This window comes from Alligator mississippiensis, chromosome 3 (genome assembly GCF_030867095.1).
Source record: "Alligator mississippiensis isolate rAllMis1 chromosome 3, rAllMis1, whole genome shotgun sequence".
Classification (NCBI taxonomy): domain Eukaryota; kingdom Metazoa; phylum Chordata; order Crocodylia; family Alligatoridae; genus Alligator; species Alligator mississippiensis.
In genome coordinates this window covers 249431762-249675554 of record NC_081826.1, presented here as the reverse complement: position 1 = coordinate 249675554, position 243793 = coordinate 249431762, and the positions used below count along the sequence as shown (strand labels likewise).

The 243793-nt window shown below is 43.0% G+C and overlaps 4 protein-coding genes across 12 annotated transcripts; 2 read left to right on the top strand and 2 right to left on the bottom strand.

Moving 5' to 3' along the window:
• Nucleotides 1–13431: 13431 nt before the first annotated feature.
• On the top strand, nt 13432–172181 carry ATG10 (autophagy related 10). 3 transcript variants are annotated; one of them, XM_059725064.1, is made up of 9 exons: nt 13432–13506; nt 16731–16856; nt 26657–26776; nt 99891–100017; nt 117428–117525; nt 155358–155455; nt 155741–155860; nt 156251–156276; nt 171053–172181. In XM_059725064.1, the coding sequence occupies exons 2-7, from the start codon at nt 16731–16733 to the stop codon at nt 155850–155852; spliced, it is 681 nt and encodes a 226-aa protein (XP_059581047.1). In that variant the 5' UTR covers nt 13432–13506; the 3' UTR covers nt 155853–155860; nt 156251–156276; nt 171053–172181. The 3 variants fall into 3 exon arrangements, with proteins under 3 accessions (XP_059581047.1, XP_059581048.1, XP_014450898.2); XM_059725065.1 differs by lacking the exon at nt 156251–156276; XM_014595412.3 differs by lacking the exon at nt 171053–172181 and having other exon boundaries at nt 156251–157400.
• A 3727-nt stretch (nt 172182–175908) lies between these two features.
• On the bottom strand, nt 175909–182493 carry LOC102569453 (small ribosomal subunit protein uS12). The gene is made up of 4 exons (XM_006263613.4): nt 182396–182493; nt 182045–182204; nt 180446–180566; nt 175909–179930 (listed from the first exon to the last, which is right to left on the bottom strand). Exons 1-4 carry the CDS (start codon nt 182397–182399, stop codon nt 179784–179786), a joined length of 432 nt encoding a protein of 143 aa, XP_006263675.1. The 5' UTR covers nt 182400–182493; the 3' UTR covers nt 175909–179783.
• A 1262-nt stretch (nt 182494–183755) lies between these two features.
• Nucleotides 183756–187630, bottom strand: RPS23 (ribosomal protein S23). The gene is made up of 4 exons (XM_006263612.4): nt 187546–187630; nt 185299–185458; nt 184281–184401; nt 183756–183951 (listed from the first exon to the last, which is right to left on the bottom strand). The coding sequence occupies exons 1-4, from the start codon at nt 187547–187549 to the stop codon at nt 183805–183807; spliced, it is 432 nt and encodes a 143-aa protein (XP_006263674.1). The 5' UTR covers nt 187550–187630; the 3' UTR covers nt 183756–183804.
• Nucleotides 187631–187753: 123 nt separating this feature from the next.
• LOC106736615 (V-type proton ATPase subunit S1-like protein) lies at nt 187754–220896 on the top strand. 7 transcript variants are annotated; one of them, XM_059725060.1, is made up of 8 exons: nt 187754–188066; nt 189393–189834; nt 193718–193766; nt 210948–210988; nt 214785–215026; nt 217445–217495; nt 218921–219164; nt 220462–220896. In XM_059725060.1, the coding sequence occupies exons 2-8, from the start codon at nt 189820–189822 to the stop codon at nt 220762–220764; spliced, it is 945 nt and encodes a 314-aa protein (XP_059581043.1). In that variant the 5' UTR covers nt 187754–188066; nt 189393–189819; the 3' UTR covers nt 220765–220896. The 7 variants fall into 7 exon arrangements, with proteins under 7 accessions (XP_059581043.1, XP_059581041.1, XP_059581042.1 ...); XM_059725063.1 differs by lacking the exons at nt 187754–188066; nt 189393–189834; nt 193718–193766 and adding exons at nt 199663–199823; nt 211831–211892; nt 211983–212115; XM_059725058.1 differs by lacking the exons at nt 189393–189834; nt 193718–193766 and adding an exon at nt 211831–211892.
• Nucleotides 220897–243793: the final 22897 nt, after the last annotated feature.

Sequence of the window (243793 nt, the reverse complement as noted above, 5' to 3'; positions counted from 1 at the left end):
TTCACTTTAAGATAAGGAATTGTGTTTTAAAATTTGTATGTGTGCATTTTGTATCTCCCCTTGTAGTTTGGTATTTTTATCTATTTGTGTGCCATGGCATTTGTAGCTTATATTTTATACTCCTCACCTTTCAACTTTCAACTAAATGTGTTTTAGTAAGTTATACATTGTAACAATGTTAACAAGGGCAGGAATCAAACTGTCCTTCTCTGTATCAGGCTGGCCCCTGAAAGAGCAAGTGAATCAGTGATTGAATGTGTAACAAGATAGCACACAGCAATTAACACCTGGAAGCTGCAGATCAGCCAAGGGAAGAGCTCAATAGAAGACAATGTAACAACCGGGAAATCTCTAAATGTCACTGTTCAAGGGCTAGAAGCCCTGGCCTGAGTTAATCAACGCCAGGGACCAACTTTTGGGCTATCTCCAGAACAACTGCTCCCAGAGCCCTATTCAAAATTCATCAACGGACTCCCAAACCTGCACGTATATGCGGACGACCCCTGGGGCTGACAGATGCCGTCCAGTAGCCACTGAGGGGGGGAAGTCCCACAAGGGTCAATGACCCCTGGATTGGGCAAACCTGAAAACTGGGGAGTCACCAAAGTCTGCCCAGGACAGATAAAAGGCAGCGAAAAGTGACCCTCAGTGGCGCCCTCTTGATCTCCAACTCGACCAGAACTGTCCAGCCAGAAGGACCAGCCGGTGACCCCCTTCTGGAAGATAACACCACGCTGAAAGAAGCCTCAACGACAGACTCCAGAGCTTGTAGGATAGGTATACCTGACTCTGTAGCCTGCTACTGTGTGTGTGTATGTGTGTGCATTTGTGTGTGTGTGGGGACCAGCCCCAAGGTCTATGATTACAGTGTTTCAATCCGCCTAATAAACTAGAATTTTAAGGATCCCGAGTTGGACATTTGTAGCCAACAGTATAAATGACAAGTAATAAATGACTGCATCGTAACAACTAAGCAGTCAGTGTCTTGTGTAGACATAGCCCCTATAGAGTTCGGGACAGAGGAGCTTGGAGGATAGCGTACCAAGCTAAGACACCTGGGAAAAACCTATCCCATCTCTATCTCTGCCAACAGTCTCCCAAATTAAAACTCTTAAAAGATCAAGTCATGGCAGGAAAGAGATAGGAGGCAAAGTGGGGAGCAGGGGTTATGAGAAGGTGGGTCTGACCACTGGGGACCTCTGACACTGGGTAGATTGCTGGAGCCTGCTACAGTTGAATTCTGGTCAATCATTGTTTATTCACAAACGTATGTTGTTTGATTGTAGAAATCTATGTGAAAACATTTTGGCCACTGAAAGTATGGCAAATCAGTGGCACCAGGTGTTGAAAGTAAGGGGTTCTATTTTTTTTTCTTGACCACAGTTTTTTTAATTGGATAATTTACTCAAACTTTTTTTTTTCCATGTGGAGAAAGCAGAGGGTTCTATGCTGCTTTTGTTCACCTTTTTTGCAGCTGATTTATGAGCAATTACAACTTGATTAGGTAAGGAAAAAATCATGCTTCATAGTATGATGGCTAAGAACAATGTTCAGGAAGAAATTTCCTTCCATTGTTTAAGTTTGCACAGTTTGGTTCATTATAAGGTGTTTTCACTTTACCATAAAGCAGGAAGCATAGACTTAGAACCAGGGTACCAGATGAAAAGGATAACTGGCCTGCTTCAGTATCATGTTGCATGTAGTCAGTTTTATTCTTGACTTTTATATCCATACAGTCTGCTGAGAAAAATCTCTAAACATCTTGTTGTACATTGCCCACTATCACCCTATCAATTTTTGGATAAGAAAATTACTAGGACTTGTGAATGAAATGAATGAGGGGGTTCCCAGCCATGGAAACTTGCTTCTAGATGGTGCAGGGGGAGCCTGGGATCAGGCTCCCCTGCATTAGCAATAAAGATGATGGGATCAAATCCGTGATCCCAGAGTCAAGCCTCCTGCCATGAAGATGTGGCATGGAAGGACGTGTGATTGTGCGTATCGCTCATTAGATCTCATCTCAGCTTTACCTGTACATGTACAGAGGGCCTATAAACAACAGACATAAGCATACAGATATAATGGATATTTCCTAGGCCCCTATTACTACAGGGCCCCTATTCCATTATTAAAAGTATCTTGAGCACTTACGAATGTAAATTTTATCAAAAATCAATGGCGTTATTCTGGACTTACATCAGCATGAGTAAGAGAAGAATCTGATTTGGTTAGCTGAAAAAGCTCACTTTTTCAGGATTACAACAAATACATAAAATGAGGCATAATTCTGCCCTGGCTGATATCTGGTACAAAAGTATTTGAGACATCATTATGCTTTGAACTAGATTCTTATTTGCAAGTATTAATGAAACTATAGGGTTAATGTGGTTATTTATGTTTTTGATGTCTGACTACTAGAGAACTTAATAATAATGTACTTGTGTGATACCATAACAATCTGTTATTATAATGACTTTTGCTCTGTTGTCTACAGAGGCTATTTTTTCATGATGATTTTCTTATGAACATATGAGTAGGTTTAGGAATGATTAAACTAGGTTAATATTTAAAATGGCACTCTGTTTGTATCTTTTATGTCAGATAAGTCCTTTTTAATTGTTGTTGGAGCCCCAATAATCCAATTCCTTGTTCTGGATCTTCTCTTGATGTCTTCCACTATAGCACATATAGCTATACTTCAGTATAATGGTAATAGTATACTGAATGTATAGCTATATATGCTATCATCATATGTATTCATAGCTCTAGAAAAATACAAATATAGGGTGAATCCTGCCCTTGGGAAGTCAGTGGGAATTGTGCCACACACTGGTACCAGGATTTGCACATAATTCTTACCCCAAATTACTTTTAATGCATATTAACTTAAATGTGGAAAAATTATGTAAAATAAGAAAGAAAACTGAAGGATATGAACAAAGTCTGAAACTTGAAAGAAAAAAATTGTTACATTTTAAAAAGTAGAACAAAGAAAGGTATATGGTACCAGAGCATACATTATCTGTGGAGAAATTACTTAAAAAAAACCAGAAAGCAAGAGTTGCTTTATTGTATCAGTGATCTATGTAGCCCTGTTTCCAACACTAGTTATCAGAAGATGAAATAAACCTTGACTGGGTAGTCATGAAATGAAATACCCATAAGAAATACTTTTTCCTAATCTCTTGGGTTCACTTCCTCTTGAATCTACTCTTTGAATTATTGAATACTCAAGGGCAAACATATGGTGGTATGTAAACAATGTAGTATAGGTACAGACTAGAGAAACAGAAACCTTGGTTCCCTGTCCTGACATTCATTCACTGTGTAGCCTTTGGAACGTCACTTACTTTCACAATCCATAGCAGTGAGGACCAAGATATGGTCTGTGGAGCCATATCATCTGATCTGGCGAGTTCCTCACAAGTTCAGAAACTTAGCAGTGGGAGAACAGCAACAACATTAATTGAGCACCACTGATATATAAATGCAGATAACAACACTTTAATTCATAAAAGCATTGCAAGAATAAAGATTGCAGAGGTAAAGATAGAAAAGATAAAGATTGAAGCTCTTTTATCAATATTTGAAACTCTACCTTGGAATAACAACAGCTTTACCAGTGGATGAATTACAACTATGGAGTTCACTAATGCAAAATAGCAGGAGTGTAAACATTATTTTTCCTTTGCTGTATGACATTGGTGCAAACTCTTATCCTAAAAGAAATCAGTGGAAATATTTAAATTAAGCAACAAACCATGACAGGGTTTATGACACTAATTTCAGCTAGGACAGAATGTGGTCTATGATTTCACTGCTGCTGAGGTTCACTACAGAAACCCTCCTTTTTAATTTCAGATAAGGTACATTGACTTCAATGAGTGTGTAAATTCCACAAATGAAGGAAGTTTTCTATAGCCCAAATGGTAGGCTGGTTATAAGTGTGCCAACTGACAGCCCCATGAGACTTACACAAGGGTGTTCTGGTTTGGTTACAGCACTTATTTGTATTTGGCTTCTTTAATTGCTCCCCTTTTTGTAACTTCGCATAATGTAGGCTCTGGGCCCTGGAACTTAAGAGGAGTCACCTTTCCATCTGTCCCTTACCCTGCACTGCCTCTAGGTTCATGCCTGCCATGACTTGATGGTAACTGAGAATTCTTGAATTAGAGACATGCCTGTACAGGGTCTTTCCTTCTTTAAAGCTTCAGTGTGGCACCCACAAGTCTCTATCAGTCTCCCTGTTACAACTGTGCTTTGGGTTCAGGTTTCTGCTTTCAGGATCCAGCCCTTTCAGTCCCAAAGGGCATTTTTACATGTGCTCCAGGGATGAGTGTTTTAATTACAGTGGCTCTCAGAGAGACACTTTAATTAAAGCGCCTGCAGTGTCTTGTGTATCGGCACCCCTGCACTTCAAAACAGGGTGGGGGTGCTTTAACTAAAGCTTGTCGAATAAGCCACCATTTTGATGCGCAGGGATGCTGATACATAGGATGCAGAAGCTGCTGGAGCACACTAGTTAGATTAATTGAGTCTGCTCTGATGCACCTGGGGTACAACAGTTCATCAATCATACTGGCTGAAAGGGAGCCCTATCCCTTTAACAGTCTTTCTCGCTATGCCTCGCTGTTTCTTTCTTGTGGTATCTCCCCTATGCTGTGCTCACAGTGCTCTTACTGCACAGCAATGCCTCAGGGTCTACCTCAAGGATGGGCAAAATATGGCCTGTTGGCCAGATCCAGCCTACCAAGGGAATTTGTCTCTCAGTCCCACCCGGCCCGGGTATGGGACTGAGAGACAAGCTCAGGCTCAGGCTGTGGTGCATGTGGCCAATCCTGCTGCCCTTGGATGCACAGAAGGGCTACGGCAGTGCGGTGGCCAGATTTGCTTCCCAGTAGCTCCAGTGGCAGCAAATCCTTCTGGCTGCCACTGCTGCAGCTGTCAGATCCAGCCCCACTGCCCAGACATCCCAGCCCATTCGCCTTGCACCCACCACTGGCTGTGAGACCCATGTGGGTATGGCATGCGGCTGGGATGGGGCTGCGGGTGGGCAGGGAGCAGCATCTGAGAGTGAGATGGGTGGATGGGGCCTTGATCGTGGGTGGGATGGGGTGGGATTGAGGGGCGGTGTCAGTGCAGGACTGGGGCCTGGGGCAGAGCCATAATCCACTGCCCGCACATCCCTGCAATAGGTGCCAATTCCACAGAAAGGGTGTACGGGGAGTGGATCACAGCTCTGCTTCAGGCCCTGCCTCCTCACTGTCACCGTTCCAAGATCCCACCCATCCTGCTCCCAGACACAGCTCCCCACCTGCCCTCAGCCCCATCCCATCTGCCTGGCTACGTGCCCTGCCTGTATGGGTCCTGGCCAGTCTCCATGGAGACCCTGGGATTGTGGGGTGGGGAAAGTGTGGAGTCAGGACCCAGGGCAGAGCCTCAATCCACTCCCCACATAACCCTGCCTGTGATACTGGTGCACATCACAGGGGAATGCAGGGAGCAGACTGTAGCTCTACCCTAGCCCCATGCTGTCACGGCTCTGCAATCCCAGGTCCAGCTCGGCCCTGCCTGCCCACGAGTCCTGCTCCTGGATGTCAGGATACTGCTCCCCACCTGCTCATAGTCCTATCCCGGCTGCCTGGCTGAGCGTTAAACAGCCACTTCGGGAGTTTTGGTGAGTTGTCGGGGCGGGGGGAGGGTGCTGACCTGGTTCATGGCAGTTCACCAAACTCCTTAAGTGGCCCTCAACCCTAAATAATTACCCACCCTGGGTCTACCTGATGTGACCATGTCCTTGACCAGTCACTGCTCTTTTCTCCCATATGGTATGTTGTCCCTGTTGGCAAGGCCAGTCTTCTTGGGGTTTCAGCCTGGAATACATGGAGCTGCCTTGCCCCACACCAATCTCCCAGGCTTCTTCCCTGAGCCAGTCAGCTCATACTCTCTCCCTTTACTGCTTCTGATTTCCCTTCTTAAATCTCAGCTGGCTGCCTTCTCTCTCCTAAACACCAACTCCCACTCCCACCAGGTGTGCTTCTCTTAATTAGCAGCAGCCTGTTCCAACCTTCTCTAAAATCTCTTGAAGGAGCCACTGCCCTCTCTCTCTTCTATCTCCTCTCTGCCTACTTTCCCTTTTTCCACATAACAAAGCATTTCATTTTTTACCTCTAATCATGGTGTTGTTTTAATCAACTTTGGGGAGAGGACCTCTCTGTTGTCCCGAGTCAGGTGTTCCCCAAAAGCATACTTAAACCCCTTTTCTCTGGTTTGTTCTAGTTGGAAGTCTCCCTCTTCCAGGACTGTGCTCATGTCCATCTTCTCCAAGGGTGTCTCTGCCATGGGAGGTTCTGGGGTTTCCCTGACTAACCCCCCTAGGATGTCCTCTTGGATCCTTTCCTTTTGCCTCTGACATTCACAGAAGTTTAGGGCTGGCAGGGACCTTGTGAGATCATTGGGTCCAGCCCCCCTGCTCTAGGCAGGAAAGACTGCTGGAGTCAAATAACCCCAGCAAGGTGCGTGTCCAGTGCCCTTTTGAAGATCTCCAGGGTAGGTACCTGCACCACCCCTTGGAGTCTATTCCAGAGTCTGGTCACACGAACCATGAAGAAGTTTTTCCTTATATCCAATCTGAAACCTTCTTCTAGGAGTTTATAACTGTTGCTCCTGGTTTTCCCCTGGGGCACTTTGGTGAATAGTTGTTCACCCTGGCGCTCTCCCGTGATATATTTGTAAGCTGCCACCAAATCCCCCTGCAGTCTTCTCTTTTCTAGGGTGAATAGTCCCATATCTGTCAGCCTTTCCCCGTATGGCTTGCTCTTCAGGCCTCTAATGATATGAGTGGCTCTTCTCTGGGCTCTCTCAAGCTTTTCCACATCCTTCTCGAAGTGTGATGCCCAGAACTGGACGCAGTTCTCCAGCTGCAGCCTCAGCAATGATAAGCAGAGTGGAAGAATAACTTCCTTAGTTTTGCTTGAGATGTAATGGTTGATGCATGCCAGTGTAGTTTGCTCTTCTAACTGGAGCATCACACTTGTGTCTCATATTCATTTTATAGTCAATTATGACCCCCAGGTCTCTTTCGGACGTGGTGCTAGCTAGCGTAGCATCACCTAGCCTGTAAGTTTGTTGCGGATTTTTCCTCCCCAGATAGAACACTTCTCAGTACTGAACTGCATCTGGTTCTGGTCCGCCCATCTAACTAATCTGTCTAGGTCCACCTAGATCGTCAGCCTACCCTGATGCATGGTCGCACTTCCCCAGAGCTTAGTGTCATCTGTGAACTTTGCCAGCGGTCTTTTCACCCCTACATTCAGATCATTGATGAAGATGTTGTAAAACACTGGTTCAAGTACTGAACCCTGGGGGACTCCACTGGCTATCTTCCACCAGGTTGACACAGATCCGTCTATTAGTACTCTCCGGGTCCACTCCTGCAGCCCGTTTCCCATCCATGTGACTGTTGAATTGTTGAGCCCATAGTCCCCTAGTTTCACCTTGAGAGCCTCATGGGACACAAAGTCAAAGGCCTTCCTAAAATCCAAGTAAATGACATCGACCTCATCTCCCTTATCCAGGTGGTGAGTAACCTGGTTGTAGAAGGAGATGAGGTTAGTCAGACATAACCTACCTGCAACAAAACTGTGCTGGCTGATTACATGTGCACTTGAGAAATTTTTGGAGGATTTTTCCTGGGATTGAGGTCAGACTGATCGGCCTGTAGTTCCTTGGGTCCTCTCGCCTCCCCTCCTTGACGATGCTTCACCCTGGGTCACCCTTTGTATTACTTCTTAAAGCTGGGGCCAGTCACACCCTAAAATCATTGGGTATATGAGTCTTTGAGCAACACAAGCTAAATTAATGTGACCATGGCCCCTTACTTTTAGGGTGATCCACACCCGATCATATGGAAACTTTTCCCCATTTAAAAATACATGAGGTTGTGTCTGTCTATTATCTTTAGGCCTGTTTCCCATAGTAGGTGTGTTTTCACCACTGTCTGGGCAAATTCAGAGACTACTACTGTTTTAGCCTTCTGCCCTTCCATCTCAATTTTGATGATGGGCCTGACACTGTTCTGCTTATGCTGGGTACATCTTCCCCTTTTTAGTTCCATGTAACTACAGTATATTTTCTCTTTTTCCGAGTCTAATCCCCCTTCCCTTTACTGTAGCATAGTGCTTTCCTGGATGTGTGGTCTTCCCTCTTCTTGTTCTTGGCAGGAATGGGCATAGGTAGCCACATTCATAGCATCTATTCAAACTCCTCTTTGGGGTCCAAGGTTCTTTGGGTGAATCTGATATCTTTTATTAGACCAACTTAAATAGTTGGAAAACAATTATTAAGCAAGCTTTCAGGTTCAAAAACTGTTCATCAGGCTAAGGAAGTTTCAGCAGTTGGTGTGTGCTCTTCCTGGATGGAATGAAAAGTAAAGAAGCCAGAGGCTGGGCTGGTATGCAGTTTGGGGTCCAGATCCTTTTTCTTAGATATTTTTGGGTGCCTGGGCCTTGCTTCTTTTTTCCCATTGCTACCTTTGTTTCTTAGCTAGGTCCCTGACCTCCTCAAAAGCCTCCACCTGCCACTTCCACTATTGAGGGGCTGTGTTGGCATACCCAGTCTCATGCTTCTTGTTCCAGGTACCGTATGAATTGCTTGAGTCTGATTTCCTCTTTTTCTGTGGACTCCATCACTTGCACTTGATATCCTGTAATACCTGTCCCCTCTGACAAGCTTCGAGCATTGTTTGTTACTTGCAGTCCCGAAACTTCTGTCTGTGGTACTCCAGCGATATGCCGAGGTAGTGTAACACTGCCTCCTTTACCTTCTGATATTGCGTGGCTTCTTTTTTTTTTGGAGTGTCCAGTATTTGTCACTCTCCTATCAACAGGGGGCCCAGTTGGGCAGCCCAGGTTGCCTTCTGTCATCCAGTTGTCTTAGCTGACCTCTCTAGAATCTCTAAGAATGCTTCTAAATCATCTTCTTTAGTCATTTTGGGAGGCACAAATCCTTGCGGACTGGCTTTTACTCTCCTTCCCCCATCCGACTGCTGTTGGGTAGATCACGAGAATTTTTCAAACATCATCTATTGTCATGTGAACAAGGGTTCCTGTTGTTCTGCCAGATTCTGCTGAGTCTGTAGCAATTGTGCTACCAAATTCTGTACTTGCTGGTTGGCCTCTTGCTGCTGGGTTGGCAATTTAAAAAAACTTTTCCAAGTCCATTTTCTGTTTTGTCATCCCTAGGGTTCTTTTCTGGGTCTTCCATTCGGTGTGATTTTCAAAGTTGACCTCGCTGATTCCTGGCACCACTGTAACTGCTCCCCTTTTTGTTACTTCTCATAATGTAGTCTCTGGGCCCTGGAACTTAAGAGGAATCACCTTTTTGTCCACCCCTAATCCTGCACTGCCTCTAGGTTCACACCTGCCATGACTTGATGGCAATTGAGAATTCTGGAATTAGAGATGTGCCTGTACAGGGTCTTTCCTCCTTTAAACTTCAGCGTGGCACCCACAAGTCAGTTTTTGTGTTATAACTGTGCTCTGGGTTCAGGCTTCTGCCTTCAGGATCCAGACTTTTCAGTCCCAAAGTCACTATTCACAAATTTAACAACACAGGACATCAACTGAAACACAGGCAACTGCCCTCCATATTTTGTCGTACCCCTACCCGGGGTTCAACAGTTAGTCAGTCAAACAGGCTGAAAGGGAGTCCCATCTCTTTAATAGTCTTTTTCATTCTGCCTTGCCATCTCCCCTGTTGCTCACAGAGCTCTCACTGCACAGCAACACCCATTGGTGATGTGTAGCGGGGCATGTGCCCCCCCGAGATTGGCACTGGCAGGGGAGTGGGGGTGCTAAAAGAAGCACCGGCGGCATTTCTGGTTTTTGCTCCTGGCACTTCCGAGGTTGGTGATCGGCCGCTGGGGACCCCCTCCCCCCAGTTGGTGATCAGCTGCTGGTGCCCGCCCAGACTCAGGAGGCACCAGTCACCCATGGCAATGCCTCAGGGTCTACCTGATGCGACCACACCAGCCTATCGATACTCTCTTCTCCCATGTGGTAGATCATCCCCATTGGCAAAGCCAGGGCCAGTCCTCCTGGGGTTTTAGGGACCTGAAATACACAAAATCACCTTGTCCCATGCTTCCTACCTGAGCCAGGTAGCTTGTACCCCTCCCTTCGCTGCTTTTGGCTTCCCTTTTTAAAGTTCAGCCACCTGCCTTCTATCTCCTAATCACGCCCCACCCCCAGGAGTGCTTCTTCTCTTAATTAGCAGCCTCCCCCCTCCACCTTCATACTTCTCTGAAGTCTTTTAAAGGGAGCCGCTGCCTTCTCTCTCTGGCAGTTATCTACTCCCTCTATCCCTCCTTTCTTCTTTCTTTTGCTTCCTTCTCTGCCTGTTAACAGGGTTCAAGTCCCCTGTTACAGCTTCCCTGGAAATATTCCATTGTTGTATACAGCTCTTTTGAAATGCTGAAGCAGTTATTGAAGCAGTTAGTGGCAATGGTAAATTGTTATTCATTTTCTTTAGCAACAGTTCTTAGCATAAGAAACCAAAAGTAACTAAAAACCCAAAGTGGCTAAAATAGCATTGGAAACCACTGTGAATTGCTCAGGGTTTGAATCATGTTAAAAGCAATTTGTGAAATTGAGTTTGTTAATGTTGATTCCATCAATTCTAAAACTGTAACGTTATTGTATTGGAGAGCTTTACTGCGATACGGTTGCTTAGATTTACTAGATGGGTCAGTATGTTCATCGAGGACGTTTTTCTTTAGCTTGAATAATGAAAATTAGAGATGGAAGAGACCTCCTTAAATCATTCTGTTCATCTCTGTTGATGCAGGATTGTTCTTTGAAAGTTTTTGTCCAGTCTAATCTTAAAAGTCCTAACCAATGGAGCTTCCATTAATAATATATTTTACTGTCAGGAAATATCTGTATTCAAAGGATAACACAAATCTAGGTAATGTGCTATTATTTATTTATTTTTTATTTCAGTGGCAGCTAAGTGCTCCAATTTAGATCAGTGCCCCATTTTGACAGGCACTGTAAAAATCTAGAAACAGCTCTTCTTCGGAGAGTTTACAATCTATATGCAAAGGGTGGAAGGAGGAACAGAGGCATATAAAGGGTAATGTGTCAGTTTCAGAATTATCTTTAATGAGTCCTGGTACAGGGCCTATCTTCAGGACCTTATTGCATTTCATGTAGGATTTCCAAATATTGTTAGCCTGTTGTTAGTGTTAACATTTTTTGTAAATTGTGACACATTACAGAGATCTCATTTTCATATATGACATAGGTGGTTAGATAAGCTTACCATGAGTACAGAAGTAAGTCTGGAAGGAGGTTACAAAACAAATTGTATAATACTTTTAATGATAATTATATAACTTTGTGCGTGTTTAGCACTGTACACAGCAGAAATGCTAACCAATTGATTCTCATACCACTTCTGTTAGGCAGTTATATTGTATTATCTTAGTTTTACAGACTGGGATATAGTGAGGCTGAAGCCTGTATTTGCAAAAATGGTCTCAAATGTTGAATTCCCGAATATTAGAGGTTCTTGATCTTCAGAGGTGCTGCACATGAAGTCACCAGGGTCTAGATATAAAAATGTTCCATTTTGTTTCTGGAATATGACTTCCAAAATTAAGGTTTGATCCTATGTTCGCTGAAGTAATTAATTGGGAAAGCTTCTACTGCCTTAATGATGCCAGCCACTTTTTAAAGAAGGTATTTTTAGGTCTATGTGCCTTGCCTAAGACAACCCAGCAAGACAGCACCAGAGTTAGGATTAGAATTTAGGAGTTCTGGCTTTCAAGTTGGTGTTCACTCCACTTCACTTCACTATGTTATTTTTTTAAAACAAAGTCATTTCTTCTTAGCAAAAATGGCTTTCATAATATATTGCAGAAACTAACTGATCTTTAAATTAAGCTCCTAATGTTGCTGAGTGATAACATTGTATTTATTTATCAATTTTTCAGAACCCAAGCACTTAAAAGCAAAGAAATCAATAATTAGGGACATTATAAGCAAATAATTTTTACCATGAATAAAATATTGCATACTTTATTACAACCTAGCCTTAACTCTGACCTAGTAAGTAAACTCCCTTTTGAAAAGAAACAAATACTACATTTGGTCAACATAATGATGTATTCAGAGCACATCTGGCAGGGCACATAGCCTTACTCGTTCTCCAAAAATAATAACTTTACTTTAACAAAACTTTCTTTCTATAGAACTAATGGAGATACTTCTGTGGACTCTTTTGTTTTTAGAAATACCTGGGAAATTTCACATATACTCCTTTATATTCAAATATAAAGAGCTAGGCTGGCAAAAATTGAAGTTTAGAAAACAGAATCTTAAGAACAATGAAGTATCGCTGGTTGAATGCTTAAGGTCAAGACTATTTAACAGAATAGCTTTGCCTTGGTCAGGTTTCCACACCCAGTAAATTACAACCAAATCAGAAACAGCACATTTGGAAAACTTTATAATATAACTAACTAGAGCAGAGCATTATTTGCATATTTTAGACCTATGTTGAGCAAAAGACTTTTCAGTGCTTATGAAACAACTCCTCACTCTGCATACTTGACTGTAATGGTTATAAAACTCCTTGAAATGATACTAGCCTAGGCTACATTGGTATATCTGACATTTTATGTTCTGCTTAAACCTAATAAAATGTTGTACGCACCATTTGCATGGCTTAATCATCTTAAGACCCTACTGTAAAGAAACATTTGGTTTTAATAGGCTCAGTTTCTAAAATGATTTTTCGAGGACTCTTAACCCAAAGGGCCTGAAGCACACAGCAAAAAAACCCAGCTAAATCATTTCAAAACAGGCAATACATCCAAGCAACAAGACAGAGATCTGCGTTTATATTAAATGTGTTCCTTTAATAATCTCACTACCCTGAAAATAACACTGAGAGTTGGATCAAAAGCCCACATCACTCAATGGAAAGAGCACCCTTTGCTTTAAGGGGCTCTGGGTCAGCCTTGCAGGCCTCTTTTCAGGGCAGTGGGCTATGAAAGGAACATATTTTATATATAGGCAGGTGCCTTTTTCGTGCTTTGGATGCTCTCCACCCTGAAAGGAAACAAAAGATGTCCAGAAAGTGACAGATTGAGTTAAAATAGCGGTGAAAAATGGTGAGCGTCTCTTGGTATTAGCACCTAACCGGGGGGTTGAGCAACCTTACGAGGCCCTGCTGCCTCTCCCCAGGGAAGGGGCCTACCATGGGCGGGTGGCTGTCGCGGGAGGCCGGAGACGATGCCACCACCCTCTCACCCGTCCCACTTCCAGCGGCAGCTGCGCGCTCGTCTGCCCGAGTCCCCACGGCGCATGCGCACGCGGCTCTGCCCCGGTGGCGCGGGGGAGAACGGCCACTGCGGGCGCATGCGCACTCAGACAGCGGGCTGGGAAGGGGGTGGGGAGCAGGGAGGGGTCACAGCGTGTCCCCAGTGGAGACTGACTGGAGGTGAGGGCAGAGGCAGGAAAGCGGCATGTGCTGCGTGGGGAAGAGCAGTGGCTCTGCTGCGTCCTGGACCGGACCGGGCGGGGCGGGGCGCGGGGCTGAGCTGCTGGTCCGGGGGAGCTCTTGCTGCTGCGCGCACCCCGGGAGGCACCGGGGCCCCAGCCCACTCCTCCCCCACGCGCTGCCCTGCCTGGGGGCGCGCTCAGCCCGCGCAGATAACGTCTTCTTTCTCCGCTTCTGCCGCGGGGGAGGGGAGCCTGCTTTTCTGACACTCGGGACCTGTCTGCGGGGCCCGTGGGAGAACCCCTCCCCTCCACCCGCCTGTTGTCATTTCCTGTGGCACCGCCCACCCCTGCCCCCCAAGTGCACGTGTCCTGTGTCCTGGTCACGTGATTCTCAGCCCCCAGGCGCTGCTGGGCATGTAGACGTGTCACAGGCCATAGGCAACATGGGGATGCAGGGGGCACATACCCCCCCCCTCCCCGAGATTGGCCACTGCCCCTGGGGTCTGTGGGCAGTTGCCACTCCCCAGCCTTGCCTTGCTACTGATATTACTGTAGCCGCCTGCCGGCGGTCCCTGCTCGGTGCGCCCTCCTCATCAACATCACTACAGTCATCAACATCACTACAGTCACCTGCAGGAGGCCCTACTGCCGACACTGCCTGCAGGCGGTCATTGTACCCCCCAGCCTCAGGAGGCAAGTGTTGTTCATGTCACAGGCTACCCCCAGGGGTGGAGTTAGGGAGCTGTAAGGGCCCCCCCAGCCTCCCCTGCTCTGGCCTGCTGGGGTCTTGTTGAGGGCTTTGCAACAGGAGACTTGCTCTGTTATTTTTCTGTTGTCAAAAAACAAGTGAAAGCCCAGAACTGGCATTTTCCCAAGGACCCCGGGTGTCTCCAGTCCTGGTGCAGGGGGAGGGGAGTGGGTAGTGCCAGGCTCCAGGGATCCAATCTCAGTGCATGGGGCAGGGGGCAAGTGGTGCAGGTTTTGTGGCTTGTGGGGCTCTGGCCCATAGGGCCTAAAGCTTGAACACTGCCACGTTTGTAGCATATGTGATGCTCCTGGGTTGCATTAGTGCCCATCTCGCCTCTCAAGTGGTGCCACAGAGGTCAGGGCAGCAGGGAGAGCCTCAGGTTGCTTGTTGTGGAGAGAGAGGGAGATTAAGGGAGACTAAAGCAAGGGGTGGCTTAACTGGAGAGGTGACAGCTTTAGGAGCTCGAGCTTTGCCATAATGTAGAGAAATAGTTCAGTACTCCCTTTGTCAAACCCATGTGCATCCATGCTCACTCGTACTCTGCATTTGAATGTGCTTTGGGCCAGTTACTTTAGCTTGCTTTGTTTTAAATAAATGGAGCAGGGCTTGCTGTTACATTGCCAGTAGCTTTGTTACATCTTTACATCTGCGAATTTACTAAAACACATAGTTCTATTTAAAACGTATGTGAGAACTATAGAGTATTTTTCCACACACTGTATGTACTTACTGCCACTTTGCAGTCGATCATCTGAACTGGGAAATTTGGGAATCACTGACCTGTTTATAGCATCTGTTTTTTCTCTCTTCGCTCTCCCCACATCCAAATAATATGTAGTTTAATAGAGGTTTGGTTCTGAGGAGAAGGGAAGAGTTAGTGATTTGGGACTGGATCCTGCAAACTGACAAGAACTTTCAATGAGAAACTGTGGCCCTCTGATCCCATTTCTTGTACAGAGCCAAAATACTGAATGATTATTAAATATTTGTATGATGTCTATAGAAAGCATTAAAACAGGTGGCCACATTTCTAACAACCTGTTTGTATCTTAGAGTGACTGTAATGTGGGAGGTTTCCTCAGCTATCTTTTGTGTTTTTCCCCTAACACTCTTATTAGAGAGTTTTGGGAGATGGAGTGTGATTGAAGCATCTTGTAGTCTGGCAGTACTTGGCTGGTGGATCCTGGCTATATGGCTTTCTTTCACGGTTTGCATTAACCCTGTCATACTTCAGTTCTTTATAATTTTGTTCAAATATGCCTTAAAGAAGTGATTCTCAACTAGGATACAGTGGTACCTGGGCTGTCTTGAGAGCCTTTCAGAGGTGCTGCAGGATGCTATGTAATGTTATTGCAGTTAGTTGTGCAAACTTAATTCACAGGATTAAACCCAGACATTTCAAATAGGAATCCATAGGGTCAAAACTGGTCTGGCCTGTTGTGGTCTTTCCAAGTTCTTTGCAACAGAAAAATTGCTCTTGTGGGCATGTCTACATGAGATGTTTACCGTGGAACTGCCCAATTAGCTCCTCAGTAAACATTTCAGTGTCTACATGTGCAGCCCTGTGAGGCCTCAGGAAACTATATACTCTACCACAGGTTAGTACTTTTAAATACAAGTACTGTCCTGCCGTGGAGTTTTTTAGCGTGCAGCAGCTCACGTGTAGATGCTGATCCAGCTGTCTGGGGCACAATGGTGGTTCAGTGCGGGGGCTGCCTGCTGGGGATCCCTGAAGTGGATCACCCTCATGCTCCAGCCCACCCCTATGCAGCAAATTGAGCTGGGTTGGAGCAGCCCCAGACTGTCAGGCGGGCACGCCCCCCTGCCCCCCCACCTCCGGTATGTGCTGGAGTTTATTGCTTGAAATGAATTGCACATGTAGATGCACCCCGTTTTCCTGCACTTAAAAAAAGGGTGCAAATTCAGAGCTGGCATTTTCTGAGGGGTACTTTGAGCCTAACGAGATGTTTTGAGCCTAAGAAGGTTGAGAACCATTTCCTACAGCAAAATCCTATTGGCATTATAAGTAGTTTTAAAACTGATTTCAGTTAAATTAAATTTTAACCTTTCTGGCCTGGTCCTGCAAAATGGAGTACAACTTGGTGCAAATGAGAGTTCTGGGCACTTACTTACCTTATTTCCTGGGAAATGCTTAGCATTTTGTAAGACTAGACTATTTGTGTGGGGACAAGCCCCTTCTTTAATACTTTATTGAATTTACATGGATTTATCCAACAGTTTAGTCTCACTGGAACCACTTTCATTTGTATTTGCAAGGTTGGGGTCATATTTGAAAACACAGTCCCTTCCCTAAAGAGCTTACAGCTAAAGAAATAAATATTTATTATAGTTTAAGACTTTCAGAATCATTGTAACACTGGTTATTTTACTCTCTGAGTTGTGCATATACCTCAAATAAATTATTTTTAGTGTTCATTTCATCTTCCAGTATTAACATTTAGTTCTCCCTGCAGATGTCCCTTAACTTGGGTGCTGAAGATAACTTTTTTTTGGATGAAAATAGATTCAAGCAGTATTGTGAAGAATTTGTTAAACATTCGGAGGAAATAGGGGATGCTTGGGAGTGGAGAACTATAAAGGTATGGGCAATAAAATGAAAAGTTCTTGTTGCAAAATTTTCTGTCAAATCATACAGGATTGTAAACCATTATTCTTATTAATTATAGTAGTATTACAGTGTACTCTATAAGCGTACCATGTAATTTGTTTAACTGCATAATACATTGCCAGTTCCAATTCATTGCCTATTGCTTACATTGTAATAAACTCCATTTATCACATGTTGGTTAAATGCTAGCCTCACTAAATGTTTTGTGCCTTAATTATACTCTGGTTAACTGCACAGTAACTGTAACCATGTTTACTAACTGCTTCATAACTAACTACTCATTTATTGATTTATTTTAGGGCTGTTAGTTAATCGCAGTTAATGTACGCGATTAACACAAAACAAATTAATACATTACATTTTGTAACGATTATTAATTGCGCACATCCGTTTTGACAGGGGTGGGCAAAATACGGCCTGTCCTGTACCTTCTCCAAACTTGGCCTGATGGAGCGGACCAGCTCTGGACCAGCCGGAACCCATGCACAGAGCCCCAACCCCAGCCCACCCCGCACCTGCTCTGAACTGCACACCCATGCTGAGCAGTAGAAGCAGCAGTGGCAGCTGGGCAGAAGCTGCTGCTTAACATGAGGGAAAAGTGGCTTCTTCTCCTCGCAGCTGCCAAGCCCTTCTTGCTGCAGCTGCCCAGAGCCCGTACTCAGGCTGCCCTGCAGCTCCTTTCTGTTGCTGTCACTTCCACCTCTGGGCCCACCCAGTGGGGCAGTGGTGGCAGTGCAGAGGAGCGATAGGGCAGCCTGGGTGTGGGCTGCAGTGAAGGGGGGGGCACTCTTTCCCCACACACAGCAGCAGCTTCTGTCACTACTCAGCATGGGCAGGTGTGTATGGAGCAGGTGCAGGGTAGGCCAGGGTCAGGGCTGTTCACACGGGTTCTGGCTGGTCTGGTCTGGCTGGCACAAGTCTGGGGTGGGTGTGGGGCGGGTTGGGACTGGGGCTGTGTGCTGTTGGTAGTGGCGGGGGAGGAGCCCCAGAGTGTGTGGGTTCTGGGCTGTTGCGGGGTGGGGTGCTGACTTGTTTAACTGTATGAGCAAGATTGTGATTAATTGCAATTATTTTTTAAAAGAGTAAAGGGGAAGTAGCTGTCAAAGGGCTGCTATTAGAAGCCTTGAAAATGACAGGGACTAATCAGTTGCATGGCTGCTATCTCCCCTCATTTTCAATAATAGCAGCCCCAAAATTGACTAGCTCCCTTTATCTTTTAATAAAAGCCCTGAAACTATTAGAATCCTTGAACATGAGAGAGGCTAGTCAGTTTTTGGATGGCTGATACCTTACATTTTCTCCTTCGCTGAAAACTTTCTCTTGGTACACCTTAATTTATTTTAAGATGATATTCAAATAAACTGTTCAGCTGTATTTTGCCTTTTGTTTCCCCCCCTCCTAAATGTCTTTGCATCATCACAGCATATATAGGCCCAGATTTTCTTCTGTGATTTGATTTTTTTTTGGCATACTGCTGGGTACACCTACATTTGGAGTAATCATAATTGGGCATAGGCAGCAAACACACTCCTAACCTATTCTCTTCTAAACTTCTCTGTATCTTGGCTGCTCTGTTGACTGTCTGGGGATGTTAGCAGCAAGCACAAGGTAGAGCATCCCTCAGGCTGATCTAATGTACGGCATTGAACCTGGCTGGCTAAGGACAGGAAAGTGCAAGAGAGCCAGGAGAATCTAGGCCAGTGAGTTTGGTTCAGGAATTCATAGATTATAAATCTATTGTAATTGTCTAGTCTGACCCTCTGTATAAGGATAGGACAAAAGATGTTCCTGAATGTATTTCTGTTTGAACTAGAATAGGGCTGTCCAACTTCTGGGTGGCAAGGGGCCACATGGGCTGCAGGCCACAGACACCAAGGTCTGTGCAGCATGGGCCACACACAGCAGGGGGAGCCCTTCTGCAGTCCTCCTCCGCTGTGCAGACAGTTCAGCTCTCCTTTCATCATGCACACAGGTTCTCTCCCTGCTGCATGGGCTGCCTGGATCTTCTCTCAGCTGCGTGGACAGCCCAGGCAGCCTGGCTTTTCTCCTCGGCCATGTGTGCAGCCTAGGCAGCCTGGAACCCTGTCTGGGGCCCTTCCACTGCATTGCTCTGCCCCTCGGACTGGGGTGGGAATCAGAAGCTGGAGGAGGGTGGGGAGCCTGGAGACCCTGGTGGTCGTAGCAGCCGGAGCAATGCAAGGAGTGGTGACCAGGCGGTGGCATGGGGGTGGCATGTTAACCACTCAGAGGTGGCATGTGGCCTTTTAGAGAAACATCCATTCTTGACTTAAAAGTACCATGATGGAGAGAACCCACTACAACTCCTGGTAAGTTGTGCTAACAGCTAACTTCAATGTTAAAAAATTTCACATTACTTCTAGTTTGACTTGTCCTAACTTCCAGCTATTGGACTTTGTTAAATCTTCATCTGAAAAACTGAAGACCCTTTTATTATCAAATTTCTTCTCCCTGTATGAGTACTTGCAGACTGCCATCAACTCACCTCATACTACTCTTTTCATTCAGCTAAACAGATTGAGATACTTAACTATTGGGGCTCTTTTTCAGTCTTTAAATGATTTTCATTGCTTTTTGTTGAACATTTTCCAATTTAGGAACACTTTTCTTGAAGTATGGACCCCAGAACTATACCACATAATCCCACAGACGTCGCACCAGTGTCAAATAAAGAGATAATTTAATCTCCCAGTTGCTCCTTACTATTCCTCTTTAAATAACGAAGAACAGCATTAACCCTTCTGACTAGGGGGTCAGATTGGGAGCTTGTCCTCAGCTGATTATCTACAGGTCTTTTCAGAGTTCCTGCTCTCTAGAATATAGTTCCCCATTCTATCAGCATGACTTGCATCCTTTATCCCTAGATGTGGTATTACATTTTTGTTTTAAAATGCATATGGTTTCTTGTGCACAGTTTACCAAGCAGTCCAGGTCACTATGTATTAGGGATATTTCTTCTTCATTTTTTACTCCTCCAAGCTTTTTAATATTTTATTCTAGGCCACTGATCTGCCTTTTAATTAGCATGGGATTAGGACCTGTCCTGCAAGACCCCCACATTTGAAATCACCAGTTCTTCATCCATTTAATATATGTCATATTATTTTTATGTTGTTCTAGTTTCTTAAAGTTTCTTGTAGTAACTAGTCAGTTTTTTACTGAAGTGTAAGAGTATTAGAACAGTATTGCTACCATTATCAACCAAACATGTAATCTCAAAAAATACCAAGTTAGTTTGACAAGCTCTATTATTCACGAACCTATGTTGATTGGCATTAATTATATTTCCTTCCTTTAACTGTCTATGAACCTCAGTTCTGTGTCACCCATTCCATTATTTTACTTAGGATCAGTGTCAGGCTAGCATGCATATAATTACTCAAGTCATCCCATTTACCTTTTTAAAATGTTGGTACAATATCAGCTTTCTTCAGGTCTTCTGTAACTTCTACAGTATTCAAAGACTTATTGAAAAAGCAACATTATCAATCTGAGTAGTTCCTTGGCGAGCTCTTTTAAAACTCTTGGATGCCAGTTTCATAGATTTTATAGATTTCATAGACATTAGGGCTGGGAGGGACCTCGGAAGATCATTGGGTCCACCAGCCCCCTGCCCAAAGGGCAGGAAGTCAGCTAGGGTCAAAGGCATCCAAACGTCAGCAAGATAGGCATCTAAAAGTTTTGTAAAAGAGTCCAGAGTAGGTGCTTGCACCACCTCTGGGGGGAGTCTATTTCAGGCCTTGGGGGCTCGGACAGTAAAGAAGTTTTTCCTTATGTCTGTGCGGGCTGGGCCCCGATCCCGCCCTCGTCGCCATGTGCGGCGGTGATTCCGATCCCATTCTGGCCGCCATGGGCAAGCTGGGAGGAACCGGGGTCGTACCGGACCCGTCTTCGGTGCACACACGGGCTGTGGCCAGCAGCCCGGGCACGCGGGGCGGGAGAGAACCGCGGGGCGGTTTAGCGCATGCGAGTTAGAATTAGTTACGGAGGCGTAATGGTTGATTGAAAAGATTATTTACTTACACCCAAAGATGGCATCGGTGTAGGCTGGACAGGTTTCCAGGCACAGCTCCCGCTTGAACCCTCGTTGGAGGACTCTGACAAATCGATTGCTCCCACGGAGTTTGCCAGGCTCCGCAGGTCCGGTAAAGTTGGGTTCGAAAAGTTTTCCCCGGAGTTACTTAGGCTCCGCGGGTCCGAAGTTACTGGAAAGGGATACATCTAGGATTGTGCTCAGCGATGGGGAGAGGCGAGAAGCGAAAGCTCCGTAGGCTCAGTTCTATTGCCTCTATTGCCTGCTTAGGGGAGGCGCGTCGGGTCCGTGAGGGTCCGCAGCGCTTGGAGATCTTCACACAGAATCTCTCTCTCTTCCTCCCTCCTCCGGCTTGGGCGGAAACTACCCAAGTCTTTTGTACGGCTAGCAAGCCAATCGCTAGCCGCCATGTGTGCCTAAAATAGGAATCGGCCAATAACGTGGCGTGAATCCTAATACAAATGGCGGGAACTTCTTTACAGCGTGTATCACTACAATGCAAGAAAGAGATGCACACTGCAAAGAAGCTGCAATCCGGCGGGAAATCCCCTGCTGCACCAGAGTTCTGTCTAGCAGCAGAGAACTCTACCGTGCAAAGAAAGTGACAAATTGGCGGGAAATAATTTAGCGGTGCCGAAGTGCGCACACAAACAAAAACCACAACTTTGGGTTGTGACAATGTCCAGCCTAAAACGGTCTTGCAGGAGTTTGTGACTGTTAGACCTTGTCATCCCTTGTGGTGCTCTGGTAAACAGGCATTCCCCCAGATACTGATGCACACCCCTTATGTACTTATAGGCTGCCACCAAGTCACCCCTTAGCCTGTGCTTCTCCAGGCTGAAGAGTCCCATGGCGTGCAGCCTCTTTTCATAAGGCCTGTTCTCTTGCCCTCTGGTCGTGCACTATTCCAGTCTTCAGGTACTTTGCCCGAGTGCCATGAGTTCTCGAATATCCTTGCTAGTGGCCACGCTATGATGCCTGGCAGTTCCTTTAGCACTTCTGGGTGCAATCTGTCCAGACAAACTGATTTGTGGGTGTCCAGCCTCTTGAGGTGCTCCCTCACAAGATCTGTGCCAATGGTGGGCATATATGTACCCTCACCCTGGTCATCCCGCATCATGTTAGGCAGGGTGGTTCCTTTGCACTGGTGAAAAACCAACACAAAGTAATCATTAAGCAGATTGGCATTTTCCTGGATGTTGGTTGTCAGATGCCCCATTTGGTTTAGCAGACTTGTTTTTTTTTTTTAAATGTCCAAGTTTCCATAACTGCTGTTTAACATTTTCCTTAATTACTGTTGAAGTAGAAAATTGTATATCATGATGAATTTCTATAGTACTTGGCCTATTTCTCAATGCAGAAAGGAAATATATTTTGAACTCTTCTGCCTTTTCTATTTTAGACATTTTTTGCCATTTCTGCCAGCAATGAATCAACTGTACTGGTAGGATTCCTTTTGCGCATAATGCACATAAAAGATTCTTCTAATTGATTTTAGGTCTACTGGCCATATATTTCTTCTATATATTTCCTTTCCTTATCAGTTGTTCTACAATTCCTAGTTTCTATTATATCTTCATTACTGTCATCTTACCTTTTCTTCCATATGCTGTATAGTTTTATTTTTATATAGCTGTTTGCTTAAATCATCCTTATAACATTTTATAATGCACGAAAGCTCATAGGTAAATATATGTCAGCACTCATGCTCTAAATGGCAATAAATTAGAATTTGCAACTCTTTCAATACACATTAGGCAAGGCTCCAGTAGAAAGGAAGATCATGGCCTCAAACACAAAATACCTCATTTTTAAAAACATACTCAGGGTTTTAAAACAGTGAAAATATTAACAAATGCATTACAATGTGCCCTTTCATATAGACAGCTATTTGAAACCTTAGACTTCAGTCCAGGGCTATATTTATGAGCGGTTTATTCAGAAAAGAAAGATGCTCTGAGCTTCTATCAGGAATTCAATACTTGGGTCAAAGTTTGAACTTTCTGTGAAATAGGAAGCTTTGCTGGAAATAGCAAAATGAAACAGATTTTTGTTCTCACATAAAAAATGGTGCGATCTCTTTTAATGGGACAAGTTAGTGACTCTGATTCTAGAGTGTGATAAAAACCTGATCATTGAGAGGAACCTTTTATACCATATAATGTGGGAAAGAAATTTCCCCTTGAAAGAGACGAGTATCTCGAAGTAGAATGGTTAGGAGAACGTTGGGTTTTTTTTAATGCCTAGCTTTTGAAAAGATTGGTGACTCTTGATTTTCCGGATGTAGTTCACTTGGAGCTCATTCCTCCATTTCATCCATTCCATACTCAAAGAAATTGTTCTATGGATGTCAGTGAGGCTTCACAAGTAAGTCAGAATTGTAAAACTGCTCTTTTAAAATCAGTAGAAATTAAATGACAAAACATCTACATTTTATGTCAAATAGGCTGTCATGTCATAAATTCTTCTGGTTCAAACAAAATATTTTATTTATAGGTGTAGAGAGAAACTCCCTATTGTTTTATTTTTATAATCCTGTCTTTTAAAAGGAAAGCTGTATTTAAGCAAGAAGTAAATCAGTTATACACCTGTTGGAGCTGAATTGCAGAGTAATACTGTATGTCACATACATTAGGTGTGATCTACCAAAGCCAGCCCTGCATTTGTGTTCATTTAATTTTTTTTCATATGCAGTTAGGTTACTGCAGTCTAAATAACCATGTCAGAGGCTACAGTCATCCTATCTATTTATGATATGCTGCTTGTGGTATGAAATAAGGGGAGTTGAGTAGGAGGGATATGATTAACTCCATTTTAAAGAGAGGTGTCCTTTCAGAAGAATTGATTAATTGTTTATGCACAAATTATAAAAATATACTGGTATAAAGTTGAAGTACCAGAAAGACACTGAAACAGGGAAGATGCTTATTTTTCTTGGATATTCTACCCCTGGTGTTGTCAAGAGGCAACACGCCCCTCCCCAGCTCACTGGTGTAAAATACAAAGGTTACTAGATCAATGTGTCTCTGGCTGTCTTAACATCTTCCATGTAATTTGAACACTGGAGGCTGCAAGCATTCAGAGCTTGAGTTTCTTCTTCACTTACTCAGGAAAATTGGTACGATGAGGGGCATAATATTACTTACTCCTGCTCCCTCAAAGGCAAGAGTGCCCCCAAAACAATTCACACCTATGATAACAGGTGGTGTTTTTTCTGCTGCTTTGCCAGAGAAGTAGAAAGCCCTTGAAACTCCACAAACAGGACTTTCTTCAGAGAGCCTCTAACTAAGTGGACTTCTTGCCTATTCCAGGCAGGCCTAATTTCTTAATTACTGCTCCTACTTTTGGGTTTGCACTTTAAAGTACTTCATAACTGAGGGTTTAACTGATCCTGCTACTAGGGACATCCAGCATGGTTTTGTGAGATTTAGTGAGAGGAGAGAGCTCTCTCTCTCTCTCTCTCTCTATATATATATACACGTGTGTGTGTGTAGCATGGCTGGAAGAGAAGTTGAGAGCAAGGTAATTCCTCATAAAGTGATCTGTGCTTAAAAGTTTACTGACAAAAATACATATAACTGGTGTTATCTTCTTGTTTCAGGTATGAAACTTGATAAGAACAAAGTACACAAATAGCCCATAACAGATGCTGTCGTTACATATAATATGTAATAGTATTGAAAAGACTGAACTAATGTGTCAGAATGGAACACCCATTGATTTAAAGATCAGAATAAATGGAATAAACCATGTCAGAAATGATAGATTAACCAAAGAGTTAAATTATAGTTAAATTTGCAGCCTTGTCAAGCAATTTAATGCTACATTAATGAGTTTTGTAGAGACTATTTTGAATAGAATCCTTTTACATCAGATGTTGCACATATGCTTTCTGTGTTTGTTTGTCTAAAATAAAGCATAATGAAACAGCTAATAAAACCCCAATTTATTTGGTTCCTTCAAGAAATAAGTCCTCAACATGCAGCTCCTGTTCATTGTTTTCCATGTAGCTCTGTTGCCGTTCTGCATATTTACATTCTCAAAAATACAGTATTAAACTTTTTTGCCATCCCTTATTTGTAACTGAGAAAACCTTAACAATGTTGCCAATACGTTTACTCTTAGCTCAGGCTGTGAAGAGGCTCACAAAAAATGTCTCCCTATTCTCGTGCAAGGACCTTTTGCAATAGCAGACCACATGGAATGGGGAGGACTGTGATAAACAGTGTGGAGAATATGGAGAGGAAGGGTACATGCCCCTGTCTGTTTTCTCTCACACTAACCCTTAGATTGAGCTCAGAATTAAAGAATGGAGTAGAAGAATGCTCTCAACATCCAGTGGATGCATTCTGGGAGAAGATACTTGTCTGGGTCACAGTCTTCTTTCCAGTGCCCCTTATGGGGCAGCTCTGAAGTATTTTCTGTACAAGGCAGTGGCATACATAAAAGCCCATATACTGAAAATACTTAGGTTATACTTTTTGTTTAAAAAAGGTATGCTTTATTTTAAAATAAAAAAAAATATGAAACTAGTTTTGATCATTTAGTTAGCAAACAAGTGACACGTTTAAGATATATTTGGTCTATTTTATCCAGTACTGAACTCCTATGTGTGAGTTTATGAAACCTAGGAAGGAAGATGAGGCCAAGTTAACTCCATAGGTTTGCCATGATTTGGGAAATTTGCACTAGTCTAGTTACATTGACATTGGTATGCAGGTCCAAACCACTGCTACAGATACATGACAAAAGACTTATCTTGGTGTGGCTGACTAGCAAATTACTAGGATAAGTTGAATCTGTGATTGATGTCTCATAGCATGTCTACTCTGTGGGCTTGCATGAAATCAGAGTATCAACATTGTGCAGAAACCTCCAGATGGTGTCAGCTAACCATCCTATTTAAGGTAGTGGCGACTCCTGTTCTGTTGTCACTGTTTTTCTATGGGTTATCTTCATACCATGAAACTGCCCTTTTCCTAGTTGTACTTTTTTACATATGGAAGGCTTGGCATCAGATGTAGACTGAATTGGTTTACAAGGGCTTTATTGCAAAATGGGCTTCAATATTTCTTCTCTGCTATTTCATCCTTACCAAGACCAGTGGAAGAGTGTTTTGATCTATGAGCTACCTTAAGAAGATTAATAGGTTATGTCATTATCAGCAATCTAATTCCGATTATATTTTCATCCAGTACATTTAATCCCACCTACCATGTATATTAATCCATGAAAAACTGAATTGTACAAGGCTCATACATGAAATTTCACTGGACTGTTCTTGTTATGATTCTGCTTCTGGAAAAAAAAAATTTGTATTTCAGATATTGAACATTATTCCTGCCATGTAATTCTTCCATTTGTGTCCTGCTTATTTTTCCTCCCTGTACAGTGTACCTGTGGATTTGGCATTTTATCTCCCTCCAGACCTCAGCATAATATCTTTCAAGAGCTTCCTTTTGGTAGCTAAGTATCTACCACTGATTAAATAAGTCAGTTCATCAATAGCAGCTGTATCCCATATTATTTTCATTAAGGAGGTGTTTGACTTCCTCTAAAGCAGAAGATATTGAAAAGCAGGGCACTTAGCACCCATCACAAGTAGGTTCTAAACTTGTGACTGAATATAATATATATTTTATGCCATAGAATGATGATAGCATTTAGAAATTTGCTTTAATTGGTTACAAAAATATTTTTCTTTTGTTTTCTGAGCACAGGACTTTCCTGATGGTTATATGAGTAAAACACGCTTCCAAATAAAAAATAGAAACATCCCACCAGATCTCAGACAGAATGTTAATGAGATTGAGGAACAAACATCATTTACACATTTTGAGGTAAGTATAACTTTCTATATAGCCTTTAATTTGTGTATATAAAATAGATTCTGAGCAAAAACATCTTTTATAGTGTATTCTAAAACACAAAGCAAAACCTGTTTTGTTACCTTGCATACTAGTATGTCCTGAAAGATTTGGGGTGTTGAATTTTCATCAGTGGATTTGAACAATTTATAATCCCTATCCCACTCTTTCTTGTGTACATCTTTATTGGTGATGGAAACTGGGGAACAACTGGGAAAGAAAATGATAGGCTACAAAGCTTTATAAAAATATATGTATATTCTTATCATGGAAGGATGGTATTTATTTGAATCATACTCTAGCAACATTCAAGTATTACTGATTTTTGTAAAAAAAAAAAGACTGAACATCAATATTTAACTCAGAGGTAAATATTATTCAAGGCAAAATCTGGAGTCAATATTTACCTTGAGGCACAATATATCTTGAAATTTACTGAAAAAAGAAGTTAGTACATGAATTGTTATTTTCATATGACATACTTACCTGAGGAATATCTAGAAATCATCTTCTACTATGGGTTTGGTTCATAATTATATGGTGCTGAGATTTTTGTAAACTAACTTTTATAAAGTTGAATTAGAGTTGGAGGTCTTGAGGGGAAAAACCTTCACTTTTATTTCTTTTGTTAGAAAGTAAGGTTATATCACTCTTCTGTATTATTGACCAGTCAGTAAGAAACAATAGAAACCTCTTTTGCCTTGTTGCATGCCTGATTATGTACATGAGGAAAATCTTGATTTATGGTTGGCTTAAAATAATCAGTGTTGAACTAACAAAAATAACTTTTTCCTTTAAGAGTGTCAGTTTCTTCACTACATACGTTAATCTTTACCAAGTACTCTCAATATCAAGATATTCAGTTTGAGATGAGTGTTTTTATATTCTGTAGTTTAAACCAATTTAATGAATTTTGTTTCCATTTCTGTAATGTTTAAACTTGACATAAATTGGATTCTACAAAATTGTCAGTACCATTATATAATGTGTGTTTGATAGGTAACAGCCACCAGAATATTAAGAGTGACATCTGAATTGCAACCAAAATGCTTTAAATTTACCTTTTGGAAAATCTTAATATTTCTGAAAAGTGATGGCTCATAGCATGTGCCATGAATGGTGGTTTTCTCTCTCAACTCTGATGGCCTACTTTAATCCCATCAGATCTTTTGTATGGAATCACTGTTTAATAGAAACTGACGGTTTAGTCAAATTTTGGTACTTTTGATTGTACTGTATCAAGTTCCCTTTCTTCATGGAAAAGATGTTTTGAATCAGCATATTTCTAAACTATTGAATCCACCTCAAAACAATGCTACAGAAAGTCACAAGACAAGAAGAGCTCTACAAAGTTTTAAAGTTTCTAATATCCAAGAATATAGATGTATTACTTCAGCATCCCAGATTGTACTATTTAATATGTTTTAAGAGGATTTTGCATGTCTTATTATCTGTCATCAAACATACCTCATTCGTAATAGCACTTCTTAAATTTAAAAAAAATGGTCAAGAGTGTAAAACATTCTTAGGTAGGCCTCATTTAGTTTGATTGGTTTTAGGCTGATACAGTAAGAGTTGCAAAATAAGGTGATTGTTGACTTGGGATCCAGTAAACAGGCTACAGGGGAGATGCTCAGCTAAGGAATAGGTACGCTGCTTGAATCCTGTAAGAGCCATTGGGGAACTGCCAGTTGAGTATAAAGGTGTCAGTTATTACAAGGCATGCAAGTAATATTTTGATAAGCATTGGGAAGGAGTCTTTTATCTTGGTAGCAACAAAGACGTAGAGGAGTTCAGGAAAAAAGGATCTAGATGCTGAAACCTAGGACATTAGGAGGAACACTTAAGTCCAAGGCCTCCATTGCATTTGAGTTTCACGGAGCAATAAGTCCAACTGCATGGAAGATGTTGATGAATTTTAATTTTTCTTATCAAGCATTAGATAAGGTTCTGAGAAAGAGAGACTCTATATCAAATGGAAGCTCTTAGAATTAAAAGGGAACCAGGCTGCTATTACTGTATTTATTTTTTTGCTTTGTATTCTGCCCTTCTCAACAAAGGTTCAGGGGGGCTTGGATTAAGAGGATAGAATCATTTATGAAACAGGAAAAGAAAGAAGAGAGGAGAATGAACAGGAAAACAAAACAATTTAAAAAACAAGTGGAGTATCAACATAAAGCAGAATCCCTATAAGCAATATCCCAGCTTAGCATTGTTTTCTGAATGGCCGAATAGGATGGTTTTATGGCACTTGTAAAAGATGTCCAGGCTCAGGCTTTGGTGGGCCTCAAGAGGGAGGGAGTTACAGAGCTGGGAAGCTACTAGCAATAGAATTATTTAACTAGAATATGGTGGCGTGAGGGAGCCAATTAAGTATTGAGAAACACTGTGATTGGATAGAGAAACTTGCCGTTAACAATTGATATGGTATAGGGTTAAGTAAAAAATGACACTTTCAAAGTGAAAAAGGCAGGAGAAGAGCAAATCAGCTTAAGTAAACTAGTCCAGCCCTTTGGGGGGGGGGGGGTACTTTTAATTTTATGCTTAGAATGCGGAAATCACCGATTGCTACTGTTACAGAAGATTTTGATACGCCTTGACTACTTCCAATATTTTCATTTTATCATGCTTAAGGTTAACTATTGTGACCAAAATAATTGCTAAAATCATTGTGTTATTATGACAAAAATGAAAAAAGTCAGTGTGAAAAAGATAAGTCACGACCATATTTTTAAAAATATAAAATTTTAGCAGTATATTAAAACATGATATTCAAAGAGGAAAATTCCATAAACATGGAATATTGATAGATTTTCAAATGGGTTTTATTTTGATAGTGTTTGATTTATGATTCATAAATCATACGGTGTAATAGATTTCCTATTACAGTCGAATGCTCTATTTTTAAAGAAATAGTGTTCTATAGAAGAACAGTTGTATGATAGGACTTAAGAAGGCAGCCTGGGATTGAGTTCTATGTGGTTCATGATTAAAATGTTATATTTACAACCATCAGGACTGGAAACATTTTCTTTGTATAATCAAAAAGTAAAAAATGCTCCACAAAGGACTATTGAGAAGTCGTGGCTTTTTTGCTTAAAGTACAGAATCCATGAAAATGTAGAATCCATGATAAATCATGACAGTCTGATCATTGTATAGTCATAGCAATTGCCATTCAGATTTCGAACCAGCATTTCATTGCTACTATTACAGCAATATTCTCATGATGTGAGATTTTTATGCTCATACCATTTTTATTCCTAAACCCACTCCAATTTTTTCTTCTCCTCCTGGGAAATAACTGTTCTGTACATACAAGTCTGCTCTACCTGGCTTCTTGTGTCCTTTGTGTATGTGTATGAACTTTCAACATTCTAAACTTATTTTGCAAAAGTTCAGAGAGGTAATACAGCCCTCTGAAAATTAACAAAGATATCCTCAAGATTTTAGTATTATTTGATTAAAAATTACATAGTTTAGATAAACCTTTTTTTTTTTAATAACAAACCATTGCTTCTTGCAATCACTCTTTCTAGTTACTCATGAGTTAATCCTGCTTTGCACACTGTGGGTTCACAGAACCAAAGAAAATTAGGGTTGGAAGGGACCTCAGGAGGTCATCTAGTCCAACCCTCTGCTCAAAGGAGGAGCAGCCCCAACTAGATCATCCCAGCCAAGGCTTTGACTAGCCAGGTCTTAAAAACCTCCAAGGATGGAGATTCTACAACCTCTCTGGGGCTGCGTCTACACAAGACAGTGATTGCCCAATAGCCCATGGCTACTGCGCAGTAGCACTGCGTGGCAGAAAGTGTGACATGATGCTTCTGCACAGTAGACTCAGGCTGCTGCGTAGTCAGTGTTACAAAAAAGCCATTCCTCAGTGCTACTGTGCAGTAACTCCAGTTACTGCACACTCATTTAGTACTTGTTTATACAAGTACTAAATAACTACATAGTAATGGTTGTGCATTTAGTGTCTCACGTAGACATGGTCTGGGTAACCTGTTCCAGTGTTTTACAGCTCTCCTACTGAGAAAACTTTACCTAATATCTAATCTACACTTCCCTTTCTGCAACTTGAGATCAATACTCCTTATTCTGTTATCTGTCACCACTGAGAAAAGTCTAGCTCCATCCTCTCTGAAATCGCCCGTCAGGTAGTTGAAGGCTTCCATTAAATCTGTCTTCTATCTTTTCTTCTGCAGACTAAATAAGCCCAGTTCCCTCAGCCTCTCCACATAAGCAGAGATCCTGGTTGTCTTTGATTAAAAAAAAAAAAAAATCCCCAATTTTCAGATTAAAAAAGTAACCCAAAATCCACATTTTTTCCTGATTAAAATGAAACACTACTAATATATAGATATATTTATATTGATATTAGAATAACTATATAGATATTAGATTAAAATGGAACACCACTAATATATATATATCTATATATATTAGTGGTGTTCCATTTTAATCATGGAAAAATGTGGATTTTGGGCTACGTTTTTAAATCTGAAAATTGAAGATTTTTTTCATCAGAGACAACCAGGATCTCTGCTCATAAGTCATGTGCCCCAGCCCCCTAACCATTTCCGTTGTCCTCTGCTGGACTCTCCAATTTGTTTACATTCTTTCTGTAGTGGGGGGTCCCCAAAACCGGACACAGTACTCCAGATGTGGCCTCACCAGTGCCAAATAGAGGGGGAGAATCACTTCCCTCAGTCTCCTGGCAGCACTCCTACTTATACAGCCCAATATGCCATTAACTTTCTTTGCAACAAGGGCACACTTTTGGCTCATATTCAGTCTGTTGTCCACTGTAACCCCCAGGTTCTCTTCTGGTTGCTGAAGAAGTAAGTGTAGTTGTGCCACTAAGTTACAGTGTCCATAATATAATTTAGTTAGACATTCTCATAGGAGAGTTCATACTGGGAAATAGTATTGTGATGCTGAACTTCATGAATTTCAAAGAAAAAAGCCAAAAAAAATTAAGGTAGTTAATTAGAAACAGCCTGAAGGGAAGAGTTGGGAAATTAAAGTCCATAGACTCAGCAAGGAAGCTGCTTAAGAACACCGTATTAGAGAATGATGAGTTATGAATAGCCTGGAACAACAATAACAAAGAGCATAAAAGGCAAAGAAGAAACCTGGTATGGTTACATGCCAGGGTACATAAGTATAAGGGATCCACAAAGATATGAATAAATGGCTTTGGAGGCTAACAGGACAGAACTTAAGTTTTGGCAGACAAGATGGAAATTTGAAAATTGTTGAAGAATAAAGAAAGAAAGAAATAGAATAAAGGTGTTTATTACATGGGTGTAATTTGCATTTAGGTCACTGAACCAAAAAAAAAAAATTAGAAGCATTTCAGAAATGAGATGGTATGAATGAATCAGTTAGTGTTCTACAGTACAGCAAAATGCTGTAGAGGATACTGAGATTGCAAAGAAGCTAAATTATTTAATTTCTGTTTGTTTTTAGTTTGCTCTAATATGATATAGTATAACATTGTTATACATAAACAAGTATAAAATGCATGACTAGAAATCACTTAGAATACTGAATCAGTTAACAATTACTAACATTAGCAACAAGAAATTCGCCAATTTTATGAGAGTCTTCAAGCAAATAGATCAAATTAACTGATAAATTATTATAGGTTGACCCTTGGATGTTACCAGTTTCAGTTCTTTACCAGTACCTGGCTGCAGCTGGGGACTGGATAGGGTGAACTAATTAAAACTGAATCAAACAAGACAGGTGATGGTTTTGGTGAGCTGTAGAGGGCTGCACACACAAAATATTTCAGAAGATACAGTTTTAAATTATAGATAAAAACAAATCATATACTAAAAATCAAACATCTACTATAACATATTTTAATTTTATTTCAAAAATATTTGTATCCTGCTTTGTTTTTTTGAGAAGTGTATATAGGTGCTTGCATAATAGCTCAAAGTAAAGCCTTACTCTTGTATATGGTGTGTGTGTGTGTATGTGTGGGGGGTGGGGGTTGTGCACATAGGTGTGCATGGGGGGTGCTGCCTGCATGCTAAGTCCTGGGTGACAGCTGGGGGTAGGGGAAGGGAGGTTGGGGTGTGTGCAACAGAGTTTGCCCATGCGGTGCAGGTGCGTTCTGGTCTATGGCTGTCTCTGTGGTGCCACCTGCTTCGGAGTGGGTGGAAGGTGGCTGGACCTGGAGCCCTATATACTGGGGGATGATGGATGAACCACCCAGCTGCAGCTTCCCTCATGCCTGGAGTGATGCAGCAGAGGCAAGAGGTGGAGGAGCTGCTGGAGGTGGGGAGAGCTGAGTAGTATCTGGGTGGCTGCAGCAGCAGCAGGAGTAGCTCCATTGGGAAGCTGTGCATGCTGGCTGGTGCCAGAGCAGTACCATCAGCAGGCAAGGGGTGGGTGTGGGCGGGAGTGCAGGGTGGGGGTTGGCCCCATGCAGGCCATACTTTGCCCACCGCTGGTCTGGAACCTGCTGCTGGTGCAGAAGCTTGCCTTCTGATGGCATGGGTCGTCAGGAACATAGAACTCCAGTGTTCCAGAATCTACAGTGCCTCCCAATAGCTTTCCTGCCAGAATTCAAGGAGTTGGTTTTGTCCTATAAGGCCCTCAATGGTCTGATCCCTAGTTGCCTAATTGACCACCTCTTCCCTTATACCCATTGCTATCCCTTAGGTCAGCCAGGAGCAACCTCCTGCAAGTACCATGTCAAGTCTGCTTGATGAAAATGCTTGGGAGGTTGTTCTCAGCAGTTGCTCCTCAGCTCTGGAACTCTCTCCCTTCTGAGGCCTGCCAGAGCCAAACCCTGGACATCTAGAAGTGCTGCAAGATCTTCCTATTCAGGCAGGTGTTTAGCAAACAAAGTTAAGCTGAGACAGCATTTAAGGAGGTTTCTGTTTTATGTGGATATTCTAGTTCCCTTGTAAGTTGTTTTGTTCTCTCGTCACTCTCCTGTTTTGCAGTTATTTTGCCCTCTTATTGTAAGATGCCTTGCACCTTTGTTAGGAAGGGTGACATATAAATAAAGTAGCAATAAATAAATAAATAAATAAATAAAATATTGGAGGTGAAAGCAGGGAGTATGAAATGGAAATGGGAAGTAATTTTACTAGAATATATGGCTTTAGTTGGGGAGACCTCTGCTGGGAAAAAACAAACAAAAAAACACATTCACTTTTGATAGCCACACATTAAAAACAAGTTGCCAAACTACAAAAGGCTCAGAAAGAGTTATAAAAATGTTTTAGGATTAACAAAATCCCATTTTACAGTGAAAGACTGAAGAAGCTCAATCTATTTTGTTAATCTATTAAGGGAATGGTAAGAGGTTGATCATAGTTTAATACTGAGAGAGGCATTCTTATAGTCATGAACCCTTTAATTTTTAAGAGAAAGGCAAAATATGGTCCAGATCCTGGAAGCAGATGATAGATGGATTCAGACTAGAATTAAGACACACATTTTCTTCCATGATGTTGATTAACCACTGGAAAAAATTTACCTGGGGTTGTGATGGATTCTGTTTCATTTGAAGTCTTTAGGATTAGTTGACCTAAATGAATGCCTTTCTTCAGCCAGCATTTGTAGCCTCATTCATGATTTTTTGACAAAATTCTGTAGTCTCTGTTATGCAGAAAGTAACCTTAGTGGTTTTCAACCAGGGTGCTCAGGTACCCTAGAGTGCCATGAGAACTTTTGAAGGGTACTGCAAAGTGTGAGAAGATAAGTGTAGGGTCAGGCTCACTTCTGCCTGTCTACTGTCCTACCCCCTCTGCCTGGCTGTTTGGTAAGGAGATAAGCAGTGTAATAAATACATGAGGTTTTTGAAATGAGGTACTGTTTAATTCACAAAAGTTGTGGAGGTGTGCCTTGCATCTAAAAAGGTTGAAAACCACTTGTCTAGATTATGGTAGTCTGTTCTGATACTAAATCTGTGAATCTTGGCTTCTGCATTAGCTTCTTGATACCAGGTGAAGTCAGTAAGATGTACCACACGCTATCACATTGATAAAGCAGGTGCATCATGGTTTGATTTATGATTTCCTTTGAAACCCCTGGGATGGATCCCAGTCTAGACCTCATATATTATTAATCTGTTATGGTGTGGGAATTCTTGTATTCCTAATGTTACAGTAAAATGACCAAAAAGATGAATAGGTAATGAACAGCAGTAGAAAAATACATGAGTTTGGTTAATACTCTTCAGGTCATGGTCATTGTCTCTGAGCTGCCGTGTCATGCTCTGATTAGAATCAATAAGAGTCCTGCCATGAGACTGGGAGGGCCTAGGATTTTACCCATATATGTTGTCATGAAACCCTGTCTCCTTGTTTAATCATTTACAATTCTGATTCTGCGTTTGTCAGTTTGAAAATGACACATTCCTATGTATGTAGCCAAGTTTAGGACTTTCAGTATTTAGATGTTGTGATTAAAGAAATTCTATCTTTTTTATCCTACTTTTTCTAGTTATAGTGATGGAATGAATTTTCTATCATAGCTGAAACCATTCAAATACTGCAAAATCATATTTTGCTTATGGTGTCGTAGATCAGAGTAGTCCTATGAATTTGAATGCTGGCCTTCACTAGAAGTTTCCTTATTTGCCATCAATTTAATCCAGCCCACACTTATTGAAGGTTAAGGCAGATTATTACTGTTATCTAGTCTTATGTAAAGTGGTTATAACATGATAAACTCTGGACAAAACTCGAAATCTAGACAGTCCTCTCTCAAAGGCGCACATTCTAAAGGACAAATAAAGTGAATCCAGATTTTCCTCTATAAATTCTTTGTTTATTAAAGTGGTCCAGAGGAAGCAGTAACTTGGAATAATAATACTTTGTGTGTAGTTTGTCCCAATTCTAATGGGTATTGCTGAAAATGTGAGTCAATGTTGAACCATTTCTAAGCTACAGTCATTGCTACTTTATGAAGGAATGGGCATGTTGGGAATGCTGAAGCATTATGAATACCTGGTTTTGCCTTCAGAAAATGGAGTATCAAGCTTCACGACTAGGCTGGTTAAAGTTATGTACTTATTCTGGCATGGGGCCCCATGTGTGCTGGCAGAACTCCTGTTACAATTAATGGGAGTTTTGCCCATTTGAGAATGTGGGATTGAGTCTCGCATCACTCCCATAATTCAGAATGTCATGATCCTACAGTTCAGCCATGCTATTTCATATATAACAAAGAATAAAAAATTCCTGTTCTAAGGAATTAATCACTTTTTCTGCAAACAAAACCATTATTTTTGGAATAAAAGCAACTCTCTTTTTTGCAAAGTAAATAAAATGATAAAAATGTAAACATTTGCAAAACCGCAGTATTTGTTGGATGGTAACAAACATGACGTACAAACTAAACAAGTGGAACTAACTTATTTTCATTTTTTAAATTTTGCTTAATGGAATCCAGCATGGGTCAGCATCTAAAAAGAATATTAATTTAAAGAAAAACATCCAGGTATTTTATATTGACCAAAGACTCAATGGTGGATTTACTATATGCCCAGAGTAAGGGGCAGTGCAACTTCTAAAAGCAACCCAGGGAGACAATCTTCCACCCAGTTTCCTTGTTGCTCTAGAGAAGAACTGTGTTGTATGCATATTCAGGCCAGAGTAAGCCAGCTATGCTGGCTGGCATGTTAGTAGGAGGGAGAGTTCTGACTCTGGCCAATTCTTGTTCCATTCGGTCTCCTTGTACTCACGCACACATGGAAGACTCTAATGGTTGCACAGAACTACCTTTTCCTTCAGCACAAGGCATTCCTTTCTGCCTCTACAGCATTGAATTAGCTGGGTTACTATCTGAAAGTTCAAGCTCAAACTATATTGAAATGTGTAGGCACAAAAGTAAAAGCCAAATTGGGGATGGAATCCTACACAAAATAAAATACTAAGAAAAAAATAGGATATTTTTCTAGTTGTATTTCTTAAAATTCTAAGACTGCAGAGGCTTAAATTTCTGTTACTTTGTGCCATGATTGGCTCATGTAGAGGCCTGTGATTCTGTTAGTAATTGATAATCTAATCTGTTGATTGTTAATCTGACAATTGTCTCATCTGATGTGAAGGGTAACAAGAAGGGTTTCTATAAGTATGTCAGTAGCAAGAGGAGAATTGGGGAAGCAATCTTGTGACACAGGATGCAGAAAAGGCTGAGGTGCTCAACGTCTTCTTCCTTTCAGTCTTTACAGGTAAGGTCAGCTCCCAGACTGCTGCACCTGGCAGCACAGGTTAGGGGGGAGTTGGTGATCAGCCAACAGTGATGAAAGAACAGATTAGGGACTATTTAGAAAAGCCTGGGCATACGCAAGTCCATGGGGCTGAACAGGATCCACCTTAGGGTGCTGACGTAGTTAGCTGATGAGATTGCATAGCCATTGGCCATCATCTTTGAAAACTCATGGAGATTAGGAGAGGTCCCAGATGATTGGAAAAAGGCAAATGTAGTACCCACATTTAAGAACTACAGACCAGCAGCCTCACCTCAGTCTCTGGAAAAATCATGGAGCAGATCCTCAAGGAATCCATTTCTAAGCACTTGGAAGAGAAGAAGGTGATCAGGAACAGTCAGCATGGATTCACCAAAGGTAAGTCATGCTTAACCAACCTGATTGCCTTTGATGATGAGATGACTAGCTCTGTGGATGTGGGGAGACCAGTAGATGTGATATACCTTAATTTTAGCAAAGCTTTTGATATAGTCTCCCATAACATTCTCTCAGGCAAGCTAAGGAAGTATGGGCTGGATGAATGGACTGTACGGTGGATAGAAAACTGGCTGAAGCATTGGGCTCAGAGGGTAGTAATCAATGGCTCAATGTCTAGTTTGCAGCTGGTATGAAGTGGAGTGCCCTAGGGGTCGGTCCTGGGGCCTGTTTTGTTCAATGTCTTCATCAGTGACTTGGAAGATGGCATAGAGTGCAGCCTCAGCAAGTCTGCAGATGACACCAAGCTGGGGGAAGTAGTAGATAAGATGAAGAGTAGGGCTAGGATTCAGAGTGACCTAGACAGATTGGAGGATTGGGCCAAAAGAAGTTTCATGAGGTTCAACAAGAACAAGTGCAAAGTCTTGCACTTAGGACAGAACAATCCCATGCATCAGTACAGGTTGGGAGCTGACTGGCTAGGCAGCAGCACTGCAGAAAAGGACGTGGGGGTTACAGTGGGCAGTAAGCTGAATATGAGCTACCAGTGTGCCCTTGCTGCAAAGAAAGTTAACGGCATACTGGGCTGCATTGGTAGGAGTATTGCCAGCAGGTCAAGGAAGTGATTATTCCTCTCTATTCTGCATTGGTGAGGCCACATCTGGAGTATTGTGTTCAGTTTTTGGTTCCCCATTACAGAAAGATTGCGGACAAATTGGAGAGAATCCAGTGGAAGGCAACAAAAATGGTGAGGGGACTGGAGGACATGATTTATGAGGAAAAACTGAGGGAACTTGTTTTATTTAGTCTAGAGAAGAGGAGACAGAGGCGATTTAATAGCAGCCTTCAACAACTGCCTGAAGGGTGATTCCAGAGAAGATGGAGCTAGACTGTTCTCAGTGTTGGCAGATGACAGAACAAGGAACAATGGTCTCACTTTACAGTAAGGGAAGTTTAGGTTAGAAATTAGGAAAAAAATTCTCACTAGGAGAGTAGTAAAACATGGGAACAGGTTACCCAGAGAGGTGGTGGTATCTCCATCGCTGGACGTTTTAAGACCCGGCTAGACAAAGCTTTGGTCAGGATGATCTGGTTGGGCTGGTCCTGCTTTGAACAGGGGGTTGGACTAGATGATCTGAAGTCCCTTCCAACCCTAATTTTCTATGATTCTATGATTTCTGGTCGTTCATAGAAGAACATTTCCAGTGTGGCTTTTATTGGCCAGTGTACTGCTATGAACTATCTTGACAAAAGAATGACATTGTCTTAGAAACGTAAAGGCTAGAAGAAACTTCAGTGTAATCATTATGTGCTTTCCTTGAGCTGGAAAAACATATTTAAAAAAATGAAATTTCTGTATCAGAGGCCATTCATATCCCAAATGGACCCAGCCTCTGGATTCTTAAGTACGTCTTTTTTAGTGAAATATCCTTTGAAGATCTATACACATGGGATGTTTCTTTTCCACCCTCAAACTCTCTATACCAGAACAATGTCACTTTGGTATCCATGGCAAGTCTGGTTAGCAGCAGTCACATTTATTTGTCGGCAGCTTTGATGACATGCTACTGGCATGATTATCATTGTGGGTGGTGGCGCTCTGATCTTGGTTTTCCTCTATCTTTAAGCATTCTTTGATTTTTCTTCAGTTTTACCCAGTAGAATATACTTAATAAGTTTTCACAAACCTTAGAAAGAATATCAAAGCAAATATATAAACTAATTATGAAGCTTTTGGGAGAACTGAAGAAGAACATTGTATGACCTCCAAAAGTGATCTCCCAATAGTTAGGATGTTAGCATAGAGTGAATTTAACTTTTTATCTGCTATCATAGCATTCAGAGCTGTCACTTAATATTAACAAATAAATTCTACATCAAACAAATGGAAAAAATGTTCTAATTCAGATTGTGTAACTGAGTATGACAATTCAGTTAGAGTAATAGTGTTAAAGATGAGGCATAATCCCAGCAGCATATCTCCCTTGACTTCCATCATAAAAAAATTAATCTTTTCTATGAAGCAAGCATCATTAAGGTAGTGGTGAGTGAAGACAATTTCCCCAGTACCTGAAATCAGAAAATCTAGTAATGTTCATGATTGGAATCTCCCTAATTTGGCATAATGATCCTGTATTCAATATACAAAAAAGAGAGGTTATAACTTGATGTCTGTTTGCACTATTTTTTGCCATCAAGGTTGTTTACTGTATGAAATCAGTACTTTTAAGTTCTTAAAAAATGGATGTTTGATGTTAAATGTGAATCCATTTGGCTGACATCAAACCGAGACAGACATGCCTGACAAGTTAGCGTGAGATTTTAACATTGTTTTCTATTTTTAATTCTTTATGCTACTTTTTTTTCTTTAGGAACTTTGTAGGAGGCTGCTGCCTCAGGGCCTTTGAGTCAGGTTTTTGTCCCTTCCTGGGGCATCTCTCAGCTAGTCTCAGTAGTATGTAGTCTTTAAACTCACTGGACTTTGCTGTCTGGAGCACCTCCGAGCCCACCACAGTCATATGCAGTCTTTCATCATACAAAGTAAGCAAACAAAAACTGTTGGGCCTTGGGATGGGTTTGCTGTGGCATTTCCTTCCTTTCTCAGGTTTGTCTTGCTCATAGCCCAGAGATCTCCTACTTCTGGTGCTTCTCTTCCACCTCTCCCACTGGTTTTGCCTGCTGGGATTTTTGTTTCCCAGTGAGCCACATACCCTCATTAACCTTCCCACAGCTGTAGCTCTTCAGTCTAACTAGGGTGCCTCCCCGTAAGGGGACAGGCCACCCTGTTACAGACTTATTTTTCAAGAAAAAAAATAGAACTATGATTTGGTTGTGTTCACGCATAAACATATTTGGGTTTTTTTTTTAAAGAATGGATTAATTTACTCTAAAATTGCATGTAATGTGCACGTAAAAACAGTCTTAGAGGTATGTCAGGAAAAGGTATGAAGACATCAGTCTGAATGACTTTCATTCAAAAGCCTGTCGAACTCTATCCCAACTATGCAGTTGTTTGATGAAAGATATCACCCTGAGAAATCCTTGCCTCTTGCCTAATTCCTGGATGATCACAGCTACAGCATCACTCTAACTACCATAAATCTGAACACCCAATAAATCCAGTTTGTTTGTTGTTTTTTTCTTTCCGATTTAATTGGGGACGTGTCATTTATGCAATACTCAAAGATGTTCAGACTTAAATTTTTAAATTGGCACACAAAACCCTTTAAATGTAGACAAAAAGTGGTGATTCCAAGATGTGTATTTTTACCAATGGGGGAAAAAAATGAGAGATTAGAATCTGTATTTAAATTTCCAGTTTAAAAAATATTTGTGTAGTGGGCTCTTTAAAAGCCTGATCTGAAATCAGACATTTCTTGTCTGTTGGCAGTCAACATCCACTTATTGATTTTAAAAAAAGAAGATAAAAACTCAGTGATTTGTGTCTCCAGTATAGTTTCAGTTTTTTAATGAAAAGCGAAAGTCAAACTAGCTGCTGCAGATGAAAGAGGTGCTGACACTTCCTGTGTTAAGTGCTGTGGCACCAGAGTCCCATTGTGTTGTTTCAAATATTACAACTGAGGTATTTTGTAGCATGTTACCAATGTTATGTTTCATAAGCCCTGATATACTAGGGAAAAATATGAGAGTGCAAGCAGTAGAATGCAATATAATTGGAGCTTTGGAATTTACACTCTGACCTTTGCATTTTGGTAAAACTCTAAAATACATGTAGGGTATGTGGTATATAATAAAACGATTTTTCATCTTGTATGAGGCAGATTGCTGCTGCTAAGCAGCCTCAAAAAAATCTATGTTTGATTAAAACATTGTCCAGCTACTGCACCACACAGTTACCCAGCTAAACCTCCAGAATTGGATTGTTCAGGATTTGAAAGAGGCTGCACACTGAGGAAGCTGAGCAGTGTTTTTATTGAATACAGCTCTTAAATGGGGACAGGCACATGGCTAAAAGCTCAATAAAATACATAAAAGAGCAATATCTGTTGCTCTGAATTTTACTCTAACACTTTGCTTTATTTCTAAATTGTATAGGCTTGCATACTAAGGCTAAAATGCTTATTTCTTTTGAATTCTCACCACTATGTTCTCATTACTTTCTAGACTTTCATCATTGCTTTAGGTTATTACTAATAGCTTTGGTATTAGCAGCAAGCTTCAACAACATACTTTAGAATTCAGGAATACATGTGAAAATGATGTTGGTGGCAATCTCTCAGAACTGATTAATGTTAATTTCATTGAGATTTAGACAGTATAAAGGGAGTGCCCTCTTACCACACGAATTAAAACTGACAGCAATGTCAAATATGATAAGAATGTGATTCATGTTAAAATATCATCTGTGTTTCTAAAAACAATTATGTGATATGTGCTTAGAATGCTTTGCCCTCTTTACATAATGATCAAGAATTTTCTAAACTCTGTGGAACAATAGAAATAATTGGAAAGAAATGATATAAGACTAAATTGTGGCCGGACTAGCAAAGGGCACCAGAGGTATAAATGAGGTACTTGCATCATGATTGGCTGCCTTAGAATAGAAGCTGGCTGTGTAGAGTGTGCTACTTCTTCACATACACATAGATGGCATTTTGGCAGGTGATGGCAAGTAGGCATGGAATAGGACTCTGCTCCTAACACTCGGGTTGGAAGATCTGCGCTGTACCAAGGATGCTTTACATTGTTTACTCCCTTCCTGAGCAGCAGAGGAACCCCGATGGGGATTGTAACACTAGTCACAAAGTTGCTCTGGGGATGCTGAAAGGGTAGCACAACAAGGCATTGCCCCTAACTCAGGGCAGATCATTATCTTATTGACCAGACCTTTTTGTCAGATGTTTATATATCATGAGCTCACAATCCAGAAACATGATACTGTAGTATTTGCAAATGCTGTTGTTCCCCTTGTGGTAAAACAGTATAAACTAATCAGAGTTAACATTTTATTGTTTATGGTGAGCCTCACAGTGCCTGTTTTTTCTCAGTCTTGCATATGCCTGCCTTTGACTGTCTTGAAAAAAGTTGTAGTAGTGTAATATTTACTTGTACCAATAATTTCATTTTTGTAAATTTCTTTGTTCTGTGGAACAGCATCTTTTAAGTCAGCATATTATATATATATTATATATATTTATATATGGTCATATATAACCATCTTTTAAGTCAGCATATTTGGTTTGTTCACCTTTGATGTACAGGTAATGTTGGATTAAAGTTGAATATGTGGACCATGTTGTTAGTAATTTTTCTTTGATAAGTAAGCAAAATGGCCAATTCTTCAGCCTCAGTTCTTTGTTAGGTGCAAATATGTAAAGATAATGATTTCATAGTCATGTCTGTAACCTAAATAGGGAACAAAACTAGCTCTATATTACTTCTGAAAAATAATTTTAATTTAATATACACTGCCTTTTGCTTTTGCCCCATTAGTTATAGAAATACTAATTTAAATTGTACATGCAAAATTGTAAGAAGTAAAAACACTGCAATGAAAGTTTAAACAAATATGCTGCCTAACTATAGAATACTTTTTTTTTTGTCCTCCAAAGGTAGAACAAACTCTTGCAATCCCAGTTTTCTCTTAGACTTCTCACTTTCAGGATCCCGAAATCATTGTTACTGTTCTTTTAGCTGAGGAAGGCTAGCTGTGCCTCCTTTTAGAGTTCATCATTGTTGCTCCTGAACTGTTGGGAAGAATCACTGCAAAGGTACTTGAAGCAATCCTTTGTCCTGTCTGCTACAGAGCTTTCTTATCTACTCAGACTTACTCTTTCCTACCAGCCTAGTAGGTAGGAGGGAGATGGAGGCTTGAACTCCTTTTCCTTATGTTAAATCTTTCTGTACTACTACTTTGCTCAGTTGGCAACACTAATTTCTAAAAATAAAAAATCATCCACTGCTGCTTTTATTTTAATGGTTACTACCATAGCTTTTTAACTGTTTTTAAGAGGTCAGAATATGAGGTCTCTCTCTCGGATGCATTGTCCAGCTTACTGCATAGCGTTTGCGTGAAGTTTTGAAGTCTAATCTTTTCTAAATGTATCTAATTAGCACTAGTGTTAACTGAATGTTGGGGATGAGTACTGACAGGAAAAGAGTTGGCAACTTGTACTGACAGGAAAATATGCTCTACAGATATAACATATATTGGAATCAATAATTGCTATAATTTACACTGCCCTGTATTCATGATCAATTGGAAGGAGATAATTCTTTGTTTCGGAAAAGGAATGTCTTGTCATGTGTACTCTCTCTAAATGTTCTAGTTATGGCAATCATAGGTCTGTATTCCTGGACTAGTATTGAATTTGATACTAACATAGCAGAATGTTAAAATTCAGTAATCATCTAAGTGGGAGCAACTGCACTGACTTCAAGATTGCGACTCCAGTTTAAACGAAGGATCAATTTGACATATGGTATGTGACATACAACTGTTCCTGGATGTATGAAACAATATAATACTAAATATACCAGGTATCTCTTACTTGACTTCATCTTGTTGCTCTTGTGTGATTTTCCTGCTCTGGTTTACCAGGGGCTTGCTCAAATATGCCTTTGACAATGTAAACATTCACTGTTTAAGTAGACTATGCATGAGGGACTAAATGTGAATTCCAGGTTAAGGCAGCACTGATTAAATGGTCATGCATGTTTGGGGAGAGAAAAATACACTGTTTAACATAAACTGAAATACGTAATGGAAGTATCTCATATTGCTCAGTGAACAGATTTCCAGTGATGATCTACAGTGGTTGCAAAGAGAACAAGTAATTTTAATTGAATTCAAACAGCATTTACTATTCTGGTCTGAATTTTAGGGAAAGAATTCATGCCATATGCTGGATAAGTTTTAAGTTGTTAGTCAAAAGAAGCCCATAAAACATAAAGACCCTCTCTGGGACAGAGGAGATGCACATTTCTTTGGGATCAGTGATAAACCAAGATACAGAAAACAGGCGGCCTTTAGTATAGGAGAGAGAGACAGCTGTAGGCTATGAAGGGAAAAGGACTTTTCTGTTATGCTGCAAGTAACATGTCCACACTTTATAACAAAATCTATTACTTTTGTAGTATGATTAAATACATTTATTTCCATTTATATTTTAGGCTTTTTCTGCATTTGGTAACTTGTCAATAAAATTTGTTTCTGAGGCAACTGAACCTGGTACACAAACTGATGGGGATGCAAAACACCTTCAAAGGAAAGCACATTAAAAAGCTTAGAAATCACCAGAAAGCTTTAAAAGCTCTGTTGGCTGTTGCACAATGGGATGCAGGAATTGCAATAATGTTCTTCTTCCATCTGGTGCCTGCAAACTTGCTGTTTTCAGAAGCATTCATTACTCTACTCTAAGCAAACTGTTCGCTTATTCATTCATGTGTAGCTACCTCTTATTCTTCAGGAAAGTCTTCAGTTCAAACAATTTTTAAAATTCTGTTTCAGTTGAAACAAGCTCAGTTTTTCAGTCCACCATTGCTCAGCATCAAATATTTGAATTAATATTGGAAGAAAAAGTCAATCTGAATCCAGTTTTAGAACAATGGCATGTCTGTGTATATTTGGATTGTGGTGCAAAGGTGTCATCCTAGGAGTCAGGCTCTCTACTGAAATTATCCAAAAGAAAATCTTGCAGTAGCAGGTCTATCTAAGGCTAAAATTTTTGTCAGAAGGGAATTACCTCATCTTCCATTTGCTTCCCCCTATGTCCCTGGCATTCCTGTTGTCAGTTTTCACCTTACCTTACAGTGAAAATCAGCAAAGGCTAAGTTAATTTGGAGTAGAAGTTGTGGTTAGAATAGTACCTAAAGCAAAACAGTAAAAGGAGGTAGTATTGAGAATTTGCCTCTTAGGTTAGAAATAGGTGTTGCTGAATGAAGTGAATCAGCTGTACTGTGATGTGTCATGGCATGGCCCAGCCAATCCGCTTCATTGGGCAAAACACGGGTCATCCCTTGTTTTGCTCCTTGATACGGAACAAGCGGCAATGTGTTCTCCCAGGGCTTGAGGAGCCCAGTCCTGTGTGCCCTGGGAATTCCTGGCCTGGACTGGGCCCCTCAAGCCCTGAGATAATAACTGCCTAGGTTTTCCTGCTTACCCAGACCTGCTTCTAGAGATCTCAGGAGCAGGTCTGGGTGGACAGGGAAAGGCCCTCTTTTCTTGCTCACTTAGACCTGCCCCTGGAGATCCCAGGAGTGAATCTGGGTGAGTGGGGCTCTCTGGGGAGCGGGTCTGGGAGAACAGGGAAAGTGAGGCTTTTCCTGCTCACCCAGGCTTGCTCCTTGGATTTCCTGGGGTGGACCTCGCTGATTTGGAAAAGTGAGGCTTTTCCTGCTCTCCTGGACCCACTCTTGGGATCTCTAGGGGTAGGTTTTGGTGAGTGTGGAAAGTGGGCCTGGGTGTGATCCTGGAAGCCAGTCTGGGTGAGTGGGGAAAGCCCACATCTTGTTTACTGCTGTGGTTGTGGATGAGGACTTGTCCATGCTGCAAGAACCAACCAATAAGGAGTCATTCATGCCACAGCTGTTGCTAGGCCAGAAAAATGACCTCGGATCTAGAAGAGAGAATCTGATGGATCAAGAGAGAGTGAACATGGTTTTGGCAAAGTTCTGCTTCTGATGAAAATAGAAGCAATGAAAGCTTTGAGCATTATTTGGCACTTCTCATAAAGAGGAGGGCTCAAGCATGAAGTTCACATGTCTCTTTGGGCCAGTGAATCCCTTCTCTGAAATAAAATTGTGGCTGGGAAGAAGTAGAGCAAATTAACTTAATTCTTTCACCAGAAGAGTGATAATGCATACCTTGAGTTTACTCTTCCTGAACTAAGTAACAGGTTCGTACCCACCATACAATCATAGTACACTTTGATGTGGAATATGACTTTAATGTTGGTTGTTATAGCTGTGTTCATTGAACCTAAAAACAAAGCTTGACATTTCTATAAAATAGAATCAGTAGTGCTCCTTGGCTAGCTGTTTTTGTATCTGAAAAATAGGCTGTTGGTTAACAGACACTCTTTATATAGTAACAACTACTAACTAGGAGCAACATAACACCAGGACACTGATATGTAGCTACTAACAAATATTGTTTGTTATAATCTCTTAACACAGAACGCAGTTAAAAATCTACCTCCCTGACTGATTGTACTATACTGAATAGGCTTAAGGACTCATATGCCCAAATGTGGGTCTTTCACAGTATCTCTAAAGTAACTCCGTTCATATGTTGGCAGTCTTTGATAGGTCATTAGTACCAACATAGGTTTGCTTTTGTGAGAAACAACAATCTCTGATTTTCTTGTTTTAGTGAAGAAACTAACTCCTTTAATTCTCATAAACTATAATACAGCCATTAGTTGGCATACTGAATTGTATATGCTATCATAAAAAATGGCAGAAATTCTCAACATTATTTTATTAAAGCATTAAGGATCAAATGTAATCATATTTGAGTAATAAGAAAGTGTTTTGATGAAACACATTTTAATGTAATCAAATTTGTAATCAATATAGTCATATAATCATAATGCATACACCAAGGGGTCTAAATAAAGGTTTCATGGGCAGCCTTCATTCTGGTATTTCTAAACTCTTGACTGTTTAATTTTACAACCCTACCTTCACTTTAGTATCCTTTTTGCAAATAAGTCTGTGTAGATATTATATTCTTATGGCATAGATACGCTCTTATTTTCAGTGACTCATACCGTACAATGTATGAGCTTTCTATTGGTTTATACATGTGGTACGTCAGAAATCGGTTTATGTTATATACGTTAGACATCCTGTTCTTTAGATTTCAGTGTAGGACATTAGATAACAGTTTTTTTAAGAAACTCGGCAGTGTTCTTTTAAATATAGTTGCATTTACCAATGGCATCTTGTCCCTCAAAAATAAACAAACAGACCAAAAACAAAGAAGAAAAATAATCAGTATTTCTAGTAAAGCAAGGGAGACTGATTTAGATGAAACACATTTAGTCTTATAGATAACTAGGGATGTTTAAAAAAAGCTAATATAGATCTGATGGACTGGAAATGCTGCAAAGGAGCTTTGGAATGACACAATCTGCATAAAGTACAGTACTTATACACTAAATGCCCTTATAAAAACATCTTTAAAATGCACTGTATGCTTGTAGCTCAGGGTTTTAAAACTTTAATATCTTGGCCACTTTTTATGCTTTATTATTATGAAAGGCTAATAACCTGAACATTTTCACTTTTATACAACCTCCTATTGTATTATAAGATTTCAGAAGAATGTCATAGACTTGAAAAATCTGTTTTTTGGGGGTTTTTTTGGTTTGTGAACGACATACAGGCTAAGTTCTCATATGGTAAGCGTCAGCAGCAAGGAAATGTGCTTTGTAATAGAAGACTTGATCCATATAGCCAATAAGTATCAGAGAACTGCAGTTGCCTTGCTCAGTAACCATTATTATTAAGTTTTTTATCTCCTTTTAAGTATTATGCATATGGATCCTCACTTTTGGGATGTTCACAAGAGGTGGGAAGGGTCTGAAGTGTAACGGTTAAGAGTGACTACAGGATTGTCATCCTACTATAGGCATTTAGGCCAATATATCACTACATTTAGGTTTCAAAATAAATATGCAGATTTTTTCAAAAGTGGTGAGCATTATGGCCAAGTACAGACTGTCAAAAAGCCAGAGGCTGAATCGATTCAATCTTCGCAGGTTAGTCTAAGCGAGTATGCCTCCCTGCTTGGCTGGAGCTGACAGCAAAAGCTAGCCAACCCACCCTGTGAGGTGGGGGCTTGCAGGGGAGGTTCAAAGCATCCTGGGGTGCTGAGGGACTGTGAATTAACTTGAATCTGGAGGGGAACTGGGGCAGAATTTCAATAAACCAATTTAACCTAAATCAGTTAAGTCTGATCCTACATCCATCCAGGTTCATCTTAAACTGGTTTCAGCCATTTTGAAAGTGGTTTATGTGCACTGAACTTACGTTGTGTTATAAAGCGGTTTATGTGCACTGAACTGGTTTCTTATTGCTTATACTGGCTTATGTGTAACTTCTGTCCCTAGCTTATTTGATACCTTTAGGAGTAACTTCTGGATGTGCAGGGCACTTAGTTGAGTACCTCAATATAAACCAAATAGCCAAAATTTTAATGAATAATTTTAAGAATCTTCATATAGCTCTAGAAACCAAGTTGAAGAAATAACACTGTATTTCTTGTTACCACATAAAACTAAAAAGCAGCACAAGAGAATGAGTAACTGTTTTAAAAAGGTACACTAAGTATGGAATAGATTTAAATGTCTCCTGCAGGGTCTTTGCGATCCAGTTGTCCTATAATATCAGTGTTATGGCTGCTTTAAGACATAGGTAAACAGTCAAAGAGCTATTAACCAATATATTTTTAAATCTTTGCCTTCTGGAGTTCACAAATGTAGGAGGTGAGATAGCCATCACTACAATACAAGAAATACCCTTATTCTCCTATGACTATGTTAATATTTTTCCTAACAATTGTACACACAGTTTTATTATGGTCTCGTTGACTGATTTCAAAAGAGGTTTTGTCTTATGAATTTACATGCATATAATAGGAACAAGAATTTAGACAGCACAAAGCTATGAAAATTTTACATGTTTGGGCTTGACTAATGACTTAATGATTAGTAAGACAGGTTTAGTGAATCTCTTGCTTAGGCATATGCAGATCTTCCATTCACATGGGTAGAATGATACTTTTTAAAGGTTTATTGATTATTATTCTAAAATGTGTAATGTCATAATGATAATATGCACAGTATATGTTGAGAGGGCCACAGAGATGCCTGTGAGGACATATGTTTTTTGATCATAGGTAGTTAAATCTATTTTCTATTTAGGTGATTCAGGAAAGGGAAAAACCGACAGTAGAAGAAAGCAGGTGTTTATTTGGGTGTAGCTTGCAAAGCCTTCTACTGGTTTCATTGCATCAAGTTCAAGCTTCTTGTTACCTTCAGTCTGTCATCAGTGTTGGTCTTGACTACCTGCTTGCCATTTCTCCTGCTAATGTTTCCATGTTTTTCTATATCTTCCCTTTAATAGATGCAATTTCCTCCCGGAATTAATCCTAATGACCACCTCTTTCAACTCTTTGTTTCAACCTCCTCTTTCTCTGTGACACTTGTAAGAAATCTGTCAATTGAGGAAGAATTGAATATAATAGGATTTTCATATGTTTATTTTAAAAATCTCAAATGTGTATACTGGTTGCACCCCTTTATCTTATAATTTGCATGTTACTTCTTGTCTTAGGTCAGGTGCTGGCAATTTACAGCCCATGGACTGGATCCAGCTCGTGGAACTCTGCTTCAGCAGCATTTGGCAGCAAGGGGCTCTGCCTGCACTGCACTGCAGAGTAGTGCTGGGAGTAGTTGGGCAGCACAGACTCCAGCAGAGGAAAACTTGGCTTGCTCTGTGCTGCCCCTGGGTGGGAGGGAGAAGTGGGAAAGGTGGCTGGCTCGTACCCAAGCTAGATCATTCTGGTCCCTTGCTGGAAAACTTTGCCAACCCTTGTCTTAGATCAGTTTTCAATCTTTTTTTTCATTTGTGGACCCCTAAAACGTTTCTAATGGGGATGTGGATCCCTTTGGAAATTTTGAGTGTGTTAACATAGTCTCAAATTATGACCCCTTTGAATTCTAAGTGTGGGTGTCGCGGCGCACCTCACTGCCCCGCTCCTAGAGAGGGGAAACTGCCAGAGGAGAAGCTCTGGCAGTGCATAAGGAGCCCTAGTGGTGATTAGGGAGTATAGGTGTGGGTTGCCGGGGCAACTAATAAGAATCAGCTGCCTGTAGGAGGCAGGGCCTGGCCCTTATAAAGCCCAGGGCTGAAGCCAGGCTAGCAGTTCCCTGCTAGCAGCCGGAGAGGCAGGAGCTCCCTCAGCCAGGATATAGGGAGAACCCTGGTTGCAAGTATAGCTCGCGAGAGCTCCAGAGGCTGGAGCAATGGTGTTGAATTGCAGCCAGGAGGCTTATGTTGTTATGGCCCAGTGCCTTAGGTTTTGGTTATAGCCAGGAAACTTATATTTGCTTTAGTGTTTGAATTAGACCGGTGGCAAGGGTGAGGCTATAAGGGGTTGGAGGAGGCCTCATAGGGACCCCAGAGGGGTGGGCCCTAGCGCCAAGAGGGCGCGTTATCCTCATAAAGGGACCCACAGTGGTGTGGGGGCCCTAGTGCCAGTGAGGGCGCAGTACTCATAGGGGGGGCTCGCAGGAGTGTGAGGACCCCGACGCCAGTAAGGGCGCAACTTGCAGGGTGTGTAGACCCCAGCCCGGAGAGGGGCATTTAAAGAGCCCAGTGTGGGCACAACAAGTCCCAGAGAGAGGGGCGCTTTTATTAGAGAGCCCAGCGTGGGCACAGTGAGCCCCAAAGAGGGGGCGGCACTATTAAGAAGCCCAAGGCGGGCACAACGAGCCCGAGAGGGGCAATATGTGAGGAGCCCGAGAGGGACAATATGACGAGCCCGGTAACAGGCTAGCACTGCAGAAAACCCAAGAAAAGGGCAGGGTGCTGCGGTGGACCCCAGGAAAAAGGGTTAGGAGCACGGTGCGCCCAGGAGAAGGATGGTGCTGCGGTGGTCCCCAGGAAAAGGGGATAGCAGTACAGCATCCCAGAAAAGGGGAAGCAGCGCGGTGGGCCTGAAAGACCGGAGGCTCAATATAGAGTCCCAAAGCGGGCAGGGGTCCCTGAGTGGGACAATACTTTTAGAGGAGGCCCCAGAGAAGAGGGGCAGTGCTAGAAAAGGCCCCAGAGAAGGGGGCAGCATTTTAGGAAGCCCAAGGTGGGCACGGCGAGCCCTGAAAAGGGGAGCGCCTTATGAGAGAAGGCCCCAGGGAAGGGGGCCATGTACGTATAGAGAGACACATCAACGTCTATCACATCTGCGAGGTTTGGGGCGTGGTATTAGGGGTTGGTAGGAGCCATGTGCAGCCCATAAGGCCAGGGTGCCTGGAACGCACCCAGTGTACCAGGAGACCCCTGGTGGGGTCCGGGAGAACATGGGGACGGAAGTCCCAGCTAACTGTGCCGAGGAGACGTATGGCAGCCTCCCAACATATTTACTGAACATCAAAGACGTGGTGGGCGAGAATAGAGGGTGCCCTTGGGCCGACTTGGCAGGGAGAGAGGGCCTTAAGGAGATCACGGCCCTCCTGTAGGACCCCGCCGTGACAGTGGGTATGCAAATATTTTTGATTGATTATAGTCGTATTTTGAGAACCCCTTGGACATAGTCTGTAGATCCCCAGGGATCTGCAAACCACAGGTTGAAAACTACTGCTTTGGATTATAAACCCCTGGCATATGTTCATTTAATGGTATGATGGGATCTGATCCCCAATCTTAAAATCATGCTTTCCGCTGTGCCACGCATGTGTGGCAGGAAGCATGATTTTGGGATTGGGGATCAGATCCCAATAGCGCCTTTACTACTTGCCAGGGCAGGAGGAGCCTGGACAAATTGAAGCTTACAAACTGAAAGCCAGGTGCCTGCATGTGGGGCTGACAGTTAACTGATTGCTGGCCCTGCTGGATAGTCCTGGACCAGCCCCAAACAGTCCCAAGTCTGGTTCACATAGGGTTGTGAGGGCAGACACTTAGCTGACTGGCAGCCCTGGTTTGGACAGATCTAGGTTCAAGACTGGACACTGGAACTAGTCTTTGCTACCCTGCATGGGGGGTAGAGCTGCCCTTTTTGATTTTTGACTCAGCTGGGGTGGAGGGGTAGAGAAGTTGAAGGGCTTCCCCTGCTGCAGACTTTAAATCCTATACTGGGAAGCTTGAAGGCTCTAGGCTCTCCCCATCCAGGATCCTCTGCTCCTTCACGTCAGGCAGCTCTGCCAGCGCTGCCTGGAGCAGAGTTTAAAGTCTGGAGTGTGGTAACCCCTTTGTCTTCCCTACTCCTTCAGCCTCTGGCTGGGCCAACAGTCAACTGATTGCCAGTCTTGGGGCCCTTCCAGGCCCTGTACAGTCTGGGCCCTAGGACTGACAATCAGCTGTGTGTGTATCCCTGGCCACACATTAAATTTAAAGCACCTTACAAATGAGCTGTAAACGTGTTCTACATTGTATGTGGAACATCTGTATGGCTTGTTCCCCATTTTATGGTGTCTTAAACCAGGTGTACATGTAGCAACCTTCCTATGCTGCAATTTAACATGTTAATCATGGCATAAATGTAACATGTAAAGGGGGCCTGTGTATAAATTCTGATTCTGTTAGTCTATAATGTGCTTCTTTACCTTGCCTTCTACTGACTTCAGACTAACACAGCTAAGTGCTTCTGTCTATATATCGATTAATACAGTAGGGATATGATTCTGACTAGGGCCTCTGAAGAGTATTGCAGTGTAAATATTAAATAATAATTGAGAAAATAGGTAGCCTACCAGAATAAAGATTATTAAACGTATACTATTTTGATAGGGATAATGGCCACATTTTAGCTATGAAGCTCAACAAGGAAGGGCCCACAGTCATTCTGCATTGTCAGTGCTAGATAAGAAATTACAGGTTTCTGAAGAATAGCAGTATGAATAGAGATGAAGGAGACCAAATACCTTCTAAAGCAGAATACACCTGATAGTACTCCTTTTACAGTTACATATGAGAAACATCTTAATGAAAGGATTTGTTTTCCTGCATAGGTATTTAGAACAGGCTTTTCATATGTTTTAAGTATTCTTTTTGCTCGTCTTCATAATTATATGGATATGTTACTGAGTGAAAATTACTACCCATGTCAGGTTTCAAAACACAAGTGGGTCTTAAGTTTTAGGTCTAGCTCTCATTGTAGTCATTAGAAGGGCGTGCTTTGATTTCACGTGTAGCTAGATGTCCTTACCTGAGTTCTTTCTTAATAGTAGCACACTTGGTTGTAGGTTCTGCGAAAATTTTTTGTTTTAAAGTGAAATTAGAGAATGGGTGTGTGTGTAAGGGTGTAAGGATTCTTCTCCTCCTTGTTTTCCAAATCCTGTTGTTAGTCTAAATTTCTTGTATATTGAGCTTCCTAAACATCCAGAATAGTCTTGATATCCGTTGGTACAGAGGTTTTTTTCCCATTGCCATGAGTAATCAAAGGTCTATATTTGGACATTTCAGTACATTCCTGAATCCCTTTACAAGTCCCAGTTTTTCACCTCATACGGTGATTTCATGCATTTCTTATGTCATTAGATGACGAGAAGTGGTTGAAGGGTAAAGAGGGCACTCTGCTGCCACAGTTTATTCACAGAATTCACAGAGTTTTAATGTATGCCAATTTCTAGAAACAGCTCTGACAACACACTTTAATCTGCTGGTTCAATTTCCTAATTCTGAAAGGTGCTCAGATACCATTGTGATGGACACATTCATAAAAGCCAATAGAATAGAATATCAGTTAGGAGAAGGGGATTGTGATTGGTTTCTTTCAGTTTAATGTACTTGATTATCCTCTTGTCTTATGGCTAGCTTCATTTGAAAATCCTGTTGAAATCCCATGTGCTTAATTTCCTGGAAGCTGTCTATAGAGTTTCTTACTTAGCTAATAGACTTTTAGAGCCTGCTCTGTGGTATTATTTTAAACCAAATCCCTTGAGAAGAAACTTCCACCTGTTGGTTTGCAAAAGGAGTGAATTATATCATAGATCCCTTGAGTTTCTGTAATTCCATTGGTAAGAGGGACAGCAGCCTGCACTGTTGTTAACAGCTGATTATGCTATAGATATTCAGGTGAATAGCATCTTATTTTTTCAAGAACAGGAAACTGAAAATATTGGAATGGCTAGCTGTTCACTAGGATGAGTGCAGTCCTTCAATAAAGAATAATGTTTTTAAAGACATATATAATATGCAGTTTAGAACATTGTAATCAGTTTTCTTTAGTGACTGAAGCATATTTAAAAATGTGTATGGAAGAACCTAATGCAACATGAGTAGTACAGGACAGTGCTCAAGCACATAAAATGAAAATCAACTGCTTTTTAACTTTAAAATAGTAATACTAATACTAATAATGAAGAATTGAGCATTTACACCATTTAAATATCTTTATTACAATACTAAAGAACTGAGCTAGCTAGTTTGCTTCTTGGCCTCTTGAAGGCTCAGATCAAGTGTACATGTATCTACAAAAAGTGATGGTTGAGCAAAGGCAAGTGTGATGAGTGGGAAGGCACAGATTAGAGCATGGCATCTCTACTAATCCTTGGCTGGACATGCTAGCTAGTTGGAGACTAATTTTAGAGGGCTCTGAGAAGGCTTTAAGTTATACTGACAATCACCCAGTGATAGGATCAGAGGAATGGGGATGTGGCTGAGAGCCATGATTTCTTCCTCTTTTGGGTCCTGCTCTGAATACAGCTCTGGCAAACTTAAAAAGTACTTTTTCTATCACCCAATGTTAAATTAATTGGGTTGTTGGCAATTGCTTCTCAACTAAAACATTTGTATTCAACATTTCAGGAGAGCGGTAACTCTTAAAAAGCAAAGGGAGACCTCCAGTAAGTGAAAATCTTGACCAGTAACTGTTGACTCCAATAATGGATTTTCAGTTTGGCAGTGGAAAAAGCTTTTTTGTGAGTAACTTTTCCCTCTGGATGGGTATATTTTTTATTAGTTGTACAAACACAAATATTGTATGATGTAAGAGAGAGAGGCATTAGACAAGTAGGCTGCATCCAGACAAGCAAGGGTGTGTGCTTGCAGTGGCACAAATATCAGCAGAAATTTGTGTTACTACTTTGTGCCACAGTGTGTGCTTCTGCACGTGCTCTTTGTTGCGGTTCGTGCCCAGCTTCTGGCCAGCATCCATGTTCTGCAGGGGGCAGGTAGAGGGAAGGAGGAAGCATCTGGCTGAGGCAGAGGGTACCTCAGTGCAGGGCTAGCTGGCAGGCAGCCCCCATGCTGAGGTACCCTGTGTCCCAGCCAGCTGGGGAACATCACATGGAGATGGGGGAGCCTAGGGCTGCCTGCTCTGCAGTCTCCATGTGCTGTGGAGCCCCCACAATGAGGCACACCAAGACAGGGGAGCAACCAGCCCAGGGCTGCCTGCTTCCCCATCTCCAGGCACCCTGTGTGCCTCAGCATGGAGTCTCCATGTTTGTTCCAGTGCACGCTATTGTTGCATGCTTTGTGCTGTTTTTTTTCCAGGTTTGTTCTTTTTTTGTTGCTACTGGGAAACTCTGGTGGCAAATTTTGTCCCCACAGTGCAAATTAGCAGCACTGTGCATGGTTTAACATGCAATATATGTGGCTTGTGGTGCCACCAAAAGGTTTGTGGTGTCACAGAGCACACATGCCTGTATGTCTGGACGTGCCCGTAGTGTCTTTTGAGTTAAAAATAGGATGTAACTTACAATTGTGTGTTCAGGCTCCTCCCCCCCCCCCCCCCGTGTGTGTGTGTATGTGTGTGTGTGTGTGTGTGTTTATATGGCGTCTAATACAGTGGGATCCTAGTCCATAACAAGGGCTCTTGGACAGGATGATAATACAAATAACAACAATAACATGATTTTGAATGACGACTATTAAACCAGTTAATAACAGCATAGTAAAAATAGAGTCTGTCACCCTTTGTGTACTTTAACAGTACTTTACTTTTAGCCAAAATAATACCTCTATTTATATTCAATAGTAGCTTACTCAATGGCTTGTCTTGCGGCAAAATTACAAGGAAGTAAAGTAATCCCCTCCTTGATGGTGATGAGGTTCAGATGAAATGTTAATCCTCCCTTCTTTCTTTTTCTCTGATTGTACATATTATTTCTATGGAGTATTTTTTGAGTATTTTTTGGTTATGGGTGATAAATAATAACCATAACCACAGTGATTTGGAAGAATGCAGAAAACCTCTCCAAAGGTAGGTTAGGAAATAGTACCATAATGGAATTAGAAATCACTTCTGAAGGATTCACTGTTTTTTTTTAGCCTACAATAATGGGAAATTTCTCTCATGTGCGTAGTGGTAGCCTTTAAGGTAGCATTGTAAAATTCTATGCATTCTGTTCATTCATGGTAAGTCATTTTCTTGATGGGTGAATAAAATATTTGTTTTAATTATTAATCCTTATTATTTTATTTATTTGCTTATTATTCTGAATCATGGTTGGGCACATTCATGGATGTGGCAGCTGTATGATTTCTTTACCAAGTAGTTATTAAATCAGTAGGAGGTAATCCTATTTTCGATTTGGCTTCATCCACGGTGACATGGTAAAATAGCTGGTCATAAGTGATTCTGAGTTGATTCAATTTGAATTAAATGCAAAGATAAGTAATGTAGGTCTTTAAGCCTTTCAGTTTCAAAAGGCAAATTTTAATGATTTAGGGAACGAGTTAGTGAAGTCTCTGGGACTTAGGAACTTATCTGCAATTTGTATGTCAAGCAAGGGGCGTGGGGAAAAAAAATAAATACCCTTACAGGGAGGATTTCCAACTTAAATGGATGAATAACTGCCTCCAGAATGGATATTAGCAGTAAACAGAGGGCCTCCATGGAATAGAAAAAGGATGGATCAGCAGAGAGAACTATATTTTAGAGATCAGAAAGTGGAGAGAAAAAGTGAGAATTCCCAAAGTCAAACTGTATTAGACCTTGCAAAGGATATTAAGTAGCAAAAGGTTATTCAGCCGTATAAATAAAAAGAGAATAAGAAATGGGACAGCTATGCAGTGAGATTGGAGTAGAGATTAAAGATAAATCAAGTAAGGCCCAAAATCTAAATGGATGCTTCACCTGAGTTTTCAGTAAGGGTGATGATGTTGATGGGTAAAAAGCAGGATGGCTTGTGTGAATGGGGGTGAGGTGGAACAAAACTCTGCTTCGTACTCTAAAGTCAGAGGTAGAGGGGATCGAGATAATCTGCGTTACAGGATTTTAAGGGAGGTAACCTTGCACCTGGGTCTAGTAACAAGGTTTCTTAATAAACCTATTAAGTTTGGGTGGTACTGCATGAATGGAGAATAGCAAATGTATTCCTTTATGTAAGAAGTAAGGTTGTGGGGGCAGTGATCTAGGTAAATATGGGCCTGTTATTTTGGCCTTTTGAGTATGCACAAATTTAGAAAAAAATTTCAAAGGAAAAATAATTAAAGACTGAAAACAGAAAGTAGAATAAAATTCAGCATGGCATCATGTAAGATATACTGGGCCAGCCTAGAGAGTCTGGGAAACTAGGCAATCCTTAGCAAGAAGTGCTGCTCCCTTGTTTTTGCTGTACTTCTCTGTTTAAAGGATGTTGCACATTGCATCCTTTATTTCAGAGATTGAATTAAAGACTTTGGTAACACTCACTGTTTAGGCCTGACATTACTCCTGCCCTCCAATTATTATTATAATTTATACTGCAATAGTTCCTACAGGCCTCAGCCAAGTCAACATCCCTAAGCACCATGCAAACATTGGCAGTCCTTTTCTCAAAGTATGTACCAAATTATTAAATCCACTTTTTTACCCTCTCTATACCATACTATATTCTGGCTTTCAGCTTTACAACAGCACTTATTTAAAACTAAAAATGATTGGTACTAAAGAACCATATTATGAGGTGAAGCACGTATGCTATTAAAAGGTTTGTATTACCTGCCTTCTACTACCTGAAGGTGTAGTTATTTTGAAAAAGAACAATTTTTTTTAACAAACATTTTTACATATTAGTGCTTGAAATTAACATACCTCTTAATGTCTCTTGCCAAGGCTGCCACCCCATGCATCTGCATAAACATAATTCAAGATTAATATTTTACTTTTATGTTGGAAAAATGAGCTGGTAGATTGTGAAACATTTAAGGTGCATAAGATAAAATGAAGACTGAATAAGAACTATCTACAAATGTATTGAATTTCATTATCCTTTTTTAAACCAGAGCACTCTCAATATTATTTTTTAGCTTTCAGCATTATTTCCTTTTCAGTAGTCACGTTCCTTAGCACCCTTTACCATATGGCTAGTGGATCTAGAACTGCCTAGTCATTTGTCCTCGCCAACCCTCCATCTTCAGTACCCCTATTCTCAGGGTCTCTCTGATGAACAAACCTGTGGGGCACAAAAGGATGATGGACATCTTCTACAAGCTCTTAGAAGCTTGTATGGATATGCTTGTTCACTACATTAAATATTACCCACAGTCAAAAAACAGGGGAGCACATGCATTCTTTGTTTTAGTAGAAATTTCTGTCACAAAGAAATCATAATCTTGATTATAGAATTATGGTTTTTTACTGGAAAAATCTAATATTAATGTGCTCTTTTAGTTTAATTTTGTCTGAGTGACTCAGACAGTTCCCACTTGTGATTGGCAATCAATAGCAGTAATATGAACACTAAGTCATGTTTCTTCATCAAAATGACAAGCTTTAGTGCAGACGGTCTAATTGTTTGCTTTTCTGCACAGATATAGACATGATTGCAGTATTTTTTCCTAAAGACCGAGTTTATGGGGGCTGTAAGAATTAATGTTTAAAATACCTAAGAGATTAGAAACTTATATAAGAAGGGCAAGTGTAAATATAAAATGCTGGACATTACAAAAAGTCAGAAGAAACATTTGGAGCAGCTAACAAAAGACATTTTAAAATAACCTTTACAAACTTTAAGCAGCAAGGAGTGATTTAATGTATTGTTTCTCAGGCTTGTTACATGGAAACAAAATACAATGCTATGTATATATGTACTTTCTCTTTTCCAGGAGGGGAAGCAGAAGTTTTAGAGAGATACATGTAGAATAAATACCATAACTGGTAATTGTCAGCAGATTCTACATCTTAAAATTTAAAACCAAATTATAATCTGTAATAAATTTTTAACTTCCCAGCAGGGAATATGCATTTTCCTGTTTTCTTGGGTTTTATACTCAGTAGGCATATAATAGTGTTTCCTTTTATCCTCAGCTGGCAGTGGTATACATTTAAATCTAGCCTGTGTGCCTTTCTTTCTGTTCCAGAGTAACGTGCAAAGGTTTGCTAAGATGTACATGTGTGTTAGGCAGACAAGGTTCTTTGGGTAAATGTGATATCTTTTATTAGACCAACTAAATAGTTGGAAAAATTGTTCTTTTGAAAGCTTTTGGGCACAAATGCCCTTCTTTGGGCATAGGGAGAGTCTGATCATGTTTTTGTGTTCTCCTGGTTGGAATAGAAACCAATATGCAATAAGAATTTTACATATTGGCTAATGCCACATTTACCCAAAGAACCTTTTCTGCCTATGTCCTTAGACCAACACGGCTACAGCCAACACCCCTGAAACATGCGTCTTTGGAGAATCTGTGGATCGCTTAATACCAATGTGCTTTAGGAGCAAGTTATTTTGTAGGCATTTTTAGGGGATGAGGGCTACAGAACTAACAAAAATTTGGTCTAGAAATTAGAAGGAGGCTTCTGACAATCAGAAGTTGAATTTCTGAAAGATCCTTGTAGTAGGATTGATGGGGAAAGAAAACTTAATGTGTTCAAGATGTAACTAGGTAAGTTTGTGAAAGGGATTAGATGATATGGTTATACTCAAATTCATACCTAGGAGGGTGTTTTTTGGCAGTGTGAATAAGCAAATCCAAATCAAGTGATTGTGTGGGTTTAAGACTTCTAAAACTTGGGGCCAGGGCAACTCAAGTTTGGCAAATTAGGTTTTCTCCTCTGTTTTTCCTTTCCCTCATTTATGAAACTGGGTCCTAGTTCCTATATTCCTAATAACGTAAGGAGGTTTGATTGAGTTTTCAGATATGTTGGAGATTGGACTAGATGACCTTGTGAGGTCCTTCCCACCCCTACTTTCCTATGATCCTATGCTGGGTAGGCATTGTTTTAATGTATTGCATAGTCCTTTGTAAGATCTGGACATCAATAAAGTCCAAAATTTAATCTGCAAAACTAAGGTGGCACAAACACTTTTATTTTAATTTCCTTCCTTTTCTGCTCAAATGTTTTAGTTCATTTGTTGTGAAAGATTTCCATGAGTTACATTATTTTTCTACAATGTAATAGTAATTCAGTCCATCCAGTTCAAATAAATCTGCATAATGCTATGTTGTGCCATAGTTAAGGTTGCTATAATACAACCACCATCAACAAAATATATAAAAAATGAGGAAATAGTTATATCAGGCACATGTACAGTAAGCAGTCAACTTCAACTTTTTGAAAGCAGTCTTTTCTCTGGCCCTTTTTATACATACACACCATCTACCACATTCATAAATAGACACACCTTTTAAAATACCTTGAAGGAAAATTTGGGCTTGTCATTTTTGGTTGTTTTAGTGTATAAAGAAGCCCCAAAAGGGCTTTCTACAAAAATTAGAATAAGAAATGGATTTTTCTGTTTCCTTTTTACATTAGACATCCAAATGTCTAATTTATCAGAATATTTAAAACCATGTTTTTGTTTTCTTTTAGCACCTATTTAACCTTGTTATTTTTCATAATTTTAAATTTAAAAAAGTTTGTGAAGGTATCAATAAATTACAGTTGTAAAAACTCACAAACATATCTTGCAGCTCTAGCTGGTTCTCTAATATCAAGAAGCAAGATCAACTTCTACAGCCAGCATAATAGCATGGGTCAGAGGTGGGAAGGTATAATTAATGATAATTATTCCTAAACAGTTCTGTATCCTTGGGGTTTTCACCCTTCAAATATTTTTAACTTCTTTTTTCCTTCATTGTTGAAGACTATGCTTTATTTTGGCTAAGTGTCACCCAGCTTTCAAGAGCATATTGCCTGATAGTTTATATAACTATTTTACAGTCCTTTTTAAATTTTAAAATTAGATATCTAATGCACAAAATAATTGTTTTTCTTATAGTGATTTGATTTACTTTTTTCAAAGCATAAATTCAACTGTAGTTCCAGTTGTAAAGTCTCTAAGATCTATTTTAAGGTCTTTTGAGACTTAGTTATGTAAATACAGTACTGTGATTAAAGATGGTTCAGGCCATTTGATAAACTGTTAAGCATGGTTAGTAGTGATTTCAGTTTTAAATTTAAACAATTATGAAAAGGACTTTCTAAGGACATTGATATTTTACCACTGAATGATCACAGCTTGATAGTGTTTGATCTTCATTCTGCTATGTTTGGTTTTGAAAACAATAATGTGTCTTTAAAGCCTATTTTACTAACATTCATTGGTTTAAATGTCACTGAGGTCCGTAAGTGCTTTATTTACTGAAACTTCAGAATCATTTTTAAAGTTTCTTTATTAAATAACAAATTGAGTAATTGGATGGTTGGGTGTTATTTTGAATTTGTGGAGGTATATTGCAGTTTACAGACTCAGGGCACAAAACTGTGAGTTAGAAGAATTAGATTATAATTTCTGCTCTGCCATGATTTTCTATGTAGACTTGAAGAAGTAAATTCACCACTCCATGTCAGTTTTCACAGACCAGTTTGAGTTTGCAAGGCTAGAACTTAATGAAGTAAAACCACCTTTTTCTGTCTAAAATAAATCTAAAAAAGCATAACAGCTTCTGTGACATTTTGCATAGAACACTTTCCTCATATTGTTCCACAAAACTGCTAAGAAGGGAACCTCTGCAGTGGACTAATGCCTACCTGTTTTTCCTCTTGTTTACTATCTACCTATTCCTGGATAAAACAGTTTATATCATATTGTTCCAATCATAAGTCACCAAAGGTGAAGAAAGGTTGATCTATAATTAGTGCTATTTAGGAGTCTTTCTTTCCTTTTCCATTTTTCTTGTACATGTGATGAATGAACATGGTGAAAAGTATTAAACTTGAGAGGAGTGCTAGTGTAAATAAGGACTTCTTGGGAGGATGAGTCTTTTAGGATCAAGCCCTGTATGATACTATATTACGTACAATCTTTCTAAAGTTTAACTTAAGGTAAAATATAAACTGCATTTTATAGTAGTATTGGAGATTAGCCAAATGTTTGTTTTGAAACAATAAGGCACATACTTCTTTCATGTAACTTAGCTGAGTCCAGTGGAATTACATAGGGGATATATTTGGCCCTGTCTTCTTTTATTGTCATCTGATTTCCAACTTTAACATTTTTCCTGGAAGTGGGAAGGAAACATTAGGTTTTCATAATGAAACACAATGCATGTTATGAAGAATTCCTGCTGAATGTTTCTGAGTAGTGAGATCATGTATATCATTATGGACTCCTTTGCTGCAGGTTAATTGGCTTGAGTAGTAACAACATTTTCTATCTGAGCACTAAGATATACTGTAAATAGTTGCACATTTTCCATGTTTCTAAGTGTTTGGAGGACACTTTCATAGGTGGTAATAATAACAATAACTAATAATAAGCTTATATTAGTACAGTATTAGAGGGCTGGTTTAACAGTCACTATTCAGGAAATTTCTAATTTAGTTTGAAATATAACTTCCTGTTGGACCTTGAATTTCAGGGGTCTCTAATGAGAGAGATTTTTCCTTTCCAGATGTGTTGCACTTGCTAAGACCAATAGTATATGTAAGAATAGCTGTTTGTACTTGAGGGGAAAAAATAAGGGGTTAATTTTTTAATTCCAGTGAACTATATCAGCTTTTTTAAAGCTTTTTGGAGAAACAAGATGAGAAACCAATATTTTTCTGTTTTAAAGCACCTCAAAAATAGGCTCACTAAAAGTGTATGACTAGTATGCTATACTAGCAAAACACACCGATTATACTCTATTGTCAAAGCTGCACTTTGTACCAGTGTATTAAAACCATCCTCACTACCAAGCAAAACAAGCTATATTAGTTAAAGTATAATTTTTTTCTGGTATAAATGTAAGTATACTAGGATCATCTTCCATCCCATCTAGGTCCGGCAGAGATCACACTACTTCATGCTCCTAACTGACAGAGCAATGTGGGATGTTGTTTGTAGATGTAGCCATAGGCATAGTTCTCAATTATGCTTTAACTCTAGACTTTCTGAACTTTTGCTGCTTGAAGTTAGACCTTTTGATTTTATTTTAATGTTATATGTGTGGTCAGATGTTTTCAAAAGACAAAAGAAAAATTTGGCATAAAAGCAGGCTTGTACATGGTGGTTTTGTTTTTATAGTCTATCAGGTAAATGAATGTTTTGGCATATGGAGCATGCTTTCAGTATGTTCAGTTACTTATAGTTAAAATCCTTATAAATTGACTTGAAAAGTACCTGCCGTTAATGGGAGATAGACTAGCTTCACCATGAAATAAGCAGGCTACTTTTTTATTTCATGTTTTAACTGCAGTCAGATTCATAAACGATACAGTGGAGCTTCAGCAAATGTTGCTGCACCTGCTGCAATGGCAGAAGTAGAGCTGGTTGGAAATTGTCCGCTGGAAAGACGTTTTGTTGGAGGGAGGTGTGGAACTTACTGTGGTTTCTGAGATACTGGCGGGGAAGGGACTTCAGCTATAATATGCAAGTTAGAAGGGCTGGGCCATTGCTGGATGATATTGTCAGTATTGTCTAATGAGGAGAGAAGTGAATTTCTACTATCATTAAAGATGTTATTGTAAAATTTTGGTTCAGGAAACTTTTTCTGCTGGTAATTTGCTAAATATGATCCTACATGTAAGCTCACTTTTCTGGGAAGATTGATCAAAGTTCTTGTCAGGACATACTGATGACATTGGAAATCTCAACTTTTAAGTATGGCAGCTTGAGTTGAATAGGTAATGATAAAATCCAGGAATGATAACCATCCTGGAGGTGTGCCCCTCCTCAGGTTTTGATCCATCAGCCTTTGATACTGTTGTTAACTTTTCTATTATCAGCAGTGGGGGGGAGGAGGGGGAATAATGGAATAATTTGAGTAGATGCATACTTTTCTTGGTGACACCTACTAGAGATGGGCAGTTCGGATCTCATGTGGGTAGAAAGTTCCATTCTGCCACCTCCTGTTTTTAATGTACGTATAAAACCATTGAGAGAACTGGTGAGGAGACAAGGTCTATACTACCTTTACTGTATGGTGATGCTTTATCCTTTCTCCCTCACATCCCATTCTGTGGTATTGTGGAATAAAGAACCTGGCATTGGGAATAGGTTGGAGCTTGGGTAAGGGCCAGCTATTTGAGGTTCACTCCAGTTTAAGACTGAAGTAATGTTAGTCTGAAGAAATCAGTTGAAAAAAAATGGTGAGGATTATACTGTGGTATCTGAATTAGGGAAGAAGCCATCCATTTTGAAAAACATTTAGTGTAGTAGGCAACTGTCGATCCTCTGGATCATAGTGTCCGCGTAAGAGGTCTAGTCAGACGCCTGATAAATCCATTTGTGGCTGATAAGTCCCATTCAAGAGCAACACAGGAGGGGTGTGCGAAAAGGCTGTATTTCGATTCAGTTTCAGATTCGGCCATTTTGGAGGACAGCAATTCATTTCAGTATTTTGGATCACTGTTCTGTTTCGTTTCATCTGAATCTATTTTGAACAGGCTGCAAGGGAAGCTTTGCATAGCCCTACCCAGCTGGGGACTTGGGGCCCCAGCTCTTGGGGCCAGGGGCCCCAGCGGGGAGCAGGAGGGGGCTATGGTTGCCTTGTCCAGGGGAGGGGGGTGGGCACTGCTCTCCATGCAGGTGAGGAGACCCTTGCGCAGATCTCTGATCCCTGTCACACCTAGTTGCGGGGCATGGAAGTAGCACAGAGTGGCAAGCAAGGCTGCTGGACCCTACCATGTGACTTGGCTCCGCAGGGAGCAGAGATCTGCACCGGGGTCTCCTCATCGCTGCTGCCTGCCTTGTGCTGCCCCAGCAGTGAGGAGACCCCGGTGCAGATCTCTGCTCCTTGCGGAGCCAGGTTGTGCGGCAGGGAGCAGCACTGCCCTACCATATGACCTGGCTCCACAGGGAGCAGAGATCTGCGCCAGGGTCTCCTCGCTGCCACTACGTGCCCCATGCAGCCCCGTGTTGTCAGGGCAGCACAGGGCGGGCAGCGGTGGCGAGGAGAGCCCCCCCTGCAGATCTTTGCTCCTTGTGGAGCTGAGTCACGTGGCAAGGCAGCAGCGTACAGCTGTTTCCCTTGAAGCCCAACTCCGAAACTCCAAAAATTTCCAAAACATTTCCAAAATGTTTTGGATGTCTTGTTTTGTTTCGGAGATTGTTTTGGAGATATTTCTGAGGCTTCCATTTTGATTCGGATTTGGTGTTTTGGGCACTGAAATGACCCAAAACACCTCTGAAACGAAACAGTTTCCAAAATTTTGCACAGCCCTACAACACAGCTCGTTACAAGTTTCACAGATCCAGTTGTCTGAGTTGGAGTCCAAGTTAACAGCATGCTGCTTTCTTCTTTCTCACTTTGCTTCTAACCTCTAGATCAAAGCTGTTTCGTGTTGAGCTGCACCCAGTGTCAAATGTTCCCTGAGATTGGATGGGATTCTGCACACTCCTCCCAGCTTTCTATGTTGATGTTCAATGACTTCATATCATTTTTGCACAAATCATGGTACTACCATAGAGGGCAACCCTGCTTTCTAGAGCCATCTCCAATCTCGCTATAAAAAATATTTTTGGGGATGTGGTCTCCTCCCATTCTCCTGACATGGCTGATCCATTGCAACCTACTATTCTTGAGAGGGGTTTCTAATTGTGTCAGTCCTGCGTGCTCCAATACTTCTGTGTTTGCTATTTTGTCTTCCCACTTTAATTTCAGGATCTTATGCAGACATCTCATGTGGAGGCTGTTCAGTCTCGTCATGTGCCTAGCATATGTAGTCCACACTTCTGAACCATAAAGCAGGGATGACAGCACAAAAGGCTCATAGATTTGTATCCCTTAGTTCAGGGGCAGGTAAAATGCAGCCTGCGGGCGGGATGCAGCCCATCAGGTCATTCTATTCAGCCCGTGGGGCCCCTAAAAATTTAGAAATTTTTTATTTATCTGTCCCTGGCTGCCTGTAATGCGGCCCTTGATGGCTTGCCAAAACTTAGTAAGTGGCCCTCCGCCCGAAATAATTGCCCACCCCTGCCTCAGCTGATGGTTTGCTGTTATTCCAAGCACATTTCTGTAATATCCTGAAATACTTAGCTGCTTTTCTGATTCTGTTAGTTCAATCTGAAGTTCAAGATTCGATTCCTATTGGTTGTAGAACCCAAGTAGCAGAAAACTGTCAATGACACCAAAAATGTTGTCCTCCAGGGTGACATCAGGTATTGGTTCTTCCACCCCTTGGTACATGACCACAGTCTTCTTGAGACTACTTGACATCCTGAAGCTCTTGCATGACTCAGAAAATCTGCCCAAGAGATTTTGCAGGGAAGAGTCACTGTGGGCAACCTAAGGCTGCGTCATCCACAAACAGGAAATCTCTTAGAACCAGTTCTTTCGCCTTGGTTTACACTCTAAATCTCATGATGTTGAACAAGCCTCCATCTAGTCTGGTTTGACAATAAATGCCATCACTGCTGTCCTTGAATGCATGAAGAAGCAGGAATGAACAGTTGATGTTAAAAAGCATGGGGGCTAAGACACCCCTGCTTCACCCCGTTGTTGATGTCGAAGGCATTTGAGTTGTTGTTTTCATATGCTACAGTTGCTTTCATAATGAGTGAATGATGTTCAGCAGTTTGTGGAGACAACCCAGTTTCTTCAGAACAGTGAAAAGGCCATGTCTGTTGACTGTATCAAGAAGAGATTGATGAAGGCTATTGACTATTGTATCTGTTTTAGTTTAGTGTAGGAGTTATAGTTAATCCTAAATTGCTATTGGATTAAATAGAAATTGACTCAGAATTATTGGTGGTGGTGGGGGTTTTGGGGTTTTGGTTTTTGTTTTTGTTTTATTCTGTACATAGCTAGCTTTTTTATGATATGGAAAACTATCCTTCTCTGTGTCTCCTCTGGATTAGATTTCTACAAAGCTCACTGGAATCTGAAATTAATGCAGAATGATCACATCATATTGAAAGGGTGTAAAAGTAGTGCTTTCTGTTCCCTGCTGGCTGCTAGTTAGTTTTCAGGTAGAATTTAAGATGTTGGTGTTAACTTATAAAGTCCTAAGTTGGTTTGGAACTGATTATTTGAGAACCTTTCTCTCAGATATTACTGCAAGAGTCAATGGAGATGCTAGATTAGGAGTTATGTTAGTTTAAACAGGGAAAGTCTCTCAGCAGGTCATTTTCTGTGAAAAGTCCTCAACTGGAATTACCTGCTAGAGCCCAGATCTATACAACTTCTACACAGCTGCAAAATATTCCTTTTTATTTACCCTATCGTGAGTAATGTGATTTTCAGAGTTGTGTAGAAAAGATGTCATAGGGGAAGCCTGTTTTGTATCTACCACATTTTACAAAGGTCTGTATTAGAAATCACTCAATGAGTTAAATATTTTTAATTCTGTGATGACCACCTTTTTCAGGAATTGTATGCATTAGAATGGGGGGGCATTGACCTGTTTGAAAGCTGTGGTAAAGGAAACCATGGCTTTTTTCCAAAGATCAGCAGAAGGATTTGCCCTTTCTGCACTTGTACTGTCCTGACATTGTACCTCAGTCCTGATTAATGATGGAGAGAATTTCCTTTGAGTAGGGAACTTGAGATCCTCTGAATGTTGGTGGTCTTAGTATCTGATTCAGCCTCCCTCTCCTGGTTCTGTGCAGACACTAGGTTCTTTCTGGATCCCTCACCCTTCTACCTGCTGCTTCTGCTGCCTCCTCTTCATGGCTCAGGGGCTTTGCATAATATTTTTGTTTATTTGCACAAAGTCCTCTAAGGCCTGCAGGTAGAACTCATTGCAACTCAGACAGATGCATGATATTCTCTGCGAGATGTGGGCAAGTGCAAGAGATATGCCAAATGCATGATTGTCACGTATATGTGATATTTTTGCTGTTGGTTTGTTGTAGTTAGTGGTACTCTAAAACAGGGGTTTTCAACCTTTTTGAATCGTTGTACCTCCTGGCAGCCACATGCAGAGCAGTGCATATCCCTGGCTGCTGTGGGGGATGGGGTGGGGAGGGGAGGGTGGTGCACAGCTGGATGTGGAGTGGCAGCAGCCGCCACATTCATGCTTCCCCCACCCACAGCATCTGGCCGGGTGTGTGGTGCCTGTGTGGCAGTGCAGGATAGTGCGTGGCAGCAATCTGTCCCTGCCCGTCCACCCATACCTCCTGGGGCTTTCTCAAGTTCCCCTGGGAGTACATGTACCCCCACTTGACAACCCCTACTCTAAAGAATAGGTGTTGGAGGATTGGAGAGGTGCTGGAGGAGCCAGCATCCATACTAAAGCAAAATTATATTTTGTATTTGTATTATGTAGCCTGGGGTATATTATGGAGGTTGTAGTGGTGAGGTGTTTCTGAAGTGAGAAATACAAGGTATACGCTGTTTTGTGCTTTAATGTTTCATTTCCTTGCTGCGATAATTTTGTGGGAAATATGTTCCTTGTACAGCACAATTATTTAACTGGAACAACTTAAATTATTAGTGTATTAATGATAGGTGGAGTTAGCAGTGTTGCCTGTTGTTAGGGGTGCTCAGCACTTCTCATTATGGCACCTTGTTCAATTGCTTATAGTAATTATGGTATTGGCTGAACACAGAGAAACTTGAACAGGGAACTAGGAACTGGATGAAAGAGAGGACTGGAATTGAATGAGGAGCCAGAAGTAGAAAACTGGAAGCCAGTAAAGACAGATAAAGAAAAACAAATTGCATGAGGAGCTGGGAAGAGGAGAGACTAGGACCAGGCAAGCAAAGAGAAAGGGCAGGGGTGAAAATCCAGAGAAATGGAGACTTGGAACAGGAGTCAGAGAGGAAAAGTGTACTGGGGCAGAAGAGGTCAAGCATGGGGAAATGGGCAAAAATGTATGCCCAGTAGGATGCAACCCCTACTTAAAGCCTGGAATGGAACCCAGTACTCCTCTGTTTTGTTATTCTTCTGCTCTTATGAGCAAATACCTGCAAAATTCACTGACAAAACGTGTATCTCTTCACCATATAGTGCTGGTTCGTATCAAAGATGAAAAGGCACTGTTATTATGCTTAAAAGCCAGATGGCATCAACTCTGCTGAAGAACCATGTGGGTGTCAGTTTGGTGCCCTACCACAGAATTTTTGTTCCTTTAGTGTTTTTTGTTGTTTTAATCTAGGAAATTCCACAGATCTACAAGAACACAATTGTGTTGTAAAGTTGAACACATGAATGCTACGAAATGCCAGCATTGTTTTTCTGTGCAAATATAATGCAACCTCCTTGTGTTTATGCATTTTGATAAATTATCTAATTACAGGACCACATAATTTTTTTCCAAGGGAATCTTGCCTCATTTTAGAGTTTGAAATGGAACTGTTTTGGGGTTAAATCGAGGTTGCGTAGCAAAAGATACTGCTTTCTTCATGAACCCTATGTAACTTGTTGCAGAAGTTTGAAGTTGTGGAGTGAATGAGAGGGGGAACTCCAGAGGAGAGGACAATTTCATACTAAAGTAGCTGAAATATGCACAGGACAATTAGATCCTATTCCTACTTCTGTAGACATTTTTGTAATAAGTTCTTTAAACAAAAACCTACACAGTTGGTCTCTAACTCTGTATTCCTTATATTCTCAATGCCATCTTGAGGTTTTGGGGTCTGATTTGCAGAAATACAAAGCATGCTTGGATGTGACTGACATCAGCTAAAGCTGTATTTAAACATACACAGCAGTATATGATGATAAGTATATTGAAAAAAATCCTAGTTGTACCCCAACTTTCCATCTCAAAACTGAGAATAATACTGCTCCGTTGCCTTGTAGTGATGTTGTGAAGCTAGATTAATGTTTATGAAGGACTTGGATATTACGGCAATTTATGCCACTAGAAAGCCGTAGGAACAGGTTTTGAATAATATTCACTAAATAGGAACATGAAATGGATGGACCCCCTGGATGATCAAGTCCAGTCTCCTGTGGGTCACCGTGGCATATAATCGTTTTCATAAATATATCAACTCCATTTTAAAACTGTTCCAGCACCAGACTGATCTGATGTTAAAAAACTTCTCCTGATTTCCAGCTTATATTTTCATGGCCAATTAATACTCATTTGTTTTTGGACCAATGTTTTCTTTAACTTAAATAGCTTTTCCCCCTCCATAATGTTCACCCTCCTGAAGTATTTATGGGAAATATCAGATCTCCTTCTCACTCTCTGTATTGCTGTGTTAAATAGGACAGCCTTTCCAGGGTATGCGTATTGCCTTTTTGTATCGGATTAAAAAATGAATAGTGGAGCTATGCTAGGAACAGAGAGCATAAGCTGCCTAATTTCTAGGCTTGGTGTATGCAAGTAGAAGATAATGGGCAGGGCTGTGCTTCTTAACTGGACTGTCAGCAGTGTTGCAGAAGTGTTATAGGCATACCAGTAGTTTGGATATGAAAGGCTCCCCATTCCTATGGTCATCCTATGAGCCATTTTTTTTATACCTGTTCCAGTTTGAATTTGTCTTTTTGAACATGGTTGATCAGAATTTTACACAGTATTCCCAGTGAGATCTCACCAGTGCCTTCTATAATGGCATTAATATTTCCTTATTTCATCAGGAAATATCTCACCTAATAGATCCAGGAGTGGAGTGGCAGTGTGTGGTAATGCATGAGCAGTGAGCTATTTGGGCTCATTGGCTTGGCAACACAGCTGTTGCTGGAGTCGCTGCCTTGACATGGTTCTGGAGCCCATGGGGTGAATGCTTCCACTCCTGTCCCTAACCCTTTGCCCACCCCTGGCAGCAGAGAAAAGATCATGGGGGGGAGAGAGGGAGGAGAAAGGGGCCGCTGCAGCATTCATTCTTTGAGTTCTGGAGCCACACCGAAGTAGTGATTCTGGCAGGAGCTGCACCAATGTGCCACATAAGTGAGGAGGGGGCTGAATGCACCTCTCTGCACCTTCACCCCAGATTCATCCCTGTCTGGTACTTTTTAAGATCTCATTTGCTTTATTTTTGGCTTTGGTGCCAATAGTGTCCCTGTGACAGACTAAATACTCCTGGGTTTTCCTTCCCAGTTGCTTTCAAGTGAGAGCTCCCAGTTCATAGCAGGCATTCTTTTTGTTAATACTTAAGTGTATAAGCTTGCACCTTGTACTATTTCATTTCCTCCCATATCTATTACTCCAGTCCTCACTGTCATACAATTTGTCATGTCTGATATTCTGATCCTGCACTGTCAACAATGTCTTCCATCTGTCATCAGCACATTTCATAATTCTTTTCCTTCTTTTTGTGCTAAGTTCATTAATGAAAACATTAAATATGATTGGAACAGGGTGATACTTGGGGTACGCTGTAAGTAACCTACTCCAGCTTGATGGTTCTCTTGTTTTCACAACCCATTAGTATCTCACTTTATGCCAGGTCCTTACAGTTCCTGTCCTAATCCCCATCTTTCCCAGTTTAAATAATAATTTTCCATGTGACACTGAGTCCAGATAGATTATACCTCCTGCGTGTCTTTTGTGTAGTAAATCATTTGTCTCATCAAAGAAATACAGCATGCTGTGCCTTTACTAAACCTTTGTAACATTTTATCCAATTTTTCATTTACCCCCACATCTTTAGTTATTCTTTCCTTCAAAATTTGTTTCAAAGCTACGCATACGATAGAGATCAGATTAATGGACCTGTAGTTGCCTTGATAACGTGTTTCTCTTTCTTAAATGTGGAAACTACATTTGCTATTCTGCATTTATATGGTATTATCCCATCTTGATAGACTTATTAAAAATCCTTGCTTTTAGACCTGAACTAAATTACCATAAATTCTACCCTAGATGAAGCAGGGTTAGAGCAGTTTTGCCACACTTGTATCACTATAGGTTCATGTAGCTGTAAGAGTTAAAGTGTAACTGTTTCTTTTTTGAAGCTGCTAGTATGTTCATTTGTCCCTAATCGTATAAATAATTTATAAGTCATGCTTTTACTTTTTTCTCCAAGGATAGGAAGAATTCCCAGGAAGATCACTTGAACCTTAATTTCTCTGAACACTTTGCTCAACCTGGAGTATCTGTCCTTAGTTCATTCCAGTAGGAAATGGCAATGTCATTTGTCCCAACGTGGACAGTACATATATGTATAGGTAGGCACTGATTTGCCATAAATGACCAAGCCAGACTTTATGTTAAATTATGCTGCAGAGATTTACACATTTAAAGACTATATAACAGGGGAACTACGGAAATTGCAATTCATGACATCCAGCATTGTCTGCAAAAGTGAAATCTGCAAAATCTGCTAGAAAAAAAAAGAAACCTTACTGAAAAGAAAATGCTGGCTCCCCAGAGGGAGCCAGTAGTCCTCAGCATGCTATGGCAGCCTACTGGGAGGATAGGGGAACTGGTGGGGGGCTTCCTGCTTAAAGGGCTGGAATGATGGCTGCTGCCCCCCCACCCCTCACCTCTGATTGGCTGCAAGGGCTGCCTGTCATGTGGCCCCACCCCACTCTACCAATCAGTGGCAAGGGATGGGGCCACATGATGGACAGTCCTTGGAGCCAGTCCACAGTGAGGGGTGGGGCCATATGACAGGATGCCCTCAGCCAATTAGTGATGAGGGGCAGGTCCATCAGGGCCCCTTAGCCAATCAGAGGCATGAGGGTCCCACCACACACCACCCATGATGGCTGCTGGGCTCCATGTTCAGCCTGTGAAATTGGTGGGCAGCTGCCTTGAATTCGGTAGGTCTATATATGTAACCAGTAAGTAAGACCAAAATCCTTCTACATGTAGTATGTGGGTAGATTATTGTATTTAGTTGCAGTCTCAGTGAAGTCAGATGGGCTCTGAATGGGTGTTGGGATCCACTTGCACTTTGTCTTGCAGGCTAGAAACCTAAATAATACGTGTTTTAAATATTCCATATGCACCAAAATTATACATTGTTTGACAGCTAAGTTACATGTTTCTGTTTCTGGGGTTTTAGGAAGAAAAGTTACATTTTGTCTTTGCCTCTGCAACAGTAGTATAGACAACCTTAGTAATGTTTTACTTGATGAATAGAGTAGTCCAGGGATTGTTTGAAATGTCTCTTATTAAACTTGCACTATTTTTGTTCCACCAAATCCTTTGATTAGTAAATGACTTGTAATGTATGGAAAATATGGAAGACAGAGAAAGAATGTTGATAGATAGTTCCGGATTGATCCCTTTACATAACCAGGAGTAATTTAAATGGCAAATGTGTTGCATTTTCTGTAGGACCCCACTTTCAGTACATGCAGTACAAGAAAGGTTCTTTCAGCAAATGTTTAAGAAAATACTTTCCAAAAGATCTGTACAAGATTAGAATAACTGAGTGTTCTTCTCTTTGGCTTCCTGTTTTGGAATGAAATGCCTTTGGGATACTTAGAGTATCTCACTGTAGCAAAACAAATGTAGTTTAACCAATTAAATACTTCATTCTTCAGATAGAATTCCAGTGATTTGGAAAACGAAAGGAATATAGAAAATAGTTTCAGATACCTTGATTAACCAGAGAAGATAATTAACTCCTATAGTCACCATTAAGATTTTGAAGGAAGCTATGTAAAATGTAACCAAATATACTACAGGCTAGATTCTGGCTGGTATACAATGGCCAATTTTTGCAGCTTGTGCCCCAAGATTCCAATCTTCTGAGATTGAATGAATCAACTTCCATAAAAGTCAAAGGAAATTGGGAGGACTTGGCACCTCACAGATTGTGCTGTCTAAACACAAGAGCTTTGTGCAAACATGAGAGCTGCTGATAGGTCATGGCTTGCGAACTGATGTGAGTGGTGTAGAATTGCTACTATTTCATGCCATCTCCTGTACTCCCAGAGACATATTGCTTGTTTATGTTTTCAGCAGGAAGAATACTTCCAAGAACTGTTCTGGGTGTTCTTTGCACTTACTCTGTTTCTATATTGGCCTTCAAATCCACAATAAAGGTCTTTATATTCATTGAATGCTAGAAACAATATTTAAGGTCACTGTCAAGAACTCTTAAAATAAAAAAAACAACAACAAAAAAACCACAGTCTAAAGCAGTGCTTCTCAACCTTTTTAGGCTCAAGGAACTCTTGTAAAATGCCAACTCTTAGCTTTCACTTGTTCTTTTTGAGTATGGAAAAATAATAGAATAGTTCTGTTGCAAAGAATTCAGAAAGCCTACAGCAGAGCAAAATATTTTTTATACTGTGGATTCCTATTCGAAATCTCTGGGTTTATCTTGTGAATCATGTGTAGGTGATTGCACACTGAACAGTACTAATATTGTGCCGTACCTTATGATTCCCATAAAGGATCTTGTGGCACTCTAGGGTGCTGCAACAGCCTGGTAGAGAATCACTATATTAAAGCCATAAGAGACCATTTAGATCATCTGGTTTTACATTATGGCATAGCTGAGGCCATAAAATTTCATTCAGAGTTCCAATATCCAATCTAGAGCTTCCTCTTAAAATAAAATACATATTTTTAGAGATTTTATTTTTTAAACTTAGTTTTATATACCATCTTCTTAGAGTCCAGGAAATCATTCTTCTTTTGAAATGACCTCTGTTTGAAATATTTTTTATTCATTTGCATTGCCTTTTGAAATCACCAAAAAGAAAAAAAAAATGGTGTACATCATTGAACACCAACACTGATAACAGTTCAGGGCCAAAACTAAGTGTTAATTGCCTGCTACTACAGAACCAGTTGAAGCAGCAGCTAACATTGCATTTGAATAGATTATAATTAGAGTGAAATGTACAATATTTTGGCTTTTTAAATTTGCTGAGACTTCAAACGTTTAATATTTTTGACTATTCAAAATAAATTTCCATATGAATACTAGTAATGTGTTTCACTGAGAAGTTTTCAGTTTTGTAGATTCCCCCCCCCCCATTATTTCATGGTTTATAAGTAGGGCTGTATGAGTAGCTGATTTTTGGTTTAGCAGCCAACCTAGGGGAAAAAAATGAGTTTGTATCAAACCAATTTAAACTTGTTTACTTATTATGAAATGAAAAGTTTTATATTCAGGTACTTAAAAAGTAAAATGAAGGACTACAGTCACAAAACTACTAGAGAAGGAGATGATAGTTGGTAGGGCTGTGTGAAGCTTCAGTTGCTGATTCGATTCCGAGCCCTCCTAATTGATTCGGAAAGATTTGACAGTTAGGACATAGACACAGCTTTAAATGTTTTTTCTACCTACCTCAAGGTAGCAGGCGGCTTGTGAACACTGAGATGGTGGGGCAGATAGAGTGTCCCACATGATGGGGAGGAGGGGGGTCCCTAGCATGCTTGGCAGCAGACCTGGAAGTGGATCAGAAGAACTTCCAGTCCACTTCCAGGTCCATCAGAGAGTGTGCTGGGGGCTCGGCTACTGGTGTCTCCTGGGTCTGAGAGAGCACCAGTATGAGTTGGGGGGGGGGTGTGCCCCCCCCGTGTTTCTGTGGGACACTCCATCTGCCCCAGCATCGCAGCATTCATGAGCCACGCCTGGTACTTCGAGGTATGTAGAAAAAACCTTTAAGGCTGTATCTATGGCCAAAATTGCTGATTCTCTAAATCAGCATCGAATCTTCAGATTCGGATTCAATTGACTTGAACTGGGGACAGTGATTCGAATCAATGCATTGAATCACTGTCCCCAATTTGGGTTGAATCTGAATTGAATACGGTCCATTTCACACATCCCTAATTGTTGGTGGAGATGCTTTTGCTTTTTGCCAAATAGCTCAGGTTTTGATCACTTATAGATATGGGGCCACTTGGTTTAATTCTCTTTTCTGCCTGAAGGGATTTGAATCTACATCTTCTGTCTTCCAGGACATTACCCAAACCGCATTACTAGTTTGTAGGGTATTCTGAAATATATCTTCTTCAGACTTTCCTGTTTGAAGCTGTTCCACTTTGTATAAAAGACTTGAATGGTCATTGAGAGCCAGAGCAAGAGGGAAAGAGAATGATTCTGTAACCTGGTGGCTGAGGCCACAGACAGACATTCGGTTTCTCCTGAAAGAGTCACTGCTTTCCCAGAATAAACTACAAGTGTACAGATTGTGGCGGGCCAGCAGGGGGCACTCCTGCATTGAGCCACCCACCTCACTGCGCCCGGCCACCTTCTAGGCTCCAAGTGCCTCCCTGAGGTTGCCTCACGTCTGGCCGACCCCTTTCCTGGAGCACACCCGCTAGCCTGGGGGTTCCATTGCCACCACCCAGGGCTCTGGACTGATTCTGGCTCAGTGCACCCTGGGAAACACTGTCTTAGTAGCCCTTAAAGGTACTTGATTCACTTCAAGAAGATGGGATACTTCCCTCAGTCAGAAGCACAACTAGTGGTCTCCCTTAGTCAGCTGAACCAAGGGGACCTCAAGGCATAATCTAGACCCACTCCCAATAAGTCTCCCACAAATAGGTACAAAGGAGAACTTTATTGGTTACAGAGGGTAGGGTTAGAATAGGGTACAGGGTAGAGCAATATCAGATAAATCCCATAGAGCAGACTCCCCTGGCTGGGTAGCCTTTGATCACGCATCTGAGTTACTGCAAGCTATATATCTAGTTAAATCTCAGGTAGCTTACTCACAAGTATCATTCAGAGGCAGTTGGAGATTCCCTCTGGAGGCAGGCAGTTCCTTGATCATGAGTTTTGAGAGAGAGAGCAAGTTTCAGATGGTACAATTCTTCTCTGTCTCTGAGTCACCCTCATGGCTGCTGCCCCCTCCTCCTGGGCAGTCCTTAACTTATATAGGCCTTGTGACCTCATTTACCTGGTCCAATGGAGGCTAGCACCTGTTGGCTGTCAGCCAACCAATTTGAAGTACATCACTAGTTGCTGGGCAGACTCTAGACCACCGAGGGGAGGGGGGGGGGAGAGCCCCTCACCCAGGTATGTGATACTAGTCACGTAGGCAAAGGGAGCAGGTTTCCCCCCTCCCTCAGGAATGTATCCAGCTCAGGTTACCTAAAGGTATGTCTCCTCTGCTGGGCCCATCCTAATCAAATTGTCACAGAGCAGAGTTTTTGAGGAGAAACAAAGGTGGCCTTCTGCCACACAGATGTTCATGATTTTTTCCCAGAGCAAAAATGGCTGCTCCAGGAACAACCAGGGTTAAATCACTAACAGGAGGGTTTCTCTTGGGTGAGAACAAATCTTTGTAGATCTTTTCTTCTGAGAGAAGTTGCAGCACAGTCCCTCAGCATCCCAGGATACTTTTCTCCCTCCTTCTCTCCTGCCACTTGCTGGACTCTACTACTTCAGCCAAGCAGGGACCAGAATACATCCCCTTCATAATCCTTACATTATGCTGCAGGGAGACACAGGCTGATTGAGCAGACTGGGTTAATCAGTCAGGGTTGTCCTATACACTGCTGCCCTTCTGTCTCCAGAGATATGCACATAGCCGCCCCCCACCCCGCCCTGGTTGTACAGCATCAGCACTTCAGGCTCTCTAATCATTAAGGGCTCAGCATTAAAATATCTGCTTATGTGTCTCCAGGTGAGTTTTTCCTAACAGGAAAACAAACCTGAAATAATTCTTCCAGATCATTTGAACTTGCATATGCAGCTTAAAACATATACTTGGAGATGGGACCTGTTGAAGGACCTCCCATAGGGATGCCAATTAACTAATTCATCCAGAGGGTCATTAACCTCTGTGACCCACAGGTAGTCAGGTTCGGGGCATTAAAGTTAACTTCCCAGGCCATTGATCTACTGCCTGACTGCGCTCAGAGTAGCTATACACTACAACACAGGTAGGTTGAACAATACAAGCTGTATTACACAACATAACCCGCTTAACAAGTACCCAACACAATATTTCCGTAAACACCTGAGCCGCAACACAATAAAATACACCCAATAGATTAATAACCTGACACGCATCCCACACCCAATGTCCTTGGTCACACAACCGATCAACTACACATTACAATGAGCTTTGGTCACTACACATTTAACTGCTATGCAACTTCACAGACAACCCAGAAACCACAGATGGCAGGCAAGAACTGCTGACTAGGTCCAGGGTGGAGAAACCTTCTGACAGTCCCTGAGGATATCTAGCTTTTCCCTGTGTAGGTACTCAGCACCTCAAATAGGGAAAGGGTGTTACTTTACTCAACTGCAGCTTCCCAATGACCAGGTCACAGCAAGGAACCTGCACTCAACAAACTCCCACTCCCTGAGAACCCAGAGTCAGAACTGTCCAGACAGAGCGAGGCTGAGCCCGAGCCGCTGCTGGCTGCTCCAGACAGGATTTATAGCCTTCTAATCACACCACCTGTCACTCATCCAGTGGTCCAATCATCATCCTTTTCACAGTACCCAATCAACTTCAAGTCTGGGCAATACTTAAAAGGACCAGGCAATTCAAACTATTTCAACTCAATACAAGCAACATTATCATAACTGCCATTATACACTGTGCATAACTACCATTATAGACTGTGCATGCCCAGACCTTAAAAGTTGGTCGCGACTTCATGAAGGTTGAGAGTTCAAACAAAACTTCTCACCTCTAGTCATATGACGCATGTGTGGACTTTCACTGTTCTATGCTGTGGTTTGCAATCTTCACTCCAGGATTCATACAAAGTGGAGCAGTGTCAAGAGGAGTGATTGAGGGGACCCTGTCCCACAATGCCAAGTAGACTGCTGGTTGGGGTATGTATCTGGACCTGGAAGATGTGTATTCAGATCTTGTTAGGCAAGTAAAGGAACTGAACCTTGGTTTCCCATAATCTTGGTGAGTGCTTTTAAACAACAAGCTATTGAGTAGAAAAAGTGATTCTGGTGAGTTCATTATTCTCCGAAGAAGAAAAAAATGCTGAGCTCTGGTTGGAAAACATACAGAGAGCTTTATGGATGTGCATATGTTATTAGAATGACTTTATATATAGTGAATATACTTTTAAGTCCCTCCACCTGAAACCATATGGACCTCACAAATTTAGAAAATTTAGATACTTAGTGATTTAGAGACTGTTTTGATTTGGAATATCCATGGTAACGCTATTCTTTATAGTAGTTCTCCCTAGGTATATTTTATTCTTGGTGTATCCCCTCTGATTTTCTTGACACTGTTCTGTGTAGTGGTATTGGTAGGCCACTGTTGTTTCTGATAATATTACATTTAGATAGTGTTATCCATCATTACAACTGCTTTAAGTCATACACACTTGTTGGACTCCTTAAACTTGTAATCTCTTTTCAAGTTTTCCTTTTTCATAGGAAAGAAAATTCTTCCAAAGAGCAATTCAGAATTCATTTTGACTGGGAATTTTATAAAAACATTTAGATTTTATACTTGATCTTGATTCATCAAAAAGTAAATCCCAGTCTTTGAAGTGAATACAGCTGTACCTTGTATTAACTGGATGGACTAGATGGTATTGTTTGTAGCCTAAATGATTCAAGGATGTAAGACAAGGAACATTTCTGAGGTAAGGGAATATCATTTATTGGACACACTTTCATAGTTGGAAGACAGAAAATAAGTTTTGGACCTTCAAGCATCAAGTCTGGGAAAGAAGTAATCATGGAAGGAATTAAATACAAGCTTATTATAACTGAACATTTCAGTTATGATACATACCTACCTACCATCCCTAACTATAGTATTATAGATGCATTATTATTATTATTACAGTTTAACAATATTTTTAATTGTCAGAATATATTGCAGTTTCTTATTTTTATTTTGTGACTATGAACCAGATTGCCAAACTGCAGTTGCTTTTTAAAAAAGCATGATTGCACTTAAATTTGCATTGAGCTTGCATGTAGCTAATTTATAAGATTAGTAATAGTGCAACATAAAACAGCTTTTTGTGGTTGATCTTTTTTTGAGAACATTTGAATAAAACTGCATCATTCAATATTTTCTTTACATTGTATTTCTCATGCTGTATGCCTGTTGTGCTCGCTATGATCTGATAGTATTTAGTTTGTTAATACAGAGTAGCTATTTAAAGATTAAATGAAAAGCTTTTGACCTGATGAAATCGGAGTTCATTGTTGGCATTTTTTCTGCAACCCTTGATGACCTAACAGAGAATCAAGAGAGATGCATAGTATCGAATGTTAGTAATGCAACAACTTTTGCAGGGCAAACAAACTCTGATCTCTAATAGTACGGCCCTATCCTATGGCTTATTAAAAACAAACAAATAAACAAAAAACAACAGACACACAATAGAAATGTTGCTGTTAACTTCAGTGGAAATAGCATTGGAGCTTTAGTAGGATCAATATTTATTTAATTATATTTTGGTACATATTTAGATATATGTTTGTATGTTTCCAATGATAAATCTTATGGTATAGGATGTGGATAGATAGGTATAGGATACTACAGCATAGCTTAGTAACTTCGTGGCTGCAATGATCCCTCATGATCGAGGTCAAGTAAAGCGCCCATGGGTCAAGTAAAGTGTTGTAAATGAGTCCATGGATGGCTAAGAAGGCTGATCCGAAGAGCCGCTTAGTAACATACTGGTTTGATAAATAGGAAGAACAATTATAGACTTCAATTTACTAATAAATTTCAGTCTAGAAAGAAATGAAACAATTATACCTTGTCTTTTCCTTCCCCAGAGAATATATTGCCAGACTGTGATTCCTAAGTGGGTTTATGGCTTCCAAAATAGTTTATAGAAGCATATGATGGAATCATTGGTTGTGATTGTCAGTTAAGGTTCAGCTCTATTTTGTGTTTAAGGTTGCGATTCAACCACTTTATTATGTATTAAAATATAGCTTATCCTTCCTAAGCTTAGAACACAGAACTCTGAGTATAGAATGAATTATTCAGAATTCTAACCTCATTACTTTTAGTTAAAATTAAAAGTGTAGTCCTTTAAGAAATTAAGTACCTGTGTCTGTCTTTTCTTTGTCCCAAATGATCTTAGTAAGAGAATATGAACTTTCTATACAGTTACAATTATTTGAAGGATTGTGTATGTGGTTCATTTGAGTAAAGTGACCTGCAGTTAAGCTCCATGGTTAACAATTGTTATGTCTAATTTTAGTGATTATATAGGCTCAGGTCAACAGCTCAGGTAACTTAAAAATGGAGCCATAGTGAAGGGGTAAATCAAGCCTCACCATTCTTATACAGCTAATTTGTATGCAACAATTCTGTTGGTTGTAATGACTCAGTGGTATGAAGGGTCTGTTGAGATATCCTTGGTAGTTTGACTAGCTCGACTGTCACTGCTTTTTAAAGATTTCATTGTTGCATAGTAGCTTGGGCATCAGTAGTTGAGCTCCCTATGACACTGCTGCCTACACTGCACTGAGTATTGGAGGAACAGTGCTGTGAGGACTGGATACAACAGCAGAGAGGCAGCCTTCATACCACAGAAACATTAGTACTGGGCTCTTCCTGCTTCCTCTTCACTTAACATCAGTTTCTTTTAATTGTAACCTTAACTCTGAATTTCCTGGGTTAGTTTTGAAATAATTACACCATTCTTATAATACTTCTTTGCCTTAAATAACTGATATTGTACTCGCAAGCTTAACTTAGTTTTTTGTGTGGAATTTAATGAGGATTTGAATTGGTCTTCTATAAAATGAAGGATTTTAAGGGTCAGCCTTACTCCCATTGAAATCAGTGGGAAATTTCCCCATTGAATTCAGTGGGACGAGAACTGTGTCACCGATTACATATGTGATGCAAGGATCATAATCCTTGCTTTAAGAAGATGTAATTGACCTAAAATACAATGTAGCTTTCATACTTTCTTCAATAGAGAGCAAAGTGTTTTTGCTTATAAAAGCAAAAAAAACCCCCAAACAAATGGGCTTAATTAAGGGCCCAATCCTGTAAACACTTAATAGCTGGGCCCAATTTGGCAAATTATGATAAAAATATAAGGCAGCAACAGGAAAATAATTAGTGGCTGGGAACTGTTACTTTCATATTTGCTTGAGTGTCACGCTTTGGAAATATTTAGTGTACATCAGTTTGCTATCTGATGTATTGTTGTTCATGAGAAAAAAATCAGTGATACTGAAATTAGCAGGTATTCTTGTGTGTTTTATTTTATTTTAATTAAATCACTGATGGAACTAACTGCACTAAAGTGTACATTTATACATTTGGGTATTTTTATGAACCTTGAGTAATTGTGTACATCTTTACTTTTAAATGTACAATTAGTCCTCAGATGTGAATAGATCTTTAGATGTTTAAATACTGTTGATGACTAGCACACTTGATATATATCCTGTACAAAAAAAAAGATGAACACAACTTCAAAATATTAGTTGATTAATTGTATTTCTAAAATGGGAAGGTTCACATATCTAAGGCACTAGGTGTTTGATCTACAAGAAGGCATTTAGTACTTACATATCTCCTGTGGCTCAAAACTAAGTGTTTCTATATCTTGTAGCACTTCTGCACCTGTAGGATTGGATTAAGTAGGTGTAAGATTTGGCCAGAGGAGGTGGCTGGGCCCCTGTTTTATCTCAGTAGTTAGAACACTCAGTGGTTCAATTTCCTCCTCTGCATTAGGTAGGGTTACCATACATCCAGGTTTTTTTTAAATATCAGCAAATGTTTGGGATTTTGCTCTGCCTCTGCTTTCTCATACTTCCTGGCTTGCCCCAGCAAGACCCTGCTTGGGGCTGGGGAAGACCGTTGGAAGCAGGGACATCACATGTCTCTGTGTACCCTGGCAGTTGCAGGCAAATAGATGTGCGTCTTTGTGTATTTCTGGATTGAAGTGTAAGGGGGGTGGGTGCCTGCGGTTATCTGTGGACAGCAGGGAGCTGTGTGGGCAGCAGGGCTCGGCAGGAAAGGGGACTGTAGGTCAGGAATGAGGGGCACAAGCAGGGTGGATAGGGGCTCTGGTTCATGAGTGAGGGGCACTGGCAGGGCTGGAGGGGGCAGGGGCTGCAGGTTGGGAATGAGGCATTGGTGATGTGTAGTGGGTGCACGTGAGTGCACATGTATCCCCTGAGACTGGAGGTGCACCCCCCACAAAAAGTACCGCCAGTGCTAGGTAGCAGACGGCTTGTCAACGCTGCCATGCTGGGGCGCATGGAGCGCCCCACAGAAGCATGGGGGGATCCCCAGCACGCACAGCAGGAGACCCAGAAGTGGACCAGAAGCACTTCCAGTCCACTTCTGGGTCCACCGGAGAGTGTGTTGGGGGGCAGCCCTGCGCGCCCCCCCCCCCCCCGGCTCAGTGACTGGTGCTTCCTGGGTCTGGGGGAGCAACTGGGGTCCTCCCGTGGCTGGTCCACCGCTGAACACACAGGGGGCCCTCCTGCACTCCTGTGGGATGCTCCATCCTCCCCAGCATCACAATGTTTACTACCCACGCTGGTACCTTGAGGTATGTAGAAAAAACATTTAAAGTTGTGTCCATGTCCAAGTCACTGATTCTCTGAATCAGCATCAAATCTTCAGATTCAGCTGAATCATATCGGGGACAGTGATCCGAATCAATGAAGTGGATCACTGTCCTCGATTCGGGCCGAATCCGAATCGAATAGGACCTGCTTTGCACACCCCTAGCAGTCACTGCTCGCTACCTCCCTCTTCCCCCCCTCCTCCCGGTCTCTGCCAACACAGCTGCTGGCATCTGCAGGTGGTCTCTAATCACTGCTGGACACAGCTGACACAGGTGGTGGTGTCTGTGGGTGGTTGCTGACCACCAGTTGGCATTTATCCCCCCCGCTGCTGACACCGCTGCGGCCACCTGCGGGAGCCTCCCTACTCAGCCCACTGCCATGGCTGCTTGTGGGAGCTCTCCGCTTGCCATCACCATGTCCCTGCTGCTGACACCACCACCTCCTGCGGGCAGTTGCTGTGCCCCTCCAGCCTCTGGGGGCATGCTTTGTTCATGGAGTGAGGGATATAGCAGGGATGGGGGGGGCTGTGGATCAGGAGTGGGGGGCAGCAGCAGGGCGGGGGGGTGTATCTTGGGAGTGAGGGGCAAGGGCAGGGTATGGGCATACCTATTCTCTCCCCCTCCCCCCCACCCGGGTGTCCTGTTTTTTGAAACTGGAAATATGGTAACCCTACCTTAGGGGATTTAAAACCTGCATTTCCCACCTTCTGTGAGAGTATTTGAATTATCAGGCTATTCTGGAAGGGTGGTGGTGCGGGGAGGGGGGGGGTGGTCTTTCAGTCTCAGACCCTGTAACAGGTTGCCCTCCCCAGTGGCATTTTTTTCTCCTTCTTATTTGGTCTCTGCGGCCTATGAGGGGTGCCCTTGAAGTCCCTTAATGTTTCTCTTCTATCTTTTGTCTCGTATCCCGCTTTTACTCTTCTGCTACGTCCTGATGTAAGAACATCTAAATAATATTTACAAGTGGGAGCCTATTATACTTCTATGTTGGGGTTCTCAGCCACCATGGGCCTTGCCCCCTGTCTTTCTCTAGCTAGGCCTACAGTCTAAACCTACCAGATAGGGTTTGACTCTGAGGTTCTAGCTCCTTAATCCTCTTGGGGCTCATGGCCCTCCTTTTGTTTCCAATATGGAACCCAGGCTCTCTGGCCCAGAGGCCTGTCCACTGAGCATGGAGCCAGCAGGCTACAAGTTTGAGGCTGGGCAGTGGCCCTTAGCTCCCAAGGTCACCTTTTCTTTTAGTTCGGGCTGCTAGCCAAGGTTCCCCCACTGGGGCCCAGCTTAAAAGCCCTGCACTCAGATCTGAGATGCTGGCCCTATGCAGCTGCACAAACTAGTGCACTAAGCCCCTTGGCCTTTTATGACTGCACCCAAGGTGCTAATGAGGCGTCCTCCTCCCCTACAGCCTCATCCACAAACCACTGGTTATCCAGCCAAAAAAATATAAACAGTAAGCCCATGGGCTGTAACTATTAAAAAAAAAAAAAAAAAAAAAATTAAAGAAGGCCAAATGCTGGCTTACATTTTTCCATGGCTCTGTGCTTCTGCTTCCCACTGTCTGTTATGCGCCTTCTTGTGGTGCTTCTGCCACTTCTCTGAGAGTCCTCAGGATTTCCCCTCTCACAGCAGCTAGATAGACAGACAGACAGCCAAGCCTCTCTGTGGCACTCTTAAGCACAACTTCCTCCCCCTTCAGCTACTCCTTCTCACTGCCGCCAAGCCCAAGGTTTTTATAGTTTTGGCTTGCCTCCTTCCGGTCACCTGACTAGCCGGCCAGGCTCAGCTTTTTATAGTTTCATAGTTGGTAGGGTCAGAAGGGACCTGAGCAGATCATCAAGTCCGACCCCCTGCCATGGCAGGAAAGAGTACTGGGGTCAAACGACCCCAACAAGGTGTTCATCTAGCCTCCTCTTAAAGACCCCCAGGGTAGGAGCCAGCACTACTTACCTTGGAAGTTTGTTCCAGATCCTAGCCGCCCTGACAGTGAAGTGGCATCTCCTGATGTCTAGTCTGAATCTACCCTCTGCCAGCTTGTGACCATTATTTCTAGTCACTCCTGGTAGTGCTTGGGGGAACAGGGACTCCCCTAATGCCTGCTGGTCCCCCCTGATTAGTTTGTAAACAGCCACCACATCCCCCCTCAGCCTTCTCTTGTGGAAGCTGAACAGGTTCAGGTCCCTTAGCCTCTCCTCATAGGGCCTGCCCTGCTGCCCCCTGATCATGCGAGTGGCCCTCATCTGGACCCTCTCTGTGTTGTCCCCATCCCTCCTGAAGTGTGGTGCCCAGAACTGGACACAGTACTCCAACTGCAGCCTGACCAGTGTCACATAGAGGGGGAGGATCACCTCCTTGGACCTGCTTGAGATGCATCTGTGGATGCATGACAAGGTACGATTGGCCTTCCTGACCGCGTCCCCACACTGTCGGCCCATGTTCATTTTGGCATCAGTAATGACTCCAAGATCCTTATCTGCCTCTGTACTGATGAGAAGGGAGTTCCCCAGCCTGTAGGTGTGCTGCTGGTTCTTCCTCCCCAGGTGTAGTACCTTGCACTTGTCAGTATTGAAACCCATCCTGTTCTCATCCTCCCACCCCTGTAACCTGTCTAGGTCTGATTGCAGCCTATTCCTCCCTTCTAGCATGCCCACTTCCCCCCACATCTTAGTGTCATCTGCGAATTTGAACAGGGTGCTTTTTACCCCCTCGTCCAAGTTGCTGATGAAGATGTTGAACAGTGCAGGACCGAGCCCTGTGGAACCCCACTGCCCACATCCCTCCAGGTTGAATAAGACCCGTCTACCAGCACTCTCTGGGTGCGGCCCTCCAGCCAGTTAGTGACCCATTTGACTGTGTAGGTGTTGACGCCACAGTCCCTTAGTTTTTTAATGAGAATGGGGTGAGAGATTGTGTCAAAGGCCTTTTAACCCCTACCCTGCCAGCATGGTGTGACTGGAAGTTCTAGTCTTAAAGGGACCTGCCTGTTTTCTGGTAACAGGGCTAGGGTTCCCTGTTATAGACCCTCATGTTGATATTGTTCCACTCTGCATGAAATAATTAAATACTTATTGGGCTGGATTGAGTGAGTGAGCATGACTGTATCCTAGTGGGTGAGACACTCACCTGGCAGAAGGGATATCAAGGTTCCAGTCCCTGCTACAATGAAGGTTTAAATATTTTATGTAGACTATTCATTGGAGCAGGGCAGTAACCTCCAGTCTTGGCTGGTCCATGGCCAATAATACTGAACAAGTAATGTGCTATTTGCAACATTTTATTTAACTGTTTCTGTCGGCCTCTAGGTTAACTTTTTAATTTCCTGTGGTTGTGAACAATGTCAGGAGGTCATGCAGACAACATATAGCCATAAGCCTTGCACTGGAGACTACTGATTTAGTCCAGCACAAAAGAACATATAGTCCATGTAGTTCAGTATCCTGTCTCTGACAGTGACAAGCAGTTGATGCTTTAGAAAAGTATATGAACAGGACTTATGTAGAGTAATTCATTCCCTGTTATACCCTTTCTGGCATCAACCATTATAGGTTTAGGGATGGCAAATAATATGTCCCTGGTTGTTCTTTTTAATACTTCCCAAAGGAGTGTCTGCCATGAATTTCTCCAGTCTCTTTTTATGCTGGTCTCATATACTCAGTTTCTCCTGGGAAAGTTGCTCTTCTTCCAGGAGAACCTATAAGTATACAGATATTCAGGCTTTTTCTCCTAGAGTAAACATGGCCACTCTGAGTGAAAAATAACCTGGGAACAACCATGGTTAAATCACTCCCAAGAGAGTATGGCCAGGGAGAGTGAATGTCTGTACATACTGTGGCTTCTCTGAAGAAGAGAAAATGGTCCTTCAGCCCTCCCTGGTGGGAAACAGCATGTTGTCGGCTGGACTTTGCTGCTCCAGCAGGGAGCAGAACTCACAATCCCCACATTGAGGTACAGGGAAACCTAAGCTGACCATAGATAGTCTGGGTTAGCCAATCAGGGCTGCCCTTTGCACTGCTGCCATCTGTTGCGAAGCAGACTAAAGGAGCTTACAGAGCTTTTTGAGATGTGCACACAGGACTCCCCTGGCTGTACAGTGTCCCCTCACTGCAAGCTCTCCACTCTTCAGGGCCTCAGCATTCAAAAGTATGTACATGTGGCTCTGAGTAAATTTATTTACTCGGAGAACAAACCTGGAAAAATTCTTCCGGATTATTTAAATGTGTGTACACAGTCACTATCTGCCTCTACAACTGCCAATGGCAACATATTCTACAAATCAGCACGGTGTGCAAAAAATACTTTTCCCTTATAATTTCAGTTAGTGCCCTCTAGTTCTCCTGTTCTGGGACTTGATGAATGACAGTTGCCTATTCACTTTATCCACATCCTTCATGAGTTTATAGGCCTCCATGATATCCTTCCTCAGCCTTCTCTTTTCCAGACTTTTGCATGTTCTCTTTGTCCTTCTCACTCTCTTGTACACACACATGTACATGTACGCATACACACACGTACATCCCCCCACAAATAAATATTTAACTATTTCACCTTAATAGGAACAGGCTGAACTTGAGAGAATTCCATCTTAAAATCCCTAATGTCTTAGTGACAAAGGTCTCTCACATTTGAGTGCTCTAACTGCAGAGCTACTGGATAAAAGATCAGTGTGGCTGCACTGTCGAGTCCTGTTCCTCTTCCTATGAGCAGAGGAGGACTGATGTAGATACTTAACTCCAGAAGAGGATTCATATACGTGAATATCAACTGGAGATAAGCACATTCCTGCAGTCTAGAGTAAGATATTTAAGTCTGTGGTAGAAATGGTAGGGTGAAGACACACCTTTCATCATTTCCTACTAACTAGTTAAGGGAGCTTCCCACTCCTCACCCAGCATGCTGGCTTTTATAGATCCCATTCTTAGGTAACTTGCTATCTCCGTGCACTACAGAGAGAGCCCAGTTGCCTTGTAGTTGTGGATTCCACAAGCCGGCAAGGCCCCTGGAAGTCAGGCATTGTAACACTTGGTGTTTTGACACCTAAGTTAAGCCCAAAGTGGAGTTTTGAATTTTCATTTCAGTTTGGAGGGGGCAAATTCTTAAACATCGATAATTCATTATTGTAACAACGCAAGAAGAATAAAGGGTGATTTTGAAAGAAATCACTACTTTTAGATGAACAGCAAATTCAAAACTGTTCATTTTTCATGATACATTGCTTCTTTCACTTGAATACATTTTGCTTTTCACTTGCGATAAGATTTTTAAAACAATCAAAAGACAAATCTAATTTCCAACCATTAGAAATAATTGTTACTGCATGAGAAACTTCTATATCTAAGTGTGGTATTTGGGGGCATAGAGTTCTTTGATTTTGTTTTTTAGGCATGTTATGAATTTAAAAAGTTGTGTCCTCTACTCCATTTTTTTTTGGTGTTGGGGGGAAGGATGGTCACGAATCATTCTAATAATACGTATAGTTTTTAATAACCTCATAGTAAGAGCATAAGTAACTCTGAGCTACTCCTCAGAGTAAGTAGCAGCGTAAGGTCAAAGGATGTTCCTTTGGGAGCTGAAATCTGTGAAGACTTCACAATCTCAGGGATTATATTTAATCATTTTGGAATTGTTTCTCCAATAGTTTAGTAACTTTGCAGGGAACATGTTGAGTTCAAAATGGCTCATCCTTTTGTAGGTGTGTCCTTGAACACCATTTTCTTTGAACTAGAAATTAGTGACAACACTTATGTGGTTAAAAGCCAAATTTTTACTTATGTTTTATACTCTATAAGTGCTGTACCAGGCTAATGGATTTTGAAGATATCTAGAAGTAGTGCAGCATCAAGATATCCGATAGCTGTGCTTACACAGAATAGATCTTTGTGGGCTCCATTGACTGACTGTATGGTAAAGCGTCACTGTCTACACATGCTGATGCTTACTCCACAGTCAAATAGTTAATTGCAGGGTTAATGCAGGTAGCAGATTAACTGCACAGTAGTGACTGCACAGTAACCCATGTGTAGATAGCCCCCCGGGAGCAACTTTGCATCATGACAGTTCCTTCAGGTAATGGCCTAACATAATATTAGAAAAAGCAAGAGCTACAAATGTGGAGAAGCGTTAAAAGTTTCAAAATTTGTTCATAGGTTTCTGATTTAAATGAATGAAACAGTAAAAAATTAAGAGCAAACACATTCTGGATAATGGAAATTTGTATGGGTCACCTCTTCTGCTTCCTGCCTTCAAGACCAGCCCTGCAGTGCTTGTGCCGTTCAGTTTCCCAGGAGGCTAATCCACATCAAGAGGGCATGGCAATCAAGGCATCAAAGGGCAGATGACAGACCTGGGAATTGGGATAAAGGCAACAGTGACTTGATCACAAAGCAAAATGCATCTGCTCTTGGTTAAACCATTTATTTTCCTCCCTCTTTTCCTTCTTCAGTAGAGAAATTAGGGTTTGATTCTGTATTTCAAAGTGAGTTTTGGTTTCAAGCAAGGAATGCAGACTCAGGCTCTGTCTTTTTGTATGTGTATGGGGGAAATGTGTGCTGTCAACAGATAAAGATCCCCATTTTATCATGTAATTCTTGTCTCCTTTCCAATTCACACTGCCTGTTAACTTCCTAACCCTCCCCTTTCCACTCGTCCCTCTCTCCCAGCGTGACCTGCCTTTAACCCATACCTTCCTGCTACTGTCTGGTTTCTTAGATCCAGTTCTTATTAAATCCTGTCAAAAGCAACTTACCTCTGATCCCACTATCAGCTTAATTTGCTACCTAGGGTTTTAACTTGCTTCTTGGCTCAGAAGAGATAAAAGTAGTAACTTTTGCTACAGTGTAACTGCGTTATTTAGCTTTCAGAATGACATGCAATATCATTTTTAATCCATTGATGTAAGTAATTCATCATTTTAGAAGAAACAGAGCAAATGTATTTTGTGAGGGGAGAACTGAAATGTTGGGGAAAACTTTTGATCAGTTAAAATTAGTGAGGATGTGTTTATAAAGGAACAGATATCATTAATTAGGCTGTAGCTGCTTATCTTTTTTATTATACATATATTGCTGTGGTATAGTGCTTTAAACATCTGCTCAATAGTCCGTTATGATAGCACAAGAATGCTTTTACGTGAGAGTAATAAAGTAACAGATGCTTCCTGATGACAACTTCCCAATTTGTTTAGGAAACAGTCAGTCAGTCCTGGATTCACAGTTTTAACTTGAAGTGTGGCAAATTATTATAGAGAGGCAAGAATTGGGAAATCAAGTGATTGCAAGCAGTTTTTCTAGGGATTGCAACTTAGTCAAAATTTCAATTTATGAACATTTTAATAAGATTAGCATTTTTTCTGCTATACAGATGAATCTTTTAGTCCTGGTGGTTATATAAATAAAATGTTATCAATTCAATAAGAGACTTAGTTCTCTTGTTTCTTTTATGTTTATATGTACATGTCCTTTTTTTTTTTTTTTTTTGGACTCATTGTGCCAGGTACGTCCTATTCTTGCTGAAGAGGAAATAATTTTTTGAGTTTTGGCTACTGAACACTATGATACAGTGGTTTCCAGACCCATGTTCTCTGAGGCGGGGGTGAGAGGTCCATGGATTGCATTTGATCTCTTCCTTTCAAGTAGAAGTTTGATTGTACTAGTGCATAGGGATCCTTGAGAAATTTTGAAGGTTGACAGTGATCTCTTGCTCCAAAGTATTTGGAAACCTGTGTCATAACAGGGTGTGTGTGTGTGTGTGTGTGTGTGGATTATGCAAAAATAACTGGGTTTAATTTTAACTTATTAGTTAAGCCTCTTTAAACTTATAGCCAATTATTTAAAAAACAAACAAACGATATACCTATCTTCTGTCATGCCATCATATTCTCTCAGTGGACTGTATTCAGCTACAGACAGGGTAGTGGATACTCCAAAATTTATCTTCAGCTGACTTAACTAATTTTATTTTAGTTGATGACTTCAGTAAAAGGTTCATCTTATCGGTTAAAAAGACACTGTCAATCAGAGGCATAACGGCAGCAGAGGTATGTCATGGGATGGGGTTCCTAAGGATGGCAGTGTTACTTGTAAGGCCCCTCAACCGTGTCACTTCAGCCCAATGGGCACCCTCTATTTTTGCCCGCCACGTCTTCATGTAGTGCCGGGATCTGTGCACCTCCAAAATGCTGCACCCTCTCTGGTGCTGGGGTCCCAATGCTGTAGTGGGCCCCCAATGAGGCCTCCTCCTTCTCCAAATAGCCTTACCCAAACCACCGGTGTTATAAACAACAAACAAACGTAAACCCCTGGGCTATAACATAATACAAAAGACCAGAATGTGCTCTGCCCCTTTAAAAGCATCAAACTTCATCCCTGGCATTAAGTATCTAGTAGGCAAGGGTACCGATGGAGTCCCATTAGCCCTAGGTGCAGTGTATCAGGCAGTTGCTGCATCACTGGGCACTTCCTCCCTGGAGGCTCCTTCCCCTCTGGCGGCTAGCAGGGAACTGCCCTCCCTAGTTCCAGCCTGGGGTTTATATGGGTCCAGGGCCCTGCCCCTTCTGGTCAGCTGACCATGTGCAGGTGCAGGCTAATTTGCCCTCTGGCTTGTTGCCCTGGTAACTTGCACCTGGGCCTCTCTCTCTCTCTTTGGACTCTCTGCCCAAGCAGTTTCTGCTCTTCTATGAGCAGGGCACCTTAGTGCCCTGTGACACACCTCCTCCCTTAAGACCCAAACTCACTGGGGGTGGGGGTGGAGGTCCTTACCCCGTCACCTGCAGTCTTCTTCTTAGCCTCCACATGCTCTTGCTCATGCTGCCCAACAACTCAGAAACATGGAGGTGGAGGTTTTCAGGAGCCTCTTGCTTGCCTTTTCCCCAAGGACGCACCACGTGGGATTTGATGGGAGCTCCCCTGCCACAGGTAGTCCCCCCACATTAGCCAACCTTGGTAAGATGTAATTTCAGTCAGTCAGGTCTCCGGCCTTTTAGGGCCAATGGGGTCCTCCTACATTATGTTCTCTCTCTCTTTCACTCCAAGCCTGCCAGTGGGGCAACCAGAACCTTCTCCCTCTTCACAGGGGAGTTCCCCTCTATCTGTTGGGGTGTCTTCTCCCCCTCAACTTGGGCTCGGTTCTGATCAACCACTACATGCCTCATTCCTCCTCTCGGAACTGATTGTGGGGCTTCTTGCTTCCTTATGTTTCCTTGCAAATCCATTAGTTTTCCCCAGATCTTCCACTGCATCCTTAGGGCTTTTCGGGCATATTCTTCCGCCCAAAATTCTATATTGCCCTGGCTGGTGGGTCTGCCTCCAGCCCCTGTATAAACTCTTTGGTTCAGTGGAAACCCCTTTTCCCTTATTTGGGTATGCAGGCTGTGCCTGGGATGGGGTCTGCCTCGGTGTGAGGCTCAATGGCCCCCCTCATTATAAGACTTTAGGCCTGGCTCTACTTTCTCTAAGGCCTCCTTGGGTGGTTGCCCCCTCCTTTTCCTCTCTGGCCCCTTGGCCTGAGTTCCCTTTCTAGGCTCCCCTAATTTCTCTCTTCTGGGGTTTCTCTGTGGCTCACATTGCCCTAGGCTTCGAGCTACCTGTGCTATCTTTTCCCTAAGTTTTGGGTGCTTTACCCTCTGCAGTCCACCTTGGTGAATCGGGTCCCTGGTCCCACTTCTGGTGCTGGACTGCACCTTTTCCCCACAGACGCTACGTCTGCCATACCTGTTCCCAAATGAACTGCCCTCCCTAGTTCCATCCTGGGGTTTATATGGGCCCAGGGCCCTGCCCCTTCTGGTCAGCTGACCATGTGCAGGTGCAGGCTAATTTGCCCTCTGGCTTGTTGCCCTGGTAACCTGCACATGGCTTCTGTCTTTCTCTTTGGGCTCTCTGCCCAGGCAGTTTCTGCTTTTCTAGGAGCAGGGCACCTTAGTGCCCTGTGACAGTATATACAATAGGATTTGCATGCTGGGGTGTTGGAATGGAGGCACAGTGTCTCAAGGCTATGGTTGCACAGAGTGGGAGCAGACACTTGCGAGGAGAGGTGTTGCTGCCAAGAGCCAGGTTTGCTCTCTTCTAGGCTGGTAGCCGCAACAGCTTTACATGTCCAGGAACAATGCAGAGCCAACAGATATCTGGTTTGTGGGACCCACTCAGAGGTTTGGAGTGGAGAGCCTTCCTGCTCCCCTGCTGGGAGTCTCTGATTCCCTCATGTCCAGGGCCTGGCCAGAGTTGCTGGGCACCAAGTTTGGACAGTTGGCTGATTGTCAGCCCCTGCACTGCAATGGGGTCTCAAACCAGTAGTGGTGTGGTCTTGAGGCTAACAATCAGCTGATTGTTGGCCCTGGGGCCAGATCCTACAGTCAGCCAGTTCTGAGCCTGAGACCACACAGGGATCAGAGGTGATCATCAGCTAATTGTTGGCTTGGTTTGTGCTCTTATCTTTCTACTTTCCAGGTTCTCTCTGCACTGGCAAGTAGAAAAGGCTTGATTAGGATATGATTCTTGATCCAAAAATTGTGCCTCATGGCTGCATCTACACATGCGATTAATGCGATGCAATACACTCTGGCACTTATTGGACCAGAGTTTATTGCTCCCGGGTGCTGTGTTTATGTGTGCACCCAGGACTGTAGTACATTGCTCTGGGACAGAGTAGCGCCATTTGCAGGGAGCCCTGGGGGTCAGGCTGCAAGCCTGGAGCTGCTCCGACCTGCTCAGCCTGCTGCAGAGGGGCTGGCTGGGGCATGAGGGTGCTCCAGTGTAGGACTTGCCAGCAAGCAGCCCCCACAATGAAGCAGCGTTGTGCCCCAGCCAGCCAGGTTAGTGTCTACATTTGCGTTGCTGCTCACTAAAGAATTCTGCCACAGAGTTGTACTTGTATTTACAAGTACTAACCTACAGCAGAGTTGATTAGTTTACTGCGGCCTAATAGAGACACATGTAGATGCAGAGACTTTACTGCAGAGCTAATTAGGCAGCTCTGCAATAAATATCTCATGTAGATGCACTCCATCATGCACATATGGTATGGTAGGAGACATGATTGTTGGGATCGGGAATCAGTTCCCGTTGCACCTTTAAGTGAATGTGTGGCAGGGGCTTTAGTCAGGGCCATCCTTAGGGAAGGGTGAACCGAGGTGACCGTCCCCACGCTTTGGTGGGCTCTGCAGAGCTGGGTGGGGTGGCCATGGCCCCTCCTAGTCCTGGTGACTCTGCACTGGCTGCATCCGCTCGCCACCCCCCTCCTGCTGCCACCACCGGCTTCTTCTTCGTGTCTGGGCCCTGCACCCTGCTAGGGTCATCTCTAGCTTCAGTTACTACTGCTGTCAATACTTTTAGGCTCCAACATTTACTTTCTTGTTGAAATTCCTTGCTTCATCCTTAGAGAATCTATAAAATTCAAGGTTATACATTGGCCCTGTATCCTTTATGTAACAAGTCCTGCCACTGCTATTTACCCAAATGAAAAGGGATTAGAAATAGCTCTAAGAAGGATTCAAGTATTTATGCATGTATACAAGTCACAAATACAATGCTTCCACTTGTCACTAGAAATATAGCAGGCAAAGAGAGATCTGAATATCAGACATCATATTTTGAGTAACTACAAAATCTTCATACTCTGGACTGTAGTCCATCTTCTTATAGAAGAATGAGGATTTCTATCTTCCAGTTCTCCCTTAGATTTTGCATTCAGTTGAACGCTTGATCTTAGACAAAGCCCAAACTATCATTTACAGGACATAAGCAGGATAATACAAAGTGAAAATGATCATGAATGGAAACCATCAACCTTCATTTCTAAAATCTAGGCTTTCCACAAGGCTGTTTACACAACCTGCCATTCCCAGTCCACTGACTGGCACCCAACATTATATAGTTCTTTGGGGACACCTCTGATAGATTAAACAGCTTTTCTCTGGAGGCAGTAGGATCTTTGAGGAGGTGTTTCACAATCTAATCTTCCAGTAACACAGAGCATTCCCAAGGGAGGTTTTTCATCATCCATTTTCTCCCTCTCAAGGATCCAAGTAATCAGAAGGAGGTTTTGATACCTTCACGCTCCTTTTTTCCTAATCCTGTTCAATTCTAGAAAATCAGGGTTTCTCTGCGGAGGTTGCTCACAGTCCTAACTCCCTTCCAGCCGTACAAGCAGAGTGTTTAATGAAAAAGTTACTCATGGCCTAACCCACCATGTTTGAGATGGGAGAATCTTTTTAAAACTTGTTCACACTGAGGAAATGCAGTTTTGTGATAAAGATGTTGTTTCTTTCCTCAGATGTTTGGGGTGAGAGAGAGAGTGTGATTTTCTTTGTAGTCCAGTTTAAAAATAATCAAAAAATGAGATGTTAATGTGAATGTTACAGTTAAAGGCAAACTACAGACAGTCAAAAAGCCTGAGGCTGAATTGATTCAGTTTTTGCAGGTTAATTTAAGACGCAGAGATTAAACTGAAACAGAAGTGAACAGATATTTACCTTTGATTCAGCAAATACAGCCACATGCCTGCAGTGGCTCAAGCGAGAAGCTGGGGGGCGCTAGAGTACAGCTGTCTGGCACATAGCCAGCATGGGCTGTGAGTTTGCTTTCTCTTCTTGCTGCTCCTGAGGTCTCTAGGATTTGCAGTCCAAAGTCACAGCTGCAGGACTGTGCAGGAGTGCTCATCATTTCCTTTTCCAGGTTCCAGGTGCCTTTGGGATTTGTAGTCCACAATCACAGCCAGCAGTAAGTTTGAGTGGGGGAAGGGGTGTTTAACCCCCATCCCTGACCCCACATGCCAACTAGGGTTTGCCTGGGGAAACAGTTCCCCTCTGCAGGCTGGGCTGCATCCCAAGCTGGGCTTGACTCCCCCCACCTTCTTGTGAGACAGCCCTCACTGCTCCAGCAGGAGCAGCCCAGGGCTACAAAACATGCTGGGATGCTGGGGGACTGTGATTTAACTTGAACCAGGAAGGGGTCTGGGACAGGTTTCATAAACCGGTTTGACCCAAATTAGTTTAGTCTGATACTACATTCAACAACGTTTATCTTAAACCAGTTTCAGCCATTTTGAAATTGGTTTGTGTGCACCGAGCTTCTGTTCTGTTAAAGGTTAAACCAGTTTCTGATCACCTAAACCAGTTTATGTGCAACTTATGTCCCTAGCCAAAGTGACTTTCATACATACATATAGAGAGAAAGCAATGGGACTGTTTTGGCGATAGCAATATTAACATTTGCATAGGCCTTGAAATAGCCTTGTCATTGCATAAGAAAGACAGCAAAAGAAAATACTACACTGTAAAAACTTCACTGAGTAGAGCTGTATTATCCTGAAGTCAGGCAGAAGATAAGGCAGGGTGGTACCCAAAAGACTGATTGATTCAGAGAGGCATGAGCTTTTGTAGGCAACAGCCTTCTTCTTTAGATATTAGTAGGCTGTTGCCTACAAAGGTTCATGCCTTTCTGAACCAGTTAGACTAAGGCTGTGTCCAGACATGAAGGCATGTGTGGTTTATGGCACTGTAAACTGCACGTGGGGAATGTTAAAATGTGTCCCATGCTACAGATTTGCTATCAGGAAATCCTGGTAGCAAAAAGAGGCTCGATCCTCCAGGGAGACTCTTCAAGGAACATCTCCACTCCTGTAGTTATGCCCTGGCTCCTTCAACAAGCTGGGAGCAGCCGGGCAAGGGCAGTTTATCTAAAGCAAGACAGTTTTGTCCCTAACCAAACCACACGTGCAGGAGCACGTGATGCGGCAAAAAGTAGTGGCACAAATTTATGCCACTACGATTTTTGCTGGTGCAAGTGCATGCCTCTACACATCTGGATGTGATCTAAGGTGCCACCATGTCCTGCCCTCTCTCAAATACTTCTCTGTACGTATTTCAGAGTAGAGTAATGGCTAAACAGTAGGCTATAAACCTATAATAAAAAAAAGAATTACAAGCATCAACGTCACACAAAGGATGATTCTGTTATGAGGGGAGATTGGCTCAAGTTCTGGAGTTGGGATCTGTATTCACTTCTGACTGTGAAGGTCCCTAAAGTTTGAAGATAGTTGAATCCCTTTCTACTTGTCATTTTCCATTTTTCCCCTCATATTCTGCCAGGAACTTTCAGTGTTCATCACTTTTCTGCTTTCATCAAAGTGCTGTCCCAGAAACATCTGGTTTAAAGATCTGCCAGTTTACTGTATAAATGTAACACCACTCTTTCTTCCTCAATTTTGTTTTAAATAAAATATTGGCTCCCCAGATCACATTTAACTAGAGAGGCTGAGTTGTGGGAAGGCGGGGATACTTTACTTTCTTTCATGTGAATTGAGCACAGAATGCAGATATGTACCTGGTCTGTGAAGTCAGATACAGTAATCATTATTGTCCCTTCTGGCAAGTTGTTTGTAAAATCCCCTTAAAGAAGACTTTAAAAGCAAGGTCAATACAGAATGGAATTCCCCTTAATGTTCTGTATCAGTGCTTTAGGTGTCTGTTGTTTGATAAGCTGAAATCAAGGTTTATACAGCTGGACACTATTTCCAAACCACTTCTGTTCTTTGAGCATCTTTAATTTTCTAATTGAATGCCCCAAATCGTGCTATCAATATTTCCAACAACCTTGGTGTGTAGATTTCCATTTACACCCTTGTTTCTCAGCAATATCTGGTTGTCTAAAATGCCAAATATGGATGCAACGCTGTTCATGTCTGCTGTTATAGTTTATCGGTTCTTGTATCCCCTAATGGATTGATTTGTGGGCAAGGAGTAAGGCGAGTTAAAGACCACAGGTAAAAATATGAAAACTGTCTTATGTTAAAGCAGCATGAGATTTGAACTATACTGATATTTCATTTTTCCTTCTCAGTCTTTCCTGCTACACCCCCAAAACTCATTTGCTTTTAGGAATACAGTTGCTCAGTTGTGTATGGAGATTTAGGGTTTGGAAGGCTGATCAAGTTCACATATCTTTTGTGTGTATCTTCTTGGAAAAATTGTTCTAACTTATTTAATTAGTTAACTTAATAGGGTTGAAAACTTAATGGTTTCATTTGTAGAGGTGATGGACATCTGCAGTTGCTATGTAAATCAGTAAAACTGAGGGTGCTCAAGGCTTTTGGAAAATTAGGCAATGTATTCATATGCTAGAAGCAGGTAAAAGATTGAATTGCTAATTGGGAGCTTTTGGGAGTATTTTTCAGGCTAGGGACAGACATTCAAAAAGCCTGAGCTTGAATTGATTGTATCTTTCCAGGTTAGTCTAACCTAGCTAGGCTAAATCTCTTTGTAACTGTACAGACATCCTAGACATGCAGGCATATGCCTGCAGTGGCTCAGTCTAGAAGCCAGGGGTGCTAGAGTAGCCTTCCCTTCACTTCCCTTCCCTTCCAGAATGCTGAGCAGTTTGACCCAAATCAGTTATGTCTGATACTATATTCAACTAGGTTTATCTCAAACCGTTTTCAGCCATTTTCAAATTGGTTTATGTGCGCTGAACATCTGTTCTGTTACAGGTTTAAACCAATTTCTGATCACGTAAACTAGTGTATGTGTAATGTCTGCCCCTAGCCTCAATCTTCTGGTTGGCTTCCACCCCTTCTGTCTCAGTTTTACAATACAATAATTTATTTCAGTTTTACAGTAAGAGGATGCAGAAATTGTCTCAACTTCAGAAATTTTAGCAACAAACATAACCTCTTGCAAAATAGCTGTCATTCAAAATGGAACTGGGAATTCCTGTGTGCAATGAATCAGCTTTGGCAAGTGAAGTAGATATTTCTGGGGATATGTGATGGCCTCATGTTTGATTGATTTTTTTCGATAGTAAAAGGTAATAAAGAGAATAGCTGCTGTAGCCAACTTATTGCCAGAATACTCTGTCACATGATTTTCCAGAGGTACTATTTTGTCTTTGTGTTTCTCTCTCAAAAGCAATCTGTATTTAGAAAGGCCCTGATCCAGCACACAACTCACATTTTTAATGTCAGTCTTACCAGGATTAGGGCCTTATGTTTTTTAATTTCTAGTTTTACCATTTCCATAGACCTCAAGTAAGAGTTTAGTAAGGGATAACCCTTTTATCTCTATATTTATTAATTAGTTGCTATCATGGTAGTCCCATAGTTCCCTCTCAATACAATCACATGATTTGATGAAGCACCATGTTTATGTTTGTTTTTTCAGGAAACCATGGATGATTCTCAAGTAGCTGGAGTCTGTGCAGCAGCAGAAGTGATTCGCCATGAGTATCATGTCTTGTATTCCAGCAGCTACCAAGTACCTGTTCTGTACTTTAGGGCATGCTTTCTAGGTAAGATCTGTTATATGTAAGACAAATAGAACAAGCATATGCTGGGGTGAAATGGAACCATACTGACATAGATTTTGTATTGAACATGGGAAGAGAATAGTGATTGTGCATAATAAGAAAATCAGAGATGGGGCTACTCACTAGTTAATTTTCTGATACAAATAGATACTGTACATCAGGACCTTGGAGTAGATGATATCATCTCAGCCTGAGGAAGGTTGATCTTTGGCTCCTGGCATCATGCCCATGGTTGACTAAACCTGCTGGACATTTTTCTTTTTCTTCTCTTTAAAATGAATACAAAGAACTTAAAGCTACAGGGCCAAATTCAGCTGTGGAATAAATAGACACAACTCCAACATCAATAGAGTTGTGCCTGCTTCCTCCAGACTTTCAGTGTTTAGGTCAGCATTTACATTTAAAAGAGTATGCTGTCTTCCTGTTTATTTAAAATATTCTTTAAAAAATAAACATTAACTTGTTTTAGCTATTTTAAACAATGCTTTAAAGCTGGTTCTTCCAGGATTTTTTTTACCTTTATCTTGTCACCCACTATCCAGCTGTTAATGATACTGAGATTTCATTCACTGTCCTGTCAGGAAGGTAGAACACATTATCTGTCTCTTGGGCCACTGTTAGCAGTGCTTATTTATTCGGCAAACATAGTAGTATGACCAGACTGCAGTACTGTCCATGCTCCTTCACTCTCTGTCCAAAGATTATGCATCTAGGGGGGGTTGGAATTCTCCAGCCATTTCTAAACTTGATTTTCTCAGCAGCATCACCAGCTTTTGTGTTTTGATGATCTAACTTTATCTAGATGAAGGCATCTGAATGTTTCCAGTGGTATCTTTTTTCTTTTTAATTAAAAAGTAACTTAAGCTATGTTGAATGTATTTGGTAGATTCAATCACTCATTGCCTTGTATTGTTTAATGGTTTCTAATTTTGCAGTGTTAGCAGTTTAACAAGCACTTTAGATTTAAAGTTGAAGAATAAATTCTCAGACTCCCTAGTGAAAAAAAATTAGTCTGAGGTGCAGTTTCAAGTATCTGGCAAGTTGGGGTAAGTTTTCAAATTGGGGTATGGAGAATTGGGGACACATCTCTGTGTCTGTTACCACTAACATCACTAATTCACACACCACCATGTTGCAAATTTATTCCTAGGATTATTACAAGCATTTACAAATGTGCAATATTCTGTCATTAAACTTGTTGTGCAGATGACAGAAGGATATAGAAACTTTAGCTGCTTCAAAATAACAGAGTAGGAGACAGATATATTTATTTGTGATGCTGAAAAAATATCATCTTCCTGGGTTTAGTTGAATTAGCAATTTACCTTCTCTATGCAGGGGGGTGGTATGATGCTGCAGGTAGAGGAAATAGGACACTATTTCTACAGTACTGTACTTTCATATAATTAGTATTCACCATAAGCAGTTAATCACCAGAGAAGAGCTCCCAGAGACAAAACAAGTTGTTTAGCTTGTCAGCATCAGGGAACGGGAGGTGTTGAAACATGACTCCTTATAGCTGAAAGTGGATCTCACAGAAGCTAGTGGATGATCTAATGCACAATCTTAGTATGATGTGCCAACAGCTCCCCTTGCAGTACACAACTATAATTGTTCCTACAAGTATAATTATGTTTTAAAACACTTCTTGGGAGCTTTTCACAATGAAAATAAGGTGGTGGTCCAGGGAGGGTAATGTGTATGTGGATTATGAAGTTCTACGGGGTCTCTCTGTATCACTTTTAACATGTTTCTCACTTTGGTCCATTTAAAGATGCACTGATACAAATACTGATAACCAATAGTCTTTGCAAGAGAATATTTGATTAGTATCATAGCTCATATTTTCATACTGTGTAGCACAGTTTCTAGATATTGCAAATCCTTCTGTTTCTTCAGATCATTTACTCACTGCCCATTTAGAGCTGTCTAAAGACCCTAACATGATATTTTGGGGAATATATGAATCACTGTAAACAGAGACACCTTTTCACTTTAAACTGCTGAGACAAGTTTACTTCTTGCTTTGCATAGATCTCATATGAAGATGATTCCAGACAGTGTCCTGATATTTTCACCCTTTCATTATGATGCTGCTGTTTTTCCTTCGATAACTCTTTGCCTTTTGTCTCCAAGCAGTCACTATTGTTTACCCCATCCCTTTGCAAAGTTATGTGGGAGACCTATATCAGGTTCACTGAATAAATAACTATTATTGTGTATAGATAGGTGATGGGAGCAATTTTTTACCATTTGCTCTCTTTCTTTCTTGCTTGCTCCAAGGCCCTCCAGGATCAGGGCTAAAGGAATCTCAAATCTGGAAACAGGCTTTTTTATCTCAGCATACTGTCATAAACATTTTAAGTTGAAAAAATCTTGAGTGTAATATTGATCTTGATGAACCCAAAATCTTGGCATTTGAAAAAAATGTCAAACTCCTCCAGCATAAAAAAAAATTCTTAGAAAATGATTCTGATTCCACAGGGTTCTTCCCTGATCTTTCATTTCTCTCCATTTTGTTATAACGCATCTCAAATGCCCTATGGTATCACAGTTGTCTAGTGTAGGTGGACTGAAACCTGTCAGTGTTATACCTTATGCTACCCAGAATATGTTGCAAGGAATAAATATAAGATATAACCCTTCCAGGATCTGGACCACATTGCTCACACAGCTCTACCCTGTCTTACAGCAGGGGACTGGGCAGGAATCCCAAACTGATTGCTCACTGGCAGTGTGTTATGTGGCCACTGGAACTCCAGGCCAGTCTTTGAAACAATAAGTTCTCTGTTTAACTTGGCTATTAAATATTTTTTCATATTTTGTGATATTCATGTGCTCTTCTTCATGCTACACATTATAACAGTGACTGGTACCAGCCTGCCCAACTCTTGCAGTCCACAAATAGAATATTCAAAATTCTTGTTTAGAACAGTTAAATCTTTAGTATCCCATTGTACAAGATTCCAGCTTGGACAGACTTACTCTGTTGACTTCATCACCCAAAGATATTCTTCTCCAGGAACTGCTTCAGACCAAGCCCTACGAGGAGAGACTAGAGAACCTGGACCTTTTCAGCCTCCGCAAGAGAAGGTTGAGAGGCGACCTTGTGGCTGCCTATAAGTTCATCACGGGGGCACAGAAGGGAATTGGTGAGTATTTATTCACCAAGGCCCCCCGGGGGTTACAAGAAACAATGGCCACAAGCTAGCAGAGAGCAGATTTAGATTGGACATTAGGAAGAACTTCTTCACAGTTCGAGTGGCCAAGGTCTGGAACGGGCTCCCAAGGGAGGTGGTACTCTCCCCTACCCTGGGGGTTTTCAAGAGGAGGTTAGAAGAGTATCTAGCTGGGGTCATCTAGACCCAGCAGTCTTTCCTGCTTATGCAGGGGGTTGGACTCGATGATCTATTAAGGTCCCTTCCGACCCTAACATCTATGAATCTATGGTGGACCTGAGGCCGCAGTTAGCCAGTTTTGCCAAGAGGTGATCATGGGATACCAGATTGAAGGCTTTTTTAAACTCAAGATATGACATCAATCTCCTCTCCCTTGTCCAGCTGATAGGTCACCTGTTCGTAAAAGGAAATAAGATTGGTCAAGCAAGACCTACCTGCAACAAACTCATGCTGGCTATCCCTCAGTATGTTGCCATCGGCCAGTGTATTAAGAATGGGGTCTTTGATAAAGTTTTCTAAGACCTTCCCCGGGATAGCTGTCAGGCTGATGGACCTGTAGTTTGCCGGATCCACTTTCCTCCCTTTCTTGAAAATACGCATCACATTGGCCTTCTTCCAGTCTTCAGGAACTTCACCAGAGCACTAGGAACTCTCAAAGATCTGTGCCAGGGGCTGAGTTACGATGCTAGCCAGCTCCTTGAGTACCCTGGGGTGTAGCTTGTCAGGGCTGATTGACTTGAAGGTGTCCAGCCTCTCAAGGTATTCCTTCACGAGATCAGCATTGATGGAGGGCAAGGAATCTCCCTCACCCAGGCCTCCCTGTCCTGTAATGGGCAGGGGCATCCCATGGGACTGGTGAAAGACCGACACAAAGTACCCATTTAGTAAGTTGGCTTTCTCCTGGGCATCGGTTATCAGTTGTCCCATCTGGTTTAGCAGGGGTCCAAAGTTGCCCTTGCTTTTCCTCTGGCTCCCCACATATCTAAAAAAGGACTTTTTATTATCCTTGATGCTTGTAGCCAGTTGGAGTTCCATCGCAGCCTTGGCTATCCTGGTTCACTCCTTGCAGGTCTGGACCAGTGCAGAATATTTCTTCTTGGAGGTGGATCCCGTCCTCCATCCTTTGTAGGTCTTTCTTTTTATATGCAGGAGGTCCGCTAGTTCCTTGCTGAGCCAAGGGGACTGCTGTGCCCTTTTGCTGCCTTTCCTCTGAGACGAAATTGACTTAGCTTGTGCATCTAGGATTGCTCCCTTGAGGAGCAACCAGTCTTCCTGAACTCCCCTCCCCTTGGGGTTGTGGTCCCTTAGGGCCTCACTGACAAGCCTCCTGAGCTTGTCAAAGTCAGCTTTCCTGAAGTTGAGGACTTCTGTATTGCTGACTGACTTGCCAGCTTTACAGCGGATGGTGAAGGTGATCAGCTCATGGTCGCTGTCACCCAGCTTCCCTTCGATTGTTAGGTCGCTGATTAGGTCATCCCCAGTTGCCAGTACCAGGTCAAGCAGCGTTTTACATCTTGTTGGCCCATAGACTTCTTGCATAGATAGAGCTCATCCACGCACGTGAGGAAGCTTTGTGACCATTCGAATTTGGCTGAGTGCTCTTCCCACGAGATGTCTGAGTAGTTGAAGTCTCCCATGTCAACCCTGGACTGGGAACGTGCGGCCTCAGCCAATTCCCTGGTGAACTCCTGCTCAAGCTCTTGATTCTGGGTAGGAAGTCTGTAGTAGACTCCCACCATTGTGTCCCCTGTGCCATGTTCCTCATGGATTTTAACCCAGAAGGTCTCCAGTCATCCACCCTGGGCGCCAATGTTGGCTTTCAGGGATGCGTAGCTCTCCTTGACATAGAGAGCTACAACCCTGCCCCTTTTGTCCACTCGATCTCTCCTGTACAGGGTATAGCCATCTATACCTGTGGCCCAGTTATGGGTGGAGTCCCACCAGGTCTCTGTTATCCCTATGACATCGTAATTATTTGTGTTAAGCAGGAGGACAAATTCCTCCTGTTTATTCCCCAAGCTCCTGGCATTCGTGCACAGGCATGGAAGTGTCCCCTTGGGGGCCCTTGCCTTGCCTACTGGTTGTTCCAGGGTTGGGGCAGAGGTGGGCTCCCTTAAGTGCCTTGGCTTGCTGGCTTTGCAAAGTTTGCTCAGCGGCCCAGCAGAGAAATGTAGGACTCTCCAACACTGAAAGAGCCCAGTCCCACATTCATGCCACTTGCTCTGAAATAGGCCTTTTATGAGGGGGGCTGGGATGGTGCAAGCTGCTAAGGCGCATGGCTCAAGCCCAGAGGTTGCAAGTTTGAGGCCATAGCAGAAGCACTCCCAATGCAGCCACATCAGATTCCCATAAATTGTGAATGTTGCTAAATACCTCGTCACAAGGACACAAAAAGGGAAAGGAAAGGCCTTTGGCAGTGAGACAGTCCTTGGACTGACCTGCTCTTGTCTAGAGGATAATGAGACTAATTTCATCTGGATTAAAGCAGCTCCCAAGTGCACAGTCTGAGTCACAGACTGGCAGCAGCCTTTTTGAGTGCTAGTGAAGGTTTGAGCATTGATGCAGTTCTGAAATCAACCAGCCCTTTAGCCAGGGTGGTTCTGTCTTCAGTTCCACTCATCAGTGGTGGCTTTTTAATCTTGGGAATCATTGGATCTAAAATAATAGTAGAACCTGCTTTTAACTTGGGGGCGGAACTGAATCTCTGTTTTTAAAGATCCGTATTGTAAGGCAAGCTTGGTGCTGGTTACGGTTCCATGTATAGATGAGGCACACTGAACTTCCATTATGCAGCATGTATGTTAGCTCCAAGAAGATAGTCTGCCTCCTTTGGTTTTGAGAGGCAAAATAACAAACAGAATTATAATTGGAAGTCCAATAAGTTATTAAAGCCCTTTATTAAACTTCAAGAAAACAATATGAAACTTGCAAAAACTGTTAGGTTCTCTAGTATTAGAGCTAAGGTTTTCATACCTGCAACTGTTCTCTAAAAAGGAAGGAATTGGAGCATTTGGGACTGCACAACCTCTGTTTAGTCTTGGTACCATGAGAAGGCTGTCATACTTTCTAGATGCTGATGATTCTGAATAGCATGGGGCACATGACAGAATCAGAGACGTGGAAAAGCATACAGAGGCAAATGAATTGATTTGTCAGAGACCAGATACTGTAAGTTAGTGGCAAAGACTGGAACACTATTCAGGAATCTGTGGCTCCCACTTCTTTCCTCATTCTTCTTTCACACTATGCTAAAAAATGCCTGTTTTCTGGTCAGGCATTTGCCAAGGCACTTTTTACTGTTTCTGTGAATGTCAGGGTTCTTTTTTTTTTCAACATTCAGAGTCTCCAATATTCTGAATATATTAGTTAGTGCTTGTTTAGCAGTTACTCTTGTGTATCCTGAGCTCTAAGCAAAAAATTATGAGTCTCTCAAAATGTTGAGTTGATGAGCTGTAGCCTGGCATTTGGCTTTAATGACACCTAAATTTTGACAAAGCACAGTAGAAAATAAATCCTATTTAACTGAAACAGAGGGAGGATGACACAGTGAAATATGTTCTGCCTTGGAAGAAAGGGACCCTGATTTCTGTTTGTAGTCACCTCAGTAGCTTTTCTATATTTTATTGGACAGTTTCTTTCCCACTGAAGGCAGGGACCAGGGCTGGGTCCCTCTCTTCTAGGACAGGGTCTGAGATGCCCTACTTCGTTTTGCTTTTCTCTTCCATGTCCTACATTATTTTTCCTTCTAGCTGTTCAGTTGTCTGGCTTCAAGAGTAGGACTGCAGAGTACTTGAGCTATGCCAAGCCTATGACCTGGTTGTTAGACCACTTTAACCAAAACCAAAAACTTTTTTTTTACCCACACCCATATGTAGGACTGACTACATAGTTTTATTTTAGCAGCTAAAACTCAACAGCAAGACCAAGACTTAAGCCACATGTTTAACTAGAGTCCAGAGTGAGCGGGGGGTTTGCCTGGAAACTCCCTCACATCCTGTTACTGTAAGCTTGTTGAGAGGAAAGAAGTTGCAGGGAAAAGGGAACCCTTCAGATCAAGGAACAGCAAACAGGTGAGCTATGGAGGAGTTTGCTAGGGAAGGTTCGCTTGGAAAGAGAGGCACAAAGTGAGCGGCAGCAGAGATGAGAAAACCCAGAGACATGACTGGAGGATGTCAAAGTACCAGAGCCACTGCCACTTTCAGCTCTTTCTCTGCCTCCAGCTGTGAGGCAGTAGCCTTCAGGGAGAAGGCAAGAGAGCTACAGGAGGAGTTAGCAAGGCTCCGAAGCATCCTCTGCCATGAGGACTTCATTGATTCCATACTGGAAGAAACATCTAGGACTTTGGAGGAAGGGCTGCCAGAGGAGGTGCTAGAAAAGGAAAAGGGCATGAACTCCCAGAAAGGTGGAACCTTATAGAGTTATAGATTCATAGACATTAGGGGCTGGAAGGGACCTTGCGAGATTGAGTCCAGCCCCCCTGCCTTAGGCAGGAAGTCTGCTGGGGTCAAATGATCCCAGCAAGATAATCATCCAAATGCTTTTTGAAAGAGTCCAGAGTAGGTGCTTGCACCAATTCTGTGGGGAGTCTGTTCCAGGACACTCGGATTGTAAAGAAGTTTTTCCTTATGTGAATAGCTCTTCTTCCAGATCCTGGGCACCACCCTTATATACTTATAGACTTCCACCAAGTCTCCCCTGAACCTCCTCTTCTCCAGGCTGAAGAGTCCCATGTCCCTTAGCCTCTCCTCATAAGGCTTGCTCTCTTGGCCTTTGATCATGCGAGTGGCTCTCCTGTGGACTCTCCTGAGCTTGGCCATGTCCTGTTTGAAATGGGGGGCCCAGAACTGGATGCAGCTGTGGCCTCACTAAGACTGAGTAAAGCGAGAAGATGATGTCTCTGGTTTTGCTTGAAATGCATCGGTGGATCCATGGCAGGGTTTGGTTTGCTTTGCCAGTTACGGCATTGCGTTGGTGGCTCATATTCGTTCTGTGGTCAATCAGGACCTCCAAGTCTTTTTCAGTCATAGTGCTAGCACTGCTGAGCCTATAAGTATAATGTTGGTTTTTCCTCCCAAGGTGGAGCACTTCTCTATGTTGAATGCCATCAGGTTTTGGTCCGCCCACCTTGTGAGCATGTCCAGGTTGGCCTGTATCCCCTGCCTATCCTCCAGCGTGACTGCCTTTCCCTGTAGTTTAGTGTTGTCCGCGGACTTTAGCAATCCACATCAATGCCTGAAGCTTGTATCTTCTGGCAGCAAGAAGAAGTTGTGATCCTCACGTGCAGCTGTTTGCCTGTGGAACAGATATGGAGCGCTAGCAACAGAGGAGGAGGAGTGCATTCCATTGGTGGAAGAGGCCAGGCCAGGAATCTCCAAGGTGGGGAAGATCGAGACCACTGCCACGAAGAGGAAGCGATGGGTGGTGGTGGTTGGAGACTCACTTCTGTGGGGGATGGAGGGATCCATCTGACGGCCTGACCTATTGTCCTGGGAGGTCTGCTGCGTGCCTGGAGCCCGGATCTGAGATGTCACGGAAGGATTACTGAGACTCATCTGACTCTCTGACTACTACCCCATCCATGTGGCCATCAATAATACTGCCAGGGGTGACCCTGAGCAGATCAAGGGTAACTACAGGGCTCTGGGTGCAAGGGTGAAAGGTTCAGGGGCACAGGTAGTGTTCTTCTCAATTCTTCCGGTCAAGGGGAAGGACCTTGGCAGGAGCAGATGCATCCTGCAGATCAATGCATGGCTGCACAGGTGATGCTGCCAGCAGGGATTTGGCTTCTTTGACCATCAAATGTTGTTCCAAGAATGATTGCTAAGAAGAGACAGGATCCACTTGATGAAGAGAGGGGAGAGTATCTTTGAAGACAGGTTTGCTAACCTGGTGAGGAGGGCTTTAAACTAGGTTTGCTGGGGGATGGAAAACAAAACCCTGAGGTAAGTGGGGAAGTGGAGGACCTGGAAGAAGCAGAAGCAGGAGGGGGAAACAGGGGAAGCCTCATTCTTTCTGAAAAAGTAGGACAATCGTCTAGTCACCTCCGGTGTTTGTAGATGAATGCACGGAGCCTGGGAGACAAGCAGGAGGAATTGGAAGTCCTCACACAGTCAAGGAACCATGATCTGATTGGAATAACAGAGACTTGGTGGGATATCTTGCTTGACTGGAGCACTGTCATGAATGGCTACAAACTGTTCAGGAAGGACAGGCAGGGGATAAGAGGAGAGATTGCGTTGTATGTAAAAAAGCTGTATGATTGTTCAGAGCTCCAGTATGAAATTGGAGATAGGTCTGTTGAAAATCTTTGGGTTAAGGTTAGAGGGGAGAGCAACAAGGATGATGGTGGGTGTGTGCTACGAACTGCCTGACTAGGAAGATGAGGTAGATGAGGCTTTCTTCAGACAACTAGTGAAAGTTTCCAGATCACAGGCCTTGGTTTTCATGGGGGACTTCAATCACCCTGACATCTGCTGGGAGGGCAATACAGCATTGCACAGGCAATCCAGGAAGTTTTTTTGGACAACTTCCTGGTGCAGGTGTTGGAGAGACCAACTAGGGGCCATGTTCTTCTTGACCTACTGCTCACAAACAGGGAAGAATTAGTGGGGGATGTAGAAGTGGATGGCAAGTTGGGCAGCATTGGCCACGAGATTATTGAGTTCAGGATCCTGGCAAAAGGAAGAAAGGAGAACAGCAGAGTATGGACCGTGGACTTCAGAAAAGCAGACGTTGACTCCCTCAGGGAACTGATGGACAGGATCCCGTGGGAATCCAGTCTGAGGGGGAAAGGAGTCAGGAGAGCTGGTTGTATTTTAAAGAAACCTTACTGAGGGTGCAGGAGCAACCATCCCTATGTGCAGGAAGAATACCAAATGCAGCAAGTGATCTGCTTGGCTTATCAGAGAACTGTTTGGTGAGCTTAAGCACAAAAAGTGCACCCTCAGCAAGTTTGCAGATGATACCAAGCTGGGGGGAGAAGTAGATATGCTGGAGGGTACAGAGCTCCAGTATGAAATACATATGCTGTGAAGTACATATGCTGTGAGGATTCAGAGTGACCTAGACAAATTGGAGGATTGGGCCAAAAGAAATCTCATGAGGTTCAACAAGGAGAAGTGCAAAGTCCTGCGCTTAGGTCAGAAGAATCCCATGCACTGCTACAGCCTGGGGGTTGACTGGCTAAGCAGCAGCTCTGCAGAAAAGGGCCTGGGGTAAGCCAGATATGAGTCAGCAGTGTGCCCTTGTCAAAAAGGCTAACAACATACTGGGCTGCATTAGTAGGAGCGTTGCCAGCAGATCGAGGGAAGTAATTATTTCACTCCATTCTGCACTGATGAGGCCACATCTGGAGTAGTGTCCAGTTTTGGGTCCCCCACTATAGGAAGGTTGGGGACAAGTTGGAGAGAGTACAGCAGAGAGACACAAAAATGGTTTGGGGGCGGGGGCACATGACTTACAAGGGGAGACTAAGGGAACTGGGTTGATTGGACTGATAGAGAAGACTGAGAGGGGATTTGATAGCAGCCTTCAGCTACCTGAATGGTGGTTCCAAAGAAGATAGAGTTAGTTTGTTTTCAGTGATGACAGAACAAGGAGCAGTGATCTCAAGTTGCAGCTAGGGATGTTTAGGTTGGATATTGGGAAAAACTCTCACTGGGAGGGTATTGAAGCACTGGAACAAGTTACCTAGAGAGGTGGTGGAATCTCCATTCTTGGAGGTTTTTAGGGCCCAGCTTGAAAAAGCCCTGGCTGGAATGATCTAGTTGGCATGGTCCTCCTTTGAGCAGGGGGCTGGACTAGATGACCTCCTGAGGTCCCTTCCAACCCCAATTTTCTATGATTCTATGATTTTCTAGTAAATGAAAGATGCAGTTGCAGTTGCTTCTTTGCAGTTGCTTCCCTGCTCCTTGGCAAATGTTCAAACCCCAAAGATTTTAGGCTGAAGTTTTGGGACTTACCTAATGTTGTAGGTATACCCAAGCAGTTTTTTTCCACATGGCTACCTACGTAGTCATAGTGCAGCTTACTGAGTATGTTCAATAGGGAAATGCATAACTATGCGTATAGAATCCAGATTGTGCAGAAGTGCCTCAAATTACAGCTATTTGACTATGTAAGTGCCTTAGGTACATAAGTAGGCAAGTCACCTTAGGTACATAAAGGTGAAATAGGATTTAGCCCTAAATTTGGCATGGCATGGAACAAAAATATTAAAGTATGGCATCTATTTCAGTCTGTTGATTATTTATAGATATCAAAGCTGATTTATAAATCATTTATATATAATCATAAGCTTTCACTTATGGTCAATGTACCCTGCTCTGGGCAGTAATAGGGATAGGACGCAGATGTACATAAAATTTGACATTTTTAGCAGAGGTAGATGTTTGGGTGCTGAGCCAGTCATTTTTGGGCAACCCTGGGGGCTGGTAATGGGCTCTTGACCTTTCTTCTTGCAGGCTTCTTTCTGGCTGTGCTGTCCCTGCTCAGCTCTGTTAGGAGAAGCAAAGAGACAAAAGACTACATTGTTCAGTAGGTGCCACAATAGCCACTTGTTACGAGCAACAACAGTTATAGATCCGTCATTCAGGCTGGCTGAACAGTTGAAATTTTGGGCTTCAGGAATGTGCAACAAGGCTACTAAATTCATGTGTTGGCAGCCCCAAGGACCAGGGAATTTGGAGTGTTCACAGACAGACATACATTTCATGCAAAACTGGGCATGTTTACAGGAGACTTAATGCACAATAAACTAATTCTACTGCACATTAGCATGTTGCGGCAAAAGCCATGCTAATACACAAATGCACAGTAAAATGAGTCTACTGCGCATTAAGTGTCATGAAAATGTTGTTTGCTGTGCATTTAATTAGTGTCTCATATTAGAGGTACTAAACTTAATACACAGTAACAGTGGTGCATTAATGCATGTGTAGATGTGCCCACTGGGTGCTTATCATTTAGTTAAGGACATTTAGTTAAGGCATATAAAATCACTCTGTTTGCTTGCTACACAAAACCCTGAACAACTGACCAAGTTCACATAATTTCCCAATACAAAATACTCCACCAACCAAATGTGTATTTGGAATAGATTTCTGCTACCTGTCAACATTGCCTCTGACATTGAAAAAGGAGGAAAGACCTATAAAGACCATAATCTCTCCCTTTTCTTCCCAAAATGCTTTCTACCAGAGCAATCCTTCCATCAGTTATCTATTTCTGTACATTTATGAGGGAAGAATGCCAGGCTTTCAGACCATCATTCCGTGAAAGAAGATAGGAAGGAATCCATTCTTCAGTGACATAGTTGGCCATCCTATAAGTTACATTCTTAACTGTTCCTTCTGGCTGATAGATCAATTGAGGTGAATTTTCTGGGGCATTCAGTATACCACTGAGACTTGGCCCTTCATCTTATCTTCTAGCAACCAAGACTGGTAATTTAGGTAGGAGTTTGCAGGAAAACAAAATCTAGGAGTAGCTATGCCATTTTTATTAATACCAAGATTAAAATTACCTTAAAATGGAGTTACATTTGAACATAATAAATGTTACAGGGATTGGAGTCATTGTTACTGGACAGCACAGAACATCCAGAATTAAAGTTAAATCCAAATATTTTAAGTTACAGGAGCGCATAGTTTGAGTTCCCAAACAACCTTCACTTTGCCCTGTAGTGATACCATGTAAAAGTCATATATTCATGCTTAAGATACTTTAGTTCTTATACTTCAAAAATAAATGAAATGCATTTGTAAGGGTTAGTCATATTTTTCATGGTATTGCTGTAACTGCTTTTCCATATTTCAGTAATCTCCTTCTCTTACCCATTTTTGTACATTCTTCCCTCAAGTTTTTTGTGTACATGCAGCCCCCAAATTCCTTCTGTTTTTTGGACCATCCTACATTCCCTTGCTCTCATATCCCTTGCCAATTCCTCTGGCAGCCTTGCATCTCCTCCAACACCCCATTCTCAGAGACAGTTTTTCTCTCCTGTCTCTCTTCCCTTGCAAATGCACGCAGTCTTTAGTCTTCTTAGACCGGCATTCCGTCCTTCCTGTTGAATAAATTTGTTCAGTGGGTAAAATGTTGATACAAGTATTTAGAATTAGTGATCACTTTGTGCATCATCCATCATCACTGGAAGTTTCTTTTTTAGCATAGGCTAAAAGAAAAATGTTCTGTTGCAGAGAATTTTATGAAGATCTACCTTTCAAAATATCTACCATTACCTAGTATTCTCAATGGGACTGATGCCCTCAGAGCACCTTTAGTTTGTACAGCTCCTGCCAAAATGGTCACCAATTTTAATTGTTCCCAAATACAATTCAAGCTTCAGGGAAGATACTGGACTTCTGTATTGTGAGAAGATAGAGAACAGTACTATTAGTGGTAGAAAAAATGAAGGCAGTGGCCCAGTCTGCCAAGTGTAGGCTCCAGCATCAATCCAGCAACAGGGGATTTGAAAAACAGCAATTCCTTATGAAATTCTCTGAAGTAGAACATTTCTCTTTAGTTTCTAAAGGAGGAGAAGCTTTCAGTTATGTAGAATAATGGGAAAATATAACCAATAAACCTTTAAAAACAAAAACCAAAACAAAACATTCCCTAACCCTCCTCTACAAAATATAGTTTGCACTCAAGATTTCAGTGAGTTTGCTATACCAGAAGTTCTGTTTTTTTGTTATTGGGATAATCTGGGCAAAAAAAATCTGACATCATGTGCTAAATTAGAATCAGAGTAATCCATTCAGCAGTTTTTTTTATCACAATTTCATTATCAGAACAAAGATTCTCTTATAAAGTATACAATGAAATCTTTAATAAGAAAAGATTTTTTGTAGAATTTTCATTTAGATCTCCCATTTTGTCTGAAAAGTACGGACAATTTTAAGTCTCCTTGTAGCATAGTATTATTTACACAGGGAAGAGGACTTGAGAGCATAAAATAATACTTCTAAGACTTGTTTCTAAATTGTGTATCTTAAATTAATTGTTGTTAACCTTTCGTTCCACTTTTGCCACAATCTAAAAATCTGTCATCCCAATAGAGAGGGCATGCAGGTCTGCCAAGCCATGTTTTCTTCTTGAGGAAGGTAAAATACAATTATTTAGTACTCCTTTAGTTCCTCAAATGCTTCATTTGCCACACATTTTGATGCTACTGGTATGTGGTGCTTATAGACAGCCAGAACTTGGTGCTGTTTTATAAAATTGTGCAAAAAATAAGATAAAACATGGACTGTAGGCAGCTGTTTTTTAATGTGTATCTAAACATGACATTCAAATGTTAATTGGATGAATAAATCTTGTTCATTTTACAGACATGAAAATGTCATTGGAATAAAACTATTTATCACAGGATAATGGTCTTCTGACACCTGATAAATGCCAAGATGGAAACTACTTATTGAATATGTATCAAAATATTCTATTGCTGTTTGTCAAAAACAAATATCAAGGCCAAATTGACATGCTTATTTTCAGAGTGGTTGACACTCAACTCATGGTATAATTCTAGAAAATAGTATGTTAACACAACTTACAAAGAAGAAAATTCTGTAGACAGATGTCTTCAAGGATGTTAAAGGGCACAAAGCTTTTGTCTTCAGAATTTTTTCCTCAGAGTTTTTTCCCATTCTTTTACAATATTATGTGTGTTGTTGTGAAATAACTGATGATGGAAAAAATAGACTATGTATAGGCATTCATTTCTCTCTGAAGAAATTTCTTCTAATAGAAAAGTAGTCTAGGAGCTGGACTGTACAGAAGTTTCTCTAGCCCAGGGGCAGGTAATTATTTCAGTTGGAGGGCTGCTTAATGAGTTTTGGTGAGCTGTTGAGGGCTGTAAGGGTAGCCCTGCCCCTTGTCATGTGGCATGCCCCCCTGGTCACCATCTTGGGACCGGAAGTCCCACCCCTGACCCCTGACTTTTGCCACTGGCCATCCATTGCCTTGCCTTGGAAGTACTCCTTTTGGGAGGTGGGGATGCCATCTTGAAACTGGAAGAAAACCAAATCATATACTAAAACAATCAAACATCTACTATAACTTATTTTAATTTTATGTTTTTTTAAATTGTCCTGATTTATGTGTGCTTGTGTAGTATATTTAGAGGTGATTGCATAATAGCTCAAAATACTTTTGTATATTGTGTGTAGGGGGGGAATAAAAGGGGTGAATGTGGAGGGTGTGTGGGTGGGGTGTGTGGGGGAGGCTGGAGGTATGGAGGGGTGTGGGGTATGTGGTTGGGGTGGAGGTGTGGGGAAGGGTATTTGTGGGTATGGTCGAGGGTGGGAGTGTGTGTGGGAGCTGTGGGACCGTTTAGGTGTGTTTGGGGGCATGGTGGGGTGTGTGGGAGGGTGTCAGTGTGTGTGTGGGTATGGTGGGGGTGGGTGTGGGGGCTGTGGGTGTGTGTTGGGGGTATGGTGGGGTGGGGGTGTGTAAGACAGTGCAGGTGTGTGTTTGTGTGTACAGGGGGGTCCTCAGAATACCCAGAGTATATGGGTTCCTGGAGCTGCCTGTGGCACCAATGAGTAGCCCCATAGCACGCAGTTCCTCATGCTCCCACCCCAGTCCCTGGCCACATTTGGTGGCAGCATGTGAGGTCAGCACCACCTAGCCCCATAGTGTGCAGCTCTTGTGCTCCTGCAGCGTGCAGGACCAAGCCTGCCTGGCCCCACAGCACACAGCTCCCTGTGCTCCTGCCTTCTTTCCCCCAGAGGGTGTCCCTGGCCCTGGCCTGAATTCCCAAGCTCGCAGGCAGGGAGGCTGGGATCAGCCAACGGGGTGGCCAACAAATGCCTGTGCCAGACAGAGGCTTTTTGTATTTAGCGCCCCGTGGCTCGGAGCTGGTGGGGGGAGGAAGAGGAGTCAAGCCAGGCTGGCGCGGGGAGGGATGGAGTTGCTTAGGAACCAGAGCCACTCCTCCTGCATGGAGGCACTGGCTTGCAGAGGGGCAGGGTTTACAGAGGACTTAAAGAGGGGCCCTGTGGGCCGGATGGAATTGCCTGGCCAGCTGTGTGGACCATATTTTGGCCACCCCTGCTTTAGCCCAATGGCTGGAGAGTTTCACAGGCAAACTCCCGCACCTCTGCCCTTCAGGGAGCCCATTAATTGACAGCCTGCTTTACCCCATGCTGCTCCAGTCTGACCCAGTGCTACTTCCTGCCTGCTTTCCCTGTTTCCCACCTCTCAGTGGAGTGATGGCAGCAGGGATTGAAAAGCCAGCATGCTTAGAAGCTGGCTTATTATCTGGCTCTTGGCTGTGCTGACTTCCCTTTGCCTCCCCCTGTGGAGGCTGTGATTTAAAAACCAGAGGGCCGGGAAGTCCAGCTTGCAAAGTCTCTGTATGCCTGGCTCTCAGCCCTGCCTGCTTCCCCTTGCCACCCAAACTGCCTAGCTGACCTGGAGCACAGTGGAGTGAGGCAGACTGCTATGCCAATGGGAAGGCTCAGGAGCCTTGCTGTCATGGAAAAATGCCCCTGCCTCAATCTGCACTGGAATTTCAGAGTGAGAAGCAGATGGGGAACAGTTGACGGCTGCTTCTCGCCTCCCCTCCTGGTCTATAGGTTGCAAGGAGTAGCTTCCTTACAGCCTTCTCCAGACTGGTGACCCTGATCTTAGGAGGGCATGGGAGTCTTTCCCTTGCCTCCACTCATCCTAGGCTCTGTGAGGAGTTAAGCTAGGGGAAAGCATGCAGACATTCAGTCTCCCAGAAAAAAACTCTCCTGAAAGTGATTTAACTCTGGTTGTTTCCATGTTTTTTTCTCTTGGAGTAGCCATTTTTGCTCTGAAAGAAAAAAACTAGAATGACTGCACACTTTGGGTTTCCACCAGGATAATGGCTATTCTCTCGGTGGAAACTGAATGTCTGTACATGGCCATAATTTGCACTTAGATACCGATTTTTTTAAGAAGCTTTAGCTTTACAAAATTCATTTAGCATTGCAGCATTCCTACAGCTAGAAAGAAAGTTATTTCCCTTTTACAGAAAGAGAGGCTGAGCAGTAGACTTTAAGACAATTTTATGTGTTCATACATGTCAATATTTGAGCTATTCTATTTGGGGGTTACTGGCACAGAATTTTGATCAGTTATATTTTTTATGTTGTTCTGTCTTCACTTCCAAATGATCATTATTTTTCAGGTTTACAAGCTGCATTTTATATATTTAACACAAAACCCAAATATGTGGATTTTTACAGATGGAAGACCTTTAACTCTGGATGAAATATGGGAAGGTGTTCATGAGTGCTACCAGGCTCGTTTACTGGAGGGTCCCTGGGACACCATTACACAACAGGTTAGATGCTACTACTCTTTCGTGGTATGAAATCCATTTACCACGAGAATAGGTTGCATTAGACATACCTATTAAAATAAAATTTGTGTATTGTGGAATGATTCACAGATTGGTAACTAATTAAATTATCTAGAAGCCTGAAGTGTAACTTTCAATTTTAAATACAATTGTAATAATCTTTAAAATTGGAAGGGAGAAAATTGCCTTGTCAATCAAATACTCTGTTATTGCTGACTAATGTGTTTAAAATCAGCAGATAATGAACTCAGTTACTTAAAAGAAAAAGCAGCTGGGTACTTGTAACTGTTTTACTATCTTTTGCCAGAGATAATCAAACCACCTATATTTAAAATGGCTTTACAGTCCCTAGGATCATTCAAATAAAATTATGATTTGCTCACAATAATTTAACTATTACCTCTGGAAAATGATCTAGTTTGCGCATGGATAGGATGGGCCTTGTTGTTAAGGCTCTGAGGCCAACTCAGGCAACCTGGGTTCAGTTTCTGGTTATTTTGCAGGCCCCTTTTGCAACCTGGAATAGCGTTTTGTGATTTGTCCATGTCTAAGGAGGGTAATAACGTCCCTCTTCTGTTCTCTCCTCCTTCGTCTGGTCTCTCAACTTAATGTTAGCTCTTCAGGGCAGAGAGAGACTAACACCCCTTGCAGAATAAGGCCCTGATGTCAGCGGAGACTGTCACCATATGAATAACAGATAACAATATTGAATTGCAGGTAACAGGATCATAAACAGTAGACATTAATGAAAACATGAGCAGCATTCATGTTTGCAAGTTTGCAAACCGTTGTTGTTGTGTTTATTAAAATAGCTCCTTGAGAGCCCACCTGACACCCACTGTTTGTTATTTGTTGTGCACTTCTGGGCTCTTCCTAGGCATTCCCAGAATCCCTCTGTCACTATATAATCACAGGTGAAGCATAAATTAATTTACCAATAAATTGTGGTAGCAAATAACCAGCCTTCTCCACAAGAGGGAATCATAGTTCAGATTGTAAATGTATGTCTATATAGTAACTACTTCTACATAGGAAGAGAGAAAGGTGCAGTTAGTCCTGTCTTCACTTGATGCCCAACTGAAGAAGTCAGGATCTGTTGTGATCCTTGCATTGCTGCTGCACAGGGACTGGGGACTTGCACCGCTTTTGACATTTTAGAGACTCCTCTGGGATAAGGATGGAGCAAGCCAGAGTCTCTGTGCTTTCCAAAAGAGCTGCCCTGTCTTGTGGGTAGAATGCCTGGGACAACCTGTAAAAATGTGTAACAGAAGACTCCTCAGTGTGCACTCCAGAGTAGTAGTCTACTTTGGGGTGCTGCACCTCTAGACTTTCTCTACAGTGAACTATGGTTTAAAGCCACAATCAAATGTTTGTAGAAAGCCCCATGTGGTTCTTTCTTTGCAGAGGACTATATGCATCTATAAAAATAGTTTTCAATACCAATGTTTATGAGAATAAAGCAAGTGTCAGTCACTGACAGATGGCATGGACAATGTGTAAAATTAGGGTATGGAAACTAAAAAAATGAGTTACACCCAGTTATACAAAGATGATTTTTACCTGTTCAGGAGCAGTGAAATAAAAACCGTTCTTAAGCTTCGTAACTGGAAGTTGGATACAAGCTACACATGTACAGAGCCTTCTACACATGTACAGAGCCTTGTGATAACAAGATTTGTGGCTGAGAAAGTGTGCTGTGCACTGAAGCTACAATTTCTGTGGCCTCCCTCCAGAAACCACACAGGACATCTGGAAAATGTGAACTTAGGAAAAAAACACTTCGTAAGACAGTTGTAGCAGCAAAATATTAATTGAACATAGCACTGAGGTGACATCCCATTAAATGGGGAGGTTTGCAGAATGAGGTAACCAGTCCTCCATGAATAAAATAGATTGCATCTCTCAGACTGATGGCATAAGAGAATGCAGACATTAGCGTAATCTAGGGATTGCTGGTAAATAGGGGTATAGTGGCTAAGCCCATTTATATCAGAATTAATCAATGGAATTATCTTCTTTCAAAAAATGTATACTTCATCAATTTTCTGTGCAGTCTCTTCTCCCTAAGGTCCAAGTTCACCACTGGTTTAGGACTACAGAATTCCATTGCCTTTAGTGAAGTTTCACTTCTTTACAGCAGTAGCAAATATGCTCTAAAGTTCTTAACTGTAGTTTAGCTGGGAGAATAAGGTATTGATGCTGCTAATACCCCGCTCCCATGCATACTCCTTCCCATGAGTAACAGCCTGAGAAAGGAGGTGATTTTTAAAAATCCGTAGTGTGTTTGTTAGATTAAACCAGAAAGAAGCTGAGTGGTGAAGGTTCGGTTACATATGGCTCTTCAGTCTATGTGAACACTGAGCAATAAAGAGGCAAAGAGAAAGTGGAATGTGTGGGGGAGGGAGTACATTTTTGGAGCTGGCTCAGCCAGGAGGTAAGGACCTAGTTCAGTTAGTGGTGCCAGCACTATCATGAATTGTAAGTGCCAGCAACCACTGGTGTAACAAACACATTTCCCCTTGTAAACTGAGAGATGTTTGCCAGACCAAACATAAAACAGCAATAAAAAATAAGACTATTCCCAAAGGTATTACAGAATGTAATAAATATACTCTAAGTAATTGCCTACCAGTCTCAGACCAAAACAGGCTAGGACTACAGTTGGATCAGTGATTTTGAGTTGGATCAGTGATTTGAGTTGAAATGCACCTTTTTCTGTTCCTCTTCTGGTTACTTGGGCTTATTTTGACCATGTGGAATAAGCTTAACTGGTCACAGAGATCTCTTAGTGAGTCTCAGACTTAGTCTCTCCATACAAATGGGCAGGGATTGGAGAAAGTTCTTAGATCCTGTGATAACCAAAATAGGGCAATATGCATATGCAGTATGCATATTGCTCTATTTTTGTTATCAGAAACAGCATTGTGGATCAGCTTTTTGCTCAAATTTTGTTTATGGTTTTGAACCACTTGTAAGATTTTATATCTATCTATCTATCTATCTATCTATCTATCTATCTATCTATCTATCTATCTATCTATCTATCTATCTAAAATCCTTGGCTTGAATTCAGACAGTGCTATAGATTAGCTTTTTGCGCAAATTTTATTCATGATGGTGAGATGAACATAGTAGTTTCATAGTAGTAGTTGGTAGGGTCGGAAGGGACCTGAGCAGATCATCAAGTCCGAACCCCTGCCATGGGCGGGAAAGTATGCTGGGGTCTAATGACCCCAGCTAGGTGTATCTAGCCTCCTTTTGAAGAACCCCAGGGTAGGAGCGAGCACCACTTCCCTTGGAAGTTGGTTCCAGATCCTAGCTGTCCTGACTGTGAAGGAGTGCCTCCTGATATCTAGCCTGAATCTATTCTCAGTCAACTTATGGCCATTATTCCTTGTTTCTCCCAGGGACTCACCCATTGCCTGCTGGTCTCCCTTGGTCAGTTTGTAAATGGCCACCAGATCCCCTCTCAGCCTTCTCTTGTGGAGGCTGAACAGGTTCAGGTCCTGTAGCCTCACCTCGTAGGGCCTGCCTTGCTGCCTCTGGACCCTCTTGATGCTGGCCACATCCCTCCTGAAGTGCAGCGCCCAGAACTGGACACAATACTCCAACTGCAGCCTGACCAATGTCGCATAGAGGGGGAGGATCACCTCCTTGAACCTGCTCGTGATACATCTATGGATGCATGACAAGGTGCGGTTAGCCTTCCTGACCGCGTCCCCACATCGTCGGCCCATATTCATCTTGGAGTCAATAATGAGTCCAAGATTCTTTTCTGCCTCTGTGCTGATGAGAAGGGAGTTCCCCAGCCTGTAGGTATGCTGCTGGTTCTTCCTCCCCAGGTGCAATACCTTGCACTTGTCAGTATTGAAACCCATCCTGTTCTCATCCGTCCACCCCTGTAACTTGTCCAGATCTGATTGCAGCCTGTCCCTCTCCTCTAAGTGTGCCCACTTCTCCCCACATCTTAGTGTCATCCGCGAATTTGAACAAGGTGCTTTTCACCCCCTTGTCCAAGTCGCTGATAAAGAGGTTGAACAGTGCGAGCCCAAGGACCGAGCTGTGGGGAACCCCACTGCCCACATCCCTCCAGGTCGAAAATGACCCGTACACCACCACTCTCTGGGTGCGGCCCTCCAGCCAATTAGCAACCTGCCACCGTTGCCTAATTTTTTAATGAGAATGGGGTGAGAGACAGTGTCGAAGGCCTTCCTAAAGTCCAGAAAGACTACGTCCACTGCGACACCTGCGTCCAAGGATTTTGTGACCTGGTCATAGAAGGCAAGCAGGTTTGTCTGACAGGACCTGCCTCTAATGAACCCATGTTGGTTGCCCCTAAACTTAATCTCCCCTGCTGGTCCCTTGCAGATATGCACCTGGATAATTTTCTCAAAGAGCTATTTGTAGGAACACACACACACACACTCTCTCTCTCTCTCTCTCTCTCTCTCTCTCTCTCTCTCTCTCTCTCTCTCTCTCTCTCTCTTTCTCACTCACACTCACACAGATTAAAAGCTTTATCTGGCATGAGTGGGGTAAGGGGGGGTGCCAGTTATCTAAAAATCCCAGTTATCTGAGAGTTATATGGAAGACAGTGCCATACTCGTACCGCAGATACTTTATGTACGTGCGCATGCTGGATAAACTCGGCAAAAATTCTGGTTGCTAAAGTGAGGATTTGTATTGGGGGATATTGGAAATTCCAGTTAATAGAGTATTCTGGTTAGTAAAATGCTGGTTAACACAGCTTTTACTGTATAAAATCTTACAAGTGGTTCAAACTCATGAACAGCATTTGCGCAAACAGCTGATCCATAGTGCTGTTTGAGTTCAAGCCAAGGCTGCTTTTGGCTATTGCTACCAGCTGGTAGGAGAAACGGGCTTCTGTGACTGGGAACCCTATGTTCCCCATGTGAGGGGCTCCCAGCTGCAGGAGTGCTCCACACACCCCCAGGGCCAGAGGATCCCTGCTGCAGCAGTCTCCTTGCCCTGGGGGTGCGGGGAAACCCCTGCGGCTGGAGGTTTCCTGCAGGGGCTACCCCCCTGCCATGGGAATGCGGGAAACCCCTAGGACTGGAGGATCACTGCAGGGTGATCCATTCACTTTCTTGGGAATTATTTGCATACATTTTTAAAGACTAGTCTGTTTTTATTATGATAGGCAGAAGTCAACTAGTTACCTTTTCATAAATGAAATAGCTTGATAAATTGCATAGTTTAATAATGATAATTGATAAACAAGAATGATTTAATTGTACTTCCTCTGATAATAGTCTTAAAATGTTCAAGGGAAGTTCCAATGGTTGACTTTCTTCTGAACTAAATCTCCCTTGAGTCTTCAGTCATCCCTTTTCTACATCCTCCGGTAACTTGCTTTAGCTGTTTTAAATAATACAAATCAATTATAACACACAGCTGTTTAACAAAACTAAATGTTGCTACAGGTCTCTGTGGGTATTTCCTGATGGCTCATAATGACATCAATTTAGCACACCTGGTAAGATCCGTGTGAGTTGGAAGTAGCTTAATTTTGCAATGACAAGAAAATTAAGTCGTATTTATGGATTACTGTTGCTTTTTCAGAACTGTTGCCAGCTCTAGTTTGGCTTCTTTTACAAAGGAGTCACAAGTGGAGGTGCAGATATCTCATGACTATATTCTAAATTGTTTATTGTTGAGTGTTTTCACAGGTATTTTATGTCTGTTATTTCCCTTCCAGATCTTTTATTTAAAAAAAAATCCCTATATTCTTTTTAGGGTAATGGTTACTAGAAATGTGCTTTTTACAGGAAGCTCTCTTTCCTAATCTCTGTTGCAACCTGTTTTGAGCTGCAAGCAAACCAAGCTCCACTTCATTTGCGTTCAGCTGAATTCTCTCTCTCACTTTAAATCACAGCAGAATACCAGGCCTGTATCCTAGTGCATTAGCATCCTACATAACTTTAGAACATCATCTGTTGGAATCCCTGACCTTCCAGTCTTAATTCCATCACAGAGAAATATCCTTTTGCCCTTCATTTTGTTTTTTTTCTTACACTATCACTTTTAAAAATGAATTAAGTCAGTTTTGTGCCTACTTTGAGGTACAATGGGGATAACTATTAATCCCATTTTTATTTGCCATGCAGTAGTAGTAGTAGTTTATTTACAGCTTTTGCCAAAATAGCACAATAAATTAAATAATAAAAAAATTTTAAAAAAGTAAAAAGCATTCATATAAATCATATTTTTACTAAAAATGTACAATAAGGTTTTCTGTTCTACCGGTTTACACAAAATTAAAGCAGAACATGATGTATAATGATATACAAGAAAAGGTAAAATGAAACAGCATACAATAAAACAAAACGAGAAAATTCTATTGATTTGGCCCTTATTCTTTGTGCAAGTAGCACAAACATGTCTAAGGTATATAGGACAGGCTCCAAAGTGTTAGAAAGAAGCCAGATTGGTTTTTCTTCATTAGCCCAATATTTAATATTTTCCATGTATAGAAAGAACTGTTTCCCTCTTATTTCTTCAAAGGACATGTAAAACCACAAATAATGATTTAAGTCATCAATCTGATTCTTCCCGCAAGAGTGTACTCTGAATATGGAGTAGACCTATATGAATAGGGAAGTATTTGATTCAGATCCGGATTTGGCTGTTTTGGAGATTTGGATCACTGTTCCAAATCAATTTGGAGATTTGGATCACTGTTCCAAATCAATTCTTCTGAATCGGCTTTGGAAGGTTCAGCACGGATTTGGAGATTCGGCCATATAGTATAATGAGGAATCAATGAAATACCTATAAATTTGTCATTTTCTGGCTGATTTGGATGAAACGTGCAGGGGTGGTGGCCACTGCTGAGGGCATGAAGCCTGCCAAGTTTCAAGGAAATAGGTACAGGGGTATCTTGGAAACTGCACCTCAAGCTGCTGACAAGCAAAACTCGTGACATGGGTGACACTGTGTGCATGTTAAGGCACAGGGGGATGAAAACTACATTCATGCTAGCCCCTACTGAAGCCAAGAAGCCTGACAGATTTTAAGGAGATAGGTGGAGGGGATTCTGGATTCTGGGGCCCTGCACCTCAGGCTGTTGACAGGCAAAACTCGTGACATGGGTGATGGTGTGACTGTGTCTGTGTTAGGGCATAGGGGGGTGAAAACTGCAGTCTGCTAGGCCTGCTGTGGCCATGAAGCCTACCAGCTTTCAAGGAGATAGGTGCAGGGGGGTTCTGGGTTTTGGGGCCCTGCACCTCAGGCTGCTGACAGGCAAAACTCGTGACATGGGTGGGTGATACTGTGTGTGTGTTAAGATGCGCCCTCACTGGTATTGGGGCATCTACATGACACAATAGTGTGCCTCAATGAGGGCTCTTCCTCCCCTACAGCCTGTCTGGTCCACCACTTTAAATGGCAACAGGTATAAAATAACTTAGTGAGTGAGCACTAGCACAGTAGCACCAGCAGCATCTCAGGTAGTTAAACTGTGACATAGCCCTTCTTTCCTCTCCTGCAGGAGCTTCTTCTCCAGTGTGTGCGCTAAGGTACGCCCTCACTCTGTGTGTGTGTGTGTGTGTGTGTGTGTGTGTGTGTGTGTGTGTGTGTGTGTGTGTGTGTGTGAAGGTGCACCCTCACTAGCACTATGGCCTCTACACAACACAGTAGTGTGCCCCAATGAGGTCTCCTTCTCCCCTACAGCCTCAGTCCGGTCCACCACTTTAAATGACGACAGGTAAGACAATCTGGTGTCTCTTAGTAGGCCAACTGAATAGTTAGAGAAATATATCTTAGCAAGCTTTTGTGTTGAAAAACCCTTTGTCAGGTTGAGGAAGCACCTGTATTTGGTCTGTGTGTCTGCTGGTCCTGGATGGAAGGAATAGTAAGGAAGCTAGAGGCTGGCCTGGCAGGCAATGCAGGAAAGAAAGCCAGTCAGTGAAAATGGAAGTGGAGGCGTCGGGGGGTGAGGGATAGGCTGGGGTAGGGGGGGAGGGGGATGTAGCTGTGCAGGTAAAAGTGGAGAGGTACCTGGGGAGTCAGATGTCTGGCAGGCTGTAGTGTGTCAGAATTCCACTATATTGAGTCCCTGTGGGAGCACATTCCTCACAAAAAACCCACTCTGTCTCCAGTCTCTCAGGCCTAATCCTGAGAGAGAAGAATTTACAAACCACTTTTCACAGCTGGGCCTCTGAGCTGTATTTCATCAGCTTCCTAAGTACAGAAACTCATGGACTCAATATAGTGGAATTCTGACACTACAACCTGCCAGACATCTGACTCCTCAAGTACCTTTGCACTTCTACCTGTGCTGCTACATCCCCCTTCCCCACCACCCAAGTCTATCCCTCACCCCCTGATGCCTCCATTTTCACAGACTGGCTTTCTTGCCTGCATTGCATACCAACTTCTGGCTTCTTTACCATTCCTTCTATCCAGGAACAGCACACAGACACATCAACTGCAGGTGCTTAGTCAGCCTAACAAAGGGTTTTTCAACCCAAAAGCTGGCATCCCGGGCAGCTAAGCTGAGTTCACTTGGAGTCTCACAACTCCACTGCAACCAGCAAGCCTCAGGCCTGTCAAAGATGTGACAGGTCTGGGCTTTCCCCAGCCAGGACTGTGTGCATGTGTGTCATAGCTGGAGGTTATGGTGCTTCCTACCTGCCTTTCACTAGGAGATCCTCAGTCCTGGCATTGACAGGACTGCCATGCCGCCAGCAGTCCCACCAGTCCTCCCTGACCCTGGCAGGGTGCAGTTTTAATGGTCATGCCCAGGACCTGGGGCCTCTGCCTCCCCCCATAGCCCCAATCCCATACCTCCAAGTTCATCCTGGCATGGGAGCTCAGCAGGGATATGTTCTTCCCCTGCTGGTTGGTGATGCAGTGAGTGCCCCCTCCAGCTCTGAGAGCAGGGCAATAACACTAACTGATGTAAAAACAATAGAACGGAAATTGGTGCAGACGGAGTAAGGAGAGTGGCACTCACTCCATCTGCAGGTGGAGCATGGGGAACCCCAGCAGCAGGAGGTTTACCTTCAAGAACACCAGCTGCTCCACCAAACCAGGAACTAAGGAGGTGTGGTGGGGTGTCACAACATCCCCAGCAATGCTGAACACCCTCTCGCTTGGAACACTGGTTGGTGGACAGAACAGGTGTTGCCAGGCAGCTGTTGCCAGATCCTGCCACACCTGGCTGTGGCTTGCCCAGTAGGCCAAGGGGTCGCAATCCAGCGGATCCACGTCCTCAGTGAGATAGGTAGCCACCGAAGCCTTGGCGCTACCTGCCTGAGGCTGGACTCTGGTGCATTTGGACCCTAGCTTTGAAGCCATGCTCTTGGCCCACATTGGCAGCGGCTGGCATGGAGGAGACTGGCTGGTGCTGGGAGTGCTGGCATGGGAAAATGGATCCCCCACTTCCACATTCCCTCTACTCTGCCCTCCTGCCTCCCTGACTCTGTTGACCAGCACCTGTGTCCAGTGATTGAGGGTTTTTGTGCTGCCAGTGCACATGCTCCCCTTCACCCTCTGGTTGCACATGTCTGCCAGCATGTCGACTGCAAGGGATCCATCCGTCTCCTGATGTTGTATGCACAGGGTGTACAGTGTAAATTAAAAATAAGTTGGAATCTTATCAGGGGATAAGGCACAACGCCGCATTTATTGGAACATGAAACATGCAACATATAAAGCATAAAGAACGGTAAGTTTATTTGCTTCACTCATTCCAATGCATATTCATTCATTCATTCATTCATTCATCCATTCATTCAAAAGAGACAAGCGCACACACACAAAGAAGTTAGATAGTCCTGCAAAGGTTAAGGTGTTACCAAGTTTTTAAGTTGCTCAAGGTCAGTTTGGTGGCCAGCCAGGCTGACCAAGAGAGTTGGAGTCAGGTCTTGTTGGACGTGCCCAAAACTCCTTCTTGCAGGTGGAAGAGACCCAAAGCCTTGTCTTTGTGTTCATTCTTCATAGATTTCATAGACATTAGGGCTGGAAGGGACCTCGGAAGATCATCGAGTCCAGCCCCCTGCCCAAAGGGCAGGAAGTCAGCTGGGGTCATAGGATCCCAGCAAGATAAGCATCCAGTTTGCTCTTGAAGGTGATCAATGTGGGCACTTGAACCACCTCCGGTGGCAGGCTGTTCCAGACCTTGGAGGCTTGGACAGTAAAGAAATTCTTCCTTATGTCCAGCCTGAAACGGTCTTGTAGTAGTTTATGACCATTCAACCTAGTCGTCATCCCTTGGGGCGCTCTGGTGAACAAACGTTCCTCCAGATACTGATGGTCACCCCTGATAAACTTATAGGTGGCCATCAGATCACCCCTGAGCCTGCGCTTTTCCAGGCTAAAGAGCCCCAGGGCTCTCAGCCTGTCATCGTAGGGTCTGCTTCCCTGACCTCTGATCATGCGCGTGGCTCTTCTCTGGACTCTCTCAAGCTTCTCCATATCCTTTTTGAATTGTGGAGCCCAAAACTGGACGCAGTACTCCAGCTGCGGCCTCACTAAGGCCGAGTACAAGGGGAGAATGATGTCCCGGGATTTGCTTGAGAAGCATCTATGGATGCAAGCCAGCGTTTTGGTTGCTTTACAAGCCTATTCTGCTGAGTCAGACTTGATGGCCATCCTCCTTGTTCTTTTGGCAGGCTGGGATTGGTAGGTCATGATCTTCTGGCTTTGTGGTCTGCAATCTTCAGGGGGGTCATCACTTGCAGTCTTCAGCCATCAGGATGAAGCATGATTTAGTGTTTGGTAATCCTTTACTTGACGTCCACTGTAGTCCTTAACCGTTAAACCACAGAAGGCTATTTTCACTTGCTGCAAGAGGACCATCTTCCTCCATGTTGTCACATACGTCCATCATGCATTCTTTCGTTACCTCTTTCCACATATGCTAGACATATCCACATACATCAGACATACCGTAAACCCTTACACAAGCATTTTCCTTATACTAAATGTAAATTCTAAAGTCATGAGACCAATAGGTCAAATATGTCTAAAATCATGGGACCAATATGTCAAATACATTTATGCTAAGCAATAAGAAATTTAAAATAGATGGTTAATTCCAAGCACTAATAATGACTGATCAAATTATAGTAAAAATTAAATCATAACAAGATTAACTTTGTCTTAATCTTTTCCTTATATAAAAAGAAAAATAACAAAATAAACAGTCAAAGCAATTATAGTCACTGCAATATTACACTTATGCCCTCCTTCAGCCACCTCACCCCAGTGCCTGCACATCTGGTGACAGCGGCTTGCCCCAGCCAGGACCATTGATCCCTTAGAACGTCCCCATTTGGTTCTCAAGTTCCCTCACTATGGGCATCACCTGGCTAAGGAAGGCATCAGCAGCACTGAGGGTCTTGGTGGCCTCAAGGAAGGGCGTGAGGACCACCAAGATCTGGGAGATGGTATCCCACACATCTTTGTTAAGGGGACCACTGATCTTGATCTCCCCAAACAAGGCCATCTCAGGAATGGCCTTCTGTTGCTCCAACAACTTTTTCAGCATCTGGTATGTGAAGTTCCACTGAGTCTCCACATCCTGCATTATTTCGTGCTGCGGGATGCTCATCTCTCCCTGTTTCTCCCACAGCATCTTGCCCTGCTTGATGCTGCAGTGGAAGTAGCCCACCACCTTCCTACATTTTGAAATCAGCTGGGTGGTAGTGATGGCGCAATCACCGGCAGCCCTGTCCCCCTCCATGGCATCCCTGAGTATGCAGTGCAGCTTGTATGCCACACAGCAGATGCCAACAAAGTTGGGATCATGGATGGCCTTGACCATACAGGCTCCATTGTCGGTGACCATGAACCCGCAGGTGAACTTGCCTTGCCCAGTGAGCCACCCCTGTACCATGTGGTTCATGGCCACCATGATCTCCCTAGCCACGTGGGACTTATTCAGCACCTCGGCTTGGAGGGGAGTCCACCAACGGCCTGACTGATCACACCAGTACCTTGTGAGAGAGAGGTAGGTGTGATCACCACCCCGGCTGATTCAGATGTTGGAGGTGAAGTGGAAGGCTACTTGTGGCCCTGCCTTGTGCAGCTCCTCCCTCAAGTACTCCCTGCATGTCTACCAGGAGTAACAAGGAATAACGGTCACAAGTTGACTGAGAGTAGATTCAGGCTAGATATCAAGAGGCACTACTTCACAGTCAGGGAAGCTAGGATCTGGAACCAACTTCCAAGGGAAGTGGTGTTTGCTTCTACCTTGGGGGACTTCAAAAGGAGGCTAGATAATTACCTAGCCGGGGTCATTTAGACCCCAGCATTCTTTCCTGCCCATCGCAGGGGGTTGGACTTGATGATCTGCTCAGGTCCCTTCCGACCCTACCAACTATGAAACTAGCAAACCTGGGATCATCTGCCACCTCAAAATGTTCTCACACTACACTACTCCCCTGCTTCTGGGTTGGGGGTGGGGATCCTGCCTTATCCCCTTCCTCAGTAGCGTGAGGCACAGCAGCAGGAGGAGCTGACTCAGCTGAGCCACTTGCCTGAGCCTCCATAACCTCAACTTTCTCTGAGGTGCTTTCCAGAGAGGGAGACCTTGGTCTAGGGGAACTTTGAGGGCTGTGGAGCACAAAGTCAGATTCCTCCTCGGTCCCCAGAATTGCTTTAGCCAGGGCACTCGGGTCCCTTGATTCCAGCTTCAGCTCCTCCTCTGGCAGTGGGAGACTCACGCTAGGAGATGAAATTGGGGTGGAGGAGGTGGTTATTCTGCTGCTGGTGTCTATTTCTGGAGTTAGGGGAGATGGTGCAGGTCCAGGAATGTCAGGTACTGCTCCCATCTCCTGGCTTCCACTGGCAGCAGAATCCTCATGGCTGCTAGGGAAGAGGATGCGTTTAAGTTTGTGGGTGGGAGGGGGAACTTGCAGCTCTAGCTCTCCCCCTACCCCCTCTAGCCCCTCTCCCTCCCCTGTCAGAAGACCTTTCCAGCATGCTTCATATTAACCTTTCTTGTGCTGGAAAATGTGTGTGTGTCTGACTTCTTCTGTGTTGTGTGTTTTGTTTACTCTGTGTTGTGTGTAGTGGACTCTGGTATCATGATGATTATTGATTATTAATAACTATATATATGGTGTCTTCTGTGATGTGCTATGAATCTGAATGTGACTGACTACTTTTTCTTTTGTGTTGTGTTTGTTTACTTACTTTTCTTCTTCTTCTAGGACTCGGAGTTCTGTGTTGTATGTGTTAATCTCAATCTGAATCTGTATCTGACTTCTGTGTTGTCTTTAGTCTGTATGTAAACTAACTATAACTAAAATATTAATAACTACTAACTATATATAATCTCTTTTTCTTCTATGAATATCAGACTTATTCTATGGTGTGTGTGAGTGTGTGTAATGTGTGCTTCCCTGCATGGTGATGGATCACACTGCCTGGGAAAACACTGAACTTTCTTTTTAAAAAGTATTGGGAAAAAAACAATGAATATAAATTGAAAGAAATAAATTGGATAAAGATAAGTAAAGTAGAGGGATTCTAAGCTAAGTTAAGTTATATCCTATCTAATCTTTTCTAAGAACAAAAAGGAGCAGGCGACTGACTAAACAGCCAAGCCAGTCCAGTACCTTTCACACGCTATTGCTCACTCAGGCAGAAACAGCTCACAAAAGGCAAAGAAAGCCTACAGACAGAGGCTTTTATGCTGTTTCTATGTCCTTCCCCCAGACACTGTGATTGGAAAGGGACTCAGGGAGAGATCACACTGGCCAGCTAGAGATGTCAGTCCTTCCCCTCCTGCTCCCCCTCCCTAAGTTTCTGTTTTCCCTGAAACACCACCTTCAAATCGGTTCGGAAAGTTTTACACTTTTAGCAATTCAATTTGGATTCGGAGAGTTGGCCTCTGAATTGGGCCAAATCTTCTCTAAATCAGATCATGAACCGAAGCTTCGCATAGCCCTAATATGGAGTCCTACATCGTCTGCCCATGTCAACTGCAGATCTCATTGAATTGAATCTCAGTCTACTATTGGCCTCTCACAGTTTGTAGTGTTGTACCAAAGACAGATGGGTTTCTGAACCAGCGGTATTTAACATCTTTTTAGATGTTTGGAATTGATGGAGTTTAGAAATATTTGAGAGGAGCTGTAAATATAGCAAGGACAATATTAATGGAAAGGGTCCTGGAGAGTTTAGAAATAAAAGCAGAAAATAACACATTAGAATCAGCCTGAAAATCTGAAAGCTAATGTATGTGGGAGAAATAATCTAAAAATGTATTTTCAATGGAGGGAGAAGCCTAGAAAACAGCAATGATGAAATAGACCATAACAGTGATAGATGGCAGCAAAAGAGATACCTACATAGAGTCATGGAGGTAACAATTTCTATTTTATGTTTCTTACATGTCCACACTAGAGATATTGTAATAAATTTTGGGTACAACAGTACCAGAAAGAAACTATGAAAATACCGCTTGGGAAACTCGTTGTATGGAAAGAAGGTTGAGGGGTAGAAAAGAAGAAGCATGAATGCAGGAAAAGGCAGTAGAAACAAAGAAAGGATGATTAAGGAAGAATTCAAGTAAAGGACAGAAAACTTATTCATTGTAAAGCTGAATCTCTTTTACTACTGAGTGATGCATAATTCAATAATCAAGCATCTAATAAGCAATGCAACCTAGATGTTTAATAACTGTAAAAATCATGTCCTACCTTTTATCTTTTTCGAAATTTCCAAGTGTCCTTAGTAGGAGATCTGAGGGTAGCATGTCATTTAAATAGTTATTTTTTTCTATATGTTGATGAAAAGGCTAGGAATTTGGCACAGATTTAATGGTTTGGGGAGATAATGTGGTAAGATATACTCATATACTCACTTGAGCTGCATTAATCTTGTCTTTATTGTTAAAATTCGTAGTTGAAATTGAGCATTTATTTATCTGCAGTGGTTTTGGACTGTAGCAGTTTCACGTTACAGCTCTATTGAAACATTAACTTATTGGTATACGTGAAACTCCTAAAGACCTAAGGCCAAACTTTTCAAATTTGAATGCCAGACATTAGGCACGTGAATAAGAGTTTCTAAGTCATTTTTAAATGTGCCAAGCACCTGAGGTTCCCAGCTTCAGTTTCTAACTTTAGATGTAACTTTAGTGTATAGACTTTTGAAAACTTTACCTTAAATTATGAAGACTTCAGAGTCTAATGACTCACCTGCCAGTTCTTAACATTTCTGGTAAATGTCTGGTCTACCCTTCCATATATCTTAAATATGTATACAGTAATAATGTTTTATTAAATGGGCCTGGTAGTTTATTTCCAAAAAACTAATAACTACAAAGAGAATTACAAATTAATTATTAAAATTAAAAGGGATTGAACTGAAGATATTAAAATGTCCCAAACTATCCACATCTACTTCTTTTGTACCCAGCTAGAAGTGAATCTTGTTCCCTTGAACAGGTTTCAACATGACAAGATGGAAGTCAGAATGACAAGATTGAACAGGTAACAAAAGACAAGATGGGAGTCTTCTTTGCTTTGCTTAATATGGGATATCACCAGCACAAGCTTTATCATCCTGCTCTGGGAACATGCTCAGAGCCATCCTGCAAGGACCACCCAGTGACAAGACAGTAGCTCATTCTCCCTAGCTCTTCACTCATTGACCTTTCTTGTGGGAAATATGAACAGATGTTGGATTTTGGCAGATAAACAATTACCTCTTAGGAATTAAACTAAGATTTCCCATTTATTTTATATAAGCTTCCATAATCTAGGCATCTCCCAAATGAGTGTGCTAACCTCATGAGGATTGTTCTGTCTCTGAATATTCACTTTGCACAAAGTGAAAGAGCTTCAATAGGAAATACTGAGCGAGATACCTCAGAATACCCTGGATGCACAATGGATAATACACTCTTAGGGAAGTAGGAAATCTTGGTTTATATCCCTTCTCCAAATAAGGTGGAGAGAAGATTTGAACCCAGGACTCCTGTACTTCATTGATTCATAGATGTAGGGTCGGAAGGGACCTAAGTAGATCATCAAGTCTGACCCCCTGCCCTGGGCAGGAGAGAATACTGGGCTCATATGACCCCAGTTAGGTAATTGTCAAGCCTCCTCTTAAAGAACCCCAAGGTAGGAGCCAGCACCACTTCCCTTGGAAGTTGGTTCCAGATCCTAGCTGCCCTGACTGAAATAGTATCTTCTAATGTCCAGCCTGAACCTACTGTCAGACAACTTATGGCCATTATTCCTTGTTACTCCGGGAGGTGCTTAGGTAAACAGGGTCTCCCATTCCCCGCTGGTCCCCCCCGGTAAGTTTGTAGACCGCTACCAGGTCCCCTCTCAGCCTTCTCTTGTGAAGGCTGAACAGGTTCAGGTCCCGTAGCCTCTCCTCATAGGGTCTGCCCTGCTGTCCCCACATCATGTGAGTGGCCCTCCTCTGGATCCTCTTGATGCTGGCCACATCTCTCTTAAAGTGCGGTGCCCAGAACTGGATGCAGTACTCCAACTGTGGCCCGACCAGTGTCGCATAGAGGGGGAGGATCACCTCCTTGGCCCTGCTGGTGATGCATCTGTGGATGCATGACAAGGTGTGGTTGGCCTTACTGACCACGTCCTCACGTTGGCAGCCCACGTTCATTTTGGAATTGATAATGACTCCAAGATCTCTTTCTGCCACTGTGCTTTTGAGAAGGAAGTTCCCCAGCCTATAGGCATGCTGCTGGTTCTTCCTGCCCAAGTGCACTACCCTGCACTTGTCAGTATTGAATCTCATCCTATTCTCATTTGCCCACCACTGGAACGTGTCCAGGTCCAGCTATATACTTTCCCATCCTTCTAGTGTGCCCACCTCACCCCAGATCTTGGTGTCGTCAGTGAATTTGAACAGGGTGCTTTTCACCCCTTCATCCAAGTTGCTAATAAAGAGATTGAACAGTGCGGTCCCAAGGACTGAGCCCTGGGGGACCCCGCTGCCCACATCCCTCCAGGTCGAATGTGACCTGTCCACCACCACTCTCTAGGTGCGGCCCCTCAGCCAATTTGCGACCCATCTGACTGTGTAGGCATCATTGCCACAGTCACCTAGCTTTTTAATGAGAATGGGGTGGGAGACAGTGTCAAAGGCCTTCCTGAAGTCCAGAAAGACTACATCCACTGTGACATCTGTGTCCAATGATTTTGTGACCTGATCATAGAAGGACCTGCCCCTAATGAACCCATGCTGGTTGCCCCTGAGCATTGTCCCCCCCTGCTGGTCCTTTCCAGATGTGCTCCTGGATAATCTTCTCAAAGAGCTTCCCCAGGATCTAAGTAAGACTAATGGGCCTATAGTTGCCCGGGTCCTCCCTCCTCCCTTTTTTGAAAATGGAGACCACATTAGATGAGTACTCTAACCACTTTGATATGGGACAAAGGGGAGAGAAGATTCTTTTCCTGTTTTGTGCAAGACCTAGTTCAGTAGGTACGTTCTGAGAGTGCCTGTTGGCTGAAGACCCTAAATGGATAAACTTGGGAATTCTTCTGGGACTTGGGCATTGAGATGCTCAGGGCTGGTAGGGATGGTGCATGCCCAGTGCCAGAAATTTAGGCATCTAACTGAATTTACTGGTGTCAATATAGGAGCTTAAGATGTGCACTTCAGGGTTTAGGAAACAGTTGAACAAGGACTAAGGGATCTAAATATTGGACATAGCCACCTGAAGTCGCATCTGGGTCTCTGAATCCCTTTGTGGTTCTGGCACTGTGTGAGATGTTTTCCACCTGTAAACAAACAGGCAAACATGTTGGCTGAATAAGCAAGTTGATTACAACCCATAGCAAGTATATCATCAAGTAGAGTTAGGATTTTTTCTTTTAAGAGTGTGACATTGTTATAAACCCTGACCTTCCACAGAGAAAACAAAGTCATAAGCAGGAGAATATAGATGTCCTAAGGTTTAATCAATGTTTAGTGATGATGGAATGTAAAAAATCAAACATCCAAGGATAGAAATCAAATTGCCTTATTACAAGAGACTCAACAGTTGAAAAACTGCTCTATAAACCTGGAATGAAGAGCCTGATGATTTGAAGGTCCCACAGAAATAGTTTAAAAATCTTATGAGTGGTTCATGAATGTGGAGACAATGAAAGACCACAAAGCTTATAGAACACATACTTTTTCTTCTTTATTCCAAAAAAATCAACAGACATTTTTGCTGTTATTTCTACCATCAGAACATTCAGTAGAACAGTTTTGTCCTAGGCATCTCTTCTCAGCCATGAGTAAAAGAGCAAGACAGTAGTTTGGGTTTATATCAAATGCTCTGATTTTGTTCTTGTCCACATGCTCCAGAATCTAATTTGCACCTTTGTTTTTACTACAGTTCTGACAGTCAGGACACTTTGGTATCTGCAGGCATTACAAGCAAGTCTGATCAGTTTAACTCTATCATGACTCTTCCATTACTCTTTCACAGAGTTTCTGCCAACATAAAATTTCACTTCCAAAGGTTTGTAAATCATTTTGGGATCCATAAGTCTGAAAAGTGCCCTGTAACTTCATTCATTTTTATTCTTCTGCCACCCTCTGTTCTGGTAAAACTGCTTTTTCATGGGCATCTCTTCACAGTATGACAGAAAAAATAAACCTAATAGTTTAGTTCAGTGGTGTTCAACCTCCAGCCTGTGGGCAAGATGTAGCCCATAGAACAATGTCATCTGGCCCACAGGTCCAGAAATTTGGTAATGGGGGAGCAAGGGCAATTAACACTGTCACTACAAGTTTCCCTCGCTTTACGTGGGCTCTGTATGTGCGAATTTGCTGTTATTTGATTACCCTTTTTATACCAAAAATTCATTATATGCAAGGTAAATTCACTCTTATGCAATCAGTGTGGTGGAAGCCTGCAGTCAGCTGCGTTGTGCGGTGCGTTATGGGAGTGACATACACCAAAATATAGTCTCCCGTGTGGATCTGTGCTCCTTGCTTGTTGTCTGTAACGCATGTTTCTGTAGTTGCCACCCCCACTATGATACTGCCTTGTGCTTGTGTGTACTGTCTGCTGTTGACGAGTACCAAAATTGTCTTGTAAAATTGGTAAAAATGGGTCTGGGGGTCAGTACAGTCGAGGTCTTGGAACATATCCCTGTCATAACCAAGTCAGTTAAGTGACCCTGCCACAATAGAACCACCCTAAGCAACTGCCGCTATCTCCAAAATTTGGTCACGTTCCGCCTCATTAGTTATTCCCACCTGGCAGTCTGTCATTGGCTACTCTAAACATACAAAAGTCCGTGCAGCTTCCGCCCAAGTCGGAGACCTCTGAGCACACTGCAGAGTGACCTTGGAGAACTCTGGACACGTGACAGAGTGAATTGGAGGCCTGATCAACCACCAATTTCTCCCCGTCATCAACCGGCCCTGACGTACCCCTTTCCTTTGCATGCTCGTTTCGTCCACGGACTCGTTTCATCGACTCGTTGCGTTACCTCTGTTATCTGTAACTATGTAAACAACCTCATAGCCTGCGTCATGACCACCAGCGGCGTAAGTAAAATAATCTTTGAAACAGATACATTGTGTCTTGCCTCTCCATCCACCAGCCTGCCTGACGACCGATTAATTCGAACCCCTCAAGTCGGCTCTAGCTGTCTGAGACAATCCCTATTTGTTACATTGTAAAGCAGGTTCCCTTTATGCAAATTCAAGTTATGCACTGTTTTCCAGGAACGCACGTACAGCATAAAGCAAGGGAAACCATTGCTTTTCTGCCAAATTTATAAGCTCTGGGGCCAGATAACTGAGCCTTGCATGCCAGATCGGGTTGGTGTTCAGGGCTGGGGAAGTGGGCTCAGTGCAGCATATGCAGGGCGGGGGTGGGGCAGTGAGCATGACTTGGTGCATGGAGCTAAGGCTGCAGGAGCGAGCCTGATTTAGCATGTGGGGCTGGGGCCCAATCCAGTGCGTGGAGCTGAGGCCATGCACTGGATCATGTCCATGTGCCCACCCTGTGTTGGATTGGGCCTGTGGTTTGACCCAATGCACTGGATCCAGCCTGTGGACCAACACAACACTCCTCTGACCTGTAGCTTAGAAAAATTGAATAACACTGGTCTAGCTTATGAATAGGGATCTCTTAAGAAATATTGTCCTTCAAAAAGGATTTCCCTTCTAGTGTATTTTTGCCATTTGTCAAATTCTATAATAAATTCTTAACTATGGGACATCATTGTCATCTATGATATGATGTATAAAAACTGATCCTCCAGAACACTGTCTCTCTTACCTTAAAGTTTCACTTTCAAATCACACTTAAGATGAAGATATTGCTGTCAATACTAGTGCTTAATTAGTGTAATTCTAGTGATTAATTAAGTTTGCTCTGTGTTCCAATTATAATGCTCTAGCATTGCTGCCGTGTCATGTGTAAATGACCGCAGTGTCATTTAAAAATGACCACTGGGGTGCTTTAACTAAAGCTTGTTGAATAAGCTTTAGTTCAAGTATCCCACGGCCATTTTTAAGTGTGTGGGAGCTTAATACACATGATACTATGGTATTTTAATTAGAGTGGCTCTCTGGGAACTGCTTTAATTAAATCACCCCCAAGCACATGTATAAGCACTCTCCATTATGAGGTCATAAGAAAATGTGCACTAGCCTGTCTTAATGCACGTTAACTAAATAGCATGATTTTTAGTGATGCTTTAATGCGAAATAGAATAGACTAATGCTCATTAAAGTGCATGTGTAGACATGGCCACTGTTACCTAACCAAAAGAGCATTCCAATCAGCTTTGCCTCTCAGGAGAATGGTATCAGCTTACCCATTGACTACTATAGGATTTTTATTAGTTCCCAAATGTGTTTGTTGTGCATTATCAGTTGACGTATTTTATTGATAACTGACTTTATTTAATCAAAAGTAGTGCTTTAAAAATGTAAAAGTAAATGCAGAATTGGGGAAAAAGAATAAATTATTTTAGGTGGAAGTAGAGGGTGGGATTTTCAGAGTGCTCAGTGTTGATCTGATTCAGCTCCCACTAACCCATTTTCCTAATTTATTTTGCCCATATGGGGTGGTAGAAGACAAAAGGGTTGCATTCAGACAAGTGCAGACATGCGATATGTGACGCCACAGAACAGTCTGTGATGTCACACACTGCACATGGTGGAGGGCAGGGCTTGACCCCAGGAGATCCTGCGGTCAAGAAAAAAAATCCTACGGCAAATAAAAATGGGGCAGTTCATGTGGTAGCAACGTTTGCAGCCTGAAACTGGAGCCTGGCCAACCGGAGCCATGCTCTGGCTGTGGGCCAGGCTCCCAGCTGCAGGAGCGCTGCAGCTGCAGCTCCCCAAGGTTCCCAGGACCCCAGGTAAGGCTGCTGGGGCCAGCACAGTTGCTAGCTTCAGCCTCCCCTACTCCACCTGGGGTAACCTGCTGCCAGAGTGCATGGCATGGGCATTCCCCAGGGACAAGTAGCAGTAGCACAAGATGTGCTGCTGCTACTTGTCCATGGGGAAACAGATGGCCACACTCATCTGGTTTTTTTTTGATTAGATGCTTTCTGATGCTTTCCTTTGTTAGAATAGAATCATAGAAAACTAGGGCTGGAAGGGACCTCAGGAGATAGTCTAGTCCAACCCCCTGCTCAGAGCAGGACCATGCCTACCTATATCATCCCAGCCAAGGCTTTATCTAGTCAGGTCTTAAAAACCTCCAAGAATGGAGATTTCACAACCTCTCTGGGTAACCTGTTTCACTGCTTTACTACCCTCCTGGTGAGAAAGTTCTTCCTAATATCTGACCTAAACTTCCCTTGCTGCAACTTGAGACCATTACTCCTTGTTCTGTCATCTGCCACCACTGAGAACAGTCTAGCTTCATACTCTTTGGAACCACCGTTCAGATAGTTGAAGGCTGCGATAAAATCTCCCCCTCTGTCTTTTCTTCTCCAAACTAAATAAGCCCAGCTCCCTCAGCCTCTCCTCGTAAGTCACGTGCCCCAGCCCCCTAATCACTTTTGTTGCTCTCTGCTAGACTCTCCAGTTTGTCTACATCATTTCTGTAGTGAAACTCTACGCAGTACTCTAGATTTGGCCTCACCAGTGTTGAATAGAAGGGAATAGCCACTTTTCCCTGATCTGCTGGCAACTTTCCTACTTTGGCAACTGCACTTATATTGTTGGTGGAATACCAAATTCTGATCTTGTTTGACATCTTTGGAGGCTGTAACAATTCATTTGAAATAACATAAGGAAACTTAATTAGTATTGTGATTTTTTTCACAGTCACTTCAGATGGGTTGTATTTGTGCCCAGGGCTGTAAGGGCAGTCATTTGGTAGGTGGTTGTGATAATATTCCTGTGGTATGCCCACTCCGTTATGGAAGTAACAACTATACAAGCCTATTTCTCAAATAACAGCACAGAACTGGGCTATTTTTACACTAAACCAGAGTGTGCTCTTTTTCTCAATATGTAGTTAAGAATCTGAAAGACATGTTCTTTATAGTGCTACAGTAATTCTGTCCATTACATCACTTAATTTATAACAGTGTTAACACAAAAATCAATAAGCATTATTTTTAAAATGTCAGGGATGTTAATGGTATGATTTTTTATTTTTTTTTTAAAGAAAAAAAGATTTTAAACTCTTTTTGAACAGAACACATTGATGTAGTGTTGTAGAGGCACATCTTGCTGAAACTGTGGTAGGGAAGATTTAAATTATTATGGCTCAGTCATCTTGAAAAATGTGTGTAGGTAGCTATTCTTAGACATACAAATCTTTCTTGCCATATTGTGGGATTTTGCTAAGTGGGGGAGACTATGTACAGTATATCTTAACAGAAGGTTGCTAAAAATCGCCTTTTAAATTACTTTGAATCATATCAACACTTGGTATAAGTCCCCTAATAATGTTTTTGGTAAATTATTGGAAGAACCACTTACTGAGAGAAGGGATGCATCAGTCTACCAACAGAGACTGGCAAGTCATTACAGAGAACAGAGCTCAAGAAGGGGCAGCTCAGATTAATATTTAGTTCAGGCTAAAATTTTCTGTGACATTGATCTTAAATGGTTTTCTCTACTCCATATAATCAGATTATAAAATCATTAAACCTAGTAAGTACTTTTAATTTTTAAAATAATCTCCAATACATGATGTTTGACTACACCTCAGTTCAATAATGTCTTTTTCCACAATTGATAATGATAGTTTAGCATGTACACAGCACTTTACGGGCATGGATCCTCTTTCCAAGGAAGTTGATGGGCACAGTGCCATTGACTTCAGTGGAAGCAGGATCAGATTTCCATTCACTGAAATAATGTACAAATATTCAGCAATATAATAAACATACACTTGATGAAGATATTCTTTACCCACCAGGACAAGGAGAGAGTGGGGAGTTTGTTGAGTTTGGCACATATTCAGAATGCAGGTACAAGTCATAACTGGATTGTTATTTGGATTGATCAGTCCTCTATAATGGAGTTTTAATAGAGCTTTGCACACAAATATATAATTAACTGAATGAGTTATAACCTAATTATATTGGTTCTATTGATTCCTTTCTTCTACTGTGGGAAAATTGCTTTTGAATCCCTAGATAAACTTAAGATTTCCCCTAACAAAGCTCCTCAGGTCACAGACGTTACTTTCTTACATAAATTTTCATGCACACTCACAAGAGTGTCTGGAACAGGAAGTATACAAAGGATCTGGAAGCATTGCATCTACAGGTTAAATAGGAGTTTGTTCTAAAGATATCTGCAAGGAGTGTTTTCTCATTTTTTCCATCCATGGAGAAAGCTTATCTAGGGGTAGCATTTGCTCCATGGTTAGGACTTCAAAGAAACTAGACAAGCAGAAGTTTTCTAGGAGGGGTTCTACTCCAATATATCCCTTCCTGGAGATGGTTCTGCTTACTTTTGGGGTAACAAAGTGGTTGGCTTTACTGATCTCCGTTTCTTCTTCAAGCAGAGTTCATGTTGCAGACAGCTTGCGCTACCGAGCCCGTGGCCCAGACAGACCTATGCTCTCTAGGGAGCTTCAGTTTAGGATATGCACGAAATTTAGTAACATATTCATCTAAAACTGTATGTTTTCCTAAAAATACTTGAAAGAATTTGGTAAACACACTTTGAAAGAAGTGAGGATACACGTAGATCAGCATTCTCAACTGGTGGGTGACAACCTCAGAGAGGCATTGAAAACATTAAAAACTAGAGGATGGAAAATCTCTATCCTCTGCACACTATAACTCTTCAAGGTCAAGTATGCTCTGTCAGGCTCTTAAAGCGCACAGACAAATATCTAAACAGTAGTATAACTGAGGGGGGTGACCAGGGCAGTAGAACTGTCCTCTGCCTTTGTGAGGAAGAGGGTGCAAAAGCATCCATTGCTGCCATGGTGGTTGATTGTGCCACTACAATCAGCACAGCAGGAGCTGGCACTAGGCCAGGCACCATTTATATTCCTGAGCAGAGAGCTGCACTGCTACAGCTCTGTATATATGGCTTGGCAGTGTCAATTCTTATTTTATCATAAATGTAAAGAAGACATTTCTTTCTTTTACTTCAAATAAGGAGTTGCAAAACTGAGAACGAGTTGATAGAAGGTCTATTGTTGTCTGCATTCTAATACGTTACAGTTGTATTCCAGTTTCTGTCTATTGAAGTATCATTGTAGCCATCTTTCCACAGAGGTTTATAGGTTAGGACATTTTCTGTATTCATTCTCAAAAGAATTGTCCCCTATTAGTGATTTTCTCTCCAGAAAAAAAATAAAAATTAAATTGATGGACCAAAGTCCTTCCAACTGATGGATTTTTATTTGAATGTTTCTATAACTTACTGTAACAAGTGGGCATCCCAGGGCTGGTCTAAATGTAGGCCCACCCACTTGTCTCTGGGCAAACCACCTGCTTACCTTTCCTGCCACACCTTGATGATAATGATTGATAGATTTTAACAAGGCAGGAGGCTGCCTATTTACTTGCCCTGGTGGCAAGGGCTGATGTACGCAGCTCTGATCACCCCTGTACCATGTCCCATTCCTCACAGATGGCATCCATGCTCTTACAGTGTCCCACACTGGGACCTGAGCTCCAAAGTCTCACATGGGACTCGCTCCCCATTGGAGCTCATAGTCCCAGTACCTTCACACTGGGCTCTCCTTCTGGTGTTCATCACTCAGGGTTCCCAGCCCCTATCCATTTAGGGCTCCAAACCCCATCTCAATTCTGCTCCAGGACCCTAACATCATTGGGCTCCAAGCCCTTAACACCTCTGGGCTCCAAGCTGTATTTCACTTCCCTACATTGAGACTTATCCCCTTGAGACTTATTGGGCTCACAGTCCCTTATCCCCTTGCCCCATGAACTTCACTCATAGCTCCCTGAAGGCTCAGGGCCCCAGCTGCCTGGAGCCTCACTCCCAGCTTCCTCAGTGCAGCCTCAGATCTCACCGTGAGTCTGGGCACTATCTCTGGCCCCTTACCTAGCCAGGACCCTGCCTCAGAACTCAGGTGAGTCTGGGTCGTTGCTTTGTTCTTCTGGGTATGCTCCCCTAGCCTTTCTCCTCCACAGGGTTACCCAAAAGGCAGCAGGGGCTGAGGCTTTCTGGCACCCCATATTCGCCATTCACTGGAGCAGCCCCAGGTGTGGCATTTCCTGGAGACTGCCCTGCCACCGGCAGTCCCACCACACCATCCAGCCCCAGCAGGGTGTAGTTTTAGGTCATGCCCCAAGACCAGGAGCCTCCAGCCATCCCCTTAGCTCCTACTTTTACCTCCAAGGTGTCACAAGCAGCAACTCCAGCTGGGTGGTATTCTCCCAGCCATCAGCAGCAGACTGCTGGCTGGCTTTGCTGTTCAGGGCCTTCCTCTTATAAGGAGCAGCTGGCTCTGTTCCCAGTCAGGCACTGGTGCCTAATTGGGTATTGCAACCATCTGCCTTACTGCTGCCCACGCCCCTGTAAGTAACAGAGCACACCTTGTGCTCCATTACACTTACCTATATACTTAATTTTGGAAATGTCCAGTAAAAGGCTTTGCAGAGCATTACTTCATCTTTTGATCATATAAAGAGAGCTACCAGGAATAATACCAACAATCATGTTTTTCTGTGTAGGAACATAGGAAATACCATACCACCTTAGATCATAGCTACAGCAAGTGGTATTTCTAGAAGTGGCCAATACATGAAGTTAGAGAAGAAGAAAGACAGTACAGCCCATTAATGGTCAAAGCCGATCAAATATTGGTATATAGATAGAGAAGATATCAGAATGCAGTTCAACAAGGAGAAACGCAAAGTGCTGCATCTAGGGAGGAAAAATGTCCAGCACACCTACAGCCTAGGGAATGACCTGCTGGGTGGCATGGAAGTGGAAAGGGATCTTGGAGTCCTAGTGGACTCCAAGATGAACGTGAGTCGGCAGTGTGACGAAGCCATCAAAAAAGCCAATGGCACTTTATTGTGCATCAGCAGATGCATGACGAATAGGTCCAAGGAGGTGATACTTCCCCTCTATCGGGCACTGGTCAGACCGCAGTTGGAGTACTGCGTGCAATTCTGGGCGCCACACTTCAAGAAGGATGTGGATAACCTGGAGAGGGTCCAGAGAAGGGTGACTCATATGGTTAAGGGCTTGCAGACCAAGCCCTACGAGGAGAGACTAGAGAACCTGGACCTTTTCAGCCTCCGCAAGAGAAGGTTGAGAGGCGACCTTGTGGCTGCCTATAAGTTCATCACGGGGGCACAGAAGGGAATTGGTGAGTATTTATTCACCAAGGTGCCCCCGGGGGTTACAAGAAATAATGGCCACAAGCTAGCAGAGAGCAGATTTAGATTGGACATTAGGAAGAACTTCTTCACAGTTCGAGTGGCCAAGGTCTGGAACGGGCTCCCAAGGGAGGTGGTGCTCTCCCCTACCCTGGGGGTCTTCAAGAGGAGGTTAGATGAGTATCTAGCTGGGGTCATCTAGACCCAGCACTCTTTCCTGCTTATGCAGGGGGTCGGACTCGATGATCTATTGAGGTCCCTTCCGATCCTAACATCTATGAGTCTATCTATAAGATATGGGTAAAGTTGCTTCTTGGCTTAAATTCCAAAAAAAAAAAAGGTTCAGTCACATATCCGTTGATACTTCAAGAGCTATTTGTATTTGAAAAGGTAAATTAACTGTTTATGCGAAAATTTTTTTATTTTAATTCACCTTTCATTCACTGAATCATGACAACCATCAGTGCTGCCTTACTTTGCAATGTCAAATGGTTGTGTTGCCTTCTTAAGATGCTGCAAGAGTTGGATAGGAATATGTTATCTACTTTTGCTGGTTATAACAATTCCAGTACAGAAATCTTGTGAACTCTCTATCCATTTTTCAAGATTGCTTTGTTCAATGTTAGTTTTACAAAACTTCAAGATTTTCCAGGATTATAAAATTAATCTTTTTGGAAATATTTGTCAGATTCCAATGGGAGAAATTCTAAAGCCAGTGCCCTCAACCCCCAATCAGAGTAGTAAATCTGGCTCAAATCCTATCTCTTCCAAACTTCCACAGCTCATTGAAACTTCCAGTTTTGTACTCTAGATGAATTTTTTCAACTATGGAACAGATTTTAAATAGTAATTAATTAAGACTACATGCAGGATTACTAAAATGTTGACAACTAAATTAATTTTATTTTGGCAAGCATGGAAAAATGAGTCATCTGTTTATTTACTTCAACGAATGACTGAGATGCCAATTGCAACAATATAATTATGAGCCTGCCATTTCCCACTATAAACCATTATTTTAAAAACTTCTACAAACAAGTTACAAACTTCAGAGAAGTGTTTCATATCTATAATACAAGAAATAATTTAGTTTTGTAAATATAATTTTGAAGTGGCATCATCTATTGCTGTGAGCTTACCAGATTTTAAAGTTAGCAATTTTGCTCTGGTACAGTTTTTGGATAAAAGATTCAGAGAAAAATCAATATGCTACACAAAAGGGAGATGACAGGTCAGTAGGTATTGTTTATTCCTATCAATAAATGTTGTTAGCAGCATTTGTTGTATTTCAGTAACAAATAGAGGGCACAACTGGGGATCAAGCCATAGTGTTAGATACTGTGCTTTTGTACATACGTAAAAAGATAGTTATGGCCCAAGGAGTTTTATAAATGTTCTAGCATGATACAGACTGTCTTTTGGACGAAATGTAAAACAGGTCTTGACCCCATATATTCATTAAAGTCTCTGTGTCCATACCTCCTTGTATCTCTTGAAACTATTTAAAAGTTTGCTATATTGCATGTTGCTGTAGTATACAGGTACTGCAGAGGTAAATTAGATCTGCATAATAGCAAGTTGCACAGAAGACCTTGTGGCATTACCTTCTAATCTTCTCACTTTCTCTGTTACAGATATTCCCCAAGCAGTTATTCCTGCATTTTTTTTATTTCAGCTGAGGTGATAGGATCTTTCAATATGATCAAAAGATGGGGCAGTCTCTTTCAGATGTGTCATCCATGGCTTTTAATAGGAACAATTTTACTGCTGGCTGTCATACTTAGTCTTTGACATTGTAGGTCAGACTGGACGTGTCTTGCAAGTCAGAGCATAAATAAGCTGTGGAGTTTATTGCTCCACAGTTTATTGCTCTCAGGTGCACCATTTGAACATGCACCCAGGAGCAATTAACTTCGGAGCAATATGCTCCATAGTTTATTTATGTGCAGCATGTTGAGCTGGGGCGGAGCAGTCCCAGGGGTCAGCCTGCTAGCCCAGGGCTGCTCCCCCACTGGCTCAATGTGCTGCAGAGGGCTGGCTGGGGCACAAGGTGCTTCAGTTTGGGGCTAGCCAACAGGCAGCCTCTGCACTGAACCACCCTCATGCCCCAGCCAGCCCTGTCAGTATCTACATGTGCACTGCTGCAGGGTAAAGTAGTTTCCTGCAGCCTAATAGGGGTGTATGTGTAATCACCAAGATGTTTATTGCATGGCCAATTAGTCAACTGTGCAGTAAACATCTCATGTAGACGTGCCCACTGTGTGTTATATGAGAGCTGCCTTCATAGTTTATGGATGGAGATTTCATAGCTTAATGTAGCTGGATTCTAACTTTTTTGATGGCTTTGATTGTGTTACACTTGTGTTGTACAGTATCATTGGCTTCAAAATCTGTCTTTGGTTAAACCAAGGTAACCAGTTTTTGGTGGAACTGTAGAGGCTTAATGAATTGCTTCTGCAACTGAACTTCCACTTGAAATTCTAATGGATTTGATCTAATGGGTGGATGAAGAAGGAATACTATCTTACTTTGTTTCCCCTGGGTTGGCTGATAAGAGTTAGTAGTACTAGAAATATTAGTAAAAACTTGCATGTCGCTAAAGCGAGATGATATGACTGATCATACTTAGGAAACAAATAGATTAATAAGAGGCCACTGTAACATAGTTTCTCTTCAGAGTAGGACCTGCCTTTAAACCAAACTCTCTCTGGTGCCTTCTACTCCCTTACAGAGGAATTCAGAAATGGGACAAGTTTGCTCCTTCACTGTAATTTTCTTTCCTTGTGATAAGATTTTTCGTCTTCCAAAGTTCTTCTAGTTTCTGAGTACATACGAGGATGAGGATGCAGACAATAAAGACTGCAGCAATTGTGCTTCACTAGTCATTCCATAGCACTTGCTACAGACAAGTATATGTAACCGTACTACGCTGTTGGTCGATCTTCAGAGAACGTGAGTGGTAAGACTCCTGCTGTGGCTTTTGAACACTGAGTTTCAGAGACCATTGTTCAGCTATATCACAAAGATGGCTGCACTTCTTTTATAAGTAAAAAATGGGGCAACTTGGATCTGTATCCCACAGTTGTAGTGTTTTATGTTCAATAAGTTTTTTGGAAGCTTTCTTGGCTTATATAGCCACGATGGCAAACAAACTTCTTCCAACACCAATTCCTCCGTCCTTCAAGCACTTTATTATTATCCCTGTCTGGCCAATACCAGTCATATTACTAAAACATTATTTTTATGAAATTGCTGATTTAATAGAAGTGTTGCAACCTCCATCAGTACAACAAAAGAATATAATACAATTAGTATTATAATAGCTTTATTACTATGATCTATAACTTCTATCAGGATGATAGAAGTTCCTTCTGTAATTGCAATTTTATAAAAATGCTGCTTCTGCAACACAGTGATTCCACAGTAATGAAGTTTCTGTTGTAGTAATTCCATTATTGGGGAAATATTGTCTGTTGTAGAAGTGCAGAGAGTGATTTTGACTTTGGAACATGTTTTCTTCATGCAGCTGTTGCTGCAGTCCTATTGCCGCCTCAAGCAGTGGGACTGATTATGGTAAATACATGTGTATGCTGATTTGCCTTTGGTGTTTCATGCTATATTTTAATGTTTGATGCTTCCCCACAATTTACTTAAAAGAAAAAGTCACTTCTCTTTTAGGTCCTGCCCAGAACAGCACTTAAGCACATGTCTACATTTAAGTATACAAGCAGAACCCATTGGCTTCAAGTTAACCCTAATTAAAATTACATACACTCATAAACAGTATCTTAGATCAGGACTGTAAAGATAATACAAGAATAAATATCCCTCTTAAATTATTTTTTAAATGGAAAATGTTCTGTTTTCACAGTAGGAATAAAGCCTTTGCTTGTTAATATAGTTACTGATAAATTTAACCTACACTAAAGATTGGATCTTTACACAGACTTATATTAAAATATAAAAATAAAATGAAGAAACAAAAAAAGATGATGTTGTTGACAGTGAATTTTGTAACACAAAATATTTGTGTTTAGGATAAGCTTCAGGTGAAGGAGTTATACAAAAAATGGGCATTGATTTCATCAGGTAAGTGTTGTTTAAAACCAATGGTATAATAAAATCATAATGGTTTAGAGATGATGAACTGAGGAAGGCACGTATCCTAATTTAATAGGAATTAAAGAGGAATGATTAAAATTGCAGGTAGTGCTGAAAATATGTTCAGGCACATGTCATGCCTGCCGCAGCATTGAATACTAGTGTCCTTGATGAAAATTTTGACATCCCTCCATGAATGATTTTTATGAAAGCAACATCATGCAAACTGGATGAGAGCAGAGGCAGTTTGGGACACGAATCCCTTGCACTATCATATAAATGGGGAAGCCATAAACGCTATGATGAATGCTCTAAGGCAGTTTAATGTAGCACTGGAGAAAATAGAAGCCATTACTAATGGAAGGGCTCCAGTTATGACAGAGAAAATAAATAGTGCTGTTACAGGAGACATACCAAAAACAAAATATCTGCTGGCTGGGGAAGACAGGAGCAAGACACGTTACCAGCTATCTACGCTTAATTACCCATTACCTAAAATGATGTTGATTTTTAATTTAAATTTGACATGGATGATATTTCCTACATTATTTTAGGCTGCATCTCAATATGTGCTGCCAGATAAGTGACAGAACCCAATCTGATTAATTTTTGGTGTTTAATTAAAGTTGTACTTTGGAAATGCCCAAACACCGTTTTCCAGTATTGAGATCCATCTCTAGCATTTCTTGATACTGTAGAGCGTTACACTACAGAAAACAGAAAAAGAACAAAGTTCTGTTTTTTATGTTTATCTGTTTCTGACCTTGTAATGGTCATAATTCACAATGATGCAGGTTGGATAAAGGATGATGGATCAAGCCCTAAAACTTTGTGCTGGCCACCCTTCACTGAATGCCACTGTTTCACAGACTAAAGAAAAAAGATGGTTCTCTAATTTTGTGGTTTTCATCCCCTCATGTACCTGGTGTTTTCCACTTAATTTTGCCATAAATAAAGTGTTGCATTCAGTTTTACATGATCAGACAAAACCACTCTCTGTCTACATCTTTTTCCTATCAGCCTTCTGTGTGTTGTTTCATGCTAGAAGTTGAGGTAATATCTCCATAAGTTGGTGAAGCACATGCTTAAAAATCTTTCTTTACATCCCCTAATAGAGAGGTCTTGCCACAGAAGGTAAATTAAGTAACAGTATGAGTCTGAAAATTCATAGGAGCTGCTGTTGCTTGTGAAAATTACATTTCCCGTGAAAGTTGGTCAAGACTCAGAAGAGATATTATATGATGGAGCCCAGCTTATAGCACTGAACAGATTGTATTATGAGTCTGTATAGGATTACATACAGGAAAATAATGCAGTAGATTTCAGATAAACCATCTCACTGCCTGGCATTCCATTACTGTCCAGAAGAGTTGTGTGCAACCCATAAATGCAAGAAGGTTCCTTTCTGTACAACTTCAGCTAGTAATTGTGGTAATCAACTTGTAACTCCTGCGCATTTCTCTGAAAATTTATTATTACATGAGAATTACATTGCAAAAAAAGATTAATCTCTGGTTAAAAATAAGTACATTTTTATTATTTCAAATTGGGTTTTTGCTTGAAATTGCAGAATGACTTAGGTTTTTTATGTGGCTGACAAACAGATCTGACTAGCTAAAGTACAGGATTGCTGCCATAAGACATAGGATAGGTTTCATGCCACATGATATATCACCATACCATTACATGGCTGCATCATAGCTGTAATATGGATGTATATGAAGTGTATGCAATACAGGCTTCCATACTCTTACCTAATATTCTTCTTGTAAAGCTCAGGAAGGATTCTGGATACACTGTATCAGAGAACTAAACACCCCCCCCACCCCCCTTAATCCACAGAATGGGCAGCAGTAGGCAGGTTTCCTATGCCAACATGTTTCAGTGCTGACCTAAAGAGACCACCTCAAGGGGCCCAGGGTTAATTCATTCTCTGTGGCTGATTCAGTTCTTGGCTTCTCTGCCATGACTACTAACAAGGGCACTAATTAATGCCAGTTTTAATTATGTAAAACCTGACAATTTCATATAGGTTATTGTATAATAATGGCTTTCAGCTACTACTAACCTGGGCCAGGTTTGAATTGACCTGGCAATAAAGGGCTCTATATTCCATTATCAATTCCTAAGCTACTAGTCTTTGATAACTCTTACATTTTTACTGGCAACTGTCCACTACTTTCTTCTCAAAGCTGCAGCTTTAGTGATTTAACTTATTTTCACTCAGCATTATAATGGCTTGCTAATGCACGCGTGGGGATGCGACTATTAATATAACTTAGAATTCAGGCTTTGACCAGGCTTCTAGCTTCAATATAGCACTTTGACTTCTCTCCCTTACTGACCCATCAGTACCTTTCTACCTAAAGACTTCTGTTCCTTGACATACTTTGGCTAACAATCTCTTATGGTTTTCTGTGCCTTTGGCTTTCCCACAAGATATGCAGTTCCCACTTTATGGTGTATATCCCTGATTTTTCAGCTTTGAAAAATTCTGAGTTGCAGAACAGTAGATTGCCTGTTACTTAGAGGTAGGTGCAAACATGCACATGAACAAATATATTTAAATTTTCCTCGTTAGACAAAACTGTTTGCTTGACATGAGTCTCAGCTGCTCTTGTTTGTAGAGGATCTCTTTGAAGTCAGCAGCAGTAATGAACACCAGTTTCCTGCATTAGAGCTGAACAAATAATTCAAACTTACTAGCTTGTGAAGACAAGCTTCGAAATGTGGACACTATCTTTGTGCATGTGTAGACAGGCAGCTGTAGTGCATCTGCCCTACTCACAGCTTTGCAAAGCAACAGCAGCATGAAATAAATAAATCTCTGCTAGTTTCATTTTTGCCATTCAGAATTTTTTAGATGCTACTGAAGTTTTCAACAATCATGCGTTCATGGTGCTGCCCCTGCCTCAGAAAGCGTCAAAGACAGGCTGTGGAGCTATTAAAAAAAAAGAACACTGGAATGGGCAGAGGAGGGATTGAGTAAGTAGCTAAGGCTAAATTAACCTCCCCTTAAACACCAGCTAGGTCAGGTGAAAGAAAAACTGCTTCTACACCAGTGGCTCCCAACCTTCTGGTCCCACATGAGTGACATGTGAAGCAGGTAGGATCCTACGTGGGTTCAGCACTTGGGGTCAGTACTTGGGTGCGATCCAGCATGCTGGCCTGACTCCGCGTGTCTGGATCCAGCCATGTGCTGATGCTGTCTGGGACACAGACCCACGTTATCTGGGCTGCCCACAGGTTCAGAAATGTGGCAGCAGGAGAGAGGCAATTAATGCTGCCACTGCTTCCCTGCTGCCAAATTTCCAAACCCTTGGGGAGCCCTGCAGGCCAGATGACATGGCTCTGTGGACTGGATCTGGCCCACACACTAGGATGAAGGTTTAGCAGCACCCCTCTTCTACAACATTGCACAGGTAGAAGAGATTGGCTTCACATTTATCACACACCTAAGAACAACAGTCTGATATGAAAGATAGAGGGACCAAGGTTACTACCCTGGTAGAAACCCTGGTAGAAATGCTGCCTGAGTAGTGGTGGGCTGGATTCACCCTTCTCTTGGCCAGTTTTTCTTTGAAGAAAGTTGCAACAAAAGGAGTAGCTAGAAGGGCGAGATGTAGCATAGTGAATTAATAAGCTGTTACCAAAAAAAGCTTGACTTTGAATTCCTGTGTCAGGCATAAATTAGTTTTGCCCAACTCAGGCTTCAAGGACCAGGTCAAATATTGAACCACAAAATACTGAGGAGTAAATCTGTATGAATATCCAGCTTGTGCAATTGCTTTTGTGTTCAATGTGTTGAGCAAAAAGAATAAAAAAGGATGCATCATTGTTAATATTGGGAACACGTGTTATTTCTTTACACTGTTCGTTCACCACCTTTTAAGGCTGCTGGTTCTAATTGCTTGTTTACTGTACTTTTTTAATTACTAGTTAACTGAACCTTGTTATTTCTCTTTGTTTACCATTGCCCTGAAATCTCTCTTTTCTAGAAATATTTAGAAATGTAGGATTCATTTAGATTTGTAGTTGATTGGAAGAGATATTTACTGTAATTCATAGTGGTGCTTTTTTTGCTCATTGTAGAGTGGCATCAGTTCACTGTTGTGGACAGCAGATGGTAGCATTCTTGCATGAATTAACAGTTTGCACTGGAAATGTAAAACAAAGGGGTCTGAAATATTTTGATGGTTTTAAGCTTCTAAGTGTGATGTTAACAACAATGATGGATAGCCTCAGCCATACATTTTTAGCACCAGAACAAAATGTCCTGCATCTCTGAGAGGCCTCAAATATTATACTAGCGCAGTAGGCCCAATCCTGCTCTCAGTGAAGACAATGGTAAAAATAGGGCTACAATTTTGCCCTTTTTTATGCTGGGGATGCATGAGTTTTTATTACGTCAGAGACTAAGTTACGGGCATTTTCTAGTGAGTGTAGGCAAACAGCCAGATCTTTCAATAAAATACAGCCACAGGACTTCCAGAATCTGGCCCCAGGTACATTGCATCTAAGATGGCATACAGTCAGTGAGCAGCTTTTGGCTTCTGAATGTTGCTTCCTGGAAATGCATGGGAAGCATTTCCAGGGAGAAGGCCTGAGGCCAGGATGTCTCTGTCAAATTCTCAGGTGCAATTTCAGTCTACTAGGACTGTTAGTAAACTCATGCAACAGGGGGGATTGATCCCACACAAAACAGAACTAGGACCAGGAGAATGTATGCTGCCTTGATATGCTGGCACACATCCCTGCTTCCTCATCCTCCTGACTCGTCTTGTATGCACCTTAGCTGAGCATTTTACTCCACGTTGTCTAAAACTAAATGTTGATTTTTTGGAAGGCATGAAGTGTACTGTGGCTTCTTATTTTGATATTTTATTTTGCTAGTCTCACTCTCCAACTGTTCTTTATTGTGCCATATTAAAGACTTATTCTTCCAGAGCATGGAGATGAAGTGAGATCTGTTTATTCTGATACAGCAGTACTTAACGGTGACCTGAGCAGTGCTAAAGCAAAATAACTTCTCAAATGCAAAACATGTGATAGTCCAATGTGCTGATCTGTGGGCATAAGTGATATGAGAATGTATGAGATCATTGTTAAGGCTTTGCATCGAAGTGCAACCTAATTAAGTTGGGACATGTATTGCTTTTGAATATCTGGACATGAAAATGGAAAATTTATGAAGTATTGGACTGTGTTTTTAGCAGTGTTCTTGGCAATATAAAGATGGAAGGGAATGTACCAGTCTTTTCCTGCACTGTACTCTCCTATTTTTAATGCCCTGGGTATGAAGTGTGTCCATCTGCAATCTAAATTGTCACTGAAGGTAGTTTTTGTTTGCTAGGGTGATGTTATTTAAGCCATGCTCTTTGTGGAAACCCTCAACCCTCTGCATTTTCTTAACTATGTCTATTTGTGTGGACTGGGATAATGGCTTTCCTCAGTTCGTGTGGACTGGAACTTGGGGCATTTACCAGCTAGAGCAGGCTAGTCCAACATATGGTCTGTGGGCCGCCATGCGGCCTGCCGAGCCATTTTCTGAGGCCTGAGGTCCCTTGCTCAGGACAGGTGGGTGGGGGAGGGGAGGGGAGCTGCTCACCCCTGCAGGGCCAGGCTCGCGTGACCTCCCACAACACGTGAGCTGGGTCCCGCTGCTGCGCCAAGGGCTGCGTGGAGTGGGGCTGCCCCGGCCGTGCCTGACAGGATGAGCTGGGGACAGCACCCGCTTTTACTTGTCTCCAGCTCAGCGCCTCCGGATTGGCTCCCTTGCGCCAATCCCTTGCTCCCCCCGGGAGTGGGGATTGTCGCTCCCTGTGGCTGGGCCGGGCGCTGCTCTCCTGCCGCGGCAGCTGCCTGCACCCTCCTGGGGACCGTTTGCCTTTGCCGCAGGGAAGTGCGGAGGAGTGGAGCAGCCCGTGTTCCCCTGAGGCCTTCCCCCGCCAGGAGCCACCCTGGGCAGACCAGGCCCGAAACCCTGCCAGGCTGGGAACTGGCCTTGCTCCCGCAGTTCTGCCATCCCCAGTCTCAGACGTTGGCTTGTCCCTGGCCACATCTGCCCAAGCGCTGCCCAAAGGCAGCGGTGTTGCTGGTGTGGGCAAAGCCTGGGAAAGCAGTGGCATAGTCAGCCCCTTGGCCTGCATGAGAGCACTGGCTACATTGGTTTGGTCACATATTTTAACACGACTGTCAAATATCTTCTGGAGCTGCCTTCAAATGGTGGTTGTAGTAGGCAGAAGCGGGGCCCCAGCTGTTGGGATGGCTGGTCCAGGACATCATTTGCTTTAGTTTGTCACTAGCTTAGCACAGGTGGGGGTTTATGCCAGCTTTGCCTTATTTCAGGCTTGTCCAACATACGGCCCACAAGGTGATAAAATATGAATGTGGCTCGCCGGCCCACTGGGTGATAAAAAGTTCATGATCCGGCCCCATATTCAAAAAGGTTGGACACCCCTGAGCTAGAGGAAGCTGAAGCAGAACTGAGGCTTCTAAGTTGGCACCAGCTAAAGCTGCCTTTGCTTCCCAGCTTTTTCTTGGTGAGCCCCAAAGAACAGGGACAGAGGTTATCAAGGAGCTTCTCAGTGGAGGCTCCTTGGCTCACGCATTACATTGTGCCAAAAAACCATTACAGGGAAACTGTGCCTACTTGTTTTCAGCTGTTAACTTCCTCTGCTGCTGTTAAAGTGTTGAGCTGTTTTTAAAAGCCTTTACATCATAATTAAAACAATAGGATAGCCTAGTTAATATACTTATTTCTCTTTCAGAATAAGAAACTCTGTGCGCAAGAATTGATTGGTTAAATGCAAGTTAATTACTAGCATAGATGACAAACTTTTGTAACTTCACAGAAGTGAATGGAGTTACACCAGCATTGAGTTGATCCCAGTTGTTTCTGGAGTACTACATTGCATCTTTTCTGATAACTGTTGGTTTAATAAAACTACTGCCTGCTTCTTTCAGGAGCACCCATTACTTGGTCAGCCATTCTTTGTTCTTCATCCCTGCCGAACGAATGAATTCATGGCTTCTGTACTGGCTCTCTCACAAAAAGAAAACAGGTGAGGAACACCAGCAAAATTTTTGAGTCTGTAGCTCTTTACTATATGTAGAGCAAATAAACCATGTACACTTGCAAGGTCAGGCCAACAACTGAGAACCCGTCTGCTTCTGTTCTGTATGTATGTAGTAAAAGCTTTGTATTTTCACTTAAATACTGTATATTAAAAAGTGCAAAAGTAATTTAATTTTTAAGAAAGCATCCAGGTGTAGGATGACTTTCAGGCCTACATCTGAGCTTCAGTGAAACTTCTTGTAATGCATGCATGCTTTTTTATGTCTGTTAGGTATATGAACTACATTTCTTCATGGCTGAGCATTGTAGGTCCAGTTGTGGGTCTAAACTTACCCCTGAGTTATGCAAAACTAGGGTCTGAGCAGAAGACGAATATTGATTAAATCAAAAGGTAAGAGAGAGCATGTTTTTGGTCGCATGCAAAATCAGATATTTAGTGTTTCAGTGTTCATTCTGTGTCTTCCCTTTTGATATGCTTAGGATTTTTCTTCTGACAGTTTGCACACAGATCTGCTGTGTTGCCATTTTGCTTTGTATGCCAAGCCTGAGCTGAGGTCTGGGTGGCATTCTGCCAATGCCCTTCCTGTTCATCAGGAAAGATCCCCAGTGAATGGGGTATGCTGCCTCAGCACTACCCAGCAATACAATAACAGAACTTTTTATGTTTGTCCCTGCAACACACGTTTAATGGTGTGATCTAAGTGCACTTATGCTGCAGTGGTTTTTAATTTGTCCTCTCTTTTTTCTTATTTTATGCTCTTTTTCGGCATCTCCTCTTCAGGCCCTGGAACTGAAGCACAAGTCATGGTGAGCAGTAAAGCCTTGCCTACAGCTGAGCTCCAGCACAAGCCACACAAATCATTACACACAGGCCATGAAAGCTTAGAAAGACTTGCTGTTTGGGGCTCTGTCCTCTGGCAGCAACATGCCTAATGTCAGCTGGAGATCTAAGAGTTGCTTGCAATTATAACAGCAACTCTCAAGCTCCACCAAGACACAGACTACATTCATTGTGACAGCTGTGGAATCCTGAGGAATCACTTATTTCCTTACCTTAGATGTTCCCATCCTTTTTTTTCACCTGAGCTTGGTAGGGGCAAGAAAGATTCCTGATGTGAGATTGAAATGTGAAGTTTGATTCTACTGGAAGAAGTCAGAAAGTATTATTGTGTATTTGTACAAATCTCTACACACATCAGTTCAGACATGTACAGGAAAATGCAAATACTGTGGAAAGTGTTGAAATAATTTCAGGTTTCATGTGTAACCTGGGGTCAGCAAGGGCTACTTAGATGCCAAATACATGGATGGTCAGACAACCTGCTACAAGAAGGGGAACACTGTGTGTGTGTGTGTGTGTGTGTGTGTGTGTGTGTGTGTGTGTGTGTGTGTGTGTAGTGCTTCATGGGATGAGAGTGACTGGTGACTAGATTGTCTGTATTGACTAAGCATATAGAATTCTAGAGTTCAAGGTACCTTATGCAATTATTTGTGAACATGTGGCTTTTTGCCTCTTCATTGCCTCTGAAGAGAGAAGTGTCTTTCCTGAGGGAGGTTACTGTTGTAGTAAATTAGCATTCTTGGTAGTGCAATAGCTGTTCACAAATAAAAGCCCTTTGCTGCAGTCCATGCTCTAGCAAATCTGCTGCAGACAGCATGGGAGTATTGAGGGAGTCAGGATCATGTAATGGGGCAATCAGTAAAAACCAACCTAGAAATAACAGTGCAAACATCACTTTTCATTTCCTCCCAGTCATGTTTTCTTCCTAATGTCCAATGTATATTTTGTACTGTTGCTGAGCAGACAAGGCAGTTACAGATTTCACGTTATCTTTTCTGTGCAACTGACACCTGCCTATGGGTCAAATATTGAAATATGTTGAATGGTATTGGAAATGTAAAAATTAAAAAATCAATCTGTATTTTCAGAAGATTCAATTGGCTGGATTTTTTTGTGAATTATGACATAATCTCTTCCTTAAAATGTAATTGGGAAGTTAAATTGTTTTGCCAGGCCATTTGGAATCAATAATGAACAATACTGGGATGCATTATTTGTCTCTGGCCAGCTCCTAATAATTTACATATTTTTTTCCCTGTATGATATATAAATGTCCTTTATTCATTTATGATGACAGCAGTCAGATCATCCTAGTTTAGTACATTTGGTAATCTCTGTTTTTGTCATAATAACATCTGTATCCTATTTCCTATATTTAAGAGTTGTTTCTCTTCATACATGAGGGGAAACAAATGACAGTAAGCTAATACAATTTAAAAGCTGTGTTCAGAGGGCCAAACACCCAGACCTATTCCATGAACTTTAGCGGCTACACTGGCACAAAGGGAGCTCAAGCAATCAGTTAGAGATTCCCAGCTGGTCAGTGTAGCTAGCTTTGCATCACAGTGTTCTTTGACAATAAAAGACAGTGCAATGAGCCTTTGGGGTTATTTTTCCAGGATTATTAGAGCAGGGTTTTGGCTGCTGTGTTTATACCAAGGGTTTAATTAGTTCAGTGGTTTTCAAGCTTTTTAGACTTAAGGCACCCCTTGAAACATGCCAGCTCATAGCTTTTACTCAGGTTTTGACTATGGAAAAACAGCAGAGCAGTTCTTTTGTTGCAAAGACCTCAAAAAGACCACAGCTAATCAAAGTGTTTTTGAGATTACAGATTGCTATTTGAAATCTCTAGGTTTCTCTTGAATCACATGCAGGTGTTTGTATACTTGACAGTGCTGCTGCTATTGAGTGGCACTCCGTGGCTTCCTTAAAAGGATGTTGTGACACCTGGTTGAGAATTACTGAATTTAGTTCCTACTGTCCTCAGGATTGGGAAGTGAAGCAAAAATTACAACAGAATTCCTTATGCCCGCAAAGCACGTGCACTGAATGATGCACCTGCATATTTGAGGACCCAGTTGATGGACATTTTTCTGTAGCATTACACATGTTACCAAGAAAATGTGCAGAGCAAACAAGTCATCTTCCCTCTCTGCCATCCCGTAAATTCCATTTTAAGGCATGGGGATGGTAAAGTCTGATCCTATATTCATGTGCAATAAGTAGAACGTAACTTTTACAGCAGAGGCTCATATATCCTTCCTGTGCTGAACATAAAGGATTTGTTGATGCAGAACAAAAACACCTGGGAGTCTTATTTGCTGTACTACTTTGATTAACCCTTTAAAAATACCAGTTATAAGATGCTACTGTATAAAATGTATATGGTTGTTGCTTAGAGACTCATGCTTCTTGTCTTCACTAGGAACAAAATCTTTGCCATAACTGACTTGTTGATAATGGCACTTCTTTTAATCATAGCTTTTCTACACTATTGGCAAGAGATTGGTCTTGTTTATTGCAAGCCTATAAAATATCACTGTCCTCTCCTATTTTTTGCCCACGTAGCACTGTGTATTAGACAAAATAGCTAATGGAATAAGATTATAGACAAAAAATATCAGCTGTAGCCTGTATTAATGCATCTGAAGCCATCTTAACCCAGTGTCAAAGAATGCTTCAGGTTAAAGAGACAAACCCCTCATTACCGTTCTGTTCATTCAACATTCTTTATATTAGTGGTTCTCAGCCTTTTTAGATACAAGGCACCCCTGGATGGACTCAAGGCATCCCATGAAAAATGTCAGCTCTTATCATTCACTCAGTTTTTGAATACACAAAGATAATATAGAGCAATTCTTCTGTTGCAAAGAACTCAGAAAAACAGCAACAGGCCAGAATGTTTTTAACACTGCCGATTCCTATTTGAAATCTCTGCATTTATCGTGTGAATCATGTCTGCGCATCTAACTACATGTCACCCTTGAAGGAACCTCAAGGAACACTAGCCCTGACACCCTAGTTGAGAATCACCTCTTTATGGCATTTTTTTTCTCTCTGACTTATTCAAGAAATGAGTTTGGCATGTCAACTAACAGATCAGTCATCCAGTTTCTTCTGCAGCAGTCCTCAATGTGTGCTGTTTATTTCAGTTGTTATTATAGGCAAGATCCAGGGTGATTTAGCCCAAGCTTAGCACATTGCTTCTGATTGCAGATCTCTTGCAGAGGTGACCCTTGGCATATACCACGTAAGTGGCTCTAAGGGTTGTTTATCAGTGCTTTCCTCCCCCTTTGGCTTTCTCTACCAATAGCTCACCCTGTACCCACTTTGAAGTCAAACCATTCTCAATTCTTACATTCTCTCTTGTGTTGTTCATGCTGATAAACTCCTTTTAAATCCCTTCCCAGTAATAACATGTATTTTGACCTTGCTTCGAGTGTTACATAGTGTTTTCTACAGTAACCGTTATCATAACATTTAAGATAAATCAGAAAGTTTTAGCAGTTGGAAGTGTGGGATACACAGAGGAATGATTTGGCAAATTCCATCATACAGTTCTTCACAATGTCCAAATAATAGCAATAAACAACCAAAGTTTCAGAGCAGTTAGATCATTAGTTTAAAAGATCTTCTGAATTTTGTCTAAGACAGTGGGGGGCTAACCATTTTGGCAGGTTTGGTCACAAATTAGCCCTGCACCCTCCTTAAGTGCTACTCTGATCCCCTTCTCCTGCTCTATCTGCCAGGGTGCTGCCTGTCCCCTCTCTGACCTGCCATGTATGCCAGGCTGTATGTTCCACTTGTGGCATCTGTACCGCAGGTTGGTCACCTCTTGTCTTAAGATATTAATAATACTAATGACATTTTTTTAGTAAAAGTTACAGAAACACAAATCTGGACTGGCTTTTGGATATTACCTCACAGTGGAACACTGAACATGTAGTGTTTGTCCACAGAAATCCTATCTTACTTCAAAATGAGATTGACTACATCACTATTTATCATTTTGTTAACAAGCGCATTGCTCATTCTTGATTCTAGGACACCTTGGGTTTTGGCACTGTAGTATTTGCAGAACTGCTACACAAATGCTTTCAATTAAAAAACCTTTTGGAAATACTCAAGAGGTTGCTTGCCATCTCTAGGAAGAAATATTGAAAATCCTTTTTTCTGGGGACTCTTCTGTAAAGGATTCTACTTGCCCTTGGCTACAAGAATGAGAGCATACAGCAATCCTCAAGGGCCCAATTGCAAGTGTACCTTTGGTTTCCTCTGTAACACTGTTTGGCCTCCATAAGCAGAACACTTCCTTTTGAATTTAGGTAGCAAGGTGTGGTAAAATGTGGGTTAGGCAGATAGAAAACTGAAAATAGAGGAAATTGGGCCCAAATACAATATGTGCCTCTTTTGCGTCCAGCCACAATCAGGTCAGAACTCACCTCCAACTTGGTTTGCAAGAAGGTTGGGTTTTATTCTTATTAAAAGAAATATTAGTTGAGCCACACTGGGTTACCATTTGCACAACAGTAACTACACTTAGCTAATTTATGCTGTGGGAAATGAGAACTGAATATGGTGAAGGAACTCAAATTCATCCCTCTGATAATTCATTTCAGTTGATTTTTTTCCAGGCATAGTAACTTTTTGTTACTTCTCACCATTATGATTTAATGAGTTCTTACACACCTACATTTTAGTACATATTCCATAACAATTCAGCCTTAGCTTAAAGATATCGAATGATTTCTCTTGCAGTTTAACTGCAAATGCAGCACAAACTTAACTGTGGGATTTGGACCAGCTCCTCTGTAACTGTATTCTAAAAATATACTATAAAGTAATGAAATTGTATTTAAAAATCATTCTTGAAGAATAAAAACAGAAAGGCATAACAAGTGCTTGCCAAATGGAAGTGAAACATGTCTCCAGAAGCTTTTAATTGCAACATGGTTACTTAGGGGCTGCAGTGACTTAACTCTCTTAAATTTAAAAGGCCAGCCTGAGAAAGGAATGCTGGGAAAATATTATAAAAGGAGACAACCCTGGACTGGGTAGAATTAGTTAGTAGAGGTCAAGAAGATGCTGGGCTGATCACCATTATGTCCTATTAGTTATTAGACTCCTACTAATCTCTTAAAAAAAAACCTACAAAGAAACTTTTATGCAGCTATATAAGGGATTGACATAACGGTGACTTACTAGAGGTGATTTTTGCAGGAAAACCATCCACTGTTATGTACGATAAGAGGATGATGTTTTAAATAGAAACTTCTATTGAACACCCTTCTCTATTGTCAAGCCTGTTGGAACACAATGTACCTCCCTACAGCACCAAGGGAAGCATATAGGTGGTAGCTCTGTCAGTACAGTGATCTGTATTTTGTACAAGTCAGAGGCGGGTAGGATCTTGAGGAGAGTATGCAGTTTGTTCTCTGAAGGTCTGCTGGCAGACGGAAACCATAAGCTGCTCTCCACAGACGCCATCAACAAAGGCTGTATGGTGATCAAAGCTAATTCAGTGCATCATTTCTGTGGGTACCCTCTTTCCTACTTATTGTTGTTGAGGTTCAAGGACTCTGGGCACCAGGTAGGGAAGCGGCAGGAATGGGAGGTGGCTGCAGCTGAGCGGGAGTGCAGAGCATGGGGCCAGGACTGATTGCAACTTGGAGCCTGTGCCCAGGGGATGGCTGGAGCGTGGAGCTCAGGAGGGCAGGGTGTGGGTGTGAGGGAGGGTGTGGCCACTGAGGGCCTCAGCACTGTTGATGCCCTTCTTAGCCAGGTGATCCCTGTAGTGAAGGAGCTTGAGAATGAAATGGAGAAGTTCCAGGGGATCAGTGTTCCCGGCGTGGACAAGCTGCTTTCACCAGAGGTGCAGGCACTGGTGAAGCAGCTGAAGGAGTGCATCAAAAATGGCTGGATCCGTTGCGGTCCAGTATGGTCCATGTGCTGGTGGGCATTGCGACCCTTGATCACTGGACGGAGGTGCTGGTCAACAGAGTCAGGGAGGCAGAAGGGCAGAGGCGGGGGGACATGGAAGAGGGGGATCCACTTTACCGTGCCAGCATTATCACCATGAGCCAATCTCCTCTACCACAGCCGCTGCCAATGTGGGCCAAGGGCATGGCTTTAATGTTGGGGTCCAGAGGCACCAGACCCCACCATCAGTAAGGTATTGCGGAGGCCTCAGTGGCTACCTATCTCACCAAAGACATGGAGCTTCTTCACTGTGATCTCTTGGCCTATAGGGCAACCCGCAGCCAGGTGTGGCAGGATCTGGCCACAGTTGCCTGGGAACACCTGTCCTGTCCACCGACCAGTATTCCAAGTGAGAGGGTGTTCAATATTGCTGGGGATATTGTGACATCCCATTTCACCTTCTTGAATCCTGGTTTGGTGGTGCAGCTGGTGTTCCTGAAGGTGAACCTCCCACTGCTGGGGTTCCCCAAGCTCCAGGTGGAGATGGACTGTCACCCTCCTTACTCTGCACTTATTTGCTTTTTTAATTTGTTTTCAGAACCTTGAGGTACACTTTCACAGAAACCCCTGTTCCACTCTGCCTAAAACCTGGCAGGCCTCATTCATCCTGCTCTGCCTTAACACACACAAGTGATATGAGGTTTGCTTTCAACAGTTTGAGTGCACTTTCACAGAAACCCTTGCACCCATCTCCTTGAAACGTGGTAGGCTTCATGCCCTCAGAAGGTGTTACCATCTCTGCTGTTTTCATCCAAATCTGCTGCAAAAAATGACAAAAAGTTATAGGTATTTTAGTGATTCCCCATTACAGTCTATGGCCAAATCTCCGAATTGGCTCCAATTCTCTGAATCTGAATCAGCCGAATCAAATCGGCACATTTTTTCTAACAAGAAATGGTGAGATGACAGGATTTAGGTGCCAATTCTAGGCTGAGAGCCTTGCTCCATTTAGCATTCACAGCTGTCTGCTGCAGGAAAAGGTTCAATGTCACATCTGTCTGGTTTTGAAAAACTAACTAGAAGGAAAAGCAGGAAGTGCCACAGCTCCTATACCTCTGCATGCTCAACAGCCAAGTAGTATAGGAATGTACTCCAGGTGTTAGAGACCCAGGTTTAGGTTCTTTCTGTGCCCAGGTTGAAACAGGAATTTGAACCTATATCCCTCAAAGTGAGGCTATAGTTTATTCCCAGGTGGGTTGAAGCTTTTCCAATTTATATTAAATGTTCAGTAGCACAGGGAATGGTCCCTGGGCCTCCCAGGTGCCCGCAATTAAGATACAGAATTGTTTTCTCTATGGTCCAGTAAATACTCAAGTATTTTGAACAAAGAATGTGAACCAGCTTTAACAGGGGAAAGACACCTGCTTCAGTCCACGGAGTTGTTGTCGTGGGTGTGTATCTGGTGAGGTATACAGACTCCCCCAACAACTGCCCCTTCTGTGAGCAGGAGACGACCTTGATGCATGCCTGCCTGGAGTACACTAGGCTGTAATCCTTTCACCGCCTGCTGCAGAACTGCCTGCTAAGGCTCCGGCTGCACTACTCCCTGCCCCTATTCATTTATGCACTCTCCATCCATGGCCCCACCAAGTCCCAGGACCTCCTAGTCAACCTCCTCCTGGCCCTAGCCAAGCTGGCAACATATCTAAACAAGAAAGAGGCTCTGGCCAGGAGGACCTGAGCCCATTTTCCTGTCCCTCATCCATTCATGTCTCTGGGCAGAGTTTCATTGAACAGTGTCCATTGGCTCCCTGGACTTGTTTGTGGGCCAGCAGGTAGCTCCAGCACACTCTGCTCAGTGTCCCCCTTTGGTGCGTTTGTTCTGAACTAGACCTTCACTGTTTTGGCTTTTTGTTGTCCCAAGTAATCACTGATTTACCCTTAGTTCCCCTCCCCCCGCCCCCTGACTTCAAGGGGGGATTATAGCTTTACCTATTGGGCTTCAGCCCATATTCTGGAACAGATCATCAAAAAGGCTGGCTTCAGAATACTTTATAGACCAGCAGTTAGCATGCTGTCCTGAGGTAAAAGATTTGAGTTCAAACCCTTCCTTCAAGTCAGGCAAAGGAAAGATTTGGACATGAACACTTCCTCATCCTACTGGAATGCTCTAGCATATTCTGAGGTGAGGCTTTCTTAGTTTCTCTGGTTGCAGCAGCTCCATTTTGTACAAAACATACAAAAATACTTTAGTAAGTGGCAGAACTTTTATTTTTCTGTATTTTGTAGTAGGTCTTATCCAGTAGATGTGGTCTGAGTGCCTTCTGGCTCAGGGTCTGTAGGCAAGACAGCAGGAGAACATCAACTTGGTGAACCACACTGTACTCCACATCCATAAGAATGTGGATGTTTCTTCACAAGTCCAGGGAAGAAATGTAGGTATTGAGAGGATTTTACTATTGAAATTCATAGATTCATAGATTCATAGATGTTAGGGTCGGAAGGGACCTCAATAGATCATCAAGTCCGACCCCCTGCATAAGCAGGAAAGAGTGCTGGGTCTAAATGACCCCAGCTAGATACTCGTCTAACCTCCTCTTGAAGACCCCCAGGGTAGGGGAGAGCACCACCTCCCTTGGGAGCCCGTTCCAGACCTTGGCCACTCGAACTGTGAAGAAGTTCTTCCTAATGTCCAGTCTAAATCTGCTCTCTGCTAGCTTGTGGCCATTGTTTCTTGTAACCCCCGGGGGCGCCTTGGTGAATAAATCCTCACCAATTCCCTTCTGTGCCCCCGTGATGAACTTATAGGCAGCCACAAGGTCGCCTCTCAACCTTCTCTTGCGGAGGCTGAAAAGGTCCAGTTTCTCTAGTCTCTCCTCGTAGGGCTTGGTCTGCAGGCCCTTGACCATACGAGTTGCCCTTCGCTGTACCCTCTCCAGGTTATCCGCATCCTTCTTGAAGTGTGGCGCCCAGAATTGCACGCAGTACTCCAACTGCGGTCTGACCAACGCCCTATAGAGGGGAAGTATCACCTCCCTGGACCTATTTGTCATGCATCTGCTGATGCACGATAAAGTGCCATTGGCTTTTCTGATGGCTTCGTCACACTGCCGGCTCATGTTCAACTTGGAGTCCACTAGGACTCCAAGATCCCTTTCCACCTCCGTGCCACCCAGCAGGTCATTCCCTAGGCTGTAGGTGTGCTGGACATTTTTCCTCCCTAGGTGCAGCACTTTGCATTTCTCCTTGTTGAACTGCATCCTGTTGTTTTCTGCCCACTTGTCCAGCCTATCCAGGTCTGCCTGCAGCTGTTCCCTGCCCTCCGGCATGTCCACTTCTCCCCATAGCTTTTTGTCATCTGCAAACTTGGACAGAGTACATTTCACTCCCACGTCCAAGTCGCTGATGAAGACATTAAAGAGTATCGGTCCAAGGACCGAGCCCTGCAGGACCCCACTGCCCACACCCTTCCAGGTCGAGACCGACCCATCTACCACGACTCTTTGGGTGCGACCCTCTAGCCAATTCGCCACCCACCGGACTGTGCAGTCATCCACATCACAGCCTCTTAATTTGTTCACCAGTATGGGGTGGGATACCGTATCGAAGGCCTTCCTGAAGTCCAGGTATACGACATCCACCCCTCCTCCTGTGTCCAGGCGTTTCGTAACCTGGTCATAGAAAGAGACTAGGTTGGTCAGGCACGATCTGCCCGCCACAAACCCATGCTGGTTTCCCCTCAGCATAATTTGCCCTGCCGGGCTCTCACAAATGTGAGTCTTGATAATTTTTTCAAATACTTTACCAAGGATGGAGGTGAGACTGACCGGCCTATAGTTGCCCGGGTCCTCCTTCCTCCCCTTTTTGAAAATGGGGACCACGTTAGCCCTTTTCCAGTCCTCCGGGACTTGGCCTGTGCGCCACGAGCATTCGAATATTCCCGCCAGTGGCTCTGCAATGACGTCGGCCAATGCCTTCAGCACCCTGGGATGGAGCCCATCCGGGCCTGCCGACTTAAAGGCATCCAGTTCTTCCAAGTGACTGCACCACCTCAGGATCTACGCATGGAAGTCTGGCGCCTTGCTGCTGCCTCTCTACAACCCCAGTGAGAGACTTGTCGTGCCCCTCGCTTAGGAACACTGAGGCAAGGAACTCGTTGAGGAGTTCAGCCTTGTCCCCTCTATCTGTCACCAATTGCTTCTGCCCATTTAGCAGGGGTCCTATTCCTCCCTGGGCCTTCCTTTTACTCCCTATGTATCTAAAAAACAATTTCTTGTTGTCCTTTACTTGGGTTGCCATCCTCAGCTCCATGGTAGCTTTGGCCCGCCTAACTGCCTCCCTACAAGCACGAGCAGAGGAGGTATATTCATCTTTAGTGATCTCACCCTGTTTCCACTTTTTATGTGCTCCCCTTTTGGCCCTTAGGCTGCCCTGGATTTCTCTGGTCAGCCATGGAAGCCTCCTGGCCCCTTTCCCTCTTTTGCCTCGCTCGGGGATCATCTCGCTTTGTGCCCAAAGGATCGTTTCCTTTAGGCACAGCCACCCTTCTTGGGCACCCATCCCATCAAAACTCCTACTCTGCAGTGCTTCCTTGACTAATCGCCTGAGTGCAATGAGATCAGCTTTCCTAAAGTCTAGCACTTTCACCCTACTAGTTACCTTACCCACTCGCCTTCTTATGTTGAATTCTATCATAAGGTGATCACTGTCTCCCAGATAGCTACCGATTTGGAGGTCCCCTATCATGTCATCTCCCGTTGCCAATACCAGATCCAGTATGGCATTCCCCCTAGTGGGACCATACACTTCCTGTGTCAGGTGGAGGTCCTGTACACAAGTTAGAAACCTGCGTGAGTGATGGGACCTTGCTGTCTGCGTCTCCCAGCAGATGTCCGGGTAGTTTAGGTCCCCCATGACTACCGCCTCTTTAGCTTTTATGGTCTCCGAGAGTTGCCTCAGGAGCCCCGCATCTATTTCTTCCCCTTGGTGTGGGGGTCTGTAACAGACCCCTACCACCAAATCCCTTTCTCCTTGCCCCCCATGTAGCCTAACCCACAATCCTTCTACTTCCTCAGCCTCGGATTCTGTCTTGATGAGGGTTGATGTATATTGCTCACTGACATAAAGTGCAACCCCCCCCCCTTCTTCCCCGACCTGTCCTTTCTGTACAATCTATAGCCCTCAATATGTACCGCCCAGTCATGGGATGAATCCCACCAGGTCTCTGTTAGCCCCACTAAGTCATAGGTGTTTAGTGCAAGCAGGAGCGCTAGTTCATCCTGCTTGTTCCCCATGCTCCTAGCATTAGTATATAGGCACTTGAGCCCTGCGACTGGCGCCTTTGCTGCCCCCCTGCTCCCAGTCCCATGGGGCCCATTGTTTCTTACCTTCTTGTTCCTTACCTGTTCTGTTGTGCTGGCCTCCCCATGGCTTTCAGGTTCCCAATGTTCTCCTTCTTCAGGCTGGGCTGTCCTTGTGGGTGCCACATGGTTTGGTGGTCCACAGCTTCCCCTGCCCTCGTACTCCCCTCCCCCCGACGAGCCTAGTTTAAAGCCCGCCGGAGGAGATCTGCCAACCGAGAAGAAAACACACGCTTACCTTTGGGGGACAGGTGAAGCCCATCCCAGCTGAGCATGTCCCTCGTCGTGATGTGCGGGTCATGGTCCAGGAAGCCGAAGCCTGCCTTAAGACACCACTGCCGAAGCCGCCAGTTGGTCTCTCTGATGCAGTTCTCCTGCCATCTTCCTCGTCCGGTCACTGGTAGGATGGAAGAGAAAACCACCTGGGCACTGAACTCCTTCAGCACGCCGCCCAGAGCACAGTAGTCCGCCATCAAGTGATCGGGGGTTCTCCTGGCCGCATCATTAGTACCCACATGGACTAGGACCATGGGGTAATAATCGGTGGGCTTGATCCTGGCCTGGATTACCTCCGTCACATTCCTAGCTATCTAGGGAATTTAAACTACTACAGGGTTAGGCAGTAGTTGAACAGGGGTTTGAGGTCTAGATTTTGCACTATGGTTTCTAAATAGCAGCCAGGCTCCCAAGTTTCTTTGTTGACTGTATGGTTAGGAGTATATCCACATCATATAGGCCCTTTACAAGCTGGAAACGGTAAGTGTTAATGATCCATAAAAAGGCAGTAAATTCTTATGTAAAAGAAGCAGCATGCTCGAGTACTCTCCAGCCTGTTGGTTACTAAAGCATGTTAAGCAACATCCACTAGCAACAATTTTTTTTAAAGAAGCAGGACCAGATAACATGCACCCTGGAGTCTTAAGAGAATTGGCCGAGACCTGTGGCCTACTGATGTTAATTTAGAATACATTTTAGAATATTGGGTAAATTCCAGAAGACAAGAAGTGTGTTCATATCATGCCAATACTGAAAAAGGCAACTGAGATGACCCAGGTAATTATAGGCTTATTAGCACTGTATCCATCTCATGCAAAATAATGGAAAATCTAGCATAGATATCAAACAATTAGGAATTCATGGATGGGTGTTCTTTGTGGCATTCCAGGAGGCTTGGATGACAAAAATTGGGGGAAAAAAAAGGTAAATATCAAGGGCAGGATAGTAGTACAGAGCAAAGTTGTCATGTGAGCCCATTAATACAAAAGGTGTTTTATGCTACCAAATGCAAGGAAAGATGCTTAGGAACACCAAATGGAAGGAATACTTATGAATGTGATTTTTACCTTTGTATTCAACATTAACAAGACTAATGCCAGGACACTGTACTTACTGCTGGGCTTCACAGTCAAAAAGGATGTTAAAGCACAGAAAAGACTGCAGGAGAGAGATGAAAATAACAAGGGCTGAAGAAAATGCTGTATAGGTTTAATACCTAAATTGCTCTGTTTAGTTTAAGGAAAGATTGATTATGGTATACAAACACCTGTGCCAAGGATGATATGTCATATACTGAAGACTCTTTAGTTGAGAGCTGCATTGGAATAAAGTAATGAAGAGGTGGAGTCTCCCTCTGTTGATATCTTCAGATGACTCTGGATTCCTTTCTGGAAGGCAGACATAGGGCTCAAGGCAGGAATAACTGATTAAAATTTTAGAGTCTGCAGGTTGAACTAGATGATCTGACATCCTTTCTGACCTTATATTATTGGATCGATTTTTCTATACAACTTAAGATACCTATTGTCAGTTTTTTTGAGGGCCAAAGGCCCACACCTTGCTCCATGAGGGCTGATGGTTCTTGGCGTCTGAAAAAGACAATATGCTCAAAATCCAGGTATCCTAAGACCAGTTGTTCCTTACAATTTAGAAGTAAGCCTTTAGGAACTGGAACCTGTGGTTCCCACCATAGCCATTTATGTAAAGCTAAAGACTCACCATTCTGCTCAACACTTCTGCTGAGCATTTTCCACCCCAAAGAGCCTATTTTTTTCAAAATGAGATATAAAAGACAAGTACTAATGCTGGGAGGGGAGTGTTCCTCCAATTTTATTTTTCCAACCTGCTCCCGTCTTGCAAAGGGGGCAGCCAAGCAAACAAAATAGCTTCCAAAAATCTTCAGTTTTTTTTTAGTCTGACTGGCAGTAACAGATTTCTTCATTCTTGTTCCTATGGGAACAGCTTGGCTGAGTGAGCTCTAGGGGTACAATTCCAGCTGCCCTAGACTCTTTGGAATTGTAAAAGGAGCCTGTTCATTAAGTATGCTAAGCAATCATTTACCGATTCTGAAATTGAGGGTATGCGACTAATAGGCTGCCAAGTGCTTTTAATATTTGGCAGTGCCTTTATTTTTAGAGCTAATGGAATTTTAATCCATATTTCAAATACCTTACCTGCACTTGGGCTTCAAAACAGAGCTGCAAAACAAAGGATGCCCTTGGCAGACATCCAGTTTAAGATGCCGTGGGATTTAAGATGCAAACTACTGTACCTCCTGTGACAACACAGATGCATGTTTTTAGGATTGGATTGGGGATTAGATCCCTATTGCACCCTACTGGTCAGTGGAGGAGATCAGGCTCCCCCTGCACCAGCAAGTTAAAATCCAGGTGCTGACAATCAGCTTATTTAGGGCAGATCTGAAACCAGCTCCAGCCATGACCCTAGCCCCAGCTGACAATCCCAATTGTCAAAACCCCACCTGAGGTTTTAACTCTGCCCCATGTATGGGGACCTGGAGGTTGGACCCTGTCCACGGAGCTGATTCAAAACCCTGGTTCTGCCCAGCTGTACAGCACACAGGGACTCTGGGATCAGGCTACAACAGCTCAATCCCAGGGTCCCCATGAGCTGGGACTGAGGTAAGACCCTCAGTGCCATCCAGTAGGGTGGTAACGTGTTTTTAAAGGTCTCCGTGCACAGGGACCCTGGGATTGGGCTCCCAGGACAGCTGTGTCCTGGGCCCTTGGGATGCCCCATGCTGGAACCTGACAGTCAGCTGTGTCAGGGGCCACATAAATATAGACCATGAAAACAATCCTTCCATCAGACACTTTGGATTGCACTAAAGGGAAGGGTTTTAAAAAGTAACTCTGATACACAAAGCACTGGGCTATTGTGAATAGTAGTCTCTCAAAGCATTTTACAAAGATGGCTATTTTTTTAAACGGGGAAACTGAAGTAAATGTTAAATGAACAGAACTAGGATATAAGTAACAATAGGTCTGGGAATAAAGCCATCTCTCAGGCCTATCACAGACCTTGCTACTGTTATGCAAATAGCATAAATACCAGCTTTATATTAGGTAAATAACATGAAAATAAACTTTTGCCTATTGCCTTAATCTTATGTATTTTTTTGCGTTTTGCATTTCCCTAAGAAACTTTATTATGTATTGTTCTGTAGCTTGACATAAGTGCTCAACCTTTGTATGCTGGAATGGGTGAGAGTGTGTCTGTGAAAAAGGAAAACATCAGCTGGCGACTGGCTGAAGAATGCAAACAGATAAAAAGTCAAAACAAGAAGAATCTGCCCCAGAACAGAGAGAGAACAACATCAATTGACCTTCAAGGAAGAACACAGTGATAGCACAACAAAAGCCCAGGGCATTGGGTGAATTGACAAGGCTATAAAAGATGGGGCAAGATAGCAAGATATATCGATTTTGGGTCTTGTTCTGCATGGCATCCTGGAGTATCAGTTTGTCTGACAAGATGGACCGGCAGGAGCCTGGCTCCCACTCATGATCAACTTGGCTGGCCACTAAGTTGGTCCACGCCCATATAACACTGATAACATGCACCAGTGTAGAACAGAAATTGCGGTATGAAAATGATGTATATGTGTATTAAGTACTTAATAAGCGCAGCACTTTGCCTTATCCCCTTCATAAGATTTGAGCAATTGGCAATTTGTGTAACATTTAATTGATGGAAAATGTGTGTGCGCGCACGCGGGGGTGGGGGGGATACAAAAGCTCCATGTTTAGGATCTCCACTTCTACCACTAATCTTTGGCTGTAGCTGTACCTGAGGGTTAGAAGGGGAAATTTAGGTGCCGTGCGGTTGATGACCACGGATTTTAAGATGTATTGTGTGACTTAAGGCAAGTGGACTTTAAAGTGTGGCAACAAAGGTGTATAAAAAATTATGAATTAACATTTAAAGAAACAGGTTAAGCAGTTGAAAAATCTTCAGTGTCATATGTCTGTTAAAGTTTTGCAGATGACAGTTATACACAAAAGTAGAAACTTGAGGGTCCCCATCCCCTGGGAAGGGTCCCTGAGGCTGCCATGAACAGGGGTCATATGACCAGCCCATCTCATGCATCCCACTGGAGTAGGACTGTGGGCCTTGGAATCCCACTTCCAAACTGGTGACACCTAGGAAAAAGCTTCAAAAATAAAAAATACATCCTGGCCAGATGTTCCTCGACTCTGATGACACCGCTAGGATTGGTAGATATAAAATTATTTGATTGTTTTTATTGTTGCTTTTCATTATCACTCTGTATCAATAAACTCACCTATTATCAACTGGCAGGTGTTGTGGTCTGTCCAAAGGTTGTGCTTGCCTGGAACAAAGGCATAGGGGCTGGTTCCTAAAATTCAGCCCAACAGTTGGCCACTCTACCAGGACACAAGGTCAGTAACCTGACTGATCAGGGAATGTGTTGGTACAAAGTGACCCTTTCCAGAGGGGTTAACTAAAATTTGTAGCAAGGTAGAGCTGTATGGTAATTGTAACTAGGGTTGTAAGTTTTGCGTAGGAAATATTGTTCGTTACTGCTGACCAGGAAACTTTGTTTGCCTAGGTCAGATAGAGTAGCGAACATGGCTACATGCTGTGGTCCGCTTGGGATTAAGTAAAAACCTCCTGTTGTGTTTGCAGTAGGAAGCTAGAGAGCAGAGAACGTCATCTCTCTGTTGGAAAGGCTGTGCGAATGAATAGGGTTCTTTGTCTCTAGGGTCCTCAGGAATAGTTACAGTCTTTTGTGAATGGTTACAAGAGCAGTTACAGTGGAATTGCATCTTACGCGGGGGGTTAGGTTTTGAAGTCAGCGTGTAAGGTGAAAATCAACGACTATACATGGGGTGGGAGCGGGGCAGGGCTTGAGTTTGCACACAGCGCTGTGCTTAGTGCTGTGTGGCCGGCGGCAGTAGCACAGCGCAGGGTGGTGGTGGGGATGACTGCATGCCACCCGGCTACCACACGCTGCTGCTCGGCGGCTGGCCACACAGCTCCAGGCACGGCTCTGTGGCAACAGCGGGAGATTTTGGAGGCAGTGGCCGTCACTGCCATAATGGGCCTCCAGGTAAGCGGCAGCGCCGCGTGCAAACCCAAGCCCCGCCCCCCCCACCCTGTGTATAGTTGAATTTGTGCAAGTTAAATGCGCTAAGATGCGACTAAGTATGTTTGCTCTGAAGTCTGTAAGGTATAGGCTACAGGTGCAGGTTATGGCAAGGCAAAGTGTAATCCAGGCAGGGCAGCTTCAGAAAGCTCAGACAGTTGAGAGGCACGTTACTGGTTACAGATACTTTGGGATCCTGTGTCCACTGGAGAATAGAGGTAGCAGAGGGCATAGAAAGAGACAGGGTATGCTACTGAACATCTGCTCAGGCAGTGGCAAAAAATTTGTAATTGTAAGTGGGGGGGGGGGGGGGAACTTGGTTCCCCCCCCCCCCCCCCCCCGCCCACCTCTCTAGAAACAGTAAAGAGCCTAAAAGAGATTGTTATATAAGTGTAACATCATGTTTTAGGAAACATCAGGGTACAGCTACGTAAACAGAGAACAGTACCCAGAAGTTACTCTGGGCAGAGTGAGCTTATCAGAGGCATGTTTTGTTTTTTCTCTAAGGATGCATGGTTTGGGGGTTCCTTTTGAAGGTAGCACAAGCTTTTCTGAGAGAATTGTGTGGTGTGTAATTTGTCTCTCACAGTCTTTTAGGGGAAGATTTCTTGGTCCTAGAACGAAGCTTGCTGGATTGTGTTTGCATTGTTAAAACTGACAAGCTGAGAGGAGAGAGACAAAGATTGTTTTTAGTTTGTAGAAAGCAAGGCCAATACAAATTGTGACACTGAAAGAACGACCAAGATTTTCTGAATGTATTGGTTTGCAAAGTGCAAGGCAAAAAAGGGCCACTGATAAAATGGATTGTAAAGCCTGTAGACCAGAAAGGATATGGTTAAAATTTGGAAGGAAAAAGAAAAGCTAGAAGTTAAGTAAAACTTAGAGGAAGTGTGGGGATTCCAGAGAAAGCTGCTAGAGAAAAATCTGCTGGAAGAAGTATTGCCATCAGAGTGGAAAGAATATTGCTAAACCAAGAGACCTGTTAAAGAATTTAAAAATTTTTCTTTAAAGGGGGTTTGAGAACAGATTCACAAAGCACAGAAAAAAATAGAGTGGGTGCTAAAGAGCAAAGTCCAGCCAAAATTTGTAAAAGCATGGAAGGCCAGAGAGACAGTCTAAAAAGTGAGGCAGTTAGTGACTTGAAGCCCAGGAAGGGTTAAATCAGGAGCAAATAGAACTAAATGTGTGGAGGCTCTGAGGAGACAGTAGAGGAGAAAGCAAAAATGGAATTTTAAAAATGACTGCTTTAGAGCAGAATCAACTTTTTTTCCAAGGTTGCTATATTTCTAACTTGATCTCAGAAAGTATCTGAGGTTAAGTAAAATACTTTCTATTGCTGATGTCAGTAGCAAAGAAAATTAACCCCTGCACTAGAAACTGTGTGGAAGTTTGTAACAAAAGTAAAGCCTAAGAAGCCTAATAAGTAAGTGGCTTTGCAAAGACTAAGTTGTTGGTGCAAAACAAGGAACATGAGCAACGTGGTATATTTGCTCTGTGTGTGTATTGCAAGGCAGAAAAATTGCTGGAAGTGTGTCTCTGCAATCTCATTGGTAAAAGGGTGAGAAATGTCTTTGTTACCTCCCCTCACTCTCCAGTAATAAAATTAGCGTAAAGCTTTTAGAGAGAAAAGTGTTAACAGCTTGTTAAGGCAATAAAAGATGGTTCTGAAAACTTAGTGTCAACTAATAAGGCTCTTGCTGTAATTGATAAAATTAATCAAGACAAGTAAATGAAGGCATTTCTTAAGGTGCAGACAGAAAAAATTAAATGTGGCAGGATACAGATGTGCATTTTAAATTTTAAAAAAATCAACCCCCCCCCCCAAAAGGCAGTGTAAATATTCACTAGAGGCTGAAATAAACTATCTAGTATAAGTTATAATAGATAAAGTTAGGAAATGGTAGTATAAATGTTTAATATGTACATTTCCCCAATTTTGGTCTGTTTTGAGGGCAAGTAAGAAAACCTGAAAACTGAAAATAAACTTCAAAGCTTTAAATGCAGTAACAACTGTTGTAGCTTCTGGTATAGCAAAATACTAAAGTTCCAGCCGCTATAGCAGAAGGGGTAGAATGATTTTTAATATTGAATTTGGCTAATATAGTATTTTGGTTATTTCCTTGGCACAAAAGTGCTGGTATATTTTGAAACTGATATTCATGGGAACAATCCTATTGTTTTATCCAAATATCTTTAAAATGTTATAAATGTCCCAACAATAAAAAATATGGAAAAAGCTTTTTAAACAAAAGTTCTGAGGAAAAAATTGTCCCTCTAAAAGAAAAAAAAATATTTTTAAAATGGCAGTTTGGTTATATTGTAACATGGGTATTAGCAGTCCTTGATCTCACATTTGAAACAAATTTTTGTAAAGGTCCCAATTCCAATTGCCAGAATGGTGCAGTGAACCATTGAAAACAGTAAAATAAATGTACATGATCCTTGTTATTTAATATATAAAAAAACCCCTCCAAAAATCGCAATAATGTGTGCATTGCCATTGCATGTCAGCATTATAAATTTGTAAATATAATAATATTTTACTGCAAGAAGTTTTCCTTGGCAGGCTTGTGTGTTTTGTTTAGCAAAAACCATAGTGTATAATTCAGTCTAGTAGCAAATGGGACTAAAAAACTATGAGCCCTCATTACCATCACGTGTCTTCTTCGTCTAAGCCATGGCAAAAATGACAGCAAAACATTGTGTTGTCTGTCTGTGTTGTTTGTCCTATTATGTGTTTTTGGTTTAAGTTGTCAAACGTTTAAATGCATATAAATATCATAAAATATAATAAAAATAATTGGTAATACCTCCTCTAAAAAAATTGTCTGTGGATCCCAGACTAGAATATTTCTGTCCAGTTTGGACAGAAGTTGCTCTAATATTTAAAACAAAGAACAACCATCCATATGAAAGTTTCAAGTTATAAAGTTTACTTGTTTAGCAAAGTGGCATTTATTAAAACAATGTGTGTTTAGTAAACAACCTAATAAAATGTTTTTAAAGCTATTTGTATTTCAATACAGATACTATTTATAACACCAACATACCAGCATGTGTGTAAAAAACTGCATTAACCCATTATTTTACAAGAAAAGCAAAAGTTGATGAACCTAGCACATCAGCATTTGTATAAAAAAGTAAAGGAAACTCTTTATTAATTAAAACAAAATACAAAACGAACAAATGTATAAAATGATGTAAAACCCTGAATAGTTAATTATGTCTAGTATGCAAGAAAAGAGGCCCGAACTTCTGAGTCCTAATCACTATTTCATCCAAGGAGGGGAGGCCTGTGAAGTAGGTTACAAATAAATTTCATGAATAAATTGTCTTTAATTCTAGACTAACTGGTTGTTATCACCTTATCAAATTTTATTTAAACAGCCCATACAGTTGGTAATTAACATGAATCAGTTTAATGATGTGGGAGATGCCACTAACTACAATGTGTATAAATGGTTGGCACAATTAAAAAAAGAACAAGGTAACCCTTTCAAATACAAAGATCCATTCAACAAATGCAGGGGAAAAATACAGAAAAAAACCTGGCAACCCATTCTTATGAAAAAAATAATAATCAAGTTATAAATACACAACTGAAAAAAACTCTTTCAATTCCAAGTGAATTGAACCAGTGTCTATCATTAACTATCTTAGTCCAGTGGTATATGAAATACAATTGGAAAAAAAAAAATCAAAATAGGTACATGTATTTCAGTTAAAGTTATTCAGTGGTGTATGAAATGTAATGCATTACATTTATTTAAAAGCCACAGGATGCCCAATAACACTGATGAATTAAAAAACACTGGCTGTTAAACACTGATAAAGAAAAACCAGTGTTAATTTATATTTATGTTCTTCTATTTTTAATATATTTGTGTGTCATAAATCAAACTTAACCAATTATTTAACAGACATAGATAAAAGCTGCACATAATGAGAAAACTGCATGGTACAAACTCTAAATAGTCTAACTTAGCCCTGCTTATTGCTTTGTTAAAATTTATCAGCATATTGTTATGTTTTTGTTACTTTTCTTTTAAGGATTTTAAATTGTGCAAGTGTCTTAAAGGAAATCATCCCTGGAAATGGAAATAATTTAACTGATTTCCATTTCTCTTTAGGAATCAATTGAACTGTCTTAAATTTTTGGTTACAAAAAAAATCACAAATTAGTTATCTTACTGCTACAACACAAGAACAAGCTTAACTGTGTACTATAACTATTTTACACTAAGGGTCAAAAATTCTAAAAATATCTAAACAACCTAAACAAATATTAATACACCATTAGTATCATATTTTCAAGGAATGGTCACCATCATGAACAGCGGTCCTAAATGTTACGTTGCATCCTATTATCATCATCTTTATATAAAACTATAATAGTGCTAATGGTAATATTTTATATGTGTTGTTAAATAAAACAAATGATTTTTTAATTAAAATCATATGCCTTAATTCTTTCACTATAGCCTTGCAAAAATTATAAAGTAATCATTCAAAACAAAACGTTCTAAAGAATCAAAAAAGGAATGTTATGCAAATGGCATAAATACCAGCTTTATATTAGGTAAATAACATGAAGATAAACTTTTGCCTATTGCCTTAATCTTATGCATTTTCTTGAGTTCTGCATTGCCTTAAGAAACTCCATTTTGTATTGCTCTGTAGCTGGACACAAGTGCTCGACCTTTGTACACTGTATGTGTGAGAGAATGGGTGAGAGAGTCTGTGAAAAAGAAAAACATCAGCTGGCAACTGGCTGAAGAATGCAAACAGATAAAAAGCCAAAACAAGAAGAATCCATCCCAGAACAGCGAGAGAACAACATCAATCAACCTTCAAGGAAGAACACAGTGATAACACAGCAAAAGCCCAGAGGACTGGGCAAATTTACAAGGCTATAAAAGATGGGGCGAGACATATCGATTTTGGGTCTTATTCTACATGTCATCCTGAAGCATCGGTTCTTCTTACTAAATGGACCGGCAGGAGCCCAGCTCCCACTTGCGATCAACTTGGCTGGCCACTAAGTTGAGCCGAGCACCGATAAAACTGGTAATGTATACCAGCGTAGAACAGAAAATGGGGTATGAATGTGGTGCGTGTATGAAGTGCGTAATCAATAAAGGCGGTACTTTACCTTATCCCCTTCATAAGGTCTTGCTCGTGATTTGAGCAGATGGCGATTTGTGTAACACTACCTCTCTAAGAAATTGCATCCATTGCCCACAAAAGGGACCCTACACTCCCATTTAGCTTATTAGATACATCATCCTCAGCATTTACAAGTACTAGTTACAGACCGGGATCCCATAGGGTTGCATACTACACACATCGAGAAAAAGATGGTTCCTGTCCAGAGATTTCACAGTTGAAGACAACAGATGAATACTGGGAGGGGAGCATGAGCTAACATTTGCCTGCACAATGGGTAGCGGTTGCTTTTCATTTGCACCACAGGAAGCCTCACTAGGTGTAAGGATACATTTCAATCATAGAAATATAGGCTTGAATGGGCCTTAAGAGTTCTAGGCCATCTCCTTCCACTGAGACAGGACCAGTGTACCTAATACCATTCCTGTCAAATACTTGTTTAACTTGTTCTTTAAAAGCCCCAGGGATAGATGCCTCCCTGACTAGCCAGCAGCAGTATTTCACAGCTCAGCTGCTTTGCTATCTGACATGAATTTTTCATGCAAACTAAGTTAATTTGTTTTGGTGTTTTCCCCAGTGAACTGAGGCATTTATTACTACCTCTTTAGAACACTTTGTTTGGAAGTTTTGACTTCCCCAATTCACCCCCTTTAAGCTTCTGCAAACTAATTTCAGTTCCTTCTACCTTTCTTCACAGATAATGCTTTCTAAACCTTATTCTTGTTGCTCTCTTTCGGACTTTCTCCAATTTGTCTAAAAGCATACCCAGGTACTCAAGGTGAGGCCTCACCTACACCAAGTAGAACAGAGCAGTACCTTGAAGCTCCACACAGCACCAGAAACAAGTGGTGTGATCTCAGCCCAGGATTTTGAGTTGAAGGATAAATTCCCTCCCCATATTCACTACATAAAATGTGAGCAGAGCCAGAAACTCCTAACCACAGGGATTCCTTATGTGCCAACATTTAGAGATGGGGCACAGGCACTGCTCCATCGCAGACACCACAGATGATACTCCAGGCTTTGGGCTGGAGAAATCTCCATAGAATGGCTAGCAATGAGGAATAGCACGTATTAGATTTTTATAGTTCAATAAATATTCTTATTGTTGCTTCTCATTAGGGACATCAAAACCTTTTTTAATGGAAAAAAGATTTTTTTTCAACTAGACTTAATTTTTTAAACCTGAGAACATTTCAACAGCACTCGTGTTCTCCTCTACAGGCACCTACACTACAATAGAACACTGGCAATGCTTAAAAAAAATTACAATTTTAATTTAATGCTTTTTCCAGTTAAGTCAACTTTAAGTAAAACCATGCAGCTCTCATACTGTCTGTATGCTAAGAATCTCATTTGAGGAAGCTATTTTTAGAAAAGTCTTGCAAGCCTCTAGCTAGGGATCACAAATACTGGTTAAATTAAGAAATGTGAACACCTTTATCCTGATCAAAAGTAAAGTATCTCCTATGAGAAAAAGGTTAGGTGTAAAGAGGAAGTTTCAGGGGTTGGGATACAGTATTATTTAATTAAATTACAGTAAAATAACACAAAAAATTAAGGAAAGCACAAGAGTTTCCCCCCCAATTGTTTATTGACATTCTTGGCAGAGAAAAACAGTTTATGATCTTGGTCTCTCCTTCTTGCCTTTGTACAAGGCTAGCAGGGAAACGTTGGCTACTTTGACAACCTTGAAGCGGACTCCTGGAATGTCACCAACAGCATGACCTTTCCGACCAAAGCCAGCAACCAGAACCTCATCGTTTTCCTACAACGTAACACACACATATGCTGCCATTACACAACAATGAATATCAGATTTGTACATATGCCTAAAAAGCTAGCTTATTTTCAACTGCCTGAGAAATCAGAGTTTTCAAAATTGGATGTTTCAAACCTTCCCACGAAAGAGGTAGCAGAGGCAGAGAAAACAGGTGTGTACTTATCAGATGCAAAACCTTTATTGTGGAACTCTGGTCCCTTCCATACTTTGGCTGGAACAGATTTTATTATCTAGGATGCTCCCTTGCTTTGTAACAGAAGACCTGAGTCAAGTCATCTGTCTAATAAAAAGTGCAAGAGCACAACTAATGTTTATTTTATGCCCATCTCCATGATATTAGAGCTTCTACATAGTATAAAAACTTGCATGGTTTGGAATGCAACACACCCTGGCTTGGTCACCCTCTTGTTCAGCCAATATATATTTGGGAAAAGTTTTTGCCTTTCACTTTGTTAGTAACTTTTCCACATTCAATTAACTTTTGTGTTTTTTTTTTTTACCTCAATGAAGTTCAAGCAACCATCATTAGGAACAAACGCTGTTATTTTCTTGCCGTTTTTGATCAGCTGGACTCTGACACATTTCCTGATGGCAGAATTAGGCTGCTTGGCCTCTACACCACTAGACAAGGGGAAGAAAAAAAAAGGCATCAGTAATATTTGACTTGACTACATGAGGGTGTCTTTTGGAAAACCGAGAACCACTCCGGTAAAATATGGGTTGCTTTGAACGTTGTCGGGAGAGTGCAAGAACAAGAATCTAATCACAGCCCAGAGTTTAATGGACAATTATTGAGATGAAACTGTGTTTAGTTTCATCTCAATAATTAGATAAATAAATTCACTATTCCTATTAGAACCAAATAGGAATAGTGAAGGGTGTTTGTGCCCGAAAGCTTGCAATTAAAGAATATTTTTTCCAAAAATCTACTTGGTTTAATGAAAGACCAACTAATAAATATCACCTCTACCACGAGTTCTGATTCCAAATGACTTATTGTATTTCTATCACAGATGCATCTCCCTCTTAGAAACAAAGGCTAATGTAACAAAATTACAAATCAGAGGCATAATGACAACACGGGAGGCCAGGGCAGCCACTAGGATGGACCCTAGATGTAGGCTATGCTACATCCCTTTGCAAACCAGAATGAGATCTTTGTATTTGACCCTTTCTTTGGCAAGCAAGGAGGAAGCTTTCAGAGGGAAGGTGTTAATACAGCCACAGCAGACCTGAAATGCTGGAGGCCACAAATGGAAGAGGAACAGTGGAAACTACCTTGGTTGTACCCTGTTCAATCTCCCTTTTAGCTTCTGCTCTCTGCCCCGGTGTGGCACTATTTGACGTGCTGTAGAAAGGTCACGGGACTAGGCCCATCCTGGGGAACTATAAGCTTACTTTAAGAACTAATGCGTGGGATAACAAAAAAAGAAAACAGGAATGGGAGCGAGGTCATAGGTTAATAACCAGGGCATTGTAAGGGAACACTGAGGAGAGCACACTGGCCAGTGCCCACTGCCCCCTGAAGGAGTTGAGGGGGTCTGTGAACGCTGACCAGTGAAGCTCTGTCCGGATATGTGAACAGAGGTGCCCATGTGGCAAGATGGACCTGGGGTCTGGCCCAGCAAGCGGCAGTTCTTGTATCAAGCGCACGTGCCAAAAAACAAAAGCCCAAGCCCAAGAAGGGCTTTCCATCTACACAAAGCTTGACAAGCACATCAATTTACATGATGATCCAATCAGATGTAACATCAGTGACTGCTTCTCAGGCATGGCAAAGCAGATCCAGCACAAAACCATGAGCTTTTGATGCAGGAAGCGGTATCATCAGGGCAGTCCCACGGCAGCAGCTGAAGGGCCAGTGCCACAGGGACATTGCCCTCCGCCCTGCCCTGCTTCTAAATCACAGTGGCTCCCGCTGTCATCATGGGAACTACAGTGAGTCAGCGCCAATGGCCATCTTCACCAGCAGCAGCACCACACTGTGTCACGCCACTCCCTGGACACGAGGTTGACAGGGATGTGTGACAGCGCAGATCACCCCCGACACCCATAACAGCCAGGTGAAGGGAGGGGAAACCCCCATCCCCCACACTTACACCTTCTCCAGGACGATGCCCTTGGCGTGGGACGCGCCCCCGAAGGGGTTGGCCTTCAGCGCGGTGCCCAGGTGCGCCTTCTTGTACTGCTTGTCGTGCCACTTCTGGTCGCGCCGGTGGTTGCGGAGCTTGCGGGCCGTGCGCAGCCCCCGGCACTTGCCTACGACACGGAGCGGACGCTAAGAGGGGCGCCCGGCCCCGGCCGCGCCCCCAGGGCCGCCGAGAACGGAGCCATCGCCCGGCCAGGGGGGGCGGGCTGGTCCCGAGCGAGTCGCGTGCCCAGGACGGGTTCGCGCCGAGGCCCCCCAGCCAAGGGGAAGCTGCCGCCCCCCCCCCAGCCCCGGCGCTCACCCATCCTGCGGCGTCCCGAGCTGAAGCCGGAAAGAGAAAGAAGCCCACAATGCACCGCGACTCCGCCTGCACGGAAGAAGCCACAGGGGCTGTCCGCCGCGCCTGACCAGAAGCCCCGGTGGAGGCGCGCGGGGCGGAGTAGAGTCCGGGGGCTCGCGGCAGGCTCGCCGTAGGAACGGTGGAAAAACCCTGGGCTGCGGGCACGCCTCCACGCGCCGCGGGGCCCGGCCTCCCTGCCCTGCCACGGCCGGAGGGCTGCGTTGTGCCTCGCTGCTTCGCCAGGGCCTGCCACGGGCGGCGGCGGCGCCCCGGGAGGCGCACCGCGCCTGCTGCCCGTGCCCTGAGTGCCGACCGCTGCGATGCCCTGGCGGCAGGGCTTGTTCTGCTGCCACGGGGAGCTACGGGGTACGCGCAGTGGGTTTTTTTTTTAAACTTTATTTAATAGAGGCGAATCTCTGGTTTTCTGAAGCTTTTCCGGTCAATTTAGGTGGCCCCAGGCACTGCGTGTGGGAGTCCTTTAACCAAGGTTTCAGAAAGGAGGAGCATGCTTTGGTGGTAGGGAAACAAGTCCTTACACCAGAGGGTCTGTATCATAAACGCGGTGTTCCACTTTATGAAATTTAAATAGAGTTTCAGATATGGACCTTCCAAACCACTCATATGGGCATGGGGCTCTTTAACCCAGTTTCTCCCTCCCTTTAAATTAGGTCTTTACCCAAAGCCAAACAGAAAATAGAAACAGCCACTCAACAGGGAAACCGACTCACCAAAACTGAGCAGAGAAGCAGCTGTTCTCAGAAAAGTTTGGACCAAAAGTTTGTGATCTCTTTTGCAGCACACTTGGAAAAGTGCTCACTGGCCCCATCTACATGTGCAATTAATGCGACTGAATGTATTCCAGCTCAGTGAGTCAGAGTAAATTTATCCTGATGTCACCATCTACACGTTTAAGCACATTAACTAACTGTGCTGCTGGATACCACTTGTATCTGATGGAACAATCGGGCAGCGCAGCAACTTAGTTTACTGTGCCCTAACTGCCCCGCATGTGTAGACAGTGATGCTTTACTGTGCAGCAAATTAGCATGATGCACAGTAAAGCATCTCCTATAGATCCACCTACCTACCGTTTAAGAACTTCATGAAAGGCTCCCAGTATTTAATAGTCAGAATCTGATCCCCATTCCTTAAAATCCTCAAAACAGTTATCCTTGAGAAATAATATCTCATCTGAAAAGGTAGAAATCTAGAGAAACCTTGTAGCTTAAGTTTGCTTAAACACTTTAGAAGGGCATCATCATCAGAACACGCAGCCATGTCATTTCCTCAGAAACATGCAAAAATAAATCACACAACAGTATTTATCAAATGAAAACGTTTATTGTTAACCCAGATAAAACAGCAGGAATCTAGGATCTTGGTCTCTCCTTCTTGCCTTTGTACAAGGCTAGCAGGGAAACATTGGCTACTTTGACAACCTTGAAGCGAACTCCAGGAATGTCACCAACAGCATGACCCTTTCGACCAAAGCCAGCAACCAGAACCTCATCGTTTTCCTACAATTAGAAAAAGCCAGTAGAACATTACAAACAATTGAAAAACAAAGGTTTTAGTTAAATGAGAGTCAAAATAAAGTTTGAGAATACTCAGGAAAGAAAACATGCATTGGTCAAAGAAATCTTTCACATGTAACGTACTCAGGTTTTGATTAAGAAGCTTGAAGCTTAAACACTTCAAACCAGTTATGAACACTATGAAAGAGTTAAGAAAAGAATTACGACCATTTTTTGCAGATGCCCGATTCCATGGACATAATGTCAACAACCTAACCTCACTGTGGAGCTCTATACCAGCTTCTAGTATTGACATTTTAGAGGTCACTCACCTCAATAAAGTTCAAGCAACCATCATTGGGAACAAATGCTGTTATTTTCTTGCCATTCTTGATCAGCTGGACTCTGACACATTTCCTGATGGCAGAATTGGGCTGTTTAGCCTCCACACCTCTAAATGAAAATGAAAGAGGGATTGTTTTAAATTAAGTCATCTATGGTAACAGAAGGGTCTGTCAGTCAGCAGTTGGATAAGAAATACTTCTCCAAACTCCAATAATTCTCCAAACTAGTGCAAAGTTTCCATTAGAGGCAAATGAGGAGCAGCTTCTTGAATAAGCTCAATGGAATTGTAACAAGCATGAGCTAGCTTTGTAGAGAAACACTTAAACCAGAAACATTAACATACCCGACATGCTCGATTTTAAAAAGTTTTCTGTTTTCTTAAATACTTCTTGCAAGACCCAATTTCTGTTCTAGTGCCTTAAGAAACTGAATGCCTGTCTCCATTTGGAATAACTCCTTTAAAATTCATGCAACTTAGTGCTAAAGATTTCCTTTTCCCATTAACCCAAGATGTTCACATGCTTTCTGAAAAGCAGATACCCACATAAGAGTGGCATCTCTTTGCAATAAAAAATTCAGAACAGGTACATGTTTGCTCATGCTTTCTGTGACCAGGAGATTAAGAAGTAGTAACAGCAGCAGGATTAATTCATATTGGTTAAAAATAAAAGTGGCTAAAAGGTAGTAAAAAAGCACTAAACCCTAAATATGAACACACTGTCCCCACCAACCTTTCAGTTCCATATGTACAGCACCATTGGGATTGTACCATTTGGATACTGATACTAATGATAAGGCTGCACTTGTCACAAAGGAGTAGGACGATGCAGAAAAAGCCAGATTCCCTGCTTCAGATTATCCAAAACTATCTGCTCCTAATGCACAAGAGCCCAGAGTGCGCCAACTTGGAGATACTACGGCTGTGTGAATCAGCTTAGCAGCGCAGAAACTTAACTGAAGTGAGTCGGAAGTCTTGATCATCACTCCCCACAGCTCAACACTTACACTTTCTCAAGGACAATGCCCTTGGCATGGGATGCACCCCCAAAGGGGTTGGCCTTCAGTGCCGTGCCCAAATGTGCCTTCTTGTACTGCTTGTCGTGCCACTTCTGGTCACGGCGGTGGCTGCGGAGTTTCCGGGCTGTGCGCAGTCCCCGACACTTGCCTACAAAATATGGCAGTGCATTAGGTAGTGCAGCCCCAGCAACACAGAAACAAGCATCACAGCCTATCATGATCCCCCTTTCCAACCTTTGATGACTACACCCCCTCCCCACCAACCCACTTGGCTCCAGGTACCAAACTGAATTGCTGACCCCCAACACAGTGATACCACCATCCCTGGCAGGTCAGGTGCCAGGAACAGTTCCCCACTGACACCTTCCCCACAGGGGGACATGGGGCTGTCCATGTCTCCACATACAGGGCAGGAGCTGAGAGGGGAAGGACCCACAATACAATGCAGCACCCACACAGCACACCTAGGATCCTGTGTGGAGTGGCTACACCCTGACTGATCAGAACTGCCCCTCTCAGCATGGGTAAAGAGCAGGTGGTCACACAGAAGCCACATTAGCACCAGTGCTGCTGAAAGGGGGAGAAGGAAGTAACTGGTACAACCAGGTATACTAATGGTTCCCCTGTCGGCTGAACTACAAGTCCCACTATGCATCATTTGGCCCTCCAGGTTCCCTTGGTCATGCCCCCCTGGATCCTTTCCTGCTATGTCCCATGTACACTGACTCCCTCCCTCTAGCCTACTGACTGCAGTGCCCTAGCCCACCCTTCCTCACTGCCTGATGGAGCAAGAAAAGCTTTTACCCGCAGGTTCAACTTGTTACACAGTCAACATTTGCTTGCAGTTAATAGAATGCATTTCACTATGCATCATTTAAAACATGTTAATACCACAATTATTAACAGTTCAAAATATAATAAATGTTGGCAATTACATGTATCATAAAAACTGTGAGTTTACTTAAAACTTATCCTTGATAGTATCGCAGTGGCCATGCTGGCAAAACATAGCCCTTATTACAATAATAAACAGGCAGTGAGATCTTTAGTTAGATCTTCTAAGACATAGATGAGAACACCCAGATTTCAGTGGCAGTTTCTAAATGATCTAATCCTCTAGTAGGGCTTGGTATGGCAACACCATGAAGACTTGCAGGAACTGCACTTGTATAGCATTGCTCTGACATTCGTCTAGTTTAAAAAAAAATTCAAGCTTGTTGCTTCAAAAAAACAAAACCAAAAAACCAATGCCACACCACTGTTTTTGTCAACAGCGTGAAAAGGCAGTTGGGCCTGAAAGTAGGAGGGAAATAAAGAAGCATAACTCAAACTGTATAAATTAAAATAACACCACCGTTCAGTGGAGAGGAAAAAAAAGCTAGCTGGAAACTTCAAGGAGACTGCTTCAGCACAGGACAGTCCAGATCACGACCAGCGCTTACAGGCCAAAAGATGATGCCAAACACTGGCTCAATTCACTGCTGCTCCTGGCAACTCGCACCGCTTACTGGTCAACCTGCTTCCCTTCTGACCAACACCACAGGAAACATGCTAAGAAAGCCTCAGTCCCCATAACCCAATTTGACCCTACACAGAGAAGGGAACTAGCACAGGACGAGTGGCAGCACCCTTGTGCAGGGCGATCCCGAAGGCCCGGCCCCTGGCTGGTGACACAGGCCGGCGGTCTCATCCTTCAGGGCAGGGGCACCCGGTTTTGGCCCTGGCAGAAACATGCTTCTCCATGCAGTGCCAGCTCGTGGTGCAGGAAGACCAGGCGGCCAAGAGGGGGCCGGCTCTGACCAAGTGACAGAAGTATGTTTGCTTTTATTCCAAAAGACACAGGCAGCGTGAGGGCAGCGGGCGCCGGGCTCGGGCCGCGACAGGGGACTCCTAAGACCCCCCCTCCCCCGCAGCTCAGAGCACGAGGGAGAACGGGGCGTCAGCCCAGCCGGGCGGCACCACTCGCCTCCGCAGCGGGGGGACGACACGGAACCATCGGCCGTGTCGGGCGGGCGGCAGCCGGGACAACCGCCCGGGGGGAGGTGTCATGGCGGCGCCGCCAGGCTCGGGCCTGCGCCGGACGAAGCACGAGGCCGCAGCCGTACCCAGGACACAAGGAACGGGACCACGCCCCGCCCGCCTTCGCGCCGAGGCGTCCCACCACCATCTCCCGGAGTGAAGGGAATATCGCCACCTCCCCCGCCCAGCCCGACTCGACCCGGCCCCAGCGCTCACCCATCCTGCCGCGTCCCGAGCTGGAGCCGAAAAGAGAGAGAGATCCACAATGCACCGCGACTCCTCCAGCACGCGGCGAGGCCCCGCCACTGGGGGCTTTCCGCTGCGCGCCTGATCAGAAATCCCCGTCGCGGGCCCCCCTTTGAGGGCGGACTGGTGAACACGGGGCAGAGAGACCACACCAGAAGGTTTCGTGTTGCGGTGGGGGCTGTCGGACTCACGCCGCCTTTGCCCGAGCCCGGCGTCTGAAGAGGTCTCCACAAGCCCGCGGCGCTGCCATGGTAACGGGGGCAAAGCCCCCGAGCCCCGCCCACCCTCTGCGAGCTGTGCAGGGGGAAGTCTTGTGTGGCGTCACGCCTTGCCGCGAGGTGTGTGCGCTCCGGGCCACGGCCGGCGGGTGGAGAAACCCCATGAACGCGGCTCTTTCTGCCCGACAACTTTCATGCGACCCTAATTCCTAAATCCCAACGCCACAATGATCCCCGAGAAAGGCTTCCGCGGCTGCCGTGGTCGGACATGGGGTACGGGAGCGGGGTGCGGCGTCACGTAGAAACTCTGTGTATTTTTCTCCAGTTAAAGAGAAACTGGAAGCTTTCCTACTAGCAGGGGCTAGGCATGATGTTGGCATTCCTCAGGCCCCCCAAGAGTCTCTTTTGTTGTTCTAAAGGCATAGAATAAATTTGTGGAGTCTTGGTTCCAGTTCCCTGCCACCAGCCTTGTACATTTCAGCAGGTATGCCATGCCCAGTGGCCTTCTTGTTCTTGGTTTCCTTGATGGTGGAACATCAAGACCATTAAAAAGAAAAGAGGATCATTAACACCTGTGAAGTAGTGTTTAGAAGGGATCAGGAATGAGCCCTGAAATCAGTTGAGTTCCTCAGCACTGCCTGGCTATAGATGCTGCTGACATTGCCAGGCAGTTGGTTTTATATTTTGGGTGGACCAGAAATCAAAGCAGGATGGATACAAGCACCCCAGTCCCTAACCTGCTCCCCCTGATCCACCCCTGTCTTCTGGACAAATAAGGTTTAGAAATCTAACTGTGCCAGAGACAGCTGTTTTGCATCAGTGGTCAGATGGAAAAGTTTCAGTTCCCACCTGCAATCTGAGACTCCTGAGGTGGTCTGGTTAGCTAGGTGAATTTGACTAACAGTTTAACCAGAAGCATTAAGATAACCACATGTTCGGTCTCCAAAAAGATTTCCATTTTCTGATTTTGACTGCATCTTGCAAGACCTGATTTCTGTCCTAGTGCTTTAGGAAACAATGTCATTTTTCAAAGTACTGCCATGCATAGCAACATAAATTATTTATTGGTAAATCTGCTTCCCCTAATAGTCAAAAATACAAGGATTAGTAAAACACAGTAAGAAGACTTTGGTTCCTGTAACCTAATTTGACACCAAATTGAAGAGATGGCATGAATGCAGGAAGAATGAAAAACCCCTTTTTTGTGGGCAAATCTGGAGGATGTAACCCTGTTTTCTGTAATCAAAACCTTGGATTTTTTAGTGATGATAACAGTTACTGTTTTGATAGAAATGTGCTGCTACGCACAAACCACTTCAAAGCGTTCAATGTACAAAATGTCACAACCCAAAGTTGTGATTTTTTGTTTGTGTGCGCGCTTCAGCACCGCTAAATTATTTCCCGCCAATTTGTCGCTTTCTTTGCACGGTAGAGTTCTCTGCTGCTAGACAGAACTCTGGTGCAACGGGGGATTTCCCGCCAAATTACAGCTTCTTTGCAGTGTGCATCTCTTTTGCATTGTAGTGATACACGCTGTAAAGAAGTTCCCGCCATTTGTATTAGGATTCACGCCATGTTATTGGTCCATTCCTAATGTAGGCACACGTGGAGGCTAGCGATTGGCTTGCTAGCCGTACAAAAGGCTTGTGTGGTTTGCGCCCAAGTTGGAGGACTCCACGAACACCAGAGGAGGGAGGACGAGAGAGATTCTGTGTGAAGATCTGCAAGCGCTGTGGACCCTCGTGGACCCGACGCGCCTCCCCTAAGCAGGCAATAGAGGCAATAGAACTGAGCCTACGGAGCTTTCGCTTCTCGCCTTTCCCCGTCGCCGAGCGCAATCCTAGACGTATCCCTTTCCTGTAACTTCGGACCCGCGGAGCCTAAGTAACTCCGGGGAAACTTTTCGAACCCAACTTAACTGGACCCGCGGAGCCTAGCAAACTCCGTGGGAGCAATCGATTTGTCAGAGTCCTCCAATGAGGATTCAAGCGGGAGCTGTGCCTGGAAACCTGTCCAGCCTACACCGATGCCATCTTTGGGTGTAAGTAAACAATCTTTTCAATCAACCATTATGCCTCCGTAACTAATTCTAACTCGCATGCGCTAAACCGCCCCGCGGTTCTCTCCGGCCCCGCGTGCCTGGGCTGCTGGCCACAGCCCGTGTGCAACGAAGACGGGTCCGGTACGACCCCGGTTCGCCCCCGGCTAGCCCATGGCAGCCAGAATGGGATCGGAATCACCGCCGCACATGGCGACGAGGGCGGGATCAGGGCCCGGCCCACACACAAAAAACAAATTGCAAAGGACTACCTCTGACTATGATTAACAAAGAAGTAATAAGTGACAAAGTTATTTCTTTATTGTTATTACAACAAAGAAAAGCAGTGGAATGGTGGCTGAGCCACCATTTGAATAACTAGAAGGGGTAGCTGCTAAGACTCCCCAATAACTTAGAAAACCTAGGAGGATTGGATGTTACCCATCAGAACTGAGTGAGTAGAACCAAAGGACTTGTGCTGGGTATAAAAATAGGCAGTATTGGAACGTGCTTCTTTTGAAATGAAGGAACATATAGCTTAATACAAGGCAGGATGATATTGGAACGTGTTTATTTAAAAAGCAGGCACATAGGTAATCCATATTTAGTTTTGCATGCATAGCCTAAATATAACTGAACTGCATGATAAGAAATTAAAATGGGTAAATGCCTGATTTGGGTAAGAACATTGGAATTAGCGTATTCTTTTGCTGTTCTCCACTGTTAGTAGTTTTGAATCGTTATCTGCAAGTGATTTAATGTTCAGACATAGCAACTGAAAGCTGTTTTGGTAACAAGCTCACAACTTCCCTGTGTGAATACAGTTTTTCCAGTGACACATTTCCCCTTTTCAAAGTGTTCGTGGATGCTTTTTTGTGACATTTTTGGCAGCTGGTTCATTGCATGTACCAACGTGAGACCACTTTCACACATCTCTAGGTAAAAAACAGTAGCATAAGAAGTAGTGAAGGTATATATATGCATGTTGTTTGGTAGCTTATCATCTGCATTAGCTCCACTGTTCCAACTCAGATTGGCATTACCTCCAGTTCTAAGGCTAAGAATAGAGGTCACCAAATGAAGTGGATCAGTTGTGCCAGGATGTGTCCCAGTACAGCCAGTCTCCTTATTGGTAGGCCTGTGTGAAGCGGCTAGTATTCGCTTCAGATTCAGATTCGGCTGACTCGGGACAGTGATTCGATTCAGCGATTCAAATCACTGTCCCGAATCGATTTGGCTGCTGCCAAATCTCCAAGTTGGACAGGCCCCATCCCCTGCCCGCTCTCCCAGCCCCATCAATGGCTGCGTTGCCGGGCCCCAGCTCCCCACTTTAAAAATAAAAATCCCTCAACTCACCAGCTCCTACCAGGTGTGTTGGGGGGGGGCGTGGTATTCCATGCTGCCTGCACTGTGTGGGGGGTTCTGAAATGAGCTCCCCGACCCCTGCCCTCAGCTGCCCCTAGCTTTAAAGGAAAAAATAAAAAGCCCCAAACTTACTGGCTCCTGCCAGATGTGGGGCCAATCCCCACTGCCCCGCAGTGCATGCGGGCTCTGCCACGAGTCCCCAGAAGCCCTGAGGCCACTGCAGTATCTGGTGAGTGCAGGGCTTTTTTTTTTTTTTTTTTAAAGACCCAGGAGCTGGGGCTGGGAGGGGCAGCCGGGGGGGGGGTCGGGAGGCTGGGAGAGTGGGAGGAGGTTGTGGGGCACTCAGGGGGGCTGGGGGAGCAGGCAGGGAATGGGGCCTGGCAGGGGTCCCCACATTGTTCCCTCCAGCCTCCCCTCCCCCAGCCCTTACTCACCAGCACAAAGTTCAGGTCCAGCTCCCTGCAGTAGCAAGTGGGGAATGCCTGAATTTCTGAAGCTCCGAATATTTTCTGAATTGATTCGAAGAGCTTGAAATTGATTCGGACCTTTTTATTGGTCTCCTGATTTGATTCCTGATTCGGAAATTCAGCCACCAAATTGGGCCACATCTCCTTCAAATCAGTTCAGCACCCGAAGCTTCACACAGGCCTACTTAATTGGGAAAAACACACATCACCCATTGTTTCTCCTGTTGATCTTGTGGGACAGCAGCTGATGTTCTCACAGGGCTTCCCTGGAGCACATCTCTGTAATAGGGGAGAGATGGGGAGGCACTCCCAGGGCTTGAGGGGCCCAATCCCATGCAGGATTAGGCCCCCACAGATCACCTGCCTGGGGCAGCTGGGGAGTTCAGGCAGCTACGGGCTGCCAGGCTGTCCCACCACAAAGCAAATAGATGTATATGGCTAAATAGTGGCACCTTTTTCAGGGCCACATGTTGGCCATTTGTGGTGCAACAAGGGGTATGGATGTCAGTTTGCTTCACCTTTGTGCTGCCATAAATGTTTTTATGCCACGGCACAAAGGTGGTGTATGTTCGCACCTGGAGAGTCTGAGAGAGCAGTAAGTGGAAGTGTGGAGAGTGCCTTTACAGTTGAGGTTCCAATGGGAAAATTAAACTGTTTGAAGCTTTTTTCTGACTATATATTAGGAATCATCTCCTTACTGTAGAACAGTAGTGCTTAACCACTGGTTTACAGAGTTTTGTTGTCTGGCCCATGGGGCTCCAGAGCCACAGCAATTAGCAATGTCACTGCTGCCCTGGGGCCAACTTTTTGGACCTATATGGAGCCCCAGGGTCTAGGTTACGTCCCATGCGCCAGATCACAATGATACTAAGTCACGCTGGTGCACAGGGTTGGACTACGGACAGAGCCAGCACGCAGGTTTGTGCTGATGCTTTGGATTACACCCGTGTGTTAATGCCACACACCAAATCAGTTCTGGATCAGCCCTGTGGATTGATCCTGTGTGTGGGATCCAGCCTGCAGACTGGTCCCATGCCACTCATCCATAGTGAGTGACTGAAGAGTTTGGTACCGCCACTCTAGAGCCCTGGCAATACCTCTCTACACAGGCTTTAAACAAGGAGTAGGAGGTCAGTCTGTGTTTGGACTGCAGAGATTTTGGGGAAAGTTAGAAAGGCAGCTGCTAATGTGCAGTGGGAAGAAGCCAGCTGAGGGAATGAGGCTGAGATTTGAAGACATGGGAGATTGAGCAGCCATATGATACCAGCCTGTTTCCTGGAAGTTAAGGGGAGGAGGCTATGGTTAGACTGGTTGGTCAAAAGGACGGTTTTTCTTGAATTTATGTAATTTTTTACTACTATATATTGGGATTGGTTTTCTATGTGCTCTTACATGGCATTTCAGGAATATGTGCCATTTTAGGGTGTCAAGCTTATTTTGTGTACCAAAACCAGACCACTCTAACACATCTCTAAGTGTAAATAATAATAATTATTATAATAATGTAATGATGATAATACATGAAGAGCATCTTCCTTGTTGGAAAGATGTGATAACCAAGTAGTTAAGGTACCTGATGTGCCCCCAAGCTGTGAGTGTGAAGCCTCACTCCAAACTTGTATGAAAAACTGCCCAGTTGACTTGGCTGTAAATGGGTACTTGATCTTTCTAGCCTGGAAGTCAAAGATAGCTGGATTTGATACTAATCCCAGGTGTGCTGTTGGGTATAGAAACAGCTGTGCCTTAATTGCGTTCAGCCAATGGTCCACTAGATTTGGGTGTATTGTCACCTGTGTTGGATGTTATTTTACAACCTGCTCAGCTCACAGTGACCTAGTCCCTAATGTGTCATTGGAGATAACTGTCAAAGCATTCTTGCTACTGTCTGCCTGAAGAAATGGTAGAGAGAGAAATTATCCATATTTAAAATTATGCCTGTAGTATTATTCCTAGCATGTGCATTCAGGCTGTCTGTGATCATTGCAGCATCAGGCAGAGCAGCTGTTGTCTCTAGGTCTCCATCAACATTTATGTAATCATCTTGTTTGATGCAGGACTTGCTGGACTGCAGCGACATGTTTTTGGAAAGTCTGGAAAACTCAGGTAAGCTATACAGCTGCTATGAAAAGAGGCAATTTGTTCTCTGTTGGTTTCTGTCTTCATGGCACCACTTCTGTAAGTTTACATATTCAAGACAGATGTTGTCTACTTCTGAACTAACTTTTTGGAAGGTTGATGGGAGAAAATGGAGAATTAGCAGAGTAAAATCTCCCATAGCCCCTTCTTGCATGCGTGTTTTTATACTAGGAATTTTGTTAAGTACCTCAAAATACAAATGGTTGCTAGGTCATCGTGGCTTGGTGCAGACATGCAAAAAGCCTGATTCAAAATCAGTCTAAGTTATGTGGTTTTCTGTAAATGACGTAGTTTAGTTCAGTAGCGAACAGAACACACATTTGCCCTTTGGTGTGTGGGTGGCAGAGGGAGGAGGAGGGGGGTGGAAATCTTAGACTGAGTTCTGCCATTCTAAAACCAATCTTTGTGTGCCAAACTTATGTTCTGTTATGGGCATGGATCAGTTTCTGACAACTTATACCAGTAAAAGTACGTCTGTACCTAGCCCATGTGACTGAAGTTTTTTTATGGTCTGAAAAGTAACCAGTAGCTAAAAGCAGCCTGTGCAGAAGCTGGGCAGTTGTCAGTAATAAGAAAACCCTTTGCTTTCATCAACTATTTGTCTAGTTTCAAAATACTTTAGTCCATCTTGAAATTATATAGTCAGTGTTAACTTTGTGTAGTAGACAGTATTTTCTGGGGTGGGATTTGTCAATGACTTGCCTATCCTGTGCATTCAGATCACTGCATGTGAGTGCATAAGATATAGTATTATGACAGCAATATGATTTGAAAATGTACCATTTACCTTTTATTTGTAATAATTTTGTAACTGCTGGTGGAACCGGTCACCTAGTTCAAACAGGCATTTGGCCAAAGCAATGCAGGCCAACTTTTCCAGCAGGTGTGCAACAAATTAGACATACTTCCTCCCTGAGTGCCACTCCAATTCCCTTCCCTGCCTGATCTGCTACCCTGCTTTATGCTTCTTGCCCAATCTGATGCTCTGTTTTCTACTTCCTGTCTTGTGCTCTCTGTCCGATTGGTTGCTCTACTTTCTACTTTGTCTTCCACTGCTGCCTTTCCCCTCTCCAGTCTGATTTGTACCACACACAGAGGCTGCCTGTGTCATTTGTGGCAAGTGTGCTGCAGGTTGATTACTCCTGCTTTAAGTTAAGTTAAAGAAGAGATTTATGATGATGTATGTGATGTTGAATGTGGGTATGCACATAATGATGTTATCCTTATACGCTGGAGGCTGGGGATAAAACTAGTTTCAGGAGAGGATAAAAGAGTGTTTCTTGGGTGGGTGGGTGGGTGGGTGGGTGGGTGTGTGTGTGTTAGATGGAAAAACTGTATTCCCTTTAAGTTGAAGAGTGGATTAGATACCAGGGCTGGACATTAGGGTATGGATGTGACTGGAATGCTGGGAATAAAGTGAAGTGCAGACATTGTGTGCATCACACAAAGACACTAACCTGTATGATTCTCTGATATCCAGCACACTGCTACCAGTAAGCTGAGGGTTCTTGGTATCCAAAAATGTTTTTTTCACACTTGTAAGGTAGAACTGATAGAAAAATCAGAATTTCCTTCACCTTGGAATTTCCTATGCTTAAGAAATTTGTTTTCCCCCCAAATGTAAACAAAAAGGCTCAGTATAATTATTTTTCCAACTACTAAGTGGTAGGGAAATAATAATGCTATAGTAAAACTCTGTTCTCAGTCTCAGATGGTATTCACAAATTTGAAATAGCTGGGTATTTCCACAGCACTGAAGGAGTTAACAGTGTTTACATATGCAGTGTTATGATTGGGCTTCATCATTAACACCTCATTATTATGCACAGGGAGAATTCACAACTCCCAGACAGTTTTTCAGCTGTCTGCCTGCAGTCTTGTTAAGTGAGACTGCTGGATCCTGTTCAAGAGGTTTTCTTTGCAAATGCAGGGGTGTGCTAGAAAGGACCCTCAGGCAGTTCCAAGGAGCTCCTTGTCAAACCTATCTACCAAACTGAAGTCAAGGTTAGAATGACTCCTCTGCTTGCAGTGGAATTCACCTCTTTCTAGATATTGTTTACTCAGCTCTGTTACAGACAGTATATAGTCCTGATGTGCATAAAAAGAATGCAAATTGCATCAGATAGGATATTTATCAAGATTTTCCCTGGGGATGAGGAAATACCCTGAACCTTTTCAAAATGCTTCAGATAGCACCCCTGGATCACAGCTGTACTGCATGCATATTAAATGGGGAGTAAACACATGGCCCTTACTCTTTCCCTCTATAGACACATGAGCTCTTGTGATAAAGGTTTATGATGTGGTAAGGAGGCCATTTTCATGCAAAAAAAAAAAATTGGCAGCACCCACCTATGAAAATAGAAAGATGATAAGTCTAACTGTTAAATAAGCTTATGTTCTATAGATGCTATATGGGCAACAAGGTAACTTCATGGTTTAGCCATTACTAATTCAGTCTAGCTCTAGTCCCTCTGTTGTTGAACTCTCAGGAAAATGCTCTATATTGTGGTCTGTATTATACTAGGTTGCAGTTAAGCATTTTTCTTTCTCACCCATTTTGAAGTCACTTGTTGACTAACAGTTAGAAAATAGCAGTATACGTGACACAAGTATGAACCCTATTGGTGTCCTTTTGTGGTCTATATGAAATCTTCTTGCAAAGGAGAGAGACAGGTTAGGATGTGGACTCATGACAGCTTTTTAACAACTCTACTAATTCAGTGCTGAAATGCATATATGACTCCTTGTTCCCTGCATGTGACTTAAAACTACAGTTTAGCTCCATGTTTCTTTGCACTGTGGTATTTACTTGCTAATTGGGATGACAAATATCTCTTGTAGTACTTCAAAGAAAGCATGACTTGGTTTTTGTTGGGATATGCATTTCAGTTGCATCTGTATTTCCACACCCTTTTTTTTCACTGAGGTTTTCCCATCAGATGGAGCTAGGTTTCCTCTTAAATAGGTGGTAGTAGTGCTACTGAGTTCAAGCTGGTGAAGGATTTAAAGATTAGTGGATACTCTCTGTATTGCTCAAAGAAAAATTAATTAAAGATAGTAAATCCTCAAGCTTAATAGTTATAGATACTAAAGCCCCTGGGTTAATCTTATATCTCAGATGCAACAGACTGGAGCTCTTAATCACTGAAGTAGGGTTTACTTTTGTGATCACATCAGCAGGTATCTGACAAACTGATAACTGATACAAGGACAGTATGTACATACAGCACATTGGAGTCTCCTCTGGGGAAGCTTGAGACTGCACTCTGTCTGGGAAGCAAGTGGGGAATGGACACAAAAGTCACTTTCTCAATTGAATTGCAGCTTCACTTCTGGAACATGGAGATCAGAAAAAGAAGAGACCTAACCCCATTCCTGGGGTATCAGCCTCTGGCTACTCAAGTGAAGAACAGAAAGATACAGAGGGCAGAACAAAAGGGATCATGGATTTTCTCAGTTGTCAACAGCAGCAGTGGCTTCCTTTGAGGGGTAGGGGGAGGAGAGGAAAGAGGTGGAATCTAATTAGAAAAGTAGAGACAACTCAGAGAAGGACAGGAAAGCAAAAAGAAATGGGGAAAATGTCCCAGGGAGATGTGATGGGGTTGAGAGGGAAAAGAAAATAGCAGGGACTCCAAGTTCAGAAAGAGATGAAGAGGTGGAGGATTGGAGTGAGACATTTGGATAGGGAAGACAGCAGAGAAAAATGGGAGCAAGAGGGAAGAAACAGCACAGAGTAGGAAAGAGCAACAGGGATAGAGAGGGATGTACAATAAGAAAGAGCTGAAGATATAGACCATGAGTTGAAAGTTTCCATACAAGAGTAAGACTCAGTGGAATAAGAGACTTGGAGAGAAGCTGTTCTATATGCATTGCCCTCTCCTGGGTTCTGCTGCCATAAAGGGAGATAGGGCTCATCCATAAATTGCAGAGGAGGCCTGAGATGTAAAGCCTGTAACAAGATGATTGCCAAGTGACCACTTGCTTTGCTTGTTCTGGATCATCCCCATATAACATCCATTAAGATGACAAGGTTTGACCTCTGTGGAAAAACCCAGGAGCCCCTAATACCATTGGCAAGCCACATGAACTCAAGAGATCTTAGTCTGACAATGCAAAGGACGGGGCAACCAAACTGACTGCCATATTTGCAGGTTTTTGCCTTGAGTGTTTACATTTATCATAAAAATCTAGTTGGATAGCAAGTTGGTTACCCCATGCTAAAAAATAAATACATAGACGGGGTTGTTTTTGAGTATCTGGTATGCCTGTTCTGTGGGTATGGGCAGACATTCATGCACCCTTGTGCAATTTACCCTGGGTTTGTGCCCTGATGTAAATCAGACTGGGATGAGGAACAGACAGATGTGGAGCTCTTCCAGGTAGAAGGTATAGAACCTTGTCATTGGATGGTGAAGAGCAGTCGTAGCCTGTCTACATTTCATAAATAACTACCCTAGGATGGAAACAGGCAGAGAAAGAATAAATTGGTGCAACTTACCATATTTACTTGAATCTAAGATGAGAGTGTGTGTCCCCCACAATCAGCATAGGGGAGAAAAAAGGCCCTCGTCTTAGATTTGCATATAAAGTGGAGGGGGAGGGGCAGGTGACTGGAGCAGTTCTGACTCTGGCCCTGTGCCCAAATCAGGTCTGAGGGCCACAGCCAGGGTCGTCCCTGGGGGAGACGCAAATTGGGGTGACTGCCCCAGGCCCTGCACTTTGGAGGGCCCCGCAGTCAGTGCCGTATAGGCCCCGCCACTGCCACCATGCACCGCTGCTGCTGAGACCCGCCGGCTCTGCCACCACTGCCAAGCACTGCTGGCTCTGGCCGCTTGCCACCCCCTTCCCCCTCACCCCTCTGGGCCCCACACAGGCTGATATGCCTTTGGCCCTGCACACCCTTAGGTGGCCAGCAAGGGTTGCACTTCCATGTGCCGTGTTCTGGGAGGGAACAGAGCCCAAGCAGCATCTGATAGTATGGGGAGGGGGGAGCTGGGGTTCGGAGTGGTGCTGGTAGCAGGGGAGGAGCAGGAAGATTGCAAGGGGAAGAAGTTGAGGGGGCAAAGAGCAAGGGGGCCAGCTGGCCTCCCCAGCCACCTGACTCCCTCAGCCACTGCTTTCCCTGCTGTAGTGGGGGGAGGAGAGGTGGCAGCCTAATTCAAGGCAACCCTCTAATAACTAGATTCTATACCTGGAAAATTATAACAAATTTGTACATTTTCCATATGTAGAATCTAATTCTTGGGGGATTGTCTTAAATTCAGGCTCGACTTAGATTTGTGTAAATACCATATATCAGTAGAGTTTTAGCTCTAGGAATTTTCATTGTCCGCTACAGTCTTATATTAATATATTATTGCTTACATCAGTGTAAACACTTTGTCTGTCCAAACCCTGTATCTTACTATCCCTGTGTATACAATGGGAATAATACTTTCCTATCTCTCAGGGGTGTTGTGAGCCTTATTTCATTAAAATGTGTGATATCCTTTCTTGGGTGATATAGAAAGCAAAGGCACTATTTGGCATTACGTTTTTCACCACACCTTGAAGATAGGGGTCAACTACACTAGTAAGTAACCTTTAACAGATCTCTGCTTTGAGCTTAGAGAGATATTTTAAAGTATTATTTCTTTTCTTAAAAGGTAGCTCACTTACTAGCACATTTCCAATGACTTTTAGTCCTAGTTAACATAAATAACAAAACATGCAAGAGAGAGTTGGCTGAAGTCAGTATAAATCTAAAATATGAAGCCTTTTAAAAATATATATGTATAGTACATGCTGAATGATGCAGTAGCAAATATTGCTTCCTATTGGTTGAATGTGCCATCCATCACATGGCCTGTCAGACTACAAGCTCAGGTCTCTTTGCTCGAGCAGATGAGCAGATGTGCTTGGTGTGGAGGGACTGCTTCATTTCTCAATGGAAACAAACATCACATTTAGCTTCTTACTTCTCTTTTCATGTATAATATTTTCAGTATCTGTGGGTGAAATGTTTGTAGGAATGGATGGAAGGTCAGTAATTTGATACATTTTAACAAAGTAGATTGGTGTACTTGTATGCATGTTTTAAATGTTGTAGTTTTAGTATTTGTGCTGCATGCAAATAGATTTGGTCACAGTTCAGAAGGTCATGACAAGATTATTCTTTTCAGTTTTCAAATGTGTATGATTCACATAGAAATGAATATTTCTAAGACACAAAGTATAACCTCTTTCAAATGTTTTTATCTGTAAGACTAACATAATCTAAAAAAGCATATTACTTAGTGATCTGTCTCATGCTTGATTACATTTTAATGCTTTTCTCACTTTCTCATTCCCTATGTGTTGAAACAGAATTATAAATAAAATAGCAGGAGAGTGTGAAACCTATTCCAAGAAACACAAAAGTGCTAAAATATTCTACTTCTATAGAGTGAATATTATTGAAACCTAGTTTCACTATTGCAGAAAGTATTAAAGTGATTACATTGTTTCTGGATATTTATTTCTTATTGCCTTTTAATGCACCTGTCTCTATACACAACATAAAGAGAAAGCAGAAAAGATCTTAGGAAAGAGAGGACGATTTCTAAAGTCAAACTTTATAAAAGTGAAAATAGGTAAATTGAATTATTTGCATCATAAAGGCACTAATAAAATGTAGATCAGATATGGTGATGATGATCACAGCTGTTGATAAAATATGTATGTTTAGGGCAAGAGGGACGTGGTGCTTTGCTTAAGCTTGTATTAAAAGATCTGTGAATCAGTTACTGATAAATACTACAATATGTTTTCTTTCAGATAGTTTCTTTCAGTCAGAATATCTTAGTGATCACAGAAAAGTGAAACTGCTAAGGAAGCACTAATTGACTTGGAAACTGCCAGATAAGATCAGCAAATAAACTAATTGAGCTTTCACAGAAACTTCATAATACTGATGATTAATGAATCAAGACACCAAAGTCAATGATAATTTTTCTTTTGACTTTAGGGAAGCAGGATGAGTACCTTTCCAGGGTAAAAGTAGCCTTAGTTTCCTTTTTAAATTAAAAAGAAAGTTCCGCTGTTTGTTATTTTTAAGGTCTGGTCTGGCTCTAAAATCTTTGGTGAGGCACAGTCTATTAAAGTCAGTGGGAGTTTGGCCTAAGTTGGAACTATGGAAACAGGCCCTGAATGTCAGTAATTTATAAGAGCTATTTTAATCTGAAAAGTATGTCTCATTACCTGTTCAAGGCACAGCACAATTTGCTTCCTCTTTAAAGTAATATATTTTATATGACATTGAAAGACAACTTTCAGACTTTTTTTCATTAGGAAGATTCCAGGAACTCTGATTTTGTTCTGATTCAGATCTTATTTAACACTGACCTTATATCATTGTAACTGCATTAACTTCAGTGAAGCTACTTGTGATTGGTGTCAGTAAGTGTAGAATCAGATACGCAATTACTGTATCATCCATTAACAAACTACTTTTTCTTTTATGTATAACTTTGTTTGATTTACCCATGACTCAAATGCAGTTTTCTAGTAAAATAACTTCCAGTGCAAGTTATTAAAACTACTGCATAGTGGGTGCATCTACATGAGATGCTAACTGCAGTTGCCTAATTAGCTCCACAGTGAAGTCTCGGTGTCTACACATGCAGCTTTGTTAGGCCTCAGTAAACTAATAAATGCCACCATGAGATAGTACTTGTGAACACAAGTACTATCATGTGGAGGCATTATTTACTCTGTTACAGTGTATGTGTAGGCAGTGGCTAGGACTGGGGCTAGCTAGAGCAGAAGGGAGCTACAGTGTGGGGCTGGCTGGCAGGCAACTGGGAGACAGCCAGCAGGCAGCCCTGCACTGTAGCACCCTTGTGCCCCAGTCAGCCTCTCTGCAGCACATTGAGTTGGGCAGGAGCAGCCCTGGGCTGGCAGGTTGACTCCTAGGGCTGTGCCACCCTGGCTCAGTGCTGCAGTTCTGGGCACATGTGAAACTCTATGCTCAGGAGCAATAAATTCCAGGGCGAACTGCACCAGTGTTATTTCATCAAATTAATTTCATGTATTGACATGCCCAGTGAGTACTAATGCATAGGCAGCAACAGCATATAATTTGAAGTTTGATGATATTAATGAAAGAGGGATTTTGGAAATACCATATTTTCTTGCATATAATAATCCTCATTGAAAATCAGAATAAAGGGGAAAAAAGATTTTTCTAGAGCTGTGGTTGCATAGAGCAGGGAAAGAGCGTAATGACTTACTCTTCCTTTTCTGTTTAACTAATGCTGAAACCCTAGCTGCTGCTGAAGACTGGTCTCTATGGGTAGAGCTATCATTTTGAAGACCTAAAGAATTTTTAGGATAAGAGAGATGAGCAACAGCTAGTAGACAGAAAAAATGCCCTAAGAAAGGTTAGTTTGATTAGTGGAATATCAAGGCCATATAAAGGAGAGAGAATCATTAACACCTGTGGAGTGAAGAACATTGAGCCGATTGACTACCTCAGTTGTCTGAATAGTAAGACCACAGCTGCTGCACCGTGGAGCAGGAATCCAAGCAGGCTGCTTTTATCCTTGGCAGAAAATCAGCTTCCCTACGTCATGCATACACCCCAATCTTGGGGAAAATTATGTGTGGTGTATGTGAAAAAATGCAGTGTTATATAGATAATACAGGAAGCTATTTGACTTTGAATAGCTGATATAATGTACACTTTGCCCTTGCAGCATTTACAGCAGGAATACAATGGATTATATTTGGTGCTGTTGAAGTGCCTAATCTACTAAAATACCTGGGGCTGGATCCTGCAAATGTCTGCTCATGCAATTGTTCCTCACTCCCATTGTGATCTGTTGGCCTGTTTGTGTGAATAAAGGCTACTTGCACCAAGGTTTTCAGGAGCAGGATCTGTATTTTCACAGTAGCTCTTTCAGATGAACAAACCAGACTTCATTATTTTATCAGATGACATTATCCATCTGTATAAGAAGGAATTTACATGTTTTTTTGCATAAATCTCATTTAATTGGGTTTTACACAGTGATTAATCCTTCCAGTGCTTTGCATGAAGGCTAAACTAATTTCATTTGGGCTCCTGAATTACTTAGAGTGGTAAATTCAACATATAACATGGACACACACTATTAATTAAGACCTGGAGTGACTGTTTTCAAATCTGGTATTCTAAAAAAAGGGCCAAAACTTTTCAACACACACAATATATATTACCTAGAAGCTGAGGCTTGTTCTTTCAAATGGATAAAAATGTGACCATACATTTAGAAGTTCAGTTAATGTTGTATTATATTTAAAAAAAGAAAACTGTTATAAATGAGTGGCACTTCCAGCCACTCCTTACTGAATTTTTTTTTAGTTTCTAGGCTCTCACAGTCCTGTCAGCTCATTGTAGAGTTCTGTCAGGAACAGGGGTAGTCAGACTGAATCTTAAATTTATGGTTTCACTACAAAGAATATTGTTATATGATTTTGAATTTACTTGTATTTTCACTTCCATTGGAAATCTGCCCCATGATATGATGAGGCTGACTTCCTTGCACAGATTGTCTTTAAATTCTTCAGATTGCCTTTTGAATTCGAATACTGCCTACCTGACAGTGGTAGAGTTTTGGAGAGCCATGCATACTCTGCTTGGGTCAGCATTCATAAAGTGCCCATTCAAAACTCTGAAACACCTCATAGCTGCCTGTGATACAGTTAACTGGCAGATCTAATGAAATCAGCATAAGCTTGTGCTTGTTCATGGCTAGGAGGAGTTCATCGACCAGTGCCATCAGTACACTGTCCCATGCACAGACTGACCAAGGTCAAGGCAAACTGGGAACTCCAGGCATTACCATAATTGCTTCATCACTATTTTTGTCAAATAGGTTCCTCATTAAAAGGAGAGACATAGGCTACGGACAGGTGTTCATTTCTAGCACTAAGAATTTCTCTGAAATTCTCACAGGTAGAAAATTAGCCCAGGAGCTGAAGTGTACATGTATTCCAGGCCCCTGGTTGGAGAACTTCGCAGGTGAGCTGTCCAGCCAGGGGGCACTAATGAGGTGCTACCTGGCCCTCCCTGCCTGGGATGGGAGCAAGCTGTCAATTGGCTTCCCTTTTAAATCACCTTGGCATTTAATGCCCATGGGGTCAGGAACCAGGGTCAGAAGAGCCTGCCTGCCCTGGATTCTGGCCCTGCTGGCTTTTGAAATTGCTACCTCTGCTTCCCAGCTGGGTAGCATGGGCAGCAAGGGGAAGCTGGCAGGACTGGAACTGGGTTTGGGGAGGCTTTCTTCCAGCCAAGTTCCGTACCCTGGTGTCACTGTCCCCAGCACCCACCTGGCAGTCCCTGAGTTTGGGCAAGAGGCACGGAGCAGCAGGACAGAGCCCCTGCATCTTCCCCAAACTTGGGACTGGGAAGGCAAGAAGCAGGGAACGTTGCCCCATTGCTCTCTTCCTTTCTCAGATTAGACTGAGGGCAGAGGGGAAGCATACATCATTCATTCTTGCAAGGAATATTCTCCAGGGCAACACCTGAAACATTATTCTTCAGGAGGGGGAATGTTTCTGTGAGAGAAACGGAAGCACTTGTAATTTCTATTGGAAAAGTGGTATTTCTCCCACTAGAAATGTAAAGCCTGTATGTGGTTATATTTATACTGTACTGGAAACTAAAATAAGACACCTAAGCAGTATATAAAGAAGAAACTGTGCACTCTGATGCTTTGGCTGTTGATCCTCTGTGGCCGTGTCTACATACTGCGTTAATGTGCATTAGCATGTCTACACGTTTGCTAATGCGACTTAGCTATTTGCACATAAATTTGATACCTGCTTTAGGTATCAGATTTAGGTGCGAATAGCCTAAAATTGCCATTTTTAAGGTGCATTAAGGGTGCTCACATGTAGATATGTGCCCTTAATGTGTCTTAAATTGGGCTAATGAGCATTAAATGCACATATATAGCCGTGCTCTGTTAGTACGTGGCATACAGTATGTCATGATATGTACTAAAACTCAAGTGCCTTTACTGCTATGTCTGCCCCCTGCCTTCCACGTGTGCTAGGAGACTGTCATGTTGCTGATGGTTTTTGTCTTACAGATCTCTCTCTCCAGAGTTACTTATGAGGGTCTGAATATTTCATTGGCTCTGCATGTTCATTTATTTTTGAGTGTTTTCCTGCAGAGATAAGAATCATGACATTTCTGCATGAGGAATGTGGTTACAATTTCCTGTGTTTTTCAGGAAACACGAGGGAGTCAAATTGTACTTGTCATAAGCTTTCAACCTGAAATCATCAGCTGTGAGGAGTCTGGCTGATAGTCCCCTTTAGCTGGGGGACATAACATAAGCATGGTCTTTATCTGATTTGTCCTTATCCAGCCTGTTCTCTTAAATGGAAGGCTTTTATATATGTTAGTCTTCCTCAGAGAAACAAATATCTATCATTCCTGGTCATCATTTAAAACTGATTGGGATGGAACAATTCAATTTAGGGAGATGTTGAAATTTTACGTGACCATCATAAAAACCTCAACTAGGTAACTGAGCGAATTGAATTTTGAAAGTTGGTACTGAAGGCTGCTTGTACACACCACAGGGGTTTACTTTGGTTTAATTCTCCCTAAATTGAAGCGGTGGGTTTTTAAAAACACTGCTTCAATTTAGGGAGAGCTAAACCAAAGTAAACCCCTGTGGTGTGTACACAAGGGTCAGGCCCGATTCTTACCTGCCTACCAGGCAGTGGGGGGGGGGGAGGGAGGGGGGCGAGCTGCCAGTGGGCCAAGCGGTCCCTGAGCTGTGGAGGGGCTGGTGCTTCCCTATGCAGCAGTGGTGGCAGCTCCCGCCCGCAGGCACCTGGCCTGGGCGGTCCGGGGGGGGGGGGGGGGGCACTGCAGCCACGGAGGGAAGCACTGGCCCCCCTGCCTACAGCTGTGAAGGGAAACACCAGGCCCCTGCGTAGTTCAGGCAGACTCTGGGGAGGAAAAAAAAAGATCAGGCTCCCTGCTTTTATTTGCTTTTTTTTTTTTTTCTTCAGTGGAGCCTGCCAGCACAGGCTGCCTACATGGCCCCTGAGTTGTACAGGTCCTGGTGCTTCCCTCTGCGGCTGTTGCTCTTTGTTAGGTAGCAAGCTGAAACACCTTGGACGTGTTTTATTTTGTTTTGTCCCATAGTCACTTAAAGCGCAATACGCTGCTGACAGTATAATGGCGCTGCTATTTAAAGTGCAATACACTGCCAACAATGTAAACAGCAAAGATGTTAAAGTGGTGCACAAGGGCATTTAAGCTGCTTTAAAGGCCAATTTTGTGGTGTGTACAAAGGCCTGAAGTGTTCTTCTCACCCGAGATTTAAGCCTGAGAGTCTCAAGTCATTGAAGATTGTATAAACTTCCAAACTGAAATTTCATGGACATTAGGGCTGGAAGGGACCTTAAAGTCCAGCCCCCTGCCCAGGAAAGTCAGCTAGGGTCAAAGGATCCCAGCAAGATAAGTATCCAAAAGTTTCTTGAATGAGTCCAGAGTAGGTGCTTGCACCACCTTGGGGGCTCAGACAGTAAAGACATTTTTCCTTATGTACAGCCTAAAATGGTCTTGGAGGAGTTTATGACCGTTAGTCCTTGTTATCCCTTGGGGTGCTCTGGTGAACAGGCATTCCCCCAGATCCTGATGTACACCCCTTATGAATTTATAGGCAGTCACCAAGTCCCCCCTGAGCCTGTGCTTTTCCAGGCTGAAGAGTCCCATGGCTCTCAGCCTCTTTTCATAAGGCCTCTCTTACATAGGAGTGTGTTGTGAACTTTTAATGTTATATTCAGTAAAGTTATTGTATTTTAAGTAATTATTATTTGAAGTAAATGTTAGTAATCAGTAATCACAGTGACTTTGGCCTGCCACAAGATACAGTCTCTTGCAGTAGATGCTAGTAAAGAAAAATAATTAGGTCAAATCCTGAAGCTTGCCTTCCTATCGCTTAAACAACTGTAGTAGGAGGTTTGTCTGAGCAATGACTAACTAAAAAGAAAGGAAAGAGGTGAGGGGATGGCCCATTGCAGCTATTTAGAAAAGTTGAAGCATGGTTTGTTACACTGCTTTTGGTGTAAGGCCAGATTTTGATCAGCCATTTTATACATGCAAAAAACATGCCAGTCCTTGTTCAGCTCTTCAGGAGTGTGCTACAATAACAGTCCTTGTACTCTCTGTGTTCTGGAAAATAGGTCAGAGATTGGCTGTTTCTATTTCTTCCCTGTGGAGCAATATGCAAAAATAATGAGTTGGGTAGAATTGTGCGTGGTGCATTACTGTCAAGGGATCTGACCAAACTTGTTAATTCTCTATAGGAACAGGAATAATTTTACCCACTGCTGAAGTACAGTCACCTCTGATGTGCAGCGTGCATTGTTTACAAGACATTGAAATGTTAACCTACAGTTTAGAACAGGTAGTGAAGAGTAAAGGGCCAAATCCTGCTTACATTTGAAAGTGTGCAACATTGCACTGGTGTGCCTGAGAGTAGATTTTGGTTAACTGTGTCTCATTAAAGCTATCAGGTGGATTAAGTAGGAAAGTGGGTAATTACACCTGTGAGGGTCAGTCTTTTCTGGCAGGAGTGACCCAAATTAGCCCTGTACCTTCCTCAAGTGCCACTCCAGTCCCCTTCTACCTAACCTGCTGTTCTGCTTTCTGCTCCCTGCCTCTGCCACGTGCCCCCCACACAAGCTGTTAGTGCCTCAGGTTGGCCATCCTTTATCTACATTGAGCTGTTTCAGAATTTAGGACCTGTTAAGGCTCTCTCAGCTCTAGTTACAGTCACAGTCTTAGAGTAGTGGAAGCCTAGCTGGCTTTTGTACTGCTTTGTTTATTCCAGTTTCTCCGGAGGATGGCTGAGGTATTGTTGCCCCAGCAGCTGAGGCAAAGAGCACATTGTGCAGTGGTTTGTTTCAAAGCTGCTCATTAGTCCTTGCAGTCAGGACCAAAGTGACAGGCTGGAATACAAAGGTGTCTTTACACGTGCTCTGGGGTGGCAGGCTGGGGAGGATGCTCTCAGGAGCCGCTCTAATTAGAGTATCCACACCATCTTGTGCATTCTTGGGTATTTGGAATCCCATGCTTCAAAATGGTGGTGGGGTAGCTCGTTCAACAACCTTTAATTAAAGTACCCCCACTGCTATTGTGAAGCATGGGCATGCTGAATAAACGTGATGCCGAGGCTGCTGGACAGTGCTAGTTAGTACGTTCCAGCAGACTCTGTAAATTAGAATGCCATTGAAGGTGTCGAGCACATGATAGGTGCCCCAAGAGTCCACTCCAGTTTGATCAATTTTGCCTTCTGTGTTTGGGGAGTTTGGCAGGGAATACAATGGGTCTATTCCTGGCTTCATGGAGCATACCTGAATACAGACATGCTCATTAGACAGAGACAGATATAAAGAGAGGGCCTCCTACCCTCCAGAATCAAAAGGCATTGAGGATGAATAGGTTTGCCAAAGTTAGTGGCAAAACTTACACTGATTCATTGGAGTCAGAAATTCATTGGAATAAGAATTTGTTCCCTGAAGGATTGAGTGATGCTCTGGTCTACTTGAACTGTAGTTGGTACAGGAGCAAGACAAGGCAGTGCTACTGCAAGAGTCCTTTATGCTTCTCCAAACCTGGAAGTGGTTCACATTAAAATGAAGAATATATTCTTCTAACTAATACCTGGTTGGCTTTGGCTCCCGGAGACTGTTCTGGCAGCCAGGGCTCAAGGGTATCATTGACTTTCAGTGGAAGCTAAGGGGTGCTGTAGACCAACTACTGCCATGGATCCTCCTTATATTAGAACATTGATTTTCAACCTTTTTTGACTCAAAGCACCCTCAGAAAATACCAGCTTAGCTTTCACTTGTTTTTTGACTACAGAAGAACAATAGCATGGTTCTCTTGTTGCAAAGACCTTAGAAAGACCACAAGCTTAGAATGTTTTTGACACTATGGATTCATATTTTGAAATCTACCAAGATAACTTGGTGTAGATGTTTGTAAACCTAACAGTACTAGTATTTTCCAGTATCCTGTGGCACCTTACAAGGATCTCATGGCATCCTGAGGTGCCAGAGCTGTCTTTGGAAATCCCTTGCAGTCGAAGGTGATTGTTTTCCATGATTGTCTTACTGTGGGTGTGAAGATGGTTGTCAAGGTGGATCCAGGATCAACAGACTCTGCTGTAATTCAGGCACATGTTTCCTTGTGGGGTGGATGGATCTGGATTCTTGGTTATATCCATGACATGCTGTTTCTGCTCCTCCCCCTTCTCTGTCTCCTGTTGTCATCATAAGGTTTCAAAGTACTGACATCCTTTCAGCAGACTCTTCCTCCATTTGGGGTATTCCTGGGTGATAGTTTCCCATGAGTTGATGTTAATATTACATTTTTTCAAGTTGGCCTTGACATTGTTGAAGCGCTTTCTCTGCTCTCCTCTTGAGCGGATGTCTCAACTAAGCTGGAAGATTACAACTTGTTTTAGGAATCTGGAGTCTGACATCCAGATGACATGGCCAGCCCAGTGAAGTTGATGTTGGATGATCACTGCCTCTATGCTTGTGGTGTTTGCTTGTGAGAGGATGCTAATGTTGGTGCATTTGTCTTTTCACTGGATTAGAAGGATCTTCTGCAGGCAGTGTTGATAGTACTTCTCCAGCGACTTCTGTCACCTGTCCGTTGTCCATGTTTCAGTTCCATACAGTAAGGTGAGGATCACAACTGCTTGATAAACTATGAGCTTGCTTTCAGATCTGATGTTGCAATCTTTGAACACCCATTTCCTCAGGTGTCTGAAGGCTGCAATTGCACAGTTGAGGTGATGTTGGATTTCTTCATTGATGTCAGACTTCTGGGAGAAATGGCTTCTGAGGTATGGGAAATAGTGTTTTCCAGAGTCTCACCATGCATCTGAATTACTGGAGCTGGGGACTTCTCATTAAGAGCTTGTTGATGGAGGACCTTAGTCTTCTATCACCTGAGCTATGCTAGGAGCTGACAACTGCTGGGCCAGTTACCAACCATCCTCTCAGTTATGTCATTCAAACTGGCTCCCAAGCAATGGCTGCAACAGATGCAATGCCAATGGAAGATCAACATTGAAGGACTCAAGGACCCAGTCAAGTGAGAACTCTTCCACCAGTACCTCAATGAAAAGCTGGCAAAATCCAGTCAACAACAGTGGGAGAATGTTGGCAATGCTTGGGGTGCCTTCAAGTCCACCATCATCAGTGCCTGTGAAGAGACACTTGGATTCTCTACCAGGAAACTTCAAGACTGGTTTGATGAGAATGACCAGGAGATCCAAGAGTTGATGGACCACAAGCATAAGACCCTTTGTGCTTGGCAGAATGACATCAACAGCAAGCAAAATAAATTGAATCGCCAACAAGTCAAGGGAAAGATCCCAAGGAAGACCCATGGTATGAAGAACACATGGTGAGAAGACAAAGTGAAGGAGATTCAACATTTTGCTGTGACATCCATGAAATGCATGTTTTTTTTCCAATGCCACCAAAGACATTTATGGTCTGAGAATTCGGGGATCAAGCCCCTTGAAATGTAAGGATGGAGGAGGCAGCATAGCTGTGCCTTATTGTAGCTGTATAGTAGGGAAGGGCAGGTTTCCTGCACTAGGGATAGGTATTTTAGAGTTTTTCCTGAACATGTTGTTGCTGATCTTCAACTATGGCTAGGGAATGCATAGTGCCCTCCTTGTGCTCCTCTGCTTCTGGGCTGAAACTGTATCGGATCCCTTTAGTGATCTAGAACAGGATGAAGGTTGCTCTAAATTAAGGTAGTTGCCAGCATTTCCTCAGGGCTAAAACAACTTTCGGATGGAAAAGATGGTAGGGAGGTCCAGACTTTTCTTTTAATGCTGATTTCTGCCAGAAGGGTCAGGGCATAGCACAGGAACCTGGTCTACCTCACTAACTCCTCTAATATTGTGTTGATTGTCATATTCCTGGATACACTGCCTTTAGGGCTGTTTGAAATATCACTATGGCATAATCCAGCCAAAGATCAGAGATATGTTTTTAACTATAAGTGAATAGCAGTTGAATGGGACATGACAAAGAGGAACCCTCCACACTGAAGTTGTTTCAAATAAATATTTTTTTTCTCTGTTCCAGTGCACATGCATTTTCTGATGAAGAGTTTCCCCAAAGAACTGGTAAGACTTTTCAGTGCACTGGAATGCACTAATGTTATCTCTGTTGGCATCATCATTTTAGCCTTAATTTCCACCTACAGTTTCATCAGTGCAACTTCTGCTAGAGAATGGGTGTGTTATAAATCTTTTATAGTGAAACCCTCTTTAAAGAGTACCATTTCAAAGGATTTTCCTTATTAAAAGAAAAAATTATGGATTATCTAAGGGAACTGGGTGGAATTTGATATACATGAAATAAAATGAACTGTTAGAGTGTTTTGTATCCATTGAAAACATGTAGGACTAAATCTTCAAAGAATAGTGCAAGGGGAGTAGTCACAAGGTTGTGCTGTCCCTACAAAGGCTTGGATTTGTGCAAACTAATCCAGTAATTGCTCACTCACCCACAGTACAAATGCACATTGATTAAACACAGACATTAAAATATGCATTGTGCATGCAGTCTTTTGTATGGTCATACAGTACATGCTGCTTTGAAAATGTGGTCCACTGTGAAGGGAATCAAGAAGCCCGTTATGAATAGATATAGGATGAATTAATACATCTGTAGTAGTAAATCCTGAAGTTCCTTGCACCAAATAAGGGATTAATCTCTGAATGACAAAAACTCAACATGCACCAGAGGTAAAATATATTGGACAAGTGATTTGTTGAAAACAAATGTTTGTTCAGTGTATGCCTGCTCTCTGAACTAAATGGAAATAGATTTCACAAAACAAGGGAACTCTCTTAAATGTGTGTTGCTTTTTGTGCCCTTTTCCTTATAATGGAACATGCGGGGTCATACATTTCTAAATCAAACATTTTTCCATTTATTCTCATGACATTCTTTTTTTCTGCAGAGCAACAGTTCGATGGTGGTGTGAAGCCAAAACTTAACCTAAATCAAATAGCAATTACTCAGGTATGGAGGTATCAAGATATTGGATTGCATGGTCTTTTTGGACATATTTAGATGTTTTTTGGTGATTTTTTTTTTTTTTTCATGGAACAGCCATCAAAGTTATCTGAATTCTTATAGTAAGGCTGATTGTCCACACTGGCAGCCAGTATTCCTCCTGATGACTTGATTTTGGTAGGCCCTTGCCAGTTCCTAGGAGTGCTGAGTGACTTCAACTTCCATGGAGGTCAGTGAGAATTGAGGGTTTTGAGTACCTTTCTAGATGTGCAGAGCACCTTGCAGCTTCAGATCCATAGGACCAAATCTTGTCATCCGTTCTCAGATGTAGCACCATCTGGCTGCAATGATGATTTTACCTGAACACGAGATCCAAGTTTTGTTTGTATGACTTGTACAAAAGACCTAACTAGTCTGTTAAATTCAGTGGGAAGTGTGAGGGCGCCGACTGAAGTGACATTTTGGCACGTGATCAGTCCCCTGAAAGTGCACTACAGCCATGCCCTGATAGAAGTGCACAGCTGTAAAGGGTTTAAAAAGTGCCCAATCACATGACAAATGAACCCTCATTAGATGAGGGTTCAGATGAAGGTGCTTCAAAGCAGAGCACCTTCATTAGCTTCTTTCAGTGTCTGCCTGGGAGCAGAGCTGGGCTCATGCAGCCCAGCCCAGTCCTGCCCCCAGAGCTGATTTCAGGATGGGAGAGGGCCTAGGGAGGGGAGGAAGCTTGGTTTGGGGTTTGCCCAGCCTGTGCTGGAGCAGAGAGGGCAGGTAGATTAGTTACCTCCCCACCCCCCCAATCTTGCCTACAGGCTGGGCAAACTGCAGTCGGAGCTCCCTCTACTTCCTTCTCTCCCTCCCATCCTGAAGACAGCACCAGAGCTGGGGGTGCTAGAAGAAGGAGACTGCAGACATGCAGCTGGCACCAAAGTGGAAGTTGATCTCCCACCCCTCTGGACCCAACAGAGAATGTCTTTTGGGTCGGGGGTCACTATAACTCATGGTGCTTCCTGTGAAGCATCATGAGTTACAGTGGGGAGCTGCACATCTGTCAGTGCCCTGACTGTTGAACTGGCCCCAAAGATATGGAAAGGTTTGCATTTTCATAAACAGGCAGCAGTTGTGATTTAATCCTTAAGTGATTTAATCCACTTTGTCGCCACTGCTAAGGTTCCAAACCGTTCTAAATGCTTTGCATGGTAACAGAGAAGACAAGTTTTTCTTTTTCTTTATAATCCTTGTAATTTTATCATTACATTTATTGCTGGTGCAGTTGGAAGCTCTCTAACAATTCTTTCTCAATGCCACAAAAAATCTATTTGTCTTAAATCCTAAGGCAGTCTTCGTATGCCATATAAAGATCAAGTATCATATGGGCTTTTAGGACTTAGATAGGAGAGTTGATATGCCAAGTATAAAAGCAAAATAAAAATTTCTTTAAGCTAAGACAATTTTGTGGCATAACTATGGCTATGCAATGGTCTTATAAAATGGTGTTTATGACTGTGATTCGGTACTTTTATCATTTGTTTGTGATCTCATGGGTTAAGCTCTGTTCTCCTTTACATATGTGCAACTACATAGACACTGCAGTTACATTATCCTATTCAGGAGATGTCAGGCTTGCAAACTAAAAGATCTCATTGGCCGCATCCACACAAGCAGGGGTGCACAGTTTGTGGTGCCACAAACTGCACGTGGCCAATGTTAAAATGTGTGCCATGCTGCAAATTTGCAGTGCAGTGGCAAAACTTGCTACTGGGATTTCCTGGTAGCAAAAAAATCCCCAAACACAAAAGTAACGCAAAGCATGCAAAACAAGTGTGTACCAGCACACAGAGGCTGGGCCGTCCAGAGCAATGCTCTGGCTGCCAGTCAGGCCTCTATGTTGCCTCTGCTAATCTAGCATGCCACCATGTAAAACTGCTGGGGCCAGCACAGGTGCTGGCCCCGGGTTCCAGTTCTCCCTGGCTGAAGAGCTGGGAAGAACTGGGCAAGGGCAGTTTGCCTGCTGTGGGACAATTTGTCCTACAAAAAAGTGCACATGCAGGGACATGCATTGAGGCAACTTGTGCTGCTGCAGGCATACACCCCTGCATGCCTGCCCCTGCATGCTTTGTTTGACTGTGGGATTAGGAAAGTATATTTCTAATTCCTATAAAAGCACATCCAAAAACATGGAGAAAAAACCCAACACATTTTAAACACAGAAATCTGAACTTGCTGTTGTGTTTAACCATCTAAACAACTTTCATTATTTAAAAACAATATTGGGCCAAATTATGCTTGCAGTTTTACACCCATGTTATCATTCACTTTGCCAGGTGAACTGACTAATTGTTGCACAGCCTTTCAGCCTGTAGATCCAAATCCTTGGGCCAAGCTAAGTACCCTTCACAGTGCTTGAGAAGCCTGGAAAGAACTAAGAACTGTCTCCTAACAGCGCAGCTAAAGATTCTCTTGTTGAAAGGGAATCTCCTGTCTGTGTATGGCTGCTATTGCAAATCTTGCTTAACTCTTTTGTGAAGGGGATGTTCTGTGTGGGGCTGGAGATGGAAGGGACTATGGTGGAAGGACAGTGTGTCTCAGTGATCCTGGATCAGGTGAACAGGCTGTAAGAGGCATTTCTAGTTGTTTTTAGGTACATTAGCTGTCTGGCTATGCTTGGTTGACCTGGAGGCCTGGATGGTCCCCTGCCATACCCAGAATTGTAGCTGGAAAGGTTGGTCTGAGACATCTTTGCCTCCCCAGTTCATGAGGACTGAGCATGAGCTCAGTGCAGCTGGAATCTGGATGTACTGGATGTTTTCCCTGTACTAACATTATATATTGCATTATGTGGTGAAACAGTATTGTAATAACAATTTTTTTCATGATTATCTCTATATGGTTAATTAGATTGTCAACTACAACTTGAGCAGAAGAGGACAATCAGAAAGAGAATCTTGGGGGACTTTCACTCACAGTCACCACAGCCCCGTAAATGTCACAATTAATGGAATTCCCTGCATTCTTTTCTGGGCCAAAAGGATAATGATTAAATTTAAAAATCACACTCAGCTGGACCTGACTGAGAAGACTTTTGGTGTTCATGCGACAGTGGATGTTGGGGATTCTAACTGCAGTGAAGACAGTGCAATGTAAGATGACATCCTACTTGCAGTGAAGTCACGGATTTGCAGGGATGCTGGTAATCAATTGCTTAGGGCACAACCCTAGGAGGTTTGAAGCCCCAAGACCACAAGCATGCTGTGTTTTAAACACTTCTCTTTTACACTGAGGGAAGAACTATTTTTTTTCCCTCTCTACTGGCCAGTACGTGTTGAGGCAGAGTCATAGCTCTACTTACTCTCCACTTTCCCCAGGTGTTTTTTGACACATGGCTGCAAAGCTTTCAGTCTAAGAATTTTTTTCTTATTGATGATATGCAAAATTTACAAACAAAAAAAAATTACTGACATATTTATTACATAATTAAGTAATATTATCACACGTACACACACGCATAGAATCCATTGAGGACTCTGCTCCTCCCCCCCACTTCCCCAGAGGATACATACTGCAGGGAGACCCTGAGGAGGCTGGTGTGAAAGGAGCCCAGGAATCCTGCAGGCTGGCTCTGTGTGCTCCAAGTACAAAGTCTCTGACTCATCTCCTGCACCTCCAGTTGCCCTGAAGCTGCTGTGACGTGTACAGAGCCATGTCTTTCTGGGGTGCTGGCTGCAGCTGCCTGCTGCAAGAGGAGCCAGTGCCTGAGCCTAGCTCCAGGCAGAGCCCTGAGGGAGGTGTCCAGGCTTGGGGTACTCTGTGGGGAGCCTGCTTCCTGCTTTGGGGGTGCCCCCACCTTACAGGGCAGAGGGCTGGGACACCCACGCAGACCTCAGCAGTGCCCTGACCTTTCTGCAGTGGCTTGGGCTTCAGCATCTGTCCTCTATCCTCAGAGCATTGCTGCCTCCCAGGCCACGTTGGCAGGCTCTTTGTGTCTGCCCCCTGGAGCACTCACTCCTCCCTGTAGCAAGCTCTGCCACCCCAGGGGACACTCAGCGGATGCACACTCCACAAAGTGGACAGGAAGGAGGGGGAAACATGAGCAGAGGATAGGAACACCCCAAGCCTTGCTCCCTCTGTTTGGACATACTTCCTACCAGCCAGGCCTGGCCTTGCCTTCCCTCTCCCCACTGACAGCAAACAATGAGGAATCTCATCTCCCACACATGCAATACCCAATGTCTGCTTTCCAAAGAGCCTAGTGGGCAGCAGTGTGGGGAGCAGGGTTGCCATATGGTCATATAAGTAAGGTGCTACTTAACAGGACAGAGGAATCACACATTAATAACAGAAAGGGGGCAAAGCACTATTGGGTATGTGATACTATACAGCAACAGCAATAATAATCCATAATTTATGTAACTCAATTATCACTTCATCATTCCCATTATAGTTGGGAAACTGAGGCATAGAGGTATGGTGAAGTCCTCAAACAAATCAGTGGGAGAACTGGAAACAACTCTTGCTTTCTCAGTGTTCCATCCACTGTACCAACACAGTGGAAATTGCTCAGGTTTCAGTAAGTGCCAGGTTAATATAGCAAAAGCCATCTATGCAACTGAGATGCTATATCTGAACTAAAAGCTTGTCTCATGCTGAGTCAGAATTTGAATAGTCAATGATCTGTATTTTGAAAGGTAAATTGAAATGAGGAAAAATAATGTTAGTTTTAATAAAAATGCATTTAAAAATAATCTGCCATTAGAGAGATGGTAGTTTAATAAACACATGCAAATCAGGCAGACTGCTATGTGGTCCACACCTTCCTTGCTAACCCTTAGTAGGACTTTTACCACTCCCCACTCATTATATTAATAGAAACCTATCCTTTGTTTTTAGATAAACCTTTAGGTGCTTCACACTGCCTAACCAGCATAGTTCAGTTGAAATCAGAACCAAAGACCAGGGCCCACAGGTGTCTGGCTTAAATTACTGTATTACATACATACATACATAGTTATTCCTGTGTTTATATGCTCTGAGTTCTGGCTCAGGCATCATATTTAAAGTGAAGTTTGCCTCTGTCCTGCCATTTGATATGTATAGTTGTAACTTAAGCAAGTAAAGGTTTGAAACCAGCATCCTTGCTTAGTGGATCTAATTTCAGACAAGCAAATTGTAAGTGATTTTTGAAGAGCAAAACTCTCAGGTTTTTAGCCCATATGAAATTGTCTAGTTGTGTTTTTAATTTCTCTCAGACTTAAGGTCTAAAGTTATATAGGTGTGTCCCTCCCTGCCCCTCCCTGTGGTAACCTCCAGCTGTTTATGTAGTTGGGACCTGCACTATGTAGAACTTTTAAGTGTGTGAAGTATTTTTGTTTTGAAGTCCAAGCTTCATTCAAGTCAACCGCAAAAGTATCCTTGACTTGAATGGAATTGCAATTTAACTCTTTAACATTGATTCTAAGGGGACCTGAATTGAAATATTCTGTTCTCTAATAATGTTTTGATCATTTGATATATAGATTTGCCCTATTTCTAATTTGACATTGGTTTTATTTTTGACTCAGGCTTTCACTCAAGTTTGGTGACATTGATAATCTGAAAGATCTTGTTATTAGGTAGGTATACAAGATAAGATTTAAAAATTTATTAGATTAGCAAATGCTGGTATCTTGAATGCATGGTTTTTAATTATTTTGGAAAATATTCTGCATAATCAAGAATTATGAATCAGACTTTTTAATTATATAGGAAAACATATCAAAGACGGTCCCATAGGGTCCACATATGTAATCTGAATTTTTTCCTTTGCTTGTATATTGTTTCATTTTTGGAAAAGATCAGGCCATTTTTTAAAGTAGAATGTTTCCTTTTTTCCTTAAATTGATGGTGGTGTACTCTCAGACATAAGACTCAGGCCTCCTTCATGTCTCCTTCCTTGTCAATCCAGGAATTAGATGCTGCCTGCCAAATAACAGGTGTATGTGACCTGTGTTTAAGCAAGTTGTGCCCAGGCTTGAGCTGAGTATCCATATGACAGTAAGCTGTAAACTTCATCCTTGCACACCAGATTTTCCCCTGACTGCTTGTCTTGCTCACTTACAGTGCCTTGTTTAAAATTTAGGCCATATATTCCTTAGGGTATGGAATGTTTCTTTGCATCTTCTATGAAGTATCTGGCACATTCTGGGAAACTATAAAATAATACGTAGCAAAATGTGTGGAGAAGTAACTATTACCTACAAATGTATAATACAAAATAAGATTATACTACCCATGTAAATCATTGGTATTTTATCTTTTAATGGTTTTATGAATATAGAAAACTTAACAAGTAAAACACTTTGTAAATTTACAGTCCAAAGAACAGATGTCCTTCCAGGTCAATGGAATTCATTTTATTGACTTCTATGGGCTCTGGAAGGAGATTGTGTGAGGTGTTAAGAGTCTCTCAGATCCTTGCAGGACTGAGTCCTAAAGAAGGCAAGATCTACATTGCTGTATGAATCTTGATGTATCTTTAAGCTGCCACCTGAAAAAATTCTCACATCCAAGATGTGAATAAATTGGAAAATATCACAATACCACTAGAACACATTTCTATTACATACATTTTTTCCAAGCAGTGTAATTTTTTTCTATCCCAACCAGCTTTTTGAAACAATTTCCCTCTTACCAGTCAACTGCCTAGGAAGCCTGTAATCTGTAACAGCAGGAGGCGGGTTGATTGGATAGTATTTCTCTAATGCTACTCATAAAGAGATGATCAGAAATGTGCAGTACCTGGGTGACCACCTTACTGTGCCTGGAACCGTTCCTGTGAGAGAACCAGCTACAGAAATCGGGAGTCTAGAATTATCTTTCAGACTCACTTTTCCTATACAGTGACAGAAAGAGCCAGATGCTCACCTGGTATAAATAGGCATGGCTCTATTAACTTGAGCATGTCCTATAAGGCTCTTTTATACATGGGATTCAACAAGGCATGTTCTCACTTTTGAAACTCTTTTTAATTCTCTCTTTTTCTACAATATTATTTTCAGATTCTTATTGACAAGCAGTTATTACAAGCTGTCTGTTCAGAACTGGTTTAGTTTACATAGAGTACAGCTTCTTTACAATCATTCTATACAAGCAACGTTTAATGCAACCCAAATATATGCTCCAGCAAGTTATTCCTATCATTGTGAACATGTGAGTAGCTTGCAGAGATATGATGCACTCCTGATGCCCAGCTCTGCAAATGATGTATCCAGGCTTTGGGAAGTCACTTTTATCGATTTCCAGGTAATAAGATGATGTTAACAGAGAATGTTATGGGTAATTTAATAGAACTTCATTGAATAGGCAACTCTGTTCAGTGATGCCAGGAAGAGTTAATGACCTGCTTCAAGCAGCTTGGAGGATCTCCTGGGATCATGGAGCAACCTTTGAAAAGAAAAAATCTAAATGGTCAAATTTAACTGCTTGTTAAATGAGAGGAGATGCAGAATTGTTTTTTATGTAATTTTTTTTGGAGGGGTGGGGGGTCATCTATCAGTGCAACTCACAGGGTTGCCCCATTTTGCTCTACTTCTCTGACTGGTTATGGTTCAACAGTTCTTGAGACACTTTGGCTGGGGCCAGTGTCTCAGGAACTCAAAACTGGCACCAGCAGATGCTTCAGCCCTTGCACAGATCTGTGTTCTGCTCTTCCAGCTAACAAGAATTCAAGTACTCCAGAGTTCAGAATTCTGGGTCAGTTTTAGAAGTTATCCAGGAGAATTTTTATAATGGTTATTGACCTTGCAGTTGCATCTCCTCAATAGAAAAAGAAGAGACAGAAGTGAAGCCTCATGAAGGAACAGCCCTTTCAGCCAAGACTGAGCAGCAAATGGGCACTGGAGGGAAATGAGGGATACAGGGAGGGTAATGAAGAGCTGAGGAGAGAGAGAGAAGAAATAAAGCGTCTTCATTTTCTAACTCACGGGGAGATGATCTTCGAAACTGAGTAGTCTGAAATAGTCCCATCTGTCTTCCCCATACACAACTGTATAGTTGATTTACTCCATATTAGAGTTGAAGTAACTCTCCCTCATTTATACCCATGGGTGGAATTTTCACTATAGGGGCAAAACTCAGACCACATGTGAATGCATAGAACTCACATATTTCAAATGAATTGTATCCATTTATATCAGATCTGAAGCTACCCCTGTAAAATTAAGTAGTTAAGGCAGGCAACAGGGAGCATTTCCTTGTTTCCTTAATAGCTGTGTCCACATTAGTAAGAATTTCTGAAGAGAATTTTTTTACTCTAACCAAATAATGCGGGGAATGCTTTGTAAAACAGTATTACCAAGCATACAGTTAAATGTGATTTGACTGTCAAGTTAACCACAGGAGATTTTGTGGACAAGACTAGAATAGAACAGAGGCCAGAATAAATTCCGTGAATCAAATCCAGCCAGCCCTGCAAAATACAGTTTTTCTATATGAAAACTTTCACTTAATATCTGTACTAGCCGGAGAAGCAAAATCATGAAGTGGTCTGTAAGTAAAACAGCAAAGATTTTTAATATAAACCCTTTTATTCTTTCTACAGATTCAAGGCTTCAATATTGAAGAAGGACATTTTGCTTATGCCAAGGATTGTGCATCCTTTTTCTCACCAGCAATTCTTATGGGGTTGGTTATGTCATTAATTCTGCTTCTGGTCCTGGCTTATGCTCTCCATATGTTGATCCACTTAAAGTCTCTTGACAGGCACTATGAATGCAAAGCCTCTCCTGCCTATTTTGGACAAATGAAAGACAGTGACATGGCAGATGAAAAAGAACCACTGAGAAACAATGGAAATGAATCCTATGAACTTAGAAACCAAGAGTTCTGTAAAATCTATATTTAGCAGTGTTTGACTGCCTCCTTCACATGGTCACTCTTTTTCTGTATTTTTTTCTGTCCTGTTTAGCTTATGCATTAGCTAAACATTTCCATCAAATGACTTAATTCAATCATTATATATACGTTATGTAACAGATTACTTGTTTAGTTATTCATTGGTCTTTATTTCTTGATCATCAGTCAATACTTTGGAAAGCAGTATGATAGAAAAGATTCCTACTGGGAGTTGGGGAATTAGTGTGGTGAGGGTCTGCTTTGATATTACACAAACAAAGCCCGTATCTTCCAAGATAGTTTACAAACCCCTGAAAAAAGAAATTTCAAATAAAGGTTTAGATGTTATATATATGGTAAAAAGATCTCATAACTCCTCCCTTCCAAAAGCAAGATTTTTCCCTCTTCTATATTCTCTATATTGGTCTAGATCAGGGGTTGGCAACATTTTTGGGCTCAATGCCAAAAACACCCACAACCTTGACTTGTAAGATGTTGGCATGCCAGGGGTGGATGGCCGGGGAGCTGCAAGGGGCCTGATCCTTACTGTGGCTGAGCAGCCCTGGTCCTCTTTCACTGTCTGCCCGGAGCTGTGCATGCACCTACCGTCAGCAACGAGTTGAGTCGGGGTTCTGCAGCCCCTACTACAGCTGCTTACAGCCTCCCCATTGCCTGTTGTGAGCAGCCTGAACTCCGTGGTGGGTGGCAGGGGCCTGCCCAGAGACCAGGCTGGCTGTGGCAGGCATCTGGGAGGCTTCAAGTGGCTGCACTGGGGTCTGTGGAGCCCCAGACTGACTTGTTGCTGGTGGCAGGTGCACATGCACCTCTGGACAGTGAGGAAAGGGGTCTGCACTGTCACAACAAAGATTGAGCCCCTGGTAACTCCCCTGCCATCCACTCCGAGGCACACATGCAAAACAAAATGCCTTTGTGTGCCATGCTCTGGTATGTGTACTAGGGGTTGATGACCACTGGTCTAAACTAATGATGCTCAACATCTTAGACCAATGGATTGGGTACTTGCAACCTGGATGCACTGTGGGAATCCACTACTCTCCAGTTGAGAAAGAGGGGAGGGAGATGGCCTGCTGCTGGGTACTCAGCTGGACTGGGTTCTTGGTAGCTACTGCCAAACTTAGGTGTGGGAATGGGTTCCTGGCCAGGTCCCAGAACCTACCTCTGGATCCCTTCTGTTACGTGCAGCCTCCAGCTCCAGCATTGTAATGGGTGGAGACTGGAGATATTGGGCAGAGCCTACAGTATTCCCGGCCCCTACCTTCTGTTATGGACAGTGGAGCCATTACTCCCTTAGCATGGACCTACTCCAGGCAGTGGTGGTGATGGTTCTGAGGTCATAGGGATGGAAGCTCAGCCCCTCTGTGCAGAGCAGAGCTGCAACCAGTGCAAGAATTGGGAACCTGGTGGCCACGGCCCCGGGAAGCAAGCCACAGGATATGTTTGCTTGGCCCCTAGCTAAATCTCTGAGCCCTACTGCTGTACCAAGGCTATGTAAGGAACACCTCCCCCATAACAACATCCAGTATCCTTTTTGGGCAGGGCACTTCATGCTGCTGGGGGTTACTGGGACTAGGCAGCCCAGAGCAGCAAGTCCTGGTCCCTGATTTACTGCAAATGACTGTCAATGCTGTGCATGCTGGGTGCTCATGTCCAGGGCTAGGCAGCTCAGTGGGGCTGTTGTGGCCCCTAATCCTCTCCATGCTGCGTAACCACCTTTCAGCACCGACCCCACAGCCCAACCCTTATCCCTGCGGGTTGAAGATCGTCGAATGAGCTTTAGTTCAAGCGCGCCCACCACCATTTTTAAGCACAGGGATGCTGATACGTGAGATGCAACAGTGCTTTAATTAGAGCAGCTTTTGGAGCTGCTGTAATTAAAGTGCTGCCCTGCCCCTCAATTCTGGAGCATGTGTAACAGTGTTCCTACTGCCTTAGAGTAATTAACATTGCCAATCTGAAAGTATAAGCTTTGGTGTACCAACATTCACTGCAGCTAGCATCTTCTCAGACTAAGCATGCCAGCTACCTTCCCAAAAACTGTCCCTTCACTGAGACTGATCATTCCACTTGTGATCACACCCCCCAAGTAGAAAACCAGTACCACTGAGAGGATAGTTAAATACTTCATTGTACTGAGCCATATTTGAAGTAGACAATAACCTGGTGCCATTGTGAGTTTTTTGGTGTTTAAATTAATTTGGTTACAATGTAAAACGCCGTATTTTTAAAGGTACTTGGGCACTTGAAGATCCATGTAGGCATTTTCAAAAGCATGTAGATGCCTTCACTCCTATTTAAGTCAATGAGAATTACATCTCAGGTCCTTGATTTCAATGGAAGCTAGATATCTCCATGTCTTTGAGGGCCTAGGTCATGCTTTTGAAATCTTACTAAATATTTATCTTTACTCTTAAACACCTAAAATATCTTTAAGAATAGGTCCCTAAGTCTCACTCTTGGTGTAGCAATGGTGAACTGAAAACCCATGGCTATAGTCCCTTCACATCTCAGTTAGAGAAAATCCTGTCATTCAAATCATTTTACACAGTTACAGCACTTGCTTCTAGAATAAAAGGCATGAGTAAGCTAGATAGTACACAGTCTTACAAGGGAGTTCCTTCCATTTTCTCTGTTTAGTCAAGTGACCAAGGAACCAATTGCAAATAACTGATGCCAACTGAAAATTGTTTCCAACATCTTACTGCAAATGTGACATAAACATTGAAAGATGGAGAGTAAGTTAATCTGTGGGTGCATCTACATGTGCAGTTAATGCACCTGAATTTTTTGTGCAGAAAATTCAGGTGCATTAGGGTATGCGTCTACACATGTGCCTGCATCAGGACCAAACTGAGCCTGACAGGCACAGCCTAGTCCAGGGCTGCTCTTGCCCTGCTCTGTCCCTATGAAGCAGCCAGGGGGAGCCCCAGGCTCCCCAAGGTGCCAGCCCCAAGCTGGCAGGGGGCTCAGGGGTCAAACCTGAGCTCCAAGGTAGGGGAAGCTGTCGTGGCTCAGGGGGCAGCTCCCTCTTAGCTGTGTGGAGATTGGGCCAAGCCCTGAGCTCTGGGGGCAGCTGCCTTCCAGCCACATGGAGATTAGTTTAATGCACAGTAAAGCATCTTGTGTAGATGCTCCGGGTTAGACTGAACAATTTGGCAAAGTTAAAAAGCCCATTGTGAAAAATAAGTACTCTAGATTGTGAAGCTAAAAGACTTTAATGCTCCGCTGTGCTGGAGCTCTGTTTTTCTATGCTAGTGCTGTTTTTGCTGCTTCTTGATTCTTAGTCACTCCACTGTGGTGTAAACTAAAGCATTGGGCAGAGGGGCAGTTTCAGTGTACACTGCTGACATAAGGGACCTCAGGAATCTGCCAGCACAAAGCAAGAATAGCAGAGCTTCATCCTACTGTGTCCTTCACCTCCCTTTCCTCTGCTCTCTTCCTTAGATATATCCCCATCCTTACCATGTCCAAAATCTACCTCCTGCCCTCCAAACCCCCTGCCTTTCTCTTTTTTCCCCTACACTTACACAGCAAAGTTCCAACTCTAAATATACCTTGTACCATATAAGTGGTGTGAAGTCAAGTTGGCAGACTGGAGAATCTTCTCAGGCAGAAATGCAGATAAGCAACATTGACAGGCAACGTTACAGGCAAGCTAAAATTCACAAGATAGAAGTAATAGGGATTAAAGCAGGTGCAAAAAAAATTCCCTCCCCTTTTACTTATCTTTTCTAACTCATGGCATTTGGTCTTAGATAATAAGATAAAGAAGGCAAGCTGGCAGGATCTTAGTGTATACAAGAGCCCTGGTAGTAGTTCTGCTCTTTTTTTTCGTGTTGGGACTCTGAGCTGGAGCCAGATGTGGTAAAGTTTGATGATTCACTGATGCTACATGCTTCCTCCAGGGCACTAGCAAGAGTAGAAAAGCCACTTTAGACAAGCTGGAGAGGGACATGAAAGATGCTTTTTAGAGTGTGAGGCTAGATCTAAGAAAGATCTAAAGAGAAGCACAAAGGAAAGAGAAACTCAGTAGCAGTACAACAGTTACTTATTACTCTGTGGGTAGAAAAAAAGGTAGATAAGGCTGATGAAAAAAATGTGGATTTACACAATCCAGACTGACTGGCAGAATCTGAGCATTTTGAGTGTGTTATATAAACAACTGTTATCAAAGGCACATTTTAGAGCAACAAATACATTTCATGGCTCTGCTTCTGAAGCAAAAACCCTCAGTCAAAATAAACCTGTTTCTTAAAAACAGGCCGAATTGGCTCAAAAAGTATGAAACATAGGCCCATTAACAAAATATAATCTCCCTTTTGTCGTCCAGCATCTGCTTAATATTAGGTTTTTTCCTCATGAAAATGCAACATACATTAAAATAAGAACATATTATTGTAAACCAAAGCCTTGTAATATTTTTCAAGTTTAATCTATAGACCATTATTTTGTATATACATTTCTTACCTTTGGCAGAACACAGGTTCAGATTTAGGATCCCATTCAACTGCCTTTGAACTAATAAAAAGACTCTCAATTGACTTCAGTGAACATAAGATAAAGGTCATAATACATTCAGATGCTATGCTCAAGATCATAACGTTAACACTAAATTAAATGAGTAAAAAATTATTTCCGTCATACATTTCAACTGATTTAGTTCAATTCTTACACAAACACATTCCTATTCCAGAAATCACCAGCTATGCAAGAGGCTAAATGAGTTCAGGTGATATGTCAGATATTAAAAGTTAAGGAAAAATGATCACTTATTGTCACTGTAATTTGATGTGAATGCATAAGGAATGACCAAAGTTGAGCTTATCAGGGCAAAAATACATGGCTATAGGCCCAGTAATTATCCAATAGTACCATGTAATAGGGCTTCCTTTTATTCCTTATTACGAGAGAGACAGGGAAGGGTCATAGTTTCATAGTTGGTAGAGTCAGAAGATCAAGTCCGACACCCTGCCATGGCAGGAAAGAGTACTGGGGTCAAACGACCCCGGCAAGGTGTTCATCTAGCCTCCTCTTAAATACCCCCAGGGTAGGAGCCAGCACCACTTCTCTTGGAAGTTGGTTCCAGATCCTAGCTGCCCTGACTGTGAAGTAGTGCCTCCTGATGTCTAGTCTGAATCTACCCTCTGCTAGCTTGTGACCGTTATTTCTTGTCATCCTGGTAGTGCTCGGGGGAACAGGGACTCCCCCAGTGCCTGCTGGTCCCCCCTAACTAGTTTGTAAGCGGCCACTAGATCCCCACTCAGCCTTCTCTTGTGGAGGCTGAACAGGTTCAGGTCCCTTAGCTTCTGCTAAGTAGGGCCTGCCCTGCTGCCCCCTGATTATGCAGGTGGCCCTCCTCTGGACCCTCTCCATGTTGTCCACATCCCTCCTGAAGTGTGGCGCTCAGAACTGGACACAGTACTCCAACTGTGGCCTGACCAGTGTCGCATAGAGGGGGAGGATCACCTCCTTGGACCTGCTTGAGATGCATCTGTGGATGCATGACAAAGTACGGTTGGCCTTCCTGACCACGCCCCCACGCTGTCAGCACATGTTCATTTTAGCATCAATAATGACTCCAAGATCCTTTTCTGCCTTTGCACTGACGAGAAGGGAGCTCCCCAGCCTGTAGGTATGCTGCTGGTTCTTCCTCCCCAGGTGCAGTACCTTGCACTTGTCAAAGTCAAAACCCATCCTGTTCTCATCCGCCCACCCCTGTAACCTGTCTAGATCCGATTGCAGCCTATTCCTCCCTTCTAGCATGCCCACTTCCCCCCACATCTTAGTGTCGTCTGTGAATTTGAACAGGGTGCTTTTTACCCCCTTGTCCAAATCGCTGATGAAGATGGTGAACAGTGCGGGCCCAAGGACCGAACCCTGGGGAACCCCACTGCCCACATCCTTCCAGGTTGAATAAGACCCATCCACCACCACTGTCTGGGTGCGGCTCTCCAGTCAGTTAGTGACCCATTTGACTATGTGGGTGTCAACGCCACAGTCTCCTAGTTTTTTAATGAGAATGGGGTGAGAGACCGTGTTGAAGGCCTTCTTAAAGTCCAGAAAGACTACATCCACTGCTATACCTGCGTCGAAGGATTTTTTGACCTGGTCATAGAAGGCCACCAGGTTGGTCTGACAGGATCTGCCTCTAATGAACCCAAGGAGGGATCCTTTAAGAAGACTGAGAACAACCTGAGGCCCTGCACCTACAGGGAGAAGGGAAAGTCCAAAGCTTATTGGAGGAAGAGAGAATGGCTGAAAGAGAAACCAACATAGGCAAGTTATCAACATATGTTGTTCCTCTGTTTTCTCTCCTGGTCAGTGTCATTCTTCATGTATGAGCATGCTGTGTGGGTATTGTCTGTGCTGTGACAGGTCATACAGGGTGTTTCCTTGGTCACCTCAATGTTACACAAAGAACTGACCACACGGCTCATTTTGGTGGCCAAAGCTCAGCCAGGTTTATTACCTCCAAAGAACCTACTCACTAACATGTCTGTTCAAGTGGTTACAAAATATTAGCCCTAGATACTGGTAGTAAGGCACAGGCACAACTCACAATAGCTTACATTCCCTAGGCCTAGTGCATGTCAAATACTTCCACACCTTGTTCTCTTAGGGTGAAATTACAATCAGACCATGTTAAAAGTACTTAAAACTTGAATGATCACACATTAAGGCTTGCTAACAAGTCCTAAGTGTCCTCTAGGTGCCTTAAAGTTATGCCACTTTGGGTGAGGATTATTTTTGAGCTGTGCTACCTAGTTCAAATTAACTGCTGGGTGTTCACCTGAGATAAAGCCATTAATCTGTGGTCCTCCAGTATCCTAGGAGGCATTGCTTCCAGGTAGACTAGCTATCATCCAGGACTTGTATGGCACTGGACAGGGGGATGGGGATGGAGTGAGTGGGGAGGGAGGGCCAAAGGGAGGGGGGCATGGGGAAAGGGTGAGGGGAGCAGGATTGAGGGGGGAAGAGGGAAAGAGTGGGGGGAATGGGGAGCAAGCAGGTAGGGAGCTGCCAGGCTGCTTTCTCCTCCACCCCCCAAACTGTCCCCTCCACCCCAAGATTGCTCCCCTGCCACCCCAATTACCTTATCAGTCCCTCCACCTCCAGATTAGTGCCCTGCTGCCCTGATCATCCCGAGAACCACAGATGTACCAGTGGGGGCATTCCCTGCCTCTGGGATCCCTGCAGATCATGCTAAGCCTTGGAACTAAAGTGAGGGCGGGGAGGGAGAGCGGTGGGGAGAGGGGGTGAGGATCTGCAGGGTCTAGTGGGTGCAAAGGGTGGCCGAGACTGCAGGCAAATGATGTTACCTCCCTATCCCCCCTACCCCTTCATTTCCTCCTACCCTGCAGCCTTTGCAGTGGCAGGGAAAATCCTGCACTGCCTCTGCCTGGCCACAGGAGGCATGCAGTGTAGTGCCACACCACTGTATTTGGAGTGGTGGGAGGGTCAAAGGAGGTAGACAGAATGGTGTTCCCCGCAGTCTACTGTGGTTGGATACCCTTTCTGCCACTTCATCCTCACCGACCCCTGGTGCTCAGTGAACTCTCTCTGTCACTGCTTCTGAAAGCCACTCTGCTCACCCTGTTTTTGCTTGCATGCAATAGTGAATCCACTCCTGGGAGTCCCACATAGCTGCTCTTAAGCTTTGCGTAGACAGAGGTCTTGAGTGTGCTTGTGGGGGTGACGGAGATGCCCCTGAAATGGTTTCACCTGTACATTTCTAGGCTTGGTGTGTATAAGCAGGAGCAGGTGAGTGGGAAGTCTTGACAGGGACATGCCCATGTATATCCGACAGCCTTCATTCTGGCCTCCTTTTATTTTCATAACACCAAACGTAACACTCTATTTAAAAACATTAACCAATTTTTTATATATGAAATATTTATTCAAGTAAAATTCCATGCATTTACATTTTGAATCTGAAACTGGATGGGGCTGTGATGGGGTGGAGAATGCCTATCTGGGAGATCAGATTTTTTGGGTGATATCTTTTACTGGAATAACTGCATGGTTGGGATAGACTTAGAAGACATGTCCACACATGCAGGCATGTGCACTTGCAGCAGCTTGAATAGGAGCAGCACAAATTTGAGCCAGGGATTTTTGCCTCAGCTCATGTGCCTGGACATGCACTTTGGTGCGGGGCAACTTGTGTCACTTGGGGCAAAATAACCCTGCCCATCTCCTCCCAGATCTGCAGCCAGGGGGGGCCCCAGCAGTATAAAAACCTGCACTGTGCTGGCCCCAGCAGTGTAAAAAGCTGCCCTGGCAAGCAGTTCAGGGCTACCTGCCCTCAGGAGCTTCTGGGCCCCAGCCAATTGGTATCCGGGGATACTACCCCTTGTGCCAGCTGGACTGCTGAAGCAGCCCTGACTGAGAGTTCCCTCCCTACACCCTCTACCCACTGCAGCAGTCTGGCAGTGGGGGCTGCAGCTTGGCTATGACCTGCTGCCACCTGTGACCTCATGTGGCCCCGAGGCTGTGCGCCTACCAGACCTGGATGGGGACTGCACAGCTGCAGCAGAAGCATCTGCACCTCTAGGCCAGTTGCCAGTGGGCTGTGGCTGAACAGTGGGCCTTTGTGCAGCACTACTGCCAAGTGTGCTACTGTCCTGCCATATGGGCAGCTATTGCCCAGAAGATGTTCTCAGCGTGGTGGCCTGCTTTGAACTGTCAAAGGATGTCCTCCCCAAGTGGCCAGGAGGTTAGCCACATCCAGCTGGGTCCCGGGTACCAGCCCTGAGCAGACTCCTCTGCCTGGGTCCTGCCACCTGCCTCACTAGCAGGAACTCTGGTGTTCCCTATTTAAAAACTGCAAAATCGCCGATAAAAAAAATCCCAAATTCACTCTTTAATATACCCCAAAATCCATGTTCTTCCACAATTAAAACAAAAGACCACTAATATATAAGTATGTGTGTGCATGTGTGTGTGTGCGCATGTGTGTGTACATAGAGAGAAAGAGAGAGATCAGTTGGGCAATGTTTTATTGATACATTTACAATGTTAAAGCAATTTGGAAGCCTACCAGTGTCTCTATCATCAGAATAAAACAAATTCTAAATATCTATATGTTTTGATGTTTGCTTTTCATTTTTTTATAATAGAACAATTAGAATTCCCCCTAATCCCTTCATTAGCTAAGATGTGGGGACAGCTGCCCCTGCAGTGACAACTCCTGCAGGCAGGTTTCATCCTGTCTGGCAGCTGGGCACGATGGGTGTATGATGGGGAGGATGTAGGTTTTGCAGGAGGAGGTGGGAAGAGGTGTGGGGGGATGTGGGTAGGTGTGGAGGGATGTGGGGGGTGTGGGGTGTATGGGTAGGTGTGGGGAGATTTTGGGGGGACTGCATGGGGGACTGCTCAGGAGGGGTGGGTCCCCTGCCCCCACAGGGCACAGCCCCCCCCAGCACATGCACTGCCCCCCCCTGCATGGCCCCAACCCACCCCTGCTTTTTTCCCTCCATGGTTTTTGGGTTTTTTTTGGTACCTGGATATGCAGGTATCAAATTTTGAGCCTGTGCTGCAAACATGCAGCACAGGGAACATTTTTTTGTTTGTAGTGTGCTTCTTGCAGCATCTCAAACTGGTTTGGGATGCTGCAAGAGGCACATGCACACTCGGCTGGACATGCCCAGAATGTTTCCAAGTGTAGTGCATTCTTCAGTTCTGAAGAAAGGAGCAGGCATAGCAATGATTAAAAAATGTTTGGGGGATCAGCTCTACTAAAAGCCACCATTTGTTTTCATTGGTGAATGTAATATCCATCAGATTTCATAAAAATAAAGCAGGACCATGCCTGACTATATCATCCTAGCCAAAGTTTTGTCTAGCCAGGCCTTAAAAATCCTCCAAGGATTCTGGTGCCATTCTGATAGCTTGTCCCAGTGCTTTATTACCCTGCTAGTGAGGAAGTTTATCCTAATATCTAACCTAAACTTCCCTGGCTGCAACTTGAGACCCTTGCTCCTTGTTCTGTCATCTGCCACCACTGAGAATAGTCTAGGCTTCATTCTCTTTTGAACCCTGCTTCAGGTAGTTGAAGGCTGATATTAAATCCACCCTCAGTCTTCTCTTCTCTAGACTAAATAAGCTCAGTCTATCCCCTCAGCCTCTCCTCATAAATCCTGCTCCCCAGCCCTCTAACTATTTCAATTGCCTTCTGCTGGACTTGCTACAGTTTGTCCATATCCTTTCTTTAGTGATGAATGAATATGAAATTAATATGTCTCTGTTTCTTTCATTTTAAACATGAGTTTAATTTGGGAGCACAACTTGTAACTGTTAAAGTTGAGCCATTAGTGAAATAAAAAAATCAAAAGAAAATTACAGGTATGCATTTTAAGAAGAGATCTTTTAAATTCTTTCTAACCCTCCCCCCACAAACTATTGAATGTGGTAATTAACCAGAAAGTGTAATTTGTTCCCTCTGACTAAATGGTGTATATTTGCAAATGAGTCATATTATTTTTATACCTAACAAAAGGATTTAAGCCCTGCAAATCTCAGTGTAACCTTAATTAAATGGCTGCTATTGACACCTCCTTCATTCTGGCTGTATACTCACTACAGTGAAAATGAAATACTTCTTTTCTTTACTGTAACACTGCAATTTTGCCTGCTAAGATCCCCTATACACATCTAAAGATATTGTTGCAAGTGAGCATGATTTCAGCTGATTAGTATATCCCATCTGGGGAAGCTACCTGGAACAATGACTTGATTACTGAGGATAACTTCTTAGCCTGCCCTCAGGCTAGTCCTGCCACTAGACAACATGAAGGAGATACTGATTTTGGGTAGAAATTCAGATTGACTTCAAATTACAGCTCCTTTCTTAGCCAATCCATCTGCTGCATTCTCATTGACATCTACATATAGGTAATCTTCCTCCATCTTTCTCCAGTAATTAACCAGTTCACCTTTTTTATTTAATTTATTAATGGCCGTGATAATTTCAAAGTGATTCAGTGAAATATGAGCCCCAGTGTGTCTTCAGCCTGAAAGAAAGAAGGAACTTAGTTGGAATCCCCATCTTTCTAGACATCTTCAGTCTGTAATGATCATTTAGGGAAGTTTTGACCACCCAAGCTGACTCCAACAAATATCTGCTATTTCAGCTAACTGGCTGGCCATGGCCCCAAATTTAGGAATTGACCCTTCACTTAGGCAGAAGTCCTGGGCCCCCAACACTTAATTATACATTTGCAAAGGACAGTTTTGTATATCCAGGAAGTTGAAGGGGAGAGAGGACTTTTGCACCCAAGCATGAGCGGCTCAAGGCCAGGGCTAATGGGGCTCCACTGCCCCAAACATGGGGCACCAGGTAGGGTCACAAGGCAGCCCAGCTGTGGGCTCTGGGTGGCTGCAACGGGTGCACATGCAGCAAGGATCGCAGCCTGGCGTGTGGATGACTGGCTGCTCAGCACAGAAGGCAAGTACCAGTTGATTCTGTGAAAGGGAAAGAGGGGGGCAGATTGAGACCCTGCGGTGATGGAAGGAGTGGGGCACAGGCAGGGCCTGGCGCTGGGGTGAATGGGGCCCAGGCCAGGCTACTTGCTGGGATGATTGAAACCCAGGCAGCTCATCCAAGGGTGCGGTGGAGGGGGGAGGGGCTCTGGCTGCTGTGCGCACCCCAGGGGAGGCCCGAGGGACAAGCGCCCCCAGATCTGTACATGGGGTAGAGGTGGCTGCTGCTGCACACTGCACCCAGCTGCAGCTGGCTTGGGAGCAGCGCAAACCACGTGCCTGGCACTGCTGAGCTGTGCTGCGCCCCCTGCCCGCCTGGCTGTGGGACACAAGTAGTGTCATGTGGGTCCAGAGGCAGTGGCAGATGCAGTTGCAGCTGGGCACAAAGCACAGACCACAGCAGCAGCCATCTATGCCCCATGCACAGATTGCGGGGGAATGTGCCCCCTGGGCCTCCACTGGGGTGCTCACAGTGGTGGGAGCCCCCCAGGCCCCTGGACAAGCTGGGCTCCAAATGGCCCAGCCAGGCCTCATTCACCCCTGCCCCTGCCTGTGTCCTCACTGTGGGGGCATTGATCTGCCCCCTCTCCCACGTCTCTTCCTCCCCCACCCCTTCCCCTACAGACTTATCTGCCTGGTGGGGGGTGGGAGGGCACAGCATGCATGCGCTCAGCCTCCACAAATAATTTTTTCTTCCTCCACATATGGCACCCAGCCAGGACTTTTTGTGCTTCTTAGTGAATGTTAGTGCACACAGAGCACTTTCCTAACACCATCAGCTGGACTGTTCCAACTCTTTCCCCTTCTTCTGCCCCAGTGAGGGATGTTGGTGCTTTTACCTTTGTTTGACAGAGAAGAAAGTAGCTCTGTTTTCTCTACAGAAGAAATGGGAGGAAAGACCTTGTTATCAGTACAAGATTCCTTGGGTAAATCTGATATCTTTTATTAGACCAACTCAAATAGTTGGAAAAAATCTTCTTTGCAAGCTTTTGGGCACAAACACCCTTCATCAGGCTGAGGAAGCATCTGCACACTACTTAGTACACAAGACAATGCTGCCTCTCAGGCTATTGAGCTGCTGCTCACAGAAGTCAGAGATCCTATTGAAAGGTCAGAGAAGAAACACACTTGATGGCCAGTGTCTGCCTTTGAGAGACCTTGTAATGGCCTTAGTGCCCTCATGGCAACCTGGGTGACACTTTTGTCCTCTGCCACTGCTAACCCCATTAAATGATTTGGGGTCCTCCCCAGAAAATGAGAAACCTGCAGCTGTGCTCTCCATTGGCCACAAAAGCAACTGTGGAGTGGCTGTAGTGGTAGCCATGTGTCACCTAGTGCAAGGTCTAGAGGAAACTAATGACATTTAGTTCTTAGAAAGGGTATCCCCCTTAGTGTCTCAATCCAAGGCAACTGTCACAACGAAAAGGGCTAGGAGCTTAATTAAAAAATAAAGCAAGCTGCAATTCATATTTCCAGGAATTCTATTTGAGAAGTGGTCTATGGGCTCAGGCTCCTTTGACAGGGATAGCAACAGTGCCAGTACCTTCACTCCATAGTGTCACCTCAGGAATGCCACATCTGTTTAGGAGTATACTGACAGAGCGGGGCAGGGAACAGTGGCTGGGATCCACCCCTGTTCTAAGAACATCCCTTCACAATGATCAATATGGTGTGGATACAATTCTGTATCACTGGAAGCAGGGAGACGAAGGGCTGTGGGGCAATAAATTGGAGCTAGGATGATGAAGAGCAATCAGGAGCTGGAAAAAGAGGTGGAGGGGTGATAATTGGGATGGCTTTAATGGGCTCACTAGCCATCTCCACCAACTCACAAATACAAGCTCTCCTCTCTTGTAGAGTGGCATAAACAATTTCCTGGCTTTGAATGGTAGTTCAATAAACTAAAACTCAATAGGCACTTACCTGTGAAATTACAGCATTTTTTGTTATCAATAACTCTGTTTTTTATTCTCAACAGTTTTCTGTTACAAAAAAAAAATCACAGCTCTACGGCAAACAAAACACTCTGCTTTGGTTCTGCACATATCCTTGAAAGATTTAAAATGTAAAATGAGGAGTCCACCTCTTGCTACCTGAAGATCATGGGCAGGCAGGCAGATACAGAGCTTCACTGCATCTGTGCATCGAATCATTACTAATTTTGTTTTCAGTTACAGAGTAAAAACTCACTCATCCATTTTAAAACCTGACTGCTCAGTGAGCATCACTCTGCCCCAGTTTCCAAGAGATCATGTACAACATAGCAGTTGTGCAATGAAGGAAAAATACACCCTGTGGTCATGTCCAGATTGTTTCAATTTACGTCACACAAGAACCTTAGTACCACAGATGGTCATTTCTGGGGCTGATGAAGTGCTCTGGTCCTTAAAGGGGTAGACAATGGAGAAAGAAGATATGCAGGAGAATTGGAGAATGTGGATTCAAATATGTGATGGTTATCTTTTTCCTCTAGACCCTGCACTTAAAAAGATTGATGCCACTGCTTTGTCCCACTGTTTGTCCTGTGGAAAAATATCTTTCACTTGGGCTACAAACAGACATTTTATTTGTCCTGGGTAAAACTGTTTTATCCCAGGACAAAGTGCAATCATTATCATCCTGTAACAAACCTTAAAAAGGTTCACAAGATAAGAAGTGCTAACAGTTTGTCCTGGAACATTGCAACGTACGTCAGAATAGGATGTCCCAGGGCTCCATCATTGAATCAATGATGGCTGCTCTTCATTGTCCCACAGCCCTTCCTCTCACGCTGCCTCTTCTGATACAGAATATAATCCACTTGAACTGAATCCACCAAGGATGTCCATTTGGGGACTGGGTGGATTCCAGTGCACTAAACCCTGATTGGAAAGGCAATGTGTATACACGCCAATCTTGAGACATTACTGTTCTGGGGCAACATTTGTCTGACAAACAGAGGCACATATTGTCATGGGACAAATGCAATATCTGGTTCCAGCCTTGGACTGCTGAGAGATGCTTTACATTCTTTTCTTTTCCTTTATGAACCTTTGCCTTTATGAAAGCTGCAAGATGACTCCTGATTTATTGTTGCTGTAGTTGCTAGACATCTTATTTCAAGGGGATATGATCTACTAAAGCTGTCTGTACTCTGGGACAAAGCTCTGAAACCCCCCCGTTTAAAACACAAGTTTTTCAGTTTCTTTTGTTTTTAAAGATTTACTTGTTCAATCAGCATTTGTATATTTTGCTCAAAACTCTTTCAGATCTCTTATCCTCTTGTATCTTTTGTACAGAAATAAGGGCTAAGGTCTTCAGATGGTGGAAATCTGGATAGCTTCTGTGTATTTTTGAAGCAGCTCTGCTGTCTTTGCAAAGCTGCCTTTAGCTTCTTAAAAACAGAATGTCAATCTGAATTACATATAGCCAGCCACCATTTTTTTCTCTAGGCCTTGTATTTTATTGATGGGCCTAGTAGGAAAGTGATGTATGTAGAGCTCTTGGAAAGCCCTGATGACTCCACCTTCCTTTTTGAGGTTTTCCTTACCCCTTTCTAATAAACGCAATGATTAGTTTACTAATTTCCCTGCTGGCTCCTGTTCTTTCCTCAGCCACAACTAGGAGCAATTCTTATCTTTCTACCTTTCTATTCCTTTTTGTGCTTTTTTATTAGAAAGTTCTCTGTCACATTGTAGTAACTGAGATGGGATCATTTTATCCACCTGTAATATATCACCACTTCTGCCTTGGAATTTAGCAGCTAGTAAGCAGGATAAGGCAACTCAGCAGTCCATGAAGAATACTATAGTTACTGAGAACAGAAGTCCCCTTCAGGTACCAGAATGTAATTAGCTGAGTAGGAAATTGTCTAGGATGCTTAGGTTAGGACCCCAAACTGTGAAAAGTGTCACTGGATCCTAATATCTGCAATTGGTCAGATCTTTTGTTTTACATCTTATCTGAAAAAACACCACTTCCTTAATACCATGCTGGGACTTGGGTTCAATACTGGCACAGAGGGGAAAAATGCCACCTGTCAGCACCACTTTCTGCAACATCTGTGAGTTTCTTGGAAGTCTCTCTTCTGAGCAGGAACCCATCCAAATGCCTGTGAGATCTGACAAAATAACAGCCTGAGGAAATCTGTCTGCAGGCCACTAACTGCTTAAACAGCAGAGGAGATGTTATAGCAGTTCAGCTTTGCCAGCAACCATCTGGTGTCAGAATTAAAGAAGTTATTTCCAGGAGAGAATACAGGGCGATGTAGAACCCATCCATTTATTGTGGTAGTAGGTGCAAATATCTGGCACAAATATCTGGTTCTTAGGGTGGAAATATATCCCATGCTGCTCAGAGGTTGCAGGGGCCTGTTTGTAGGGTGAGCACCTTTTCAAAATGAAAAGACGGAACATGTGACCATCTCTCCTCCCCTCCCCTTTCCCACCCACGTTTTCCAGGGCACGGCCAGAGCAGAGCTGAGCGGAGCAGGGGCAGATACAGGCTGCCTGCTGCAGGGTCGAGGCTCCCCACTCTGCTGCCTTTCCCCTGGGTGCTCTGTGCTGGCCACACACCCCCTGCCTGCCTGGCAGCAGCGGAGGGCACAACTCCATGCCACCACCACCACCGCTGTTGCCGTCTGGGCAGAGGGCACTTCTCTATGGTGTGTGGCTCCTGGGGGGAGGGCAGCAGGGTGGGGAGCCCTGAGGCCACAATGGGCAGCCTGCATCTACCCCCATGCACAAATCTGGGGGTGCACATCCCCCCCAGGCACTTCTGCCCCCTGTGTGAGCCACCAATGGCTCTGTCCTACTCCCTGCCCAGGCCCCATTCCCCATGCCACATTCCCTCCCTCACTGTGGGGTCCTCACACTGCCCTTTCCACCCTCTATGTCCCCTCATCCCCATAGACTTACCTGCAGGGAGCTGCTCTCTACACTGCCTGGCTGTATTCCCAGCCATGTGTGAGCATTCGCATGCATGTGGCATCCCCTGTGTCTCATCTCTTGGCTCCATGGTCCCCTTTACTCTCATCTCCCTCAACTCCCAGCATCCCCAAACAGCCTGTAAGGCAAAACCCACTACTTCCCAAACCTGGATCTTGCATGACACTGCAAATCCAGGACAAATGCTGTCCTGGAGTCATGCAGCTCAGGGCCAGGACTTGAGGATCCCATTCCAGGACTGTCCCACCCAATTAGGGATGGGTGGTCACCCTACTTGTATACTACTGATATTCTAAACCCATATTATTTCCTCACAAGCTGGATGGCATCTAGGATTCCTGAGGTCTAAAGCAGGGGTGACAGGCATCCAGCACCGTGGGCTGGATGAGGGGCATAGGGTCAATCTGGGGGCTGAACTGGACCTACAGATCGGCCTAAGGTTACCATACATCCAGGTTTTCCCATACATGCCTTCTTTTTGGGTTCTCCCATCTTGGTCTGGGCAGTTTTTTAAAATATCAACAAATGTCTCTGCTCAGCATTGAAATTTTTCCTGGCATGTCAAGGCTTGCCCCAGCAAGGAGCTGTTTGGGCCTAGGGGGGAGTAGGGTGGGGGGTGAGGGGGGAGTGTGGCAATCAGAGGCAGGGTACACATGCATGTGCCTGGCATGCAGCCAGGCAGGGTGGTGGGAGCAGCCCCAACAGCTGCATGGAGGTAAGTCTATGTGGGTGGGTGGGTGGGGGGCAGGCTGGAGGGCCAGGGCTTAGGGACTGTCCAGGGTGTGTGTGTAGCAGGGATGTGTGGAGGGGATGGGTGTGTGTGTGGGGGGAGGAGGCAGGGGGTGCCTGGTGGCACTAGGAGAAACTGTCCAGGCACTAGGGCTACAGCAGAGCAGGGGAACCATGCGGGGGGACACGCCTGCCCCTCCAGTTGGGGAAGAGGGCAGGGGAGAGAGGCAGGGAGGTCCTTCAGGGGCAACAGAGAGCTGCATGGCTGGGCTGGTGGTTCCTGGGCTGGTACCTATGCTTGCAGGGGTGGGGCAGTTGGGAGACACTGTAAGGCAGGAAGCAGGAGGCCATGAGCTGGGAGTGACGGGCACCGGCAGGGCTGGGAGGGCTGTGGCTTGGAAGTGAGGGGCATCAGGAGGGGTGGGGAACTGTGGTTTGGGAGCACAGGGCACAGGCAGTGACCGTGGGCTGTGGGTTGGGAGTGAGGAGCAGGGGCACGGCATGGGCATATCACAGCCCCCCTCCCCATAATTATATTATCCCCTTCTTCCCTGACAGCTGTCCTCTTTTTTGAAACTGGAAATATGGCAACCCTAGATTGGTCCCACATGCTAGAACTGCCTTAAGGGCCAGTCCTGAGCAAGCACCACATTCAGGGTGCTCTCTGGACCAGCCCTGTGTGCTGCTTGCAGTGCATGCACTGGCTCCAGCCAGCCCTGCATACTGCAGGTCCTGGCCCTGGCCCTTTGTACAGGACATGGCACATAGGGCCAGTCTGGAGTGCATGTGATGTGGCATGTAGAACTGTTTTGGGGAACATGCTATATGCGGCGTGTGGGCTGGTCTGGGGTGTGCTGCATGTGCTGCCTATGCTGGAAAAGCCCCATGTGCTGGCTTTGGCATGCAGGGCTGGTCTGTGGGCCTGATTTGGACTGGCCCTGGATCCAGCACATAGGGCTAGTCTGGCATGGATGCTGTGTGCAGTGAGTGTCCCAGGCCAGTCCACATGCCACATTCAATGTGCACTGGCTCCAGCTCCTGTGCCCTGCATGCAGCATGCACCAGCCAGAGCCTGGTACAGCACTCAGCACCCACGGCTGGCCTGGGGCATGTGCTGCATGTGGTACCTGCACCAGACTGGCCTTGTGTGCAGATGGGGCCAGTTTGTAGGGTTACAGGGCCAGCAGGTGCTTAATGCAGCTCAACGATCTGAGATCCACAGGCAGCATGGCAGCATGGCAGGCTAGATGACAGGCCCCTGAGCCATACCTTTGACTCCTTTGGTATAAATCATTCAAAACTCAAACCTTCACTATGTTGAGTGGTTCTTGTGAATCCCTGAATACATCCACATTTTCAGCATTGCTACGACATGAGGGAATTTGGCACCTTGGCAAAGGCAGCCAGGACCTGACCATGCTTGGGTCCTTATTTTATCTGGAGTATTCCTTGCAATAGCAGTGTTGCCAGCTCGTGTGATTTAATCATGAAACTTTGATAGTTGGTGATTTTCTTAGTCTCAGATGTCAGAATGAAGAAACAGCAGATAATATTCAGCTTCCTTTTTTAAAGCATATTTTAGCTCCCTTGGTTGCAGAGAGATGGTTGAACTCATGACATGAATGTACACAATTGGCTCAGAAATGAGAAGAGAAAATAAATGGAACCCACAATTCATCATTTCTTTTAATCGTATTTTTAAGACAATCTCTTGAGTTTGTTGGTCTGGGTAATGACTTATGAATGTCTGAGGCTGGCAGGACTGAAACAGGGAATCTCAGGAGATCTGTTGTAGGGTTTTATATTCTTCCTGTTGGAATTGTTATCCAATAACATTCTAACTGCCACATCCTTTAAATTTATTGTAAAATATGTAGAGAGAGATACCCATGTGCTCCTATGACTCTTACTTACTCTCATCTCCCTCCAAATGTTTGTTGCAATTACTTGTTGTATTGAAAGGTGATTTGTTTACAATGCATAAATACCTTAATGGGAAGACAACCCTGGATACTAAAGAGAGGAGAAAGCCTGAACAAGAATCAATGTCTGGAAACCAGAAAAACTAAAATTACAAATGGGGAACATGTTTTTACCAATGAATTATTAGGCACAGAAATAAAATGTTCCAAGGAAAAAGAAGGCTCTCTTGATAGCTTCAAATCAACACTGGATATCTTTCTGGAAGATATAATAACGTGCAGTTGACTAGGATGTAGGGATACCTGGGTAAAATTCCATGGCCTGTGTTATATAGGAGGTCAAATTAGAAGATCAAAAGCATTGTTTATCAAACTTTTGATACCTGGGGTGTATTTTTTTTCTGGATAAAAATTGGTGGCACACTTTACTCTTACATCTGAAAAGGTCTGTGTGTGTATATGTGTGCGTATATATGCATGCATATGCGTGCACGTGTTTTTTTTCCCAAAACATATAGTATATTCCATTCCCCTGCCAGAGGAAATCACACCGGTGCTGAGATGTATTGTTTAAAAAAAGTAACACTAAAAAAAAAGAGTGATGTTCTGCTCTGTCCATTGTCTGTCCCTCAGGGGGCATGCCCAGCTGTTGAGGTTGCTCCAGAAGGATCTTACATGCTGGCAACTACCCCCACGGCCCCTCCTCTCTGGAAGTGTGGGAGTAGTGGAGGGGATGAGATAGGTTGCAAAGCAAGACGCTATCAGTGTGTCTGCCCATCTGCTCACAGCAGTGTGCTGCTGGGAGCCTGGGGGCTCCAGCGCAGGGGCTGTCTGGGGTAGGGAAGGGCAGGGGAAGGCAGTAGTAGCAGCAGTCCCCAGAGGAGCTGCCACATGGGCTGCTGGAGTAGCTGGGGCAGGTGCAGGGTGCTGGGCAGGGGAGGAAAGCATTTACCTCTTCACATAGGGGGATCTCATGGCACGCTTCTGTCATTCTCGCCGTGCACTTATGTGCCATATCATAGCTTTTGGCTATCATTATTTTAATGGTTCCCTCTGGCCTTAAAATCAGTGAATTTTAGATTGTAAATGTTAGAGTTTTGGAACAAATAACATCATTTATGTGCTTATATATTACCTAGCACAATGCAGCCCACTACTGATTGGGACCTCCATGTGCTGCTATCATACAAAAAATGACAGCCCATCTCAGATGATTCATAATAAGTTACTACTTCCTGTCAGTGATATTTTTATTAGTTACAATCATTATTAATCTTTGTAATACAGTGGCACCTACAGGCTTCAGTTGAAAATGGGGCCCTGTTGTGCTTGGCACTATAAGAGAAAGAAAGAATTGCTGCCCCAAAGAGCTGACAATCAACATAAACAAGACAGATGGTGGGGGTGGAAACCAGAGACCGAGAGAAGTGAGACCCAAATTCACAGTGCAAATCAGTGCCAGAGATGAGAGTAGGCTTGTGATCTCCTGAATCCTGGGGCCTTACCCATAGACTATTAGACTTTTGTGTCCTTTTATGTGTGGTTTCCTGAACCACGCAGCTCTGGGTCCTGTTTCTCTAAGGGCATGTCTATCAGGCTGGGGCAGTGAGTCTTGGCCAGGGTCGTTCCAAACGCACCCCACCCATATTGTCATGCTCCAAACCCACTTTGGGGCATCCCTTGATGCTGCTCTCAAGACCTTGGACTTTGCAGTGCTTGGGAGTAGTCACTGGCAGTTGGCCACACTGAAATACTTCTGTGGACGGGGTCTGTTTGGGACTCTCCCAATGGGGACATTTTTCAGCCACAGGGAAAGGCCTTCTCTTTATGTATAGTACTTTTGGGATTACCCTCCTACCCTACATGCTAAGTGATAGAGGCCCATTTAATACATACCCATTCCAAATTTGGGTTAAGATCTGTGTAAAGAGGTCCTTTCAGGGGACTGAAACCTCAGCTGGAGATAGGTAGCAGTTTGTAGGCTTCCAAGCTGGAAGGTTGGGAGCCAGCTGCAACTCATCATTATAGTAAATGAGGGTGGAGCCACAAAGGGGGTTAATAGGTCTAGGAGCAAAGTGCAGAGGGTGAAACAGAGTCTGGGGTGCCCTCAGGTTTTGAGGAAAGACTGCAGGTTTTGATTTATGTTGTTTGCATGCTTGCTTGTTTTGTTTCTGTGGGCACAAGTTTGCCCCTGAAAAATAAACTGCCTGGAAACCCAGCACATGGAGTTGACTGGCCTTGAGAAGAAGCTGTGTGAGTGACCCACTTACAATCTGGTTGTAGTTAAAATATGAGACAAGTCTTAAATATAGCCATTCAATTCACCGGCTCTTTCTGAGTCCAGGACTGATGTCTGGAGCACAGGATGGGCAAATGTTAAAAGATAAAATGATTGATGTAAGTAATTATACGCAAATCAATGTTCTGGCAATGCCATTTGAGATATAACATTGATCAGTCTGCCCTCCATATATTACATGAATTTTCTTAAGTCCTGCATTAATTTTACAGTGACAATTAAAAAGATACATAAATCAGCAAGTACAATCTTTCCTCCATATTAGAGAGATGAATGAAATACTGCATAAAGGGAAATGATAATATAAACCTCCTGAAAGGCAGATTTTCCTGTAATAAAAGAGCTAGAAAAAACCTTGTACTTCTGGAAATCTGCTTAGTGAATTACATAATATTCCCATAAGAATTCATCTGGAGGTGACTGGGGAATCATATTTATGTAGTGTCTGTGCCCATATTTATTTGTCTGCATGTCTGTTGTTAATCACTAGGAAGATGACAACTTTTAGGCAGTGTTATTAGAATCCTTTGCAAAAGAGTAAACAGAGATGCTGAGGTTATTGGCATCTAATGACAGTGAAATTATGTCCCTACTGTAACATGGTATATATTTTTTGTTCATTTAGAACACGACAGCCCCCAAGCGGTCACCTTTTACAGCTGCATTTAGAATTAGAAAAGGTCTTGCAGTTAGTAATTGATTTTACAGAGCGCACATGAAGACTGTTATAGAACTTGAGCAAAACTCATTCTGTGTTTGCTCACCTGATTAGCTAGGACACATTAAAACCTTGCAGCTGTCTCATCATAATGTACTGTTTGTTATACTACTTTAACATATGATATAACAAAATACGGTGATAAGTAGTGATGTTTTTTAATTTTATAGTTTCCACTTGTGCTCATCCAACAGCAGGTGTGTATATAAACAAGCTTGCAATTTGCAGGTGAAAATTTTAACACCTGAGTATGCCAAAAGAAACCGTACCACTTAAAATTACATTCCACACACTAATGAGCTAGAAACACAGGCTCCAGTCTTGCAAATTGTTCCATGCAGACAGATTTTTGCATCACTGCAGAGATTTGTTGAAATAGGAAAGCTGAAGTTCCTGGGTACTGACAAAACTTATTCAAACATTGAACTTTATACAGGCACATCATGACGAGAGACATGCTCAGCTGGGATGGGCTTCACCTGTCCCCCAAAGGTAAGCGTGTATTCTCTTCTAGGTTGGCGGATCTCCTCCAGTGGGCTTAAACTAGGCTTGTTGGGGGGAGGGGAAGATGAGGGCGGGGGAAACCATGGACCACCAAACCATGTGGCATCCACAAGGACAGCCCAGCCTGAAGAAGGAGAACTTTGGGAACCTGCAAGCCATGGGGCGGCCAGCAGTACACCACAGGTAAGTAATAAGCAGGTAAGCAATAAGGGGACCTTTGGGAATCAGAGCTGGGGGGCAGCAAAGGCGCCAGTCACAGGGCTCAAGTGCCTCTACACTAATGCTAGGAGCATGGGGAGCAAGCAGGATAAACTAGTATTCCTGCTTGCAGAAAACACCTATGACTTAGTAGGGCTAACGGAAACCTGGTGGGATTCTTCCCATGACTGGGTGGTACATATTGAGAGTTATAAGCCGTACAGAAAGGATAGAGTGGGGAAGAG

What these genes read in the sequence shown, in the direction of transcription:
- ATG10 (XM_059725065.1), top strand. Translation starts at nt 16,731, where the DNA reads ATGTCCCTTAACTTGGGTGCTGAAGATAACTTTTTTTTGGATGAAAAT. An exon ending in CTTTAGGGCATGCTTTCTAG is followed by an intron (nt 100,018 to 117,427) that starts GTAAGATCTGTT and finishes GGATTTTTACAG; the next exon opens with ATGGAAGACCTTTAACTCTG. An exon ending in GGGACACCATTACACAACAG is followed by an intron (nt 117,526 to 155,357) that starts GTTAGATGCTAC and finishes TGCTTCTTTCAG; the next exon opens with GAGCACCCATTACTTGGTCA.
- LOC102569453 (XM_006263613.4), bottom strand. An exon ending in GGCATCGTCCTGGAGAAGGT is followed by an intron (nt 180,567 to 182,044) that starts GTAAGTGTGGGG and finishes CCCCTTGTCTAG; the next exon opens with TGGTGTAGAGGCCAAGCAGC. An exon ending in GTTGCTTGAACTTCATTGAG is followed by an intron (nt 179,931 to 180,445) that starts GTAAAAAAAAAA and finishes GTTACGTTGTAG; the next exon opens with GAAAACGATGAGGTTCTGGT.
- RPS23 (XM_006263612.4), bottom strand. An exon ending in GGCATTGTCCTTGAGAAAGT is followed by an intron (nt 184,402 to 185,298) that starts GTAAGTGTTGAG and finishes ATTTTCATTTAG; the next exon opens with AGGTGTGGAGGCTAAACAGC. An exon ending in GTTGCTTGAACTTTATTGAG is followed by an intron (nt 183,952 to 184,280) that starts GTGAGTGACCTC and finishes TTCTAATTGTAG; the next exon opens with GAAAACGATGAGGTTCTGGT.
- LOC106736615 (XM_059725057.1), top strand. Translation starts at nt 199,729, where the DNA reads ATGGAAACAAACATCACATTTAGCTTCTTACTTCTCTTTTCATGTATA. An exon ending in AGAGTTTCCCCAAAGAACTG is followed by an intron (nt 210,989 to 211,830) that starts GTAAGACTTTTC and finishes TTTTTTCTGCAG; the next exon opens with AGCAACAGTTCGATGGTGGT. An exon ending in ATCAAATAGCAATTACTCAG is followed by an intron (nt 211,893 to 214,784) that starts GTATGGAGGTAT and finishes ATGGTTAATTAG; the next exon opens with ATTGTCAACTACAACTTGAG.